At 30.0% G+C, this 238,310-nt stretch overlaps 11 protein-coding genes, 2 long non-coding RNA genes and 1 pseudogene across 17 annotated transcripts in view; 6 read left to right on the top strand and 8 right to left on the bottom strand.

Moving 5' to 3' along the window:
- Positions 1 to 22,820: 22,820 nt before the first annotated feature.
- On the bottom strand, positions 22,821 to 58,576 carry LOC136987765 (putative sodium-dependent multivitamin transporter). Of its 2 annotated transcripts, none has more exons than XM_067285537.1 (13): positions 58,553 to 58,576; positions 33,553 to 33,905; positions 33,408 to 33,473; positions 33,223 to 33,342; positions 32,982 to 33,136; positions 32,758 to 32,898; positions 32,548 to 32,686; positions 32,259 to 32,466; positions 28,109 to 28,263; positions 24,121 to 24,323; positions 23,936 to 24,033; positions 23,774 to 23,856; positions 22,821 to 23,704 (listed from the first exon to the last, which is right to left on the bottom strand). In XM_067285537.1, exons 2-13 carry the CDS (start codon positions 33,895 to 33,897, stop codon positions 23,486 to 23,488), a joined length of 1,932 nt encoding a protein of 643 aa, XP_067141638.1. In that variant the 5' UTR covers positions 33,898 to 33,905; positions 58,553 to 58,576; the 3' UTR covers positions 22,821 to 23,485. The 2 variants fall into 2 exon arrangements, with proteins under 2 accessions (XP_067141638.1, XP_067141633.1); XM_067285532.1 differs by lacking the exon at positions 58,553 to 58,576 and adding an exon at positions 38,418 to 38,618.
- On the top strand, positions 54,105 to 54,830 carry LOC136987653 (nucleosome assembly protein 1-like 1). Its single transcript, XM_067285409.1, has 2 exons — positions 54,105 to 54,451; positions 54,545 to 54,830. Exons 1-2 carry the CDS (start codon positions 54,105 to 54,107, stop codon positions 54,828 to 54,830), a joined length of 633 nt encoding a protein of 210 aa, XP_067141510.1.
- A 16,757-nt stretch (positions 58,577 to 75,333) lies between the features above and the next one.
- Positions 75,334 to 82,896, bottom strand: LOC136987814 (uncharacterized). Of its 2 annotated transcripts, XR_010882679.1 has the most exons (6): positions 82,856 to 82,896; positions 82,547 to 82,611; positions 77,934 to 77,971; positions 77,653 to 77,748; positions 77,333 to 77,463; positions 75,334 to 76,528 (listed from the first exon to the last, which is right to left on the bottom strand). It is a non-coding gene; the product is annotated as an uncharacterized lncRNA (long non-coding RNA). The 2 variants fall into 2 exon arrangements; XR_010882680.1 differs by lacking the exon at positions 82,547 to 82,611 and having other exon boundaries at positions 77,930 to 77,971; positions 82,856 to 82,888.
- Positions 79,317 to 80,759, top strand: LOC136987758 (rab GDP dissociation inhibitor beta pseudogene; annotated as a pseudogene).
- A 1,330-nt stretch (positions 82,897 to 84,226) lies between the features above and the next one.
- LOC136987648 (zinc finger BED domain-containing protein 5-like) lies at positions 84,227 to 88,223 on the top strand. Its single transcript, XM_067285401.1, has 4 exons — positions 84,227 to 84,376; positions 84,425 to 84,517; positions 86,308 to 87,698; positions 87,773 to 88,223. The coding sequence occupies exons 1-4, from the start codon at positions 84,227 to 84,229 to the stop codon at positions 88,221 to 88,223; spliced, it is 2,085 nt and encodes a 694-aa protein (XP_067141502.1).
- Positions 88,224 to 96,067: 7,844 nt separating this feature from the next.
- Positions 96,068 to 97,105, bottom strand: LOC136987799 (protein GVQW3-like). The gene has a single exon (XM_067285563.1). It carries the CDS (start codon positions 97,103 to 97,105, stop codon positions 96,068 to 96,070), a length of 1,038 nt encoding a protein of 345 aa, XP_067141664.1.
- Positions 97,106 to 106,093: 8,988 nt separating this feature from the next.
- LOC136987747 (probable ATP-dependent RNA helicase DDX23) lies at positions 106,094 to 152,278 on the top strand. Its single transcript, XM_067285511.1, has 18 exons — positions 106,094 to 106,191; positions 109,297 to 109,389; positions 117,926 to 117,976; positions 118,981 to 119,112; positions 119,215 to 119,338; positions 122,936 to 123,074; positions 135,597 to 135,727; positions 135,963 to 136,139; positions 138,652 to 138,731; positions 138,975 to 139,200; positions 146,086 to 146,231; positions 146,316 to 146,493; positions 146,573 to 146,662; positions 150,753 to 150,902; positions 150,987 to 151,138; positions 151,227 to 151,335; positions 151,543 to 151,717; positions 151,790 to 152,278. The coding sequence occupies exons 2-18, from the start codon at positions 109,322 to 109,324 to the stop codon at positions 152,011 to 152,013; spliced, it is 2,352 nt and encodes a 783-aa protein (XP_067141612.1). The 5' UTR covers positions 106,094 to 106,191; positions 109,297 to 109,321; the 3' UTR covers positions 152,014 to 152,278.
- Positions 152,279 to 153,830: 1,552 nt separating this feature from the next.
- On the top strand, positions 153,831 to 165,897 carry LOC136987721 (uncharacterized). Of its 3 annotated transcripts, none has more exons than XM_067285493.1 (3): positions 153,831 to 154,288; positions 157,815 to 157,877; positions 163,752 to 165,896. In XM_067285493.1, the coding sequence occupies exons 1-3, from the start codon at positions 154,127 to 154,129 to the stop codon at positions 164,439 to 164,441; spliced, it is 915 nt and encodes a 304-aa protein (XP_067141594.1). In that variant the 5' UTR covers positions 153,831 to 154,126; the 3' UTR covers positions 164,442 to 165,896. The 3 variants fall into 3 exon arrangements, with proteins under 3 accessions (XP_067141594.1, XP_067141604.1, XP_067141599.1); XM_067285498.1 differs by lacking the exon at positions 153,831 to 154,288 and adding an exon at positions 156,871 to 157,055 and having other exon boundaries at positions 163,752 to 165,897; XM_067285503.1 differs by lacking the exon at positions 157,815 to 157,877 and having other exon boundaries at positions 153,832 to 154,288.
- Positions 165,898 to 169,323: 3,426 nt separating this feature from the next.
- Positions 169,324 to 170,703, bottom strand: LOC136987704 (adhesive plaque matrix protein-like). The gene is made up of 3 exons (XM_067285475.1): positions 170,590 to 170,703; positions 170,112 to 170,386; positions 169,324 to 170,041 (listed from the first exon to the last, which is right to left on the bottom strand). Exons 1-3 carry the CDS (start codon positions 170,594 to 170,596, stop codon positions 169,895 to 169,897), a joined length of 429 nt encoding a protein of 142 aa, XP_067141576.1. The 5' UTR covers positions 170,597 to 170,703; the 3' UTR covers positions 169,324 to 169,894.
- A 14-nt stretch (positions 170,704 to 170,717) lies between these two features.
- On the top strand, positions 170,718 to 216,214 carry LOC136987714 (uncharacterized). Its single transcript, XR_010882653.1, has 3 exons — positions 170,718 to 170,815; positions 170,893 to 170,953; positions 216,194 to 216,214. It is a non-coding gene; the product is annotated as an uncharacterized lncRNA (long non-coding RNA).
- Positions 171,404 to 173,881, bottom strand: LOC136987673 (endochitinase-like). Its single transcript, XM_067285427.1, is given in 11 exon segments — positions 171,404 to 171,723; positions 171,725 to 171,978; positions 172,053 to 172,175; positions 172,240 to 172,434; positions 172,507 to 172,630; positions 172,713 to 172,758; positions 172,761 to 172,815; positions 172,885 to 173,147; positions 173,214 to 173,414; positions 173,499 to 173,579; positions 173,827 to 173,881. Coding segments are annotated over 10 exon segments (1,518 nt in total). The 5' UTR covers positions 173,572 to 173,579; positions 173,827 to 173,881; the 3' UTR covers positions 171,404 to 171,539.
- LOC136987683 (carbonyl reductase [NADPH] 1-like) lies at positions 192,722 to 207,077 on the bottom strand. The gene is made up of 8 exons (XM_067285437.1): positions 206,849 to 207,077; positions 206,036 to 206,117; positions 205,767 to 205,945; positions 204,996 to 205,108; positions 199,511 to 199,636; positions 199,178 to 199,319; positions 195,854 to 195,917; positions 192,722 to 193,288 (listed from the first exon to the last, which is right to left on the bottom strand). Exons 1-8 carry the CDS (start codon positions 206,867 to 206,869, stop codon positions 193,173 to 193,175), a joined length of 843 nt encoding a protein of 280 aa, XP_067141538.1. The 5' UTR covers positions 206,870 to 207,077; the 3' UTR covers positions 192,722 to 193,172.
- LOC136987691 (carbonyl reductase [NADPH] 1-like) lies at positions 214,110 to 227,542 on the bottom strand. The gene is made up of 8 exons (XM_067285450.1): positions 227,346 to 227,542; positions 226,121 to 226,202; positions 225,852 to 226,030; positions 220,684 to 220,796; positions 219,538 to 219,663; positions 219,222 to 219,363; positions 215,998 to 216,061; positions 214,110 to 214,301 (listed from the first exon to the last, which is right to left on the bottom strand). The coding sequence occupies exons 1-8, from the start codon at positions 227,364 to 227,366 to the stop codon at positions 214,201 to 214,203; spliced, it is 828 nt and encodes a 275-aa protein (XP_067141551.1). The 5' UTR covers positions 227,367 to 227,542; the 3' UTR covers positions 214,110 to 214,200.
- A 7,326-nt stretch (positions 227,543 to 234,868) lies between these two features.
- LOC136987699 (carbonyl reductase [NADPH] 1-like) overlaps positions 234,869 to 238,310 on the bottom strand; it is a gene marked incomplete at its 5' end in the record, with an annotated part of 9,373 nt that continues 5,931 nt past the window's right edge. The window contains 1 exon segment of the mRNA XM_067285461.1: positions 234,869 to 235,109. Coding sequence (XP_067141562.1) covers positions 235,009 to 235,109 — 101 coding nt within the window.

Below are 238,310 nucleotides of genomic sequence, written 5' to 3'. Positions count from 1 at the left end.
TCAATGGCAACCAAGTTTCTTTAATATTATAGGCTAAAGTACTTTAAATTATGTTTGAGGACAAAAAATCCAGCGAGTTGTGCAACTTTTATGGCTGATAAAAAAATTTTGAGAGTAGAGACGAGTTTTATAGAAAACAATTTGTAAATGCTAAAACGTAGTAAATCTTTAAGTTGGACACCTCAAGATATGACCACCAAATTTTTAATAAATTAAAATAAATATACCATCATGCCATTTACCCATAGCTGGATGCTGGGTATAATATACATCGATATCCTGCAGAAAATTGAGTACATCAGTTAATATTAATAGTAATTGTCATTTTGCCAATTTTTAATTAAAATTTAAATTTTCTACATTTCTTATTTGCATAGTCTTTTAAAATGTTGTTGCCATTATTATTAGTCTCTATAGCATTCAAATTTGAAACAATGGATTTAAAATTTCAGCTTGGTGATTGACCAATTACATTACATTGGTTACAATAAAACAAATATTACTAAAAATTAATATTAATAATAAAAAATAGTTGTTATTATATGATAAGTGCTCATTGTTAATGAAAAAGTATAAAAAATTTCTGATGATAATTCAATTATTGTGGGCCCTTGACACTTGGGATGCTATTAGTCTCTATGTAAATCCACTGCTGTCATCATCACAGCTGAACCACTGAATGGCATCAGTTATTGTTTACAGACGAATTCCTCTTCCGTCGATGGAGGAATGAGGGATGCGGTGGTATCCCGGGAAAAGCTATGTGCAGCCCATTTCGCCTACAGCACTCCGACTCCACTTGGGTTTAATAGTTTAAGGACAACGAATACGATCTGCAGACAGCCCTGGTGCACATTTCCGGTACTCTAAAACAGGACTAGTATGTAGCACAAATTGTGGAGCCTGTAATTCAGCCACTGGTGCAGGAAGCACTGGACACAGTTGTGAGGGCCCAAACGGAAATAGAAATTAAATGTTTTGGATGAAGAATATCCAGCTGGACAGCTAACTTCCCACCTTTCAACATTAATAGAAAACAAAACTGGTTTTGTCTTGTCCATGTTTTGACCCTTCACTGACCTGCCGGACTGCATTAAGGATGCACACATGCAGCGCGGCAAGGAAAAGCGGTGTCGCAAACGCGTCTTCTCCGCGCGGCAGCACAACCACACAAGCGGCAATCCGTTTACATTTCGGCGCATGCGTTCAGTATTCAAGATGGCGAACGGTACCGATACTGCCACTATCCACGTGTTTACAAATTTTGTTTGTACGGCTTGTTTTATTTAGCTAGAAGATTTCATCGAAGATTCGAATGAAGATTTTGGATTAGAGATGATATATTGGCAAGAATCTTGCCGAGATATTTTGTTGGATCGATAAAGAACTGATGTACTGTACTGTACAAAATAGGCTTATTCTTCGATTAAGGTCTCTCGATAAAGAATACTATTTCGAGTAAGATTCGGTTGTTTTGTTCTTTGAATTAAATAATATATGATTACTGTATTTGTGTAGAATTTGTGTTAAATTTATTATTATTTCCTCTTTATTCTGATGTTATCTCGGTTAACCACGTCGAACTTTCCACCATTAAAACACCACATGATTGTATTTTCTCACGTGACTGCCAGACGAATGGTTATTGGCTGATAGAAACGCGTCTTGGCGGCGACCGCCGCGAAAGATAGAATTCAATCAACTTTCGCGGCACGAAATAGACCTCTGCGGCGAGAAAAAGTGACGTCATTCTGCCGCTTTTCCTTGCCGCGCCGCATGTGTGCATCCGGCTTTATAGTGTCCCCCTGCCGGACCGCATTACAGCACTCCGGCACTCCAAATGTTGTCACCGTCGATGTGTTTATATATTTGTCATAATCTGTACCCACCTCTGACCCGCCGGACCGCATCACACTGCAGCCTCAAGTAGCTTCTCCGACATTATTGCAGCATGCCTCATTTTTTTTAACTTTACCTGTGACGACAGCGACAGCAGAACGAAGTTTTTCAAAACTGAAATTAATCAAAACATACTTAAGAAGCAGCATGTCTCAACACGTCTTAGCTCTTTGGCAACTATATCAATTGAAAAAACAACAGCTTGTCAACTTGATTTAGAGAAATTGGTTGACCGATTTGCAAATGAAAAAGCGAGAAAATAATTTTGAAGCTTTTTTATGCACTATTAGCGAGGTTGCGGCCAAAGTTTTCATCTCTAAAACGTGAACAAGATAGAGACGCCCCGACATTCGACGCTCGTCTTGTAAACGGCGCTCGACGTTCACGTTTTAGAGATGAAAACTTCGGCCGCAACCTCGTTATTATGTATTTGTTATTAAATTAAACTAAACTAAACTTGGATACATTTTGTCAATACAGTTTTTTTTAATATGTAGTAATTATTATTAGGTATTACGTACTTAAAGAATTATATTTTGTTTTATTATTATGTTTGCATTTATTAAATTGAATATCTTATTATTGAAATGTCTTGAATCTCAAATAAATTATTATCGAATAAAGTTTTAAATCAAAATAATTAGCTTTATTTTTTAAAATTAAATGTTCAAAACAAGGTTCTCGAGATCTCTTCCGAGAAACTAGGGGGCGCACCGACTCTACTTGCTCCTGGCGCTGAATTTGTAGCTACGCCACTGTCTGTATCATTCAAAAATAATACATAAATTGTAAAATTTTGGTTTTTATTAATAAATTATTATTTTTAATTAAAATTGGATTTATATTATTTTGAATGTGTGAATGAATAACATTACTTTTCAAGCATCATTCTATAATAATAAACATATACTGGGCATATTCTAACTTTTATATACATTTTTTTACTGCATCAATGTATAGAATACATAACAAATTAGAATGAAAATAAAAATGTTTTACCTTTTTGTTGTTTTGCTTGTTAATTTTTTTCAGCACAAGAAGTTTCCAAAATGATTCCATGTCTCTTTGGAAAATGGATTATAACATTTGAGAATGATAATTCTTCCTAGAATAATTTAAGAATTTAATTATTAAAAATAGAAGAAATCAAGATGATTGAGTAACTAATTAATTAATTAAATATTAAAATAATTTTCTAATACAGTTATTGTCTTATTGAAAAGAATATGAGACAATATCCAAGCAAATATTATTTATAATCTGATAAATTAATTTAATTCGATTCTAGATGGAAACAATCTTAAATATTTTTAATGAAAATTTAAATCTAAAAATAGACTTTTACATTTAATGTTCTATCGACAATAATTCAATTTTGATCGCTTATAAATCAAAAAATTTACATTGCCTGTGTTATTCGGGTTTATGTAATTCAAATTTTTCGAAAAATGTCAAAATGGAGAGAAAAATAACTCGCAATTTTCGGAAAATATTCTATTCCAAGATGGCGTCGGCAATACGAAATGGAACGAATTCGAATTAGTCGAACGTTGAGATGTGTCACGCGTTACGTCACAGATGTAATATTTCGCGTATTTTAATTGCATTTTTTAAAGGAAAGTTTCTTTTTAATACATTCTTTTGCCTCGGATTTGGCAAAATGTGTTAAATTTAAAACTTCACTAAAAAGATTTACTCAGATAAACGTAATAACATTATTTAGATGGCACACAATAAAAAGTCATTTCTAATAAAATACGGGTTAGTATTTATTTTCTCGATTCTAATGCGCATCTTTTTTGGACATTTTTGATCTTTAATATTAGGGTGCGCTTTATAAGAGGACAAAGTCAACTTAATTGCTGTCTCCTTGGCTTTGTTTGTTTTTCACTCCCTCGGAAATTCGCGTGTATGACGTCGTTGTTATAAACCTTCCCACTAATTCGGTTTTTGTTTTGAAGTTGTTTGATGGTCCTCTGAATTATAGCAATGCCAGTGAACAATGTCTGGCAGACAGTTCACTCATGAAGCTAAGTTTAAGACTCTAAAAACGAATCTTATTGTAGGATTAAGATTTATTCGTATTAACGTATTAAATAATTTCTATGTAATCTTTTTCAGCAGTACCAGAATTTTTCTTTGCTCTTTGCAAAGTGCAACTACTGTAAGCAATTGTCACTTCTTTTCCTATTATGTCTTGCAATATAACAACTCTTACAGCAACATCATTTGCATCTCAGAGGGAGGCAAACGGGATACTTTTTCCCTCCCTGATATGGAATAAAAATTCCCAGAAATTATGATTGAGATATGTGACCTTACATCTGGACTGTGGGATGCTTTGATGCAATCGATACTATATTCAATAACCCATATGTGAAAAACCCAAACAAATAATTGTCTCCAAACTTTGTCCCCTTGGAAAATTTTTACAGATACCCATGTTTGCATCTGTGTTCAGTTTAACAGCTCTTTGACTGTCAAAGTGATGAAAAAGGAACATGATTAGACACCTTATCTTAAAGTAGAAGATGCTTTTAACACACTTTCAGTGTGATAAAAGCATCTTCTTTATGAGCCGTTTAAATGCTGTATCGATCATAGTTGGGTTATGCGGACAACATGCTGTTTGCAAATTTTAGTAAAAATCGTTGAAAATACAAGACCAGTCTTAGAAATCTGCAAATTACTTTAGAAGTGGTTGGAGTGTGATTAGAAACAATTGCTTCTACCATTTTAAAATTAAGAATTTACAATATATTTCATACAACTGAATTCCATGAAACCGAATTTGCATTTAGTTAGTTTCAGTTTTAATTTACATTATCACAATCTTTTCTTAACCATAAAGGAATGGGTCACTACACTTCCTTTTGATTATGTAGTTTATGAAGTAAATAACAACCCAATTCGTTCGTGTTACCAAACAATTTGCCAGATCTATTGGGCTATGTTAAGTCTAATAACTAATCAGATAACAAATCAGTGGCTAGAGATAGGTGGTTAAGTTGTCCTCCCAATAAATTTAATAATTAGAATTAAATTAATTTTAAATTTAGAATATTCTGAAAGAAAAGAATTGTCCAGAATGGGACTCAAACCCACAACTTCTGATTACCATGCAGATTCATGGAACATTACTGTATCCAGACCTCTGTCTGATTCTGTCTGATTTTTATTTCCAGAAGTGTTAGTTAATTTAGATATAAGCATAGCTGGTCACTTAAAGCTGTGCTGTGTTTTTTTTAAAGAAAAAAAATTGTTTTAAAAAATACATTATTCAAATCTGTATAATTGGAATCTGATGGTCGGATATAATATCCTGGAAATGTTTAATTCATAAATAAAAATGATGTGTTGAACTCCTTGAAAATATGTTTTTTGCACCAGTGCTCTTCTTTGGATATATTATTGTTGATATTATAATATTGGAAAGGTTCGAAATTCCAACTATTCCATCAACCCATTCAATCAAGAACTCCTAAAGTCAGTCCCTTGATTTGACGGGGTCTTTCAGACAGTTCCCTTTGGATGGACATCCTTGACACTTCCCAACTCCTTTCGTTCAATTCTTTCATTCCATCACAGTTTTTCGTTATACCAGGGAATTTCAGCATAGGGTCCAGAAAACTATTTTGGATTAATGAAAGTTTTGTTACTCTGAACTCTCTTATATCATGAATTTTTAAAGCATTAGTCATATGGGCAACCAACTAGGAATTCAAAAGTTTTCACTATATAGTAGAGTGTTGATTATCTGAAAATCTGTTATCCAAAAAATGTATTAACCAAAATCTTCAGAAAATACCAATTCCAGAAATTACAAACATTTTATGTAATAGCAATGTTAAGCAATTGTCTTTAGGTCTGCTAATATATAAATGTTTTGCTGTATATGTAGATATTATTACGATTTTAGTCTCTGTAATCCAAAAATTATTGGTAGACCAATCTCACAGCAATATCATTGGCAAATTGATTTTATCTAGAATTACGTCATATGCATTTCGGGTTGGTCTAATGTATTCCAACCCCTCTTCAGTGCTAAACCAAAAAAGGTTTTTTTAGAACACGACATCAATGTATAACTACTACAAGTTTAAAAAAAGGAAAGAACTTACAATACACGTTGGTGAAAATTACAACAATATTTATATGGGTGGGAGGGAAACCTTCCTCACATTGACTGGTATCCTAAAATTAATTTTTTTGTTGTATACATCTTATTGATATATGGCTAATTTAAATAAAAATTGCAAACAACACTTATACTCTCACAAATTAAAATTGTTTTCACCACAGATGTATAATAAACACTCTAAAAACATTAAATAATTAAATAAGCTGACCAACAAATGTATAGGTGCATTCCCAAAGTATAAATTACTTAACAAATTAAAAACAACAACAAATTTTTTGTATACAACAAAAAAATTTGTAATTTTAGGATACCAGTCAATGTGAGGAAGGTTTGCCCTCCCACCCATATAAATATTGTTTTAATTTTCACCAACGTGTATTGTAAGTTCTTTTCTTTTTTTTAAACTTGTAGTAGTTATACATTGATGTCGTGTTCTAAAAAAATTTTTTTTGGTTTAGCACTGAAGAGGGGTTGGAATACATTAGACCAACCCGAAATGCATATGATGTAATTGTAAATAAAATCAATTTGCCAATGATATTGCTGTGAGATTGGTCTACCAACAATTTTTGGATTACAGAGACTAAAATCGTAATAATATTTAGGTCTGCTATTGAGCTAGCTCATTATTCACACTAATGTTAGGCTTTTATTTATTACAGTACAAAAATAAAAACATGATTCATAAATATTGGGCTTCTAATGAATTAAATTTCTATGCCTTAATAATTTTAAAAGAAAAAAATGATTATTATTTTGCTAGAATTAAAATTTTTTGTTTATTTCAGATACTTATCTTTGTATTCTTTCCCTATTAAGTGTAATTGGCTATCAAAAATTGCCCAGTCTAATTATTTTGATAATTAATGCTGTATGTACTTCACCAGATATTTCATTTATATCAGTATTTGTTATAACAAGGTTAACTAGTACATTTAACAAAATATATTCTAAATTATAAGTAGCAATGCATATACAGATAATGGATTATTTTACAAAAATTTAAACAGCATGAATCTTTCTTTATTTAGAATATAAATTTACAATAATTCATAATTAATAATTTGTTTTTACAATGTTCTGTATTATATTAAATAAGATAAAAAAATTTAAACCTAATTTCATTGTTCTTAATTGACACGAAATTAATTAATTAGCCCAAAATTTTAACACAGAAATTAAACCAACTCCTGGTGCTAATTGGTTTATACAACATTTAAAATTAAGATGGTTCTGAAATACAAAAGTAAAATAGTTCACTGACCATTTATAGAAAAAATAGTGTGCTTTTTGCTGTAGTGAAAATTATACATTAAAGAATTGCAGTAAGAAAGTTCGATGCCACCTTTTTTACAGCAATATCCCCATCATCAGTTACAGATATTGTATTGTACATAGGCTGTTTTTTTCAACCGTCAATGGTCCATAAAACAAAGACAAGTGTAAATAACAAAATGAATTTATTACCAAAAGTTAGCTACAAACATGGTTACTTTTCGACATAATCACTGTAAAGATTGAAGCATTTGTCATATCTGCGGACCACGTTTTCAGTTCAGGAAAGAAGTGGAAGTCTTCACACATTAAAGGTGTTAATACTTCCACCCAGCTTGGAACTTTTTATATACCCAGCGTATAGCCCCAATTTAGCGCCGAGAGACTTCCACCTCTTTCCTAAACTAAAAACGTGGCTAGGAGGGCAGAGGTTTGAGAATAATTACGATCTTCAAAACAACGTTAAGGCCCACCTCAAGTCACTGGCGGCAACATTCTAAGAGGGGATTTCAAAGCTTGTCCACACATAGACAAATGCCTCAATTTTCATTATGATTATGTCAAAAAGTAACCATGTTTGTACCTAACTTTTGGTAATAAATTCATTTTGTTATTTACACTTGTCATTGTTTTATGGACCATCGGAGGTTGAAAAATCTGCTCTCATAGAAATACAAAGAAAATTTTGTATATGGAGTAGATAACCCGAACAATTAAAAGAGAATTATTTAAAATTGATTCTAAAATATGAATAAATATAATAATGCTTTTATATTAACGTAATCACTTCCAGCCACTTACCACTAAGTTGATTATCTATGAACTAATTGTCAAACATAGGTAGATGATTTAAAGCTGCTGTAGTAGAATGACTGAAGCCTAAAGATATTACATAAATGTGAGAAGCCGGGGACACAGGGGCTGTTCCCTAAATGCCCCTTAATCGGCATAGTCTAGCAAAGACTGCCACGTTGTCGTCGGATGGCTTAAAACTATTAGGAGGGCAAGTTATTGAGTGGGGAGTGCGCAAGTTCGTCGGTAGGTGTCCGTTTCCGAACAATACACTGAGTTTAACAGATAATAAAACAAAAATTTATTATATAACTAAACCTAATATACAAAACTATAGGATTACAGAATATATATATCTAATTATAGCGATTAACTGCGCTTACATGCGGATAATATATAGGTTTCTTACAAAAAGAACGGCGACTAGTCTAGTTTCTATGTCGGTCGCGTGCCGAATTGCGTGGCCACTACGAGAGAGAGTTCACAAAATCTATCTATAATACTTCTATGGTCTATTGGCGAGCCCAGGTGACGATCGTTCTCTGCATGGAAGATTTGAAGCCACTAAATGTCATTCAACCGGGTTTTCTCCTGGGGCTGGATCCGCTCGATGGAGGTCCGGAAGACTTGCATGACCACTGTCACAAGTATAACTTCCTATGACGATCGCCCGAAGCTTCCGATGTCTCAATCTTTTATACTAAATACCTGGGAATCCAGTCGCTTGATCGTCGGTTGTTTAGACCTCAAAGGTTATTTCTGCAGGTGTGAGATGACATTAACTTGCATTAACTTCGGAGTCGTTTCGTAAAGAACTGCTATCGTTCCACAACGGCGTGTCAACTTTCCCACTTAGTTGTTGACAGTTGAGTTGTCATTCTATCCTATGATTCTATGCGACGAATTTTTGTTTTAACGATCGCGACGGATGTTTACATAAGAATTTTCGTTAAAATGGGTTAAAATAACCCCAAAACACGTGGTTCTCACATAAATCTTGGCTATAACTGCTCACAGTTAATATAATCAAACCTCACAGTCCATTGAAGCTATTGAACATGTAAAAAATAAAATATCAGGATCATCAATGTATTAAATAGTTATCATAGAAGAGTCGAAAAACAACTATTTTTTACATAAGAATAAGAGAACAGATATTGAAAGTATAGTTAGGGTCCATTTTCATTGATTTTTATATTATCATAAGAATTATACTGTTCAATAAGAGAAATATAAAATTTATTTAAAAGAAATAGTTTATTCCAAAAAACACTATTTCCTAAAATTTAAAATGGTTTTCAGCGTACGTAGAACTTTGTTTTGATAATTCACATAATAGATGTTAATTTAATTAAACTAAGTGTAGTGATGAGATTTGATTTGCCTAAAGTTTTGTATTTGAGTATTTTGTAATGTTAAGTGTACAGTTTTATAATGAGATCAATGTTAAAATGAACAATCATGTCAAACAGACTCAATTGAAATAATCCTTAACAAACAAAAATTATTGCGACATTGTCATAATGTTGGGCTGCAATTTTTAATCATATTTTTAATTTATTTAATTTAAAATATATGCTTTCCTCCTCAAATTTGTAGTGATTTGCCCCTATACATCATACTTTTCCTTTGACAATAGAGTCGTGCCGGTCAACTATCTAACACAGGGGAAAATTTTTGAATCGTAATAATGTGACTTCTGGTTTGCATCGGAAGTTCGTATATAGTTAATTGGGGCCTCCTGTTCCTAATCTTTCCATATCTGGTCTTGAATTTAATTTATCTACCTCAACACCGTTCTCGAGATTAAGATAATACAGATAGATAGATAGACTGACAGAGAGACTGCTAGTAAATATATTTTAAAAATAATCAGTTTTCATTGAAATAAATATATCATGTCTACGGGAGTCAGAGTCGAAGCTCGATTTTTTCGATTGACATTCTAAACGTTTCAATCCAATCCGTTAGTTCGCGTCGACCCGTGACCTCACGGAGCTGCAATTTGAAAATATTGTAGACCTATAAATCTGTCATCCGTCTGTCTGTCTTAATCTCGAGAACGGAGTTAGATGAAATCCGAGACCAGATATGGAAACCTTAGGGACAGGATGCCTCAATTAACTATATATGCGAACCAGTAGTCACGTTTTTTTTCAATTCAACCCCCCCCCCCGAAAGCAGTTAATAGATGACCCCACACGACTCTATTGTTAAAGAAAAAGTATAATGCACAGGGGCAAATCACAACTCATTTGAGGTGGAAAGCATATATTTGAAATTAATTAATAATTGTGGGAAATGAAAGAAAAGTTGCATTTGCACATTAAAAATAGACAAAGAAAACATGCCAGTAAGTGCAAGAGACTGATATGTAGAAACTACACAATTAGGATGTGCACAAATTGTGCATTATATCCATCATTCTAGATAAAAGTATATTAAGACGAACTAACCTTAACCTTTTGTTCGTTATGTTGTAGACAACAACTTTAGACAGTGAAGCGTGAGCCCGAAGACGGATAAATAGATAAATTACCAATCCGAAGTGCATTGTTAAATTATCGAAATAAAGAGAACTGTTTTAATATTGGTCTCTGTTAATTAGGAAATAAATGTAGCATTCCTTTGAAAGCAAAATTGCCGCGTTGTAAGTAATAAAGACATAAAAAAAAATTTTTAGTCGTCAGAAAAGAAAATATTATCGCTTGAGGTACGAGCGAAAGTTTCAAAGTTAGATCAACACTTGCGAACGACGTCGAACGGACGTATCAAATTGATTAACCGATCAAGTTAAGGATTTAGGGGAGAGATCCTTTAAAAAGTCAGAAATTTGAGGAGAAAGAATGGTCGCTTCTCCCTGGCTCAATTTGTTTATCTTCTATGTCGGTTTCCCTCTTGTCTCGGACTTCGTGTTTCTTCCGCCGCATTATAAAGGTTTTTCTGTTTTTTTAATATTAACTTTATGCAGTTTGATGTTGCATTAAGTATACTGTAGAATTAACTTGCGTATTGAACGCTGCAGATTTAAATTATTTTTTAATCTCTTTAAATTAAGTGATAAAAGCTCTGTATAAACTCAAAAGGATAATTTAAATTTATAAAGACAAATTCTCATAAATTTGTCTTTATAAATTTAAATTATCCTTTTAATAAAAAAGTAAAAATTTCATTAGACAAACTATGCTGTTATATGAATAGTGTTGTGAGTATTTAATAAAATTGGTTTGAATTCTCGATATATTTAATTAGGATTGCCATAAGTTCGAAACCAGAAATTGGGATACTGTAAATGAGATAGCATCGTGGTAAACTTTATGGATACGTAGCTTTAAACACGCAGTAGCTATTCTGGAAAATAAGTGAATAATTCTAATTATACTAATTTTATTGAACTATCAATTGTTGAACATTTATTTTTTGTTACTTGTTGAATCAATCCTATTTGTTTGACTTGCATATTTCAAGTAAGTTTTTAGATAGAAAATCCTGCTACTCGCATTGTGGACATCGAACCCGTGATAGACACGAATAAAAATAAAGGTCCTCTTAATCCACAAGACGGAAAGAGTAAAAACAAAAATTTAGACTGTGGTAGGCATAACCATTGACCTCGTCGACGATTGCACGAAAGTAGCGATTCATCGACTATCGATAGTTTTAAAGCAATCTCACAGCATCACACAGGACCAAATACGACGCACGTGTCACAGACCACTAAAGGCATACGCATGTGAGGCCAGTTGTGTATGCATGTATTGCAGGACACCTTCTTCTTCTACTTAGTACGGTTTCATGTGGAGAGAATAGCCTTTGCGGCTCTTTCTCCGAAAAGCGACGACATCTACCGTCTACAAGTCTTAAATAATCCATTGAAGCACAATTTTCATGCATTATCCCACTTATATCAGGTTAACAATTTTAATCAGTATTTAAGTAATTTGCGTAATTATTTGTGTTAAAAATAAAATATAACTTATTTTTAATTCTATAATAAAAAGAGAATTCATATTATTTGATATTTTATCTGATAATATTACTACGAATAAATATAATGAGAATTTAATTATAGAGTATCGAATAAAAATTATTGAATAGATCAAACTGATAATTTTTAAAATTATCTTATTTTTAAAATAATATTTTTAATTTGTAATACAAAAAAACAGATTTAATCAATGAAAATTATAAAAAATTAAATATATATTAATGTAATTCACAATTTAAATTGAGAATGTCGATCTAAAATGACCTATATCTTTCCAATCTTTTGTGTATGAAAAACCATTGAACACTGTAATTGGTTCCACGTCCTTGTCTCACAAACGAGGTGGTCAGGTGAAGTTTTTCGTGTTTTCTTTAAGTACAGTATGCACAGTACTTAAATAGAAGGCTATTTCGCATAAAATGTCCAGGCGGGAGGCATCTCCTCGTAGCAGTTCGCCCAAGTGTTGCATTATCCTATTCCATCAATTCTATCTTTTTACGTGTTTGTTATTAAATTTTTAAGATTAACTACTTAATATTTTTTTCTTGTTTTATTTCGGTATTACAGCAATATAAATATAATTAATTCATACAGATAAATAGAAACGAATAAACTATAAAAATAAATTTATAAATGCTGGAAAATTGATTTTAAAATCCAAAAAAGGAGACAAATCCGAAAAAATCAATGTTGACAAATTGTATTTCACCAATGAACGAATAAATTATATTCACTTGAACGGACAAAGTTCAAGTGAATATAATTTATTCGCTCTCCGTCAGATTTGAGTAAATGATTTTTGCAGAAGGAAAATGAAATATCAATACAGTATTTGATTCCTTCTCATAAAATTAAGATTAATCACATTTATAATAAATTATTCCAAAATTCTTCAATAGTTCAAAGTACTTTTATTTCATAATTATTTAATTTATATATAGATATTTCTCATTGAAAAGAAATAAGTGCAATTCATTATTTATAACTGTAATTAATTTAAAATGTTTATAGATAGCCTAATATATCGTCTCATATAACAAGTTTCCATTTATAAATAGTCTGTTATTTTTAAATGTGATGTAAAATAAATAAACAATAAATTAATAAATTTTTGTCATTAACAGGTTATGAACCTGGAATATTTAATTATGTCGACAAGGAAAAATTTTCCTTATTCTTTGTTATTGTATGCATATTGTATAATACTATATGTTGTCGCTTAAAATAAAAAAATAATAATAAATTATTCGATGTTTTTAACTAAATGTAATCAAAATTTAAACTATTTTTGTTTATTGTGTACAGCATTTTCCAAACATATGTTTAAAATAATAAATTTAATACTTTTCTACATTTACATTTAATTACATTTTCAAAGGTTGTAAATAAAAGAGGAGAGAGACGTTTAATATTATTTAGAAATGAATTACAAAGTAATAAAATTTTATAATAATATATAAGGCAATATAATGAGTTATTATCGATATATGTTCATATTTACGATTAAATTTCTTCAAAGTAGCAGATCTATTACGCAACAGTTTACTGTTGTGTAATAAATTTTACCTTGAATTTTGCAGGAAAACACGTAATCGTGCAATAACATATTTAAAATTTTTTTCCATTCTTCAAGAAAATTGATCTTTCTATTTTATGATATATAAATTTCTGTAAATAGGTTAAAGCTTGAAGAATTTTAGATACGTCTGTATCATAATGATAGAATTTCTTTGTTGTCAACCAGTTGCATAAATTGTGCTATATAATGAACAGGTTTGAAAGGGCGTATATACAGGTCTAAATGTTCAATTTTATTGTCTTTTTTATATTAGTTAATATTAAAAACGGTGATGTATAATACATGATCTACATTTATGTATTATTAAAGCATATTACTGTATTAAATTTGCTAAAATAAAATAATTTTCATACATTTGTATTTTTATTCTACAATATTTATAAAAGAAAGTATCCCTGATTCCAGCATAAAATATAAAATGAGGAAATAGGTTTAAACGTTAAAAGCTTGAATAATTTTTATTTATTTATTAATGTAAACAGTTACTTCATTACAGATAGTAAATTAATATAATTTGATTAAAATTAATAAAAGGTAATTAAGTAGTAATAAGTACTTAACGTATTTTTTAAAAGGCCTCAATTTGGTATATAGGCCTCTATTTACAACTTATAATTGTTATATATAAAACATGTATTTATATGTAGTAATTTTTAGTTACATTTCTTGAAGCATTAATTAATTACTTCGGTAGACCAGTGGGTCAGGCCGGTTTTTGATTATCCGAGAGGCCTTCAGTTGGATATAGGGACTCTGCTGTACTTAAAATTATCTATTAGATATTCATTAATATTATATACGCTGTTTTATTTATTTAAATCAGTTTCAAAATCAAAGATCGAGTCAAATTCACGAAGAAACAAGTTAGCCATCAACCTTGTTTTGATAGCATGGAAAAGTGAATCAGTGTACAATATTAATAAAATATAATATTTAAAGCCTATTTGTTTATTCTGGTTCTTCTATGATTTTCCAAAATATAACTTTTAATGTATAAATACAGTATTTTCATAAAAGGAAAAATATCGTGCTTCTCTTACACGTATTTTTATGGCTTGTCATAAGAATTGTTAAGAAACAAACCATCGTGATATCTTAATATAATCATCTAATTGTGACTAGAAATGACCAAATGTGTTATAAATTGTGAATATTTTAAAAAATTATCAAGGCGTTACAGCAAATTCATCATATTCTCAGATGCCGAAAACATTATTAAAAAAAATTGCTTATTTTCAGATCCTCGTGTCATCCTATTTGTATAACAACAATTTGATGCCGATCACATATAAAGAAATTTAACTTTTGAAGTTGAGCAGGTAATATGATAATAAACAATAAAAATGTTGGAGTTTGTTTCTCAAATATTTCCTGTTAATTGCAGTAGAATAAATTATAATATTGTTTTACAAATCACTGTTTTTAAATTCAAAAAGATTTATGTATGCAAATTTTAATTTTAAAATTTACATATATAAACTTTTTGAAGTTAAGACTAGTTTCTACTTCGTGAGAATAAAAAAGGGGAAAACGTTAAATTGGTTTAGCATGTAACACTGCGCATTACTCATGACGTACTTCCGTTCTATTTTGGTTTTTATTAAAACTAGGAAGCGTCTACTTTTTGCTGCTTCGTATCTCACAATTCTTTGCACTGTCAATAAAATGGACTGATAAAACAAACGTTTGTTGACACTCATACATTATTTGTATACAGGGGGGTGCATAAGTAGGTATACAGTTGTCATTATGGAAAAAAACACGCAGGGAGAAAATAAGAAGAAAAAACATTTATTTTTATGTACAAATTAAAGGAATACGAACTAATAAAAGATAAAAAAAAATAATAATAATGGACACCAAGCATTTGTATTTCTCAGATTCTCAACTGTATTCCTACTTTTGCACCCCTCCTGTATTATGGATAATAAATTACTCGAATATAAAGGTTCTAAGTTTGAATAAATATTAATTTACAACTTGCACAAAATTTAAAATTGTCGAAAATAAACTCCAGAACAAACTTCTTTAATTTTAAAAAATCATTTTAAATATTTTTTTATTCTCTTTCTTCTCAAGTTTAAAAGGAGATTTCACGCTTTTACTAAAGTATTTTACGAATGATAAACGTTTTAAGAAATGGGTTTTTTTCAGAAAAATAATAAAAAAACATTAACAACGTTTTTCACAACTAAGACTTTCTGCGATTTATAAAGTAAATCTCATTAGATAACATATTTCCTTAGACCACTATTGTGATCAAAAAGTATCGGAAATGGTTCACTTAAACTGCACTGGTGCAAGAGGGAGCTGTTTGGTACGACTTTCGTCGGCACCTAACGGCAATCTTATGTCATTGTCTGTTTTCCTTTGAAAATAAGCACTAGTTTTGTGTGTAAAGAGCTTTTTCGCCGGCGATTTTTCAAAATGTCGAGTGTAATTGAGCAAAGAACGTGCATTAAATTTTGTTTTCGCAACGGAATTACCACTACAAAAACGTTGAAAATGTTGCAAAAAGCCTTTGGTGACGATAGTCTATCAAAAACAATAGTTTTCGAGTGGTGCAAGATGTTCGAGAAAGGCAAGAGAACATGTGGAAGACAAACCGCTCTGGTAGACCATCCACTTCCACTGATGAACAACACGTCGCTCGAGTCAGATTAGATCTCAATGATCGTCGATTAACAGTTAAGAACATTATTGAACTTATTCCGGTATCATTTGGATCTTGTCATGCAATTTTAAATGATTATTTGGGCTTGCGGCGCGTCACTTCTCGAGTCTTCCCGAAAACGTTGAATTTTCCGAAAACAACAACGTGTTCGAGTGACCGAGGAAGTGCTTTCTCGAGGTGAATCGTTCTTAAAACTCATCATTACGGGTGATGAAACATAAATGTACTCTTTGACACTGAAACGGCTCAACAATCGAGTGAATGGCGCTCGAAAGATGAAGCGAGATCGAAAAGACTACGTCAAAGTTAGTCAAAAATCAAAGTCGCGTTGACTGTTTTCTTCGATTGTCGTGGTGTTGTGCATCACGAATTCCTTTCGACTGGCCAAACTGTCAACGAAGAATATTAATTGAGCATTTTTCATCGTTTACGTAAAGCAATCCGTAGAAAATATCTAATTTCTGGCGAGAAAACTCATGGATTTTGCACCACGACAATGCATCTGCTCACAATACTTTCATTGTTCGTGAAGTTTTGACCAAAAACTTCACAAATACGGTTCCACAAGCTCCGCATTCACTTGATATGGCATAGTGTGACCTTTTCCTGTTTCTTCGACTAAAATTTTCCCTTCGTGGTCACCGTTTTGAGTCGATTGATGCCATAAAGCAAGATTTGTTACGAGTCCCGAAGGGGTTTCACAAAAACGACTTTAAATCAGGTTTTAGGGATTAAAAAAATCGTTGTCATAAGTACCGGTACATTGCAGTGGGGGAATTACTTTGAAGGGGACGGAATAAATTCAAATCTTGCGCTTTATTTAACCATTGTCGATTCTTTTTGATCACTGGTATATCATTGTATAGCACAAGATCAGGAATATTTAAACACAAATGAGGGATCATTTATGTTTATATCTCAAATATTAATTATGATCTAATAATTTAATTCTTTCCAGTAAGAATTTCTAACGTAAGAAATTTTTAAAATCCAAATTTGTCTAATGTAATTTTGTTTAACGACATCCGTATGGACGACCTGATGGCCGAGCTGTTAACATAGCATACCGCTCTGAGGGACCCGGGATAAAGTCCAAATTGGTCCCAGGAATTTTTCGAAACTGGTCCGTCCAGATTTGTCGGACTCTGGCCCTTATTATCCGGAAGCCCCACTATTGGCCTTGCCTAACCTATAATGGGCTGGCTTGCTAAAACGAGCCTCTTAGTGCTCACGGGGCGGGAAAAGATTTTAAAAAACGACATTTGTGTTAAGTTTTTTTTACTAGAAATTTAGAAATTTATCCGCTAGTATTGAAAATCAAGTTTTCGTAATACAATAATGAGAAAAATAATGTTTTGTTGCAGGGTTCGACAAAAACGAAATTAATAACAACTACCGTACTTGATAGGATATAATACGCACCTTCATTTTAGCACAAAACATTTAAGAAAAAGTATTTAATGTGTTTAAACCATCCCCAATTTTGGCGTTTAGTGCCATTTTTATACCGTAATTTTTTTAAAAGTAAAATTAGAATGAACACTCTTATTTATCATGAAGAAAAAGGAGTTTAAACAATTCATTTACCATTAACATATTCTACATGAATATATGCAAAGACAGCTTAGCCCTAACAAAAACAAATAATAATAATTATAATATGTTTAATTAAACAATAATATCTTTATTAAAAAGTTGAACTTAGGTTTAAGAGGTTATACGTAGCTTACTGAAGGCCGTTTAGAGAATTTATTAGCCTATAGAAAATCGCAATTTCATATAAAGATGGAGGGAGATTTTGTTTTGACAAAAGTCGCGCCTTATATGCCGTAAAATACGGTAATTTACTTAATTAATTATTACTAGAAGGGCAAAGTAATAATGATTTTCGTTAAACAGATTAATCTTAAATAAAAATAAGATGTTAACATAAATTTATCTGTTTATTTAGCATATTGAACATGCCAAGTGTTGTACATATTTTGAATTTAATATTACGATAAATCTAACAATAATAATCGAAAAAGATTTTTTTATTACGTTCATAGTCCATTAAGACAACTGGATGCTTAGGAATTTAACCTGACGGGGCGAAAGCCTATCACTGAAGAAACCGATTAAGACGTGACCACAGCTGTTGCTGAGCATGCAATGGCTCTATTTGTAGCGCCATTTTTCCTGCAGGTTTGTTTTGCAGCGCCAATTATCCTATAGCGAGCAATTTTGAAACTAAAAATTTTTCTTTGTAAAATCCTTATCCGCATCCTTTGAATAGAGTGTACACAAATTTTGGTGTCAATCGGCTTATTGGTTGGAGCTACAGAGTCCTGGAATAGGACGACTTTAATCACGATTGGCTTGATATAAATTATTTATCAACCCCTTCATTGAAAAAAAATTAATAATTGTAAAAAAAATTGTAAATTTACGAGAGAAATTTTATCAGAAAAATTGTAAATATTTTAATGATTGTAAATAATCGAAATAATATCGTTATTGAGCTGCAATAGTGACACAATTAAAAAATAACCATGAATTTTGAGTTAATATCCACTTTACGTAAAACTGCCCTTTCTGACAGCAAAACTGGCATAACTATTGGTTTGGTTTATTTGGTTAGGCTACGCGACACGTAGGCGATCTGCCGTGGGGATGACTCTCAGAGAACTTTTATGGGAAATTGGCTACTATTTAGGTCTTATGAAGAAAACCGGGAAAACTCCACGTGGCAGAGTGATTTTATTCACTTGGCTACTGGTGGGCGACATAACTATTAGTTTAATAATAACTGATCAGAGTTCTTAAGTGTCGTTATTGCTTTTTTACAGTTGATACATATGTAGGCAGCAACACTGACACTGTTTATTTTGAGCTGCGAATACACGTGTTTATCAGCTGTGGCATTTTTTGACTTACCAGTAATTGTATAGCCTTATACCTCAATCTGATTAACCGTCACTCTTACTATTAACATTTCTGTTTGAATTTTTGAGTAGTAAAGCTTTTATTACAGTATTATTTTTCGCTACTTGTTAAAATATAAGTTTTTTCAACAAACCTTACTTTTTGAAACAGTCCCAATTCCTACGATTGTTACAATAAATATAATAAAAAAAGATCCAATAATAGTAGTGCATCTCAAAAGATATGTCAAAACTAACGTAGTTGGGGTGTTTTAACACCCCATTTTAGCACCAACATTTAAGGAAATTTCTCTGTAATTATTTTTAAAATTGCTTTTATGGAAAGCGATAATGGACAGTTGTTCATTTTTAAAATTTTATTGCACTTTATATGCATCTTTACCTTAAAAAGACGTTTAAATTCCTTTTTCTCAATTTGACTTTTTTTTTTTTTTATTTCTGCCAGTGTTGCAACCCATGAGTGATATATAAATTTTGATTTGAATGATTTGCTTTCTTTCGTCTCTATTCCCATTCTTCCAGTTTATTGCATTGTCTGTTTACTACATGAATATTATGCTCAATTACCGAAATATATATTTTATTATTTTTAAAAATATGAGATTATTAAAGAAGTAAGAATATTAAAATTTTTCATCAATTATTCCCCAAGATTATTCCGAATTTCATAAGTTATAAGCTATGTAATTCGTTTTGTCAATAGTATCTAAGAACATGAAGATTGTTTTCGTAAATAAATAGATTTATTTACAGGAAGCGATAATTTTTAAAATAAATGATACAAAATAAAACGTCAATTTGTTTATACAGAAGTTCAAGTTATTATATTTAACCTATTCTTAATTTAATAATGTAAAATGTATCAAAGTCTGGTCCAAAAAATCGCTACTGTCTAAATAATATTGAATAATTTCAGCAATTTGCGGTATAAAATTTTTTCTGGAATAATATTTGCCACTGATTATTTTTAAAACTTATTTCTCCTTTCCTAGTAATCTAAATTTAAAAAAAAAACATAAAATAAAATAAAAAATTAAAACTTTCAGGCAAAAAATAAAACACGACAAATATTGTAACTGTAATTTAGGACAAGTTAAAACGTTAAAAAAATTAACAGTTAATAGTCGATATTCTGTTATGATATGCTATACTAAATGGAGCTGTCTTTTTCTTCTAAAGAATATTAATTAAAATAAAAATAAAGAAATAGATTTGAAATTTTTTATTTCATAAAAAAATTAAATTTAAGAAATAATAAATAATTATCTAAAATACAGAACAAGTAGGCCTATTACGAAAAATTATATTCACCCAAAGACAGAAAACAAAGACCCAATTTCCTATCTGGATTTTCTTTTCTAAATGAACAATTATTTATATACAATGATCTGAATTTTAAATGTTATCGTGTCAATTATAAGATTTAAATGTAATTTTTGGTTGCTAAAATTAAAACAATATTTCAGGACTGATTTTCTGTTCTTCATTATTTTAAAAATAGTAAAAATTGCTATCTATATTTAATAATATGATACTTTTCCTTACATAATAAACAATATATTTTACAACTTTTTACATATATAAATAACATATGTAGATAAAAAATTATATTACTTATTAACAGTTATAGAAAGTAGCTTAAAGGCAAAATAAACACATTTTATTTATTATTAATCTATACGGTATAATTTATAAAAATAAATTAAATGAGTAATACTTGGTTACTTCTCGTTCTCTTTTTTTTCATCAAATTGTTCCTGTTTGATAAGTTCTATATAGCAATTTTGTGCTTCTTTCCCCCAAAATAAATAAATAATAAACTAATTAATTAAATGAGTTTTCTCAAGCAAGAAGTATTTTATCTTTAAAATTTAATTCTGTAACTTATATAAAATATTCAAAACTGTAGGTTATTAAAAACTTATTTTCTCAGTTATACATATCTCTAGCTTCTCATAAAAATAAAAATATGGAGTTCAAGGTTAATATTTTGGATTACACAAATTAGATAAATAAATAGGTCATTCTATTAATCAAATTTCAAACATGTAATTAATAAGTTAAATATATTTTTTGTTGCCAATTCCCTAATTTCTGCTTAATTTATTTTATTTATTTCTCATGTACAAAATTTTATTAACTTTTAATCTAATTGAATAGTTAAAAAAAAAAAACTAAAGTTAATCAGATAAAGTTATGTGTAAATGAGAACTAGTTATATCGCATAATTAGATTTATATTTGGCTTACTCTTATAAACGATTTGTTTTATTTTAAATATTATAATTCGATTTAAAATTAGAATAAACAATTATTAAATATGTCACAATATGAATTTTTTTTATTTTGTTATTAAAAATTGATACTATTTTTCATGCATTCTCATGCATAAAAAGTTCATTTAGATTTGATATTTTTTGGAAAAATTTAGGTTCTTTAATATATATTAACGAATATTAAATATAATATTTCAAAGTTTTGAGATTCCTTCAAATAAAATTAACTATTAGGTTTACAGTATTAAAATAATTATTACTTTCATTGCATTTCATACTTACTGTATCTTATTTTTAATTAAAAAAATAAATAAATTGTTTAATTGCATACAAATTAGAATGAAATTTGTAAGCATAATAAAGTTATGATAATTTTCAAGCAAATTATTACGATAATTTGCTAAAATCCTTGAAAATTATTTAAAAATTACGAAACAGTTCACTATTATTATGTAGAAAAATTTCAAATTACTGTATTATAATAAATTATTTAAATGTTTTTCCATAAATGATATTAAAAATAAATAAGTAATTTATTATATAATTAATATTAAATTGCACCATTTCTATTTTTTTGTAAATTATTTATAATTATTTAAGAAAATTAATTTCCTTTGAAAAAAATTAATAAATTTTAAAATAATTAAATTCAAAAAAAGCTTTGGTTTTAATATTTAATAAAAACTTAAAATATTATGTATAAAGAATTAAAACAATATTAATACAAAAAATGATTATAATAATAATTAGTATTTTATTACAGATTATAACAATTTTAATTGTATTAATGGTTGAAATTTTAAATTTCCAGTTGTATTAAAATTTTATTTATAAAATGAGCATGTATAAAAGTATACTGTATATAATATATAAATATATTAAATTTTTCGTATTCATTTTATAAATAAAATTTGTTAGGACTGATTGTAACCTTTTTGGTTACGTACGCGAACTCTTAAAAATTTAATACTTTTTCTACGGGAAAATCATTTTTCAAAATTTCTCGAAGACGGAACCAAATAGTACCAAATAATTTTTGTGTTAGAATCCAATTTAATTCTTCTATTAACGTAAGGTTCAGAAATTTGAAAATCGAATTCGTTATTTTTCTACAATCTTTTACAAATTTAAAAATTCGATTTTTAAAATTCTGAATCTACGCTTTTGTTTACAATAATTTGTGTCAATTCATGTTTGTATGTTTTAATGAATTAAAATTTCACAACTAAACGACATACTTTCCAGAAAGAATTTAGAGTTCTTAAACAAAATATTAATGGAAAAAAATTTTATTGATATAATTCTAAGAAAAAAGTTTCTCGATTCAAATAAATTATCTCAAAATACCGCCAATTATATGAAAAATATTTAAAATATTATTAATTATCGTACATTTATATGCAAAAATTAGTATCTGTAGATATACAGTACTTGCTACAGTACATTCATTTATGAATACAGAAAACCGGAATACATTCAAATCTCTGAACATCCGAAGGCTACTGGTGGTGAAAATAATAAAAAAATAGCCATTGTTTAAAGATTATTTTGTATTCATTTCAATGTTCCTGAAGAAATGACTCCGCTTAGAGATGGCCATTATCGGGAGATTCATCTGTATTTGATTTAGGTCACTCAGGTAGAACATTTCGAAGTGTAAATTACTTAAATTCGACGTCCGTTGCTTGAATATAACGATACACATCATTATCTTATTAATATGTAATTATTTTAAAATTTATTCTACACGTAACTTAGCACTTGCGAAAGAAAAAATAAATGTTTTTTACATTCATTCGAAACTTTTATTCAGTTCGATTCCAAGTGTAAATTATATTAATTTCAAATCAAACATTGGTGTTTAATTTGAATTTAATTCTAATTTACCTTCGTACTTAAATTGAGTGTATCTTGGAGAAATATCTACTCACAACATCGTTACAGAACAGTTGTGATTGTTTTATCGTCGTACGAAGGATTTGCTATTTCTCCTGCATAATTACTCGAGGAATTGTTTTTATCTTCCGAATAAAGTCCTGCAGTTGACGAACTAATAACATAACAACTTGGTGATTTATCTTCGTTTGCATTTTTCTTTTCTTTCAAAACTTCTCCGTTGCTGTCATAATTTTCGTTAGCTCCTTTAGAAGAAATCTTCTAACGAAAATATTATATTGAATTAAGATATATATTAAATAAATTATTTAAAATCTGTAAAAAACTTACTTTCTTAATATTATTAGATTTGTATCTACTACCCCATATTACAACGGGACTTAATAATTCTGGTTCTATCTCTTTATTCGGACCTAAAGTTGAAAATTTTATATATAAAAATTGAAATTATACATACGTTGTTGGAAAAATACCTATTTAAACATTTTTTACCTGTGAATAAGCTGATTATATATCCTAATAAAATTGTGGACACGCAACCAGTTACTGAATACCACATATATGAAAGTTTGTATAGAGGAAATACGTCACTGACATATGGATTAAAAAATTATATAAGTATATAAGTATTGATTCTTCTACAACATTCTCTTGCTTTAGATAATATTATTAATTACCTGTTATCAACATCATCAATTATAAAAGTTTGATTATTTTTAGAAATAAGTGCGTAATTTGTTCCGTTTCCGAAGACAAATGAAGAATTAGGACATCCAGAAAGAGATAAGGGCAATTTGACACTCTTGTATTTTGAAGCTCTTGTGCCAAAACTAATCCAAAAGCAAAATGCTAAAGATATTAACAGACCTGATATGGCACCCTGGAAAATAGATTTTTAAAAGATTATATTTATTAATTTAATAATTTACTAATTGTTAATAAAGTTTAAGATTTAACTATTGTAATATTACTATAAATAATTTATCTTATTTCTCGATTTACGACCATTCGGACATGACTGTGAAATGACAATGTATATGTTTATCATTATTTTAATTCATGAAAATTGCATACATATATTTATGAAAAAATTAAATTATCTAAATTTTAATGAGCTTTTCTTTATCAGTTTTGTTACGTCCTTGATATTTTCGCAGGAAATCGAACTTAATATCAAAGTGATGAACACTGTGTCGAAAGATAATTGGACTAGACTATTTAATCAGCTAACTTATTTATAGACGGTACGAATGTTTAAAGGAAGTTTAAAAATTCAGCTTTACAATGTATTATAGTTTTTTATGTTTTGGTTTGCAAAAACATGATTCGTACAATTTTACGTCTTCGAATATGAAAAATGATTTAAAATTTATAAACAAAATCGAATATTTATGCAATAAGAAAAATCGAATAATATATGATTTGTAAAATTTCACTTTCATATAACTTTTTTATAATTAAATCCTTTCCGATAACATTTTTGATATAACTAAAGAATTAAATTACAGTTTTTATGCATTCTGAAGTGGAATATTTAATAATAATAATAATAATAATAATGAAATGGAAATTTCCATCACATTTGAAGATAACGAAATTTCTTAATAATTAGTTCAAAATAGAGTTGTACTTGTTAAAAATAAGGACAATTCTATTTTTAATCAACATTTCTTATGATAAAATTTGTTATTATTCTAAAATTTATGCTCATTTATCTTTGTAGATAAGTTAGTTCGTTCGGTTCGTTTTCCCTTATCTCATATAACTTGCATTTATATTAATCATATTTTAATTAATTTTTGGTTTTTGACTGTCATTAAGTTTTTCTCAATTATTTTAATTACTAAGTAAATTTTAATCTAAAACAAACAAAAACATTCAATTTCTGTACAACTACATTTTTTGTTAATATTAAATATGGTTACCTTTAAAACATAAATTATATTTTTATTTAAAAAATCAAGATAGTTTGATATCTATGTAAAAAGAATATGCAAAATTAAATATATTATATACTTAATGACAAAAAAGTTACACGCCAAGGAGGCGTTGGAATCGAATGAAACATTAGTGAGAATGCAAAGACGATAATAATGTGATTACAATTGCATGCTTGGTGTTCGGACTTACAAATAACAAGTACAAACAAGAACTCTAGACACAGTGAACCTTGTAAACATTTTTACAGATTACTGGAGTAGAAATTTTAAGACACAGTGGTAGACTTATCTGGTGTGCACTCGGGTCACAAGTGTAATAATTCTTGCAGACATTGAAGTGTTTGAAGATGTAACCTGGTTTCTGCAGATATTGAAATGGATGTATAATTTAACATCTATCTAATGAAAATAAGCATCTCGTAATATCTAACGGCTTATTAGCACATGCCTTAAAACAAAACAGCTAGAAGTTTCCGCAGTTCTGTATATCGTACACATATACTATATCCTGACATACAGACCCCTGGTTACAATTTTTATTCTTCGTTTTTGTTTTTCTCTGCTCTGTAGACGGTAAGAGAGCTCTTTTTCCATACCTATTGTTGGTTCTCCAGACCATGAGGCACAATGAGGAACAGGCTCGGCATATCCGGAAGTTATTACCCATGAAAAATTCGTGGGTTGTTCGCTTGGATTCGATTCCGAATTTCCCTGAGTTGGTAGACTGAGATGCCAGTCTACCACTCGGCCATCGAAATACAACCATCGCACTTCCGACAGACTATACAGATTGAGACGACAATGCGACTCGCGGGCGATCTGCCGAAGAAGGGTGTCTCGAAGAAGGGCTTTCTATAGGAAAATGGCCCCTATTTAAGTACTATAAACGCGGAAGAAACCCGGAAAACGCCACGTGGCCAGTGCAGTGGAGTTTTCCGGCACTGGCCAGGCCGGGCAATTGCTGGAGATCAACGATAATTTATGCACAGACCAGAAGTTAACACTAATTTTCCCATCACCCGCCAGTTGTGTAGGCACCGCGTTGCCCAGAAACCTATAATGCTGTTAAGACAGCCCTGCTCGGACCCAACCCGTTGGAGAAGAACGAGTCTATGACCAAGTGCTTTTATCCACTCTGCTACTGGAATTTTAGGAAGGACCCATACTTTGAAACTTTTCTTTTTAATGAAAAATATAACTAATTTTAAGTTGTTTCTGAAATTTATTTCATGTATATTTTATACCTATTAAATATTCTTAAATTCAAAATGTAAAATATAGACTATATATATTTGCTATGTTGTTACGTTTACAAAAATAATTATTTAATAAAATTGATATAGACCTATATGCATTAAAGCGTTGATAATGGCTTATAATATAATTAACAAAATTACTTGACTATTTTACTTTTAAGAATTATTTCAAAATCAATTTTTATTCTTCGAATGTAATAACATTTGTTGTATCAGGCACGATAAACTTTATCAACAATCGATTAAATGTTATACTTAAGACAAACAGACACAAGTTTATGTACTTATTAAGCACTAGCAGACATGTTTGAAGTTGTCCGTGCAAAATGTAGTAAGGACAAAAGCATTAAAATTGAAATCATATTAAATATTTGATTTTTTAGTTCGAGTATATCTACTAGCAGTGGTGATATTCGAAATATTTAACAAAGGGTTCGCTAGTAGAAAATTTTTCCCTAACAATCACCGACAAACAAAATGGAAGTTTTGGCTAGAAATAAATACAATACCTTTTCTTGCGATATATCTAATAATCAGTGGCGTATTTGGAATGTAAGGGCCCTGGACGAAGACCAGGTAACAATAGTATATTAATGCTGTCGACCTTTTTTTTTTTTTTTTTTTTTTATTAGGCAGAGAAATTTTTCACCCCGAATGCTGATAATAGACAGATGTCATCATCTCTCGAAATACAATATTCTTTTTATTTCGCTGTCCATAGCCCGACACGTGTTCCACGGCCATCTTGTATTATCTCACGCGCGTGAGATTGTGGGATCTCTCTTATGACTGGAACTAGTTTCAAGAACTCTCTTGAATCGCTCGCGATTATACCTCGTTTTGGTCGAGATTGAAACGGTCGAGAGAGATCGCACCAAGACATAGTCCCCGACCTTGCTCACAATCTAGATTGAAATGCTCGGTGCGAACGAGGTATAAGGCTCTAGTTTAGTAGTATTACAGAGTATAATACGTATATTTTAATATATTAAAAAAAAAAAAAAAAACAAAACCACTGAGAAATGTTCCGTATGTTTAACAAGGTTCGGAAAACTGAAAATTTAAATTGTTAAAATTTTCACCACTGTTCACACACGTTGAATATCACCACTGTCTACTAGCAATGTTTAATTAGCAATATAAAATAATCTTCTAACATCTCTAGGTATGCTTCTTTTACTTGTTCATAGTGTAATGTTCAGTAGTGTTTTAATACTACCAAATAACGGAATTTCGTTGGTCAAATTATTGAGTTTTGACTAGATGTTAATATTTTTAACCTATTTTTAATATTAATACTAAGTTTCTCTTTGAAATTATGAGAATTCGGCTTTACTAAATTTTGAAATTTTATTGCACTCCATTTTAATTTTAATCGCTATTTCTTAGTTATTATTAACGTTTTGTTAAATTTAAATATCAGATAAAAATAATCTGATTGTTTTTCTAGATCAATGAATGTTGAATACCTTTTGATTTGGTCTTTCAAACAGCATCCCTAAGGTAAAAAGCCCAAGCATTGGTCCTCCAAGCACTCCCGATATCGTAATAGTTGCTTCCATAAGACCTCCCAGTTTTTCTACCATATAGCTGAGTAAGATACACAATATTCCAAATGCTAGAGCTGGAATAACGTAATTTTGGAATTAGTAAGTTTAACAAATAATTTACTAAATATATCCTTCGGAATTAGCATAAAGTTGCCGAAGAGAACAATTCACACAGGAACACTTCTTTCTGATGGAAAAAGTAGATTTATTTTTTGTAATTTAGAAAACACATGTATTTCGGGCTTTATTCCTCTCTTCAGTCCTTATTTTATTAAATATATCGGCAAAAACTACGTAAGAAACTACAGAATGTATTAAATTATATTTAACATACGCGTACAATTTTTTTTTTCAGTTGTAATTAGACATTAATGGCCGAAACAGCTCTGAAAATATGCAAATTTGTACTACGCCGCAGCGCAGAAAACGAGGCCGAAACAGCCATTAGACATTAATGAAGAACAAAATATTCCTGTCAGTGTTTTTTAAAAAATTTTTAAATTTCTTAAATTATCTTATCATATATCGCTTATACTCTTATACATTTATTTTATACCAGTTATAAATATTCTGTGTAAAAGTGATTACTCCAGTTATAAAAAATAAGATACATGTTCGTCTAAGTTTAAACCTTGAATGCATAGCAGAACAAAATATGATAATGTTGACTGATGAGGGGCTCTATGCCCTAAACGTGAGAATGGCACGTATCAACTAAATAAAGATGGAAATAAAGCCAAGTGTTTAATTAAAACTCAACTTTGGGTTCATAGTCCAAATATATTTAAATAAAAATAAGTATTCTATTTCAAAGCGTATATTGTTCTGAATATTATTAGCGTATTGAAATATGGTTTGGGATCGGTTAAATTCATGATATAAACAACAAAGCAGTCAGCATAACGATTATAAAAGATTACACCGAGAAGTGTTTTGATAATATCTTCTGCTTTTATCATGCAAAGTTCAGCAAGTTTTGGACAGATGCAAGAGCCCATAAATATGCCTTCTAATTGTTTAAAAAATTACCATTACAAATAAACTATGTAATGTATCTGTTACAGTCAAAACTCGTTTTTAGTTAGAACGCGTTTTAACTAGTTGAAACTAGTTTATACTGGATGTCTTTGTTAAAACCCGTTTTGTCTAGTTAAAACTAGAATTTACTGCTAGTCAAAAATGAATTTGAGTTAAAACTAGTTTTAACTAGACAAAACGGGTTTTAATAAAGACATCCAGTATAAACTAGTTAAAAACGCAACCTAACTAAAAACTGGTTTTGACTGCAACATATAGAGTGATTCGGGGTAAGATGGTAGGCGGGGGAAGATGCCTACTTTTTGATATTTTCAAACGGTGACGTCAGATATTGTCATGTGTTTGTATGATGAATCGTTGGGCCAATATTGAGTGCGGAAAGCTGTAGTTGGCTACCGTTTCCTCATTTTCTACATCTGAGAAGAATAAAAGCAAGATAAGAACGAAGATTTTGTTGTGAAATGTTTCTAGAATAATTTTAAAACTAAAAGTTAAAATAAAATTTATTAAAAATTGCGGAATTAATGTGATGTAGTTAAGGTTCTAAAGTTTCCATTGTCAGATACTGCCGATCTCGATCAGACATGCTAGAACACGTATAACATAGGCATCTTACCCTGACAAATGAAAAAGATGCCACATTTTTCATGGGGTAACATGCCTATTTTTTGTTAATTGAATTCCAATATGCCTATTTTTAATAAATTTTTGTTTTCTCGTTTTATTGCAGGATATGCATAGAAATTATATAAGGACTTCTCAAAAAGGTTTTTCAACTGAAAAAAGCTTTCAGCTAGCTATAGAGCACGTTAGAACGGGCGGAAACTTAACAATATTTATACTGTGCTGTTATACTTAATATGAAGTACTTTGTACTACATATACAATAAATTAAATTTGGTTAAGATATTCGAAAATTAATTTTATGCAATTATATTTGTTATCTTACTCTAATGGCATTTGGCATCTCACCCGGATACTTAGGATGAGATGCCTAAAATGCCAGACAGTAAAAAAGTCGTCATTGCAAACACAATATACAATTATTTTTCATATACTCCAAAGTTTTATTTGAAAAACGTGCTCAAAAATATGATATTTTCGTTAGAGGCCTCCAAAACCCAAATTATCGCTATAATTTCCTTTATAAGCATAATGTTAGGCATCTTCCCCCGAATCACTATACATAACTTTATTTCCCTCAAACATATTTATGTAGCTAAAATTAGTTTTAACTAATGTTAAAAGTTAAAACTAGTTTTATCTAGAATCAAAACATGTAATTTACTACTAAACCTATTTTGTCTAGTTAAAACTAGAATTTACTGCTAGTCAAAATGAATTTGAGTTAAAACTAGTTTTAACTAGACAAAACGGGTTTTAACAAAGATATCCAGTATAAAGTAGTTTCAACTAGCTAAAACGCGTTCTAACTAAAAACGGGTTTTGATTGTAACATATCTATTATAAACTTTTTATGGATAGAAGAGTACATATTTTTTATATCCAGGCTAAACATTCTAATATCTGTAAGTTTTTGGAGGTTTTCAATAAACTGGTCATAACCAGTTATTGAAATAGAAAATGAAACTGGTGACAAGTTAAATTTTATAGATATTATAAAGATATGATAATTTTATAACTTTTAAAAGATACATTAAACCATGTGACGTCGGCAAGTACTGTAATCAATTTCTATTCCAGCACACCTATGTACGTATATTATAAAGAACATATTCAATATGTATATAAACAAAATTAAATTACGTACAAGTGATATAACAGACCAAACCATAGAAATCGAGCACATATACCGCATTTTTCAATTAAATAACTACCCCAACAAAACTATTAACAAATGGATACTTAATCAGACAATTAAACAAAACCGATACCTAAAACACAAATAATTTATAGAAAACTAGCTTATACCTCATAATTTTCGAAAACATTCAAAAAAATATTAACACCATATAATATTATTCTAGCCCCACACTGAATAACAAAATCAAAAATTTCTTAAGAATCAAAGAACAAATTAATACTAAAATGAATGTTTTGTTATATAATAATTTGGTTTACAGCTTGTCAACCAAAATACTATTACTTAGGTGAAACGGGTAGAATATTAAAAATTCGAATAACAGAGTATTTAAAGGCTGTGAGGTATAATTACACCAACTCAGCAGTCGCCACACACTGCAATTATGCCACTCGACAGCGTCAAAATTCTTTTAAAAAATAATAAAATTTTTTGAACACATTGAAATTATTAAAATAAACGAAATTCATTCTGTGAATTTGGCGGTCACCAATGAGATCTGGCAGCCATCACTAACAAAATAAAAGAAATCATTTTAAGATGTCCTCTCCCTCCTTTCCTCATTTCCTCCCCTTCCCAACCCCATTTTAATTCACTGTATCGTACAAAATATCAGACTTTCTGATAAACATGCAATGAATGTTTTTACACCTTATTCTCTTTTAACCAGTTTTAATTGGTTTTAAGGTTTTTATGTTTTACTATCTTTTTTAGTCAATTTTTTTATGCAGTGCATTTTAACGAAAATATATTTATTTTTACAGGTATACCCTCTTATTATTTTTTACAACATTTTATTATATTTATTTATTTACTTATTTTTAAATATATTTCAGTTTTACTTATTTTACCACACGGTTTTAATAATTAGTTATTCCAGCTGTCGCTATAATAATTTTTAGATAATTATAATTTAGAAACAATTGTACGCGTATGTTAAATATACTCTAATACATTCTGTAATTTCTTACGTAGTTTTTTGACAATATATTTAATAAAATAAGGACTGAAGAGGGGCATAAAGCCCGAAATGCATATCGTTTCTCAATTACAAATAATAAACTTACTTTTTCTATCAAAAAGGAGTGTTCCTGTGTGATTTGTTCACAACAGCAACTTTATGCTAATTCCGAAGGACATACAACCAATTGAAAGAACAGTAAGCAATCAATTTACTAAATAATAAAAAAATATCGTCGCGATGCTTACCTAACATCTTTGTAATAAATGCAGCTCTGGATTCTGTCAAGGATTGTAAACAACAATTAGGACGAATGAAGTCTTCGAGTGTTACGGCAGCCAGAGAATTTATTACTGACGACAATGTACTAAGAGAAGCACTAAATAATCCAGCAATACATAATCCGGGTAATCCGGGAAACTTACCCAACGATTTCATAATAAAATATGGTAGCAACTTAAAAATACGATAAAGTTAAATTAACAATATGCTTATGAATTACTTTTTATAACTTATATTGATAATTTTATAAAATACCTGATCGTAAGATGATAGTTTGGTTTCTTTTTTGTTCAAAAGGGGGTCACAAGAACCAAAACTAGAATATAAAATTACTCCACAAAAACAAGTAGATAGAGTATGAATGCACTTTAAAGGAACACTTGCCCATATCGCTCTTAAAAGATTTAAGGATATTAAGTTATACAAAGTATATAGACATTATTTCCTATTAAGTGATCTTCTCACCTTCTTGACTTTTTAATGGAGTCTAAAGTCATCATTCTTTGTACTTGGGTCTGTGTAACGGCATTAGTAGCTAAATGGAAAGAGATTCCTCCAATAAATATAGACCAAAATGTATATCTGACAGTTGGATCTGCCGTGAAACTGTAATATATAAACATTTTATAAATATGTTTATATTCTCGGATTTATTACGTTTTGCTTTGAATGTTAAATACTGATATAACCTGGCCATTTCAGTTCGTCCACCTTCGGTTGCAATCTTCCAAACATTTGTAATTCCACCAACATCAAGAGAACCTTTTACAATAACTGTAATCATAGTTGCATACATGATAAGTCCTTGTATGAGATCAGTCCATAGCACAGCTTTTATGCCTCCCTTCAATTAGCATTCATACGTTATTAATATATAAATATATGAGTTTACAAAAATAAATAATAAAGTGACAGGAAAATAGAACTTACGATAGTGCAATAAAAAGTGCAAACTGTTCCAACGGATAAGATGGATGCCCACATAGATATTCCCGTAACTGCACTCATCGCTAATGCTGGGGCATATAAAACTACAGCCATATAAAATATCTAAAAATATTCAACTTCTTTTTAAATGAATTATTTTAATTACGTATAACAATAATTATACTCACCATTCGAAACATAAAGGCTAATGAACCTATAATTCTTGTTGCTTTGCCAAATCTTCTATCTAAATACTATATAATTGTTATGTAATATCAAAATCAAGGTAGGCTTATATTACTTTATTATGACACGTACTCTTTACATACTTACCTCATAAACAGTAGTAATTTGCATATTATAAAATACCGGATGATAAACATATATAATAATAAAAGTACTTATAAAAGTCACAATAGAAAATAATGCTAAATGAAATCCAAAGAGATAATTTTCTGCAGAGAAGCCTAACATTCCAATAGCCGAAGCGAAACTCGCCATTAAAGAAAAAGCAACAGGCATAACAGACATTTTCTTATCTCCTAAAATAATTTCTTCCGTAGTCCTTTGTTTTCCTCCCGTAAATTGAAAATATACTCCTACAGCAGCCGAAACTATTAACATGGCTGCAAATACTATGTAGTCAACTACTCCAAATGTCGCACTACCTCCTTCCATGTTTGACTCTAAAATAAAAAGAGAATAAAAATCTTTTAATTTATATACACGGTAATTTTTTTCACAGTATCTTGATTGCAAAGCTAATAATAAACAAACTCTTAAGATAAGGGTTTAGAAACATTTACTCTGAAGGGGTAAAGATTGCAGTTAAAATTAATTATGATTGATTAATATTCGTCCCTTCAGACTTCGTATGTTTTGATGTTTCATAATGATAAATGCTAAACCTTGAAGCTTAACCTATATATTAAAAAGAAGAAGAAGAAGAAAAGAAAAACTTCGTTTTTTACAGCCTAAATAAAATTATTTCGAACTATTTTGAAGGCAATTTGTCCAAGATTTTTTAATAAAATATAAAACAGTGTAAATTTATAAATATATCAATAATTATTTAGACTTTTTCTACAATTATCTACAAGAAGATATATATATATATGTGTGTATTGATTTGCATTGACTGTTTTCTAATCAACGATATATTAAATATATTAATTGTCTGCTGTCTAAATGTATGTTTTTATCTTCAATCGTTATTTCTTATATGATAATAATAGTTACAACATAAGATCTTGCCAAATTATAACACATTTAAAAAGTATTTCAATAAATATATGTAATACCAGATTATATTAAACAAAATGTTTTTATTTTAATCTGCATAATTTCCCAACATAATTCATTGGTATTTAATTACGTTATGAAGTATATATTGAAACTATATTGTATTGATAATCATTTTTTTCATTATAAATTTTTCTTGATAATGTTATCAAAAGTTCTAATATCAAAATATAGATTAATTCCAAATCGTGTGTTGGATTGGGATTTCAATATCAATTTTCCTCTGGCATTTTCGTATTTACTTTCTCCGAAAATATTGCAAAACAATTTAATATAAAATAATATTTTAACGTTAAAAATTATAATAATGATAATTTTATTCTCAAGCTAAAAATAATACAAATTATTACTTAACAGTACGTGTGAGAATGTATCGTATTGCATTTCATTCATCTCGTAGTTTTTCATGCAAATTTCTGTAAACAACGAAACTTTCTATTGGAGTATAAAGTTTTGATTTGTATTATTATTTTATAAATTATTTGCCAGCTTGAGACTCTCTCTCACATTTATATCTCAATTATATACTTTTGTATCAGTGTAGAAAATTTTGTTAACTTTGTAAAAGCAATTTTATGTTAGTATATAATTTTTTAAATTATTCATTTTAACATATTGATCGATAACATTTTTTGTAATTTATTCCTTATAATTAATTTAAACCACGGAATTTTATAGTTTGATTTCGTACGTAAGTTTTAAGTTCTTATCACTTAAAAACTTGTTATTGTTTAAAAATTCGATTCCACTGTAATAATTCCGCGAAATGTAACTCGTATACATTTCTCAGTATCGTTTTCTCAAAACAGCTCATTGGTTAAGTAAGTGTTACAGTGTCTGCATCCATGACTGACTGGTTAACTAAGTTAAACACAGAGGACAAGTTATAAATTATTCATACTGTTAAAAAATAAAAATCTAACAATGAGTTGCTTAACTTTCCCAGCAACATTTGGTGGGACCATCTGTTAATATATTTTATTTAAAAACTTTTATATTGTTATCTATTGTAAAATGGCAAAAAGCTTAATTCGAGGGTAGGGAATGAGTTTTATAAAAAATTGTAAATATTAATAACGAGTAAAATCGTCATTAATGCTGACCCTACTGGAGATACATACGACCCTTTTTATCTCCCCACCCCTTCACCTTTACTCACCAACATTTAATAGCATCAATCCCCATAATAAACAAACCTCCCTGCAAAATTTCAGAAATTCTGGACTAAAATCACAGGTAGCTTCAGAGGGTGAACAAAATCGTGCCCCACACACACATACACACACTAACATCCATACATACAGAAATTACCCCCGAATTTTTTTTTTTTTTTTTTTTTTTTTTTTGCATTTCTTGACGTTTCAAGGTCCCCGAGTCCAAAAGTGTAAAAATCTTGAGGGTCAGTTTTTGACCGATCGTCATACGTTCCCTCTGTTATGTAACGTATGTAACAGCTGGGAAAGTAAAAATAGAATCGAAATGACAGTATTTTTCGTTTTGGCAGAAAAATCTTCGTCCTCTTTGATACTGAGTAGCCGAGTGGTTAAAATCACCGAACAGCATGGGTTTGCGCCTCGTCAACGAATTGGCTTTGTAATTTTGTGGTTCTTTACCTGTCTAACATCTAAATAGGAGACAGTTTCCCATAAAAGTGTTTCTGGGTAGATCGCCCTTGTGTTGGGTCGTCTCATATCATCAATACAACCTTTGCTATAGTTCCATGATTGAGAAACTGTAGTACATTATAAAAATATGAACCGTATCTAAAATTACAATGGAAAATAGTAGAAGAAATTTCTTATGGGCATAGAGAATAATCTTCTATCAAATATTATATATAAAAGTATCGAGATGCTGCATTTTATAAGAGATTGGTTAAATATTTTTTCTGGAATATTATTCATGGATATATCTCTGTTTATATCAGATGTATTAGTTTATTTATGACTTATTTAAAAATATTAATTTATTAATATCTATTTAGATTTTTTTCAAATTATTCATATTACGTGATATTATAGATGCGTGTTAAATTAATTATTTATGATATAAATTTAATTCAATTTTACTTTTGAAAAGTTTTCAAATAATTACAGCTTAATACATTTATAAATTTAAGAATTATGTAAATTCTTCCCTTCTATTATCGTATTGATTAAGGGGATATTCTTAAATGTAGTATCATCGTAATTTAGCCCGTATCATGAAATGTTCACGCTCATGTTATTGATTCTGATAAAATCAATAAAAGTTGTCATAAATATTAGCTTAAATAAAAATAAAAATACTTGAATGAAAACAAAAATAGATCTAGAAAATATAATAATTTTTTTTAAAAAAGAGTTTTTTTTAAAGTTTTAAAAATAAAGAATAAATATTATATGGGATATCCTGTTCAAGATACTTAAAATAGCCCAAAAATTCAAAATAAAAATACATTATATAAAAATATTAAAAGAAAATAATAATTATTGACGAGATCCTGCAGTTTTTATATAGGTAAATACGTTCAGAAATATGTAATAGCATAAAAAATAAAAGTTATTTTTGCCTATTACAGCAATATATATAAAATAAGTTGTTTTTCAAAAATATTCACTTTGGTATGCAGCGAAACTATTTTAAATGCGTTATTTACAAAGCTTTTTTAGTATTTTTAAATTTTATGCTATTAAATTAACTGTAATATTATTTATACACGTCATTTAGTTTTATAATTTTTTGTTTTTAACGTATCAAATTAAACTTCAATAATTCTTAAATGTTTAATTAATTATTGGAGTTGAAGTAATTATTTTGTAGTCTATATAAATGTATAATTTTTTAATTTTATATTTTTCTAATTAGAATTTCTATAAGTTCGACCGATTTTTCAACAGATAACGGAAGTTAAAATTTTCTTTTTCTCTTTTCTTATTTGTACAACTGTTTATTCGATCCAATTATACGGCTATTCAAAATAGGACAAACGTGAGTAAAAATTTGTTGCTTTATATTAAAATGAGCTTGATTAAAAATATAAAATTTTATCAAAATTTTGAAGTTTTATTATTAATATAAATGATACTCTGAATTCTTCAATAATCATCATCTATTTATTCAAATGTTAAAAGGCCACGCTTATTAATATAAACTCGTTTTTTAACAAACTCTTATCATCCTTTTCGTCAATGCAGCAAAACTTGTTGACAGCAGAAATATTTCTCACTTATAATAAACATTTTAAAACATACTAAATATGAATGAATATACTATATACAAAATCTCATTTCTATAAGTTTCCAATTACTTATACAACTTATTATCAATTAAGAAAGCAAATTTAATATATTAAATATAATTTTAAAGAACCAATTATGTTTAAATTACGATAAGATAAAGGTAAAATAATTGCTATAAATGATTGTATTTATTGTTTTGAAATTTAAAATTACCTTGTCCGCTTGGAAAACACTATTTTAAAGGGTATATAAATTAAAGAAGACAATAGTCCTTGGCTTTCTTTTTTATTCAATTGTTTCCGCTATGTCCTCAGTCATTGAAGTCAGACAATTTATTATTTTCCACAATAATTTATCTCTAATAATTTTTGTTTGATGTAAAGTTTAAATTATTCTAAGTTTAATAATATAAGACAAAGAATTTTTTATCACAAGAAATATTAAAAAGTATAGGTCACCGAGGCTGCAACACGAATTACTTCTTACAATAATATGTCCCAAATAATATTTTTGACATCCTGCACTTTTTACCCATAGGAATCTCAAAAGTAATATTTATTTTTTAAAAAATAATAAATAATAAACTATTCATTATTTAAAAAGTTTAATTTTTAAATAATTTATTGAATTATGAGATTTTCTTAGAACAAACTGTGGAATATCGAATAAATTTACCTTTGTATGTCTATCGTTCCAGACCTGTTTATCAGGCAATGTCTTCCGTTCTTTTTAAAAGAAAATTTGATATATGATTGGTTAAAGTTCGTATCACATGATGTGCGATTACCAGTTACTTTTTTATATAAATTATCTGACGTACTTTAAAGTTATGTAATTTTAAAAAACAATGAATCTTAAACTTCAACTAATAATTCTAGAATAATAAAAACAATAGATTTAATGATCACATTTAATTTCAATTCCATTAATTTCATTCATAAACAATTCCAATTTATTAATATAAAACTGATAAACCAGATTTTATAAATAGTATTAACTTACTTGATCATCAAACTTTTACTCGCATTATTTGGTTTTTTTTTAAATTTAAATATATTAATTAATTTATAGAAACATTAATATATCTAAAGAATAGGTTTCATGTTTAAAAGGTTTTTCTACGCAATAATTATGTTTTTGCTATTATTTTATGGGAAATTTCTATATATTTATAAAGAGAAAAACTATAAAAATACAATAGAAAAAAATCTGACTGCTTTCCTTATATATTCAATAAAGATAATCATAAAATTTTCTTTCAATATAAAAGTGTTAATTCTTAAAAATCAATTCATAAAATAGACTAATTTAGTGATTATTAAGAATCAAATCTTTATTTTATTACATATTTATTTATAACAAAACTCAGATTTTGATGATTAAAGTAAATTTACAAAGGAAACATGAATTTTCAATGATTAAAATAATTAAGTTTTGTCGAATATTATTAAAATTTATACAATTAAATATTACAAAACATTATCTTGGCACTTTTTGATACTTTTTCTTAACATTCCTTTCTATAAAAAGAGTTGTAATATATTGGGCCATTCCTGTAAAGGTCAATGTAAGAAAGTTATCTTTGTTATTTTATTATGGTGACCTTTATAATTATCTTTTATCCTTAGTTGATCACGCGAATATTAATCTCATGTTTATTAAAATAGAATAATTTCGTTTCACTTTCTCATAATTACTTTTGCTTTCGCATTTATTAATAAAGTGTAAAGAGAACTTTCAAATTTCTTTTTCAAAATAAATATTTATAGTAATATTTTATCTGGAAAAATGACCTCAATTAAAATATAGATTGTTCTATCATTTCAATTGTTTTAAGTCAGTATGATATGATTTATTTGTATATCATAACACAGATAAACTAAATACATCTTTTTTTTATTACAAACGTTTTAAACAGATATTTCAGACGTTTTTTAGATAAAATATTTAAACCGGTTTCCTTAATCGGATCACCTAATAAAAAATTGACTAACTGCTAATAACAATCCGCATGCATAATAACAATTTCGCTAGAGGATGTGTTACAAAGTTTTCCAGTTGAATAACATCAATATCGTGTGAAAGTAATGATAAGTAACGTCAAAAATTTTATATTATTTGTCGTGTTGTTAAATACCGAAACAACATTTAATTCGGTTAAATATAAAAAGATGCGACAATTCAGTTGTATTTTTTAATGACTTTAAAAAACAGAAAAGAAAACTCCTCTCATGAAGATAAGTAATAATAATTGAAATAAGGAAACAAAAAGAAATCTTCTACATTGTCTTTTAAACAATCCAGTTGTGTATTGGAATGTGCAGGTAACACGAGTTTATAATATAGAGTTCCTGTTTATATAAAAACTTTAGAGTACTAGATGTGGCGCCATCTTACTTTTAACCGATTATTTATTTATTCCTTATCATAATTATTGTTTTAAAATAAGGAATAAGCATAAAATATTTTCTCACGGTTGCCTTAATATGTAAAAATTAATTACGATTAACAGCATTGTTCAGCAATGAATAGTTCTTGAAATTCTTTAAAGAAAGTATAGTATTATTATACCCATTGAAGTTTTTTTTTATGTAGTTACTTATTTCAGAGAAAACTACAAATAAAAGAAAATGTAAGAAAAAATTTTGTAAATTAGAAATAACATAAAATTTAAATCAAATTCTCGCGTGCATTAATTAAATGGTATGCAAATAAAGCATTTATTAAATGGATCAGTGTTGGATTCCCATCGAGGATGATTTCTTTCGTTAACGAGTAACTCTGTAGTATCCAAGCACATAGATAATTCATTTAAGGAAAAATCGCAACAATAAAAAATTTTTATTATTTCCGCAAGCATTAAATAAGCATAATTCTATGTTTTCGCACAAGTACGATTTTTCATTCGTCATTCGTTTTTTTTTTAAATCCATTTAGAATCAATGGTTTTTCGATATCATTTCATCAGTTATTTATTATTTTGTCTAATCACAGAGATGCTAATGAAAGACATGACAAAAATATGTTGAAACGATTAAGTGACGATTAATTCAAAAAACTCTGATGATATGGATACATCGAAATATAAATATATATATAAATAACACAGATTAAACTGTATAAACAAACTATACGAATTAAAGGTTGTATGTTGTTTTTGAAAAATTAAAAACTACAGCAAAATCTTGTACAATGCAAAATAATGAATGTATGTAATAATAATTTTTAGTATATTTATACGTAGATCCTATTTTATTAAAGAATAGATTTTGGCATTTGAAAAGCAAGTCTTCATTTAGATGGTATCACTAATAAACAAAATTTAATTGAAAAGATTATTCAACTAAATTATTAATTATCGTGTTTTTTGATTCTTTTGAATGCATTTTTTGAAAAGTTTTCTTGTATATAATGCTTCCGATGTCCCACTTTTGAAATGAATTCATTTATGACTCCATTATTAGGTACAGAAAATCTGCGGACCAATACAAAATCGCAGTCTAAATTACCGTACGATCAACGTTTTAACAGCAAGATTTTACGTCGGTAGGCACAAGCATGAAACTTAATAGATACATATTCAGTGTGATAATCTGTAGGTATATTCTTCAGTATGGTGGATAACTCAATCTACTTTCATATAACTTTATAGGAGATTCGTCTATTGGCATCATTCACTCGGCTTGCTGCAGTTCAAAAGACCACAAAACGTTCTAAAATCAAGGCCAAATTTAAAATCGAATCAGTGAGAAGGAGTGTACCATGTCTATACCGACTCTCTGGAAAATCCAACGCACCGCACCTAAGAAAACGTGGACCAAACAAATTGAAGAAGACCTCAAGAACCACGACTTGATCTGAAGCAGGCGAAAGCGGCAGCCATGGATCGAGGCAATGGAGGAGCATTGTGGAGAAGGCTCGACTTCCTGCGGCACCCACAGCAGCATACTGGTTGCGCAGACACTCCCAACCAAATGCTAGCTTGGAATCAAAGAAGAAGAAGAAAGATGTCTATACGGATGTCGTAACACACGAATTGCTGAGCAAAGTGAAGAACAAACCACGCGAACGAGGTGGCGATTTTGTGCCTAATTCTAATGTGCACCCCAACTTTTGAGACAAGGAAACTCCAAAAAATGTGAGTATTACAATCGAGTAAACACGGTAATATGGTTGGCAATAAATGATGTAACAGCTGAACCTCGGAAGAAATGACATCGATTACATTACATTAGTTACTCTTCCTTACTTTACTTTCCGAGATTCGGCTATTACGGTGGTCTGTTATGTTACGTTCCATTGGTTCTTTAGTTTTTAAATATCACGTAAGATTCTCTTTTTTTTTTTTTTTCTTTGCTGTGTTAAAAATTGCGTTGCACTGCGCACTAACCACGTTAAAAATAGGTTTCATTACGTTATGTTCGGTCAAGTTTTAGCCTATTTAATTACTTAACTTGCGCTAAGTTAAAATTTGTTTCTAATGCTTACATTAGGTTTGATTTGGTTTGGTTACGTAGCGATTATTGCGCTTGATTATCTTAGGATCAATCACTCTAAGTTGGAATACGTTACGTTACGTTATTTATTTTCTGCTCTTTTGTTATTGTTAGCTTGCGTTTCGTACTGAATATTACGCTGTGTAGGTTACGTTGTTTGATTTCGTTTGTGATATGCGCATTTTTATGTTGCGAAACCTCTATTTCATAACGTGCAGAAATCATTAATATGGAAAATCAGGTGACTTCTGTAGTTTTGCCAAAGTTCACAGAAAAATCTCATTCCACATCTGGTAACCTTTTCTACTGTAACACTTCTACCAACACCTGCATCGAGCATGTAACGGAAGAAGATAGGCAATGAGCGGAGAAAAGAGTACTAAACTTTGTTTATACAAATATAAACATTCAAACCCGATAGTTATATATTAAAGCCAAACCATTGCCGAATTATTTCACCAGTCGGCGCCGTAAGTAAACGAGTATGATTAACGGTTCGCTACATTATAGAGCTTCATTTAGAAACGCTTTGCTGTGTTTAAAGAAACAGCATAAAGAAACGTGACCTAAGCGGGAGTTGAGCTTCGAGCCGATTCTTTTATTCTAGAACCTTCTAAATTAATTACAGGTATCCCTTGATTAACGTAGTTAATTAATCCCTCGATGCTATCGCGTATATCAAAATTGCGTTAATCAAATACAGCGGCACCGCGGTACTCGACCGAACAATCACCACCCGCTAGAACAAATTTTTATTTAAATAAACGAAAATAGCAAATTCTTTCACACCTTATTTTCCGGAAAAAAACATATTTATATTAAGTAAAGATGGCTGTTAAAGCTTCGTTAATTAAAACTTTTGCCGTGTATAAAGAGGGATTGCTGCAATTAATTTCGCTCGTTAATCAAATCCCGCGTTAAGCAAGGGATACCTGTATTAAAATATTAATTTAATTATAATTATTAAATTTTGGAAGAGAAGACGCCTAACACAGGCCTCTAGTGCCAAATTACCAGTACTTATCATTTAATTAATAATAATAGTAGCTTAGCAATATAACCCAATATAATTTGGCAATCGTTTGGCTTTAATCTAAACTTTGTTTTTTTATATCTCGTGAGGGAAACATTTTTTTTAGAAAATCTAGCGGTAAGGCTCCTTAAACACAACCTGACTTACGCGCCATTTTAAGGCCAAATCAGTGTACTACAATCTGTTGCCTGTATTTGCTGTAATTTTAGTGTTTAATTTTAAGAAGAAACGGGTGGTTGTTCTGCAGTTAATTGCACAAACCATTCGAAATAGTTATTGGGTTTGTTATTATTTATTATGTATGTGTATTTAATGATTTTACTTTTTAAATATGTTATAGATATGTATTCTTTATTACATTTAAAGGACTATCATAAAATATAAGTCCTTACGTATATTTATTTAACTCTTAATTTAAGTAATTACTATTTTTTATGAAGTAGGTAATAAAATTTAATGAAATGATTTTTTATTATTGTGATCATAACTGAGGTGATTATTTCAATTATATTGCATTTTTATATTTATGTTATCATCTCAACATGTCCTTTACGTTTCACGATTATTTAAATAATCGTGAACTAGGCTACTTATGCTGATATTTATAACAAATAATGTCTTTATAAAACTTGTACTGTTATTCTAATAAACATATCGCTATCTTCGAAAAACTATAACATGCTGAAATTTATTCATAACTTTCATATCATTGATAAATTTTGAAAATAACTTTGATATCGCTATGAAAGTAATAGCTTTGTACTATACATTTTAATTAACAGATATCCATGTTACTTTCAATACTCCATGAGCTGAGTGTTGGCCTAAATCAGCCTAAATTCTGGATGCCTAACTAGAGGGTTTTAACTATGTTGTACTGTACAGTACATTACAATACGTTACAGTATAAATTTCTATCGATTGCAACTGTCGTACACTCTATCTAAAATTGATTAATGCTGCTTAAAAACTAAATAATTAGTTGAGCATATAAGAACGACTTCAGAATAGTATAAATGGAAGAATGGATAGAATATTTTAATTCATTTTTTTTTCAAATCATATAATATAATCGAGATAGGTTGACAATAATGATAATGATGATGATAATAATAATAATAATAATAATAACTCTCCCGTGGTCACCACCTGGTCGTGGTGGGAGAGCCCAGTAATTTTACTGATCCATAGGGCAATGCAGGCTGGAGCACAAGCTCCTGGTAGGGACACCCATGCCAGTAAGGTCTATGGGGAGAAATGAAGCTAAGAGTGACCACACCAACATTCTGTGGAGATATTTATTATGGTGATAACTAGATCAAAGTGTGATACCGGCTCGGACGTCGCCCGGGTTAACAAGGTCCGCGTTCGTGGGTTAGGCAGAGGCTCACGTTCGAAAAATAGGCCACAGTCTCCCCTGGTTACCGGTGGCGAAAGCAGCACCGGCCCAAGCATGGCTACTGCAATACCCTCAACAGATATGAGGAACCAACCCAGCCTTGGTGTTTCTGTGGCAATGCATCCACAGACCACAAAGACTGGAAAACCACGCCAACGGATGAAATGAACAGTAGAAATGAACGAGTTTATCATCCGTACTAATTACACGATCACAAAACTTGAAACAAACATGACAGCGTACAGACAACAACTACACCATAAATTCACACAACAATATCCTCACCTCACTGTCACCGAACAAAGGGTTGTTGATCAATAAAGAACAATTATACACAACAACCTTATTCCACAAACAACACTTGAACTTATCAAACAGCTGATCAAATACATCAACAGACAGAAACATCTAACATTAATGAAGATCATGTAACCTGTCAGGATAATCCAGCAACAAGCATTGATAATAACACACATACAACAATTACCACTAATGATACTACAGACACTTCCTCGTCCATCACTGATAACATAGACATGGATTTAGTTAATACGCTCTCACTTATATTTCAGGAAACACTCACTAAATATACAGGCACAGATCCCACACAACGACCACGAATACCAAAAATAAACACGTCAAAGGAAGTAGGAAAAACACTAAATTATGTAAACACTCACTTAATACCACACTACATTCATTCAATTTCTACACTCGCAGACATTCATACATTAGTTTATGCTGGGGCAGTCACAGTAGTGACACATCATGGACTGAAAGTACAGTCACAGACAAATACACAGAAAACACAATACTATCACAAGCCTGCCTGGCAGAGAAGAATAGAAATACAAATAAATGACAATAGACAGCAATTAGGCAGGCTGACACAATACACTAAAAGCAACATAACACCCAAATTAAGGAAACAGCTCAAAAACATTTTCAAGAAAATAAAAACACACACAAAACACGAACATCACAACACACGCATTACAGAATACATTGATACACTAAAACAAAAACTTGCTGCCAAAGCACGTAGACTCAAACGATACAAAACATGTACACTACGAAAACAACAAAATAAATTATTTACAAACAATGAAAAACTCTTTTACAGACAAATTAATAACAAAGCAAACACTGATACACAGCACAGTGGCACACCAACAGAAGAAGAACTCACAACATATTGGTCTTCTCTTTGGTCCAGTGCTGTCACGCACAATGCTGATGCAGGCTGGATTGAGGAGGAGAACAGAAACTTGCACAACATACCAACTATGCCCTGTGTTGAAATAAACATACATGATTTCCAATACACTGTTAACAGAGCACACAACTGGAAGACACCTGGTGTAGACAACATTCACAATTTCTGGTACAAAAAGTTTACATCACTGCACCAGGAACTAGCTAAACATCTAACACACATCATCATCAATCCACAAGACATGCCAAATTTTCTTACTCAGGGCATCACCTACATGAAACCCAAAAACAACAATACCACAGACCCCACACAATACAGACCAATTACATGTCTTCCAACACTCTACAAATTATTGACATCCTGTATCGCAAACAAAATATACAAACATGTTGAAGAACACGACATTCTAACGGAACAACAAAAAGGTTGCCGTAGAAATCACAGGGGATGCAAAGAACAGTTACTCATAGATTCAGTCATTCTACGGCAAACACACAAACAACACAGAAACATACACATGGCATATATAGACTACAGAAAAGCATTCGACAGTGTTCCACACAGTTGGCTGCTACATATTCTACACATGTACAAAATACATCCATCACTCATTGCATTCTTTCAAAACACTATGCAGCACTGGAGAACAACACTACATCTAAGGGTTAGTAACACTTCCATACAAACAAAGCAAATTTTTATTAGGCGAGGAATTTTTCAAGGAGATTCCTTGAGTCCTCTCTGGTTCTGCCTAGCCCTGAATCCATTATCCAACATGTTAAACAACACGCAATATGGTTACAATATCAGACATGAAAAAACAACACAGTATACACTGTCACATCTCATGTACATGGATGACATAAAACTTTATGCATCCACACAAAAACAACTTCATCAACTCCTACAAATCACACATTCATACACCAAGGACATACAAATGGAATTTGGCCTAGATAAATGCAAAACACTTCACATAGAAAAAGGAATCCTGAAGAAAGAAGATTTTGCACTTGGAAATGGAGACATTATTGAATCCATGGAAGAGGGCGAGTTCTACAAGTATTTAGGATTCCAACAGGCCAAACTAACAGAACATGCACAAATAAAGCAAAGATTGATTAAAGAATACCAAAGTAGGTTAAATGCTATTCTCAGAACACAGTTAAATGCAAAACACACAGTTAAAGCAATAAACACATATGTCATCCCAGTACTCACATATTCTTTTGGAGTTATACATTGGACTCACACAGATCTCGAGCAACTCCAAAGGAAAACAAGAACTACACTTACTAAGCATAAACAACATCATCCTAAATCTGCCAGAGAAAGATTAACCCTTCCACGTAAAGATGGCGGACGTGACCTGATTGACATAGTTAACCTTCACTACAAACAAATACAGTCACTGCGAGAGTTTTTCTACAAAAAACAAGAAACATCACAATTACATAAAGCAGTAACTCTAGCAGACTCGAATAACACACCATTAAACTTACACTCACATCATATGGACACAACACAACATATAAAAAGCATAGACACCATTAAGCAATCGTGGGCTCGAAAGGCACTCCATGGCAGGCATCCTTATGATCTGGCCCAGGATTTTGTTGACAAAACTGCGTCAAACAGCTGGTTAGCACGGGGATGCCTCTTTGGGGAGACAGAAGGATTCATGATCGCCATACAGGATCAGGTCATAAATACTAAAAACTACAGAAAACACATACTCAAGGATACAACACTCATAAATGACACATGCAGAAAATGTCATGTCATGCCAGAAACTATACAACACATCACCTCTGGTTGCAAGCTCTTGGCACAGACAGATTATTTACACAGACATAATCAAGTAGCAAATATAATACACCAAGAGCTTGCAAAGAAACACAAATTAGTAGACATCCACAAACCATACTACAAATACATTCCGCAGACAGTATTGGAAAACAACACGCACAAAATGTACTACGACAGAGCCATAATCACAGATAAAACAATTTATCACAACAGACCAGACATCACACTCATTGACAAACACAATAAAATCACATACATTATAGACATATCCATTCCAAACACTCACAATATACAAAACACATATGCTGAAAAAATTAGCAAGTACACAGAACTCGCCCAGGAAATAAGGCATCTGTGGAGGATGGATAGGGTGCTTATTGTACCTGTTGTTCTCTCCTCTACAGGTGTCATACCACACACACTACACAAAAGCCTGGGCACATTACAATTGAATAGAAACACATACATCACACTACAGAAGGCCACTATATTGAATACATGTCATATTGTGAGAAAATTCCTGAATACAGACACACACACTGATACACTTCTTTAATTTCTGTTTTGGTTACTATGCCTTGACTTTGGTCCGGCATAGTACACAGCCACCGGTGTTAACCGAGTATATCTCACTTAACCCAACATAATAATAATAAGCGCAGAGCTCAAACGGTTAGGAGTTGAAAGTTGAAATTTGGTACACAGTTAGAGTACGTCACGAGAATGTACACTAAAAAGGGATTTTTCGAAATTCTTTCCCCCCCCGCGGGGGAGAGGGAGAGGATTAAGGCTTATCTTAAGAAACAGCTTCTACTGTACTATTTTAGATGCGATTTTTTATTTTTAACTGCTCTTTAGTAGGGTACGACTTAATGTGCATTGTCATAATGCACATTAAGAAGGGATTTTTAGAAATTCGCCTATCCCAGGGAAAAGGAGGAGAGAGTTAGTTTCAGTCAATATAAAGTGTAAATAATAAAGAAGGAAATTAAATAGTGGCACATATAGCATACATTTTGGAAATTAATAAATATTTTTATCATTTCCACTGTTCGGGTAACCCAAAAACAATAAATCCAAACTAAATGAATTTGAACAAATATTTGAATTCGTTTCAAATTCGAAATATAATCTTCTAAACAGGTTTTCTTAGATTTTAGAATTTAAAATTAATCATTTTATTCAAGTAAGGTTATCATAGTTCTTGCACCCGGTGAAAACGGATAATCGGCTATAATCTGATAATCTTAATCTTCGCTACAGTCACTTTCTGCCCAAGCAACGCCGTGCTGATCTGCTAGTTTATAAATAATACTAACATCATGAGAAGTAGAATATTCTCAATCAGTATATTTTAAATATAACCTATATATATATATATATATATATATAATATAGTCTATGAAAATCAAAGTTGATTCTGCATATTACTTATTACTAAAGGTAGGAAAATATAAGGACTAAAAATCATAGTTTTAAAAATCATATAGTTTACAATTTTTATAACATTATAATAATTTTTAGTGCCTAGATGTCCTAGCTATAATTACTAATTAGTATGAGACTATCATATTTTAAAAAATATCAATCTAAATTTAATCACGTCATTGATAAACATCTTAATTTTATATTTGAAATTCTTTTTTATAAATTTTCACATTATCGAAAATAAACCTTAAACTTTTGTTACATTTATCATTAATTATTCTTATTTGAAATGTAAATAATGATGTACTATTATTCAATGGTGTTTTAAAACTTCTAAACATGTTATAATATACAAATAATTATTCAAAAATAATTTAATTATTGGACTACAATTTGAAAAAATGTAAACCTATAAATTCACACTGTCGTCTGTCCGTTTGTCCTTCCTTAATCTCTAGAACGGAGTAAGATAGATGAAAGTCGAGACAAGATATGGAATGATTGGGGACAGGATGCCCCGATTAAAAGTATACACAATCTTCCGTTACAAAACGGAAGTGATGCTATTTCAATTCAAATATCTTTTTCTAAAAGGAGTTAGATATATGACCGGCATGACTCTGTTGTTAACAGGAAAAGTATGATGTACAGACACTAAGTTACAAATTTGAGGTAGAAATCATGTATTTTAAATTGCAGCCCGTCATTGTGACGATGTCGACGACACAATAAACATTTGCTCCTTAAATTTACATTATTTTATCCTATATTTTACTTTAATAAAATGATGAATTCTATACAATTATTAAAACGCCTAATATAGAACTTTTCTAAAGCTTATTTTGAAAAATAATATTTATATAAGATATTGCCGCATTTCATTTTTTTCAACCATCAAGCGCAATGGCCGTCGTCTCCATTTACGAACCAGAGACGCTTTTTATGTTCACTTTCTTAAAGTTTCGAGAATGCTCTCGTATGTTAATTCACTATCACTTGCATATTTCAAGAATGCTCCCTCGCTCTATCAGATTACGAATCAGTTTTTCTAGTACTGCCTGTTGCAGAGTTAGTACGTTCTGTGGATTAATAAACATCCCTTCGTGATTACCAACGACTCGTTATTGTTGTTCACCTCACATCTACGTGACAATATATATAACCCAAATTAAATGTAAGTTATAATAAATATAATATAAATATAAATAAAGATGTATACCTTGACATCTGGCTGTAAACACTTAAAGACAATCATTTCGCATTTTTGTTTATTCATTGTCTTATAATTTTATTTTTAATGAAGTACAGTACCTTGTAATTTAAAATCTTCGGAATGCATTCTAATTATCAAACATAATTATCAAGCTTTTTTATAAAGTAAATATAAATAAATGCATGTATGGCCTATATTCAAAATAAAGAAAACGTATCTGGTATTTTAGAACTGCAGTGTATTTAAATCAAAATAACAACTTATTTAATTACGTTGCTTGTCTACAAAATACTTAGAGACTTTTGATTTATTGTATATCAGAGAAAGTAATCGAAATGAGCGGCGTGCCAAAATGAAAAAAAATATTTTAAAGTTTCATAGCATTTAAGATGAAAATTAAATTATTATCATGAACAATTACCACTCTTTAGTTCTAAGGATCTGTTGTATTTAAGTTTAAGTTCTTGATCTTTTCATCTATTAATACCTTTGACATGATCTCAAATCTATTCTTAAAACAAACTTCGGTAAAAGTCGTTATTCATCCTTTCCATTTGATCTGTATGATTTAACGTTAACCATTATATTGTCTACTTTTAGTTTCCTTTTAATATTCGAATTATTGCTATAATTTAATAATGCCTAGTAGCAGCGCCGGATTTACATAAGGGCATTTGGGGCCTGTGCCCAGGTGCCCCACAAAACTGTTTAAACGTAATTTTTTTTCTATTACCGCGACAGCCTAGTGTGGCTTAGTCACGGGGCCCCTTACCACCTTTGTGTGAGGGTAGTGCCCATCCTACGTTTTAACCTCAAGTTTTTCTTTCTTTATCCTATCCTCTGATATTCTTATCTCATTTCCTACTTTATCCTCACATTAATTCCTCACTTATTTATCCTACTTTAATAATGTCCCACCAACTGTTCCGTATTCATCCAAGGTAAGGAAGGCCTTGTGAGGCAGAGAAAATCAAACCCGAGAAAAACCGATGAAACATCGGAAAATTTCGAAAAAAAAGTTACATAGGTATTTTTCAATTAAATTAAAATAATTAGTTTTACACAATATAATATATGATATATTTTATTGTGTAAAACTAATTTAAATGTATTTTGTTTGATGTATATTGTCTATATTTTATAAAATAAAGCGTTATTTAATTAAATTTTATATGAATTTATAAGAATGTTTTAAGCTTTAACATTTTTGAAAACATATTTTTTTACTACAGTATTTTGAATAAATTTTCTGAATCATCAAATTTGCCTACTTTTAAAGGGCCCCTTATTTGTGCCCATGGGCATCTGATTTTTAAATCCGGCGCAGCCTAGTAGCCTAATAATCCAAAAAATCTCATATTAGCAGCTTCCAAATTATAAAATTTTTAGTTAGAAAATCACTAATTATGAGATATTATTATTTCTTTTCATATTATAAAAAGGCACAAGGCTTATTTTTAGGAGATAGAAGTGAGTTTAAAAAAAACTGTAATGAAAATTTTTTTCTTTAATATCACTTAAGTCTAAGCCCCACTCAAAAAATGACATAACTAAGATTACCATACGTTCCGTATATACGGGACTGTCACCGTATTTCACTACTCATAAGTCAGTCCCGTATTACTATTTGTCCCGTTTTCTCTCTAATCTGGGTGAGGCGGCCGGCACACGGCGGCGCCCCGGATCACTCAGTCAGTCTCAACTATCAGAAATCGGTGAACGCTAATTTGTTTCGAGCGTGTGTAATAAAATAATTAATTGCTTACTCCTGCACATCGAGTCTTTTCTAAATAAAACCATTTTAATACCTGTAATAAAAAATGCCAAAAAGGAAGTGGCATTTTAAAGGTGAATGTACCAAAAAGTGGTCATTTATAAAGAAAGATCGAACTGAATTTGAAGCACTGTGTTCTACTTGTAATTCTCATATTGCCGTTATCCATGGACCATAATTAATGGTATTTTTACAAGTAAGAAACATCGATGTTGGCAACATGAGATTCTATTCAACCAGTTTGTATATCTAAAAGATTATTTAGAGAAAAATAATACCAATCAAAACTGCGAAGCAACTATGAAATAGTATGGAAGAGAAATAGCTGAAGTTTTTTGCTGATACAAAGCATATTGATCAGAAGTCATGTCTAATAAAGCTGCGTGAATACGTATTTGCCATTCCAGCCCACAATGCAAATGTGGTGAGATGTCAATGGTCGGACGAAAGATACAGGTTGTCATTGGAGACAATTGAAGAAATTTTGATTTGTCATTATAATTTTAAAATGACTTGCGTTCAAATTTATAATTATGTGAAAGAAGAAAATGGTATAATTAAGAAAGTAAAATCAACTTTAAAATATGACTGGGATAAAAGGGTTATCCTTGCATCTTTTTTATTATTCTACATGTTCATTTTATTGAATTTCTTAAACTTGATTTTTTATCAGAGTAAAATGATCATTACCTACCCACTTTTTTCATATGACTTAAGTGATATTAACGAATAAAATTTTCATTACAGTTTTTTAATCTCACTTCTATCTCCTAAAAATAAGCCTTTTGCCTTTTTATAATATGAAAAGAAATGTTAATAATATCTCATAATTAGTGTTTTTCTAACTAAAAATTTTATAATTTGGAAGCTGCTAATGAGATTTTTTAGATTATTAGGCTACTAGGCATTATTAAATTACAGGTAACCCTCGTATAACACGGCACTTCTATATCACGGGTTCACTCTAACATGGTTCGGGAATTAGGTAAAACCTTCGTACAACATGAAATGTAATAAAAACTATTACCAGTTGATGATGCTCAAGCTGAGATCATCATATAGGATAAATAATCCTCTGGTAAAATATTTACTTAAATAATAAATAAGTATTTTACCCATGAAAAAAATCTACTATATAAAGCTGAAAAACCGGACTCTATCAAAGTATGCCAAAAATGGCCACTAGGGGCGCTCCTAGCAAGTATTTAAATTAACAATATAAATTATTTTATATTTTTACAGTATAATATTCAGTATATTGTTATTTTTATTCGTAATTTTGTATGCCCCGATGCGTGGCATTGGGCCTTTCGACTTGTGAATAATAAATCCGATTTAAAGAAAAATTTAACAGCATGTGTTTTAATTCTTGGAACCTAACCCCCGTTTTCGCATTAGTTCTTTGTTTCGTATAACACGGATTCGCATAACACGGCAGTTTTTTGGAACGTAACTCCCGTGTTATACGAGGGTTACCTGTATAAAGTAATTCGAATATTAAAAGGAAACTAAATACATTATATATATAGTTTCCTGGCATATATATATATATATATATATATACAGTAATATGTTTTGGCATTCAAATTTGTCCATATATATATATATATATAAGAAAGAAAAAAAAAAGGGAAGGGATCAAAAAGTTGACGGATTACTATAGTATTCCGTACTGTATGTTTTATAACAAAAAAGTAAAAATGAAGGCGTGATCGGGACGCCACTAGTGGAAATAGATCGAGAAACGTTAATATATCGTCATTGGATTTTTATTGATATCAAGTTTATTAAAATACAGGCCTATATATAAATAATATATTTTGTTTCAGAAATATTTATATGCCAAACTTTTAACAATTTATTATCGAACAATTTATTACCGAGGTTAAACGCCGGTTTCGAGATTATTTTCGTTAAGATTCGGTTACGTTTAAATTCAAGCGACAATTCTTTTCGAAGTGGAAAGAAGCTTAGAAGAAATTTACAAGTCAACGATGAGCGAGGAAAATTGTACTCGTGTCCACGATATTTCGACGATTAGCAAGGAAATGGAGCTGGATGCGATTGCTGTACAAGCATTGGATAAGAAGGTAAAGGATAAAAGCATTGGCTGTTATTTGTCCAATGTACTTCGGGATGCAACACCCGACGTGAAGAATAGCATCCTGGAACTAATAAATCTGCAAGTGCGATACTTCAATAGTAAAATGAATTATTATAAGGAACTTCACCAGCTAGAAATGAAGTACGCGGATATTTATAAACCATTATTCGAAATCAGGTTCGAAATTATCAACGGACAACCGTCTTTAGACATCAAAGAAGAAATGGAAGAAGAAAAGTTAAACATGGAATCGAATAAAAATAAAGGAAACGAACGTCAAGAGAACCTGGGAATTCCGGATTTTTGATTGACGGTGTTTCTGAATTCTAGTGTCTTGTCTCCCATGATAGAAAAGCGGGACAAACTCGTTTTGAAACACCTCAAAGACGTAACCGTCAAGTACGTTTCGGATAATCGGTTGGATTTCGTCTTAGAATTCCACTTCGAACCTAAGGAATATTTTAGTATTCCCGTACTGACGAAAGAATATCGCATTAAATGCGAAGTAGATCCGGAAGAACCTTTCCATTTCGTCAGACCCAAAATCGTGGAATACGAAGGATGCGATATCGACTGGAAAGAAGGAAAGAATATCACTCGATCCGCAGTTAAATAGAATAACGAAACCGAAAGAACATCCGAGACCGTTGGTAAATATTTCTTCCTTGGATTTTTCAATTCGTTGAAGCAGGAAAACAATTTGCAGGAGAGAAGAAAATGTTTGAAGATGACTTGGAGATTGGCCAATATATTAGAGAAAATCATTCAACATGCTATACTCTATTACACTAAGGAAATGGAAGAGTCTGTCTATTCAGACCAGGATTTAACATTTTCGGCGGAATCATTTTAATTGTATAAAACGAAAATTGTTTTACATCTTAAAACAAATTAAATGGTTGAATGAAGAACAACAAAACAAAAGAAAAATACTAATGAAATACATCAAATATACTATATACTTTTTTACATTAATTTTAAACATTTTATGTTTAAAACAACGAAACGGAAATTTATATAAGCTTAAATGCAATCAAACTTTTAGTAAAGTTATTACGTCTCTATACAAATAATTTTACAAACGTGTAACTAGTAATGTAGTAAAATGTAAGCAAATGTAATAAAATATTTTAATTATTAAATTTCGTCTTTAGATAATTTTTTAGTCGATTCAAGAAGACGTAGTCTGTTCAAAAAGTAATTTTTGGGTCCACCATTTATTTCTTAACTGTGTTCTAGAACACCCTTTGACGACCGGACCTTTCCTTTGAGGCTGCTAGGCCGCCGGGTTAAAATAGTTCCTTTAAAAACTAAAACAAAATAAAACATCCAAATTAAAACAAAGGTAAAAATTCAGAAATTGGCGGATCTTACAGACATCTTCAATTTTAATCTATCCAGTGGCAGACTTCCAGACTTTTATATCCACTTGAGAAGCGCTGTTTAATGCAGATTTCTGGTGTCCCCCTGGTGACGAATTAACTTTAAAATTTAGATGTAAGATCCGCCTAATTGTGATCCGACTAAAAATGTAAGATCCGCCAATTTCTGAATTTTTACCTTTGTTTTAATTTGGATGTTTTATTGTGTTTTTTTAAAGGAACTATTTTAACCCGGCGGCCTAGCAGCCTCAAAGGAAAGGCCCGGTCGTCAAAGGGTGTTCTAGAACACAGTTAAGAAATAAATGGTGGACCCAAAAATTACTTTTTAAACAGACTACGTCTTCTTGAATCGACTAAAATATTATCTAAAGACGAAATTTATAATAATGATTTTATTAAAGTTACAATTATAATTATTTACACGTTTGTAAAAATTATTTGTATAGAGACGTAATAACTACTAAAAGTTTGAATGCATCAAATATACTATATACTTTTTTACATTAATGTAGTTCGTTGTTTTAAACATTTTAAGAAACGAAATTTGACACGGTACATCGTGAGTAAGGACACTAGTTAAATTTTGATGGTTGAAGATCAAAGAATGAAAAGATACAGGGAGTCGTGTGTTATATTTCGAGTGGGGTTGGACTTAATGAACGTTTTACTTGTTATTAGTATTTACATTTTATTTGTTATATTTTATAAAACTCGTCTCTTCCCTCGAAATAAAACTTTTCTTGCCGTTTTATAATAAATATGAAAAGTTTATGTGAATAAAACTTCATAACATATGGTGCCATATGTTTTATGATTATGGTGTTAACTTTACCTGGAAAGAAACACAACTCGTTGCTGGAGTTTTTGTTTTGTTCTTCTTCATTGACGTAGGTACTGCTTTTTCCTTTTAGAAAGAGTGTACAGACTAACTCTTTATGGAACATTATTTATTTCTGTCAGACAGACCTAGCAGGAACAATATAGCGGACCATGACAAGGTCTATCCATAAACATAAGGTCAGGACACTAATGTTTTCTATTGTCACCCTTTTATGTGCTTGCTTGACTTAATACGCCTATTTAAACGTTCTCTATGATTATATTTAAACCACACTCACTACATTCTATTTTACTTAACGTACAACGAGTTCCTCGATGTTGATAACACGATAAACAATTATAAACGCGCTAGTTTCACTCTTCCGATCGGGTGAAAGCTGACGTTGCGTATGCGCCACAGTGCGAAAGAAATTGGCATTAATGCTCGCCAGGGCCTAGACGTTTGTTAAATATACTAAACTGACAACAAGTTAATAAATTTCTAATTGATATACCTGCGTCGAATTCTTATAAATTACTTCGACATAAAATCCGAAGTTTACATGAAATACAACAATTTTTTTTTTCGATTTTATAAGAATTGAGATTATTTAAAAGTAAAATATATTTACCCCACTCATTGATTAGAGACAAAATTAGTATAGAAACATGTGATTGAACAAATATTTTCAACAGTTTAATTATATTGAAATTATAATCAAAAATTAGAATATATTTTGTAAATTTAGAATTGGAAAGAAAACATAAACAACTCAATGTAAGCAACAAATGCGAAATGACACTATTTACACCGTATAATCAGATATCAAGGTATAAATTTTTACTTACATTTAACCTAAAGTGGATTAATCAAAAAATAATTGCAAGATTTAGTCCTTCATCATAATCTACGTAGGAAGTTAACCTAAGTCTGTATTCGTATAAATGGCTAAATAAATAAATATTTATTTTAAATAAATATTTAAAAAGGGTTATATATCAATCTTAAAGTATCGATGATCGTTTTAGTTCAATATCCTTGTTCATCGAAGAGAAATATTAATTGGTTAGAAGGACCAAGTGATATCCTCTGGTGAATGTCATCTAACAATGTAATTGTTTTAATGGCGTCCGGTCCAATTTTTATATAATAAAAATAAATTATCATGTAAATAAAATTTAATAGTTATTTTTGATTGAAATCAATTTTAAAACTAGTAAATGTATTAAATATTAATAAAAATTTATCCTGTTATTAAAAAGAGGATGTTCAAATTGATTATATTTAAATCTGTAACGATGCATTTGAAACAAATATATTATTTAATATTTCATTTTAAAAATATCCATATTTATTCTATATAAGTCTGCATACATTTAAAATAAAAATGTTTATAATAAAAGTTATGTTTGATATAATTTAAATAAAAATTACACGTGAAAAAAATTCTATAGTTCTGTAATGGTCAATATTTTCGTTTTATACAAAGTGCAATACTTATATTAATAATTATATATACAAATATAACAGTAAAATACTTTAGAATACATTTTTTATAAAATTTACATATACATAATTAATATATATAAATATATTGAAAAAACTAGAATTTATTTATTTATGTTTTAAAAATTTATTTGTAATCAAAAATATATTTCTTATATAATACGCTTATATGACAAACTAAAAGTAATTACAATTTAATGTTTTTCTTATGTTTTTAAATTGTTTGATTATTTTATAGAATGTTTATTTTCTCTAAACAGTTTAATAAAATTTTGCACTAAAAATGTAAGAAAATATTTTAATATATGTATTTTTATTCAATTTTATAAAGTTTTAGAAATTAAATTTAAGTAAATATCAAATATACCTAATATGGTTAAATATTTTAATAAATTTTATGATTTAAACATAATTTTTTTATAACTAAAATCAATTTTTCAACTATTCTTACATTATGTTTAATACAGTGTAATATTTACACAAAATATCTAATATAAATAACTTATTTGTATTTTTAACTTATAAAATATTTGAACTTTAATTGCATATAATTAATATACCAATATAATAGATTATTATGCAATGATTTTTGTTATGTTTAGATTAAATACCTAAGATAAATATAATTACCTTGATGATATCAACTTTTTCAAATGAAAGTGCGAGGTGGTCTTTGCAAAAACTTTCCTCGAGTAACCAATGATAAAAATCATTTCACGTAATAAAAAGAATCCTCAGACTTTGAAAAGAAAATTTGAAGAAATTCATATTTAAAATCATAATCGACAATCCTGCAATATTCAGATAGGCAATTCTTGGGTAATATTAGTATTTCACTTCTGCTTTACAGTAAATAAATTTATCGGTTTACTTTTATGTTAGTTGATTTTGTTGGTGTTTTAATCCACAGGTTTCTGTAAACGTTTTCGTTTATTAATATTAAAATTTTAAAAACTTACTTGAAGAAAAATATGGATCATCGCACTACACAACGCAAACGAGCGACTCTCAAGCGACGTTATACTAACAACCGGATACTCATGTATTATTTTAAATTTTATTTCTGTACTTGGTGGTTATGATTAATATGCGATATTATACACGAAAGGCGATTTTTAATAAGTTTACGATTAATCCGAAATGTGAATCAATAACAACGAAGAATAAGGAGAAGTTTAGCTGATGAAGAAAGGATAATCAGGAGTTTGTCATTGTTTCTAATTTAATTCTTTATTTTTTTAGCTTTCGTTACACGATTTGTTATAATTTAAGTAGATTTTATTTGTAAAATAATTCATATCCTTTTTAAATAGTCCTATATATATTTTTTTTAATTTAAATTTTTGCAATTGCTTTTGTCGTTTTCATATCTTATCTTTCCTGTCATTACTTATAATATTAATTTTCGCTTTAAAATCAGTATGTTTCTTTAATTTTATTTTAATACAATAGTAAAGCAAAAAAGTTTATGTAAACAATGACTTTAAAATATTTCTTTTTACTTTGAATCTATTTTATCTAATGCCGGCTGGATGGTCGAGGCGTTACCTATCGTTCTGAGGGATCTGCGATCGAATCCGGGTGACCAATTTCCCAGGGATTTTTTGTGAATGGCCTGCCCTGATATGTCAGACACCATCCTTTACCACTCGGCCTCTTCCTTATGGGCTTGGCCGTTACCCATGATGAACATGGAAAAAGACCGTTTTAGTGTCCAGAAGGAAGACACAAAAATGAAAACAGAAACCTATTTTATTTTTTTTTTTTTATAAATTTTACATTTACACATTTTTTTAAAATCTATGATTAGACTTTAAAATTTTCAAATTAATTTGGAATGTAAGTTAGGCCTGTAAGTAATCCAAGTTAGTTATAACTGACACGCTTGATTTTGAAGGATCATGCAGCATGATCAATAGTTGAAAATTATCATAAAGTAGTTTTATTCGAATTACCATAAATAATCTGAGAGTCTGGAATTAAATCGATTGTAGATTCTTTAAAATGTCAATTGTATTTCTTATCATTCAGTTAATTCTTCTCTTATTTTAAAAGACGTTTTATACATATTACAGAAATACTCCATTCTCCGAATTTATCAAGTTTATTCCGCAATTTTCTTATTTAGTTTTTCTATATTCATTATAATTTCAAATTTTAAGACGATCACATTATTTAAGATGAATAATACGTACGGTACAATTTGTATATTAACAGCATTATGTAACAGTACAGTATAATGAAATTTTGATTTATCCATTATAAATATGGTGTTCGTAATTAATACCAAGAACAAATCATATTCAGAATTAGTTGTGAGTCATTTTTAATTCCTATAGAAATTATAATTAAAATTTTATAGAATTTGTATAACTATTTATTATTTTGAGTTTTATATTTATAGATACTTGCATTTCTAAATGTTTTTAATTAATTAGAAATAAATATAATACATGAAATAAATCATAAATATATTTTATATTTATTTATGAATTATTAAGTATCATAGAAAATTGAGAAATTTCATTTACAATTTTGTTTTCTTACATTTTTACAAAATTAAACAAACTTCGACTGTTTTCATTTCCGTATATTAGATATCAGAAGCATTTACTCCAATTATTTATTTTAAAAATAATATTTATAACTGCTGAATTTTATGAAAACAAAGTAGTCCTATTTTTAATTTTATAGGACACGTAGTTAAGATATCAACGTTCCACAATCTGTTATAAGAATTTTAAGAATTTGGAAGAAAAAATCAACAGATTTTATAATTTATCCAATTTTTCACCACTTGAGTATCAATCCTCTAATAAACATGTCCTTTAATCTTAAAAATCTCATTGTTTTGTAAACATTGCAGTAAGAAGTTAATTATGTTCATTCCGTTTCGTCAATTGCTAATCTCCGAGATTCATTATTTATAGCTGAATTTATGTCCATTTATTCTAAAAGATTAATAGGCATCATATAGAAGTTTATAAATATTTAAGTTCTTTTTTAATTCATTTATAAACAACTTGGTCTATTTTATAAATGGATATTAGAAAATTTTTTAGCACGAAAGGTATGTATCTATATTATTTTCATTTGGGTCGATGAGTTGCAAAATCAATGTAATTAAGGCAACCGAAAATCCTCAGGAAATGCAAAGACTGCTTTTTTTTTTAGAATAGTGATTTTGATGTCTTTATTATTGAAATTTTAAGAAAGTTTATATAATACTAAATAAGGAAATAATAACAAGTATACCACTTTCCAATAATTTTAAATAACGATTGAAAATTGTAATTAGCTACTTTTGCAGCAGTTTTGCTTAATTAGATGATTTTGAAATGGTTGCTTTTGCAACTAGCTACTTCTGCTAGTTGCAAATAATTAAACAAATTTGTACAAAATATTAAAGGTTTGTTTAAGATTGAAGTTTCTAGTATACCCGGCAGAATTTTCTGCCGGGTCTTTTCAAGTTGGTACACTCAGCCGGCAGAATTTTCTGCCGGGCTGACGACGAAGGCAATAACAACCATTTTTATTTGAACTATGCATCTTAGAAGTATGCAGTTTTCGCGATTATATTCTTCTGATCTTATTTTACATAGTAATATTTTTTTTGGATTTTATTTTTAAATAAATTTGTCATTTTTGATTTTTTAAATAAACTTACCACTTAGTCTATTCAAGGTCATGATAGTACTGAGGTAAATGATCGTTTTTCTCTCTGTTTCTTTAATTTTTTTGCTAGTTTTTGTGATATCACAAATTTATTGAGTTCATTACATATTTCTGTTATAGTTTTCATGATTTCTGATTCAAGTTTTTTTTTTAATCGTATGTATGCGATGTATAGAAGTCACTTTTGTGGTTTTTATAATAATTTTCTTAGTTTTTATACTAATTTATGCTCTTATATATTTGTTATACATCGCTTCTTGTAATTCTATACATTTTTATTCAATTCTGTTAAGTAATTTACAAAATATAATATTGAAAACAAAAACACGTGTTTCTGAAGGCCACGTCACAGGTCACGTGACCGTAGACACACCTGCAACAGATAAGGTGACGCCATTCTATTTCCTGTGACGATCCTATGACGTAGAAGCTAGCTAAGAAATTGAAATAATTTAAATGTTTTCCATTATTTAAAAGCATTATTTCAGTAAATAAATTCATTTCTGATTGTTTAGATATTTACCATTAATTAAATTTAAATATATTAAAATAATGAAATTATATTTACTATTATTATTATTATAAAATTTATCAAAGTTATCGTAATAAAAAATATAGATAATACATTCTAATTATTTTGTGTAATATTTAATAAGTTAAATGTTTTATTTTTGTAATACTGTATATTAAATATAAAATATTACTTTTGTATGTAGATAGTTAGTATTGTGAAATCCAGATGGCGTTAATGTAAGCTTGAAAACTCTCCTAGGCGTATTTTTTACGCCGGGGTTTTTAATTGTTGTAATTTCCAATTTTAATATAAAAATGGTTTTGGTAATAAAATAATTAAGACTTTCAAAAAGTTTATAATTTATAGTGATCATATCTACAATTCAGATTAATTTAAATCTTATATATAAAATTCTCGTGTCACAATGTTAGTTACCTTACTCCTCCGAAACGGCTTTACCGATTTTTACCAAATTTTATATGCATATTCAGTAGGTCTGAGAATCGGCTACTATCTATTTTTCATACCCCTAAGTGATAAGGGTTGTTGACCCTTAACCTTTTTTTTAATTTTTGGACAAAATTTTTTGTTTTTATTTTTCTATAATGTGGCATTAAAAAATACATACAACCCTAAATTTTTACCCTTTTATCACCAACCCCTATTTTTTAATAGCCATTTTAGTAATTTAATCATTTTTCATCCCGCTCGATAACTGATCAATTATCATCTTTTTTGTATTCAGTTTCCGATTAGATTGGCATTTGCAATGACTATCAACAAATCCCAAGGCCAAACGATGTCTATTTGTGGCTTAGATTTGAGCACGCCATGTTTTTCACACGGACAATTATACGTGGCATGCTCTCGAGTGGGTAAACCATCCAGTTTGTTTGTGTTAGCTAAAGATGGGCTAACAAAAAATATTGTTCACGCTATAGCATTAAGAAATTGATATTGTTTGTTAGTGTTGCTGTCGTAATTAATTAATGATATATAATTTTAAGGAATAAATTATAATAACTTAAAAATAATAATGTTTGGCATTTGTTATTTTTATATTCCCTCATCGTTCACAGCGCTCCATGCCTATTTCACGCATATACCACATCCTTACACACTTACAATAAGTTAGTTATTTTTTGTCTACACTAGAAATTACCTAGAAATAATTTATATGGCAAAACAACGTTTGCCGGGTCAGCTAGTATTTTATTTATGAAAATAAGCAATATACACACACATATATATATATCTATATTTTAATGGGTATTTGGAAGACACTTTGTTACACAGTAACAACTTCAGCTTTTTTTTTCTCAATTTCATGTCTTTTTTTACAAAAAGAAGGTCCCAAGACAAGAGGTTATTTTCCCTCTTCAATTTGATGCTCTCATCAATATGTAGATTTAAAACATCAATTAAACTAATAATTAAATTTCTATAATAAAATTAAATTAAATAAATAAAAAATTTAATAAAATTCTTTAATAAAATTAAAAAAAAATGAAATCAATATGACAAATTTCTATGAGTAAAAAGTTGGTCACACTTCTTTGGTTTCCTCTAATCAGTAAAAAAGGTGGCATATCTCTGGTTAACATTTCTAACCATGCCATATACAAAGGTGCTGAACAGGTACTCTTACGAGGCATTGGAAGCGTCATCACAATGAGAGATGCTTCATTTGAATGCTGCAGAAGTAATTCTCTTAATCGCTTATCTCTTAATCTCTTAATAGTTTATAATTACTTCCTGACTCAACGAGGGAGTGGTGGGGTTTGATAACTAGGTCATGTTAAGTCCATTAACGAGTTTTAAACGTATTTTTGCTTCGAGAAGTAAATGTTAAACACTATAAATATTTTTAAAACGAATATTACAATATTCAAATATAATTAGCGATGAATTAATTTTTTCCAGAGAATAGGCAACATCCGGAAGTAATGAGTAAATTTTTCGACTGGAAGCTTCTGATATGTAATCTTCTGGTCTAAATAAAGTCAAATAACATGAAAACTAGTAAAATTACAACAATAATATGAAAAAATAGCTATTTCTCAACGTTTGTTTAGGTCTGACTCCGATCACGTGACTACGGAAGACATTGGTTCTTCGAGGGAAAATCCTGAATAGACGGTTCTGAGAGAACGCTCATTTGTTAATATAGATTCAATCATGATAGAAATGACTAATTAGAGAGTAAAAGGCGCATAAACAAGAAATTTAAAGCCAATTAACGGCAAGAAAGTCTCCCATAGACTTAATATAGGAAGGTGGTTTCCCGGGAATATTTGACTAGAGATGAACTGATTTGTTGGTGTACAGTCAGACAACCTGAACAAAAGCCAATCCAAGTAATTCTATTGCGAACATTTATTAAATCTTACATATTTGGAAATAATAAAAAATAAGTATCGCTTGTCACAGCGGGGGGCCGCCGCCATGACAGCGTGTGTAACTCCCCTGTCATAGATCACAACTTTGAACGTAAACATCTGGCCTTCTACTGCAGCTAGAATGACGTGGTTTGTTTTGATAGACGTAAAAACACTTCAAGTTTGTAATCAGTATGTTAAACAATACAATTTTTTAAATTAATTTTTTTAAATGAAAATACGTCGAACTTTTGACTTTTTAAAAAACTTTTTCTTGTCAATTATGTAAAAAGATACGATAATCGGAGAGACTGAAGTGTTTGTAGACAAAATAAAAAGAGAGCGCGTGTCTAGCGCAAAAATTACGAAAAATATGGCAATTTTAAATTATTTTACAAAAAATCCAAGCCTCAAGGCATGTTAATTAAAAATAAATTCTGTCGTCATCGGGTTAAACGATTATGCTTACAACCCCGTCTTAATAAATATTTCTTACTGGTTAATAATACATATATAAACTTTTCCAATCAAAACTGCTATTGGTGCAAATCAAACAACTTTTCTATACTTCATCTGCTGAAAGACTGTACAGTTATTAAAAAATATCGTCAAAAATACCAAATAATAGAAATACTTGGCATCAACCAAAACTTAAATTATAAATCAAGAATTGGAGACTTATCAAAGAATAAAATATATAAACTAAATAATTTTTTTACCCAAATTACTGATATATTTAACAACGATGTTAGTAATCATGACTCAGAGAATGATAGTCAACAATAACTTATTATATGTATAAATAAACTTATCTTTTTTTATTCGATTTATGTGTAATAACTGAACTAACATATGATGTACAATAACTTATTATGAGTCTATTTCACGTTTAAATAACCCCCCTTAACAAGGATTTTTTCCTTAGTACAATAAAGAATTGATTGATTGATATTTGCTACAATTTCTTTAAAAAAATGGTTAAACCGAATTGAATTTTTTGTTTTAATCCTATCAAAAAAATACGAAATTTCAATAAAATAAACGAATGAACGAAATGTGTTACTACATATTTGTTCGATTATAGAACGATTGCAAACGTTCTAGAAAATTGATCAAATTGAAAACGTTCGATTGCATTAGAAGATTCTCAATAATAAGGGGTATGTGTAACGTGTGTATGTGTGTTTCTGAGTATTGCCTTTATGTATGCCGATATTTAGGTGAAGCAGTACAGTAGGGCTCCCGTGAGGCTTGTGACTTCATTAACGCTTGACATTTTAAAAGTTGCTATGAACCTACTATCTCTTTTAGTGTTCTTAGCTGTAGGCATATTCTATATATTTAGGGGTCGGTGATAATGGTGTTTATGTGAATACCTCTTTTGTTCGAATTACTAGTGTATCACTTGCTGTCATTATTTTTCTAAGGAATTCTTTTTAGGACAAGAAATTTTAGCTGTCCACAGGAATTTCCAAGATATACAATTTTTTAAATTAATTTTTTTAAATGAAAATACGTCAAACTTTTGTATTTTAAAAAATTTGTTCTCATCAATTATAAAAACAATTACGATGGAAAGCACAATTTTTCCCTCTCTAGGCAGGAAGATCTCTCCCGCATTCTGAAGTCTATAGTTACACAACACACCTGACATGTGTGACATAGCTGTGGACTGTACATCAACACTACGTAACATAAACACACGTGTTACAATTTTGTTAAATTGAATATCGAATTTAACACACATCTTCAATATTTCAAAACTGAATTTAGTTTTCATCCAGAAGATAAACTACACAAAAAAAAATTTAAAAAACTGAAATATATTAATATGAGTGAAGTCATCAATTAGAAAATTTCTATGTGGCATTTCTAACAATTTAGTTAACGAGAACAAGAGAGATAAAGTTTAAAGAAAGTGCACCTTTTGCCACCTTTTTCTGATTGCTTCGTGTTCGTAAATGATCGTATTATATACAAATCAATGAAATGCTGCGATAATTTAAATCAGCGTAAATTCTGAGCTTTTTTTAGGTTTTAGCAGACCACGTTATATCGAATCAGTGTTAAGCGAGGCAGTGTTAAGCAGTAATAAATTATCATCTCTAAATGATGAGTACATTATAATATCTTAAACGAGGAAATTATAAAAACTAAGTTGATATTATCATAACCCAGGACGAAAAATGAATGAAAGGTGAATTTCGGAAAGAATAATAATTAAATAGATTAAAAAGATGTCAGCGTTTAAAGCGCTTATTAAAAGGGCGTACGTATATTGCACCGACATACGAGATCAAATTAAGGAGATTAACAGAATTAAAAAGGTGGCAAAGCAGTTAGGTTATAAAGCGAACGTAATGGAAGGATTGCTTAAGAGTTACAAACAGCATAGACACAGAGGATTTCATAGAGGGGATCGGATCAGCAAGTTCACGTACGACAGAAAAATGGAAGGGGTGATAGAAGAGTTATGTAGATATAAAGACACAAACATGATTTATAAAAGAGCACCAAGCATATACAGATTACTTAGAAATGATAAGGACGCAATGAGAATGCAGGATAAGGCGGGAGTGTATAAGATTCCCTTTGAGAATGAGCAATTAGAGATAACAAAAGATTATATTGGGGTAACTAGACGTAATTTGGCAACACGTATAAAAGAACACAAATATGATGTAAAAAAAGAGCACAATAACACCATTTTGGCGATCATGGGTCAAGAGGAAGGAGCGAACGTAAAATGGGATGAAGCGAGAATAGTAAAAGCAGTCCATTCCCCGACGATTGCGTTAGAGATGGAAAAAGTAGAAATATATAGGAGTAAGGTGGAAGACAAATGTTTAAATGCAAAAGACGCAAATAATCTTCCAACGGCATGGAAGTACGTAATAGAAAAAGAAATGGGATTAAAAAAACCCGTAGAAAGGACATGGCAGCTGTAACTAGTTTAATCTACTTTTGATACAATATTTATTTATTTATTTATTTTATGTTTGTTAATTAGTAATTGTAGTTGGTTTAATCTGTTATTATTTAAAACGTTAAAAAATTTTTAAAGATTCGAAAAGTTTTGAATGTCGCGAGCATTCGAAAGCTTTATATTCGAATGTGAAAATGTAATAAAAAATTTTTCCTGAGGATGACCTATAAAGATTAGGTTGAAAACGTTTGAAATTAAAAATAGCAGTAAGCGTGTTTTGGTGTTTGAGTATTATTGTATTGTTATTGTAATAATTAAATAGCTCTCTCGATACTTGAAAGATTTACTATTGCAGAGGAATGTTGAGAATTACATCCTGTTACTGTTTAGGAAAGATGACACCGATTTATTGGACTATTGACGAAAAACCCTTTTCACAGAGATAACACATGACGAAAGGGATTAACGTTTTCAATGCTTCTGGGACTAAATTTTTTATACTGTCGGTATTTTCTCAATGTATAAAATTAGTGCAATGTGATTATGTACTAAACTAGCTGACCCGGCCACGCGTTGTTGTGGCTCAAAATGTATCTATTATAAATGTATAACACTTCCCCCGTGGGAAGAATTTTAAAAAATCCCTTCTTAGTGTACATTCTGTTGACGTACCCTATTAAAACGCAATCAAAAACGCATCTAAAATAGTATAATAAAAGCCGAGTTCTTCACAGTAAGCCTTAATCCTGTCCCTCTCCCCCGCGGGGAATATCGAAAAATCCCTTTTTAGTGTATATTCTGTTGACGTAACCTATTACAAACCATATCAAAAGACCGATTAATGCTTTTATGGTCTGGAGTAAGATCCATCGAAGAAATTTCTGCAAGCAACGGCCAGACATGCACAATTAGGAGATCAGTAAATGGTTGGGTTGCAGGTGGAAGCTTCTATCCGAAGACGAGCGTCAACCTTTCATAGAGGAGGATTACTTGATTATTTTTTATGGGATATTATTATCAAATTAATTTAATTAACAGATTTTATTACATATACGTTTAATAAAATATAAGGGACAGAAATAGCAATAAAAATTGGAAATTTTGTAAAACATTTAGAAATATACTGTTAGCTAGTCACACCCTGCATTCATTGTCTTATTTTGAATGTTTTTCAATTATAAATTTACAAGAATTAAATTTGTTTTACAGTTTTAGAAAAGCTTTTTTTAAAAGCAATATTTAAATATTTCATTTTCAAGAAAAAGCGTTATAAAAAGAATTAAAATGATCGTGAATATTTCCTGACTTTAAAACAGAGTAATGTTTTCTTTCTTTTCTTACAAAGTTCACCTCTGCGGGGCCTCAGGGCGTAAAGTTACTGCCTTGTTTACGATTTACTCTTTGTCCCTTCCTGAGTAAGTGCGGGGGGGGGGTTCGTATGTGTATGATGATACACATACGAAAAAATTCACGTGTATACGTTACTTTTCGTTTTTTACAGTAGTCAAGTTTCGCTAGCATAAAAAATTTCTCCCAAAAAATATGTTATGTGATAGGCTTCTTGTCTAGTCTTGTGTTCAATTATACAATTATAAAGCCAGCTTAGTGCTGGTATAATTGAAAAATATGTTAAAAATGACAGTTCGAATTGTGTAAATTATAAATAATAATCAATCATAGATATAATTTTTCGATTATATAGTTCATTTCCGATTTGGGAAAACGAAATTTAATTTACCGTAGATCTACAGTATTTTCCTTAGGGGTATAAAATAATGTACACCATACAATTAATCGGCCGATCTCATCGTTTGATAAAATTTATTTTAGTTTTTTGAAGTTTATATACAGTACACGTGCAATAAATAGCTTCTGTATCAACCTACCTTATTTCTGTTATATTTTTAGAAAAGCAATATTCAAGTAATTTTATCACGTAAACTAAAAACGCATTAACCACAAAATCAGTTTTACAGGCACCCTTGCTTTTTCGATTTCGCAATTGTCGTTGATGTAATGAAATTATATTATGAGAAGAAAAAATAAAATCGTTTTATTAATAATTAATAATTTTTTATTGTGCTTAAGACAATATGAAATATTTAAAAATACATTTAAAAAGATTTTTCCATTCCTTCTTGTTTTATTGATTGGTCAAGAAGCTATAATTCATTAATGTTGACAATTTTTAAAACACTTTATATTTAATGACAAATTTTACATTATCACAACACAGTGTTAAACTTTTAGAATTACTATAATTATTTACAAATTTGATTTAATGCAGTGTAAAAGCATTAAATAATTTTACAATTACTATATAACATTTAAAGACAAACTTTTAGTTTAAATGTTTAACTTTACAGACCATACAATTATATAATACTAGTTATTTTTGAAAAATAGATAAAGCATATTTTGTATTATGGTTATCTTCTAAACATATATATATTTTTAAAATCAAATTTAATACAATAAATCTTATAAAGTGTAATTAACTCACATTTTATCTAGACATTGCTATAGATTAAATACAAATTAAAATGTAAAGTACCATAACAGGAATAACAGGAAAAACCTTGCACCCGAAATACATAGTAAAATAAACAACAACAAAGATTACAACCAGTAGTAATTTTTTGTCTCTGATGAAATGCGGTCCAGATAACATAACAACGGTTGAACTTATTCGTTCTTAACTGTGAAGGTTTTATCAATTATTTTTTAAAGAAAGAAAGTTCTTCTTTTAAAGAAATTGATTTTTAAACATTATAAAGAAGCCACGCCATTGATATATTACATATATATGTGTTACTTATAGAAGTAGGTTTCTAAATTAACTTTGTAACATTACTTCATACATAAATATCATTTATTTAAAGTATAAAGTCTTTTGAATTTAACAATTATTTTAACATTTTTTAAAATTATTATTTGGATTTAATAAACTTTGACAATCACTATGTTCTCTGTTACATAATTCCAATTTATTTCCTCACTTTGCAGATTGTAATGAAAATAACATTAATAGTAAAAATTACATCTTAATTGTATGTAGAATTATTATGTGATTAATTGTATATAGAATTATCTCTCGTTAAATACATTTCATACCATCTTTTATATGCTAATTTAACATAACTTTTATCATCTAATTTCAAAAGTCTTATCCAAAATCCAAAACCAAATCTTATCCACAAATGTAGCTTCATCAATGCTTGTCATTTTAAAAGCTACTAAAAAATGAAAATTATGCATATTGCAGTGGCAAGTAGCTAAAGAATTAAATCATTACAATGATTTAATTCTTTAGCTCTTAACTGCTTCTCAGGCTCGATTATGTATCTGTTTTCTTCCTATAAACTTTATATCGTAAATGACAACTTAAATAATCCAGAAATAATTACAAATCGTGGACGGCTTCAAGGTGAACCTCTATCTCCGTATCTCTTCAATTTTTACATAAATGACATAAATAATTTATTTGATAAAGACAATGAAGGAATACATATCAACGGCCGTATCTTCCACCATATCATGTATACAGATGATCTGGTATTATTAGCACCTACTCGCATAACACTACAACATAAAATCGATAAAGTAAATAAATACTTATTATCGTTATATTTATCGATTAATGCTTCCAAAACAAAAATAATTATATTCAGAAAAAATCCTAAATTAGCTAATCAAGAAACAGGTTTCTTTCTACTTAGACCGCAGACCTCTCGAAATTGTCAGCAGTATAAAATACTTGGGAATAACTTTTAACTGGAATGGTTTATACCAACAGCATTTGAAAGTACATACTGCAAAAATTAATACACTCATTGATAATACTATATATTTATGCTCAACGTTAAAAATTTCTGATTTAAAACTTCAAATTAAAATTTTCAACGCTATTATTCTTCCTTCGCTTTTTTACGCCAGCCTGGTGTGGGCTCTTGATCTTTTTTATAAGTTTGAAAAGTTTCACATTAATTATTTGCGTAAAATATTCAAGCTCGAGAGAACGGTGCCGGGTCTGCTCTGATAGAGTAATGGGGTTACTCTATCAGAGCTGAAACAAATAGAATTCAAATATTTCCTTGGTTTTTAAAGAGATTAATAAGATGTTACTAACGACTTATAAATACAGATGATGAAAATATAAAATTTTTACACCAAAATATGTATCAAAGAAATGTCCTAAACCCCATCAAAGATACTTGGCAATATAAATTTAACAACACACGTCAATCGTATGGAATTTCAAGTGCCTTACTAGATGAATCTGGCATAAATTGGAAAAACGGTTACACACTACTGATGGATTCGGAAAAAAAAAGGTTATGCTGTATAAAACATACTGGGGTCTGAAGACCACGTGTTCTGTTGCCTAACCGGTTCGTAACCAACCCCTTGGGTGGTTCACGGTGTAAAGGAGGGACAGGCCCTCATAGCATAAAAGCTTCCTGTTGTAAAAGTTAATGGGAGAAGGGGAGATATGTGGTCCAAAGATCACGTGTTCTATTGCGTGATCCTTGGGTGGGCCGCAGGGTAAAGAAAGGATGGGCCGCGTTTTTCGGAAAAAAAAGGAGAGAGAGAGGAGATCGCGCATGCTCAACGGAAGAGGAGGACTTTTTTAGGGAAGAAAGAATGGAGAGAGGACGTGTAGACGATAGAGTCACGAGATTGTTCTTTTTGTGTGTGTTGTTTCTATGTGTTGTTTCTATTGTTCTAATTTTTATGGATACAGTATTTATTATTTCGGATCTCTTCTTGTGCATTAATTTTTAAAGATATTAAATACATAGACTAATTGTTCTCGTCTGTTGCTAATCGACAAACTTTAGCTACTTCTAAATCAATTAAACGAAGATAATGGAAAAACCAACTGCTTTTTAAAAGTTTGGAAAATGTCGTTTTATAACTGCAAATTATCAATTCAATAATAAGTGAACCGTAATTTAAAACCCGAATATAATCATTAGTTTAACCAGAATTCTGTTCGTTAGTAGTTACCAGAATTCTGTTCGTATTTAAATATTAATACGCAATAAACAACAACATTCATTTTATAATATAGCAAAAAACATTTAATAATATACAGAAACTTTATACAATTGTCACATTTTTTTTTTTTTAACTTTGGACGTATTTATATCAACTCCAATAGTTGATTAGTGACGTGAATGTCTTTTCATTATATGAATTACATAAAACATGAGTTACATAAAGTAATAACATAATAATATATGAGTTACATAAAAAATGCCAAAATTTATAAAATTATATAATTTTGGCATTTGTAAACAGAGTGCCTTAATGATATACATTATCAGTTTTGCAATCTTGATATATTTACGTTTAAATGGTTGATTATATAATTTATTATAAAGTAAGGAAAAAACGTTTTATTAAAAATTATTAAAGTTAGCATTTTAAAACTGTTACTAACTTCCTCCTTCACAGATGTCACATTAAATGATCTTCCTTTTTCTGGAATATTTTTTAAATAAATCTTTTTATAAATTAATAGAATTGTATACATACATTCATATATATGCATAACTGCAAAATAATTATTTATAATTTTATATATATGATGAAGACAATAATAAATAATTCTACATATTATATGAAAGAAATTTTATTCATTTAATAATTTTAAAAAATACATATTTAAAAATAAACTTTTTCTTTTAAACTAGAAAATAAACAAGAAGAAAAATTAAAAATACAGTTATATTTTAAACATCTTTTGATAAAATATTAAATTTAATTCTAGCCAATTATAAAATATTATTTATTTATTTATTTTGTTATTTATTGTTAAGATTGGATTATTAAATACAATATTTTGCGTCAGGAGCAAGCAGGTTTTTGACCTGGCCAATCGTGTCGGGATAAAATATTTATACTAAATGCATTGGTACAATTAAAATTGCAGAAAAAGAGAAGGAAACTTTATGCTGTTTTTGTAGACTTTCAATACCATGAATCATAAAGTTCTATGGTTTCTATTAGAAAGAATGGGATGAATTAATTCTGCTTATATCTATGTAAAGTTATTTTGTTTGATGATTTCTTCTGTATTACTTTATGCTGCTCCTGTATGGGCAATTACTTATTATGATAAACTGGAAATTGTTCTTGTTTTATATCTTTGAAGAATTTTTATGTTAACATATAAAAGCTGGAATTTTATGGCATATGTCTGGAATTTGGTGTTTCTAGAATATCAGTAATAATAATAAAATTAATAGTTTCATTTTGGATAAGACTTTTGGAATTAGATAAAAGTTATGCTAAATTATCATATAATAAACTGTATAAGATGTATTTAACGATGAATAATTCTACATACAATTACTGATTGGCATTAAGAAATTGCTATGTTGAGACTGTTTTTCTTTCCTGGTTGTCTCAAGATCCTCATTTTTAATCAAAAGTTATCAAAGGTTGTGAACAAACCACACAAGAAGATTGTTTTTTTTCCCCCAGCAAAGACCAAACATTTTTAATTATATTAAAACAATTTTTATGTGTGAGGATTATTTGCTGGGTGGATGACTACTATTATATGTTAAAATTATATTTTGACAAAAAATAGTAGTTTAATAATAAATCTTGGGAAATTTGTGTGAAACTTGGGAACATATATTCTTTCATTGTATAAAATTTCAAGCAAGTAGGAAAAAGCATTTGATAAGATTTAAATCCTGGAAACATAATCAATGTGTCCTGTTTTTCTGAAAACAATTATTATTGTATATTTTATTTTATATTATCTTGTACTAGGGCTATTACATTAATTTGTTAAACTGTACTAACTTCAGTTTCGTGTATATCACTTTGTGTTTCATTTTGTAATATCTTGTATTAATTTATTATATTAACTTATTTTGTTGCACTAACCTCACTCTATGTAACCCCCTTGTAAAGAACTAAAGTACAAACAATTAAGAATTATTACATATATATATTGTTAATAAAATAAATTTTTTTCATATATATTTTGTGTTTTTTTTGTACAAATTAAAGTTATAGATACTATTCATCACTGTAATTTTCTGAATTGTTATTCAATTTTGTTGATTTATCTACAAAGTATGAAAGAAAATATAATTTAGAAACGATAAACATAAATGTAATTATGTTATTCAAATTTACTTTATTTAAAATGTAGATTGATATTGAAAATAATAATGATTATACAAAAAGTTGTAATTATATTATATATTACACATATTATCTAAGTTTACAAAATTTAAAAAGCAGAATAAGGAAAATACTGATTATGATTATGTTTAGTGATTATGTTTTAGATGAATATGTTTACTCCTAATTTAAAGTTTCATAAAACTTAAAATTAAGAGTAAACATATTAACACACACACTTTTGACAAAGATCATCATCAAATGTAAAAGAATTTGAAGCTATTTTGCAATAATTTTTGAGATTTCCATCATCATAACCAAATCACCAAAAATTAAATTTTAAACAATTGTATGACAAAAAACATGAAAAAATACAAATTGTTACTTTCATTTTTTTAAATCAGTTGCATTCTAAAACTTAGAACAGTAATTAGTAATTGTGTATTTTGTAAATATACAATTTTCAAGGTAAATCACATTATGATGCTTTATCACTTTTCCTTCTTTGCACTTCCATCTACCTAAATATAAATCATAAAAAAACTTTATAACCTCTTCAGTTTCACTACCAGAAAAAAGTTTTATTGTTCAAAATTCTTTTTATAGTATAACTTATTGATATGTTCTGCTGTATAAAAATCAACTGTTTGAGAAAGTATTGCAGTTAGTTTTTTCAAAATTGGATGTGTCATATACGACACATTGGATCTCTGGGTACGCATTGAAATATTTTTAAATGCTCTTAATACAATACAATAATATAAAACTATTTTACATTAAAAAAACTTTTTTAATGTTCTAATATTTTAAAATTACAAAATTACAATTATTAGAAAGATTTTAAACACCAGTTACTCCAAACCATTAAAAAAGATATCAAGAAATTACATTGCATGATATGCTTTGAAGCAATTTCTTCTTGTGACTAAACACAAATACACTTTAGTACCTGCTGACCAGTACATTTCTATTCTTGGATTGCTCAAGTATGACATTGCCAGAGATGCTCCAAAAAATTTTTGTATTTAATGGGGGGTCATATTGAGAGACTTCCCCATTCGTGTAAGTGATGACCGATTTGTGGCTGTCGAAATGGTATCAAATATACTGATTGGAATGTATTTTATAAAATATTCCTGTGGATCTGCCACAAGAAGACTCATTTCTTTGTTACCCAGTGTAACATTTGTAGATTCTGAAGTGTTAGCATTAAACTATAAAATAAAAATATTTAACTAATTTTGATTAATTTTGAATTTAGACTATTTACAAAAATATAAAATTTTCGAGTCTTTCTACTTCCTGTTTCACTCCACCACAGAAGTAACAGCGTATTGGCTTGAATAAACTTCAGTAGAACACATGGTAAGTTATAAAAAATTTCACAAAGTTAAAATTGATCGAAACGCCGACCTTTTATTTGAGGATTCGGCGTCCTTGGAACTGAAGTTTATTCAAGCCAATATGCTGTTACTTCTGTGGTGGAGTGAAACAGGAAGTAGAAAGACTCGAAAATTTTATATTTTTGTAAATAGTCTAAATTCATAATTAATTGAAGATATCCTGGGGTGTTCATGTTATCATGTATGCTTGTATGCAAATATTTAACTGTTTAAAACTTTGCTAAATGTTTTTATTAAACATAAATTTTAATCATAATATGTGATTTATGTACATTTATACATAATATTTATTAACAGAAACAATTTAAGGAACTAATTTTTAAAATAAAGTTTATAATTTACCAAGATCTGTGTTTGGACCCTTTAAAAGAGTAGAAAACGTTTCTAATCTTACAATTTCTCTTTCTGTTACACCAAGTGAATTATGAAATTGAAGTGGTTCTCTAGTAGATAGCCTCTGTGGATAGGAATGTGGCATTTGTCTAATTCCTAGTCCTGGACCTTGAGGGCGCTTATATGAAATGACTGGAAGGGAAAGATGACGAGAAGGTGATGACGCATCTAAATATATATTCAAATATAAGAAAAAAATTTTTGGACCTACATAAATTATTAATTTAGTATAAAATTCACAGGCAATTTATATAAAATATTTTAGAGAAAATTAGTTTAATTTTTGCATTTAATTGTATTATTTGTTGATTAATTTATAAACTGATTGAATAAAAGATTTAAAATGAAATAAAAGTTTGAAAATGGTTTAATAAAGAAGTATTCTTGGAAACTGCAAAATTTAATTTCATGTTTTTAACAACGTTAAAAATTAATAACAACTATTTATATTACATTATAAATATTTTTATTTTTATTAAAAAATTAGACATGCTGTAAGAAAGTAATGTTTTTAGATTTTTTAAAAAATGTAAAAATGCCAGACAATTTTTTAAAATTGATAGGTTCCAGTCTCTATTTTCTTTGTTTTATTGACACCATGTATTTGTTTGTTGGTATGTCAATATGATCGCTACATTGGAAGCCTCTCTAACAATGACTACAATTTTATTTCACTCTACTTTCTATTTGCTTATCATTTGAACTAACTAAAATATGCTCTTTAACAATGCTGAACATAGAATAAACCAAACTGTATTTCAATGTTGAAGTTGTTTACTTGCAAAGATTTTTAAATTACAATTTGATATTTCAAAATGTCTTCAGGTTGAGCATATACCATTCAATTTACAATTTTTGATAAAAGTATATTAACAGGTTCCAAATGTGCCATTTGGTTTATTTTTAATCTAAGTTTGGTGTTGTTAAAAAGCATATTTTTATTTACTACAAAAACTGCAAAATGGTTCTCACTTTTAAAGATGAAGTGACTCATCAAGCATACCCAGCTGCAATATCTATTAAGTTCCCATCAGCACAATTTAATTCCTAAATGGATCTTCATTAAATACATCTCCATTCCACAATGTATCAGGCTGACTGTTCTGAAGGTAGAATGAAAATTATTGGCTAAGCTCATCACTGAAAAAATGGGGAAGAGGGAATGGGAAATATAAGAAATTTACATCAACTTTACAAAATTGATGTAAATTTGCTAATTCTGTGATGCATTTGTGTGTAATTCATGGATATTCATCAATGTCAAAAGAACTGTTTTTTTTTAAAAAGTTTACCTGAATTTAAAGGTTTCAATAGTCTATGAATCTCCTCTTCCAACGGTTCATATGTATATAAAGGAAACTTGATCCCCTGCTCTTTGTTCATTGTGCCTAACAAGTAAAGTGTTAAAAATGTTAAAATGTTACACTTTTAAAATAAATTATGGCTCTATATACAAAACTTTTCTGATAATAATATATATAAATATTAATCACGTATCTCAAGTGTAATATTTAATAAAATACTGTATGCAATTAAATCAAAATTAATGAAAAATTTATTGCATAGTACTTACATATTTAAATGTGATTTTTGGTTTGATGAGTTTGATACCTGAAAATATATAGAAATAATGGGATGTAATTGTCCTAATAATAAAATTATTTAAACCTTTTTTTCCATAAGATCATTCAAAAAATAGTGAAAGTATAACTGCAACTAAAACTGTAACCAATTCTGTTCTTATTATTAATTTTTATACTTTCTGTTTTAATATTATTTAAAAATTATCAATCAATCAAACTTTATTTGTAATAAGGAGAACCTTGTTACAGGGGGATAGTATTATAATTGTCTTTAAGTTTACAAATAGAATATAGTAAGTAAGTAATGTGTATTGTAATAGGATTAAACCTGTTACATGGGGTGTTTCAATTATTAGCCAATCACAATCATACAACAACATATTAGTTCCGTATAATACATCTTAACTATTTAGTTTAACATTGACACATATATACATTAATAAAAGCTGAATCTTTTAAATAACATCTTATATAACTTAATTACAAAAATTTTAACAAATTGATTAGATTATAGTTACAATTCTGCTGTATGAGAAGAAATTTGTACTTGATATTTACATTGGTAATCATGTGCAACACACGGAAGTATTATCCATTTCGGGACCCTAATACTTTTTTGCGAGAACAAAACTTATATATTGGTAAAGATCCCTAAATCCATGACAATATCATATCAACTTTGTTTAAATTTAACTGTCATATTCTTTTTACACTTTTTAAAATGATATGATTCTAGTACCGCCTTTAAGATATCCTAGTTCCTATAAGATTTTTAATCTCCTCATGTGATAATATGCCATTAATATTGTTCCGAACTCTGGATGGAATGTTATAATGCTGTAGATTTTACTAATCACTTAATGGAAATTTCATTCTATGTTCTAATTAGTACTTTGTTATAAAAAAACAAAAAGTTAAATTTTTTAAAAAATTAAAAAAATACTATTTAGAAATAATTATTACAGAAAAATAATTCATTTAAATTTTATTACTTTATATAAAAAGACAATCAAAATATATAATGAATTTTTAAGTATTCTTACCTATATTATCATGGGACAAATAAGCATTCTATAATCTAATAATTACAACACTCTGCTGAAAATAATTTATTTCCCTTAGTATTCCTGCATAATGCATTGATGTTTCCATTATGACCTTCTAATTCCATATGAAGTTTTGATTCACCATTTGATTCTATAGTCCAAACTCTAATAATTTTTGGATATATACGATTAAAGATTAGAAATAAATTTGGCACTTGAGGTAAGTGTTAGGCACCATCTCTTATTAAAATTAATAATTATAATAATTTAAATAATTTTAGATTAAGGTCGCATTTTGTACTGGCTTGAACAGCCATTCGAGCTGGCAGTGTGGCTGGTTCACTGATAAAAGTCTGAAAAAAATTAGTTGTATTTCGGATCCAAGCTTTAAAATCTTTTCGTTAATAAAATCATGGATGAAGAATACGACGCTATTGTTTTAGGTACTGGTCTTAAGGAATGCATCCTTAGTGGACTACTATCAGTAAGTGGAGAAAAAAGTTTTACACATTGATAGAAACAAGTATTATAGAGGTGAAAGTGCTTCTATTACTCCACTTGAAGATTTATTTGCAAAATTCAATTTGCCATCAGCGCAGTTGAATGAATATGGACGCTCAAGAGATTGGAATATTGACCTTATTCCATAGTTTCTCATGGCTAATGGTCGGTTAGTTAAATTGCTCATTCACACTGGTGTAACACGTTACCTGGAATTTAAATCTGTTGAAGGAAGTTATGTTTATAAAGGTGGAAAAATTTTTAAAGTTCCTGCAGATGAAAAAGAAGCTTTAGTATCAAATCTCATGGGTATGTTTAAAAAAAGACATTTCAGGAACTTCTTGATTTTTATACAAGAATTTAGCATGGAAGATCCAAAAACATGGAAAGATATTGACCCCAATAAAACTAATACTGCTCAAATGTATGAGAAGTTTGGATTGGATAAGGATACAGCTGACTTTACTGCTCATGCCTTAGCTTTGTATCGAGATGATGAGTATTTAAATAGACCTTGTGTTGAGACAATTTTAAAAATTAAGCTGTACAGTGACTCTCTGGCACGATATGGAAAAAGCCCATATTTGTATCCACTTTATGGTTTGGGAAAACTGCCACAAGGATTTGCACAATTGAGTGCTATTTATGGTGGTATGTACATGTTGGATGAACCTATTGATGAAATTGTCCTGGAGGATGGTAAAGTAGTTGGTGTATGTTCTGGAAAAAAGATTGCAAAATGCAAACAAGTATATTGTAACCCATCCTATGTTCCTGATCATTCAGAAAAAGTAGGACAAGTTTTGTTGTATTTGTTTGATGAACCATCCTATTCCAAATACTAAGGATGCATTATCTTGTCAAATCATCATTCCACAGAAACAAGCAGGCCAAAAATCAGATATCTATGTTTCATTAGTATCTTACACTCATCAAGTTGCAGCTAAAGGTTGGTTTGTAGCTATGGTTAGTACTACAGTGGAAACCAATAATCCAGAGAATGAGATTAAGCGTGGACTTGATGTATTGGGACCAATCAGACAAAAATTTATATGGGTGAGTGATGTTTATAGACCAAAAGATGATGGCAGAGAAAGTCAGATATTTATCTCTGAATCTTACGATGCCACTACTCATTTTGAGACTACCTGTCTTGATGTATTGGATATCTTCCATAGAGGTACTGGAGAAGATTTTAATTTCTCTAAAGTCAAGCATAACTTAAGAGACGAACAAGATTAGAAATTTCAAATAGCTCTTTCACGACCCATTTTGTCATTAGAAATATCCTTTCTATACAGTTCTCTTTAAACTGCTGTGATGATGAAGTTTCAGGAGAGTTTCCAGAAATCAGCTTTATATGTTTTATTTTTTATTTTTAATTGTCTTTTGAAAAATTGGTGTATGTATACATAACTCAAATAAGAAGGGAGCAAAGTGTCCAATAGGGAATATTGTCCTAGGCTGTAAAATCTTGTCTTTTCACACTGCATTTGTTTCAACAGTTAAATTGTAAAAATAGTAATGTGACACTATAAATGTTACAATAACCCATCTGATTTTTGCAATGGTTAATGTAATCTTAAAAGGTCGACATACGCTACATCATATTCAGCCTGTGTAAAACAGTTAAATGTAGTGATATAAAGCTCCGCACTGCATCACAGCAACTAGCAACCATTTAGATGCCGTGAAAACATGGGAAATGTATTGTATTGATTTTCAAAGTCTGTTGGCTGAAATTAACATTCCTAACAGAATGTGTATCTAGTAAGAATGCTTATTATTTTATTGCAACTTTGAGAAATGGACATTTGAATGTGGCTTTTACCTTAAAATTGCCACAATGGAACAACATAATTTTAGATTAAACTGGAAGAAAAGGCTAACGCTTACCTCAGTGCCAAATTTATTTTTAATCTTTAATCGTATATATCCAAAAGTTAGCCCGATAGGAATATTTTAAATAATTTGAATAAAAAAGATCTCTACAATTTATATAACTATTTTATCAAAGCGACAGAAATGTTAGAAAGTTAACTCAGCAGAGTCAACTTATGATAATACTGTTAAGTTGTTTGGATATAATGTGATAATTATCAATTATTGTTAATAATTATTAATTATGTTAATAATAAACTAATTTGAAATCTATTGTATAAAAATTCTTGACAGTTACATTATTGAATGTTCTATTATCAAAGAATTTGAATAAAATAAAATTATACAACCCCTGTAACAGAGATAATCCTTTTTTGTTAATAAAGATTGATTAATTTTTATTTTATAAAATAAAGATAAATTTTTTAAAAAGAGATCCAATTTTACTTAAGAACTAATTCAGGAGCTTGGTTTCCTTCATACTGAGGACAATATTTAAGATGAAAACAAGATACTTCTTTATGATTAGTTTTACATTTACTCTGAATAGAATTTATTAAAATATTTTGGATGCATAATTCCATTCTTGCATACACAGATATAACTGGATAAAATCTATATAGATAAAAATTAAAGTATCTAAGTGTACAATCTGTGTTTAACATTACATTAATCAAATAAATTTTACTTTTTTTATTAAGCTACTAAAGTATTTTAATGATTAAAATATCTATATGTTCCACAAAAATAATATTTTGAGTTCAACTTTCTTCATAAAAAATTTACAGCGCCATCTTTCGTTTAAAATAAATAATCTTATAAAATAGAAACGACTAGAGATATTTATAATGTGCCGCCATCTATCGCAAATATTTTGAATTATTTTAACGTATTTTTCGAAAAATCGTAAATAAAATACATTTTTATTAAGAAATTTGCTAACATTCTTACAAAATAACAATAAGTCATAGTCATAATTATAGAGCCAATTCCATGTTTAAATAATCAAAGTTTCTATATTAAAAACAACATTTGGATCGAAAATAATTTAAATAAAAATGTTTTTGATATACTTTAATACAAACATATCATAACTTATTCGCTTGTTAAAAAATAAATCATATGAAACATTTATAAAAGAATATAAAAGCTTTATAAACGAAATAAGACAGTACCCCAGTCACGTGACACCACACTTCCGCTACGTCACCCTAGTCTGACGTCACCGTTTAAATATCCGCTTTAAAAGGACAAAGAAAAATTCAAACAAAGAAATATAACTATAAAACTAATACTCTAAAATGAATTAATAATACTCTAAAATGAAAATATATTAATTAAAATATACAAATTAATTTAATATAAGCAAAACTTTTTAAAAAAGTTGTAATATTGCTAGAATTTATATATAATTAATATCTACCAATTAATTAAATACACAAATTATATATTATAACAAACTAAATACATATGAAAGAACATACCATGTAGAATCTTCTACAAGTAAAAACGTGCTTATAATGGCAGCACTGTCGATTCGATAGTTGGATAAATAAAACCGTTGAAAAAATTTACTAAAATTAAAATTAACATAATTTACGATAAATGTAATAAACTAATACTTTAATATAACATAAAATTAATAGTATACTATCAAATAGTACATTAACCAATCTTAAAATTTAATTAGATTAGATAAAATTGCAATTAATTTACAGATCATTAACGTAAACAAGAATATACGAATTTTTTATAAAAATAATACAAAATATTAGCAAATAAATAATACACCAAATAAAAGTACACATACTTCCATATTAGAATTATCTGTTTTCATATTTTTAATACAAACGGTTGATTTTATACGAATTTTTTAAATAATATATGTGAATTGAACCCCATGACCTTGGAATTGGCCTGAGGGTACCAACTCCTGAATGGTTCGGCATTCCGTGAGGGTAAACGGGTTAATAACATAATTTGTATCAATATTAAAGGTTTGTTTAAGATTGAAGTTTCTAGTATAGAGACCGTTCGATAGCTTAAATTCTTATTTCTTTTAATTTTTTGGAAGTGTAGTAGTAGTTATTTATTTTCTTTTAAGGAGACAGAAGAAGAAGCAACCAGTTAAAAGTAGTAGCAAAAGTGATAGCGGCGGAGAAGAGAAATCGAAGCAGAATGTTGGCGCTTGCACAACTGAACCTACACCTGCACCTATTGCTGTTTTAAGTGCATCAAGTTGATCTTCGCTACCATCTGGTTCTGGTGCACAGAATCAAACGTATTTTGATAATGATGTGGGTCACTGGCTTGGATAGTATGACCTCATCTCAAAAAATGGAAGTTTTAAAAAACTGTTGGTCACCAACAAGTTATGACTTTGCTAAGGATGATGTGCAATTAAAAATAAACTTCAAATACAGCTGGTTGGCGAATTAGGCTCCTTAGCTGGCGTATTCCAAGAAATTAAAGGACGCGTTATGCATTTAGTGTTTGTTGTTTCCACCAATTAATGTGCGTGGTGTTTTGGGTTCTTTCATAATGAGGCCCTTGACTCGCTATAAAGACGTACGAATTCGCGAAATCTCATATGTCATCTCAGTGGCACAAATCGACGGCCACAGCAGCAAAATGTTGAAAATATACCCGTTGAAGTACAGTTGATTTCTGTCCACCAACAAGAAAATTGTTGCATTAATAATTTCGACTGTGATGTTTTGTGGTACACAAGACCTATCTTTGAGGGACAAAGGACAACATAAAGGTTTTTTGAAGACTTGATCAAACTCAAAATTGACGCTCGTGACCATATTTTAAAAGAACACATAGAAAAAGGCGCAAAAAACGGCACTTACATGTCACTACAGTTTCAAAATGAAATAATCGGCCTATGTGGGAACGTCATTACAGACGACATCACTATTGACGTAAAGAAAGCATGTGCTTATAGTATCCTGGCAGACGAGAGCAGTGACATATCAAGAAAAGAACAACTTTCTATTAGGGTTAGTTTTTTTAATGAAAATTTGATTTTTTTTTTTTTTAAAGAAAAGATTTTGGTTTGTGAGGAATTTCTAGGTTTTGTAGAGTTGACTGACATGGATGCAAAATCTGTAGCATCTGCAATTAATAGCTTTGTAGAAAAGGTAGGCCTTGATTCGAAAAGTGCGCCTGATGGGTGTTCTAATATGGCAGGAAATGGTGGTGGTGTCCAGAAAATTCTTCGAGAAAAGTATGTAGTATAGTAACTGTAAACAATGGCGTATTTTATAACTTTAATCTATGATATCTTTAATGTGTAAAACTTTTTGGCGCATGGTTCACATAAACCATAAATTATATAACTTAATAGATTCTATTGAATCTATTAATAGTTTAACGTCTAGTACATTTTTCCGATCTTTTTCTAATAGTAGCATCTTCTAACTTTGTGAATTTTTTCTTGTGGCATCATACAATCAGAACCTTAGCAATGTTTTTGGTACCTTTGGCAAATATCTAAACTGGTGCTCTTTTTTAACTTATTTTATTTTAAGTAGCAAAATGATAAAGACTTGTATTGTAACATAATTTTATTATAAATAAGAATTTATTATAGAAAAACAAAATATAAATTCAAAATAAAATATATCAATATGTACAAGGCGAGCCTTTATTATGTACAGGTACAGTACATACAACATCGAAGTTAAGATATTGATGGAGCCACAACTTTTTAATTATTCCTAAGAATATTAAACATTGTATACATAACTTATATAACCTACATGTAACATACGCAACTGATTGATACATAAATGCTCTGCTCATTTGCAGCCAAATTTCCTAAGATTATTAAATTTAAATATTGTGGCTCTATCTAAATCTGAAAATCGGAAATGTAGATAAATTATTTAGGTCCTCTCTGTATTGTTCTATTCACAAATTCAAGGCATTGTCTATGTCGATGTTTTTAGTGGTATTAGTGGCATACAAATTTGTTATTATAAGTTTATTTACTAGTCATTTGAATAAGCCATCAGTTAGAAAATATTTGCAGAGCTTTTTAGAGCCCGCGCCAATTACAGGCTTTGATCAGCCGATAGTTTGATTGGTCTTTAAATTACATGAAGATGTATGCAAATGCGCACACTCAAACAAATTCATATCGGCCGATAATAAAGTTTAATGGGCAGCACGATTCCCTTCAAACTCAATAGTTTGCTATTAATAGTAAACAGTGTGACGGTTGTGGCAGTGTCGGGGATGCACTCCAATTCGACTAGACCAGTGATTCCCAACCGGTGGTTCGCGAACCCCTGGGGGTTCGCAGTGTTTGCAGAGGGGGTTCGCGAAAATAATATTGTAATGGCGGATTTTTTAAAACGCCATTAAAATCAAAAGCAAAAACAAAACAAAACAAAAACACAAAAATTAAAGAACACACCCACTGTAAAACAGATTGTTCGCTGCCTGTTTGTTAAGAAATCTATAATAAATTTCAATATTTTCATTTCTTTTTTCCTTATTTGTTTTTCAAAATTACTTCATCAATATCAAATTATATCAACAATTTTATACATTATAATTTATTCCTCTTATTCAAGTAATCAAATACTATTCTCTTTTTATTACAAACATTTATTTATATTTAAAACATTTTATCAATGTGATTAGTATCATGTTCTGCTTTATATTTAAAATCATTGCAGCAGTTTTCCCTTCTATGTAATATTTTTTTTACAATACAATTGGAAATAAATATCAAATTAAGGCAGTTTACTACAGATTTTAGAATTAAATACTTGTTCACAACCGGAAACTGGGAGAGTAGTGTTGTATTAACCGACGTTCATACATAGGCTTAGCACTTGTAAAGCTTGAGTGATAGTGATACTGTGACTGTCAAGTTCTCGTGTAAATGATTTAATAATTATTAATTTAATTATTATTATAGCTTATTTTTATTATGGATCGATGGTTAAAAACGGGTCGTTTAGAAACGAGACATGATAATCGAGATGATAGTACTGAAAGCTGTAGTGAGGTACCGTTTCACCAGACGAAAAACAAAGGAAATGATGATAGAAAAGGGAAAAAGCGAAAATATGACAGCGACTATCTACAATTGGGTTTTCATTTTACTGGGGATGAGTCAGAACCTAAACCGCTTTGTGTTATATGTAACGAAGTTCTTGCCAACAGCAGTTTAAAACCATCACTTCTTCGTAGACATATTGAAACAAAACATCCGACACACAAAGATAAACCTCTTGAATATTTCAAAAGAAAATTAGCAGATATCAAAAAGTGTAGCCTTTCTTCTTTCTTGACTTCAAACGAAGATAGTAAAATGGCCCTTGAAGCATCATTTCGAGTAAGTTATAGAATTGCAAGATCTGGACAAGCGCATACAATAGCAGAAAATTTAATTGGACCATGTGCGAAAGATATCGCCAAATGTATGCTTGGGGAAAAGGCAGCAAAGAAAATTGAGCTAGTTCCCTTATCAAACAACACGGTGTCGCGTAGAATTAATGACTTGGCTAATTATGTGGAGAACGAACTTCTAAAAAGAATAAAATTGAATTATTTTGCAATTCAACTTGACAAATCGACGGATGTAACAAATGCCGCAGTCTTGCTTGTCTACGTTAGATATCTTTTTACGAATATTGTTCAAGAAGATGTACTATTTGCAAAACCTTTGAAAACCTACACAACTGGAGAAGCGATTTTCGATATGATCAATGGGTATTTTGAAAAGAATGGAATAAGCTGGTCTTATTGTGTGGGTGTGTGTACAGATGGTGCAAAATCAATGACAGGAAAATTTTCTGGTTTTGTGGCACGGGTGAAGAAGATCAACGAGAAAATTCAATGGACTCATTGTTGTATTCATAGACAAGCTTTAGTATGTAAGCGTATTCCTGCAGAGTTATCTACTACTTTAAGTGATGCTGTGAAAATTGTGAACTTTATAAAATCGCGTGCTACAAATTGCCGTCTATTCCGTACGCTTTGTGAGGATTTTGGAAGTTTCCACGTTTCTTTACTACTTCACACAGAAGTTAGATGGCTTTCCCGTGGTAAAGTTTTGACGCGTTTGTTTGAATTGAAGTCTGAAGTTCAAGCATTTTTTATTGATCATCCGTTTCATTTGTCTTCTTGTATATCCGATGTTCTTTGGCTGCAAAAGCTTGCGTATTTAGCTGACATTTTTTGTAAACTGAATGAATTAAATATGTCTTTACAAGGCGAGGGTGTCACCATTTTCAGTGTACATGATAGAATTGAGGCTATGTTGAAAAAGATCAATTTTTGGATTCAATGCCTGCAGATGAATGAGTATGGATGTTTCGATTCTGTCAGCACTTTTTTTTATCAGAAAATTCAATTAAACTTGACGAAAACATTAAAAGGAGTATATGTGAACATCTGAACTATCTTCGATTAACTTTCGATGACTATTTTCCCAACAGATGCAATATATCCATCTCAAACAACTGGATACGTAATCCATTTCAAGGAAATGTAAGTTCAGAAACCTCTCTAAATATACTGGAAAAAGAAAAACTCATAGAGTTATCTTGTGACAGTTCTCTAGAAGCAATTTTTAAAGATCAATCTTTAATTGACTTCTGGCTCAGTATACAAAATGAATATCCTGTTCTGTCAAAAAAAGCCATTGAAGTTCTATTACCATTTTGCACAACATATCTATGCGAGAAAGGATTTTCAACATATACTTATCTGAAAGATAAATACAGAAACAGGTTAAATGCAGAACCTGATCTAAGACTGAAATTGTCAGATATTGAGCCTAACTTTGAATTGCTTTGTTCTATCAAACAGCCACAAATATCCCATTAAGAGTTTTTCCAAATGTAAAACATAAGAACCAGTTTGTTAAATTTATCTTGTTTTCAACTTTTATAGCCATCATTTTAGTCTTATTAATGTTTTATTTAAATGTTTCACGATTAATATAATCAATTATTCTTCAATATGTAAAATATATATTCTATCAAATTTTACTGCTTTTTTTTACCTGTCATTAACGACTACATAGGGGGTTCGTCAAATTTTTTCGGACCTTTCTTTTGGTTCGCGAGGAAAAAAAGGTTGGGAAACACTGGACTAGACCAACGGTCGGAAACCGGTGGTCCGTGGAGAAATTTTGACATTGATCGACTGAAGGTTACGCGAAGGATTACGAAAGAAATGCAAAATGCTTAGTTGCTTTCTTTCACTCATTGGGGGTTTTTATTTGAATCTAAAAACAAATACGAAGTGGATGTTATCAATAAATAATGAACAATAAACAATATTGTGAATGCAATTGTCGTCCTTCGTGGAAAAGCGCTAAGAATCCATTTCAAACAAGCAGCAATGAACTTTAGACTTGCATTAATTTGTTATAATTAAACATGCGAGTTTCACATTAATATAGTAAAATTGAACTTTTATGATCATTGTTCTACAGATTTTGTATCGTTTAAAAAAATTCATGATAGTGGTCCGCGGAACTCAAAATTGTGAGTTTAGTGGTCCGTGAGGTGAGAAAGGTTGCCGACCCCTGGACTAGACTATCGTACGATAGTTTAGTCTGTAATGTGCGCGCGGACTCTAAAGGAGGTTATTGTACACAACAGGGAAATTGAAAATGGCGCAGAAACTGTACATGTAATTAATAGACTGCCGTATTGAAAAGTTTCGGTAATCTTAAAATTTCGTATAAATGAACAAATTATGCACTTTTTTATGTATCGATTTCTTTTAAAGAGACTTTCATAGGCTGTCTAATATATATATAATGTATTTTTTGATATTTTATTAATTCTATGTAAAATTTTCGACAATTTATGATAAACGTTTTTTTAATTGTAATTTGTAAAATAATAAAAATAAATAAATCGTTCATTATAACTTTAAGGTTAAATAAATGAATCTTTTACTGATCGTATCATTTTCTTTCTCATTTTATATAAACATACTTAGAAAAAAACATCGTTTTCTTAATTTTTCTTAACACTGTAATATTTTTCTCCTATTTTATTTCTAATTATTAATATTAAAACAAACAATATAATTTATATTTTATTAAATATAAAAAATAATTTAATAATAAAAATAACCTATATTAATTTTAAAATACGCCGTAAATGAACAAATGATTTGCTAAATGAAGCTGGACTCACCTATTCCATTCATATACGCGTATGTAACCGTATATTCTGCTGATATGCTGTGTAAAGAAGTGCACTCTGAGCAGAGGATTACGTTTATATAGATAAATCTAATCTGATTCAACGTAATTTCTAATGACAGCATGAAATAACAGAGTAGGAGAATATTTCATCAAAGAAAATAAACTTTTGTGACAGTTTCTGAATAGACTTATAACAATAGAATTTGATTAGTAGTAAATAAACAGTAAACTTGTGGGAGTGTAAAATGTTTAAAACATTAATTTGTTCTTATGGGCCTATTCTTTAGTTCATTACAAGCCTATTAAAACACACACTAGATTTGCAGAGCACAACCTTTGGTTTATTTATTAAAAAAAACATATATATTGGAATATTAACAATAATATTAATTAGTCAGAAAGTATAATATTATATAACTGAATTTTATAATAAACACTGAATACTGAATACCAAAATCTTGCTAATTATCATCAAAAATTAAATATTATATTTTTGTTATGTTCTTTTTCCTTAAAAGTTTTTGTGTTTAAGACAAGTTATTATTATTTTTTAAAAATCTATATACATAATTTCTAGAAGAATTTTAAAAATATTTAAGAGTATGAAGATTCTTAAATTTGGATAAATTAATGGAATTAAGCAATTTCAATTAACTTATCACTAATTTTATCTATTAAAAATAATAACTACCGGTAAATGATTTTTTTTTCTTTTTTGTGGCTGAAGTTCATCGAACTTTGAGTTACGTATCTGAAGTTTATATTAGAGAAATATATTTATGTTAAATTTAATTTAGATAACTCTTTTTACTTAATTTAGATAAATTCTTAATTATAAATCAAATGTACCAGCAACTATAAAATTTAATATTTTTAAAATGTATATTGATGAAATTAAAAACAGGACAAGTAAATTACAAAATCAACAAATTGAAATAGAACAAGTTATAAAGATGTTTTTATTTAACAGATATTCGAAAAAAATTACTTGGAAAATGGTCATATTGGATAACTAGTAATGTAAATAGAAATAAAACATTTGATAAAGATAAAAAATGTATAAATTTAGTCTATATACCTAAACGTTTTGAAAGAGTAAAAACAGTTTTAAGTGGAAAAGTAGACCTAAATTTAATGCCAGAAAAGAATTATTTATTTAAGAGATGTTTATATCATAGGCCAGACAAAAAAACTGATATAATCGAAGAAAAAGAGTTGGTTTATTCCTTTGATTGTAACTGTATTCCAGTAAAAACATACATAGGTGAAACTAAAAGGAAATTAAGAATAAGAATAAAAGAAGAAATACGGGCAATAAAGGGAAATTATGCAAATTTTGCAGTGGTCGAACATTGCAATAATAACGGATGTGAAATAAATTTAAACACAATCAAAATAAAGAAATAAGAAACCAATAATTTTAAACGTCAATTATTTGAACATCTAGGCCTATATAAATAAAAAATAAAAATGTAATGTTCGTTTGTTCCTAATAGCTAATCTCCGAAAGTTCTTCACCGATTCCTTTGAAATTTTCACACAACGTTGCATTCGAATACGGCCGTGTTTTTATATAATACAGTGGTGCCTCATATAACGTACTTAATCCGTTCCAGATGGACGTCCGTTAAGTGAAACGCCGTTATACGAAACGCATTTTCCCATAGAAATACATGTTAAAACATCTAATTCGTTCCGCAGCATAAAATAACCGTACTGTATCATTAAAACAATGAAAATGGGGTGCGTTCTTGCATTCCTCCGCGTAACTCCGTGCGAGCGACATCCGTTAAAAAATTCCTGCGGAACGCGTTCCTAAATTCCGGTGGGAGTGCGCGTCGTCGAACGGCAAAAACGGCCGCTTGTAGCAGTAGTTTACGGTGGAAAGCAACATGGCGTCCTCCATGGCTCAGATAGTTTTGTTTCCGGGTCCATTATGTGGTTTTATGAATGAAAATTTAGAAATTGTGAAAGCGCGAGTTAGTGCACGCGGTGATGCACGTAAGTGTCTTTACGAATTTTTTTCGAATGGTAGCCGGCATTCTAATTTTTTCGTGGCTATTTTAATGCTCTTTCAATAAATAATCCATTTTGTGGTTAAATTTTACAATCGGGACCCTTCTTTTGCCCCTTTAGAATATATAATTCTAAAATATGAGCTTTTAAGCTCATATTTTAGAATTATAGATTCCTCCATCACGATACTATTGATAGTGCGGGCGCTGCCATCTTTCTTTCTTTCACCGTCGTTCCTAAATGCCTACAAACAGCAGCGCACTCCCGTAGTAGCGGAGACGCAGAGCGACCGCTATTAAAGAACGCACCCGTGGAGCAGTCACCAATTATGCCGGAAAGTCCGTTGTTCGCAGCCAGTCCGTTGCTCGAGTCACGTAACGTCCAAACAGAAAGTCCGTTGTTCGCAGCGTCCGTTATTCGAGGCGTATGTTATACGAGGCCACTGTACATGACCACGAGTACCACTGTATACATGTCGAAATTCCCCCCGAGGGAAGAGGGACAGGATTAAGACTTTTATGTCCAACAGATGGCGCTAACGCCGCGAGTACGACGACCTAAGTTTGCTTTTCTGTGAGGCATTATTTGGATAAACTAAAGCAATCATCTATCTATCTATATAAATAAAAATGTAATGTTCATTTGTTCCTACCGATTCCTTTGAAATTTTGATACAAAGTTGCATTCGAATACGCACGTGTTTTTATATAATATACATGTCGAAATTCCCTCCACCGGGGGGAGCGAAACAGGATTAAGGCTTACCGTGAAGAACTCGGCTTCTATTATACTATTTTACATGCGATTTTTTTGCGTTTTTAATTGCGTTTTAATAGGGTACGTCAAGAGAATGTTCACTAAGAAGGGATTTTTCGAAATCCCCGCGGGGAAAGTGTTATACATTTATAATAGCCATTTTGAGTCACAGCAACGCGTGGCTGGGTCCGCTAGTATCTATATAAGAAGACAAAGCAATAAAATTAACAATAACTTAGGACGTGAAATCCACCAATCATGGCAGAGCATAATCAATGACGTAAACCAAAAGCAAAAGGGTATAAATAGATTGAAGAATTAAGTGACAGTTAATTTATTAGGTTCATGAGAACAACGTTTAAGTAAGCTTGTTAAATTTGTGATATTTTTTTAGAAATATAATTTTAAATTTCCCTTTGTTTTTAATACAGCAACATGTATTTGTGCAAAATTAAAATAATACTTTTATGTATGATTTATGCACATTTTGAAGTAATTGGATACAAAAATTCTTTAAGTTTTTTTAATGTTTTATTGTCGGGATTTTATTGTAATATACATTTTTAGAACATTGTGGTAGTAACACTGCTGGGGCCAATTAGTCCGAAACGTGTTATGTGTACAGGAAAAACTACTATAAGTAATTTTAAAATAATGATTTTTTTGATTTTTTTGATTATGAATTCCTCCTTGTGTTGATAACCAATACACCGGTTAATAGTCCTATTAATCCGATAAGTCCACGTAGACAATTTTTTTTAAAAATAAAGTTACATTATTTGTTAAATCTATCTAAATTATTTCAAATGTTAACAAAAAAAGTCCCCATTCGATCCTCCATACGTGACTTCCTAAGATATTAATTTTGTTAATGTAATTAATCTTCGGTAGTTTTATAATGAAAAGACGGGAAAGGACAAAGTAAATATACACATTATATATTTACTTTTCTCACACCTTACATAGTGTATATGTTGCAACGTTTATGTAAACAAAAAGAATCGTATTTTGAAATTTTTATTCACAAATGTCTGAAATACAGCACATTGTAAAATGATGATATAAAAAAGACATTTACAATATCATTTAATTACGGACAGTCAATGCGATATAAATTTAAAATATTTTCATATTCTTGCTGTTTGAACAGGAATGTACACACATTTTTATATTTCTCTCCGATATTCTTTTTTCCTTGTGTATTTAAATTCATAAAAAATTTTACATGCAAAATACGTAACATATAAAACATAGGTACAATGTTAAGTCTGTATTAAATGTACAGTACAGTACAAGAAATTATGAAATACAATATATTATTGCATTTCATAATTTTAGGGAATAAGTAATGAAATAAAGGTAACAGTAATTTCTAGATATGACCAATATAACTTTCTAGCGCATAGTACCATTTGTGTACTACTTATGTCATATTACACAATAAAATTATTTTCTAATTAGTGTATAGCAATTACAATGAACTAAATTGCGTTACGTTGTTATTGTACAGTACACTAAATACTTCCATATAAATTTGTTTTTAGTTGGTCTGGAATGTACTGTATCGCTCACATAATATATTAGTTCAATAAGAAGTTGATATTCGATATACCGTATTTTACGAACTATAAGACGCTACGGACTATAAGACGCACTTTAATTTTTAAGCAATTTTTAAAAAAAAAATACCTATAAGATGCTACGGACTATAAGATGCACCTGAATTTTGGAGGCAATTTTTCGAAGAAAAAAGTGTGTCTTATAGTCCGTAAAATACGGTACACCATTTTGTTATACACGACGCTTTTTAGGAATTTAACTATAACATATATTGAGGACGTTTTGTATTTAACAATAACATATGCAGTTTTATCTAATAATCGAGTGTCTTATATTCACATATTTCATTTGTAAACATGTACTAGATGAAATAAAATGGTGGAATATCATAGACTTCATTTGGACTGGACTGGAAGACTTCATTTATATCATTTAAAGAAATGAACATCTTAAAAAGATCAATTTTACTTTCAAATTAAACTTGTAAAAAGTTTCATACGCGCATTTCTATGGAAATGTGAAATCATCAATTTCCAGTATCTGAAATTAAAATCTACAGTGTATATATCTATAGTGATATGTCTATATATCACTAATATATATATACATATTATTTATAAAAAAATAAAACTTTTATATTATTAACTTATGAGATTATTTTCAGTTTTTAATTATCAAATTATAAGTACCTACAATATTCTATACAGGAAGCCCTCTATAACTCCAAAGTGAGAAATATTCGAATCAGAGATTACAGTTGTCTTAAACAATTTTGTTATTCATTTAACGAGAATAAATCAATTTTTAATTTAATTTCTCTTTGACTCGCATATTTTATTATCTAAGGAAAATTACTAGATGTTTCCTCAGTTACCATTATCTTAACCGAAATTTTAAATACAGGTACTCCTCACTTTACGACCTATCTGCTTAACGACCATTCGCACTTACGACCAATTGAGTTTCGACCTGCAATTCGGGGAATCCCCTTTCTCAGCTTGAGTGTCGGTCAGTGGCGGTGGTGAAATGCTCACTAAGCGTACTATAATAGTCTTTTTATGAATAAATTTGAAGTTTGTTGCATAATTTGTATAATTTTACAACGATCCTATATTCCCGGTGCAAGTTCCTCGATTATCGACCAATTCGCTTAACGACGTAGTCGTCAGAACGGAACTCCGTCGTAAAGTGAGGAGGACCTGTATTGGGTATAGTTAGACATATGATAAATACTATTAATATATATACCCGAGGTATAAAAATGTAAGTAAAATATTTATATACAGGTAACCCCGTATAACACAGCACTTCTATAGCACGGATTCACTCTAACACGGTTCGAGAATTGGGACCATCCCCGTATAACACGGTACTTTTATAGCACGGATTCACTCTGACACGGTTCGAGAATTGGGTAAAACCCTCGTACAACATGAAATGTAATAAATTTTTACATATTTAAATACTAAGGCTGCGAATATGCAGACGCGAGCGAGCGAATTTTCCGAGCGAGCGAGAATATGTGGCGAGAAGAGGCGAGACGCGATAAATATCAAAACCTGTCAGATATGTGCGAGAACCAGAAATTCGCTCTTGCCAGCGACATTTCTCGCTTCTCGCTTGTGCATGGTTTTCCTTTGCGAAAACTAAATTTCTCGCAACCTCTCGCTAGCTCTAAATTCGCGTCTGCATAGTCGCAGCCTAATAGTTCACGAAAATTATTATTTTCGTAAACTATTAGTACTTAAGTATGTAAATTTTCTTTTCCCGCCTTCTGTCGATACACATGGTCCTTCTCGAAACGTGTTTCAATGTTGCCAGATCTCGACGCTTCTGCTTTGAGTTGCCAGATGTTTTTTCCTTATTCCATACTTGCTTTATTCTTCCTAAGTGCTTAGCACCATATAAAAAAATTTATAAAGATCTTTTAACTAAAAGCAAGCAATCTAAAATTACATACTTTTTGCAAAAGGTAAAGCATGGATCTGAAGATAATGCAGAAAAATATTCAGAGAATAAGGATAACTTGCCAAAAAGAAAACCCCCTCGATTAATAGTGCTTAGTGATGACGAAGAAGACGTTGTTTAATTTATACACAGTGCGGCAATTATATTCCGGGACTGGATCTATAAAAATGAAACAAAACAATTTTATTCAAATCCTTTTATTAAATTATTCAAAATACTCTCCTCCTGCTTCAATACACTTTTTACAGCGATTCAATAGTGATTCAAATGCCTGCTCAAGCTCAATTTTCGGTATTGCCTCTAATATGTGCATAGACTCTCTTTGGATGGTTTCAATATCATTAAAAATGCGTCCTTTCAACTTCATTTTCATTTTTGAAAATAAAGAGAAGTCACATGGTACTAAATCGGGGGAATACGGCGAATGATTTAACACACAGACTTGATTTCGTGCCAAAAATTGATGAACAATCAATGATGTGTGACTCGGTGCATTATCGTGTAACAAACACCAGTCATCAGAATTGCGATATTCTGGTCGAATTCGACGAATTCTTCCCATTAATCGTTGTAAAACTCCCAAGTAGAAAGCAACAGTAACTGTTTGACCCTGTGGGACGAACTCACGGTGGATGATGCCTTTGCTACCGAAGAAAACAATGAACATCGTCTTGATTTTTGATGGAACTTTTCGTGTTTTCTTGGCTTGAGGTGATGATTTTGACTTCCATTCGGCACTTTGACGTTTTGTTTGTGGGTCATATTGAAAATACCAGGTCTCGTCACCAGTAACAATTGATTTGAGGAAGGTTGGGCTGTTATTTGCTGCTCGTACAATCTCTCTGGAATGTTCCAGTCTCATCAATTTTTGCTCTTGGGTTAGTGTGTGCGGAACAAATTTAGCACAGACCTTTGTTTTGCCCAAATCTTCTTTAAGAATTTGTCGTATTGTCTCTTTGTTAATGTTTAATGCCTGTTCCATCATTCTCAGTGTCGCATTGCGATCGTTGGATACAAATTCTTGCACTTTTTGAATCGAATCTGCTGTTCGAATTGTTATTGGCCTTCCCACACGTTTGTCGTCCTCCAGTGATTGTCTGCCTTCCAAAAATCGCTTGTGCCACTCAAAAGTCTTTGACCGTGATAAACACTCACTTCCATACACTTTTTGCATCATTTTGAACGTTTCTGTGACACTTGTGCCAAGTTTAGCGTGAAATTTAATAACAGCACGTTCTTCCATTATTGTTTTCCGACATGTAACAAAATAAACTGATAAACAAAATATCAAAAACAATGATAAATATCAACCGATTTAAATAAAAGTTTTAGGTTATGTTCATATATGTCCAAACTTCATATGACATAAAATTTAAACAGATGTCGCTACTGGTTGCTGAGATATAGCTTCAGTCCCGGAATTTAATTGCCGCACTGTGTATTCATATGTATCACTTAAGAAAATTTTAATAAAAATATTTATCTTAATTATGAAAATATAATAGCATGTTTTTTAATTTTTGGAACCTAACCCTTTTTTTCGTACTAGTTCTTTGTTTCGTATAACACGGATTCGCATAACACGACAATTTTTTGGAACGTAACTCCCGTGTTATACGGGGGTTACCTGTAATTAAAAAAGAAGTATGTTATAAAAGTTTCTGTTGGACTATATCTGAAGTACGGTCTTTTTTCAATTTTCCAAATTAAACATTTCTATCAGTCTAAAAAATATTTACTTTACACTAATGTTTACACATCTGCTAAAACTTTGAGATTCGTTTTGAACTCTGTGCACATGGAAATCTTCTAAGGGTAAAGATATATACTATTTTATTTAAACATGAATAAGAATAAACGAACGTATTTTTTTAACATTAACATTGTAATAAATGAGGCATCCAGTTGTAAATAATGGCGACATTTTCAGTGAAATTAAAAATAACAGCTCCTAAATCTCGTTCAATTGAGAAAATAATTTTCTGTTGAAATAGTTTCTTAGATAAGTCAACAGGTGGCAGTGTTAGGCTATATCGACTCATAAAAGTGATACCGTATGTGCAAACATCTTCACGTATATAATGTTATCTACGAGAAAATGGCGCCAAGAAGAAAGTATTGTGTGATGCTGCAGCAGCAAAAAGATATAAAATTCATCAACTGTTTTTGAAAACAGCGAAACAGATTTTGATGCTTCAGATAAAAATCCCGACTGTACAGAATCAGTAAATTACAGTGGTTCAAAAAACTTAGATATTATCAAGTAAGTAAACTCCATAAGCTAAAATGCAACTTGTGCATGTAGTACTAACTGCTGTAGATGATATTGTTTACATTCTTACCTTACGTAATGTATCATCATTGTTTAATATTACGGTTATTACATTTGGCTTACTTTAATTATTTTGTGTAATGCTTCATAGTTTGGTAAGTTTTCTCTATTAGAAAAATTTGGCTGCAATAATACTAATGTTTAAAAAGAAGCTTTTTCAGTTATCATTGTTTACATGAAATACTTGAATTTTTTCTTATTTTTGAAGGATTCAATAACTACCGTTACTAACGTATTAGCTGGGTCTGCTTCTTTTAACAGTCAAATAATAAGTCATGCTTTGGACGCAAAGGATATTTTATGATCATGCTTTGTACGCAGAATCATTCATGAAAACTATAACTTTGAAATATGATGGTGCTCGTCTACTTGATACGAAGTAAGTCAAAGTTGACAGACGTTATGCCTTGCATGCAATGGATACTTGAAGTACAAATGGTAAATTTGTACTTCAAATCGTTGTATAGTCATGATGAGTAAGATAGCATTCCAACCGTTTACCTGTGAAAATGGTGTAAACAATGATATCTGAAGACAAAATACTGCACTTATTCGTTCAAACATGTTTTGATTCATGAATAAAAATATGTATATTTCACATAGTTCGGTTGCATTATTTTTCTAAATATTCAGCATGTGCTCCTGTAAAATTTAGAAAATGTCACTTACCATTATTTACACCCGGACGCCACAAATATAGAAATGTCAAAAATACATAACAAAAATATGTTCGTGTTTTATTGTTTTTGTTACAAAAATTTCATGATATGAATGTCATTGTTTATGCTGAAAAATCAGTTTTGTAAAATTGATTTCAATGTTTGTTAATTTTAGTCAAAGGTAAACATCAAATAGCTAGGTTACTGTTAAGAATGGGCGATATTCGTAATGTAATCAGAGTAATTCGAATAATTAGAGATTATACATTTCTGTTTTTAGTCATTTATTCATTTATTTATTATTATTATACAATAAAAATTTACTACGAAAGCACCATTAAGAGTTTTCTTGCTTTCCAACTCAAGCAATTAATTTTTTTGTTCGCATATTTGTCTCAATTGAACGTAATAATGAATTATGTAAGCCAGTATCTATTTTGTATGTTCTTTACATGAAAATTGCAATGCTTTATAAAATTACATTTATAAAATATTTTCTAAGCAGTCTTCAAAGTATAAAATAGTCTTCATAATTTTATATTAGCAGTCAAATCCATAGTTTTGGATGAATAATTATTAATTAAACAGTAATCACCTTGAGATTGATGAGAAACATTAATTTAAAGTTGCACAAACGTTTGCATCTTTTATTTTAAAATGCACTTGAAGATGGCCTTTAAATTACGCTAAAAACGTTTGTGCATCTTTAAACTAAAAAAAATCGTCATTTCTTAATGTAAACCACGTGATGACAGAACATGGCGACGATGACTAGTATGTCGCTACTCTGATATCTAGGTACTCTAGTTTGGATGATCTTGAATTTTCAAAAAATCCTTAGCATTATCTGACAAAATGTGTTTGTCACATTCAGGCGGATTTTGGATTGTTAGCCGCCGGCGTGCCAGAGATATTTGGCCGCCCCTGTCAATGATCATGGCCAGTAAATTCAAAATCTAAGCCAACGAATGAGAGCGTACTAATATGTTGAGAAACGTCAAAAAATCCATACAAATATTTGATTTATATTTATTTTAATTTTATTCAAATCACGCGGATAATACGAGACTTTGTTTAAAGTTATATTTAATGCGCAGCCATGAAATACAAGTTACAAATTAAAATGAAATTTGTCTTATTTAATATACAAATATAATACATACGTATGTGTATATAATAATTTATTTAAATATGAATAGTTAAATTAACAACGTTAGTGCTCATCTCTTTGTTTATTTAGATTAAGCTGCAATTTAAAAAATTGTAAACCTAAAATTTCGCACTGTCGTCCGTCCGTTAGTCTGTCCTTCTATAAAACGATTATTCATGCTAATGTGTGAAATTCTGTTTAATCCATGCAAGATGTGTAATTACCAGAGTCCCTTCGGCCGCCAATTTAAAGTCTTTTAATCTTTAAAATTGGCGTTTCCACTTTCCGGGACGAGGACCCAAAGGTTGGATTAGCGGGAAGCGAGTGTTCGGGTTGTTTCATTGTGTAGAATTACACAGAACGAGGCGCTTGGCGTATAAGTGCGTGAGTGCGAGAATTCGAGTAAAGGTTAAACGGTGTATATCTTCGTGTACAGTGATGTTATGTCCGTGCGCGTGTGTGTGTGTAATCGAAGAACATCTTCGGCATGTCTATAAACAGAAAAACAGTAAATTACAATACGAGAATAAGATGTGTTAAAAAATTAAACGAAAGAGTTCTTACCATCGGAGATTTCGGAAAATATGCACTTGTCCACTTGGTCCTCTTGGTGGTAAAGTTGGGGAGGAAGAAGAATCTCCCTCCCAAATGTTCCTAGAAAACACAAAGGTAGTGAGAAAACGAGAAGTTCATTCATTTATTACCTAAGGTTAATATTATTACCTTTATCAGACAGTCTTTCTTCTCGAACAGTGTTATGAGAAGAGCGAAAAACCTGACCTGGCCTGGCCTAGCCTAATCTAACCTACCCTAACCGGAAGCTCAATTTTCATAACAGCTGTTTGGGAAGAAAGGTCGGCCGAATGTCGCATCCGGTGAGTAGAAGTGTCAGGTCCGGGTGGTCACAATCGGGAGTCAAATCCGTTGTTGTCGGACTTGTCTCCCGAGTGTCACGTTCGGGAGACAAGTCCGTGGGTCACGACCGAGTAAAAGAAGTCACGTCCGAGAAAAGGTGTCGAGTCCGGGTGAAAAGTATCGAATCCGGTAATAAAGTCGCATCCGGGTGAAGAAGAGGAAATCGAAGAGGATCACCGCCTAGGCCAAGGGAACCGCAGCCGTCCGCAGCAACGAAACCACGGACAGCACGGTCCCTCAACTTCGGCGGCTCTCTCCTCCGATTCCTCCTCGTTCTGACTTCGGCAAGGCAGTGGCGTCCGCCGTCGCGGACGAACGAGGCAGAACGCGACCAACCAGAAAATGTCAACTCGGACGAGCTGTCATTTTCTACATCCGCCACAGCAAGGTCTGTGGCCGGATGACCCCCGAAGACCTTGGCTAAGTGCACTGGACCCAGGGTGTAGCGTCGCATGATCTCGACTCCGGGACCATGCCACGCCACGCGCACTTGGGGAAGGTCTTCTTCACCCGCTGCCTCTCGCTCGTCGAGCCCCCGCTCCTCCAACGGCACGGAACGACAGACTCGTTCCGCGTCGTCCGAGGAACCCCCTCCCTCTGGCGCCACCGTCTGCCTCCGCCGGAACCTCCTCCAAAGCCGCACCAACGTTGTCATCCTGTAAAAAAAGAACATTTGCAATTAGTCCGGTGAAAACAAAAGCTTAAATTAATGCTTAAATTCTTCCGAGAAGAGCAAAATGCTGACCGCAGCTGCCTTTTTAAATCTAAAAGATTCGAATCCGAAGCGCAAACGACCGACCATCGAACGATGTGCCGAGATGTCTTCTGGGACCGATCCTTCAAGTAATATTAAATAAATTCTTACGTCTAAAGTCAATATGGACTAAGACTTACCTGAAAAATCTTTAATCTTCTCTGCAAAAGTTCTCAAACCGCAAAAAACAGCACGCAATCGAAGAGCACAACAGAAGCACGTCCGACCACAACAAGAAACACAATCGAACTGCAAATCGTCATGCGTGACGAATTTCGAACAAACGTTAAAAGACGCGTCAACAATGTTCGAATTACGTAAAAATTCGAATTAAAAAAAATCAATTTTATTTTTTTTAAATTAATTTATAATTTTTTTTTTAAATTTTGCTTCAACCATTTTCTTGTGTTTGGAATTTGATAAATAAATTATCTTCTGCATTTACATGGTGCAGAATGGCCACCGTGGAGAGGTGAAAGACGATCTTTTGAAATTTTACGTCTCGAGGCTTGACCATCTCCGAAAATTGCCCGAAATTCGTTTCAATACGTTGATAAATATCTTTTTCGGCCGAAAAAGATATTAATCGGATGAAACCAATCAAATTCTTAGGATTTCGATTTATTTCGCCCAATATTATTTCGCTTTACGGAAAGATTCATCGGTCGCCGTCGGGGTTGCGGGTTTCGCGTATTAATGCAATGTCAAACTGGATAAAGTTAATATTAAAAATACCGAAAAACCTTTATAATGAACGAAATGAACGAAAATAAAGTCCTAGACAACGGTTAAACCATTTTGACGAATAAAATGCTTTATTAAGTAAATTTTTCTCATAAGTGATTAGTGATTAATTAATAATTATTTCTTTCTGGTATCATTTATTACTTATTTCTAGGTATGATTTAGATGTTTTTACAAATTAATCCACCTCTATTCTTCTCAGTTCAGCTTCTTTTAAATTATAAAAAGTACACCATGTAGAAAATGCCTCAATGCAACTCAACATAGAGTTTACTTCAGATGTTCACAGAAAATATCACAGACAATAAATAATGCATTCTCGAATCTGATTGTTGTAATCGTGTTCAAAAATAGCATCATACTCTGGGAATGTTTGAATTAAAAGTGTCCAGCTTTTTCTTAATGTAATTAATGCGAATGGCTTTCATTGAGCCAAAGGTTTCTGTTGTCAAACGTTGGAAATCTATCAAAGTCGAAACTGGTTTTTTTTTTCATTCATTTTGCAATTTCCATATACAGATGGTTTTATCAAAGAGTAAATCATCAGCAATTGATACACGTTGATTGGTAAATGTTGGTACTGCTGGATGATAATTACCCCTACCAGCTTGACGAATTGTAGCAAAGAATCGCTGAAATTAAAAAAACGAGATAAAGGAAATCTGCATCAATTGGTTTAAAGAAGTAAAATCAAAATAAGAGATAAGAGAATCGATTATAAACTTAAAATATTTTAATATTATCACAGTAAATGGTACCTTTTGATATGTATTATACAGTACTTTGCAACTTCGATACATTTTGTATATTTTTACTTGTGGTGTGTCACGGAATTCTGGGAAGTCTTTAAGTGTGCCCTGCGTGAGAAAAGGTTGTTGAGTACTAATCTGAATGATGCACGGAATAGTTTAGTATCGTCTGAAACAAAGCATCACGAAACCATGTAAAACAACATCAATAAACAAATTACTATCAAAGTTTTAAGTTTACATAAGCTTCCATTTACTCTCATGAATTTCCACATACCTCTGTTAACATCATTCCAGTCTTTAATAATAAAGTGGGGTGCAAAATATATTTCGCAAACGAAATCTGTTGATTTTTAAAGTTTGTCTTCTCTGCCGCCACTTCAGTAATAATTACAATCTTTAGGTCCTTTAAATAAATTTACTTTCTTTGAACATGTGGCGTATCCAGCATTGCTTCCACTCACAAAACGTGCTTTGCCATCGTTAAATAGACTTTCGAACTAATTCACGAGAAAAACATTTTACTACTAACAGACGAAACAACTACAGGCAGTCCTCTACTTACGAACATTCGACTTACGAACTTTCGAAGTTACGAACAAAGCCGACAGATGGCGGGTTAAAGTGCAGTTGGTTATTTTTTATGTATAGTCAAGTTTATTTTTGAAGTTTACGTTAAAACATTTACAGTGCATACATATGTACATTTGTAGTTGTTTTAAATGAGTAATTTTAATAAATAATGTACTGTACATGTGATTGATTTGAATTTATACTTTCCTTTAACAATCTTAATTCAACATTATTCAAGTAGCCTAAACATTACATAATTGTAAAAACAACGTTGTATTTGAGTTTTTGCGCCAAACATCGTCTTTTCGAGTTGCGAACGACCGCTACGAACGGATTAAGTTCTTAAGTAGAGGATTTGTCGAATGCATAGGAATCAAATAAAGCACACGGTTACACGCGAAAATAGCCAACTACGATTATTGCACCCTCTGGCAGGTAATATGTGAAAAAATAAGTAACCTCGGACGGTTTTCAAAATGTTCTCTTACCTTTCCTTCCTTGCTGCTTCTACTTTGTGTTATATCCAGTAGCTTTAGTGCCGGTGCGATGTTTTGACGCTAGGATGCGGCATCAATGTGATGTGGCGTTCATAAGTACGGGATATGGAAGCAAATGAAGCTATGCAGACATGACGAGTTGCCTCAGTAGTGACGTTGCATCCAACCTTCGTTGAAACGACCACTGGCGGGTCACCGCATCCGCGTAGAGCCTGTACTCACCAACTAATTGAAACATGCACACGAGCGTTCGCGCAGTGCTGGTTGTATTTTTGGCCAATGAATTGATATCGAACTTTTCATTGGTGAAATGAAAAACATCCTGAAATATGGAATCTATCAACAGAAGAGTACCGAGACAAAAACAAAAAGCAATTTGCGTGGCAGTGGTAGATCCGAACTACTCAAATGATGGGCTAACTCAAAAATATTTAAATGCGTAATAATTATCTTTTACTAACTTGTGCATGGCAAAATATTTAATTTGCGATGCCGTAGTAAATGTTTTGTTTTTTAAAACATTTACTATAGCATCGCGATAGTTTTTTAACGTTTTGAAGCCTGAACAAAATAAATCGTTCGGGCTTCAAAATGTCAATGTTCTTGTATACTAAAAAACTATGAGAAAATCGCTTGTTTTTACCATTTGTCATTCACCTTGTACCATAAGCAAGGCGCGACTGAAGTTGCCGCTTGTGTGTATCGGTTAGGCTCAAAGGACGCAGCATTCTACATCATATTGACGCCACATCCTCGCGTCTTAATATCGCTCATGTGCACCGGTATTTAACTGGTATAATGATGTTAAAACTTCCGCCTATCTCATTTATATACCCTTGGGTCGTATGTTTTACACGCTCCCTACTGCCAGCAACTCTGTTTCTACTAATTCTGTAGCGTTTATTTTGTGGGTTAATAAAATACACTCAAACCTGTTTTTGTGCGGTCTATTTTTGAGCGATTTGTTTTGTGTGATTTTTTGTGTGCGGTATATGAATTTCAATCAAATTGGTATACTGCACAAAAATAATTGCACAAAACACATTGCACGTATAAAAAATCGCACAAAAAAAGACCGCATAAAAACAGGTTTGAGTGTAGCTTTCTGATACCTTTTCTTTCGACAGAGGCGTGTATGGCAACTAGGCCTTGTACGCCGGAAGAAACAGAATAGGAAGAGTCGGCTTTATAGAAGACAGCCAATCCGAGAAGACAGATGAGAGGTCACGGACGCGACCAAAGTCAGCCTTATAGGAGACGGCCCCCGCGAGAAAGGGAGATAGGAATGTCTTCCGGAAGGACTTGGGGGGAAGCTGGCCCCTATTCAGGCGTCATGTGCAAGGAGGAAAACCCGGAAAAACTCCCGCTGCCAGCTCGTCCGAGTGAGGCGCGAACCCCCCGATCGAACTCCGGTGTTTAGGATCTGGTCTCCGCCAGTATGAGCGGAGACGGAGTCCACTCGCCCACCGGCGGGGCCTTTCTGATACCTTTTAGCGTCTTAAATTTATGATTATTATTCTTGGTTGGAATCTTCCGCAAAAAGAATAAGTTCTCAAGAAAAAAGTCAGTAATGTTGCGTGACTGCATGGCGTTGCGATATAGTCACATGCGTCCGCCGAATAACGTGCTATTGCGCGACGTAAGCAAGGTTAATTAACAGCTGAATGGCCGCCTACTAAGATGACGTCACGAGGTAATGAGGCTAGATTGTGCCGCCGTCTGGAGCTCTGCATGCTTACACCGTACTAATGTGTACTAATACCTTCGAAAATTATAACTATAAATTTTATCTGACAATTTAATTTAAAAGTTATTATTTTTTAATTGTATTAATAAAAACAAATTTAGTTTAATTTTTTCCGTGTTAAATATGATAAAATATCATTGATAACATTATTGCTCACTAGGAGGCACTTCAATAGTTAATCGTCTGTGTTTCGATATTTTATGGTAAACGTAAGTTATTTGAAATTATTACATTTAATAATTATAATTTATTAATCTTTAACATCTTTTTGTATAATCAGTGAATAATGATCTTTAGCAGGATCTTAAGATTCAAAAAACCTTAATGTTACATCAATGTTTTTTCTTACATGCGTTTATTTACATATTTGAAAATGTAATATACAATAACACACAATGCCCGCTCTTCTGTCTGCACCTCACTTGCACCCAACACCATTTTATAATTTACTTGTGTCTGTGTATATTTTCTGTACAAATAAAACAAGATGATGATGTCAAACAAAAAATAAAATAAAACATTCATAGAAGTTTAATTTATTTTATAATTTTAAATGTTCAAATTCTATTTGCTTTATTAAAAAAATTCAGTAAAATGTTTTAAAGTGAAATTAGATTATATCCATTTGTTACAGTCACCCATTGCTTGGCTTTGGGAATACAATAGGGAATGATATCCCGAACTGTACTACTCGTGATAATTTGAGGATGTGGATCAGATTTGAATCGCCATGGTTGTGGTCTGATACTTTTATCATGTGATTGTCTGATAAATATTAATTCTAAAATATGTTTATTTGTTTTTACTTAATTTTTACTTGTTTGATATAGAGATGCATCTTACATTTACAGTTAAAAACATCATTGTTCATTGTGAATAGAACTATGTACAAGTAATAATAGACATTTTTGGCTTTACTGTTCAACAGTCACATCACATTTACTGGTAAAACTAGGAGTTTGCCAAAATTATAAACATCTGCAGGCTTGTAATTTGAGATCTTTCAAATAACTATTGTAGAATATTTCCTCATGGTTCTCAAAATATTATCTTTTGAACATTAAAACTTTTGGTAAGTTATTTTTCTTCTTGATCATTAAACCGCTAATTGTTAAATGTACATGTTTCTGAAACCATTTAAGCAACTAATTGCTTAGTTCATTGGTTACACAAGCTCCAAGTTATTTGTGTGACTGAGAAATATGCTTCTCGTATTTCTTTCTCTTATCTAATATATTGTTGCTTACAAAAATATTAATTATAAACACTGTTTAATAATTAAAAAGGCAAAATGTATTTATAGTTGCATTAAAACAACACTCGTGGTCTTAAAAATAAAACCAAACTAGTATGTATGTTGTTGACTGGTCATGAACAATCTGTTGCCACATTGCCTGTGGCCTGCAAGACCCTAATATGCAGCTCCCAGGGCTTTGGAGCATAATTTTACTTTCTTATTTTCTGATTTGTGCTGTTATGTAACCCTGATTAAGATGATATTTGTGACAGAGGACATTCAAACTAAATTGTCCAGTGAAAAGGTGACAGTAAAGTATATATTACTAGTTTGCATGTCATTTAGTTTATGTTATTTTTGTACCTAGTATACATGGTTAGGCAGTTAGCACCGTATACTAGGTACAGAAATAAAGTTGCAACTCCATAAGAAAAAAATGTATACAGTCCACCAGAAACCTACACATCCAATTGCAAAGACAGAGTTTACATTAAACGATGTTTAATAACAGAACAGCCTATAGACGTTGGCTGGCTGAACCGCAGTTTAAAATGTGTTGCAAAGACGACAAGCATCTATTTCTAAACACCCTCTAAACGAACTTAGGCAAAATATTGGCTGTTACTTTCTTTGCCATTACTCTCCTGTTTTAGGAGTCGTTCGGCCAATCGGGTTATTTGTTTGTGACGTCGCCAGCTATATTCCGTAAGCTTCCGGAAATAAAATCTTAAGGCCGTGAACAACCATTGCTCAGCAATTAATGACAATCTTTATCCATTTCAATATTTAATTTCATAGTCAATGTGGTTTAAAATACGAACAAATCCATATTTAGAAAATTTATACCGAATTTGAAATTTGTCTTTGGAATAGATTTTTAAGGAATTATTTTCGACACTGCCTCCCTTTGTAACTGTCAAAATGAATAATTTTAAATATTTTATTATTACTATTACATTTTTTTTATTTCTATAAAGAGATTTCGTTAATTATTAAAATTGTCTCATTTGTTTAACAGAACGTTCTGACTAGGTGATTAACTACAATGACCTCGAAATGCATTAACGTTTTATAACCGACACGATACTTGAATTGTAAATAAATGCATCTGATTTAAATTAATTCTAATTTTAAGTCTTCACCCTTTTGAATATTGAAATTGGAACATTTAAAATAAATTTAAAGTATTTAACTTTGTTATTTTTGCTCCATGCATTTAATTAATGAATAATTTTGTCGATTCGTACCATTTACAACATTTATCAAAGGAACGATATCCATTTTTATCTAAACTTTTCCACCAACAAAACTACAAAAGCCCTCTAAACCTGCTGTCGAGTGAGTCTAGAAAGTAAGTCAAATAACTTGTTTCTAATTGCTGTCTACATCGTGGCAAGCAAGAAATGCTGTGTCTGCAATGAAATTTTTCTGAACCGCAGTCTACCTGATCTGTAAACTGCTGTCGGCCTCTAAACGTTGTCTCTGCAATCGGCTGACAAAGTTTCCTTGTGGTCTGCATCCAGAAAAGATTCCCTATCACTGTTGTTAATTTTGTATCGTGAACTTTGACTATATATTATATATTGTAGACAAAACTAACAAATGAAGATGACTTTACACATTACAGTTATGTGAGTTTAGCATTATTAATTTGTATAGAGTTCAAATTAGGATTGGCCATTTTGAATGACTTTAGAGAGATGTGACTTTAGATAGGTCTGATTGTTGTTCTAAATCCTGAAGTAAGATGGAAGAAGTGTACATGTGTATTAGGGGCTGTCCATAAATTACATAAGGGTGATTTTGGCCATTCTAGACCCCCACCCACCCCTGTGTAAGAAACCATAATATTTTTTTTGATCCCCCGCCCCTTCCCTATCTTATGTAATATTTAGGCATAATTTTATAGAAAGATTTTAACGAAAATAAATTTTTTTAATGAAACCCTAAAAACTTTAAGTCCAAAATATATTATTATTATTAATAAAAGTTTTTATAAAGACCACAAATTTTGGTATCTACTTAAAGATTATATTTTTCTATTTAAATTATTAATAGATTTTTATTTAATTTTCAGACTATAATATATTTTTTGAAAAATCATGTGGCCTATAGAAGAATCATCAAATGATAGTCGAAGAGTGGAAAGAGAAAGAGATCGCCGTCATAGGTAATTTAAGTAATATAGAAAATGTTTATTATTTTGTCATATTTTCGAATGAATATATCATTGTCACAAAATAAAATTATCATACAAATATTTTTTCATAATGTTTTGGAGGATTTTGATGTTTTGTATATAAGTTAAAATCATAAACTAAGATAAGTCAGTTTTTGATATTAAGATTCTATAAAAAATTTTATAGACTAAACATTACTTGTAGTATTAAGAAAATGTAATATTTAAATTAAAATTTTAAAAACATAGTAAAAAAATCACATAAAACAATTTGCTTTAAAAAATTTAACAGTATAATACAGTATATAAATAAGAGTATAATAAATATTATTTACCCTTGATTATAAAAACTGTAAAAGAATTGCATGAATAAAAGTAACATTGCTTTGTAAAAAGCTGGAAGTAGTTTGTGTTTTACTGAAATTTAAAAAAAAGGTAATAATGAAAATAGAAATAAACCTAAAGCACTATAATATTTTTTCAAAGTGCTTTTTTTATATATAATAGGACAAATAACAGTCACAGCTTAAACTGAGTAACTTTTCATTCAACTGCTGAGCAGACAATCATAGACTTCCTTATACCTTCTTTCCAATCTTTAACTTCAAAACTCATACTTTTCTTAATTTTATTTCTACCAGAAACTTGTGAATTTTCTGTTCGTTATACTAATCTCCTGTCTATAAAATCGTACTGCCTTTCGATGTTACCAGCTTAGAGGTATGAAGGAGTACATGTCAAGAGTTGATATTTGGCACAGAGTATTAGGTGCCCAAATGATTTGCTAATAAATAAAATCCAGACTTGTAGGTAGTCAGGGGACCAAGAACCAAGTCAAAATAAAATACAAAATGGCGACTCTCTTCTACAAACATGCAAAATAGGCACCTCCACCCCACTGAAGTCAGGTGGGGAGAGTACCACCCGCAGTCATTCTAGGAAGTGAACTATGATCTTAGTACTGAACATGTAGTATTTACTTTGTTAAATAAAATTTGTAATCTAATTTTGTAAATTTGGAAGTGCTTCAAATATGACGTTAAAACAGGGTTATATGTCGTTACAAGTGGGTTTTTTTAACATTATCTAGTATAGTAAAATTGTGGGACAGATAAAAATTTGACATGTGGGGCAGAAGGCGCAATCGCGTGACTTTTGTTCTCTGACCTCACTTTGCTCCCGAATTCTGAGGAGAGACATCTTTTTACTTCATTTAGTTAACCTTTCGATTCGACAGCCGTGCCGATCTTAGATTTATATTATATCTTGACACTATTGTAAATATCGCGTAGTCGATACAAATTAAGTAAATTACCAGTTTCTCAGTTAATTTTTACTGGCAGAACAAAAGACGCAGAACACGTGGTTGAGGTTAACAGACAAGGTAGGATGCAACCCAGTATTGTTTGTGCAAAATAAAAAAAATAACTTCAGACGATACAATAGCCACAATTTTTTTTTTTCAAAAAACAGGAAATTTTCGTTAGGCATCGACAAAAATTCAATCCGGGTCGACACGCAACAGAAAGAAATTTTTACATTATACATTATACATTATAGGTTAATTTTGCCAAAAATGCATCGTGGATGACCTCATGGTCGTGGTCAGCGAAATTTGAATGATCGCGCTCAAAACCAGCGATACCAAAGATTGGAGAATGAGAACAAGATCCGCCTTGAGTGTCAAAGTGATTGCGCTTAGTAGTGAGTCTCTGAGACATAGTCTTGTCCCAAATACGGTTTTGCCGTTTTACTTGTTCGTATTTAAACTGAGGTAAAGAGCAATATTGCACCATTGTTTTAATAGAAAGTTAAAAGACATCTACATATTATCGTTGATTTTAGCCATGTTGTTTACATTTCATTAGCACCACCACCAAATGTGGTGGCAGCCATGGGCAAGAGTAGACCTTCAGTTGTACTCAGAAATTTTAGAGTAGCTGCTAGAAGTGTCTGCCTTCCAACTGAAGACAGAGATCTACTTGACAACACACATTGCAATCTTTAACATCTTACTCATGCATTATTTGCTAAAATGTTGCATTTCAGGTCATCCACATTGCAGAGATTATTTACACAAGCTCTATCCTTTAGATACACCTGTAAAAAGAAATCTGGGATTCAGATGGCCACAAGTCCTTAGAAATGATGTCGTGATCAAAAAGATTCAAACTTATTCAAAGATTTCATGAAACCTTTGAATAAGTTTGTACAAACTAGGCTTACTTGGTAGTATGTCATTGAAAATTTTTTTTTACAAATTTCCACATATACTTTCTAAAATTTGTATCAAAATAAGCCTCCAAAGGTGTAATTCTTTGTTTTGGATTAAGTATCATATTTGACATGGCCACATTTCTTGCTTTCCAGTTGATGATACATGGTTACTCCACCTGTATGGGTTAGTTCAAAACACTTTCAAGATGGCCACAAATCCAAATCAGTAATGCTCTCTTTTGTCAGTTTTTCAACTTGCCGGGAAATAATTTTCAAAACTTGAGTAAGGGAATTTTTGGTACATGTAGTAGGAAAACAGTTGATGAAATTATTTATTAATTTGTCAAATTCCTTGACATAGTTCCTTTTTAATTATTTTTCTGGCTGTGCAAAACTATTTGTATACACATATTGCAAAACATATCAATAAAATTAAATAATATACCTACACACAAAATGTACACATTTTAAGTTTAATAAGTTTAAATTTATATAAATTTATGTCTTTTTAAATACAACTATATGATTTAATAAATTTTCCTGTAAAAAATGATACAATCACTTAAGAAATTGATTTACTTTATAAAAATATTTTAAATATATAAAAATTACTCAAATTATTGTGGTTAATGCATTCCAGAAAATTATTGTATTAATTGGATCCAAATAATTAAGGAATATATTTAATAGATAGAATGGTTTATTTGAAAAGAATTTTTTTTTCCAGTTCAAAAGGTGATTAGAACTCTCTTAATAATAGGTCATAGTCTATAAAAAAAAAACTACAAGAGGATGAAATAAAAAGATTCTATTAAATCTTAATTATTATTACTTTGCTACTAAATTTCAAAATATTTTTATTAAAAGAGATCAAATTATGTTTTCTAATGCTCTTTTGTGTAAACGCTGCATTATTCATCTGAATAATTACTCAAAATTAAGCTAGAAATGGACCTTTTAAAAATATGCATAAACATTATGCAACATTAAAGATGAGGTAGTGAAAAGTGAGTGGCTGGACTAAGTGCAACTAACCATTTTGCCATTCCCTAATTTCAAAATTTGAATTTGACGTATGCTTAAAATTGGCATAAAATATTGTATTTTAATTGAGAAACTATTATATAAGAATAATGGTATTGGATTTGCTGGTTGAAGTGATAAAATTATTCAATACTATAATATATGCTGAGTAGCCAAATTATTAGAGATACTCCTCACTCTAACTTGGAGTAGTGGGTCCATTAGCGACACATGGTGATGTAATAGCAACGAGTAGTATATAAAAGACATGCTCAGTATCAAGAGAACTGTTTATCAGTACAGTTAGCCTGAACATGGGTAAGACAAAAGATATAAATTTCAATCTAGGCATGTTAATGAGAGCAAGAAGACCCTGTTCCAGTATTTCAAAAATCATTAACATCCTCAGCTTTTCTCATACAACAGTATCTTGGATGTTCAGGAAATGGCAGTTGGGCCAAAAAATAAGCAATAAATGCAACTGTGGATGAAAAAGGCTTGTGGATCAGAAGTAACAAGCTGCTAACACAAATCATTCACAGCAACAGAAGGGCAACAATATGACAGATTGCAGCTCAGTACAATGCATATGCAGGTAGCAAAGAGCATATCTGAATTTACAGCAACCAGACCTTATCTTGGATTAGTTTTAACAGCAGGAAACCGTCAAGGGTGCCTTTGCTATCAAAGAAAAACAGAAAAGTACTCCTGCGGTGGGCCCAGAAGCATCACAATTGGACACTTGATGAATGGTAACAGGTCACTTGGTCTGACAAGTCTTAGTTTCTTCTCTTCTATGCTGATGGCAAGATCAGAATATGCCAATAGCATAAATCTGTGGACCCATCTTGCCAAGTGATAATCCTAAAAGCTGGTGGGTGGAATAATGGTCTGGGGAATGTTCTCCTGGGACACACTTGGTTCCCTAATAACCTGGAAACATCTCTTAATGCCTGAGATGCTGCCAGAATTGATGCAACTGATGGCATTTTGATTGAACACGAACACTGATTGCCAGAGATATCGGGAAAGAAAAATGGTAAATGATGTGGCCTTCCACATTACATTAAATTTATTTTTGAATTTATTTAATGAGAACAGCTTAATGAAAAATGAATATTTTGAAAAGAAAAAGAGAGATGAAGATTTTTTAATTTCCATAGAAGTTGTAAATAATCAGGCTATATTTTGGAAAAATTAATTATGAATTACAAATAAATTTGGCACTAGAGGGAGGCATTAGGTGCCATCTCGTATTAAATTTAATAATTATAATATTTAATTAATTTGGAATAAACTGGAAGAAAAGAATCAGCCCGAAGCAGGACTTGAAACCGCAACTCCCGCTTACCATGTGGATGTGTTGCCAGTTATGCTACTGGACCTTCGGTTCAATCTCCTCTTTCAGTATATATAAGCCTAATGTATAACCATTTACAGTTAATACAGTGCCAGCAATTGTGGGTGTCTATTTGGTTTCAGTAGATGTTTATATTTGCAAGATTTCACTTTAACAACTAAAATTATATGAAATCTTATGTAAATGTACTAGTATATTAAAATATTCTATTAATGTACTAACTTAATCTTAATTTATTCAGGGGTACATTCATCAACAAATAAATTAAGTTTAAAATTGTCAATGCAAAATAGAGCTCTTATGAGTCCCACAATGGTTGCCATCTTATTTGTTGGAGTATTGAGCACTGAAAGAGATGCTTGCAGCAACTGGAATTTGTCAAAGATTTGTGAACAGAGGTACAGTACTGAGAGGTGCTAGCAGAGTGCTGAGATTTTGAATATGGCCATTGTTACTGACCAGGTTCATTCACTATTGTCTACAGCAGCGGTTATCAACCTGTGGGTCCCAACTCCTTTGGGGGTTGAACGACCTTTTCACGGGTTACCTAAGACCATCACAAAACAGACATTTCCGATGATCTTAGGAACCAAGATACCGCTTCTCTATCCATTTCCAGGTGAGTCTGCCCACATGCAGATATACTCCCACATATGAGTACCCGGAATGATGACATCATTGCACCAACTCCATCACATACACCCCATATAAATACAGGTGTATGTGACAGGGTTGGTTCCATAATGTACTTATGCGGACTAGTTACACGTGTACTAGTTACAGCAGCTACTGTGTTGAAAACAGCAGTATTGAAGATAAAACGACACTTCATGAATTATAATTACTTGGTAAATGTAAAATCATGTACTGTAAAACCATCAACTACTGCAAAAAAAAAAAAAAGAAAGAAAGAAAAATATCTGTACCACAGGAACTTAATCTGGATGCTGATTGGTATGTAAAAACAATAACCTCACACAAAAAAAAAAAAACCAAGAACGGTGCGTTATCACATATAATTACGATTTTCACAAACGTTTTTGAACATAAAAGTTCTTCATCAGGTGAAAAAAACGTTCGATGGAACAGAAAATCTGTTCCATCGAACGTTTTTTATAGGTTGTTTGTTTTTTCACCTGATGAAGAACTTTTATGTTCGAAAACGTTTGTGAAAATCGTAATTATATGTGATAACGCACCGTTCTTGGTTTTTTTTTTTTTTTGTGAGGTTATTGTTTATTCAGCGCAGTGTGCGATTGATGGGTATGTAAAAAAAGTAACACAGAGAATGGTAAATCATAGGAAACTTTAATAAACTGTATTGACTGAATTATGCCTTGTATCATCTTTTGTATTATTAAAGCTGTTGTTATATATTATTTTCATTAGCAAACCGTCCCATGACAATGGATCGTGTAGAGAAGAACGTTAAGAAAAGAAAGTATAGTGAGGATTTTTACAGTATTGTTTTACCTCAATAATTACAGCAGGAATTGAGAAACTGCAATGTGTTATTTGTTGTGAGCTTCATGATGAACTCAAAACGTTTTTTAATCAGAAAGCAAGACCGTAATTCGAAGCACTTTTCAGTGATAAAAGTGAACTGCAGAAAATAGCTTAGTTGGTTGACATCTTTGACATCTTGTGATGTTGTTGCCAAATGCAACAGGTCTCGATTTGTCTGAAAAGATCCGATCATTCCAAATGAAACTTCAGCTTTGGCAAAAAGATTGGATGAAAATAAAATTTACATGTTGCCTACCTTATCTTCTTTCTTTGAGGAATGACATTGAACCAGATAAAAGGATTACGATAATAATTTCTGTGAAAGAACACTTGCACATTTGCAGATGAAATTTTATTGTACTTTCCAAGTCTTCCTGACACCCCATTTGCACTTGCCAAAAGCCCATTCACAGTCAAAGTTGAAGATGTTCCTGAGACAGCACAAGAGGAGTTCATTGAACTTATTAACAGTGATGCAGTGAGAACTGATTTCTCTACAATGCCAGTTATGAAATTCTGGATCAAGTGTTTGCAGTCATATCTTGTTCTGTCTGAGACTATGTTGTGCCTTCCTCCATTTCCAACAACATATCTTTGTGATACAGGGTTTTCCAGCTTGCTGGTTATCAAGTCTAAATACAGAAGTAGACTTATTGAGGAAGATGATCTTTGTTGTGCTCTTGCAAAGATTACCCCGAGAATTTCTGATCTGATGAGAAAGAAGCAATCTCAACCATCACACTGACGTTGGCTTTTACACATACTGTCACAAAATATAGCAATGTAGTTTATTGTTGTTATATTAAGACTAACCCATTGCACTGCTATAAAACAATTTACATCCATCTCCAAGTTCCTTCGCCTTGTCTCCCCTCCACCTCGTTTCCTACACGCACAGGACATCAATCCTCCTTCTCTGCATCATATCCACCACCTCCATTCCTCTTCCCGTCATACTTCCCACATTCAATGTTCCCACTCTCAACACCTTTTCCTCAAGTAGGGCTTGCTTCCTTAACCTCATCTGCCCCTGGTGAGGTAGCCCTTGCCCACTTTTCGCAGCTTTAGGGCGATCTAGCTGCGCGTCGCCTACAGGGTACGCCCTAGCTCTCTTTCTATCACAGCTTCTGAGACTCATCATGTAGTTTTGGCAAGATATTTTACAGCCGGATGCCCTTCCTGACACCAACCCTCCTCCTTTACCCGGGCTTGGGACCGGCAACAGCCATTTTCAGGGCTACAGGCGGAGTTTGGAGGACTGAGTCTTGTGGCGGAGGACTTGAGAGAAAGGCATCTGAATGTGGAGGCAGCCCAAGACAGGGAGCAGTGGAGACGACTCATCAGAAACAGCAACCCTACATAGAGTGGGAAAAGCTGAGGAAGAAGAAGATTAAGACTAACCCATGCTACACTATGCTTCAAGACAAAATTTCATTTATTTGTTATTAGAAATAAATATTTCACAATATATAATTACATATTGTTTTTGTGATTGATCACTACGCTTTAAGTTCAATTTGTAACAATGAAAATACATCCTTCATATCAGATATTTACATTACGATTCATAACAGTAGCAAAATTACAGTTATGAAGTAGCAACGAAAATCATGTTATGGTTCGGGGTCACTACAACATGAGGAACTGTATTAAAGGGTCACGGCATTAGGAAGGTTGAGAACCACTGGTCTACAGTATTCCCTGACACAGTTGGGCACTTTCAATAGGACAATACTTCCCTGTCACTGTGCTTGATTGGTCTCAGATTAGTTCAATGAATGTTACTCTGAGTTCTGTTTACTTCATTGGCTGGCTCTGTCACCTGATAGAGCATTTGTGGGATGAGGTGGAAAAATCCATTTGAAGTCTAGAAATGGCACTATCCAATTTGAACAGAGAGCTACTATTATGTTAGCATGGGCCAATGTTTCTGTGCAACAGTTCCAAAACCTTGTAAAATCAATACCTAGAAGAATTACAGCTGTGATCAAAGCTAGAGAAGGACCAATGCATTATTAGTATGATATCTAATAGTTTGGCCACTCAGTATACAGTCTATATTATACTCTACATTGAGGTTATATATTCAAAATAATTTGTGATAACACAAATCAAAAAACTTCCATACTTTACATGACATTATCTTTTATATATAATGATAAAGGTAGTAAATGTTAAAACACCTTTTTTAAGCATAAAAATTAACAGACATTTATTTATGATGAAATTTATTTTCTCTAAATATAAATGTTAACAAAAATAACAAATGGAAAGCTTATTTTATTGTTATACAAAAATTTAAAATTTTTCTCTCTATTTTAAATATATTTATCTTCTAGAGTTAAAATTTATATTATTGGATTAATTATAGCAAGCAAATGTTTTTTGTTTTTAATATTTTGTTTTGTTTAATTTCTTTAGATCACGTTCTCGTAGTAGAGAAAGAAGACGATCTCGTAGTAAAGAAAGAAGGTATAGCTTAGATATGGGTCTTTTAAAATTTAAGTAAATTGCATTAAATTTTTTACATTTCAGAATCAGAGCTAAAAATTTTATAAACTTTACAGCTTCATAAAAATAAGAATTACAATGAAAATTAATCACATTGATGTTTATAAACTTAAAACACTAATTTTTAACTTGTGAAATTTTCAAAGATAGATGTTTTTCTGTCTTTCAGCTTATATTAATTCAAAATATCTTCTGCTATTTACAGATTTATTATTTCACTTTACATAAGTTACTGTAATCAAAAATCTGTAATATTTTTGATTTTTTTCTAACAAATTTTTAAATAAAGGAAATTAATAATAGTAAAAATAATTTATATATGCTATACAGATAGTAGAATTTAAATGAATAATTTAACAATACAAACTAAATAATTTATTATTCAACTATAATTTTTCAGAAATGAGAAATAAATATTATTTTTTCATTATATTTAAAATTGTGATATAAAAATTACAGCATAAAACTTTATTGAAGACTATCTATTGAAAATTAAAATTCAAAACATTATTTACAATTGCACATGTGTTTTTATGATAGACAAGAAATATTTCAAGAACACTTATTGTAAATTTTTCATTTTATTAATACCATGTTTCTTAGAATGTGAGACTCATATTTTTATTTGTTTCTACTTATCTAAATTAGAGATGCTCCTTACAATTGATGGCATTTTTGTTCACAGTCCAAAACAACAATTAATACAGTCATTGTTAATAGACCATGTTGTATGTTATACATCAGAAATAAACATTTTTAGTTATGCTGCTTAACATTTACAAAGTAAAGTCGATGTAAACAATGTGTACACATGTACAGTACAAACATGTATAAAACAAGACAAAAGTTTTAGAAACTTTAGCAGAAGCTATATGATTATTTCTAAATTATTAATAATATAAAGATACTTGTATATATTGTAATTAAAATTCTTATACTATTTATATTTTTATCTGTTTGAGTAGATCTCGGTCACGAAGCAGGGAACGTCGAAGAAGTCGTGATAGAAACAAAAAAGAAAAGGATAGAAGCAAAGATAAGGGAAGAAAGAAAACAAGTAAAGATAAATATCGAGATAAAGACAAAACAAAATCAAGGTATATTTTAAACTTAAGTTTTTAATATCACTATATTTAATTTCTTTAAATTTTTGTAAAAACTCAAGAATATTTCTAAATATCATAGTTTATTTTTAAAAGTAATTCATTGAAACCAGAAGATGATAATGAAGAAAAAGAAAAAAAATCAGAAGTTAAAAAGGAACCTTTGTCATTAGAAGAATTAATGGCTAAGAAAAAAGCAGAAGAAGAAGCAAGAAGTAAGGTAATATATACTAACTAGCAGGTTGCTTGAGCAATGCCCGGGCCGGATAGCGAAGATTAAGATTATTACATTATAGTCAACCTTACCTGTTTTCACAGAATGCAAGAATTCGGTCCCCCTGTTTCCAGACTAATTAGAGAATTTTTAGATGGGTCTAAAAATATGTTTGATTTCCTGCAAAAACTGAAAAAACTGCATCTGCGTCTTGCACGTCGCTTTCTCTTAACACTTCCATTGTTGATATTTCCATTGTTGACACTTCCATTGTTGATGAAAGTGTTAAGCCTTAATCCTGTCCTCTCACCTAAGAAGGGATTAATCCCTTCTTAGTGTGCGTTCTCGTGACGTACCCTAACTGTGTACCAAATTTCAACTTTCAACTCCTAACCGTTTGGGCTCTGCGCTGATTTTTATTATTATCAGCTGGTCTCCGTAATGTATTTAGAAGCCTTAATCTTGTCTCTCTCCCCCGTGGGGAGGAATTTCAAAAAATCCCTTAGTGTGCATTCTCTTGACATACCCTTACTGTGTACCAAATTTCAACTTTCAACTCCTAACTGTTTGGGCTCTGTGCTGATTATTATTATCAACTCATCTCTATTATATATATAGATGAAACAAATTCAGTTTTAACAAAGATGTATCAAATTTAATAAAGATTAAATTTTTGTAGCTAAATCTTAAATTAAGTTGATTGTAACATTTCTTTAAGAGAGATAAATAGATATGTCAAGAAATAAATAAATACAGTGGTACTTCATACAGTACTTCAAATGTTTTAGAGCAGGGTTGTCCAATCTTTTTTCCTAATGAGTCAAATTAGGAATTTATGTATATTCAGCTGGCCACAAAGGTACTGTATTATTGACAGTAAAAAAAGAAATTATACTCACACAAAATGCAAATAAATTCAATGTGATTTTTGACATTGCCTTCCATTTATAATATTGTCAATATCTGCTTTTATGGTACTAGTCTCTAATTCTAAGAATGTTAGCTAAATGGGAGTCACTTAACCTATTTCAGCAGTTTTGATGTTTTTTATGCACAAAAAGAATTGTTCACAACAGTATATACTATCCCACATGCATAACAGTTTTCTAGCAGCAATTATGTCATTACTACAAAGTGTATCCACTGAAATGAGAATAATTTTTATGACATACTTTTGTGAAGTTACTGATTCATGGTAAAATGTCAGAATGATGGAGTAGTTCTGTTTCATAAGTGGGTGTGATTGGTACAAAGACAAATTCTACAGTTACACAACAATTGTCTTGATTTATTGCAACTTGAAAATAAGTTTACAGGTTACAATAGTCTTAATCTGCAGGCAGAATCAAGTCGTCCAGTTCCTTTCTTTTACACAAAGGGTGAGTGACCTACGAGAAAGATTCTTTCAAGTTCCTTTTGGAAGTCAACTGCTCTGGGCATTGTTGGGAGGAAGTTTGTAGAGATGATGATGATTAATCTGGTTTGGTGTTGGGATGCAAAGGAGATTTTAACCAAGGATGGTGCTGCACAACAGGAAGTTGGGGGAGAAGCTCTGTTTGTCCTTGAAACACACAGAGCTTATAGCAGACAGCACAGATTTTTATAGGTTTTTCAGGTCCTAGATCAACCAATTCAATTGGTTTTTTTTTCCTCATCTCCACTCTCTAAGTGGTTGTCCCTCGTTACTAAGTGTAACAAGATCAGAACTCAGATTGTGGGAGGCGTCAATATCAACTGTCAGTTTGATCCTAGTTGGAGATAGTTGATCTTAGGATTTACATTGTCTATTCTTCTATTGCTTAAATATGAGAATTACATTTTTTTTTCTTTTTCTTTTCTCATCAAATTGAATATGTCTCTTTTTGGTCATAAAATTTCTACATTTTAATATTAACATTCTTATATAATTATTTTATGAATTTCTTTTACATTCTTGGTGTGGTCTGGGACATTTCCAGAACCTCACACTTTACCAAAATAAATGAAAATATACCTAAAAAGTTTAGGGTGCAGTGAACCACATAAAAATATTAAGTGGGTTGCAGTGTGGCCTGTGGGTTGAACATCCCTGCTTTAGAGTTCAAATGTTAAATTTGACAAAAATTTGCTTTGAAGTTTGAATTACACATGCAGTGAAAAATGCACTCAAAGCATAAATTTAATCTGTTGTGCCAAAGATGTCTCACTCACATTATATTTTCATTGCTTTTTTTCACTTTATTTTCACTATGTTTAGTTATATATACTGTATTTTTGCAAAATGATCAGCATGCCAGTCTATCTGGGGAGACCATAAATTTAGTTATTTCCATATGGTAAAAACTGGCATGCTGGTTTATCTCGGGGCATGCCTGTTTAAGTGAGGTCTTCACTTAAACAGTGCCCTCTAAAGAGGGATGAGGTCCCTCTTTAGAGCAGTGATTCTCAACCTTTTTTTCATCACAGTACACTTTTAATAATTTAAAAATTTGGCGGCACACGCGCTTACTTCGGTAAGTACTGCAGGACAACCGGTGACATCATAATAGTGATTTTTTAAACTCGGTTATTTAGGCACATTTTCTAAACGCCTTGGTAACTACCGGCAGTTACCGATAACACTGGTTACAAGGTAGAACCGAATAAACTACTTGTCTGACGTTGCTTATGTATGGGTATTCACAGTGGCGGCACACTTCAAAAATCTTGCGGCACACTAAAGTGCTGTGTCACAGTGGTTGAGAATCACTGCTTTAGAGGACACATTAAAAAAACGAATAAGTTAAGTCATGTAGAAATGAACAAACTTTTATTCTAAAACTGTGACACTGTCAGCATTACATCAAAAACTATGATTATATGTTTAATTTCTTCATTTTGTCCTCTTTCTAATGATATAAAATACTCATGGAATTTCAAAACTTTTTTTACATGTGTATTTTATTGTTATTTAAACCAAAAACATAAAAATAAATGAAATTACTGAAACTACAGATTTCGTTTGATGACAAGTTTCTTGAGCACATGAAGAAATAGCCAGATGGTCAAGAACTTAAGGTGTCAATGTACTGTTCCAAGGACTGGGGTTTGATTCAGGATGGGTTGAAAAACCCTAGGAATTTTTCAGAGAGTAGCCTGCCCAAGAAATGTTGATCCCTGTACCCTACCACCCAGTTGTCCCATTGTGGGCCTAGTGAACCCACAGTGAACTTGATAAAAAGGACCACTTTGTGTCCACAGGGCAGAAAGAGTCAAAGAATAAAAAAAATATAAAAACATATGTGGGTGACAAAATCCATTAGTTGCTATGAATTAAATTTAAAAACTGAAAAATTCAGAATTTACTGTATTGAAAACATTAATCTGCTATTGAAAATGTTAGATTAATTCTTTAATTTTAATAAATTAAATAATTTTAGATAATAGTAACTTTTTATTTAAAAATGAAAAATATTTAATATTTAAATTTTTTAAGTTAAATCTTTTTCTTTGAAATATTATGTAACTAACAAATAAATAAATTGAATGAAATCTAAAAACAGTAGGTTTTTTCTTTTATAATTTTGACTAGAAAATTAATTCATTGTTTTCTTATATATAATTGAAACACTTATTTATTTTTAGCCCGTCTTTCTTACTAAAGAGCAAAGAATTGCAGAAGCATTGCAAAGACGACAGCAAGAGGTTGATGAACAAAAAAAACGAACAGAAGAAGAACGAAAAATGCGCATGATGTTTTTTGATGAAGCCAAGAAAACAGTAGGTATGTAAATAAAATAACTACACTATTAATTATTTATTTCATTAATAATAAATATTTATAATTAAGATCAAATAGCTCCTAGTCAATAATAGTTTTTAAAAACAAGAAATATTTTAATTTTCTTAAAAATATTATCAAAGAACAATAAAATGTTCACATTCTGATGAAAAGTTCCACGTTTGATAAAGTACACATCTCTCAACAGACCTTTCATTGCAAGCTACTGCTGGAATCAGAGTTTTATCCTCTGTGTAGTCAACTTCTATCAGAACTCTGGCTTCAATAGTAGAAACATGATGCAAAAATTTTCAACTGTAGATGAGCTATACGATAAAATATATTTTATTTATTACTAGCTGAGTTATCTAGCTTTGCTTGGGAAAATAATATACACATTAAGTAAAGTTAGTGTATGCCTGAAAGTGCAGTGTGCTCATATTTGGTTAGTTTGAACAAATTTTCAACATATCAGTGATTGTTGACACAACACAAATTGTGCAACAGAGAAATGAGAGAATTCAATCTGTCTGATTTTTGCTCAAAGTTGCATTGAAAAACCAATTAGTGATAAAATTGAATCCATGAAGCCATGTTTGAAAAATAATAATGGCAGATAAACATTAGAATTGAAGTGACAGCTAATAGTCTTTATTTGCAGTGAAAATTTCAAAATTATTGTACTTTTATAACTTTGCAAAAAGTTTTTAATGAAATTTTACAGTAAATGCATTAATTTATTATTCTTCTCTAGAAATATATTGTGTAATGCCATTGATTCATTTTGAGACAAAATGTGATTATTTTAAACTTTTCATTCCATTTATTCCAAACTTTGTGTATGATATAGAGATCACATTTTTGTAAAATTAATTCAAAATTAGATACATAAAGTAAATGTAGTAGATCCAGAGGTTTTGTGGAAAACTGAAAACTAAATCTTCAAAATTCAATTCAGAAAACATTAATCAACTAAAAATCCAATAGAGTGTAATCAAACAAAAAACAATTTTATATTGAAGGAAATTCTAGGGACAGTTGGACAAAGATAAAAATGTCAATGGTCATGCATTCAATACTGCATACATTTTGCTCAACTAACAGATCAATCAATCAAATTTCATTTAATCTGCTCATGTTGTAAAAGTGAAAGATTAATGATCACAACATTAATCTATCCTGTGATCGAAAAGTATCAAGAATGGTTTAACAAAACACAAGATTTGAATGTATTCATCAAAATTTATTTATTTTTCCTTCAAAGTAATCCCCTCCCACTGCAATGCACCTATGCCAGCATTTTTTCCAATCCTTAAAGCATGCTTTAAAGTCATTTTTTATGAAACCCTTCAGGATTTGCAGCAAATTTTGTTTTATGGTCATCTATTGACTCAAAACTGTAGCAATGAAGTGGAAGTTTTAGTCAAGGAATGGGAATAGTTTGCACAGTACTATATGAGGTGAATACAGAGCCTGCAGAACCATAATTGTTGGATTTTTGGCAAAAACTTCATAAACAACAAGAATATTGTGAGCAGGTGCATTATCATGGTGCAAAATTCACAAGTTTTCTTGCCACAAACAGGTCATTTTCTATGAATTGCTTCACACGATGCAAAATGCTAAAATAATATTCTTTATTGGCAGTTTGGCTAGTTGGAAGGAATTTGTGATCCACAACACCCAAAGAAAACAGTTAACATGACCTTGATTTTTGACTGACTTTGACGTGGACTTTTCAGTCTAGTTTTATTTTTCAAGCACTATTCACCCGATTGTGAGCTGTTTTGGTGTCAAAATTGTAGTTTCTTGTTTCACCACCTGTAATGAGTTTTAAGAATAATTTGCCTTGAGAAAGCATTTCTTCAGCCACTTGAACAGGTTGTTGTTTTTGGAAAAAATTCATTGATTTTGGGGCAAGAAGCATTATGCTACAAGTTCTAATGATCTTTTAAAATTGCTTGACAAGATCTAAATGATACTGGAATATGTTCAGTAATGTCCCTAATTGTTAAATGATGATTATTGGGCACCACATCTCTGACTTCAGTGACATGTTGTTCATCAGTTGAAGTGGATAGTCACCAGAGCATGGTTCATCTTTGACACATTGTCTGTTTTCCTTGAACATTTTGTACCACTCAAAAACTCTTGTTTTGATAGACTAGCATTAGTAAAGACTTTTTGAAATATTTTCAACATTTTTATAGTAGTAATTCTGTTGTAAAAACAAAATTTAATGCATGCTTAATTACACTGTGCATTTTGAAAAATTGCCAGGACAAAAATTCTGTGAGATCCCAGGCTACAGATTTTTTAAAAGATTAATATTTTTAATAATTATAAATTTGTTAAAAAGTAAGATTTCACTGAAGATAATACTTCCCCTCCACTGACTTCTCTTCAGGGAAAAATGACTCACCCAAGGAAGAGAGAGAGGAAAAAAATTGGATTGGACAATGACGATGTTTTCATTCAGTATTGCCTTATTTAGAGAGAACTTGGAAATGGTTGAAAAGGTATAAAGGGACCAAGAAAAGGTCAAGAAGATTGTCCAGTTTAGTGGTCATCTCTCTGTCTTGCCCCATCAGCCACTCAGTTCTAACCAAGCCAGCAACTGCCTAGATTAAAGAATAGTGGACTTCAATCAATTGTGATCATTAATATTATGGATTATTACCAAGACTCATCAGTAGAAGTAAGAGACTTTCCTCCCCCTTTCTAGGATGTCAAAGTCAGCCAGAAATCATCAAACCTTAAGAATCCTATTATATAGCTCAACCTGTGAAATTTATGTTAGAACTCTCTCTCTCCTGCGAATGCTAGGCACGGATAGATTACAGACTAGTCTGCTAGAATATACAGGGTGTTTGAAAAGTCACCATGCACTTTTCTAATCATATTTTCTCATTATTTCAAAAGATGTGTGGCCCCCATGCTCACCAGATCTAAATCCATCAGACTTTTATCTTTGGGGAGCAGCAAAATCTGCAATGTATTGAGATTATCCACACATGCTGGATGACTTGAAAGCAGCAATGAGGTTTTGTACAGATCTTAGGAAGATCTAAAACTAAAAAGTTAACATTAACTTATCAGATGGTCAAAGTTTTCTCTGTTATGTGTGACACTGTGTTGAATTTTTGTCAATATTAAGCCTAACGAAAATTACATGTTTTTGAAAAGAATAATTGTGGCTATTGTATCATCTGAAGTTATTTTTATTATTTTGTACAAACAAAATAGATATATATAATGTAGGACTTTCTTTTCGTCTTGTCTCCTACTTTTGTAACTTCGCTTGTGTTTAGTCCAGTAAAGACACTTAATTGCTTACTAAACTAACATTTAATTGTGACACTAGACATTACAATTAACGACATAAACATTGAACATTAAATTTGAATCGTCTCGTCTTAGTGGAAAAGAAAAATGAAGTCCCGTCTGGACTCGTCTTCCGTCTTCTTCCCGCCTTTCCTCTCAAACGTCGTCTGGCTACACCCAAGTCTCGCCCCGTCCCGCTCTCGCCTTCGTCCCTCGCCGTCCGATGGCGCCCCGCCTCCCACAACTCGGCCATCCTGCAATTTTCTCCGTCCTCGGAGAGACGACTGGAAAATTAAGAAAAAGAAAAAAACAACACACACACACACACACACAAAAACATAAGAAAAAGTTCTTGATGTCAGTCAAGGTCAATGGGCCATGGCTTCATGTGGTCAGCTGCAGTAACAGTCGCATTAGGCCCCTCATGATGACCAATTTTCTCAACCGCATATCTATCCCTAGGCATCGTCGAGGTAACCTTGTAAGGCCCAAAAAACTTAGGCCTTAGTTTGAGTCCTGTCCCATACTGAGTTCTTTGAATGGCAACAAGGTCGTTAACCTGATATTTGGGAGCTGGTTTTCTCTTCTTATTGTAAGATTTACGATTTTCCTCCTGTAGTTTCAGGATGTTTTGTTTGGCATCTTCTCGGATCTTGTCTCTATCTTGCATCGTAAAATTTAAAAATTCTTCCTCCAAGATCTCTTTTATTCTTAGGTCTTCTTTATTTTTCATTTTGGTACCGATCAAAATTTCGAAAGGTGTATATCTGGTACTACGCGTTGGTGTACTATTGATGATTCTTTGGACGTCTGAAACATATTTGTACCACTTTGTAGCGTCTTCTTGCGCGAGTTTCGCCAAAACGGGGATCAAGATGCTATGCATACGCTCTATCTGTCCATTTCCTCTAGGGATACCTGTGGCGATCGTAATGTGCTCAATCATCTCGTTGGTGCAATAATCGCTAAATTCTTTGGAGGTAAAAGCAGTTCCACGATCCGTGACAATACGAGACGGGTTTCCAAATACCGCTTGTTGGATCCTCAACTTATCCAAAGCATCTCGTGTAGTTGTTGACTTAACGGGGTAAAACCACACAAACTTAGTAAAACTATCTACTACCGTGAATATGTGCTGGTAGTTTTTGTTCGTTGAGGGTAGTGGTCCGAGAAAATCTACATGGTATGTGCTCAAAGGACTGTCTCCCTTTGGTATAGGATTTAATAAGCCTTCACCTTTCCCCCTTTTCCTATTATATAGTATGCAGTCAACGCAGTTCAGTATGACGTTTTCTATGTGTTTTCTAGCGTTTGGGATATAAAAATTGCATTTTAGAAGATCCTCCGTTTTCGCCGCTGCGAAATGACCTTTCCGATGTACGTGTTTGATTAAGTCAGTTTGCATCGACTTGGGTACAACGTACAGTTCTAGTCCGTTTTCGTATTTGTATAGAACGTTATTTTTCAGCACGTAGTCATTTGTCTCTCCTTTTCCCACTGAATCTTTAAGAGCTTTTATATCCTCGTCAGTATCCTGCGCAGACACAATCCTTGTCGTTATTTCGTCGGAAGAGCGCGTAACTAGTAAAACTGTATTGCGGCTTAGTGCATCTACATGTTTCATCTGACTGCCTTTCCTATGGACAACTTCATAGTCAAATTCGTCAAGTAATAAAGACCATCTTGCTAATTTTGGGGTAAGCTCCTTCTTTCCGAGTGTTCGTTGGAACGCAGCACAGTCCGTAATTATTTTAAATTTGGAACCCAACAAATAGTTTCGAAATTTTTTCAAGCCCTCGATTATCGCGAGTACTTCTAACTCGTAACTGTTATATTTTTCTTGCTGAGGTGATGTTTTCCTACTCATATAATTAATCGGGTAATACTTTCCGTTGTCAGCTTGCTGTAGCAAAACTGCTCCGAACCCGAGGCAACTTGCATCTGTATGCAATTCTAATGGAGCACCACGCTTGAAAATATGGAGAACTGGACTTTGTGATAGCATGTCCTTTAATTTTTGGAACGCTTCTAGTTGCTCTGAACCAAATCTGAATTTTACTCCATCCCTAAGTAAATCACTTAAGGGTTTTGCTATCTTCGAATAGTGGGGAATGAATTTCCTAAAATAACCCGTGAGTCCTAGAAAGCTTTGAACATGTTTTACGGTTTTGGGTTGTGGAAACTTTTGAACGGCTGCTGTTTTAGTCGGAGAAGGTCTAATTGTTCCGTCTTTGATGACATAACCGAGAAATTCTACTTCGTTCTTTAAGAATTGACATTTCTCGAAATTAAGTTCCAACCCATATTCTGAAGCTACTTCCAGTACACGCTTCAACTTTTCTAAACCTTCCTGTGCGTTTGATGACGGTATTAGGATATCATCCATATAAATTACTACAGTTCTATCTTGTAACAACGGTCTAAACACATGGTAAATATAACGTTGAAATACGCTTGGGCTATTACACAAGCCAAAAGGAACCTTTAAAAATTCGTACTGGCCCTCGTGTGTAACGAAAGAGGTATACTTTCTACATTTCTCATCAATGTCAACATGGAAAAATCCATTTTTTAAATCGAGCGACGTGAACACTTTTGATTGTTCCAAACGATCTATCACATCCTCAATCAAAGGCAAGGGGAAGTGATCTCTGACCGTTTTCCGATTCAACTTTCTAAAGTCGACGCACAATCTAATTTTTCCGTTTTTCTTCTTGCATAAAACTACTGGCGCAGCGTAATCCGAACAACTAGGTTTGATTATGCCACCGTCTAGCCATTCTTGGATTTGGTCTTCTACTATTTTTTGTTCTTCGAATGACATTCTACGTGGGCGATGACTAATGGGGATTTCGTCAGTTAAAATAATTTGCATCTTCAACCCGGTATCCTTAACCTTATTTGGCTCATAGGTTGTAATTAGTTTCATCAAATCCTGTCGTTGTTCTGTGTCCAGAATGTGACTTAAGTCTATCTGACAATCGGTCGCATCTGCCAATTGACTCAAAAAGCATGTTTTTTCGCTCTCAGCTTCTGAGGGATCAGTTAAATCATGCTCCCTGTCGTCGGTGAACGAAACATGGTTAAAACGGTTCAATCTGCCCATATCTGCACTTGATTGTATTTTTTTGCTTCTATCGTAAGGCATCGAAAATGTATCAGATTTGGAAGTCAACTTTTCTTGTTTATTTGCGCCGAAGTCGTTTGTGTCACTGACCACAAGGGGTGGTCGCTCGCCAAGTGATTTAATGTTTTGAAAACCGTTTCCCTCTCCCTTCTCAGAGGAATGCGAAAGGGACATCTGCTCCTTTCTAGGGGCGTCATCTGATCTAACGAGTGTTGATTCAGCTGCAGACTTTCCATCGGGAACAAAAATTCGAGTATAGTTAACACGAATAGTATTTTGACTTCGCTTTCCCATGACTTTGAATCCGTAGTTTGTTATAGAGAAGTTCAGTTTATTCAGAATATCTGTTCCTATTATCATAGAATTACATAGATCACCTTCTACCACGTAAATATTTGCAGGAAGAGAGTATTCGTCGATCTTTATTTCGCTTTCGAAGAAACCTAACGGAGAAACACTATTCCCATCTAATCCAATTAAAGATGCATTATCTGAGTTTAATTTCGGAGTTCCTACTTTTTCATAAAAATGCCTCGATATCATCGTTACTTCCGACCCGGTGTCGACGAGTCCTTTTGTTCTTGCACCTAGGATTTCAGCATCCGTTTCAATCTTGTTGTTACATCCAGAGAAATGGCTTAGTCCCATTTTGTTTACTTCTTTTTGAGGACAAGCGTTAGCTTTATGGCCGAATCTTTGGCACTTAAAACATCTAGTACCTTCAGATTTATACGAGCAATTACTCGAAATGTGACCAATTTCGTTACAATTAAAACATTTGACAGTTTTACCGTCATGCTTACTCCGATAAGGCTGGGGTTTTCGATGCTCTGTAGGTAGATTCGGTTTAGACTGAACCGAACGAGAATACGCAGACCGGATCTTCTCATACACTCTCAACTTTTCACGAAATTCTGTTAAATTATCTGTTCCGTATAACATCGCTTTGTTGCTGGGTATGTCACGTATACCAGAAATAACATATTCGATCAACCCGTCAGGTTCAATTTTTCCATGACTAGCGAGTTCTTGCATTTTAAAGAAATATTCTTGCACAGATTCATTGGAGAGCATTTGGCGTTTAGCCAACATACCGTGCAATCGCGCTGAGTTATATTTACTACCAAATTCCGCTTTTAATTCCGATTTCAATTTATCCCAGGAATTAATACCGCTTTGACTTTCGACAAATAATTTCGCTAACCCTGTTAAGGATTGTTTTGCAAATATAAATTTATGTAAATCGGACCAAGTCATCATTTTAGCAAAGTCTTCGAATGCAACCAGCCATTTATCGATAGAACAATACTCACTACCATCGAAAGGTTTGATTACGTTTTTCACGTCATGAAAGTTAATGGAAAGTTTGCTCATATCCGAAACGCGCGGACAATTATTGCCAGGTGAATCATCGACAGACTGAACTTCTAATACATCTTCGTCTTCGGTATCAACGTCTGCCAAGATCCGATTTGATTGCAATGATCTTAAGTCAGAAAGAGAAAGAACAAGCCTTTCGACGATTTCGTCTTTAGTACCGTCATATTTAACATTTAACAAGTTGCACAAAACAACCAGATCGTTTAATCGAAAGTTCTCATTAATATATTGCACTTTCTTTTTTAGGTTTTCGTCCTCTTTGGATGGAAAATTGAATCCACCAAAGGTTCTCAATCTTTTTCTGTTATTTCTATCTCCAATCTCTTCGAATACAAGTTGATGCAACAATTTTATCGAATTTGTCGAGGCCGACTTTAGCGTTTCGCCGATAATTTCTACGAGCGTCGCCATCTTAAAATAGAATTTTAGAATTACTCACGGTTTGCCGAAATGTAAGTCGAAGTTCTTCCGGAGGTCTGTCGGACTGTCCACCGTCGAAATTTTCACAAAACAGAAATGTCCGTAAATGTCCAGTGTACCTACAAAACCAAAGCACAGTTCGTCGAATCTTCTCGAGTTGAGCCTAATCCACATCCAAGCCTATTCCTATCCCGGACGAGCCCCCACTTTTGTAGGACTTTCTTTTCGTCTTGTCTCCTACTTTTGTAACTTCGCTTGTGTTTAGTCCAGTAAAGACACTTAATTGCTTACTAAACTAACATTTAATTGTGACACTAGACATTACAATTAACGACATAAACATTGAACATTAAATTTGAATCGTCTCGTCTTAGTGGAAAAGAAAAATGAAGTCCCGTCTGGACTCGTCTTCCGTCTTCTTCCCGCCTTTCCTCTCAAACGTCGTCTGGCTACACCCAAGTCTCGCCCCGTCCCGCTCTCGCCTTCGTCCCTCGCCGTCCGATGGCGCCCCGCCTCCCACATTAATAAATGTAATAACAAAAAAAATTATATTTCGAAAGTTAGTTTTAATATAAAAATTATAATGACTAGCGACATCTAGTTTCAAAAAACGTTCCAATGCTGAAACAGATATCTTGGGTCAACTGGTTTAGGTCAGAGGTCATGACCTCAAGATGCCTCGGGAATAACACAGATCAGGTTAATCATTAATTTGCTTAAGTGATGAAGCTTAACTGCATTTTTAAATTTTTCTGATCATTAACCTGGTTTCAGCTCTAAGTTTCAGTTTGGTAGTACACAAAGCTTTATTAGTGCAATCGATTACATATTTCAAAAGACACAAAGTAAACTTATATTTCAAGATCAGTTTGATAACCTTTTTTATATTGAAAATGTTTTTCTTGCACTAACATGAAGATCGTCTCAACACAAAAAATGTTCTCATCAACTTTTTTATTTTCACTATCAAAACAACCATGTTTTCAAGGTTATGAAAAAAAGTAAAAAAACAAATATTTTTTTGAATAGATTTAGTTTTTGAGAAGGAGTATTTTACTCCTTCATTCAAGAAACAAAAAAAAAAAAAATTATCAAAATTGGTTGACTATAACCAGAGATACTCAAAAAATATTTTACAAAATTCACAATTTTTGTACATAACTCAAAACCAAGGCCAAATCGAAAGAAGTGTATGGATGAAAACTTTTCATATTCAACATTTTCTATCAGCTGGAAAAATATTACTCAAAAGATTGGAGATATCCTACAGTCCGTAAAGAAATTATAAACTCAAGTGAAAATTTTCTGTGTTTTAATTTCTTTTCATCTACAGTCAATTGTTACTATATGAGATGATTTTAATTAGTCTTAAGAATATATAATGAAATAAACAAGTCTTTGTATTGTATCATTTTAATAAACAATCAAAAATTTGAATTGTTATAATTTTTGTTGTAAACAATTTATAAACTCAAGGGTGAAAACTGATTATTACCGTTGAATGGAACAATCCACTATGCATGTATTTATGTAAATTAGTATGTGTAACATTTTGGGTGAGTCTAAGAATTCAAACTAAGAAAGTGACAAAAATGCCAAGAGGAGTAACCTTAACTGAAAGTGAAATACAAAAAATCTATTTCTTTAAGGGAAAAGGGTACCCAACTCGTAAAATTGCTTCAAAACTTGGAAGATCTCAAACTGCAGTACAAAATGTACTAAAAAAGGGTGATAATTATAGCAAAATTAAACGTACAGGATGAAAACCAAGTCTGCAGCCTTCTGATCATCGCTGCATTGCTAGTCTTGCAACAAATGAATCATTGTCTACCTGTGAGATAGGTGCAGTTTTACCAACTCCAGTGTCCCACCAAACTGTGTGGAAAAGCTTGAGAAAGAATAAAACAATAAACTTTATGAAAGTGAAGTCTAAACCAAAGCTAACAGAGTTACATCGGTCAACAAGGCTGCAATGGGCAAAAGATCATGTTACCTGGACAACTGAATGGAGAAAAATAGTTTTCTCAGATGAGAAAAAGTTTAACCTGGATGGCCCGGATGGCCAAGCATATTATTGACATGATACAAGAAAGAATCCCAGGGTCAAATCCAGTAGACAACAAGGTGGAGATTCAGTAATGATCTGGGCAGCAATCGGATATGAAGGAAAAACAGATTTGGCATTTATTAATGGGTGAATGAATTCTGAGACCAAGCTATGTTATATGAACATCTAATCCCATTTGGTCCTCTCATTCGTGGTCAAGACTGGATCTATCAACAGGACAATGCATCTGTTCACAAGTCAGCTAGTACTACAAAGTGGTTTTCACATGAAAAAATTGAAGTGATGGTTTGGCCAGCACATAGTCCAGACCTTAATCCCATTGAAAACCTTTGGAGTCAACTTGTGGCATTAGTTTATCGCCATGGAAAACAATACAACATAATCCGATGAGCTTACAGTTGCATTGTATAATGCCTGGGACAAAATTAAACTAAGTGACATTCAAAACCTGCTTGATTCAATGCCTAAACGAGCTCTGGAGGTAATTGAAAACAAGGGAGGGTCCACAAAGTATTAAAAACTTACTAAATCACCCTTGAGTTTATAAATTGTTTACAACAAAAAATTATAACAATTCAAATTTTTGATTGTTTATTAAAATGATACAATACAAAGACTTGTTTATTTCATTATATATTCTTAAGACTAATTAAAATCATCTCATATAGCAACAATTGACTGTGGATGAAAAGAAATTAAAACACAGAAAATTTTCACTTGAGTTTATAATTTCTTTACGGACTGTATATAACCAAACACATGAAAAATATAGTGAAAAGCCACTGAAAACATACAAGTATGATGTTAGAGATGCTTTCACAGCAGGAATGTGAGACAACTTGGGTGGTTTTTATACGTTATTTCACTGCATGCACAATTCGAACTTAGAAGCATCATTCAAACTCCAGGTTGAATTCCTGTTGAATGTAATAGCTGAACCCTAGAATGAAGTTAGTTATTCAAAGTATGAGGTATCACTGTATAAATTTCAGTGGAGTAAATGTGTATAATTTTTAATAGATGATTTAGTTGTGCTTGTATGGATTGTGTAGAGATTTAAGTTATCTATGTAAGAGATGAGATTATAATTATTACATGAAATATAATGATATAGTGTTAAATACAGACTCGCAACTACCTATAAATGACCTGCAACAAAAACCTTCCTCATGTATTTATGCTGCTTATGGATAAAGATGTAAAGGGTTTTTTGAATAAAAAAGCTGTAATCATGTGTCTATTCTGTAACTTTGAATAAAATTTATTTTTTAATATTTAGGATTTACATAGATTATTTAAATGCTGAAAATATCTGAAATATTTTAAACTGCTTTAAAATTGTTTTATATTTTATATTTTTAATTAAATTGTAACTACATATTGAAATTTATGATAATTTTTTGAAATGCTGTATTTGTTTAATTAATAGCACACTCCAAAATTGAAGTACACCTAATTAAGATGTACACTAAAATAGATAGCTGATAAAACAAAAGCACATGCATGACTGACTGAAATTATTGGTAGTATGCAAAAGGAAGCAAACTTAAACTTACGCCTTTAAAATTAATTTGTCAATGAATATAATGCTTGGCATTTGTTACTAACAGAACTTATTACAAACTTTAAAGGACTGTTGAATAAGTATTGTAGATGGTTGCAAAGATAAAGAAATTTCAGCTTTTAATCCTTGGTAAGACTTTGATAGACAACTGAAATTATTATAAGAGAATACATTGATAGAAGAGATAATTATAAATAATGTACAAGAAACAGAAAACTCCAAAAAAAATGTTAAATTTTATAACTAAAATTATACATGATTTTAAAAAATAATTTTTAAAAGTTTATTGCAAGTGTTAATTCAAGTAGATAAAAATGCTTCTAAAATAATAGTTCCTTTTTCTCATATCTTAAAAAAAAATTGATATTATGGATGTATTGAACTATTGCAAGAAAAACTGTATGTTACCAGAGATGGTTTAAGTATTTATAAATGCCAAAAATATGTTTTGAAAATTATTTATTTCAGCCATGATAGCAATAATAAAATTTGAGAGCTATTTGATTTAATTTACTAAGCTGAAACATTGAATTTGTTAAATAATGAATTCAGTATTTTAGGCTTTGCAAAGTATTAATTTATTATTTCATTATGATAATACTGTGTAATAATTATTATGTAATTTTTAAATTATCAATTTAGAAGACAGAGATAGAAGAGATAGACCACCACCAAGAGATACAGTTGCATTAATTAGCATTAATGAAGATGACGATGGTAGAGAAAAAATCAGAGAAAATAAAGACAAAGAGAAAGAATTAGAAGCAATTAAGGTTTGTCTATTACATTGCTTAATTGTAAATTTCTATATTTTATTATTGCATAAAGTTAATTAAATTAAATCATCAGAAAATTCTATTTATAAAATTATTCTAGTTCTTGACTTTTATAAACAATATGAAATGAAAAGTAAATTGCATTTTAATTTTGATAAATTTAACTAAACATATTGAATAGAAAGAACATGTAAATATAATCCTAATTTTTTTTTTTAATTTTAAATTTTAGGAACGATATTTAGGCTTAATTAAAAAGAAAAGAAGAGTAAGACGTTTGAATGATAGAAAATTTGTATTTGATTGGGATGCATCAGAAGATACTTCAGTTGATTATAATCCAATTTATAAAGAGAGACACACTGTTCAATTTTTTGGAAGAGGTCATGTTGCTGGAATAGATTTAAAAGTAAATTAGTTTTAATATTTTTATTTATTTTATTTTTACTATATAATTACATACATGATTATTCATATAGAATGAAATCCATATTAGAAATTAGGAGTTGATAGATCAAAAATAAAAATATTGAATTGACTACTTATTACCTTGTTTCATTTTGAACAAAGAGATCTCACATTAGATAATAGAAATGCCCTCCATAATTGTTTGATTTCTTTTTCTGGCAATTTATTACAGATTGAGTATACCTTAACACTAATGCACTAAGAAAAACAGAATGAAATCAGTAAAACTGACAATGAGATTCTACATTGAACTTCTGAAAACATGCAGTACTAAAGCCATTCTTCTCCAGACAAACCTGTCTGGAGAAGAATGGTTTTAGTATTGGAGATTTGTAATTTAATGGATGATAAATAAAAAGAAACTAAACAAAATTGAAAGTCATAGTATTATTTTAACACCATTGATACAAACTCCAAGTTGAATTTATCTGTTGAACTCTAGAATGTTTGAAGTTTGATTCTTTATATTGTGTACAGTAGAGGAATAAACAATTTTTAAAAATGTGTTAAATTGGTCACTTGGTGTGATAAATCTTTACATAGGATAATCTTTGTAGTTATATAAATCAAATACTATATTATTATCTTTAATACTAAATATTAAAATGAAAACCATATAAAGAGTTTGGTTATTTTAGCCTACCATTGTCATGTTTATCACAATATGTATTTTGGATGGTACGAAATGGCACAATTTCATTGGTCAAGTAGACAGCAATTGAAAATATGATATCTTAAATTATTTAAAATATCATATTTTTTCTAATGTTAGCTCTAAGAAAGTGTTTCAATCACAGCCGAATATCAAATGGCAATCTGCCAATGAATCAAATTTCAGGAAAAATGGGCCAAATATTTAAACACGGTACCCTTGAAAACCACTTAAAACACAGCCAATAAGAATGTAATTGCTTGCCAATAAGCTTGTATTATGTAATTTTCCTATTTTAATGCCACCAGACCACTGTCCAATAGGAAGAAGGGTCTGTTGTATAAGGAAGTTGAAGTTAATTTGACCAAAAGTAGTTGTTGACTTCCTCCCAGAAGAAAGGATGGTCAATAACTAATTAATACGGGTCTATATTAAAATTTGAAAAGTGATCTGTGTTAGATAGCTTGTGATGGCCCTGCATATGATTGAAGTTGCTATTTTTGGGCTGCAATTTGTAAAAATTCTAGACCTATAAATTCCCACTGTCGTCTGTCTGTTTGTCTTTTCTTAATCTCGAGAACAGAGTTAGATAGATAAAAGTCAAGATCAGATATAGAAAGCTTCGAAGCAGGAGATCCTGATTAACTATATATGAACTTCCAATGAAAACTGGAAGTTATGTTGTTTCAATTCAAAATTCTCTTCTGAAAGGTGTTAGATAGATGACTGGCATGACTCTATTGTTAAAGGAAAAGTGTGATGTACAGGGGCAAGCCAATACAGTACTAATTTGAGATGGAGAAACATATATTTAAATTAAATAAATTAAAAATTGCAGCCCAGTATTGTGACAATGTCACAATAAATAATTGCTCATTTAAAATAAAATGTAACAGATGGCATCACCAAAATTTTAAATGTTGTCAAAAAACTTAAGTAACTCATTGCTGAATTTTTAATTTGCTTCATGTAATTATTGATGGCCAACTTACATATAATCAAATCAGTAAAAGTTGAAGTTTGATTGTACTTGCTTTTTAATATAATTAATTTAACAATTCAGTTCATTTCATTAATTATTTTCGTCTTCCAAGAAATATAATTTATTTTAAAAATAAATAAACTTTAATAAAATGAATAAACAATAATTTAAAAACTTTTTCATTAAAAATTAAGTTTATTTATTAATTTCCCAGCTATTATAACAGAAGGAAAGTATGACAATTTGGCAAAAAATAACTCCTTAGGTTTTTACATTTTTGGGCTTAGAACACTTTGAAATACAAAAATATTTGGGTGCAATTTCTATATATATGGATGTCTGTGTGTGGGGGGAAGGCAGAATTTTGTTCACCCTGTTTGAAGCTTAATAACTCCTATGCTTTTTATTGAAAATTTCTGAAATTTTGCAGGGAGGTTTGTTAATTAGGGGAATTGATGCTATTAAATTTTGGTGGTTAAAGGTTGAGGTGGTGGGGAGATAATGAGGGTCATGTGTATCTCCAGTAAGGTCAGACTTAGTGACAAATTTACTCATTATTTACTACATCATTATTTACAATTTTTTCTAAAACACATCCCTAACCTCTAAATTAAGCTTTTTGCCATTTTATAATAGTTAAAAATATGAAAAGTTTTTTAATAAAATATGAACAAAGATGGTGCCACCAAAATATTAAATGTTACCGGGAAAATTGAGCAATTGGTTGTTGGTTTATTTTTAAAATAAACTTAATTCTTTTTAAATCAATTCTAATGGTTACTTTAAATTATATCTAGAATTATCAACTTTTTCTTTCAGTCACAAAAAAAAGAGCAATCAAAATTTTATGGAGAACTTTTGGAGAAAAGAAGAACTTTAGCTGAAAAAGAACAAGAAATGTAATTATTTCAATTTATATTATCAATTAATGAAATAATGAATATAAATTTATAAGAATATTTTTTTTTCATTAATATTTTAAAATTTTATGTAAGTTTATCAGCAAAATAATCAGAAAATGGTAGGATAAAGTATTTAAGCATAAGTTTTTCAAAAACTAATTTATAGCACATTTTTTTAATTTTTCTATGAGTGAAATGCAGTATTTTTGAAATTTATTATTTTAATCTGCAAAATTACAGATTACGTTTAAAAAAATTAAAGAAAAAAGAAGATAAACAAAAATGGGATGATAGACATTGGACTCAGAAAACATTGGAAGAAATGACAGAAAGAGATTGGCGTATTTTTCGAGAAGATTTTAATATTGCTATTAAAGGAGGACGTATTCCTAATCCCATTAGGCATTGGAAAGAGTGTTTTCTACCGAAAGTAATACTTGATATTATTGAGCAACTAGGTTATAAGGTAAATATGACATTTTTGTAGATTTATTTTCAATATGAATCATAGTGCATATTATTTATATGGAAAAAATATAGATATTGGGTTGAGGTTGTATAGTGATTGATTGATATTGAAAATTATTAATAAAAATGATTACAAATGATCAAAATTTTACAAACTCATTCTTTCATATAAAGAAATAAAATGAAATGAAAGGCTTACTTTTTCATGCAAGGTTATGATATAATAATAATAATTTATTGCTACACACTATATTATTGCATTTATTATTCAGATTCTGAACTTATACAAATTTTTTCAATTTAAATTTGTTTTCATACAATTTGCTGTTTTTCTTGGAGAGTAAAATATATAGTTTTCTATTTACCAAGTGCTTTCATACAGTTAATTAAATAATAATACCTTGAATATGAAGCACAGCCCTGAAAGTGCTTGGTATATAAAAAAATGATATATAGTAGAACTCTGTTAAGAAGTCCTCACATTAGAAGTTTTTTTATGTAAGAAGTTTAATTACAAAAGTCCTGATAGGAGGAAAAATGAACAATTCTAAATGTTTCTGCATGGTATTTTAGATATGCTTTACTTTCCCGAGTGTCTTCTATTCTACTATTGCTGTTTTGCCACATTTAGAATGTGTGATTTCTAAACAAGTACCAACAGCACATTGAAAGTTATTATAGTCTAATTTGTAAGTAATTTCAATCTACTCTATAGAGTTCTATGTACTGTTAAAGAACTTATAGTCTTCTACAGGTTTTTTAACTGGCCACCCACTGATAAACTTTACCCACTTTTTTGTTTAATTTGACCCCAATTTTTAACATATGTTTACTGGAATGCATGCACTCTCCTACTCACAAACAGGTTAGATTTCCAAGGTTATGTTGTAAATCAAAAACTAATTTAGAAAGTACATTTGTACACAGAGTAATTGTTAGTGTTTGATCCTTCAATATATTTAATAGAATACATTATGTTTGTGTACCCACTTGCTACTGCTTAGTAACAGGTGTTTCAAACATAGATTTTTTTTTCACTTAACACACTTAGTTTTATAATGTCAAGTTTAGTTTCAATGGTAATAGTCTTGCTTTTATCTCCACCACTAGATTTACTATTTCATTTTGGATACATTTTTGAAGTACTAGTCATAAAGAAAAAGTTATAAAAATTGCAAATAGTAGTGAAAAATGCCATTACCCTGACAATTACCAATTTTAACATCACATCACAATTGGCAATGGAACCTCAGAATTCATGTGAAAATGAAAACTGATGATATTCGATAGAAATAACTCCACAATAATTATTTATTAAAAATTTATTATTTATTACTGGCCAAAGACTGACTTCAATGCCACCCCATGAACAGCAACAGAACTTCAGAATTCACACAAAATTTTAATTTTAGGCATACAGTCAAATTGTTTATAAGTAAGGGAGCTCCTGTACATTCAAAATTTAAATAAATATGCATTCTTTTTAACAAATCAATTAACACATCAATGTGAATATTTTTAAAAAATATTTTTACTTATCTAAGATAGGTACATTTAAAAAATTGTATTTACATAGACATATGAAAATTTTTGTTTTATTCAAAATTTAAAATTTGAAAGTATTAGTCTGATTTGATCTGTATTAGTCAAATCAGGTGCAGATATACAAAATATTCCAAGCATTTCTAGTCTCAAGCTCAAACTGTTCTTACAAATGTATGCTGTGCTACTGAATTGAATTTATTGCTTATACAGTTGAACCTGTCGACCTCAAATCTCACAGAAACAAGAAAAAAATTTGAGATAGACTGGTTTTCAGATACAGAGTAAACACTAATAGGTTTGATTTGAGGTGCAGTGCAGTATAGCATGTATAGTACATACCTGTATTAGGTAAAAATAGAACATTTTTGACATCATTAGCAGAAATAGTTGTCAATAATGTCTGATGCCTTTTTTTGACTGGACACGTTTTTGAAGGTAAGCAATAATCATGAATGCATCCTGACTAATATATTTTTGACATTCAAGGAAAGTTTTCATTATTTCAATGACCTTTTCCACTTCTCTTGAGGTAATAACTTTAGGTGAATCTATCTAATCCCCTAGTTTGTCATTGTCAGAAATGTCTCTCACATTTTCCATGATATCTGTATCTGTCAACATTCCACACTGTTAACCAGGAAATCATCCATGTCCAAAAATTCTTCAAATGAAATGTCTACATTAAGTCTATACTTAACGATTATCCACACTTTCAAAGGTACTTCATTGGTTTGTATGTCTTTCATTGTATCAGTGGTGTTTTATTGTTGTTCCTCTTCCTCATTGTTTCTTTGCTTAAACCCTGCTTTTAGAAAACTGTTCTTGATTGTTGTTTGTGTAACATTCCTCCAAGCATAGTCTATCATCCTCATAGCATCTAAAACATTGATAGTGGAAAGGATATTGTTATTGTGAGAATGTGAGAATGGAGAGCCATTTATTCGAAAATTTATTCATTGTATTTATCCCATTCATAGTTTTTCCCACTTGATTAATAATTTCAATGTAATATTTTAGCAATAAAATGGACAAAACTCATAAGTTGTTGTAGGAAAAGGAAATAGAACTTCCCTCAGAAAGTCGTTATCATTCATATCTGATGCACATCTGCTCCTTATGTCAGATGTATGTCCTGTCAGATGATCGAAATACTAAAATTGGATTGATGGAAACTTAGAATAAAAAGGGGGAAAAGTTTGGGATAGTCCACGAAAATTAGACACTGCCATACAGGGGCAGTTAACATCAACAAGGATTACCATAATAGAGACAAGCAGTTCAAGGGAAGAAGGAACATGCCATAAACAACAGGCAGTCAACCTATTTGAACTTGCCATACAAATAGAAGAAGATAGTCCCACTCTGACTCTTTAGCATTCCTCTCACATTCACCAAGTCATACTCCCAGATAATAAGAGAAGCTCTACACATCGACTGAAGTATTATTGTTTTAATTGATTGTAAACTCTCTCTCTCGCTTAGGTGTGTTCTACGTAGATTTGATTTACAATAGGTTATATTCTAGAGGTGTATTCTATGTAGATTTGATTTACAATAGGTTATATTATGGATCTCGATTTAAGTATCTTCTTGTTTTATTTTATTCATCAAATCCTTTTGTTGTTTGTTACAGCTAGAAGTGGTATTTGGAGGCAAAAATCTTATAGCAATGTTTTTTAAAGTAGGGAGTAAGAAGAATTTTTCTTTCTTTTTAAACTCATAGATTTGTCAATTCTTTTTAACTAGTCACTGAAGATTTTACTTGTCATTCAAGCTTTCTGGTTTGTTTTGTATGTTACAGGAAGCAGTTTTACTTTTGAGAAACATTTGGGCTTGCAGAATGACTACTCATCAGTGATGGAAGTTTTTCACTTCCAGTTTGATTAACTGCTAAGAGTACAGATACATGTACTGTACTTTACTCTGTTTCCCACATCATCACTTTCATTTCTTGAGTATAGCTGTTCTGTTGGGAAAAAAGGTCTGTTTTATCTGTGTTAAAGACATCTGTTTGCTTTTAGCCTTAAACAAGAGAAAGCCTTGATTCATTCTTCACAAACACTTTGAGGCACAGACACACTTTTGCCACAAAGTTTCCTGAAGACAATGTTCTGTCTACTTTTAAAGTTTTCGAGCCACCTGTTGCTGGCTTTAAATTTGCTATGGCCAAGTTTTGGCAAAATCCACAGCTTTCCTTTGTAAAATTATTCCACTAAGACGGACTCCTTGGTCGCAGTATTGCATAAACCATTATCTTACACATTCATCTATTTCTGGAAAAGAATATTTGATTTTTTTCACTTTTTTGTTGTTTTTGAAGTTTCTCTTTACTGATTCTGTTCTTTATTATCGTTGAAAGAGTACTTGATAGAATACTGAATTTGATCACAACTTCATTCTTTCTCATCTGAGGATTTCCATTCAAAAATTTTAAGACTCATTTTTTCTTCAATTGAAAGGACATTCAACTTTCTTCTCACACCAGCCATTTGCTTTTCTTAATTAATGTCACAATCACAAACTTAAATGATGTCAAAAAAAACCATTGGTCAAGGAAAATCCATTAAAATCTGTTCTAACATGTCACCGTGATAATAACTAATAAGGCACAAGTCAAACTTATATGACCAATCAGAGAAAAGCAGCTTTAATTGCAATTATGTACTGTATTGGGAGAGATGTTTCTCGACTAGAATTTTTGCTATCAAAATGTAGTTGCTAAGCTTTGAATTTGTCATTAACAATTCAGTCCATAATTCAAGATATAGAGGTTTTGGGAGAAATTTATTTTGAGATAAACATGGAAAATATAATGAATATAGGCTGCAAATGCAGAGGAAAAAATAAATTTTGACATAAAGAGGTTTTCAAAATGGACAGGTTTGACTCACAATTTCCCTTTTTTTCTTTTTCTCATAGAAATGCTGATGCAATTAGCTTTTTCATGTTCAATGATAAAGAAATACAATATTTACAGAATATGGAAGTAAACACACAAAATCTTTCACTTGAGTGTAATTTCAGGGAGCTCCTGGCTTCAATGAAATGTCAATCTCTTCCACTTGCTTTTAATTCATTTTATACTCACTTTTGGGGTAGTTTCATGTTGCTTGTTTGTTTTTGAATACCATTTTTGATGAGGAGAGTTGAATGAATGTTTTTTGAGTGATATTTCTGAATTCTAACCTAAATAAGAAAATTAATTACTTTTATTTAGTGATCAGATTTTAGTGAGTTTTTAACTTTGCATAAATCATTATATTTAGTACAGTGGGTGATCGGTTAATGAACATAATCCATTTCAACACTGTTTGCTACCCAGTTTCAGATTCTATCATGAGATTCTATCTTCTACCCACTCTCTATCTTGGCTATTATCTCTTGCTTAGTTTCTATGGTGAGCACAATTCTTAAAATTCCATTCTTTTTAGGCTCCATAATATCAGTTTCTTTTTTAACTTTATACACAATTGTTTGTTAATAGATTATCAATTTGGAATTGTTTGTTAATAGATTATCAATTTACCATAGGTTTTTATGGGAATTTGATTAATTCATTCTGGAGACTCCAAAAGAAAAAAATGTATATATTTTCTTACTATGTTTATTTATATGTAGTAATAAAAATACATATATAGACAGTCTTGCATTTTTATTAGTCGTGTTTTTTCTGTTTGTGGTGGTTAAAGAATTTATCCAATGGCAATTACTTTTCTCTCTTCTTCAGGATTTTTTGGAAGTAATCAATAGCATTGTCATTGTAGAGATCCCTGAGCCTATTAACCCATTCTGATTTGGATGACCGTTGTTCTAACATCCTCCCACTTCTTCAAAAGATCTTTAATAGCAGATGTCAGCATTGGTCCTCTCTTGTCTTTCTCTTTTTCAGAGTAAAACACATCTCACTGAGTTTCTTGGTGTTCTTCATTTAAGGGTTCTTGGAGTAGTGTTGTCACATCAGTTTCAGATTCTATCATGAGCACTTCAATGCTCTTTATTTCTCAGATGTGATTTTCATTATTTCTTTAACTGCTTGAGTCTTCTTGATATATCTTTCTTAGCTAAGATTGTGCCTATTCTACAGTAGGCACATCTTAGCTAGACCTGTTCAAGCCATACTGCCTAGCAACATCAGACTATCTTCTACCCACTCTCTATCTTGGCTATTATCTCTTGCTTAGTTTCTATGGTGAGCACAATTCTTAAAATTCCATTCTTTTTAGGCTCCATAATATCAGTTTCTTTTTTAAATAAAAAGTCCAGAAAAGCACTTACGAAAATCCAGAGAACAGAAATCAACTAGTGCACAAAAAAATTATGTAAATGCAAAGCCCAGATGAAATTCAAAATTTGGTATTAAAACGTTAATGAATATCCAATAGGACAGTTAAACTCTTGCCTTTTGTAAATAAAAACCAACACATAATTTAACAAGTACCCATCCGACAGTCTCACAAAGACTATAAAAAAATGATTTGTCAGAAAAGTAAACAGAAGGCTGAAATTACAAGAGAGAGTTTCAAAATTCGGAGGAATACTATTTGATTGGTGTTGGGTTTAGCATCAATGTCAAGCTCGGAAAGATTATGAATCCCTATGGTCTTCCCTTGTCACCTAGAGACAAGGGAAGACCAATCGGTATTCACTATTTTATGTTGCTTCTTTTTGTGTTTGTTCTGTGAAGTGTTCGTTGTCCAAATATAAAAATCTTCCAAAAAGTATTTTTTATCCAATTTGTTTGCAGTCCAAACTGTTTATTAACTGATCACCCACTGTATTAGTACTCTCTTTGTGTTATTTAACACATAAGGCCAGCACAAAATTCTTTTATCCTTCTTATATTAAGTATTGAAATTAATTAGTGTTGAAAATGGTACTTGCATTTCCTCTGGCAAAAATATTTTATAAATTAATGCCATCATATTATATATATGTAATCTTTTAAATAATTTTTCATATTTTCAGACTCACAAAAGTTCTAGAAGTCTAAAAAGTTTTCCTAATTTATTTATTATTCCTCTGAATGAGATTGTATTTTAATAATTTTGCCATTAAAGTGTAAATAAATTAGATAAAGAAATGGTTTCTGATATATAAATTCTATTAAGAAATAGTTTTTATAATGTGTTAATTATATAATTTTCTACAATTTTAAGTATTGTATTTATATTTAAAGTCTCATAATGTAAATTAGAATATGATTTCTACATAATAAAAGTATATACAATTTTATATTTATATTATATAGATATTTTCATATATATATAATATATATATATATATATATAAAAGTCTTTATAATGTTTTAAAATATTTTTAATTTATTTATGAACTTTAGGACCCTACTCCTATTCAAAGACAAGCCATTCCCATTGGTCTACAGAATCGAGATATAATTGGTGTTGCAGAGACAGGCAGTGGTAAAACTCTAGCTTTTCTTATTCCTTTATTGGTATGGATTACTTCTTTACCAAAAATTGAAAGGTGTCGTACCATTTTATTTTAATTGCTGAATTGAAATGCATTTTCAGCATAAATTTATCTGAATATATTTCTACCTGTTATTAGAGTTGAAGATGTGGATCAAGGACCATATTCTATAATATTAGCACCTACACGTGAATTGGCTCAACAGATAGAAGAAGAAACAATTAAATTTGCTAAAATGTTAGAAATTCGTACAGTGGCTGTTATTGGAGGTTTATCAAGAGAAGAACAAGGCTTTAGATTACGTCTTGGATGTGAAGTATGTAAATAAGTACAAGTATATGTATTTGTGTTGTTGAGTAGGATTTTTCATAATTGATATTTGTTCTTGATTTCAGATTGTAATAGCTACTCCAGGTCGTTTGATTGATGTGCTAGAAAATCGTTACTTAGTATTAAGTCGCTGCACTTATATTGTTTTGGATGAAGTAAGTTTATTCTTTACTATTGATATGCCACTTTTTAAAGTAGAATTTCCAAATTTTGAGTTGAATTACAGTTAGATGAAATTAATTTGAATTATTGTATAATTAGAACCTTTCTGAAATCCATGTTTTAAATTAGTGTTAAAAATATACAGTTAACTCAAACTTTTTAGTATAAATTTAGATAATCTGAAGTTGCTATATATTTCAAAAATAATAGTCAAAAAGAGATAGTAACATGTCATCAACTGATTTATACTGAATTATCAAACAAAGTAAAATTCCTAGGAAGTTTGGTAATGCCACAGCATTACCAAACTTCTTGAGTAAGATTTCGTGAATCTGTGAATCAAGCTTGGTGTTGTACTGTACCAAGTTTGATTCACAGCATCACTAAACTCTTCAAATTACAACATATAAGTTCTTCTTTTATTTAACTCTTTAAACACAAAATTGGCCTTATCTGTTAGAAATGAAATCAGCCCATTGAAAAGATGTTAGACTTGTTTTGCTATACAAGTTCCCCATCTAGCCTGAGGGGTAAAAAAATTCAGTCATTAGCAACAGAGAGGAAGTGAGTTAACAGAACATGAGCTTCTAAAATGCTCATATTCTGTTAACTCTTCAGGACCTGAGTGAAATTGTCACATTTTACAGTTTTAATAACATTTGCATCTTGATAGAAATGTTTAAATATGGAATATACATAAGTTTAGCTTAAAAAGTTGGGGTGAAAATGAATAGAAAATGTTATATCACCCAAGAAATAGAAACTTGCATAAAATGGAATAAAGTGTTGTCAACAAATAATTTCTTTAAAGGAAAATTTTATTATTTGAATTAAAGCAGTGGTTACCAAATTATTGTATTATTTACACATTTTGTAATCTTTGTATTTATTATTGGTATTATATATTTTTTAAACAAATACATTCATTAAGGATACTAAATTCCTAGAGATGTATGCAGTATATAAACAAAATAATTCCAAGAAAAATTCAATGATTAATTCAAAAATGTATAAAATCTACAACATTGATAAATCAGCATTAATGAATATCAGTTAATTGTGAATTTAATTAATTAGTGTGTTTCTTAAATACAAATTAAAGAATTATATATTACACTTGAAATCAAATCATTAATTTTATTTATACGTTTACAATCTTAATATCTATTGAGATTAAAATAATTTGTTTATAAAAATAGGGATGTTGGCTATATTTATCAATATTGATTATAGACATATCCATTTGTTAATTCAAATATGAACTAAATAGCTAAAATCTAAATATAAAACAATATATTTTTATAATTTTTATTTGGACATCTTTAATTTTACTTAAATAAGAAAGGATATAGTAAATATAATTAATACAGTTTATTTTATTTTATTTTTCATTTGACCTCTATCTTCAGTATAATTTTTATGGAAAAATTCCAACTTTTAAAAAAGTTTTGGATGACAGTCAACAACGATTTTAAGATTTGGCTAATTAAAATTTGAAGAAAAAATGTGTTTTTTTGATTTTGTTTAGAAATATATTGTTATATTTTATCTTTCGAAAAACTATTTCTACAATGAAAAAATATCAGAAGTTTATATTATGTATGGCTTTAACTAAAATTTTTAATAATTCATACAAAATTATAAAATATGTTGAAAATCAAAAAATATTTAATGTGTAAAGAATTAAATTTTTATGTTTTTAATAATTTAAATCCTACAAATGCTAATAATAATATGTAAATTTATACAAGTATAAATCATTAATTTTATAATTACTGGTTTATATATAGAAAACATGCAACATTTGAGATTTATAGACTGAAATAATGTAAAAATTTTTAACACATATAATCCAAATATATATATTGATTTTATTACTTTTTCTTAATATGTTATATTATTAAATTTCTAAAGATGATATTTTCTTAATAAATGTGCCACTCCACACTGGGATATATAATAACAGTTAATTTTTAAGAAAATAAACATAAGAAAAAAACAAAAATATTGATATAGTGGAACAAGTTACTTCACTTATTTCATGTTGATCTTGCATTTTAGGCTATTCAGCTATTCTAAAGTATGAAATAGTGTCCTATTTAATGTTTCAATGCTGTTTTAGTGTGGAAAGCAAAAAAAGAAAATCATTTTTGTTGTAAACAGAACATTTTTAAACACTGTTTCGTGTAATAAATGTTTAATTAATATCTGAAATGAAAGAGTTATGCTGTTTCTATATATCACTATTTTGGGAGTTGTTTAATATTATTTTCAAAACAATTATTTATAAAAATTTCCTAATGTCTGAATAAGAAATTACTATAGAAAATAATAATTATGCTTTGTTTGGAAGTTGCCAGATATGCTTTAAAAATTTGAGTAAAATATCATAATTTTGATACAGCGATTACAGAATAGCTTTTAATATTTATTTTCTTATGAAAAGTTATATATTGTGGAAAAATTATGTTTTTGTAAATTTTTACAAAAACTATTTAAGAAAATTGCATCATTGTTTAAACTAACATTTCCCAACCAGAATACACATACCTCTGGAGATACATGAAAAATAGCTAGGCTGAAAAAACTTATAATGGCTGTCAAATGTGATTTTAAATTGACAAATTTGTCAATTTAAAAGGCAGAAAACTTTGAATCACCTACATTTATACATAGACTATAGAAGCTTTCATCTATAAAATTTTTAATAAAGCAGTAAAGCTGCTTAATTTTTTATGGTATTTGATATATTATACATTTTGAATATTTGAGTTCAGTTGTATTAATCTAATCTTTTTTCTGTCAACTAATTTTGTATTTCCTTTACTAAAATAAGTGTCATAGTACTTTAAATTTTAAATTAATAATTAAAAATTAGTGATTGTGAAGCAACCATTGAAAACCATTTGACAAAATTATTTTGTTAAAAATTTATGGGCATTTAAAGGGTAATTTATATGAACATTTTCACAAAAAGGTATATAGATTGGAACAGGTTGAAAACTGCTAGTTTAAAGTAATGCTCTAGTGTAATTTTAAATTAGATAACTTACTTTTTATGTAAATATTATTGTACATTTTAATAATCAGAACTTTTTTAAATAGAAAATTAAAGTTGAAGAATAATCAAATGTAAATAAGCAAAAATTTTCACAGATCTTTATATCATTAATGATAGTTAAATTTTGTGTCATTTGTCATATTATTGAACAACAACAAATTCAAGTAACTTTAATACAAAAAACAATAGAGAATTATATTTTATTAATATTTATTATTATCTGTACACTCTTATATTGCTTTTTTTATTTATTGTTTTTTTTTAAACATTCACTACAAAATATAACAAAATTTGAACATAAATAATTGATTTGGGCTATCGTGTTTTAAACTATGTATTCTTCATTAAATATTATAATAATTAAAATTTAATTAAACGAAAGTAAATAATTTAATTTAAAATGTTTCTTAGGAATATATTAAATTTATATATAGCATTTTGTATAATTTAACTATATTTCAAAAATTGGCTAAATTTAGTTAAAAAATAAATTATAAACTGACAAAATTATTGGTTCTGAAAAGTGACCTTTTGCATAATTTAACAAAAGCAGGAAAAAATTATAAATGTTTTATTTTAACAATTTGAAATACATATTGTAGAAAGACTGACTCACTGCATTACCTAATTATAATTTTATGACTAATTTTCCTTTATTATGTTTTTTTTAACTGAAAATTTTATTTGATATGATTTCATTTTAATTCAATATTTCCCAAAATGTAGTATGCAACCTTGTCAGTGATAAAAAAAATTTTGGTGTGTGTCTGAAAAATTTAAAAAGTTAAAATGTAAAATATTAACAAATTAATTTTATATAATTTTAATTTGAGGTAACTTTACAGTGTACCTCAAATATATAAATACATTTGAGTACAATATATCTCAAGAAAAATCATGAAAAAGGTACTGATTGATCCCTAGTCAGAAATGTTTTGAAAAGACTGTTTTAATTGAAATTTGATTATATTCAACTAATTAAATATTTTCATTTAAATAATTGTTAGTGCATTTATATTTAGGCAGATAGAATGATTGACATGGGTTTTGAGCCTGATGTCCAGAAAATTTTAGATTACATGCCAGTTACTAATCAGAAACCAGATAACGAAGATGCTGAAGATGAAGAAAAAATGTTAGCTAATTTTATGACCAAACACAAATATCGACAAGTAAGAACTTTTCTATTTAATGTGATTAGAATAGGTATAGATGTAATTTAAACACAAATTTTTAATAAATTATTTTTTTTATAGACTGTTATGTTTACAGCTACTATGCCTCCAGCTGTCGAAAGATTGGCCAGGTCATATCTGCGACGTCCAGCTGTGGTATATATTGGATCAGCAGGTAAACCTACTGAGAGAGTGGAACAAATAGTATACTTAGTTGCAGAAAGCGAGAAGAGGTAAGTGTAGTCCTTAAAATATTTTACATTAATAAGTTTTGAATATTATTTTATTTATCTTTTATTAAAATGAATTAATTTTTTCTAGACGTAAATTATTAGAAATATTAGAACAAGGTGTTGAACCTCCCGTTATCATTTTCGTTAATCAGAAAAAAGGAGCTGATGTTCTTGCTAGAGGATTAGAAAAAATGGGAGTAAGAAAATTTATTAATTACAGCTGTTAAAATTATATTAAATTTTAATTATATTTACTATTAATATAATTTTTAATTTAAATTATTATCCTCATTATTATTAGTAGTAGTAGGAGTATAAAACTAATAAAATATTAATAATTAAAATAGAAGTAAAATTTTTAATTTTACAGCACTTTTATTTTAAATGTCGTTTATTTTTTTTAGTATAATGCTTGTACTCTTCATGGTGGTAAAGGACAAGAGCAAAGAGAATATGCTTTAGCAAGTCTGAAGAGTGGTTCAAAAGATATTTTAGTGGCAACAGACGTTGCTGGACGTGGTATCGATATTCGAAATGTGTCACTAGTAATTAATTACGACATGGCAAAGTCAATTGAAGGTATACATATCTATCGGCTTTAGTTTCTAATAATAGACATTAATAAATATTAAAATCCGTATTATTTTTCAGATTATACACATCGTATCGGAAGAACCGGACGAGCAGGTAAACACGGCGTGGCAGTGACATTTTTGACCAAAGAGGATTCGCATTTATTTTATGATATGAAACAATGCATCTTGAGTAGTCCCGTATCAACTTGCCCACCCGAATTAGCTAATCATCCGGATGCTCAGCATAAACCGGGTACCGTAGTCACAAAAAAGAGAAGAGAAGAGAAAATTTTTGCATAGTCGGAGACCACTTTTTTGATTTACTTTGTAACATCCAGAATGAATAATATCAAAATGGTCTTTGAAGGACAGTAGATAAAAATGCTGTTTGAATAATGAAAATCTTAAAATATTAATCAGTTTGAAAGATATCAAAGTACCGAATGAAAACAATTTCTATTAACTATTATCATTGTATTATAATGTACATCAAGATAATGTGAATCATGTTTTCATGTGCTAGGATATTGATATATCATCAATAAATTTTTATTGTTCAATTTTTTATGAATTTGTCTGAATTTTTAAATATTTATAGTATTCATATATGTTTTTTTTTTATTAAGGAAATTTTTAAAAGAAATATTTTATTATAGATATAACTTTATAATGTATATTAGATACTAATAACAATTATATAATTGTTAGTTTGCACAATTTTATTTTTATAACTTTGTTTGATCAACAAATAATTAATTTATAATGAAACCAAGCATTAGTAGTAATTAAAATATACTTATAAAATTAAAATTTAGTCATTAATTAAAAATTTATGAATTATAAATAATTAGAAATTTATTTAATTAGATCATTGGATAGAAATTTATAGAGAAAGTAATAGTTTTTCTGATATAAGATTAATTTTTAAACATATTTACAAAATTTATTAAAATAAAGTCTATCCATTGAGAAAAACCTTGGACAACAAGTCTATTTATAGAGAATAAATAATTTTTTTACTGTAAAATCTATTTTTATATTTAATTCATCAATTTTAAAAATTTACATTTCACTAACAATTTTCTTTTTCTTTTTTTGTATTCATGTTTTCAGTTTGTTTATCTTTCTACCATTTAAAAACTAATGTAAATACAAAAATCTTTTTAAATAATTTCTAAAAGTAACACATTAACAATTAAATAAAATATATTTTGACGTCACCTGCGATGAGAATAGAAACTTTTGATGTGCCAAAACAGCACTTTAGGCCAATTTTTACTTCAGCCGACACAAACCATTAAATTAATGATTATGGAAGTGCCTTACGTCAAAAATAAAGATATTCCTACTCATTAAAAATGTCGCTTCGTTTCATTAATCTAATTCACGGTCGAGCAAACACAGACGTTTAAAAAAAAATTATCAAATATTGGATAATTTATTAACTTCTTGACTATATTTGAAATTTACTTCAGGATACTCGAAAAGTCTATAAAATAATCAAAATTTTCTTTACTTTTAAACTTAATATATTTTTAGAATTTTTAATATTTAAACATTTCCTAAAGGTCATAGATTTTTTTCTGTTTCTCCACTTTTTTTTAAATTACTTTTTTATATTCTTGTGATGCGTTTAGATTTTTTCTTGTTATTGTTATTTCTTAAATATATTTTACTGAATGGGTCGAAATTTTTACAGGACGTGCTCTAAACTATTTTTCTAGAAAATTATATAAAAAGCTTTATCCTGAGATGAAATCGTAGGAGTTTCGTAACGGGAACTGAAAAATATATAATGTCTTGTATCAAGTAGATCATCTCCTACGCTCAAAATGTAATTTTCCTTGATAATTGAATATTCTATTAAAATTTATTATTGCTTCAGATGTAAATTTGCCTAAATGAAATACTTATAAATCGGACGTCGAATAATTTCCGTTAAAAAGAAGTTTCATCTGTTTCGGCTTTCCCGCATGACTCAGTTGTAGAACGGGAAAGACCGATTTACGTAAGCAAATGAATATTTCAAATGAAGTTTTTTTTCTATATATATAAAAGATTAATGCGATTTGTATCTTATGAATAAATCTGCAGTACTTACAACCGGTTGTTTTGCCTATTGCATTAGGTTACGTTCCATAAAACGAAGCGGAAGTGCGTATTATATGGGGTTAGTCGTCCACTTCCGATTATTTCCAGCCAAACAGAAGGGCAGTGATTAAGCTGTGAAAAATGCTTCTTTGGCGGCGGTGGACTGCTTCTCCTTTTGTCTCATCGATCCGTGACGTGACTACACGTCACTACTTAACCATCCAACAAGCATCCGTGAAAGTAATGTAGCCGCATTCTGCACAGCATCGATTCCAGTAGAGAAGTGTCGCTGGTGCGACCGGCATTTGCCGCGTCATTCGCGATGCCGAGAAGCTTGAATTCGTCTCTAATGAAGCCATTTGTGGTCCTAGCCTTGCCAGGAATGTACCTGGCCTATAAAATCAACGAATATAAACGTCAAAAGCAAGAACAAAACAAGAGAAAGTTAGCGGAGAGAGAATTGGCTCACCTCAACCACAAAATCGTAAGTAGGATATTGTTTATTTTTTTGTGCGTGTCTCTATGTCATGGCTACCGAAATTATTTCAGCTGCCTGTCAAAACTATAAATCGCATCTTTCTAAACACGTGATGATCATTGTGTTGCAAATTATTTCACACTGCACTTAATCGACTTTTTATTGTTTAAATGACAAAATTTGTATCAAAAATGAAAATATCGCGTGTTATAATCGCAATAATTCCCTATCCAAATATGTTTTTACTATAAATCTTATACTTTTATTTTTCTAAATCAAAACTTTAACTTCCGGTATTTATGTTTCGATTGCATGCAATTCCTGGTAAATACGTCCGATATTCTCGTATAATTTAACTCTCTGAAAACCTCAGTTAAAACTTCTTTAATATCAATTTATACCTAATTAGACTTACTTTTTAAAACGAATTTAATCGTTATATTTAGGATTTAAATAATAGCGTTTTTTTCTCCCTGTCTAAAACCAAAAGAAACCGAATCATCTATCTGCATTTAGATACAGGTCGTTTGTTTGAGAGACCATTAAGCATTATAAATTGCTTGTCGTCGGTTTTTATAGCTGCTTTTTTAAACTTCTTAACATGTTCTTTATCTAAACATCAGTTTTTTTTATGCATTAAAGTAATTATTTAGATTGTTCGGTCGATTTAAATGCTGAACCCGTTCATAAACACTATAAATCTCTTCGTATTTTAAAGGATAAAAAATATTGAAATTCATCCAGATTAATCTGAGTTGAACACAAAAAAAACTTTAAAATTCAGGAAATAAGTCTCAAAACTGGATAAAAGTATGTTTGTTAAAAAATCGATTTATCTATTTGACCACGTAACCAGACAAGAATTCTATTTTCAACGTTTGACTACAAATTTAAAAAGATATCCTTTTTATAGTAATTATTTTATATTTTTTTACCTTTCTCGGGACAAACAATCGAATCCAGTTCAATATTTTTGTCCTTATTTGATCAGACAAACATAATTTCGGATTATTCTCTTCGTAAGACGGTTTCTATGACGACGATCTTTGAGATAAAGATGAATGCCGTTACCATAGTAACGTCGGTTGATGAGGAGGAAAAGAGTTTCATCTTTTTGATACTGTGAATGAGAATCGTCATCATTTGTATGATGTCTTGAATGAAATATCTCTTCTTTTTTATTTCTGGATAATAATAATAACAATAAATCATAGATTTAAAGTTAGATTTAAGATTTTAAAATAGTGAATTTTTCGCTTTAAATTCGTATGATTTTTCTATAAACGTTGTAAATTAAGAATAATAAACATATGGAAGTTTATTTATATCAAGTTAAGAAAAAATTTATGTAATATATTTTAAGCCACTGAAGAGGAGTGAGAAAATTTTATGGCTGCTAAGATCTATTTTTAAGTTTACAGGGTGAAATTATCAGAAAAGATCAGAATTCCATTAGTAAAATCGATCTTTTGATATAAATTTAAAAACACACGATTTAATTTGGGGTTCTGATAGATAAATATTTGTTGAATATATTTTTTTAATATTACACGAAGAAGGAACCAATCTAAAAAGTTCACTCAATAAAAATCAGTAGAACGATCGATTTTCTTTTTTTAAGACATTTTTTATATGTGTTATTTTCTCTTAACAAAGCCTCTCTATGATAATTTATTACGTTAGAAGCCTATCCTTCCTTTCTCTAAAATTTCCTGCTGGTGACTCATCAATCACGCGATTATCTTGATTCATTAACGTGTCAATAATTTTCTATCTACGAATGATAAAATTCAAGTTTATAGCCTCTAAAATTAGTTTTAATTTTCGAAAATTAAAGATGAAAAAGAGCAAAAAGAACGTAGTGTACTTCAACACGATTTTCTATTAACTAAACTAGAATTTTTTTTTTTTTTTTTGCTTGAATTTTATGTAAAGAATGAGGAGAAAGAATTTACTTTTATAAAAGTTATGTAACTGAAGCAAAAAAGATTGAAAGTTAGGATAAGAAAAAGACGATTTATTAATTCTGTGAGGTATTAGAAAGAACATTCTTTATTTTTACAGCAAGTTGACGTTGTATATATTGAATAGAATAGTCGATAATTTTCCATATTTAGTTCTTTGTAGACAGTCGATGGAACCTTATGTGATTTCCCAGCTCATCCGTGCGTAATCGAGACCAACATATTCAAATTTCATAAATTATTTACCGCCAATCAATATAATTAATACAATCTAATAATAAGTTCTCCGCAAGCATCAATTTTTTAAAGGAATATTAACTTACTGACACAACATCAACGTCGGAATGTTCGTCTCTTATACGTTTTATTTTAACTTGTTACATATTAATTACGATAATTTAATATTTAATCTATTAAATAAAGTTTTATCTACTATTTTCATCCATTATAACGATATGCAATGAAGTTTAATTTCATTTTTTAGTGAAATTTATTACATGCTGTACAATTGAATAAACTCCCATTTAGTTCTAATTTAAAAGATATTTTTTTTTTAATTTTAGAGTCTAGACTTAATGTATAATATGTTTAACTCATTTAAATGAAATTTAATCTTTACCGAGACAAAAATTTGTTAATTTAATTTAATATAAGTGGGTTTGGAACAGATGTTTGGCGAATTTGAAGGAAAATATTCTATATGTTGTTTATTATTCTTTGGAATTCATCCAAAAGTACTAAAATCTGTGCATCTTATAACAGCTTCAAATAAGTATTACTTCTTTAATTATTTATTAAACAAGCTTGATGTATAACAAGTAAATAATAATATTTAACAGATCGTTAATGTAAATTATGCAAATTTAATGTAATTAATGTATTAGATGTATATTAAGAATAACGAAAATATTAATTATTTAATAACGTTTATAATTAATTTTATTTAAAAGTCTTTACAATATTAAAATATAATTAATTATCCGTATTATTATAATAAAAAATTTGTAAACCAATAAAAAAAACTTTTTAATTATTATTTTAAATATTATAACCAATCACCGTTCGAGTTCACTCCCATCCAAATCTAATCCGCCGATTAACCAATAAACATTAGCGAATTAATAATAATCGATTCCGTTAACCAATCAACTATTAAGAAGTAACATTGTTTTTATAATTCAAACCGATTTGTCAATTTTTAACCAATCTTCGTTGAGGATTTCTTAAAACTTATAAAATCGAAGATAATTTGTTAATTATCATCATCTGTAGACTTTTATTTTCATCCATCATCCGACTTTTCTTGTGTGGCAAAAAAAGAATGTTATTTGATGAAACATTTGAACAAAACTAATCTACAAAAAGTCAAAGGTCAATTCGATCCGTTCCAGTTTCCAAAACAAGCGAATACAATACATACGCTGCAGATTTTTGCTGTTTTAATTCAATACTTAAATTTATAAAATTAATTTTTCAATTATTTAATTTAAATAATCTATCATCGACGTTTCGTGTTTTATAACTTTCATTTTTTTATGTTAATTTAACAGAGCTTTTTTTTTTCTTAGGATAAGTTATTGGTGAAACTAGAAGAACACGAACCAGAAATGGCAACCTCGCGAGACGATGAGGTGATTATTTTTCTTATATTAAAAATTATTATAACTGAAATTAAAGTTGGCAATAAAATTTGCACTTTAAATGCTTTATTAAAGGATAGAATTCCCAAATTGACTACGTAACTGTTGCTAAAGGGCGGTGATGTTGAGAGAAAGTCTTTTATTACATGTTAAAACTGAGATTAAAGATCGATTCGAATAAGTTGATTGCATTCATACGAAAGAAACGTGAATTTAAAAAAGGAGTTCATCGATTAATGGGTAATTGATACGTAACAATGTCATGTTCATTCAGGGTCATGGAAGATGAGCATTGTTGACGATAGTAATGTAGAAAATTTACGTTTTTATTTCAGATCTTTTACTGTGTTCCTTAAGAGTTGAATAATGCAAACCGACATCGGGAAAGATTATTCGGATTTTCAAATGCTAAATTTCTTAGTTTGGTACACATTTAAATTCAATTGTATGGGTTTTTCTGATGCTGAATAATTCAAAAAAGAGCGAGAGATTTACGGGATAAATAATAACAGAACAGATTTAAACAGAATAATATCAAACGTAAAATATCCTAACGACATTTGATTGAAGAAATATATGCAAAATATAGGCCACTATCTTTACTTTTGAATATTTCTACCCTCTTAACTAAGATATAAAAATAATGAAATATTTCCACTTTTGATGTTATATATAGCTTAGAATGTTGTCTAAATAGAACATTACTTATGTTTATTAACTTTTCCTACTAAATTATGTTCTACTTCCACAATTTACTAAGATTATTACAACTTTAAAATTAATTCCTGTAGAATACTTATTGAATTTATGTTGAGATTAATTTTCATTTTTAACTGAATCAGTAAAAAAATTTTAAGCACTTTTAAGATTAAAAAAAAAAATTTCCTTTTAATTCATTCTTATCGTTCGCTTGAGGTTTTTAAATAATTATATAATAATTTAAAAACTCGTATAAAAATCTAAATATATTAAAATAATCAGGCTATTTATTTATTTATTTTATATCCAGTTATTTTTGATAAGTTTTTAAACATACAAATTAAGTAATTAAATTATTTACGTATAAAATATTTTATAAATGTCCAATGTTTATAAAATCTACGTTACAATTAAGGTCTTTGAGAGAAAATTTGTAGTAATTTAGCTGGATACACAATTAGGCTATGGGCTGCTCAAAATATTATAAAATTTCCAGTTGCTGGACAACGTATTCAGCAGCTGAAAATTCGCATAATATCGAAATTGGATACGATCCAAAGTGGGAGATGTTTAAGAATGAAAAAAAAAAAAATAGTAATAATAAGTCGAAAACTCTTAACCTGACACTATTGCGATCTGAAAAAATACTTAACTCAAGAATTAAAAAATTTATTCGTGCTTTTAAAGTGGAAATGAAATGCGTTTATTTATAAAATAAATTTGTACTTTCATTTAAGGTGAATTATCGATTATCACTATTTCTGAATGAAGTAATATTTTTAAAAATACGATAAATCTCTTACAAGAAGAGGAAGTATTATGATAAATTTCTCTTTCCGTACATCGATCATTTACGATATCGTATAAGTTGATGCGAATTTACATTATCGGGGTTATGCGATAGAAAAAATAATAATTAACAAGTCATAAATTATGTGAAACAGGATGTGATGACTCGTCTAACTTTATTTTAAATGATGTCAGGAATTATATAATTAATAAGAAAATTATTATTAATTAAACAAAATATAATTTTTATTCGTTACTGTCATATATTATACTATTTTTTTCAGTATAATAATCACAATTTGAGGAATTATACACGTGTATATTAAGTCTGTATATGTTTGTTTATGCTTTAAAAGAAAAATGATTATTTCATCGTGCTGCCGTTAATTTTATTTAAATTTTTAACCGATGTAAATCAAGTTTCTATAACACTTTTTACATATTAATTGAAAAATATTTATATAGATGGTGTAACAGGAGAAAAGGTGAATACAGGGATATCCCATGTAAAACCAGATCTATTCATTGGACCTCCTTAACGACGAAACACTGGTTATGCAGGTTTCCATAATGTTTTATTAAGAAAACTATTTATTATTATTTTTTTTAAAGTTTAGTTTGTCTCATTTTTCCCATATTTACGATATGAACATTATAATAATGTATCAATCGATGAATGATTCCAGTTTTACATGGGACACTCTGTACTTCCAGAGGTGATTGTATTGGCTCGGTGCTTACAAAAAATCTATGTGAACATATTTTTTATAGTGATTTACTAATATTAACAAAGATAACTTACAGCGGTATGAATGCTTCACAATTTTGTATGCCAAAGTGTTAAATGTAACAATTCGTTGCACCTGATGATGATCCATGACAGAATGGAGTGAAGTGCCTTCCTGCCTTCTTTCATAATTGTGGCAGCAATAAGTGATCACGGGATTCTACGTTCTCTGGGTATGCCTCATCCTTCATTCGGTCTCGTGCACAGCTCGATGTGTTCTGCAGAGCAGGTTCTGTGAAAAGGATCGTGCTATGTCTACTGACGTTTGTGCATTTTTATCAGATCTATTTATTTCCGGATACTCCGGATTCCTCATAGACTTTGTTACTCCTCTTATGAGAAATCATTTTTCAAAATATTCCTTTCCTCCTGATACATCCTGAATGCTAAATTAAAAAATTACGACTTCGATTTAAAAAATTGTTTGATACAATTTTAGAAATCCGAAGCATATAAATATTATAGAGTAAAACTTAGATTTTTATCCTGAAAATCGGTGATTTTATTCTAATGTATCAAACCACGAAGAAAAATGGTTAATGAAATGACAATATTTATCTTATCGGGATAAATCGAGAAATACTGTATTTAAAATAAAGAGCACTTTTTACCAATTTTTCGGCACTTTAAAAATACCACGAGCCTTACATTCGAGTAATGCTTTCCACAATTTTTTTAAAGATGCGGCGCCATTCATAGGTACTCTACGTCTGTCTCTGTCAGTTCGAATATCCTGTCTCAAGGAAATAATTTTCAAACCATTTCTACTTAATTGCCAAAGTTTAACAGAATATGCCGTCAAGTAATTTTTGATCGATACTGTGAAATGCGCCGAGAGCCATAAATTACCAATTAAGATTAATTTTCTAACAAGTCGAATATTTCAGCCATATCTGCACAAAGAAACACTAGGCGCAACCTCGAGTCACTTGCCCTGCATCAAACATTTCATTAATTTTAGCTTAGATTAGCATTGGCAATACAATATGGAGTCTCGGAAGATATCTGAAGTTCGTGCTACACGAGCAAATCAGATTTCGTCCGGTGTTCTGAAGTGTAATGAGGCAAAATTTAAACTTTTCGTCATAAAATATGCCGTTTTAAAATTTTTTGCTCTGAAGACTGGCTAAAAAAGATGTGCGCCTTATATTCGAGTTAGCATTTATTCCTGAAAATGGCTTCCAAAAACAAGGATGCAACTCATATTTAGATAAATACTGTATGTTTTTTAAATAATTTACTGTCGACAAAAATCATACGTAAATTCATAAGCTATTACTGTCGTAATCGAATTGTTCTCATTTCATTATTCTATTAAATGATTATCCTATGTAATAATTATATATTAGACTAATGGTATAATAAATTATAATTCTTTTCTTCAGAAGTAAAGGAAGAAATTATTTGCTACTTATAGAAAAATCATCCGAAAAGTTGCTTTTGCATATTTATCCGAAAAATAAAAATATATTACAATAACATTTAAAGCATTGTCTCGTGTAATTATACGTATTCGTCATCTCATTTCGTGTGGGTCTATCGATGATTTCCTAAAATTATCGTAAAATACTTCACTCCGTGATATGTTGTTATAGAATAAAATTATGTCCTTTCTTAGAAGAAACCGAATTATTATTTTATAATGTTTTATGAATTTAAAGGATTACGCTAAATTCTTTAAATTAAAAAAAAAAATGTTTTGTAAACTTTGATCCATAGTAATAAATCCATAAAAATAGTTCATAGACGTAAATTTAGACATTATTAAATCATCTATTTTATTATTTCTGTTTCAACAGCGCGCAATTTCTTCCATATTTTGTAATACTTTTATTTAAGGTATTGTCTTATACTGTATAATAAATTCAGCAATCATTGATTCAAACTGCATTTAAATCACAATTATAATAGGCTTTTATACATTTATAAAAATAATACTATCGTCGCCTTGTCCACAGTCCGTAAAAACTTTTTATTGATAATTGAATTAATATTTAATAAATTTATATGAAAATCGAGCTGTAGAGAAAATTAAAAGGCCGTCTTTGTTAAATGACTTCATATTGAGAGAAATCACTGAGCATGAAGTTCATATTATTACTTTTAAATTTGAAAAATTTACATGAGTTTTTAAAGTTTAATTTAATTTTTTTTAATTATTATTTTAATTAGAGTTAAATTAGCATTAAAAATTCTGATGAGCATAAACAATACTCTTCAATTAAGAGATATAAAAATTAAAATATATTCTATATTTGCATTAGTCAAGGATATGAAAGTCTTCTTTTTCAATTAAATTTCAGAATTAAAATTTGAAATTTTGCATGCAAAAGATTTTAAGTGTAGTTGTGTGGAACATTATTGCTTAAATTGATTTATATATGTATATATATATATTTTAAAAGTTAACAAAGATATTCTATTAATTGTAATTAATAAAAATATATTAATAGATTCTAAAAGAACGTTAATGTTTACATCCGTGTAATTATTTATTAGGATATAATATATTAATGATCTGGATAGATCTAATTGTAATGAAATCAATAGCTCCAGATGCATTATAAACAAACCCTATACGTTTAACTGTAAGAAAACAAGATCGTTGTCTGTAACATATGTTACTAGTTATTACATTCTAGAAATGCGCATCAACGTATGAAAATTTATTTTAGATATTATATAAAATTATTCATTGTTTATATTATATAAATTCTTGAATACCATCTAATCGAATTTTTCTTTCTTGTTGTTATAACAACATATTAAATAACAGAATCACAAATCTTGAAACTTAATAGAGATAAAACATGAATAAATATACTATAAATTGACTTTTAAAAATTCATTCTGTTATAGAATCTATCAAAAAATTAAGAAAATGTGGAGATAAGTCACTTATAAAATTTTATATGCATATAAAAAACCAGAAGAAAAGTGCATTTTTCATTTATTGAGCGTTTTTTTTACGCTCTTATTTACATCGGTTCATGTTGAAATTTGTATTATTGTTGGACTATTTATGCTTCAAAATTATATAATGATCCTCGTTAGGTATTAGTTAAAATTCTTGATGATAAAAATTAATATTAAATAATTATATTATCGTATTGTTGCTAATATGTTGAAAGTGCTTTTTCGATAGAGATTTTAACATTGCTTGCTAATCCTTTTCCTATCTGGAATTTACTACGATATCTCGAAGGGTATGAACTCTGTTTCTTTTAATGGATGCGTAACACGCTTCCTCCTCTGCCATTAGAATAGTTTGATAATTCGATTAAAAGAAACTTCTTAGAATTTGAATTATATAATTATTCTCATAAATATTAATTAAAATGTATATCGAAGCACATTTGATAATTATTTTTATGTTAAAAAATTTTATATTAATTAATATTAGATAATTACCAAACTATTTTAACTATAGATAAACTTTTATTAATGGTAATTTAATACAGGAATGAATAAAAATGACAGAAAAAACAGATGTAATAATTTAATTTTTAGCAAAATTTCTTACGTTACAGTCAGATTTCAGCTTCTTTTAAAGTATAATTTTTATTAAATGAATGAATGTCTTTTTCTAGTGCGTCATCTGTATCAGCGCCAAAGCAACAATGCAGACATTTCCATGCGGTCATAAAGTAGTCTGTCGTAAGTGTTTCGTCCGAACTATCCAAATGGCAGTTTCGCAGAGAGTTCTGCCTCTCAGGTGTGTTATATGCAGAGCAAAAATACTTCGACTCAAACAGTCCGCTCCAGGTAAAGTCCATCATCTTCCGTCCTCCGCTATCTACAAGAATGCGCGCCCTATAGCATCGGTACTTCAAGAGACGAAAGATTTGCCGGAGGCCATGTTGGATATTGCTAACAGTCCTATATTGCCACCTACTAAGTTCTGTCGTCAGAAACTTTGGAATAATAAAGTAGCAGACATGCCTCAACCCATATCTCCGGCTGCTCCTACAGTCGAACGCCAAGTATACAGTAGATCAAATAGATACAGTCAAGCTGCTCCTGCTTACGTTCACCAGAAACGACATCACCACAACAGGCAACCCATCAGGAAACCATCTGCGCTTCTTCCTATACCAGAATTGGAAGAATTCGACCTGTTAGAAAGCAAAGTCACAAATCGCATCACTCCATCTGCTCAAAATAAATGCCCAACGATAGAAGAGAAACCTCGAAGTCGAAGTCACAAAGGAGCATTTTCTTACTTTCAACAGATACGTGCATCTTCGCCCCTCAAAGCATTTCGTGCTAAATGTAAATAGCAAAATTAACCTTTACCCGCTTGATTTAGTTTCTATTATTTTTTTTATTTCATTTTTTTCTTTTATAATTTTCCAAATCAGAAATCGTCCACAATGACAATTTTTAATAAGAATGTAATTTATTTTTGTTATCGGTGCCTTAAATTATTCGATATTCATCAACCGACCGGTGTTACGTCATTGGTCTGTTTCAAAATATTGTATTTTTTAATTCTTCTTCTTAATTTATTAATATTGTTAACTTTAATACAAACACGGAATAAATTATAAAATACTTAGATTTAATCTGAAATGTTTGCGGAGAAGACAAAATAATAATTTTTTCGAACATAAACCTCTACGATATATATAACATGTCAAACGTAAAAGATTTCGGCCACCGTTTAAATTTATAAAAGTACACTCACATGACTTAAAATCTTCGGTTTAAACTCGTTAGGACAGCTGATTTCAGCTGACAGCTCATCTGATTTCAAGAAAATCTTTTACTCTTTGCTATGTTATGTATAAGGCAAAGGACCTCCTGTTCTTAAATATTTCGTTTTGTTTTCTCTACTATCCTAAAATTATTGTATTTAATCTTTATTCTCTAGAATTCTTACAGAAAATAATTGTATTTTAAGTTAAAACATCTATCCGATACAATTAGGTTGATCGTATTCATAAATTCAGCCATCAACTAAGAATATTTTACGACCGAAACGCTCCTTCTTCATAAATTAATAAATAAATAAATATATATATTATATATATATATACCTTACCAATTCAACGATTTTCTATTCTTCCTTCCTACATCCACTTTATTTCCTGCTTTAAATTGTATTTGTCGTAAAAATCATTCGTTTGTATCAAACTACTTGTGCCAAACTATATATAAATATATATATATATGAAAAAGAAGAAACATAGAGGAAAACAATACATATAAGTATATAGTTATCTTTGTCTTCCGATGTTGTGGAGGGAAATAATTTCAGGAAAATCTATTAGTATCATTTTTTGCCCATTGGATTGGTATTATCATCTGAAGTAGCAATACCGAAAGCAGGTTAAACAAAACTGCTCAGATATTAAATTATTGCTTGAATTGATTACTGTATAGGAGTGCCTTAGTTACGTGGAATTCGAAGATGCTCCGGAAGTTTTCCAGCTTTATTATTATTATTATTTTTTTTTCTCTTCCCGTGTTCAATCGCGCAATTATTTGTAGAAAATGTTAAATTGCAGTTTCGTGTCTTCGGTAATCTAAAGATAGGTATGGTTTATACTAAGCTGAATAGCTTTTTCTGTACTTTAATATATAAACATATACCTTACCTCACTAAATCACTTCATTCTTTAATAGTCTAGTCCTATCGTTAGCTATTTTCAGTATGTCAATATTTTCTGTTTACCGTTTTTGTATTAATTCAAACTTATTTTTTTATCCACTTTCCCAGCACTTACTTAACTAAATATATAAATATTTATTCATTTCTCAAATAAGATAGTTATAGTACTTTATTAAGATCTGTTTTGCCATTAATTAATAAAATAGATTAATCATTTAATTGATTATAAGCGAATAAATTAATTTTCTTCTGATATTTGATTAAGTTCGTTCCTCTGATCCTACATTTGTTTTTCCTTCAGTTAATTATTTTCTATACCCATTCGAGTATCGTTTCAATTGAAAATTGATCGAAATGATTTATATAATTACCGTGAAAGGTCATCTTCCTTTTGATTTATTCGATTAAAATGCAATTAAATAACTTTTATCTCGATCATTTGATTAATTTCGTGGTATGTGTCATCTTCCATATAAATGATTATACTGTATTGGATTCGTTTTACCCCTTTCGTTTGACCAGGGAAAAAACAGGAAATATATGTATGATGACAATAATTTTTCCTGATTTTTACCTAAAATAATGAACATAATTCTATCGCATTTATATTTTCCCATCTATTTTATTCATATTCTACTAATATACGTCAGACTCATTCCCTATCTTAGATTTTTTTCTAAACTCAAAGTTTAATTTTTCACTATCAGCAGGCTCGTGTTTACGTGCTTTATTCTAGTTACGTGACAGTCATACGATTCTATTTTTGACTTTTATTAATTTTTTATATCGTTGAAAATTTTTAAATCTTTCACTCCGTATGCGAATATTGTTTACATTCTTCGTCCTTGTCCTTATTATAATTTATCTCCGGATATACTGTACTAGATGAAAGTTAGGACAAAAAAACATAAATAATAATAATAATACCGGGGAAATTCATAATTCTAGATTAAAAACTAGTTCATAATTCATTTACACGACTCAAAAACATGATCAAACATCGAAAAAAATTACAATTGTTTTTTTATATATCGAGATTCTAGCTATGAAAATTGGTAAATGTGTAGGTGGAGATTGTTTAAAAACATTCATATTCAAAATATTCATATAATAATAATAATAATAATAGATTATTATTCAACACTAGTATCAATTTAAATTACAAAATTCTTCACGGATATTGAAAATAATTATAACAACAACAATACAAAACATAAGAAGCTCAACATAAATTTGGACTTCCTAGTTTAAAAAAAAAAAAAAAAATGCCATTTTTAAATTTGAATATAAAGAAAAACATTTTTATTTAAATATATATATTATATATTATGATTTGTTTATGATTTACTGTGTAACCGGTGCTAAAATGAATATGTTTCTTAAATGTATACGCTAAAATAGTTATGTACGTGTAAATTATATTGTGTGAAATAAATCTGAGCTTTGTTGGCTGATAATTGTACATATTTTGTTTGATTTTATAGTTATAAATACATGTTTTCAACTCATAAAATATTGAATTTAGTTTACTTAATATTGTACACGTATTTTATTACAGATTACATATCTTCCAAGCAGCGATATCAGTCTGCGAAGTTAGGATTACTCTACATTTCTAGCATGAATAGTATATTAAATCGAGGTAGAAGTGAATTATCAGTGGTTAATATAGGTCACCTGTACGAATAGATAAACAATTTTTCTATATTTTTAATTCTATTAAATTTATAATCATAAAAAATACATATATAATAATAACTTAATACATTAAAACTGTAGCTCTTATCTTTCGCTACGTGCAATATGTTTCTTTATATCACGAAACAAAGATAAAGAATATATATTATTTGTAGATAAGATAAATTTATTATGTTTTTATATTATTAATTTGTTAAACAATAAAAAATTATAAAGCTACTGTAACCAGTTCATACACATGTCATATAGTTTATTACAAAGTAGTTGTATACGGAGCTGTAATTATTAAAATATCAAACTTAATGGGCCATTTAAAATATATATATATATAACTTCATAACGTTTGTTATAACAATTTGCGTGGCGTAATTATAAAATTGCTATAGAAAATTTGTCATAAAAACTTTTTGTAAGCGTTTTCGATGACTTTTACGTGACTGTTACTAATATAAAAACGTTTATTAATATTATAAATTTCATTTTAAAAAGTATATTGGCCTATTTATGTTACCATGTTTTCGTTTGACGTCTTAATAGATTAAAAAATTAAATAAAATTAATTTATAAAGTAGTTTAATATCCGAAACGATTGAATCATATGAATTTTCAGTACAGTGGTCCTGATACGAATAAATTTAAGAATGTGACTATTATTCTTACATTACATAAAGTTAAATTAACTGAAATAAAAGTTTAAAATTATTAATTGAAGGAAGATAAACTTAGATTTTGATAGGAACCATAACAATTATCTGGCATTTTATGTGGAATGCAGTTATAAAAGTGAAATGTTATTAATATTTTATAAAGTTATACCGCTTATAAATTATATATTTATTGTATTGACAATGTTTAGCTGTAACTTTTGTAAGAAGAGATTTGGAGCCAAACTTCTACAACTTTAACAAAAAAAAAAAAATTCTATTATTTCTTCCAAATGGCCTCTTACAGTATTCTTTGGTAATAAAGAAGTTACTAATAAAAAGGAAATAGTTGATAATAAAGATATAAAAACATTTTATATAAAATTTCAGTCTAGTTATTGCCAGAGGGTCAGGAATGAACAGTTGTCTGCGACCACGTTACTTAGTTTAAATGTTAGTAAAGGAAGTCGATCGATTTTGATTAGATTGAAATTACACATTCCCTAAAAATTTTAATTACAATACTTGTAAATGAAAATTACTGATTAAGTGTAGGCCTATTCATTAATTTACTACTGTGTACATGCCATTGTAGCTACATTATATTAATAACTTATGTAGCAAATAAAAATGTATTTAATTGTTAAATAAATAATTTGATTATATAAATTGTATAACTGAATATAAAAACCCCATTATTAATTAATTGTGATACAATTTTCACATGAAAAATATTGATTAATTATAAAGGAAACTGTTATAAAAGTATACAAGGTAATAGCTTTAACAATTTTATATCCTTTTAAAAAAGTGTTTGTAACAAGAAAAACTATTGATTAACTATAGATATATTATTAAATGAATAAAATAGTCGATTAATTTGTACTTTACTGGATAATAATATTAATTATTCAACAAGTTTCTCGTGTAATAAAATAAATACATACTATGAATAAAAGTGGAAGTTTTGACCATAGAAATTTTATTCAAAACTTAGTAAATAACACGAATTAAGATAGTGAAAAACTCGTATTTTATAACAATAAAGCTTTTGTTACTTAGCTTAACAATAGTTATAAATAAATAATCTATTCGTTAGTATCGATCAACAGTTTAAAGAAAAAAAAAATACTTTTTGCGTTACGTGCTTACATTACGAATATTTCTATTAATGTTTTTATACTCAAAATATATTTTTTTAAACTGCCGAAATAAAATTCTTTCATTTATTACATAAAATAGATAATAATTCATTAAAATTTGAAACAAATAATAGTAGATTTTGACAAAATATTCAGTTCTCGTGATTAATATAAAATGGATAACTAAGTTCTTATACATGATTATTATTTATATATAAGGCACGAACTAAATTCCCTATGAAAATAAGGAATACAAATTTTTTAACCTTTTACTAGTATAAATTGAGACTTTTAATGTTTAATACAAAGCAAACATTAGAAAAATAATTTTATAATTAAAAAACAGAAGACAGAACTCAAAATTAGTCATATTTTGTTAACTTAATAGTTCGTGTGATTAAGATATGTTTACAAAACTATTAAGTTTAAGCAAATAATATTATTATATATCAATAATTATATACAAATAGTTGAGTAATAGAATTAAAATATTTATCACTTATTCCCAATAAATGTTATAATATTCTAGTTTAGTGTTAATATTAAATCCGCATTCCTTACATCACCGATTGTTCATCAATAACATTATACAACTTGGCAATTTCTTTGTAACTGTCAACCTATTCCTCGTCATTTTACCAGTGATGACCATGATGATGACGATGATGACCGTGGTGATGGTGGTGATGACGATTTTCGTGCGTCAAAGAATCTATCACCGCTTCTGTTGCCATACCCAATGCAACACCCGCTGCAAATCCTGCTCCTCCTCCTCTATGAGTCTAAAGAACAAAATTTAATTAATAAATTGAAAGTTGAACACAAATATGATTTAATATTTACTTATATTACCTCTCTTTCTTCTACAATTACAGTTGTTGTAGGAGCCGAAGGAGGCACATAAACAGGTGGGGGTGGAGGTTGGACAACTCTTTCTGTTACCGTAATGGTCTCTCCACAGCGATTCTCTTGTATAACCACATCAGTCCTAGTTACTGGAGGATACGCTGGATAACCAACAGGGGGATTTGTGTAGGCCGGTTGAGCAGGGTAAGTTGTAGGATAAGAAGGTTGGCCATAAGCAGGTGGATAATTATTGGCAGGATAGCCTCCCGGATAATTAGGATCTAAATGAAACAATTTTTCGGATCAATACTACGAAAACGCTAGAACACAGCACTCTTACGAAAGCGCTGTTTTAGTTAAATAATATTAAATACAGGCAAATTAAACTAAATTTACAAACATTATTAATTATATGAAGAATTACGAGTAATTAATTAAATTAAATTAAATTACGACTATAAACGAAACAGTTAAAATCACTCACAACTCATGTCGAGATCGTCGTTAAACTAATACTTATTGTTGCGTTATTCTTTTGAAATTTATACTGGCGAGTTTCACAATAATTTGTTAATATTCTCATATCATGCTTACGATACATATATTTTGATACGTAGATGACTCACCAATCGCTGAATAATATATAAAACACAACACACATAATCATGTGACAAATATTATCGAAATTTATCGCAAGTATTAAGATAAAAGTAAGATTTGATTCAATTAATGGAGTATTTTTAGTCAATTTTTAATGAATATGCCTTCCATTTTATTATTTCCGAAGTTATGAAACAGTTTATATTGTGTTTACACTGAACTTCAAGATTTTGCAGAATATCTTACAAGTATGTTCTCGTATCTTATTACTAAACCCAAAATATTACCGATAAAATTTTTATCATCGTTTATATCTTTATTATCTATACGTAAAAATAAACTGATTTATGTACTTCTTTACGTTAATTTAGTATTTTGTTCTTAATTTTATGACGTTTTACTTACGGGCCTATGTCCTATTTTTCCGTTTTTACATTCGTTATTATTGTTTCTTAATATAATGATTGTTGAAAATAAAGTTACATTAAGACATTTATTTCTAATAATTATATTAAAAGTAAGGATAGCAATATGAAAAATAGTCATAAAAACTAAAAATCTCGAGTTTTATATTCAATTTTGAATATCATTGTTCTGGGTTTCGTGTTTTATAACTAAAAAAAATTTGAAAAGTAATATTATTTTATACAATATCTTAAGATGTAAGTAATAATTCTAGAAATATTTTAAAAAATAAATCAGTTGTTGTCATGAAACTTTATTTAAAAGCATTTTTATGAATTGGGTCAGTTCAACAAGATTACTAATTTATTTACATTCTTTCTTTTAATTTAAAAAATAATCTTATTGTCGATTTATTTTTAAATTTTTCGTCTAATTGCATTCAGGACGATTTACATTTTCCTTCCAATTACAGATATTGGCTGAAGTATCCCAAATCGTGCCCGATTTACATTCTTGCAACATAGGTTCTCCTCGTACGCACCAGTAATATTTGCTGCAATCACTTTCGTGGGGAAAATATTGCCATTGTGGATTGCTGCAGTCAACTACACCAGGTGGGTGGTGTTGGTCTGGGTGTCGGAGGTGGTGCAGAAGGGTCAACGGTGGTAGTCTGTGGTCGCCACCACGTAGGTTTGGGAGGTTCTGTTATCACTTCGTTAGGATCGGGTGTAGGCACCACGTAACCGTTCAATTTCTCATTCATGACCTTTAATAATGCGTGTTTCTCTCCACAAACACCTCGGAAATCGTCCATATCAATGGCCCAAACCATTCCTCCTCCGTATCCTTTTTCTCTAATGAAATCCATCTACAAAATTTATATTTGTCATTCAAAGTGCTTAAACTTTATAACTAAATATTATTTTACAAGATAAGACATACCTTGATGGCAATACTTCTTTCATCTTCATAACCAACCCATTGATCGTCGTGATAAGCGTATGGACATTTACCAATGTCGTCATATTTTTCGGTCCACTTTTTACTTTGAGTCAGGGGACAAATCTACATAATAGCATTTTATTTAATTTCAAATTTTATAATTTAATTGAGTACAATTGATACTAACCTCATAATATGCTAAAAATCCTTTAGCATTGGTGTAAGGTCCCGCTTTTCCACCTTCTTCCCATTTCTTGATTCCGGCTCGTAAATCCGTGTTATCTTTACTGCCCAAAGTGTACGTTCTTCCGTAGAAAGGTACGCCGACGATTAATTTATGTTTAGGAGCTCCCATATCAACCCATAATTGAAGGCCATCATTCTAAGAAAATAACATCATTTTAATAAATTTATCCTCGGTTATATGTTTTAATGCATTTATAATAACACGTACCACATTCAATTTTTCATAAGCCCATTCATCAAAAGGTCTTTTGTATAGAGGACTGTGTACATCGGCGAAACCAGCCCAGTTTCCTCGTAAATCGTATGACATTATGTGAATCTGATCAAGAAGCCTTTAAGAAAAAGCAATCTGTTTGGCATCATTACATAAATTACTTTAGTAAATATGATTATAATTACAATTTCAGCACTTACTGCCCAAGTTCTCGCACGTGATATCCTTCTTGCAGCCTAAACTTTGAATGGGAACTGCTGCCGAGAGTAACAAATTATGTGGATCAAAAGCTGCTCTGAGTTCCTAAATATTAAAATATTTTATGAATATTTCACAATAATAAATGTTAACACTATTGAATAGTTTAATCACCTGAACAAGTTTTAAGAAGTTATCTTTATCAGCAAATTTTCCCTGTCTATCAGCAGCGCCTGGATATTCCCAATCCAAATCGAAACCATCAAATCCATACTGCTGCATTATTTCGACTACGCTGTTGATAAATATATCTCTTCTGCTCTTCTCGCTCACCATATCAGAATACTTTTGTCCACCTTCGTCCCATCCTCCAACAGCCAACATCAATTTCACATCGGGCCATTTCTTCTTTATGTCCATGAATCTTTTATATCCCTCTGTTATAAATATTTCCTTAATATCTTGTAGAAATGTATACATAATGAGATATTAAACAAACTTACGCTTTTCGATATCATATTCAGGATCAATGTATTTCAGTTTCCATGTTTTGTCGTCAAGACCAATAAAGGAATAAATGATATGCGTGCACATATTTCCAGGAATGTCCTCAATATCGTAGTTCATGGGTTCGGGTCTATATTGTGCCCAAGCACTGTGGTAACATACGATTTTTGGTTTTTCTGGATCCGTGTTTCCTCCAGCTGAAAAACAAAAGAAAAATTAAATAATGTTTTATCATTTATCAACATATAGCTCAATTCCTTAAAGTTATTGAAAAGTCTTACCTTTGAAATTGATTTTGGCAGCTTGGTGAGCTGCAAAAATGGTCACGAATAGAAGAAGCAAGAAGATTTTCATTTTAGGGCCTAGAAAACGATTGAATTATACAACTTTTAATTAAAATTTCATTTATAAACTTATCATAAACTTTGTTAAGAGAAAACAAATCTTAACAATTTCCGTTCTTAAAAGGCATTTATACAAAATTGAAACTTCCGCTGATAAATCTATTAAATTTTATGCTTGTTAAACTACACTATAAGAACGAATATTCCGCACGAAATAACTTCATATTGTCCATTAAGAAATTATTTTTTTCATGTTAAAACTTACCTTTATGAGCGTCAAATGGGCCGCTGAATAATTATTCAACGCATTGTCTTTATATAGTTTTTTTATATCTGAAGTTTTTTATTTTATTTTCTAATTATCTCATTTTGTTATCTACAATTGAACATCAGAAGAATGATTTCCCACGTGTAAAAATTAGTTTTTTAGGCTTCTGAATGCAGAACAAACCTCAAAAATTTTCTATAAGTTATTTATTATCGTGTATATATTTCCATTACCCTTAACAGTTAAAAATATAATTAATTTATGCATATAACAACTATATGTTTAAATATTTTTAAAGTATTTTATTCAATAATATTGCGTGAATATAGCAAGTATGTTTTTTTAATAAAAATAAATAAAATCTATCTTAAAAATGTGCAAATATTTTAAGAAATATATGCTCTTTCAATATAAAAACGTACGAAAAATAAATTAATATTTTATATTAAAAATGCTAAATGTTTGCTTGAATTATTTTTAAAACAATATTTTTGTTATTTTCTTAAAAATATTATCTTTTAATGAAATATCCAACATCTGTTTTATGATAATTTTTCGACATAATCTCAAGTAATTATATTATCAAACTTGTTAACAATTCAAGGTTTTGTCCCTAAGGTAAATTCGAACCAACATCTTACCTTTGAATGAACATTCATTCGTTTCTTAAATAGTCGAATATTTAACCGAGAATTACTTTTATAATTATTTATCTATTTTTTATAATCATTTTTTTTAAACTACGAAACGTGAAACGTAAAAAATTCGAGAAAGGACATCGTCCTTTTACTTCTGAAGTTAAATCCTATCGGTTCTTTATGCTCTAATTACTGACTACATAAGGTCACAGTTCGCTCATCCTTGTACTTTTGTTAGAAAATTACAAAATTATAACAATTTTTTTGTCATTTACAACACTTTCTTCGAGATATTAATCTTGTTCTTGTTGTTTGGTACATGTGGAAGTTGATGAAAAACAAGGAATAAGAAATATTGTTCAGATGTCTTGATTTTTTTAAATCGCTAAATGTTAAAAATCAATAGCGTGTAAATAATTAAGCGGTATTTAAAAATTCTTTAGTATATTACTTGTTTTAAAATTATAAATTGTATATTAAAAACTTTTTGATGAAAACAGTTTTAGTTTTTCTTGAAATCAATGTTTAAATTTTTCTTGTTGGCCATCAAATGTATCATAAAGAATGAAGAATAAATCGTATAAATTAAATACGTAGCGTTTCAAAAGAAATTAAAATCATCCAAAGGGATATTGAGTATTTGTCAAACATTTACTTACAAGAAGAGTTATGAGTGTTTTGAAGCCATGAAAGTATATATTAGTCGACTACAGTCATTACTTCTCTAGAAAAATTTTAAAATTTTTATGTAATTTAATAAGATTTTTAATTCTTCAAAAAGTTAAACAATATCTATTGTTTAACATTAAATAGTACATAAAAAACAAACTTAATATTTTAAAAAGTTATCAAAACTTTTAAATTTTCAATTTTGTGCAATCTTATAAAAATTGCAACGACTTTTTTCCTGTCTATTTTTGGCTCTTTTCGCCCCGGGGTCTTTTTTTCAGACCCATCGTGCAGCCAGGCACACAATAGGGGCGACCGAGTGTGGGGAATGGGATCGGACATATCCAGGACAGATCTTCCATGAAAAATTACTGGTCACGCTCTCCAGGATTCGATTCCGAATCCCCCGGAGAGGTAGGCTGAAGGCTGACAGACCCCTCGAATGATTTACGACGGTAAGATTACTTTAATTAAAAAAATTATATATTAAACGTCCGTAGTTATAATTAAACAGAACATTTATAACATTTATAATATAATACATAAATATATTATAAAAAAATATTCTTGCGTAGAATCCAAATTGCACATTGATAAGAAATCGATAAACTTGTAAGATCCGTCAGATCATTGCAATTATTTCAACAATCTTTTAGATAAAACTGATGTTATATAGGTTTGTATATTCTACAGAATAATTATTAATGATAGGAATGTTATTTTTAATAATTTGAATTCAAAAGAGACAATAATTTCATCTTTGGAAGTAACATACTGCTGATATCTGCATGGCCAAATTTCGTTATGTTTACAATACAACAAGTAAATTTACAAATGCGCTATCTTCTCGTAGCAGTTTTATAATTTATATAATCTAATCTGTAGATTTAGTATATAATAACGTTATGGAAATCGGCCTGTAAGCAACATTCATATTATTGAATCGTTAATTTGGAATATTGTAATTAATCAGCTATTCAGTAATTGCGATAATTGCTCAACAAGTGATGCAGACTGCAAACGTTTCATTTACAAAATACTTAATTTTTGTAATTAATATATACCTTCAAACTTTTAAATAATGCTGTAAAAATTGCATTATTCGCTGTAATATTGGCATTTTAAAATCTTTGGTAATTAATTACTCGTTTGCCAATTTTAAATTCATATTCTGCAGTTTAAAAATTGAATTATTTTAATTTTTTTACGGATTTTCATTATTTCTCTTTTAATTTTATAATTCAGAAAATTAGAAACTTCCAATTCTGATTCTGAAACTATCAATTTGATTCAAGATAAATCCGTAGATCAGTAAGAACAGTTAAAATTTTAAAAAGTAAAATTATTTTCTTTTTCTCTTTGCCCTATAGGTCCTGAGAGGATCTTTTTAATTACATATATTGTAGGTTTGACTGGTGTTGATGGAAGAGGCCCGAAGTATCTGGAACAGAACGTCCATAAAAAATTCCTTGAGAGTTGCTTGCCAGCATTTGATTCCAAATTCCCCAAGTAATAGGCTAGCATCTTAAGTCTTGGCCACCCAGCCGTTAAGTCGCAGAATTTGATTGATTAATTCGAAATTTTCGTAATATACGTAAATAAATATGTTTTTATAATCAGTTTCTATTTATGTTAACTTCATCGTAGAATTTCCGAATTGGATAAAATTACGATTACTAATAGTGATGCTCTTTTTGATATTGGATATTGCTACTCGTATATTGTTGTTATTATTATTATTATTATTATTATTATTATTATTATGAAAAAAATAACTTAAATTTTTAGCGAATAAAAATTTTTTCAGATGTTATTTTTAAAATGTAATTAGATAAAATATTTATATAAAATAAATGACGATACTATTAATATTTAAGGAATCCACGAAAAAAGTTAACAATCGAACATTATAACGAAAAAATATATAAAAAATATATAATAAAATGCATTTAATATCCGACGACTCTGATAACTTTTATGATACAGCCTGAATCAAACGGTTACGGATTCGATTCCTAGAAATTTATTTTTCACATTTTTATAAGTTTTCTCGTGAGTTTATATTTAGTTTACAATAATTTTTGTATAACTAATTACAGAAATCTTAAATTGTGATTCAATCTAATTTTAAAAAATAGTTTCGTATTAAATATACTATATATTTTATACCACGTATAGAATATGATATTTTAAAATTATTTACAAAAATTTCAAAAAATAATATGTAATTTCAATATGTAACGGAGTTTGAACTGGTTACATATTGAAATTAAAAAAAAAAAAAAAAAAAAAAACAGAATACAAGCAGAAGAATAAATAATAATATATAATATAGATCTTATTGAAAAAATAGGAATAATTACAAATGTAGAATTATATTTTGTAAGCCATATTAATTTGACGGCAGGATGGTCGAGCGGTTGTCTATTGTCTTTTTAATATAAAAAACACTTTTACATGAAGGACCTTATAACAAAATATTGATAGAATTTTTCACAGTGGATTGTCGTGCGAAAATATCTCATTCATTATAATTTAATGTTGTCTTTTTTTAAAACCAAAAAACTATTATTTTGTCAATTTATTTCAAACTTCTTCATTATATATATATTAATATAACTACCATTATCAATTTTAAGAAGTTTTTGTTCCACGCCTAGATCGGTTAGTTATATTTTATGGAGATGAAAGATAATAGAACGTATATGTCATCTACGAAGCATTTTAATTGTAACGAAATAAAATTTAGTTAGCTTTCCTGGGACATTGAAAACACGCGAGAAGCGAGATAATTCTGAAAAAAGTCACTAAAAAGCGCGTTTCGATTGGCTCTATTAAAATGGACACAGTTACTAGTAAAGTCGTAAGACACACTTTCGTTACCGATCTCTTTTGTTTTGTCGTAAGTGCTACAATGTAAATTTACAAATTTTTTACATTATATTATAAAATATCATTAGTTTCTGGTAACTTCACGACATTGGAGAGTATCATCTTGTGACCTTTGTGAATCTAGTCGCATATTTCCAAAGAACAGTATTATTTCTTATTTTTAATCTGTTAGTTTGGATAAACAACTTTTGTCGTTTTTGTAATATTTACCCAATCCTCATTTCATATAATATCAAACTACCATTGTGACTCAGCACATACTCAATCGATGGCATTATTAATGATATCATGTTTAAAGTCGTAGGCCTATTTATAGTGTCGTTTCAAAAGTCATTATCATATATAATAATGATGCTATCATTCATTTACAGTGAATAAAAAATATTTCAGACGAAGTTCTGAGATTTGTCTTCTAAAGATATCGAAATTATATGTATTAATATAATGTAAAATAGTTTTATACGAAAAACGATCTATTTAAACATCATATCATTTGAATAACAATATAAGTTATATGATAATTAAAATTGATTATAATGTATTTTTTACTTTTAAAAATTTTAAATAATATACAATATTTTAATATAGTGAAATAAAAAATAATAAAATAAGTTATATTGGCAGAAATGCTAAAAAAAAAGGTAGCTAATTTTTTCTATTTTTAACTTTCTTCTCTCTGTAAACACTAAGAAGGTTTTTTTGTCATATCCGTCATGGGTTCGGCTAGGCCCATAATAGAAATAGAGTGGTGAGAGAAAGATGGGCTCAACATATCCGGAACTATTCGTTACCGCCCAAGATAAATTCCTGGGAGGTGAGATTCCGAATTCCAAGAGGGGCCGATGCCTTGACTGCCTTGATCATCCGAACGTCGATTATATTTACAGTTATGATTAATTTAAACAAACAAATAAATATTGTTAGAATGTTTAAAATTATAAATTTTTATATTATAATAGTACAAACTACGAGAGTCATCCAGAAAATAATGCCCGTTTGCCCATAATCACAAAACAAATCTACTTATTCGAATTTTTTACTTTCCATAATATTACACACCAGTTTAGTCATATTTCGACATAATCATCGCCATTGTTTAAGCACTTGTCATATCTTGTAGCCAGTTTTGAATGCCGTAATCGGAGACCTCTGCCGCCACTTGCGTGACTTCGTTTTTCAACTCATCGGTACTGGCGAAGCATTTACTTCTCGGAAATTCCTTCAATTTCCCAAACAAGTGAAAGTCACTGGGAACCAAGTCCGGACTGTAGACAGGATGATGCAGAAAATCGCATTTAAAGCATTGAAGCAGATATATGGTCTGCTAAGCCGTGCATCACCACACCATGCCACGCCACTTTTTTTAAATGGCCTTATGTAGCCCATCACAGTCATCATACATTACCGTAATGCGACGATGAAAAATGCTGTTTTCTGTATTCAAAAACCGTGTAACAGCAGCACTTTGCATGCCGCGGAATTGTCCATTTTAGCTACTATTTTAACGATGCACAACAACTGTACAATACAACGCATAAGTGTGACTGAAGATACCTTGCCTGTTTGGCATCTGTCGTTGTCAACGTCATCTATGAGCAAACGGATATTACTTTCTGGACGATCCTCGTAGATCAGATTGACGTAAAGCATGGATTAAACATCAGTCTCAATTACACCCATTGCAAACAAATTCATTTACAATAATGGACAGCCGATAGATGAAACTGTAAAGGCATCAATGTACTACTACTTTGGACGATCCGGATTATAGTCCTAATCGATCCATAAATTTTCGTGGATAGGTTAATCCAAAAATATCAGGCCCTGCACTTTACCATTCGTTATATGCCTGATCGAACCTGTGATGAATATAATTTATGTCTGCAGAGCGTAAAGAGTTTTAAAAATCGGCAATGATGTCAGTCATCACAGATAAGAAATTAGAAAAGATATGCCAACCTGTAACTATTCTTAAAAAATCATGAGAATCTAAATCAGATAGAATCAGGATTATCTAAATAATTTTAATTTAGCTTTAGTACAATATTTTAAATATATTCATTTCTGGTCATATTTAATTTGCTCTAATTTTTATGGTCTTGTGCTTTTACTTATCTTCAGCTTATAACCGAAGACAGTACAAACTGATGAACTTTGTTTCATTTATAGAACATAATTTTTTAAAGTTTTCTTTTCTCGTCTTGTGAGAACATTAATTAAGAAATATCGACATTTCCAATTTTTACTAAATGTCTGTTATCGCATTAAAGCCATGCAGCGCAAGGGTTGAGGCCTAAAGTTCATGCACGAGAAATAAAATATCTGAGATCCGAAACGAGAATTTGAGAATCCGAATTCCCCTACAGAACTTGTTCGTGCTATCAGATCGATAATATTATAGTTCAATAATATATCCTTTATATAGTTTATCAATTTCTTGATACAATAATATTAACTAAAAAACCGTACCTTCAATCTCTTCTTTCGAACTAATTCTTTATGCATAGAAAAATGAATATTTCTGTACACATAAAGTATATAAATTGATAACAACTATAATTGCACACTAATTTAATAAATAAAAAAAACATTTGATTTTATATAGACTATTTTTTTCCATTAATACGTTTTACCTTTATCACGCTTCTATTGGATAATACCGTAAATTTGTTCGGGTTTAACGCTAGATTAGTTAAATAAACGAGATTCATAAAGAATAAAAATCTATTTTGTCGTTATAAATTGTTCAGGAAAATCCTGTTTTTTATTAAAAGTCATTTATTTAAATGTATTTATATATGGATAATTGATTTTAACGAAACGACTTTGCTGCTTTAATAATGTTTTTAATTTTAAAAATTTTGATGGTGACATTTAATATTCCGAGTTTTAATAATAAAATCAATATATTGTTTGTTTTATTACTAAATGCTGTTAACTCAAATAAAATTGTTATTATCATTGTAATACTGTAATTTAAATATGGTTTGAAGTTTATTTTTTAAACAGGGATTAATTTATTATAATGTATACATCAAAAAATTTTAACAAATATAAAATAAATTTTGAATTTGTATTATTGCCTATTGTTTTTGAAATATTAATTATTGAATGACGTTCATCGCTCTGGGAATCAAATCTGGCAGTCGAAAAACTCCAGACATTTTTCCGGTGTGGTATTGCCCGGATAGTAGTATGTCCGATATATACCCGTTTTCACCACCCGGCCCACCCTATTATGGATCTGTCCGAACTTATGACAGGCATGATTAAAAATAATAATTTGCATTTGTATTCTTATCGTTATAATAATGATATATTAATATGAACATAAAAAAACTATAAAATTACCTTTAATGTTGGCACAGTAGCACAGTTTATATGGATCCACTCAATAATATCGGTTTACAGGATAATTTATTTCTTTGTAATTTACAATCATTTGTGAATTAGCATACTTCAACAACGTTTCTTTTATTGAAATTGGAGTATAAATAGTCTCAGAAAACTGGATACCTATTATTTACTGTATAGGCCTAAAATCATTGTATATTTTTTTCTGTTGCGGGTTATATACCATACTGCAATGTTGAGTTGTAAATACACATCTGCGGTAGCAATCCTGTGCAATTTACGTGTGTTATATCGCTTGAAATTGAGATATCTCATATGCAAATTGCGATAGAATCGATCTGCCTTTGATTTTATACCATACCATTTAATTCTTCACGATTTTTGTCTTGTTAGACAATATGGTATTTAAATTTTTTTTTTAAATTAAGAAATTCGACTAATTTTTGTTTTGTAAAAAGTATTTTTTTTTTTAATTTAACAAAAAAATAATTTTAATTTTGATAGGGGTAAATGTGCGGCAGCTTATTTTTATATTAGATAATTATATTTCATAACTTAATCTAAGTGTTTTTATAAGTGAACGTAGCACTGGTCTTGACAGTAATTTATATTTACTTTTATTTCAAACTCGTACAGCCAGTTTATTTCCACTCTAAGCCCGCATATAAATTTAAAAAGTTGGCGCTAAAGTTGGTTGGTCATATTTTGCTTAATTTTTTTATATTTGTTCAAGTATCTTTTCCAGTCTTTAAAAAATGTCTGTATAAATTAGCAGCCATAAAATTTCTATAACATTTCGTATTATAATATAAAAGAATGGTAAATTATTCACATTACATTATTGTTTAAAATTTATCACTAAAAAAGTTATTTATAAATATTCAAATTTATGTTAATTATAACAAATATAAAATAACATTCGGAAAAATATTTGACTATAACTCTTGTTTCGTGACTAAACATCGATTTACTTTTGTGGATTACAATTGCATCTAAGAATGTTTATTCCTGTAAAATGAAATTATTTTTGATTGTTTATAAAATGTGGAGACATAACTTATATATTTATAAATATTATATTATTATTTTCAATATCATAATGAAAAAATGAAATTGTTTATTTTATTAGAAACATTATTACTTGTTAAGATACAGTATTAGTATTAAAACATGAAATGAAACGGTTAAAAATCGAATGATTCAAAGTTCTAAATTAATTTTTCAGTTATATCAATTCTGATAATTATTTTATACTAACATTTTTTTTTAAAACTCTTTCAAGAGGGAGGACTTTTTAGCAAGCCCATTACGGGTTCGACCAAGCCCATAATGGGGCGGGGGTTGGGGCCGTAATATCTGGACTGACCACCGCCGAAAATTCCTTGGGGTTTTTCGATCCAGTTCCCTCACAACAGTAGGCTTACCTTTACCATTCGGCCATCTAACCAACTATTTAATTGTATTCGCAAGATTTAATCTTCTTGTAAATATAATTAACTTCATTAACTTTTTAATTATTCATTAACTTACACGTCTTTCTGAGAAGAATGACACACAACATATGCAGTACAGATACTCTCAATTTTACACATTTCGGATGAGTTGATCCATAAAATTAGTTAACACGGAGAGGTGAGAAATAAGGACAGGATCCACAAATAACACGTGATTCAGGACAGGATAACTCTTTGTCGTGCAGTCCTCCAGTAGGGGAGACTGGTCCACAGTGAGATAAAAGAAAGAAATGCTTCATGACAAGAAAATAATATTAATTTTTGTAATGTTTGTTATATAAACAGAACTGAGTAATAACTAAAATCATTTTTATTGTAGAATAAAAAGAATAAAAGTTGGTAACCTGTCTCACTGTGTACCAACCAGTTATACAGTGAGACAGAACATGGTCCACACTGAGATATTCAGGGCCGGATTTACATAAGGGCATTTGGGGCCTGTGCCCAGGGCCCCCACAAAATAGGGGCCCCCACAAAACTAAAAAAAAAATTATGTTTAAACATAATTTTTTTCTATTATCGCGACAGCCTAGTGTGGCCTAATCATGAGGGCAACAGGCAGAGAAACCGAACCCGGGAAAAAGTCTATAAAACATCAGAAAATTTCGGGAAAAAATTTCACATAGGTATTTTTCAGTTAAATTAAAATAATTAGTTTTACACAATAAAATATATGTATGTTTACAATAACCTTATTTTAAAATGAAATTTACAACTTCCTAGTTCAAATCTAATTGAAAGTACAGTATTTTGTGTAAATTTTCTAAATCATCAAATTTGCCTACTCTTAAAGGGGGGACCCCCACCGAATTTGTGCCCAGGGCCCCTGGATTGGTAAATTTGGCCCTGGAGATATAGGCCTACAAGCTTACTTAAGGATAAGCGTATCTAACGAATGTTTATTCCTGTGAAATAGTGTGAAAACTTTATATCCTGCTTACCTCTTGTTGTTAATGATTTGGAGGAGTAGCAACATTTTTATGTCGGATATGTTTATACTTGCAAGGATTACAACTCTAGGGTATAGAAAACTTCTTGCAACTTTTCAGATCTTCTTAGGAAAGAAACTTCTTAGGAAAGGTCCTCTTTGTCATCCTTTTTTTTTAGTTATTTGTCCAATATAATATATCTTGTCAGGAAACTCTACTAGAACATAGTCTTCTTCCTTAGGATCTCCATCTAGTTCCCCAAAGAAATCTGATTGCGGTGAAATAGGAACTTCTGAAACAGAATCACTGTTTGATTTCTGTGTAAGCTCATTAGTGTCACTGCTATCAGGATTAGGTCTATTAATTAAAATTCTGTTGTAAGCACTTTTTCTTTTTTGATTATTATGTTGTTGCTTTTGCTCCATAACCCTGCAGATTTCTTGTTTTTCTGGAGTGTCAGTCAGGATCATACTTTTGTCCTTTTATCCTTCTGGTAATCCTGTTTGATTTCCTCGCTGCAGTTTTAAAGAAACCTCTGAAATGCTTCGATAAAATAAAGCTTTCTGTAGAAGACAGTACACACTAAGACGTCTCACTGTGTACAGTTCAACGTGTTTCACTGTGTACCGCAGGCACACATCCATAAAAAAGTGACCTATGTCTAATCCCGTAACACTTGAGAAAGCATTTTCATGAGCGAAAAGACAGTTTAATAATCATGCTTTTACTGATATATCACATGAAACTGAAGTTATAGTCATTAGTATATTTTATAGCACTCATAGTTGCAGTCCAAGCATTTACTTTGAAGATTTATAAACAAAAAAAATCTTACTGTGTAAGTTTCTATTTCCCACAAAAATGACTTTAACTGTGTATGCATGCAATTATGACAGTTATCTTGATAGTAAAATGGTGCCACAAAATTGCATAAATTTAAAGTAAACCGCATTGTCTCACTGTCGACCAATCTCGCTTAAGTTTTATACAAGACTTAACAATCGTTTCCATATTTTAAATAAGTTTTGAACTTTCCAAATAACCGTATTTTCACAAACACAATAATATTGATTTTGTGCGATTTTTAGGAAGTTTCAAAATTTTAAAAAATGTAATCCAACATACAGTACATTACAAGAGTTTACATTGCAAATATCATATTTTAATACTGAATTATTATATAATTATCACGTGATTATGTTTAATTTTTACGTAATATGTGGAGGGGACAATTTAATAGTAGGATTCATTATTTTAGACAGAATGAGAGAGAACGAGAATTTAAATGTTATATTTTTTCATTTAGATATTTTTTCACAGAATTTATAATATAACATGTAGCCTATGAGATACAGATATTTTTATTACACTTTTTAGATATTTTGTTTCAATTAGAGTTGGCAACATTAGAACTTACACCGGCACGTCACTATTGCGCACTTCCTATATTAGTCGAGTTCAAATTGCTAGTCGGCATTTGCGATTATTTTGTACTGTACATTAAATTACTTTAATCTCCAAAATGCCAAAAAGAAACCGTGTGTTTACTGATGAATTAAAAAAGGATTTTCCGTTTTTGAAAAAGTTTTTGTTTGTATTGACAAAGTGAAATATGAACTGTGCTTTACAGAATTTTCAGTAACTTGCGGTGGGCGTTCGTACATTAAAATCACTTGAAATGTGCGAAACATAATAGCAGCGGAAGGAACTTCCTCAAATATATTATCATATTTTAAAGGTACCGGTTTAAATTGCATTAAATTTCGATGCCAATAAAAATAACATAGAATTTTTAAATAAATATTAATAAATTCTTAATAATAAGAATAATGTACGTTCAGTTGAGTTATTAAAAATTGCTTTTAACTCGTTGTTTTTTGTTAACTTCTTTATGTAGCCTTTTCAATCATAGGTACTTATCCTAATAGGTTTTACTTTTGTTGTGAATATTTTCTCAAAATTGTCCAATTTGAGAAAAAATATATATATATATATATATATTACGGTAAGCCTAGTTATTGTTATTTTAAAATAATTGTTTAAAAAACACGCGAAGTAATAGTTGTTACAGTACTCGGAGATGGCTGCAAAGTAGTGTTGGGTAAAGTAACAATAACAAATAACTAGAAAAAATAACAATTGTTACTAGTCCTGGGCAATCACTTGAAAATCATCGATGGTCATAGAGAGGCTTCCATAAATTGCTTAATGCTAAGGGGAGTATCTATACGAGTTATGATAGGTGGAGTGTTCTTTGTACAGCTTTACGTAACTCTAAGTAATATTTGAGATTTCAGATTTTTTCTAGTTTGTTTAGAAAATTCAAGCTAATTATCTTGTCTATTCATAAGCAATGGCAAGAAGATTTGAATTTTCTTTCTATCTGCATAGTATCAATTACCTACCCAGCTAAAACTGGTGACCCACATGTGCATGTTTGAAAGTTAAACGAAATTTTTTCCAGCTTTTTTTCTAGGACGTTTTTCTCCAACAGATGAATGTTACTAATCGATTTTCAGTGCTGAATAAACCCATGTTTGTATGACTCATTTTTTTAAAAATTTGAGTCGTGTGCAGAAAAAATCGGAATTCTTGTTTTTATGATATTATGTAGAAAATATGTAAAGTGTAGTACTAAGGAACTGTCTATGATCAAATCTTCATATTGGAAACTAGCGCGAGGGAGTTCTTATACGTTACGTAATTTTATATGGGAATAGTGAGTTGCATATAATGCATTACAATGAGATGGAAGGACAGTAAAAATAGTAAAAAATATCGCTACGTAATTTATGGAAGTTCCCTAGTATACTTTTTTACACTTTCTCTCTATTGGCACAAAGAAGACTTTTTTAATCATGATCAGCGTTGGTTCGATCAGGCCTACAATAGAGATGGGTGGAACTCGATATATTCAAGTCAGACCGACTGGAAAGGAACCCGTGTTTTTTAAGCTGTCAGAATAGAAGTCTAATCTGTTATCAAGTCTTTTCTGAGATTCGCCATTCTGACTGTTCTCCCGCTATTATTTATACAGCTGGAAAACAGTCAGAATATTATAATATACGACATACTTTGTACCAGCTGATATTTTTATTCTAAATAACAATCTGTTATTGTTTTTTCGATAGAAGTTAAATACTAACAGGTTGTTAAATAACAACCTATTACTAATCCAAAATCCTTTGATAAAAAAACCGAAAATTTAAAATTAAGCAAATTTTTGTAATATCTGGATTTAAACGTATGATATAGGAAGATAATGTTTAAACGTATGATATAGGAAGATAATGTTAAAATGCACATCTTACTGTAAGGTACATATTTTTTTATTGTAATGATTACGGTTTACATAATGTTTATTAAATTTGTAAGTAATAAACTATTACAATATCTATCAAAGATCGTTTCTTTATTGGAAAAAAATTAATAGAATATTTTGTTCAAAAAAACAGAATTATGTAAGTGAACGCCAATACTGTTAAAAAATTAACAATAATCACAAACACTCTTTTCTGAATATTTTATGTGTTTGGTTAGTTGAAGTCATGTCCTTGATGATAAACCTTTATCGTCGTTTCTGCTGTCCAATATGTCTACCTTGGTAGAGAACTAAAGCCAGTCACCAGTCGTGGTCGAACGCGGCTGGCTCCAAAATAACTTGCTAGTTTTCAGGGTTTCCAGAATGTTCTTCATTATGATGATCTGGGAACAACTCTACTGACACTCTCTCATCAAATTTTCCTTGTTTCATTCCGTTCACATTAATCTGTCTGTATTTAATAATTGGGTGTTGCTGAAGTTCTAAATCACCATCATCTTGGTAGGTCGGTCAGTAACCTCAGGGAGAAAAAATCTTTGTCAGTGAATAGAGTACGTACTGTACAGTACATGAGAATCTAGTACGCGTTGCGCACGTTTTTCCCTATGAGCGTTCGCAGTTTTGCCCTAAAACGTGGCTCAAGTATGAGTTGCGTTTTAGGGGAAAACTGCGATAAAGATGGCCAGAGTCATCTTTATCGCACATGGCTACTTGACTCTGACCATCTTTATCCAGGCCGATAGCCAGAATTTTATTTCTAGGGTTTATTCCTTAAATTTTTTCTGGTGGTGGTCATGGCTGACATTTTAACCATATTGGCTATCCATAGGCTACTACCAAAATTCTGAGGGCGCTTCAGCTCCGTGATCTTTCGTTGTCTACGTGTTTTTCTTTATCGAAAGGACCGGTGTTTAAGAATTTGAAATTTGTAGATTAAATAAACATTTAATACCGCAAAGATAGTAAGGTTTCTAAAAACTAATTGGAGACAAAGTAATAACCCTTCGACTTGTAATAAAATAACAATTAGAATATAATATAACACTAATAACAATTTTTGAACGGTTTTACTAAGAACGTCCATGCGTTAGATAACCACCATTTTACTTAACCACTAAAGAAACCGTGTTACCAAAATGCTCATTAATTATCGGAAAAAACCCTCTGCTTTTGCACTTTTACTGCAGGTTATTCAAATTACTAACGTATAATGGATCTTTTAGGTCTATTTTAAGCAGAAATCTGCAAAACTGATTGCTAAAAGTCATACGGAAATGATTTTTATATTTTAAATTCTTGGTCAATCATTATCAAACTTTTTCACGTTAAAAATATTTTACTATATAATAAAATAGTTTCATTTTTAATCTAAACCTTTCTTAATCAATTTTTAACGACGGCCGGATGGCCGAACGTCAAGGTGGCAGCCTACTACTCCCTGCCGCTCTGGGGGACTTGGGTTCGAATCCGGACTCTGAGTCATTAAGCCCCTGAGAATTTTTTGGGGGATGGACCTTCCGGATATATCGGTCTCTTACCACACGGCTGCCCCATTGTGGGCCTTTCCGAACCCATAATGGGCTTGCAAAAAAAGAGGTTTTCTTAGTGCCTCAGGGTGGAGAGAGTTTAAAAAAATCAATATTTAATGTAATTTTCCTACTTGTTTTGATTTTTGTGTGCAGCTATATTGTACTTTGTCTAAAATCTGTAGTTAATTTGATAAGTCTTCAATAAACTTTTTTTAAAATTTTCTTTCTTCAGTTTCAGTGTTTTTACTCCGCCCAAGCGAATAAAAATTTAAAAAGTTATGATTTTACACGATTTCTTAATAACTTAATTCGCGAATTCATTTACTTCTCGTTAATTAATTACGATATGTGCGTTATACTTGCTGAACCAAGTAACTGAATATAGGAAGAGTTACCAGTAAGGGAAGGTGGTGCAAGATAGGGCTATGGGGTAAGACGGGGACGTCTGTTTATTCGTGGTTAACGCGCTTTCATCTAGCTGTTATTTTGGGAACTAAATGTCAACCTCAAAAGAATCACGGAACGAGAGAACGTCCGAATCGCTCTCTTTGTTTGGAAGTAAGACAGTTTTCCATGTTTCAGCAATAGTTCATCTAATTTTACGCCCGCCTCAAAGTTTTTACAAAATAAGTATTATTGTGAACTTTTAAATTACCTTTTAGATGAAGATATTATGGTATTCGAAGTAACCTTTAAGAGAGAAATTGTTTAGTTTTAAAATAAAGTTGACCTGTGTTTGCAGTCAGTATGAAAAGTGCACGTTGGGGCACCCCATCTTGCCCAACGTTGGCCATGAATTCTGCTGCTGGCTAGAGGCACTGCAATATAGTGCAGTGAACTAGTTTTAAATTCGTTGTCATTGGTAATTCTATATTACCTTTTCGAATATATAAAATAATAATTTCAAAAATGATAATTTTATAGAAAGTGAAATATTCCACTTTTAAATCATATCTAACTGTACTAAATTTATACAGTATATACTGTATTACTTTATTATTTATGTTTTTACGTTTTTTTTTCTGAAAACATGTTTTTAATTTAAATACTATCTTAACAAGAAATAAAATGTAAGATAACAATCGAAATAAAAATTTTTCCACGAAAAAATATCGTCTGCTTACAAAATAGCGAAACTGAGCATGCGCGAAGCGACAGTATCGTCTGTTAAGTAAATACGAGTAAGTTCAAACTTTTATATTTATTTATTCGGAAAATAATAATAAACGTAGCCGTTGTGATAAATGGGCACACTGTTCTTGTGCCAACATTGAAGAAAAGGACAGTTTAACCATTTTAATTTGCCCTTGTATATAAAAATAATATTCCCATCTTACCCCATGGGTGCGGCAAGATGGTGCATTTACATATAATTTTAAAATATTAAATTTTCTTGCTTTTAAAAATGTTTTTCAAAAATTAAATTTTGTATTATATATTACCAAATGTAATTGCTGAGATTAAAAAAAATTATTGTTCTCATTAAAGTGATTGCCATCTTATGACTTTTCAAACCTTAAAGTCCTCATCCTGCCCCATCTTCCCGTATATACTTTTTTGCTATTGTTATTTTAGAATTTGGCATTTGATTATGCCATATTGCTCCAGCAGCTGTTTGCCAAGCCTCAATATCTTCGATAAATCCAAACAGGTTCTAATTCGGTCTCACAAAGCAAAGAAATTCTTACTCGTATTAATTTTTTTTGACAATTTTAAAATTTATATTTATAGAACTTCAACATTTTTTTAAATTTGGGACATTTTCCTGAGATGTAATATTAATTTTGTTGCTTATTCGCATGATATATACATCAGTTATACACTATTTGAATTATTTTTTAAATAAAATACACATAAGTGTTATTTTGTTGAAGAGTAGCATAGCAATTTCCACTTTTATATTATAGATATAAACTTTTAAATGCATTTTATAAATTATAAGTGTATATCCTGTGATGACTTTTAACGTAAATATCATTTTATATGAAAATTATGAGAACACTTACAAATAGAACATTAATTTCATATAAATTCACATTTTGATGAATATTTTTGTAGTGGTGTAACAAGTGTATGACCAATACGGTCTTGGACATAGGCGCCAATTTATCGAATATACCAATTTACTAATATATAGGCAATATACATATACGGAGAAACGTCGATAATCTGGACGTCAAAAGTCCGGATTCGGCCATGAAAAAATGGATATTAACTACTGTATTTCAATGGTAATTTTATTGTTGTTCCTTCAGTCTTGAGTTGTTGATATTCTAACATTCATTAAGAATTCGTAAATTTTTTATTTTGAAATTATGATCAGTATATTTTTTGTTTAAATGTAGCGATTCTGTAAATTATATTTCAAATATACGTATTTCTGCATTTCTTGTGAAGTAGTAGCTTGAACTTAGAGCATCTAAACTTGAATAAATTACAGTGTATTTGGATTTTACAGCAATTAAAATGTTAACTTACATATTTGAAAATCCGGATGGGTTCCGGCTCAAATTAGTCCGGATTTTCGACGCTTTACTATATTTTTTATCTTATGAAATCGACGACAATTATTTATGTACTTTTGGAAACATATTTTTATTTTTGTCGCGTACGAAGCATTTTTACTTATTTTTTCTGTAGGTGCCAAATTTTGTCTCTATGTCGCTGTTTTTATGCAATACTAAAACTGAAATAATGACTAGTCTATGTAGGTTCAACAAAGTTATTTTTACTATAATTATAATTCATTTATTTCATATTTACACAGTTCTGGTTAATTAAGTAAGAATTCGTTTCATCATCGATTCTGTTTATACAGGTGCTTAAAAATTCAGACTAGAAAATCTTGAAATGTTTTAAAATGAAGTATGAAAAACACGAAATATTTACGGAAAAACTAAATAAAATAAAACATTATTATAAAGCTTGTTATAAAATTCTGGATTGTTCAAAATTTTAGACTTTTTGTTAGTATTTTGTTAGCAATTCCGTTTTACCACGTATTTCCCAATGATCATTTTGAAATAAAAACGGAAAATATGGAAAATTTCACTTTTTATTTAATATACAGTATATTGTTATTTAGTTTAAATTTCATGTTTTACGAATTATTGAAATGACCTAAATGATTTTCTCTTTTAAGAGAATGGAAATTGGAAATTGAAACAGGAAATTGTCATCATAGAACGATGAAGACAAATTCAACATAAGGGAAAATGGGACAAGAGCGCACGTGCGATAAAAATGCGCAGTTTATTTATTTAGAAATTAAATTTTTGATCACGGTATCAGTAGTTGTCACCAATGTAGTCAGCGATTTCAACTTTGGCAACACTCGAATTTGAAAGAAGACAAATTAATATTTTTTGTACGATTCGGTATTATTTTTCAACGAATGTGTTTCCATTTATTGAGAGCAATATTGAAATGGAAAATAAGCTAGGAAGTGGATTGAAAATATTGTGAGCATAGTTATGGCATGTAAACCATATGTATGTGTTTATGTGTTCGATCGTCAGGCTTAAACTAATTAACAAGGTTATAAAGTATTGTTGTGAGGGTAAAAGCGCGGTGGGGCAAGATTGCACACATACTCTCTTGCCCTGCGATAGCTCTCCATCACCATTGGTTCATAAAAACATCCCATTGTTTATTCATAAATATGCAACTTATGCTATAGAAAAAACTGCAAAAGTGAGTTACGAGGTAAAACTACTCTTATCAAACTATCCGCCTTCAATCAAATCCTTTTCTGCCCTACGTGTAATAAACGTTACGTGGAACCATCCATTGAAGACTAAATTTACTGTTCAAATTGTTTTTCATGGTGGCATGAACAATGCACCTCTTTTTCAGTGTGTAGGGACAGGGTAGTTTCACTGTGATTTTTGTGGACTGCGCACTCTTATTTTACTCTATGCGCAATCTTGCCCCATAGGTTGGACAAGATTGAGCACGTTCGTTGCTTTCAAAAAACTGTTTTTATATTATTGTCAAAACAGACTCTTTAATAATTCTAAATTGAAAAGAAACCATTGAAACAAAATTGTATGGAACGAAATTAATATATTTAAATAGAATTATTGTTTTTGTTTATACAAAATATAGCAAAAAAAGCGAGCTTCTGTCCACTTTCTGATACGTCAATGGTACAATTCGTAAAAAAAAAAAAAATACTGCGTTGAAGCCAATAATTCTTAAGAGTTTCATTTTTTACAATATTAAGCGTCTCCCTGGTTTACATTTTTTTACATAACATCTCGTATAATAAGACTAATAAAGTATTTATAGTTTATTCTGCTTGAATTTATGCCTTTTCTACTAGTTCAAGTAGAAGTAATTTTATCCTTATGTAGCTTACATTTGTATTAATAATATTCAGTTAATGATAATATGTATACTACGTACAATTTTTGTAATTTTTAAAACAAAATGAAATTTTCAGCATTAAATGTTATCTTGATCGAGATTATATAATATTTATGATATTACCGTGCTTATAAAGGTGCAAGTTGTTTCCAATCGACAATCGTTTTGTCATTCCAAACAAATTGTCCTCTTGGTTTCTCTACGTTTGGTGGAAGTAAGGCAAGATATACTGGAGCTTCTGCGCCTAAATTTATGAAAACAGTAATTTGTAATATAATAAACAATATAAAACCTCAAAATTCGGAATTAATTCTTAAATATTTGATTATCTTGCTAACTCTGTTGATTAAAGTGATATCGTTTCGATAATTTATAATTAATCTTATTTTATATCTTATCAAAATTTATAATGAAATTATATAACAGGTTCACACTATCTGGAGGCAGGAGCTGGGAAATGTTTCCAAGGCCCAGAAAAATTTCGAGGCTCATAGTGTTTCCTACTTCATAAATTAAAGCTATTTTTACTAAAAAAAATAATCATTATCATTCTATGTATTTTTAATTGTTCAAAATAGATAGCAAAAGGATCAGATGCAAAAAGAAAACATTCAATACTGTATATTACTTTAATGGCTATTATATTAATATATAACAGAGGAAAATTATGACGATCAGCCAAAAAATAATCCCCAAGGTTTTAACATTTTGAGACTCGGGATGTTGAAACGTCGAGAAATACAAAAAAAAATTCGGGGTTTTTCTGTATGTATGGATGTTAATATGCATATAGGGCGCCTACTTTTAAACTTAATAATTCCTGTGCAAAACGCACACGGATTGATCTCACTTTTTAGCTTAATTCCTGTGCGTTTTGCACAGGAATTAAGCTAAAAAGTGAGATCAATCCGCCTAATGCACAAACCTCTGCAAAATTTCTTAAATTTTATGCATTAGGCGAATTGAGGCTATCATTTTGGCGGTGGTCAAGAGGGTGGGGAGATAGGGGTCATGTGTTATATCTCAAGTGAGATCGAGATGAAGCTTTTACTCGTTATTACCATTTATAATTTTTTTATAAAACTCATCTCTACTCTCAAAATTAAGTTTCTTGCCATTTTATAATAATAATTAATAATTTATAAAGTTTTTTTTAAAATAAAATCTCATAATAGGCGGTGCCACGCACAATTTTAACTTTATTGCCGGAAAAGTTATGCAACTCGTTGCTAGACTTTTTTTAAATCGTAAGTACATCTTATACTTATCTCAAAAAATGCTTTATATTAATTGAAACTGCAAATGAAAATATATTATTAAAAAGTATATAATAATACTATTTAATTGAAAGTAACTAAATTTTTGTTCTATTTTTCGATATTATTCTCATTATATTCTATATTTTTTTTTAAAAAATTGAAAGTAATTTTAGTATAAATACACATAAAATCCAGCTGAAAATATTTTATGATAAATTCACAAATATATTTATATAAGAAATAAGAAACACAATTATATTTCTGTTACTACTGTTTTATAAACTAACAACATACACCACAATTAAAACTCATTATTTTCAAATGCTAACTTTATTCATTTATCTGCTTTATATAAGTATGAAATGCAACAAGAATCCATTAGGAATAAACAAGATTTTATTTCTGGTTAATATAAAAATTTAGATAATTAACAAACCATCAAATTATATATATTTAAAGCCATAATTACTCGAACTTCCTCTGTGTAAACATATCTTACTGATTAATGTGTAATCCATTGGTTGTCATTTAATTTATTGATTTTAGAAAATTAAATTAAGACACTAAGTTTCTAAAAATGAAAGTCAACTTATTCAAATTCTTTGATTCTTTTCTGAACCATTAAATTAAACTGAAATTGAATAAAATTGTATTCAATTAATTGTAATAGTAGTTGATTATTGTCGATAAAGATATATTACCTATCACTGATTATCTTTTATATTCGAAGAAAATTGCATATTAGACAGAAAAGTTCTTGCCCTTTTCTTATTAGCCAGATAATTAGTGTTTGGACTCTTTTCTGCCCAGACTAAGAGCTTTTTATGTTGTTTGTAACGAAAATTTTTACTTATCCCACTTATTGAGTTCTTGTCATTAATATTTATTATTTTAGATAGTTTAAAATGATTATTTTTATGCCGTTTTATTTTAATTTTTAAAAATTTTTATTAAAATAAAGCTAAAATAAATTCAGTTCGATCCATTGCGAATTTATTACAGAATAATTTGATATTTTATACAATTATCGGTCTTACAAAATGAACATTTACTAGATGGAAGTTGAATTTAATACATAGAATTATAGTTATTATTTATTACTTGAATTTTAATAAATGGAATATATACCGAGTAGATATTTGCTTTTATTGTTTGATATGTAAATCTCCATATTCAAATATTAATTAAACTAATATACTGCAATGAAAATAACGAAGAAGAATAAAGAAATATTACAGATTGTCGAGATTTTAGTATTATTAAATATCGATTCTCAGATAATCAGTTTAAATTTACGAGGTATTAAAATAAATGCTAGTGTTTAGTTTAAAGAAAGAAAAGAAGAAAAAAACATAAATTTGTTTATTTCTGATGCATATAAGATTTATCACTAAATAATTGCTGAAAAAGCGTTACGCATATATATTACAGAATTAAAAATATTATTTTGCAATATAAATATTGAGTAAATTATTAAAAATTTTAATTTTATTCGACTTTGTTACATTAAACAAAGAAATGTTAAAAATCAAAATATATAATAAACTTACCTTGTTCTGGAGTAAGTTCACCTTTGTGACTTGTCATATCTGTATCAACAATTCCCGGATGAACCTAGAATTATAAGATATTATAAATATTAAGAATAAAAACGAAAATCATATTTATCGATATTAGTTTTATACTGTACTTAATTTTTCACAATATTTAAATTATAATAGCATTCTAATAAATTCGCATAGAAGTCTTTCTAAATGAATTGTTAAATTGTTAATATACGTACTTATTCATATATACTATATACATACATACAGTACGTACTGTATATATAATTTTAAATTATTTATAATTATATTCTTAACAAAAATAAATTGGAAAAATGTGTCCACTTCAACTAAGGAAAATATACTGGCTTTGTGATATTAAGACCGAAACATTATTAAGTACGCTTTCTATTGTTTTAAGAGTAAAATACAGTAAGACCCCGTTTAACGCTCCTAGACGACAAAGCGCCAAACCGGGTCATTTTAATATAGAGTAAATAGGGAAAGATGAGCACGCGATCAAAAATAAACAAATTTTACGTTAATTTTAAGTTATTTTTATGTTAATTTACACAGTAATATATGTTAAATAACACGAACATACGCACACAGAAATATAAAGTTCATTTTTGTGACGAAGGTCTTGGCTTTTTTGAAATTCTTGTTTTCTTACAATAAAGTCGTGAAGTTTCATTTGTCGCTTTTTTTTTTTTTTTTTTTTTTTTTATTTCCTTAAGCAAATGACGGTAGCCGGAGACCGCATCCAAAACGCGTCGTTTTGCTTTTTCACGCTTTTCAAAATCTGGACCATTCGTTACAATTTGATCAACGATTTCGGTTCCTGTTACTAAACTTTTACTAAGGAAATATGTAGAGAAATCCTTTGGATTCTTCATTTTCAGAATCTCTATTTTCCAGTTCCACACGAATTCCTTGTTCTGTCAGTTCTTGAAGGTCGTCGTCGGTAAGACTCTCACCAGAAACCTGCATTACCTCCTCAATATCCTGCTCGTCTACATCTCCTAGTCCTGCTGTATCGATTAGGTTGACCTAATTTGGTTAACCTAACGATACAGCGATAGGCTCTTCTCGTTGAGAATTTTTGGATACCTTCAACCATAACTTCTTCCATACTTCGTTCATTCATTTATCAGTTAATTCTTGCCAAGCGAAATCGATATTGCCTATGGTATCCATGCAAAATTGCACCAAACAAACATTAAGTTAGTTTTAAAGAAAGTACAGCGCTACGACGAATTTTGCCGATTGGTTCGTGTTTGGGAATAATCGTATTATATACAAATCAATAAAATTCCGCGATAATTTGAATCAGCGTAAATTTTGAGCTTTTTTAAGGCTTTGAGCAGATCGCGTTATATCGAATTAGCATTAATCGAGGCAGTGTTAAGCAGAGTCTTACTGTAAATGATTTTGCATACACAAAACAAAAATTTTACAAATGACCATGCGTGAATGCATATTCAAGTATGTTCATATGTATGCATGAATGCATATGTATTCCTGAGAACTCTCACGTAACATACTTAAGACTTTTATTTTCGACGTTTTAAGTAATGTTCGACAGCCGCGTCGTGCAAGCTTCAACTAATAAACTGGATGTTTGCAAAAGGCATTGCAAAAATAAAACTGTGGGTTGTATGATGCAAATTACGTAAAAAATTATTCTGTGATTACCAAAAGCATCGTTGTGGACATATTGGGAATTGAAACGACAGTGTGTTTCTGCCCCACAGTATGAGGCCGGATGGCCGAGCGGTCAAGGTGGTAGCCTACCGCTCTGGGGGACCCGGGATCGAATCCGAACGGGTCGAAAAATCCCCAGGAATTTTTCGGGGGGTGGTCCGTTCGGATATGTCGGGCCCCGTCCCTCACCACCCGGTCGCCCCATTGTGGGCCTGGCCGAACCCATAATGGGCCTACTAAAAGAGGCCCTCTTAGTGCCCACAGGGCGGAAAGAGTTAAAAAAAAAAAGAAAAACCCACAGTATGAAAAATACAAAAAAAAGAAAAAAAATTGAAAGCTTTTTGTTTATTTTTTTACACAAAGTAAACTGATAGAATGGTTTGTTTTGAATACACAGTCATCACTATTTTTTAAAAACTATAAGAAGTGCTGAAAATTCCTCCATCCTTCTGCAATGCATGCGTGCATCCAACAATTGACTGACGGACTCATAAAAGTACTTCAGCATTTTGGCACAACTTTTGTGTTTTGTGGCAATTAACTCATGGCTTGGCTTGTATTGGAATAATTAACTTGGATAGCTATCTCTGTGGCTTAGGCTATCTCCTTTTCTTCAAGTAATCCCAGAGAAAGAATCCTCAATATAACTGTAATGGTGCGAAACTGAGTGAATCGTCGAACCCAGTTTCATTTTTGCAATGCTCTTTCCAAACATTCTATGTTTTTTCTTTTAAAATAATATGATAAATTGCGAAAGAGCATAAATAATACACAGATTCAATAAGAAATTCTCAACGGGCAATAAGGAAAACAATATTTGAAAACTTCCGAAAATTTATACATTTTACAAATATTTTTAGAATTTTACGAATACATTAAAAATATTATAAAGAAAATAAATCTTAAATAATGCTTTTTGCCGCTAAAAAAATTAATTAGGAATTGTTAATATTTATAATTATTAATTTTAAATTTGTATGCACTTTAAATATTTATAATTTATGAATTTAAAAATTATTTTCTTTTAATACAACAGTAAATTTGTTTGTGATTTCTTGAAATGTGAGTAAGCCTTTATGTAAAATGAAAATAAACTACCGTATAAAGATTATATATTTAGATGCCTTTTTGCATTGGAAAAATAACTTTAAAAAATTATATTCTTATGTAATCTTTAAGGCTTTGCCCTTAGGAAGCTGTTTCATCCATAATTCTATTGCTGGAGTATTCGTAAAAAATAATTTATCATTATTTATTCTTAGAAATCAAAATGATTATGCACAATACGGAGAGTTCAATGTATTATGCACTCAATAAGTAATTTTGAAATTTGCTTATTCCTTCTTTTTACGTCCATGTAGAAACTTTCTAATATAGAAAGTTTCTAAGATTTTGTCAAAATAAAATAAAATCTAATAAAATTACTAAAATATTTTTAAAAAATAAAATAGTCCTAGAATATTCAAAATAAATTATATATTTTAAAAAATTTTATTTTAAAAATTCGAATACATTTTTAGTTGTATATTATCAGATTTGCGATATTTAATAATGACATTTCAAAAATAAATATGAAACATGATAAAATAAATAATTCAACGAAAATATTTTTTAAAAAGTACTTACGGCATTTACAACCAAATCGGGACGAGAATCTTCATTAAATTCTCTTTGTTGAATAAAAGTAAGTGTCGAAACACCTACTTTAGAAACCCAATACGCTGAATTAGACCAGCCATTCTTTTCGTGTACGCCATCTTTTACATCTCTATATAATAATTTACATTGAAATAAAAAAGTTTGAATAAATATATTCATATTGAAATTTTATAATACTTAAATGACTATACAATAAATACATAAATGACCAATACAATAGTTTTAAAACAGAAATCTAACAACTTGAAAATTTTCAAATTATGAAAATTAAATATAAGCTTTTAAATCTAAAGATCTTACTGAACAAACTTTCTCATTAATACGCATAACTCTTCTTTGGTTAAAGATGGAGAAGAAAATTTCTTCTGCATATCTTCGTTGCCAACTTTTGATAACATTCCATAGACACTGGATATGTTTACAACTCTAAATAAAAAAAAAAAAACAAATTTGTTAAATGGTATATCTACTTTTAACAATTATTTGTTTTTAACTGTAAATATTTTATTTTATTTCATTTTTAAATTAAAAATTAATTTTCGTTACTTTATTTATATAATATATATTCCAACCTGTCAAAATACACAAAAAATTATAAATAAATAATTTTAGTAACTTCTTCATATAGTAAACATATGTAGTAAACATTTAGAAATAAAATCGCATAAATTTATGGAAATTGTGGTAATGACAAAAATGTTAATAAATAAGCGCTAAATACATCCATTATCATAATTCTTTATCATTAGGATTCACTTTATGGTTGTTATAACTAAAATTGATATATTTACTACACTATACAATAAAATAATTAAAACTAAAAAAATGTATATATATAGGCCTATATATTGTAGTAAATTCGGTTTTATTTATAGATAATTTCATGAGATAAAAGAAAATATATGTTTGATATGAGAGTAAAAAATGTTTTTTTTTTTTTTAATTCAGTTAGTAAATTTAATAGTAAATAATAATACTTAATTCTTAACGAATTACTCTAAAAATAATATGAAAATTGCACCAGTGATGGCGTCATAGCCGATGATATTCGAGTAAGATTGATGAAATGAGTAATAATGTCCTCACTGATGCAATTTCAACATCATTATTAATGACATCATGACGACAATATAAGTGATTACACTATCGATTTATTGTTTGTATGAACTTTATCACGACTGCATCTATTTCATACGTGTAAACTATCGAAACAACAGTTTAACTACCATTTTTGAATAAAATAATGCTTATTTATTGAAATTATTAGTGTATAAAAGAATTTTCTTCTACGGTTAAAACTGAAGACATCAAAGAATCGTACGACGAAGTGATGATGTTCTTTGTGCCTTTATTTTTTAAAAACAAATTTCAATTTATATCGCATTTAATAATTTTAATGTTCTTTGAATATTATCTTCTGTTTTAAATTGCTTTATATAATTAAAATTTAATTATGTAAATCAAATAGTAATTGTATAATTAATACGATTGGTTAACTGTAATACAGGGTGTATTGAAAGTCATTACAATATTTATTTTGAAAAATAATTCAAATTACGAAAAACTAGCTTAAACGCGAAAAATGTATTTATTTTAGTTTATGCCACAAAATATTAGTAGCCTTTCACTCCTCGAGCACCAGACCAAAAGGTGCTCGAAGTGTCTTTCGCCTTGTATGCTCTCGGATAACCTCGTACTCATTGTACTGGGGGTTTCAGGAAAAAACCAAGAAAGAAGAATTAAGAAGATTAGAAAGTTCTAGAAGTTACAAAGAACAAAAAAAAAAAACAACTGTCAGGAGGACAAAAGCATACAATATGGCTTACAGCCACAGATACACATCTTTATGACATCACAGCATTTTTTTAAAAATCTATTGTCACCGAAATAGATAGTGACTTTTGAAACACCCTGTATATTATTTAATAACAATTTGTTAAATATTTTTAAAACAATTTTCTTAAGAAATGTGTGTTTGTTGTTTGGAATTTTGTCTATAACTTCAATTGTTTTTGTATATAAAAATACCGAAAAAATACAAAAAATTTTCATTTCAAATAACTAAAACATAGAACTATGCGAGGGATAAGAAATTTAAAACTATCTTCATATACGAAGTATCTATTGATATTATTTTTCAAAGCTACGTAAACCTAGTATTATTTTAATGTGTTTTTAATATACCATTTAAATTTATTTTTATTATTTGCCAATGAAATATGATGATTATGAATATAGAAAAATATTTTTAAAATAATTTCTTGAATTTACTTACTTATTTGAAATATTTTTTGATCGCGTAATAAAAACTTTTAAATTCAGAAATTATTCGAATCTACAGTTTCAGATATTGAAGAGATCGACGAGGAAACAAGATCGATACATGAAAAAGGTTGGGAACCCATGATCTAAACTAACTACATCAATATTAAAACGTAATTACATGAGATTAATGATTTTGATATTGGTTTACTATCTATTTTCTAGAATATTATGTCAATAATATTCTAATATTGATTACAAATTCTGTTGAGTTTATTTTGTGCTATTCGGAAAGAGAACTTGTTATATTAATATTTTATTATTTTCACATAATTGTAAATTTTCGTGTATGTGATACTTTAATTTATTCGCTTCTCCACATTAGGAAATGATATCGGAAAGGCATAGTTATATATTTGAAAGTTATTGTCTTAACTCCTTCGAATCTAGGCATTGATGAATGGAGAAAATTCGGATAATCTTAGAATCGATTTCTTTTCATTTAATAAATGAACAATTTTAGAAGTTCTTATTGAAAATAACGAAGATAAAGTTATCATCATCGTCAATAACGTCTTGGAAAACATCCATCATCTCTCGAAGTATAAAATATTTATTTCTAAATCTTCCCCAATCAAAAACATAATGATAATTTTCATACATTAATTGAAAAATGTGAATTTTCTCTTCTTCTCTTCGTAATATAATAATCACGTTGTCAAATATAAAAGTATAAATTATGCTTTGTAAAAAAAAATATTTATATAAACAAATTCCCGCTGCTAATTTTGTGATGGCAAATTATTTATGTTTATGACAAAATGCAATATATCTATATATCCAGGATGCTTTAATAATTTTCTTAAAATATAAATACAAAAAAATTAAAATATTACATAGTAAATTTTATAATTACAATATAAATTATATGACATTGACGTACTGTTAAAAAAGGAAAATACTTTATTTTTATTAATTTATTAAAAGAAATTGTAAAGTTTACAATTACTGTAATTTAATCAATGTGTTAAACTCTGCAGTTCTAAAATGTACTTTAAAAGAAAAAATTTTTGAAAACAGTGAAAGTTTGAAATTGATATTGTTACGTTCTAAATTGTGTAAACGCCAATACATATCTTAGTTTTTTTTTTATTAAAAAAAATAATGCCGAAATGCAAGAGATGAGTGCCCCTATATACCAAAATACTCCGATAAAATCATAACTATATAAACGTAACAAAAATAAATGTTTAATAATTTATTTACAGATAGAATTATATTAAATAAAATTGTAATAAATATTTTTAAGCTGTATTTTCGTTTAGATATCAACGAACATAAAATTTGCTAAAAAGTTCTTTTTCGTCTAAAATAAATTAAAACTTTAAAAAACAATTTATTTAAATAGGGTATTTTGTAATTTTATGATAGAAAATCTAGCACAAAGCCTACGTTTATAATACATTTAAGCATATAAAGTTCAAATTATTCTAAAAAATTTCAATTGCAGATGATACTAATGAAAGCGGAAAAGAAGAAATAATTAATCTAAAACTACTTCAACATCTCCGCTGCTATGTTTTGTCTTTTATAGAACAGCATAACGCAAAATACATAACATTCCTATTATAACTACTGTTTTCGTGTGATACACAAACATGTCAAAGATAATATCGGATGAGTTTGTCTGCACTATTGGGAATGACTTTCATTGTTAAGTAACATACAACTTTTATCATGTCAGAATTAATTTATGTGAACCTTTCTTTCCCAAGTTCAATAAATTTGCATTGCTTTGATTAAAACAATATTGCATATTACGAAATAAATATCTACATATTAATTTAATAAGCCTCAAATACTGTCCAGCTTCGTTTGAGAGAATGGCTGAAAGTACGAACATGGTTCAAGTATCGAATTAATTAAAGCTCTTACCCTGTAGATGATGCCACTGGCGAGATTTGAGAAAGGCATAGTGGTTCAGACCTGGCAGAATGGCAAACAAATAATGTTCAAGTTTATGAAGCGCGTTATGGTGACAAACGTCGCTTCATCTAACAATTAATTTTTTTAACCGTTAGAACAACCCTTGGCCCAATCCCCTAACCTGAATTCCTTCTTTTTTAATAATTACGCGTTAATTAAATTATTTTTTGCATTAATTTTTAACATTAATAAATTTGAACACTTACGATATTTAATTAATAAAATAAAATTAAGAATCATTTTATTTTTGGACTAAATTACTCTAATTTTTTTTTAAATCTGTAATAAAAGGAATGTTTTAGAAAAATAAACGCATGAGCTGATTGATTTTATTTTAATTAAATAAAACAGTCCTTTTGACGGATTCCTGCTACGGATATCCTTAAAGAAGAATAAGTTCTTATAAACTTATTCTACTACTTTTAAGGGGTGTTTCATAATGTAGTAAACAAGTTTGGCACCATTGTGATTACACCATTGTAGATAGATTTGAAATTTGTTGTGAAATATGAGAAATTTATCAAGTTTTGTCAGTATCTACAAGTTTTCAATGTGGCCTCCACCAATGATTTGACACACATCTGAAGAAAATGTGTCTTCTTGCCATATCTTTCTCCAGAACTCCTCATCAACTAATTTCCAACGATCTTCCCTCCAATTGTTAACTAACTCTTTATTCTCCAGTTTGGATAATAATGTATGGTAAAATATGAGCTACTGATACTGCTGAAAAGAAACTTGGAGTATAAAAGGATATTTTACGATAAACATTATTACTATCCTGTCGCTATTTTCATCACAGTAATTTTCCGAATTTGATTCTTACATTATTTACCCTATATTATTTCTTACATTGTGAAATTACCCTGTATTCTGATACAGGGTATTTCATAATGTAAGAACCGTAAAATAACGCTTGAAACGGCATTTTTATCACTAATAGCAAACATAATGACGTAAACACTGATCCAAAATAGGCTATGTATATTTTTATTGTTTATTTATACATTCAGACTGGAACCACATGAGCAGTACCACACCCCTTTACCTTTAAGGTCTCTGTATAATATGAGTGTCTTACGAGTGTAAATAAAATATTTATTGCTTGCAGCGCCAAAAGTGCCATAGTGGCGAGTTATAGTACTAATTTTTTGTTTTTACGGAAATGTCTTCCGCATGTTCTGAAATGTCACCATACCAAATTTAGTTGCATTTAGACTACTAAATATCGTTTTAGACAACGTTGAATAGGGGTACTTTTATTATGATCACTTGTTAAATCTACTTGCTTGATTGGATTTTTATACTATCTCCATAACGCCACATTTTCTGTACGGATGATTTCCGTAATTAATTTTTTTATGGTGAAGTGAACTTTCACCCCTGCTTTTTATATTTTTACTTGAAAGATATTTTTCACTGATCATAAGCTGCAGTTTAATACATTATTATATGAGATCTATATTTTTATATTAATGTAATATATGATATTAATATTATATTAATAAAAATTTATAATACAAAATATCATACTAACCTAGAATGTGGTCTTAGAATCGGAAATAATTCGTTGCAAACGTTCAAAGTATCAAAAAAGTTAACAGCGATGGTATTTTCTGCCTGTTCATGGAAAGGAACTGTAGAAGCAATCTGAAAAGAAAAAATCAATTTACATTATATACAACAATTAATAGCTATACATTGTAAATTTCAATTAATTAATTCCGTTATAATCTATTTTAATATTTCTGCATTCAAGTTATCAAAAAATATCGAAGAATTTACTTTAACAAGACTTACAAACAATAAAATAATTATAAATATAAAGATTATAAATTATAAATACATTTAATTGCCACTAAATAATTAGTTATATATTTATTGTATAACGTAATAGTCAAACATTAACACTCCAAATATATTTTATAGCGATAACATAACTTTATTTTTAAATTATCTTAGTCTTGTTTATTTATTTATGAACTTTATTACTTATTATTATAAACTAATTTATTTTTATATAAATTACCCATTAATTAATTTCATTAAGCATTAGTTGGATTCTACAAAGGTAAATCAAAATGTAATTATTTATTTATGTCCAAAAACATTTCAAAATAAATTAATATATTAAGTATTGTGTAACAAATATATATATATATATATATATATATATTATATATTAATATTATATATATATATATATATATATATATATATATTAATTGTAATAATTTTAGTTAAGTTCATACAATCAGGTCAATGTTATAATCGCAGAATATTTGTATATTTATAATTAAATGGATACCTTATAAGCAATTCCAGCATTGTTTACCAAAACGTCTAAACCGTCGTAGGTTTCTTTCAAATAATCGCGTAATTGGCGAATACTTTCCAAATTACTAATATTCAATAAATGAAATTTCGGTTTTAGACCCAATTTTTCAAGTTTATTCACAGCATCCTTTCCTCTCTGTTCATCTCTTGCTGGAGTAAAAAATTAATAAAGTTATAGATAGCATTTTTACAAATATTTGTATAAAGATAGAATGAAATTTATCAAATTTTAATATTTACCTGTCAGATAAACGTGTCCATCAAATTTCTGACAAAGTGCCTTAACGATTGCAAAACCAATTCCTTTGTTTCCACCTGTTACCTAAGATACATACAGGATAAGTGTTTTTAATAAATATTCACTTGAACGTTAGACATTACTACAGTATATATAATTCATTTAAACTTAGGTATTGATCATAACACTTAAGTGATAATGCAATTAAGTTTATTAATAAACTACGTCTGAAAAATTATTCTTTCAACTTTTTAATTTTAATAATTGAACGCCAAGTCTCATAACAACACATTTTGCTGGTAATATAATATTAATGCTAACAAGATTTCATTATTTACGTCGTTAACACAACTGCTCGCTATTTCTTGTTAACTTACGGCATATATTTTGTATGTCAAACGATTTTCTCTTTAAAGTGTATTTAAAAACAAGTTTTATTATGCGATTATTATTATTTATCTAGCATTACGGAGAGAATTCTATCGCGTAACAAACTTGCGACAAAACAACCTCATATCGTTGATTAACGAACTTAATAAGGTCATTAACTGTCTCCTACTAAAAATGTAAGTGCTTTTAATTATTTATATGTTCTAAATATGAATAAAACACACGCTACTAATTGCGAATCATGTAATTTTTGCGCGATGCAAAGGGACGCGACTATCCAAGCGTGCCGCACATGAGATAATATTTAAAACTCGGTTTACGATTTAATAACGTTCTCGCATTAAAAGTATTTGTGCTTAATTGAAAAGCGATACGCTTATTTTTCACATGAAACAGAAATATATCGTTGGATTAGAAAAACTTACCACGGCAACTTTGGTTGACATTTGAATCGAAATTCTTAATAAATCGCTAGAGAAATATAACTTTCAATAACGATACTTAAATCGCTACTTTAAATTTTACTCAAATTCAATAAAAATGGATAATAAATCAAAATTAAACGAAAACTACGACGTTCGATAACTGAAGTGTTTAAGCTTTTTAACAGTGACGAATGGCGCCAATATCATTATTTTGTTATGGCAACAGGTAAGACCTTTACATTGAAAGAGGAAATGAGGCCAAGGTTATCGTAGACACACGCAAAGCTTTTTTCTTAATAAAGCACTCTATAGCATTTGAAATTTTATTATACTTTGCAGAATTGTATTATTTTATGAAATATTAACCAGAAAATATTAATTTAATAAAAAACAACTCATTAATAATTGCCGCTTTAAGACAAGGTGGCGAACTTGTCACGCATAGAAATTTATTGGCTACTTAACACTGAGACGACCGCTTGGATCATTTTAACCCTCGTATGAGATAGGTTAGGTAACATACCGTATTTACTCGCATATAAGACGAGGTTTTTATTCATTTATCACAGCTTCAAAATCCTAGGTCGTCTTATACGCGCGATCGAAAGATTCTTTGCGTTTTTGCAAATAATTTTTGTGAACCGTGTATTCGAAATTTTTACTAGATGCTTACCCTCTTGTATTTAAAAACAAGTATTTTATCTTGGTCGTTTGAATCGTTCTTGTATATTGTCAGGAATAAAGATAAATAGCAATAGGAAAAGCAAAGCTTTTGAATTGAATTACAGATTGAAATTCCAAAATCACACAGGAGCCCAATATAAGTTTTAATCTATTCCCACAGATGATTATTCAGAAATTAGAATTCGGAGAAACTCATAACTGTAATCGACGGAGAGTGGATTCGACTGTTAAGAATTGGCTAAAAAAGGTTCCCGATTGTCCAGCTTTACACGAACAAATTATGTTGTCGATTTTTACAAGATTTTTCTATAAAGTTTAAAATGCCAGTAATTTTTGCGGGAAAATGTGTGCATTTACGTTCATTTGATGTTTTACTTGTGATTAAACGAAATAAAATTAGAATTGTATTAATAAAACTAATTTTCATTATTTTGATCTTTAAAGTCACACTTCGTCCTATATACGAGGTCGTCTTATATTCGAGTAAATACGGTAATTTTTATTTTGAGTTTTTTTCATTTATCGTGTATAAACTCTGGTGAGTTAAAACAGGTAAGCCTGCTTAAAACGACCGAAGGGGTCAAAATGACTCCTCATTATGTTTGCAAGAACTGTATTTAGTTCATGAGCTGTATACGTTTTTTCGTTAATGCTTTACATTTCAAGTGAGTAATTATCTTCATGTGACATAGACCGACGTCTTCCTCATTACGTTAAATAAACAGAAACACTTTTGTTTAGACTTATATCCGGTCTTGATCATACAAGTTCTGTTTCTTTGAGAAATTTGTGCAGTAAAAATATCTTTGCGTCGCGGTTAGCAATTCTTCAAACTCTTCAAGATATATTAGAAGTTGATTTGGATAAGGTGGAATTGAACCAGCTTTACTCCGAAAAAGTAGTGTTCAATACCATTGAATCTTAAAACTATAAATCTAGTAAGTCAGATGACTCCATCCATTCCACCGAATCTGAAACAGATGAGAATGAAAGTGAGTAAAATTCCTCTGAACAGGCAATATTCAAAGAAGACAAAGTTGAGATGAAGTTCAATGTAGAATTTGCTGTTGAAGTCAATGGAAATACTTAGCACGTAAATCCTGCCCCAAGTAATTGGTAAACAATAATACATCAACGTCATCTTCCCATTTATATCACGGTTGGAGTCGAGGAAGGAGAAACACTTATATGCAAATAATACCTGAAGTTGAAGAAAAATATACTCTACCTGGCTTGACTGTTCATGAGATAATGGAAATGGGTGTACTCCTAGAAGACTGGCACAACAAAATATATTGCGAGAATCCTCTAGTTTAGATATGCTTAATCAGATGACAAGAAAGTAGTGTGAAAACAGTCGTCGTGGCTTATGCAGTTATTACATAAAATCTTTGATCTCGCATTCGTAAACTCCAGGGTGCTCTACCAAATGGTAACTGGTAAAAATTGTTCTTCGCCTGACTTTTATCTTGCAAGTTGTTAGAAGATCTTAGGCAAGACTACGTTGAGAAAAGGAAAGAAACTGATAAAACATTGGTGGATGAAAGCGAGAAGGCTCATCAGTTGCAAGCGGTACAAGTACCAACTGTGTTTTTCAAGATAATAAAACTACACACTCATACTCACAGTGCAAAAAGCTTGTTGTGGGAAGTATACTAGAAATGTCAAATAAAGTAAGATTTGCAAGAATTGGATTCGATTGATGAGAGAAGGCAACGCAATACTTGGGCGATCTGTCAAGGAGGAGTGCCTCCCGGGAGAATTTTCTATAGGAAAATTGGCAGGTTTAGACAAGTAAAGAAAATAGAAAACCCAAAAATTCCACATGGCGTACAGGCCGTAGAATGAGGCACAAACCCGCGACCAACTACTAGCGTTTAGTGGTTTTATCTACTCGGGCTCTAGTAAGCCCGATCTATTCAATACAAGGATTGTGTGCATAAATAATCCTCAAAAAACTTATTTCTCTCTTATGTTTACTTATTGTTAGTTACCGATAGCTTGAGTTTCAGAAGTCATATGGCAACAGCTATTTTATTCACAATCCCTAATGTTTAAATAAAATTTAAATTCTTGTTAAAGTAAAATGAAAATAAAACAACGTACTTCGATCAGATTGGAGTTCCCTGTCAAAACGAAATCTGGAAATACCTTTACGGTTGAATTTCAATACATTTGATATTGCCAATATGATGAATCAAGGAATATCCTATGACTAAGAAAAGTGATCGGGACGGATAATTCGGATTTGATCCCGGTTCCCCAGAGCGCTTGGTTATTTGGCCGTCTGATTTGGTTGGTTAGTTGACCTAAAATTTTCCAGATTGTATATTTTGTAAATACATGTCCATGAAATTAGCCTCTGCATTTTTGTACTGGTAAAAAACTTGTACCATACAATCTTACTCGTTATTCTGGGATTGTTATCTAATATTACATTTTTGTAGGCATACCAAATATCTTACAAAATATAGTAAATTTAAAATGCGGGAGTCTACTTCACGCATACGCAGTACATTACAGTACTTCTATGCTACTAATATACATTGCTTGTACTAGTAGCATTGAAAAGAGCTCAAGTTAAATACAATAATTATCGGAATTAATATGAACCGATGGTACCTCAAATAAACGAAAACTCGAATAATACAGACCGCCGCTGCAATTTTGTATTAAAAATTACGAATATAAAAGATTTATATGGTAGCACATTTAAGTCTCTTTTTAGAACTTGGTGAATTTAATAATGTATAGGGACAACTTTTACATCATTTATTATACAGCTGATTCAGTACATACAATGGTTTTAAGAATAAAAATGTGTATTATTGTAGTCACGTTTTTAATATAAGTGATTTATTCATTGAAGTTAAATGATAAAACGTAAAGGTTACAGTCGAGCCCCATTTATTTCTCAATTATACTGTACATTTTTCACAATTATACGTTAAATATTTTCTAAAATATGTTAAATAATTTCTCCATTACAAAAATACTTTGATTATACGTTTTTAATCTAAACTATTTTGTACTTATATGTCATATTTTTCGGTAACCTACAGCACTTTTTCTCATTTATGTGCTATTCACTTTGAAATGAAAAAATTAAGCGATTATTTAAAAAAAAAGAAAAAAAAGAAAGAAAAGGCGTATCTCTTCAGATTAGTCCACAATGACAGCGAATCGCCAACAAATCAAAAAGTAAAGCTAGTAAGTAATACGTAATGTGATGTCGTTTCCGACAAATTTTCCCGTTTAGCAAATCGTTCCTGGTGCCTCCTTCCAAGTGTGCGGATCTTGGGACTTTGGTCCAAATTGCGATTTTTGTTGTAGAACTAAATAAAATAGTTTGAACTAAAATGGATAGTTACTATAGTCCGCGTAGCGAAAGAGTAGACCTGTCAGCCTGAGCTGAAAAGATGTCAGATGAAAGGGATGGAAGGAGATTGTTGAAGTTCACGCACGGATCACAGTAAAAAACTTTGTAAAAAAAAGTAAAACAATAAAATTATTTATGACAAAAAATAATATAAAAACGTTTTTAAAATGTAAAAAGAAAACAGCTAAAATAGATACGATTCATGTATCAACTCCCACGTCTCCTTCCATCCCTTTCATCTAATATAGACCCAACTTCAGCTAAACTGTCTACTCTTTCGTTGCGCGGACTATAATACATGGGCCAATTCTTTTTATCAAATACTATACATTAAAGTTCAAAATTACTACAGATTCACATTTTAGAATATTTCACAATTAAAATTATCTTAAAAAAATTTAAAATATTAGACAAAATGTATATTATTAATTTATGTATATATATAGCGCTTGTCTCTCTTAATCCGTAAGTTCTACCGACAGATACCCAATCTGTGACCCAGTGCTATTTATGATTCATGATACCAAAAGTAATGTAGTAGTAGGGGAGCTATACTCTTTGATAAGCTCTATATTTTTTCGTATATAGAGTATTTAGAGTATTCGTATATAGAGTATTCGTATATAGAGTATTCGTATATAGAGTATTCGTATATAGTATATTTCGTATATTTCGTTCAATATATTTTTATATTAGTATTTTTAATAATGCGTCAGTCACTTTTTGGGACATGTAGCAAGCGGTTACCTTGTTGTTACTAATATAGAGATAATTACATATAAGGGTCAGCGTGACCCATCTGTAGCAGTTACGTAAGTAAAATAATTTTTCAAAAATCATGTGTTTAAATATATATGACTACTATATTTATATATATTGCGTTATTCGTCCGTGTTGCAATAACGCAATTGTTACAAAATTCGTATGACATAATATTTTGAAAAGTTTTAGGTAAAATAGCTTCTTCAAGCAAACAAGCGATTATTTATTGTAAATGTCAAGCTGCAAATTTTCGTCACAATGTTCTTAATTTTTGTGGTGTTTTGCCCCTGTACATCATATTTTTCCTGTTAGCAACAGAGTTGTGTCGGTCATCTAACTCGATTCAGGGGAAAATTTTTGAATTGAAATAACATGACTTCAGGTGCAATAGGAAGAAGTTCGTGTATAGTTAATCTGGGCCTCCTGCCCCTAAGCTTTCCATATCTGGTCTTAATTTTTATCTAACTCCGTTCTCGAGATTAAGGAAGGACAGACGTCAGTGGAATTTATAGGTCTACAACTTTTTTCAAATTGCAACCCAATTATCGATGCAGAACTTCAATTTTGGAAAGAAATCTGGAGTAAACAATCACATTAAGTACCAGATCTTTAAGTAAAAATAATTAATTCTGATTTTTTTAAAGAATTGGATATGGCGCTGTACAACACTATATGAAGAGAATAATAAAAAGTAAAAGGTGCCTCGGAAACTACTTACTCTGGCAGCAGATATTCTTGGAATTCCTATTGAAGACACGTCTAAACCAATGCAACTTCAAGACGTGAAAAAAGGGGATTTGCATGTTGTCCCTCAAAAAAAACCACAAAACAAATGCGTCTGGTTCAGTATGCAATTTGCCTAATTGTGTGCAATGTGCCATAAAAGTATGCTTTAATTAATTATAATAGTCTCTTTTATTATGATAATTAGTATTACTACATGATAATAAAAACTGTTGTTAATTTTTAAAAAATCATAAATATTTCTTCGTTTATATCAACATTTTAAATATGGTCACAGTGACCCATCGGTAGGAGATACGCGAAAATTATTTGCTGGTAACAGTTACGCGCAAGATCTATTATAAAAATGAAAAATCTCTAATTTTCTATCATACATTCACTTTCAAAACGTAAGTTAATTTGGTAACCTTTCTTTTCAAATTGTTTCTATAATAATTAATCAGTCCATATCAATGCTTTTCTTGTCAGACATTTTTATTTCATAAATTTTCATAGCTCTATTGATTAATTAAGTTATATAAAAACTGTTTTTAAAAAGTTTTAATTGTGATTTGTAGACGAGAGAAAATTTAAAATTTGTAAAAGCTAAGCATTTGAGAAAATAAATTAAAACACAATTTGTTAATGCAAAATTAATAATGTATGAATAGTGTTCAATATATTTTTATATTAGTTTATTTAACTAATTATTTCCTAAAAGTGAATTCAAAATTTTGAAAATCAAAACTTCATGTTTGTAACAGCTATGAAAATAAGAAATCTAGCAACGAGTTGCTTATCTTCCCCAGCAACACTAAAAACTGCGTGTATGTCGCCATATGTTATATTTTTTTAAAATTTTAAATTTTTAACTATTATAAAATGTCAAAAGCTTAATTTTGAGAGTATAGATGGGTTTTTTAAAAAAGAAAAAGTAAATGCTAATAACGAGTAAAATCGTCATTAAGTCCGGCCTTACTCAAGATATGACACGATTACCCCCTTTATCTCCCACCCCCTCGACCTTTAATCACCAAAATTTAATAGCATCAATTCCCCTAATAAACAAACTCCCTGCAAAATTTCAGAAATTTCGACAAAAAGCAGAGGAGTTATTAAAGAAGGTAAACAAAATCGTGCCCCCCACACACACATCCATACATGAAGGAAAAACCCCCGAATGTTTTTGAATTTCTCGACGTTAGAAGGTCTCGAGTCCAAAGATGTCAAAATTTTGAGGGGGTCATTTTTTGACCGATTACCATACTTTTCCTGTTATATATAACAGCCGGAATAGTAGTAGTAATAAATATCAAATTTATACATATTAAAATTTTTTTCACTGACAAATAATAAAAAAGAAAAATATAAAATCAGATTTATAATCCAAATCTTAATTTCTTAATATCATGCAATCTTTTCACTTTCCAGCACAAATGATTAGACAAACGTTTTTGAGCTGCTTTATAGATCAACTTCAGGTCTATCCATAAATTATTTTTTGTTCTATTTCTGGAACATTAATAATTAAAAATAATTTTCAATATTCTAATTTTATAAAAAAAATTTAAAAATAATTTAAATTAAATTTTAAACGTTTGTATTAATAAAGATAAAACATTTCATTGCAAATGTCTCAAGATCTCAGACAGGCAGAAACATGTACTGACAAAAATCCTAAGGATACAAAAAAAAAATATGCACTAATACATGTTTTAATGTAAATTATTAATTTTAATTTATATTTATTAACAATATATTAAAAAAATTACATATGAAAACTTCCTAGTTTTAGAACTACAAGTTATTTCCATTCAACAATAGTTTTATCATTCCAAATAAACTGTCCTCTTGGTTTCTCCACATTTTTTGGAAGTAATGCTGCATATACTGGAGCTTCAGCACCTAAATTTATAATAAACTTATGTTAGTTTCAAATAATAATTCATTTATATAATGAGAAAAAATTATTGTGACATCTTCACAATTCCAGGCCGCAATTTTTAATCATATTTTTAACTTATTTCATTTAAAATATATCCTCTCAATCTCAAATTAGTAGTGTCTTGCTCCTGTACATCATACTTTTCTTCTTTATATATTAATTTGTTAAATCATATATACTTAGCTTTTATTAATAATAATAATTCATAAATTATGCTAAATATATACTATATGTACTATGTTTATTTTATATAATTATAAAAATTTATCACTTTTTTAATAAAAATGCATTTGAATAATTCCTTATTGTAAAATTCCAGAAAAAAGATCTATATACAATAGATAAGCTATAGTTTTAAAATGAAACGGTCTTTAAAATAAAATCATATGCAAATAACTCAAAATTCACACCTTTAGGTCAATTTTAAAATATTAAAAAATTTGTCAAAGTAAAAACTAAAATAATGTGATCATTGTCAATCTTGTTTGAAAGAGAACAAAAACCACACATTTAAATATTTTAATAATTCAAAAATATTTTATCATTGTCAAATGCATGTAGGCCCATTATCTATTTTTAGTTTAGAATTAATGGTTATACCTAGCGTCTTATCATTTTTGATAATTCCTAGATATAATCATTACTTCATAATTTTCATTGATAAAAATTTAGGAATTTAAATGTACTATATTAATTATGTAATTAAGAACTGTAAGTCAATCTTAAAATCAATTAACACAAAAGATTCATTACGTATTTTTCAATAATTCAAAAAAATTTTAGTACACATTTTGATATTTAACTCTTAAAATTCAACATAACATAACTTTATATTATAAGTCATTAATTTCTTTTCTTTCTTTCTGTTTTTAATGATAATAGTTGACAGGTAATTGGGATTAATGATACATTAAAGTATTTAACTTGTTTTAAGCTCAAATCCATCTTTTGTAATCTTTGTAAGGTTTTATATATAATTTCATGGATTTAAAATTCATGAAGATAAATTACTACTAATAAATTTTATTATTGATTCTATAAATATAATAAATCTGAATGAATTATTTTAAATTAATGAAAATGGAACTCTGTTTTACTAAATCTATATTCAAAAGATTAAGGGTTGAAATTTTAAGAAGTTTCCCGTAGTTCTCAAAAACATCAATATACAGTATTTAATTTTTAATTTAAAAATATATATATATATATATATATATATATATTTTAAATTAAAAATTATATATATATATATATATATATATATATATATACAAGAAATATTATTTTAACAGATTAGTTAAAAATTTAATTTAAAAATATTTTATCATGTTTATAACCAATAGTAAAAATTATGATTTTACTAAGATATAAAAATGTTTTATAAGATGATTTCTTTATCTCTTAATAAACATGGACATATCAATTTCCTGTCCAATAGAAATAAAGAAATAATAATAATGTTGCATGACAGAGCCAAGCAGGACAAAACATCCAAGAAAAATTAATATCTAAAGAAACATGGGTGTGACTCATATTTTATATAACAGGACAAAAAAAATTCCCTTCTTGAAAGAAATTTAACTAATAGAAAATATTTAAAAAATTTATCATTTAATAGTACAAAAGTAAAGATAAAATTTTAAAAATATTTTATACCTTGATCAGGAGTTAATGGACCTTTATGGCTTGACATATCTGTATCAACATATCCTGGATGAACCTGCAATACAAAGAATTAAATTTTAGTTCTTTAAAACCAATATTAATCAATTGATAAGAAAAATATATAAAGTTAATTTATTTTAATTATATACATATATAAGTTAATTTATTTCATATTTACTTTATACAGGTATACCTTGCCTTACGTTGGTAATTGGTTCCAGGAGAGGCAACGTAAGACAAAAAACAACGTAAGTCAAATTTACTTGTCACTAGGCTAAACCAGAAATTACCATTCCATTTCTGTATTTTATTTATAAATGCATTTTAATAATATATGGTTAATAAGAATCTATTTTAAGCTTACAAACAAATAAATTTTAGTTTTTAATATAAGTACAGAAAAAAGTAATCTAAATTTACGAATACATGTACTGTACATACAGTACATATTTGTATATGTACATGTTTACAATTTGGTGATGTTTACAGTACATCGCAGACTCTTTATTTGTGAATGTGGTTTCTCTAAGACATTATGAAATATGACTTTTTAAGGTTAAATAACAAATATAGTTATTAAAATTATTTTGTGATAGTAGAAAATAAACTAATTTATGTTAAATTTACCAATATTGAGTGGCGCTGACAATGATGCCAAATGGTAGACATTGGAACTACCATGGAAACCGCCAATAATCAGCACTTAAAGACCGCTAAATAAGACAACAACACAGATGTTTTCATGTTTTGTTCTCTAGGATTTGTGATGATTATATTAACATTTACTGTAAATGTACATATTTTAATATGATTTTATGTGCTTTTAACGCTTTTATAGTGATATTACTTCAATATTTGTGGCAGACAGATATAAAGTCAAATAAAATTACTTTAACTTAATTTTTATTTTTCCATATACTTTTTTGTCAAACGACATATAATCAAGAATAATGTAACTCAAGGTATACCTGTAGTCTTATTATAATATAATAAAACTTTCATAAAAAAACTATTTTATAATTTCTTCCTTATTGTCATCAAATCATACATCTAAATTTATACATTTACATTACTGATTTAAAAAAAATTTGAAAATCTTTAATTATATATTCTATATATTAGTTAGTAATTTATATATAATAAGATTTTTAAAGTTTAATATTAAATACATGAAAATAAAAATAAGTTGGCTGAATGAGAAACACCAAAAGAGTCATCCTGCCATTCTGGGAAATCTGAAATCAAATACAAGTGGAAAACCTCAGGAATAAGTTGGGCCCTATCCATTAACTGTCCCATTATGGAGCTGGAAAAATGCATAATGAGACTTTGGCTCTTTGTGTGACCACAGAACAAAAAAATTAATATAAATAATTATTGCTCAAGATCTCGATATGATCAAACTAGGAATATACAGTAATAAATTATAAATTTTAAATATTTAATACCTTTCCATCATAGATAAATTTTTAAAAATTATAAAGGCAAGTACATGTATATTAGTTTTTAATCTTTCTACATTGAAATTCTTTAAAGTTTTTCTGATGTCTAACAGAACAAATACTTTTTTGTATCATTTCAAAGATATAGTCGCATTAAATTAAATGTAACTAACTTATAATCAAACTTTAAACATTACTCCTAATATCTATTTGCATAAAAAAAGATTATATTATTGTTTTTCATGCAAAATTTTTGTGCATTGAATTTATTCTTGAAGTTAAAATATTCACATACTAATTTAAATATAACATTAAAATATAATTTTATTTTAAAAATATATTAAAAAGATCATTAAGTATTTTTATTATTATTTTTTAATTGTTATTTTCTTAAAATTTTTTTATCTATTAAAAGCCTTAGAGGGATAATTATATTTTAATGTACAAAGTCTGCCCTTTATAAAGAAATTTGAAGAGGACTATGTAAACATGGGACCCACATTTACATAGTTCTATGCAAGCTTCCTTGAAACAATAAGAGGGCTACTTTCAGGGTCAGATTGGCTATCTGACAATTATGGCATATGATAGAGAGGTTGGTGCCTTCTAGGGTCAGTTAACATGGATTTGGAGTTATACAAGGAATACATATTTTAGAAACCCATCATGCATGGCTTAATGGCCAAATCGTTAATGTCAATCTACTGCTCTAGGTGACAGGTGATGTAGGATTATGTCTTCATGAATAAAAAAAAAATTCTAGGAATTTCTTAGGGTGGTCTATTCCAGATATGTCAGGTGCTGTCCTCACCACCCAGCTGTCCATTGTGGGCCTGGCCATATCCACAATGGACCTGATAAAAAGGCCTTAGTGCTCACAAGGCAGAACCAGTCAAAAAAACCTGTTGTAATTATTTATATATTGTATTTGATTATATTATATTCAAATTAACCTAATTACATGTTTTCCCATCACACAGTATTACCTTTTCTTTCAATTGAATAAAGATTTTTTTTATTTTACGAAGTCAGTTTTTAATACAATGCCATGGTCAAATTTTATTTCTAGTCCACCCCTGCCCTGGTTTGTTAAGTATAACTCAAATTTTTTAAACTTTCAGGATTAAAATTTTTAAAATTATGACATTTATTGACATGCTTAATCCTAAGTGCTACATATTTATATTATTTAATAATCATCTAAAGTAAAATTTTTTATAGAGTAAAAGAGCAATTTTTACAATTGAGCAATTTTTTTTAATTGCAAAATAAAGAGAATAGCAAAAGAGAATAATTGCAAAATATTTTAAACAAACGTGTCACTGGGAGCTTAGTTTTATTAATACATCCATTATATAATACAACTAAATGAATTTAAATTATTTCCAAACTAAATTAATCATATAACAAAATGTATTAGTATATTCAAAATTGGAATATATTTGCGATTGCAAATCTACATTAAAACAAAGTAATTAAAGGGGTAAGGAGTATTCATATCAATAATAAAACTTGTCTTATAATTTGTTAGTACAATACAGAATTAAAACAAAATATTAAGGAACAGTAATAGAAAAAAATATCATTGTTTATTAGAAAAATATCATTGTTTATCAATCATTGTTTATTAGAAAAACATTTTACATAACCATACAAGATGTTTTTATAATTTTATAATCAAAAGTATTTTTACTCTGTCAAGCTTGTTCACTGTAAAATATGCTATATCATCTTTCAAACTTTTAAGAAAATATGTATTTAAAATTTACTTACGGGATTAATTACTAGATCAGGACGAGCATCTTTGTCAAATTGTCTTTGATATATGAACGATAAAGCAGATAATCCAACTTTAGACACACTATATGCAGAATTTCCCCAACCATTTTCTTGATGAACACCATTCTTTGCATCCCTAAATAAATGATATTGATTCTTACAATTAACATTAAAACATAACATAGTTCTACATTGTATATTAAAGCATAACTCTTATATAGTGATGTGTTTAGAACAATATATTATATATTAAATGCAATTATTCTAAATGCTATAATTACAATGAAACTAAATTTATTAAATAACATACTCAACAAATTTTTTCATTAACGAGCATAGTTCTTCTATCGTTAAATTTGGATTAGAGAATTTCTTCTGAAGTTCTTCACTACCAACTCTAGATAACATTCCAGCTGAACTGGATACATTCACAACCCTAAAAATTAAATCTCTATTAGAATATTTTCAAATCTTTTTCTACTAAAATTTTAAAAAGAAATGATAACAGAATATATCAGATCAGTCTAAGTTTGTGCACACCTTTGTATTACCAATATTGGAAGCAGAATTTTGATTAGTTTCACAAAGTTCAATCAAGTTCTATATGTAGTGTAGTGTCTTTAACTAGTGATTGTTGAATTGTTTTCCAATTTCTTTTTAACACCTCTAATAAAACATTATAATATTCACAACAAATACAAAAGATGTGCACATTATTTTTGGTTTTTTAAGTATAAAAAAGTGCCAGAAGTACAAACAAAAAAATTACTGTAACAAAAGTTAATTAAAACTAATAAAAATATAAAACTTATATACTGAAAAATTTGTTTATAAAAATATTTAGGATTTGTTATTGATACTGACAATTACTAAACATTTAGTATAGCCATTTTTTTAGTGTTTTGTAATTTTTTGTTCACATTACATCAAATACAGCTTATAAGTATAAATCTCCCTTATAAGTTTTCAATAATAATAGATGAAAAATTAGTGAAAAATGTTTATCATTATGAAAAATAAATTTAAATATGTTTCAAATTTTCAACAGAGCTTTAAAATAATTCTATAAACAATAGAAAGTTGACAGGACAAATTTTAACCTTTAATATTAATTTTTACTTTTTCCATATCTATCATAATTTTGATATAATCCAACTACATTTTTTATATTAATAAATCATTTAAACTAAGAACATTTTTACAAGTATTCAAAAACAAATGTTTTCAGAATTATTAAATTATAATCATAAACAGAAGAACTAAAATTCTGTTAAATGTTAATTTACTGAAGCAACTCTTAAAATATCATTTCTCATATCATTATCAGATTGGCATCAATTATCACCTTTATTAAGAATTGCTAAAGCATGGCTGTAACCAATTAACCAACCAATGCTAAAATCTTTCTGCAAGTCTTATTTAAAACTATCTTACTTTAAATAAATAAAATACAAACCTGGCATGTGGTCTCAAAAGTGGAAACAATTCTTTACATACATTTAAAGTATCAAAAAAATTTACTCCCACTGTATTCTCTGCTTGTTCAGCAAAAGGAGCTGTAGATGCTACCTAAATAAATAAAAAACTTTATTACATATATAATTATAATTTTGAATTTATTATTACAATGTTAATTCATGTAAAATATATAATAATACAGTAAGACCCTGCTTAATGCAGGGATGTGTTCCTAGGTGACAAAGCACTAAACGAGGTCATTTTAACAGAGTAAATAGGGAAAGGGAAATAAGTGACCAAAAATAAACAAATTTTATTTTAATTTTAAGTTATTTTTATGTTAATTTGCATAATAATATATGTTAAATAACACACAAACATATGCACACAGAAGTGTAAAGTTCGTTATTTGTAATGAAGATTTGACTCTTCTGAAATTCTTGTTTTTTGCGATAAAGTTGTGTAGTTTCATTTATCGCTTTCTTTTTCTTTCTTTAAGTAAATGTCAGTAGCAAGAGATTGCATCCAAAATGCCTTGTTTTGCTTTTGTGCACCTTTCAAAATCTGGATCATTTGCTACAATTTGATTGACAATTTCGGTTATCATTACCAAACTTTTACTAAGGAAATCTGTAGAGAAATTCTTTGGGTTCTTCATTTTAAAGATTCTCTATTTTCCAGTTCTATATGAATTCCTTGTTCTGCAAGTTCTTGAAGGTCGTTGTTGTCGTTGGTAAGGCTCTCACAAGACACCTGCTTACTGCAGGTGTTTTGTGACAGCCTTACCAACATATCCTGTTCATCTACACTGCTATATCGAATATGTTAACAATTTGATCAACCTAACGATACAGCAATAGGTTCTTCTCTTTGAGTATTCTTGGACACCTCTAGCCATAACTTCTTCCACACTCCCTCCATTCATGCATTTATCAGTTAATTTTTGCCAAGTGAAGTCAATATTGCCTATGGCATCCATGATGTTATATTTTTTCCAAAATTGCACCAAACAGATTTAAGGGAAGTACAGCACTACAACAAATTGCCACCTTTTTCTGATTGGTTCATGTTCGTAAATAATCGTATTATATACGAATCAATGAAATGCCGCAATAATTTGAATCAGTGTAAATTTTGAGCAATTCTTTTATGCTTTGAGAAGACCGTGTTATATCGAATCAGCATTAAGCAGGGTCTTACTGTATTTGTAATACAAAAACAGTTTTTTGATTGTGTTAGATATCTACTCTAACAGCTGTAAATGATATTTTGTTTTAAATGCTTTAAAGAAAATCCAGTAACAAGTTGCTCAACTTTCCCAGCAACATTTGGTAATGATTCTGTTATATTTTATTAGAAACCATTTTATATTTTTAACTATTATAATTAATAATGGCTAAAAGCTTAATTTTGAAAGTAGGGATGGGTTCTAAAAATTTTAAATGACAACAACAAGTAAAATCATCATAAAGTCTGATCCTACTGGAGATACAAATGACCTCCTTTATCTCCCCATCCTCTCAACCTTTAATCATCAAAATTTAATAGCATCAATCCCCCTAACAAACATTTAGGAGTAAATGGATCAACTATTTGGGAAAACATTTATCAGTAGTTTATTTACCATTCAGTTAAATGTTTGAGACAACACACAAGTTTATATTGATGAAACATTTCTTTGTAATAAGACCCATAAAAATTGTGTGTGGATAGTTTATTCTGGGTCACTGTTAATGTTATGCCATGCTTCACACAAGCAAAGACACTTTCAGTTTTAATCTAACAATGTTTACTGTAAATTATTGGAAAAAAAAAATACAAGGAGACTTAGCTCTGCTTAACATACACCTCTTGTCTTTTTAACTTTGGCATCAATTGATGACAGCACCCCCTCGAGTTCTCTCTGGGTTTTGCTTACTAATACTTTAAATACTCCCAACACTGCCTTAAGCCAAAAATCAGAGAGAATGCAACAATCCTTTCTAAAACCACTCCCAACCTGCTCTTGATCCACTCAAAGCTTTGTCTAGGCAGAGCTTTGGTTAGGATGTCTGTCAACCGAACATTGCTTTGACAATATCTGATCTCAAATTCTCCTTCATGGAATTTTTCCCGAACAAAGAAGTATCTAGTGTTCAGATGCTTTGTCCTCCTTGAGAATTCTGGATTTTTAGCTAGGTATATGATGCTTTGGTTATCCATATGTAATATAGGTTTTATTGCACTCAAGTCTCAGCTTGACAATTAGGCACTTGAACCAGAGTTCTTTTGTTGATTCACTTGCAGCTATCAGTTCTGCTTCGGTTGAGGACAGTGAAAGGGTAGCTTGCTTTTGACTGCCCCAACCCACTGTTTCCCAATACTTTTAACTACATATCCAGTAGTGGATTTTCAGTCATCTAGATCTCCCGCATAATCAGAATCACTAAATACTTCAAGAAATTCACTTCTGTCACCCATCAACGCTAATCCATAGTTGTCAGTTCTCTTTACATGGCAAAAAACACGTTTAACAGCAGTTCAATGTACTAGATGGGGATGCTCACAAAACTGACTTAATTTATTCACTGAGAAGAATAGATCATGCCTGGTTTGTGTTGCAAGATAAAGTAGTGCACCAATTGCTTCTCTGTAATACCCTGTTTGCACCGAGCATTTCAATCTAGATTGTGACCAAGGTCGGCGACTATGCCTTGGTGTGACCTCCCTCAACCGTTTCAATCTCAACTGAAACGAGGTTCAATTGCAATTGACTCAAGAGAGTTCTTGAAACTAGATCCAGTCATAAGAGAGATCCCACAATCCCACGTGCGCAAGAAAATACAAGATGGTGGTGGAACATGTGTCAGGCTATCGACAGAGAAATAAAAAAGATACTGTATTTGGAGAGATGATGACATCTGTCTATTATTAGATAAATGGCAAGAAAAAGTACTGTATTTATTTCTAACCAAAACTTCCAATTTGTTTGTCGGTGTTCGTGACTTACCGCATAGTTATGTCAGTTTTATCATCGCGTGTAATAGCCGGTTTGTTCTCAAGCAGACTGTCTGTGCAAACAGCACGACGTTCGACTAGCAACAGTCACAATCCAGATTGTAGGTAAATCGAGATCGTGGATTGTGTGCAAACATAGTATAAGGGTACATGCACTTGTTCTCCTTCCTTTTTGTATATTTATTTCCCTTCCATGGGTGTATTTATTGACTTCCAGTGACCCATACTGAATTTGTGTAGGATCCTTTTAATATAGTTAGTTTGTTTAAATATAATTTTGTCAGTTTTGATGTGTATTTCAATTCCTAGAAAATGCTTGAGTGTTCCTTCTATTATTTCAAATTCTGACTTCAATTCCTCTAGAAGATTCTGTACTTCCTCTGCATCTTTACCTGCAATTAATCCATCATCCACATACAGTACTAATGCAGTCAGACCTTTTTCTGGTCTTTTGACATACAAAGAAGAGTCTGTCTTAACCTATATACTTTTTTAATTAGAAAGGTCTGTATTCATTCATTCCAACATTGAAGTGCTTGTTTTAGATCATATAAACTCTTGTTTAGTTTGCAAACTCTCCCAGTTCCATCATCAAAGTCTTCTGGTTGACTCATAAATCTCTTTCTTCAGATCTCCATGCAAGAAGGCTGTTTTCACATCAAACTGCTTTAACAAGAGGCCCTGATTTATTGCGATTGACAGTACAGTTCTAATTGTCTCAAATCTTGCCACTGACGAGAAGGTTTCTTTATAGTCTACCCCGTGATTCTGTGTATATTCCTTGGCCACTAGTCAAGCTTTATATCTCTCAGTTGAACCATCTGATTTTCTTTTAACTTTAAAAATCCATTTACTATCAATAGTTTTCCTGTCTTTTGGTAAAGTCACTAATTCCCTTTATTCTTTATTAGAACACAGAATTCTTCTTTCATTGCTGCTAACCAATATTTTCATTTAATTGTACTGCTTCAAACACAGTGAGTGGTTCTGAAATCTCAGCTATGTTTGCACTTGGCAGCTCATGAAATTGAAATGGTTTTTCACTCTAAAGTTTCTGTATTTAGCTTTGTAGTTTTCCTTGTCATTTGTTGCATTTTCTTTTTCTGGTTGCATTTGCACTTCAGTTTCTTCACTAGTATAACAAGGGTGATTATTTCATTTTTATCCACATCTATTTTCAGTTGTTGCTGTTAGTTCCTTATCAAAGACAACATCTCTGAAGATTCCAACCTTTCCTCCAACCAAAACTCTATCCTTTTATACCCTACAAAGATTCCTTCCTTGCTCTTTGGGTCTAATTTTTGTCTTTTAGCTTCAGGAACATATATGAAACTTCTGAAGCCAAATACATGCAAATGATCAATGCAGATTCTCTTTGCTGTTAATACTTCAGTTGGAGTTCTGTCTGTGACATTGCTTTTTCCTGTCAAATTGATGACATGAACTGCTGTATGTATTGCTTCAGCCCACAAATTTTTGTCAAGTCCACTTGCATACAGCATGGATCCTGCTAGTTCTATTATCTCTTTCTATTTTTCCAATTTGTTCAGGAGAATACCCTACTGTTGTCTGATGGCAGATGCCCTTACACTCTAAGTAATTGGACAATTTTTGATTCGCAAACTCATGTCCTCTATCAGTAAAAATAGCTTTCACTGTTTTTCCTGTTTGATTCCCTATATATGCTATAAAGTTCTTTACTTGGTCAGGTACTTCTTTTGCCTATAGTGTTTTTACAGCTTGAAAATTTGAGAAATCATCTCTGAACAGAATGTAGTATTTGGAGCTACCTATAGAACTAATTTCTATTGATCCTCCAATATCCACATGAATTAATTGTCCTATTTCTTGAGTGATAGCTTCACTTTTACTAAAAGGCAACCTATGAGCTTTTCCTACAGTCTTTAACTTTTAAACCTTTAGTCACAATTTGTCTGTTTCTTTTTAGAAGACATTTTTCATTATCAGACTCATAAGTGAGACCTTTCTCAACTAATGTTGTGATAAAGTAAATTTCTTCCATATTTGGGTACATGAACTCTTTCTCATATTTTTCTTTCTCTGTTGTACTAACATTTTAGTACATCAATTACATAAAAACTATAAAATCTAGCAATGTTTATATATTTGATTTATTAAGGTATTAGTTACATCTACTGTAATACTTACTTTATATGCAATAGCAGCATTATTTACAAGAACATCCAAACCATCATATTTCTGTTTTAAGAAGTCACGAAATTGACAAATACTCTCTAAGCTGCTAATATTTAGTAGATGAAATTTTGGTTGTAATCCCAATTTTTCAAGTTCAGCTATAGCATTTTTTCCTCTCTGATCATCACGAGCTTTAAAAAAAAATCGAAAAAATATGAAAATAAAATTCAAATTATTATTATTATTGGTTATCTTAAAAATATCATATATATATATATCACCTGTTAAATAGACATGTCCATCATATTTTTGACAGAGTGCTTTAACAATAGCAAAACCAATACCTTTGTTTCCCCCAGTTACCTGAAATTATTAAGCAGATTAACACTTCTTAAATTAATATAGATATAGTAGATTAATATTATATTTTTATGGTTAAATTATTATTATGATTAATATTTAAAATAAACTTAAAAAATTTAAAAAGCATAAAAATTTTTACTTAATTTCTAGATTAATAGATTTATAGAATTATTTATGTAAATACATAAAATTTATCTGTTTTCTTTTGACAATTCACTTTATTCAAATAATAATATTGTATTCAAATACTTAAAATTATTTAATATACAAAATTTATACATCATCATTCTCAACACAAAGTCAAAGTGAAATGAGCAATTATTTATTGTGACATCATCACAATGTCAGGCTGCAATTTCTAATTATACTTTTAATTTATTTAAAATATATTCTCTCCACTTCAAATTAGTTGTGGCTTACCCCTGTACATCATACTTTTCCATTAACAAGAGTTGTGCTGGTCATCTATCTAACACCTTTAGGGGAAAATTTTTGAATTGAAATAACATGACTTCTGGTGTTAAACTGAATGTTCATATATAGTTAATCAGGACCTCCTGCCCTAAGGTTTCCATATCTGGCCTCATCTTTCATCTATTTTAGTGTTCTATTTTATGTTAACTGAAGATGATCGTTAAAAAACAGTTGAAAACGTTTTTATGTTGCTAAAATAATTTATTTGCTGGATTGTTAAATTGTGTTTTATTCATCTTTCATCTATCTAACTCCATTCTTGAGATAAGAAAAGAAAGGCAAATGGGCAGATGACAGTGAAAATTCATGTCTATAATTTTTCAAATTGCAGTCCAACAATGTTTTTCATTAATAGATAATGCTGAAATATATTGCATCTTTACAATTTCACATTTCACCATCATCATCTTTTCAATGAGCTTCAGGATGAGCTTCAGCAACTACTTAAAAGTGTTCATAAAGCAAACATGTACCATAGCTAACTTTTTAATGTGTTTAATAACTTGACAAATTGTTAAAATTATAACATAAAATTAGAGGATAGAAAACACTAATAAAAATTGTTTTAAACAAAAACTGGGTGGCAAAGCTAAACAACTCTTAAATTTAACCCCATACGTTGGACAGCTGAATGGATAAGTGGTTAATATATAGACTCGGAAAACTTACTACAGCTACTTTAGTTGCCATTTTAATGTTATTCAATTCAGAATACGATTCTTTTAAGTATGTGACAAATGTGGTTCTTCCGTTCGAGTCAATTAACAATCCACTCAGTTGTGATATCGACACCGAACAGCTGCACAGTACACTTCCAACAGCACTCTAACCTCGTAACCAACAGTTACACATGTTTCCGAACCAACTCCATAGTTGCCAGATTTGGAGATTAAAAAGTAGCGGGATTGGGCTCCAAAAGTAGCGGATTTGAACTATTTATAGCCCAAACATAAAAATGAATTATTTTGTAACTATGCACTTTTATCTAACCCATTAATAATTTTATATATCGTAAAATGAATTAAAATTATACAGTAAGTGCAAAATTATTTATTACTCACCTTCTATGGGTCCTGAGTTATGTCGTCTTTATGCAAATAATGCACAATTTTGAGCATTTTCGCTGATGGTTTGAAGTTATAACAGTATATATTTCTGTCTTCAAACATTGAGACAATTCTTCCAAAACAAAACCACCACCCGAATTTTTAATGGTTATTGCTTTGCACCAGAAATCTGCTCCATCAGTCGGTGTGCCATCAGAAAAAACCATTTTTCGATTCCATTGCAGCAGAGAACGCCACTGATTTTTTATCTCACCAATCTGAGATGTTTTATATAATTCTAATGGTAGAGCGGAAAATGGTGGACGTATGTGAGACAATCAGATCTTAAGGGACAAGTTATGAGTCTTTAGAAGATTAGAAGAATCTCCATATTCCTGGGAATACGATTTAATCAGTGGCGTGCCGTCATTGGAAGCGGTGGAAACGCCGCTTCCACCTTCCAATGACCTTCCCTTGTATTTTCTAAAATATAAATTTTCACGTACTTTGAATAAATTAAAATTAATATTTTATTATAACCGCATTACGTATCTTATTACAAATTTCTATACTACATGTGAAAAAAACGATAAGATTGCTATTGTATATTTGAATAATCAGTGGCGGAATGGAAGCGCTTCCGAGACAGCTTTCACGGCGAGAATAACTGAATGGTGTAAAGCAGCCAGAGGGCATTGGCGCATGCGCTTTACAGAGCACCAACCTCAGCCGGTTTAGCCGGTGGATGCTACACACCATAACGCTTTCAACGATTCTATCCCTTTGCCACTGGTAGGGAGCTGTCTGATTACGTGAATTGTTTAAGATTTAAAAAGTAAAGAGTATTCAATGTTATTTTTATGTACGTTTCTTCGCAAAGTTATACTTAATTATAATTTTCTTTTAATTATACTGTAATTATATTGTCAGAAAATCTTTAGAATTTTTATCACTTTTAAATGTTAATAATTTTAATATTATGAAAAACAATTTTTTCAAGCGTGTTTTAATTCTTTGAATTAAGTATATTATATGGGAAATTTTTTGATTTATCTAAATTACGTAGTGAATCGCAATATTTATATTCGCGTCCGGACTATATTGACAAGTAACTCTTAGACATAAAAAGTATTATAATTAATGTCAATCCGAACAAAGACGTACTAAAAGAATTATACGATTTAATATCCTTAATTTTTACGAGACCATCTACCGGTGTGTCTGTTCAGCGCAGTTTTTCGACCACGAAGCGAATTCGTACATTGGCCACGAACACTCGGTCGGAGAAAAATCGTGGTCGCTAGCGTCGCTTTCGATAGAAAAAGTGCTTTTAAATACGTTGATGGAGTCGACGACCGGCGACTTTTACGATAAAGTAATTAACGACTTTGCCGAAAAAAATCGCCGAATAGAGTTAGTTTATAAAAAATTAAAAAACAAGTTTTTCTATTATTGTTTGTATCATGTCAATTTGTATTATGTATGTATTATTTGTATTTTAGAACTAAAATACGTAAATTGTTTATTTTTGTCATTTCCAGTATTTGTTTAAAACTTTTATGGAAATGTCATGTACCGGACAGGTCTGACCCGTCACAAAAGACGCGAAAAAACGGTTAATTTAGAGAAAAATTGATTAGTTTAAAAAAAACAGGTAAACGTCATTTGTAGTCGGACACTCATTGTTTATACCAAACTGCCAGGCAGAAACCATAAATGGCGGAAGGAAGTCGTCCTGTCATCGGTGGAAGATCGAATTCGTCTTCGATTTTGACTTTTCTTGCGCTCCAGGTAAGAGTCTCGTTACGTTTAGTAACCAGGGACCGACCACTCGGGAAGCGTGATTGAGGGGGAACGACTAATCAAATGGACGAAAGAAAGAACGGAGATTGATATAATCCCCAACAATCGAGGACACCTTGCACTCGGTTAACGTTCCGAATAACCAAAACGCCGTATGTCAACGCGCGCGCAAAAAAAAAAAAAAAAAAAAAACAATTTCTCGTCTATTATGCCAACCCGTAACCCGTGCCACTTCGGACTTAGACCGTGTCCCCGACGCCAACAGAGGAAGTCTCTCCGTGCCCTAAAGACTTGTCAACGCCACTGTCCCGGGGCCACCTTCGATCGACCATTGAAATAATAAAGTTATGATTTACATTTATTATATAAAAAAATAAAGAAATAATTAAAAAATCAATTTATTTAGAGCTTTAGTCAATTTTTCTATTGTAAATACAGATTTTAATCAAATACAACTGTTGTGTTTGAATTACTATAAATCCAATTAATTTTATCAAACTTATTTGAAAAACTGTAAAACAAATCAAGTTTTTTTCGTAATTTATCAGTGGTGTGCCGTGACATTTGATGATAGAGAAGCTGTGTTTCTGTAAGAAGCCGACTTCCAGGGGCAATCAGTTAATTGCGCGTCAGTGATGGCCTAGAGTCCATTCGTACGTGCGTGGTGGCGGAAGAGACGTACTGCTATGTATTGTAGCGCCATCTCTGGCAATTCTTATATGTTATGTTGTAGCGCGCCTGCGCAACACAAGTCAGTTCTGTACTGCTTCTTGTTCAATAAAGACGTGCTTGTTACTTGTTCATAAGAATCCGTCTCCATCCTTCTTAATCTAATTCCGACGACCATATATACCACGTACCTGACAAAAACCGACAAAAAAGAAACATAAAATAAACATATACTATGTACAAAATAGTTTGCTTTAGGACAATGAGCCGTTTGGACATCCTGGGTGTCGATGTGGTCCTTTGATGGTCGATCGAAGGTGGCCCCGGGACAGTGGCGTTGACAAGTCTTTAGGGCACGGAGAGACTTCCTCTGTTGGCGTCGGGACACGGTCTAAGTCCGAAGTGGCACGGGTTACGGGTTGGCATAATAGACGAGAAATTGTTTTTTTTTTTTTTTTTTGCGCGCGTTGACATGCGGCGTTTTGGTTATTCGGAACGTTAACCGAGTGCAAGGTGTCCTCGATTGTCGGGGATTATATCAATCTCCGTTCTTTCTTTCGTCCATTTGATTAGTCATTCTACCTCAATCACGCTTCTCGAGTGGTTGGCCCCTGGTTACTAAACGTAATGACTCTTACCTGGAGCGGGAGAAAAGTCAAAATCGAAGATGAATTCGATTTTCCACCGATCATAGGACGACTTCCTTCCGCGATTTATGGTTTCTGCCTCGCAGTTTGATATAAACAATGGGTGTCCGACTACAAATGATTTTTACCTATGTTTTTTTAAAATAATCAATCTTTCTCTAAATTAACCGTTTTTTCGCGTCTTTCGTGACGGGTCAGAGCTGTCCGGAACCTCACATTTCCATAAAAGTTTTAAACAAATACTGGAAATGAGAAAAATAAACAATTTATGTATTTTAGTTCTAAAATACAAATAATACGTACATAATACAAATTGATATGATACAAACAATGATAGAAAAACGTGTTGTTTTTAATTTTTTATAAACTAACTCTATTCGGCGATTTTTTCCACAAAGTCGTTAAGTAAAATTTCGGCTCTTTCGTCAGGGTTTTATTTATGTTTCTAATTCCTTAATCGCTTAATTATTTAACTACTTCTTAAGTACAAATAAGTTGAAACCGGTTACTTTGTACTCGAATATCTGTAGTCTTGGGAAAGAAGTGGAAAGGAATTTTTACGACAACGGATACATAAATCGTAAATTTAAGGAAAATAAATTCTAGAGCTTTTTCTGTACCATTGTACGTCTCATTCATTAAATTTGGTTGTAAACGATGCTGCCAAAGTAACAGTTAACTTTTTAACACTGTACAAGATTTGCACACGTTTTTTCTGCATCCCCTTACAGATGGGACATAATAAATCGTAATATCACCGGTTTAACATTGAAATCCGTAAGTAATATAAGATGGGAGAGCAGAATAAACGCGGAATAAATATATCAAATATTTTAATGGATTTTTTTAAAACTCCCGTCAAGTATACACAACTATCATAAAAACATGCCAGTAAACTCCTATCGGTTTGGTTAAGTTATAAATCTAGTCTAGGGTGGGCAACCTTTTTTATAACATGGGCCAAAATAAATTTTACGCTTTTTCCGCGGGCCGTAGTAGTTAATTGACGCCTTCTTGTGACTCGTAATTTTTTTAGTCTGCAAATATGAAATAAATAAATAAAAAGTTAATTACTACATTTATTTCACTTATCGTTTTTTCGAAAATTACAAAGAATTTTAATTAGTTATTTTTCCAATTTAATAATCTATTAAAGATCTCGCGGGCCGGATAGAAACTTCTTCGCGAGCCGTAGCTGGCCCGCGGGCCGGGGTTTGCCCGCCGTTGATCTAGTCTACTCGTGATTCACATAATCGAGCGAGGGAGGCCGAATATCTAGCAGGCAGGCGGCTAACAGCCCAGAACCGGTCCGGGATATAAAATTAGATGCTTTACTCGTGTGTCGCTTCTACCACTAAACCGGGTGAGGTTGGTGCTCCGTAAACCGCGTGTGCCAATGCCTATATAATCTTGCTGATTGGAAACTGACCCGGTTTCGACATTCCTTCCGCCACTGAATTATTCGAATATACAATAGCAATCTTATCGTTTTTTTCACATGTAGTACAGAAATTTGTAAAAGATACATAATGCGGTTATAATAAAATATTACTTTTAATTAATGCAAAGTACGTTAAAATATGAAAATTTATATTTTATAAAATACAAGGAAAGGTCATTGGAAGGTGGAATCGGCGCTTCCATCGCTTCCAATGACGGCACGCCACTGCTGTACAGTACAATGACAGTTATTTAAATTATGGTTTCACCTCATTGGATGGAAAGCCACAGTACGTTGTTTGCTTCAAGTTCTCTGCGATGAAAGCATGAATCCATCAGAATTAGTTCAATACTTGAAAACTAAACATCCGGCTCATAAAAGCAAACCCTTGGAATTTTTCAAAAGAAAATTACATACCTTGAGAAATAAACAAACTTCTATTTGTAAGTTAAGCCATACTGATAAGTGTACTTGAAGCATCTTACCTCGTAGCATTAAGAGATGTCCAAACATCATATTGCCTGCTACAATTGATATGATCAGTGTTTTATTAGGTGTGGAAGAAGCAAAAACATTGAAAAACATTGGGCTTTCTAACGACACAATATCAAGGCAAATCGATGACATGGCTGCCGATGTTTGCGATCAAATAATTCAGCAAGTGAGTTCAAGTGAATTTTTTAGTATTCAATTTGATGAATCAACAGATGCAGCAAACATGTCTCAGTTCTTATGTTTTGTGAGGTATGAATGCAATAGGGATACATCAATCAAAGTAAATATGTTGTTTTGCAAAACAGTACTGGGTCATGCAACGGAACAATGTCTTTTTGATGTTTTTTTTATGAAGCTACGAGAAACTATACTAACATAGATTGGACAAAATGTATTGCAGTATGTAGTGATGGTGCAAAGGCGATAACCGGAAAGAAACAGTGGATTAATGAAAATATTAAGAGATCGTCTTAAACCAAGGGCGGAATGGACACACTGCTTCCTTCGCAGACACGCTCGTCATAAAAAATATGCCGGAAAATCTCAATCAAATTTTGTGAAGCTGTAAAGTTGGTTAATTTTATTAAAAGTCGACTGTTACAGAACAGGCTGTTTGCTAAACTAATGGGCAAAAGTAAAAAATCTCTTCTTTTCCGTACATAAGTTAGATGGTTATTTCGAGGGAAAGTGTTAACCTGGGTATTGGAATTGCGAGATGAATTAATACTATTTTTCCAGGATAAACAAATGCCATTTTCATTGTTTTTACAGAATAATGAGTATGTTGTTTTTGGCTTACTTAGCTGGTGTATTTTCGCATTTAAACGACTTGAATGTGAATTTACAAGGACATGATAAAAACATTTTATTAGTGACAAAGTTCGTGCATTCATTAAGAAACTTGATATCTGGATTATTCGCCTTCAAAGCAAAAATCTGGATATGTTCCCACTCACTTCAGATTATATTGAGAAAAATTTGAATGAACAAGACACTATTATTCACCACAGTTTGGATTGCATAAAGATGCATTTGCGTGAGCTAAAAACTCAGTTGACGGAGTATTTCCCGGAAGATAAAAATGATTTCTCGAAGAGATGGGTACTAAATCAGTTTAATGAAAATATTGTTGCCGCTGCTAAGATACTGGTTGAGATTCACGACCAGCTCATCGAAATGTCTGCCGACAAAACGCTACAACTGTAATTTACATCTGAAGATTTAAATATGTTTTGGCTCGCTCATTGACACAAATATGGAAATTTAGTCTCAGAAGCATTGAAAATATTAATCCCTTTTGCCACGTCTTATCTCTACGAAAAGGGATTTTTGTCTATGGTTGCACTAAAAACTAAATACAGGAATCGTCTTTTATCACTTGAAAACAATTTGCTTTTGTGTGTTCCTAACGTAGATCCACATATGGAGAAAATTTTAAATGAAAAACAAATGCAATCATCACATTAATTTCTTTTCTTTACATGTGTACTTATTGTAAGTAAAATGTTTATAAGTTTATAATAAATGATTTTTTCTTATAAATGATTTCATTATTGTTTTTCGATCCCCCTTTACTTTCTTTCTTTGAAAACATTTGGCATCTCTGTTCACATGGTGCAGAATGTCCAGTGGAGAGGTAAAAGACGATCATCTTAAATTCTACATCTTGAGGCTGGACCATCTCCGAAAATCGGACGAAATTTGTTTGAATAAATATCTTTTTTGTTCATTTTCGGCTATTGCATGAAATAAATCAAATACTTAATAATTGTGGGAAATGGAAGCAGCGTTGCATATGCCCATCAAATATAGACAAAGAAAATATGCCAGTAAGTGCAAGAGACTGATATGTAGAAACTGTATCATTAGGATATGTACAAATTGTGCATCATATACATCATTCTGGATAACAAAAGTATATTAAGACAAACTAACCTTTTGTTCATTATGTTGTAGACAGCAGCTTTAGACACCAAAGCAGTAAGCCTAAAGATAGATTGGAAAATTACCAATCTGAAATGCATTGTTAAATAGGCAAAATAAGGGATACTGTTTTAATCTCAGCCTCTATAAAATCAAATTCTTCAAATATATTGTATTAAATTTTATTTTTAATATTAGTTTCTATCAACAAATATAAATTTTCAACAAAAATATGTATTATTTATGTATGTGTTATTGGAATTTCTTAACAGAATACTTTTAAAAATTTTGTCAAAACAATATTCAAGTTATTTCCATTCAACAATAGTTTTGTCATCCCAAATGAACTGTCCTCTGGGTTTATCCACATTCTTTGGAAGTAAAGCTGCATATACTGGAGCTTCAGCACCTGAATATATGAAAAATAATAAATTAATTTATATGAAATTTCAGAATGAATAAATTCATAATTAATTACATAAATTATAAACTGAATAAGTTTTAAAATATAAGTATATATTGAATGAAAGATACAAAATAATAATATAAAGTTTGTTCAATCTATTTTTTATCAAGTAAAGAATATATTATCCTTAATTTAAATTGCTTGATTTCTCCATTAATCAAGAAAATTTAATTTATAAAACAGAAATCTAAATATGCACTTTTATTTTATTTTTTGTTATTATTAAGATTAAATTTTCATATATAATAATAAAGAATAAAATTAGAACCGTAAGCTTTTTTTAATAATTTCTCTTGCAACTGAAATCATTATCCAAAATTTTTTTATATCACATATTCTGAAAACTTTTCAGATAGAAATGAATATTCAACAGCAGAAATAAAATACAGTCAAACTTCGGATTTCAAACTCTGCTTTTTGAACAATTCAGTTTATGAACAAAATTTTGAATTCCATATTTGCTCCAGTTGCCATAAGATAACTCGGTTGCTAAACAAGCTACTTGGCAAGAGTTGGCTACAGATTAGAGAGAAACAGACAATCAACTCCATATATTTCATGTGTTAAAGAAAGTTGACAATCCGATCAATCAATGACGGGACTACTGATTCAGAAGTTAGTGAGGCCTAGATCACCACATCATTAGATGTCACAACACAAACCATCAATTCAAATTAGATTTCAATGTGCATGTGGGTAAAATACTACTTCCGTTTTTGGTACATGTCAAAACTGAATTTAAATCAAATTAATTAATAAAAATTGCATTAATTGATATTCACATAATATATATGACATCCATGAAACTGTATTTAAAGGTGCTTAACTCAAACTAAATAATATAAATTTATTAATATAATATTATATATTTTAATATTAATACTTAATTTAATATTAGGTAACCAGTTAATTAAAACTAAAAATAATTAAACTCTCATTTTTACACTGAAACTGAAACTAAAATTAAAAATGAAATCAAATTTAATTAATTTAAATTTTACTTTAAATCAAAGCAATTGAAACATAATATTTTGGAAAATGTGAATAAATTGATAAATTCTGATAAATTGTCTTCTTGATTGATTTGATTATATTTCATCCAGGCAGAGTTGAGTCTCTACTTATAGCACTTTTTGTGAAGTGATAGTTTCAGTTTTGGTTGGAGGTAACAGAATGTTTTGCTTTTAATGTATATGTATAATAGATATAGATAATATTATATTGCATTTGTAGGCCTTTTTATGCATGAAATACAGCTAAAAAACAATAAAAAAAAAGGCTTTATTTTGAGGGTCGGAAACAGAATTATCCTTTTATATTATTTCTTTTGGGAAAATCTGTTTTGGTTTCAGAGCAAGTTGGTTTTCGATCAACTTTTAGGAATGAATTAATCTCAGGTTAATTCATTCCTTAAAGTCCACTGAACCTTAACCTGTATTGTGCACTAAACAATATTTTATTGTGTATTACAGTATTAAATGCTTTACATTATATTAATTAATTTTCGATATATGCATTACATAAAATTTTATCACACAGTATAATCTATTGGATCATTTCATTTTCATTAAAATCAAATTTTAACATTATTCTTTTCTTAGTGTTGAATAACATACAGACAGTTTCCATCTTTCATACAATGGATTCCTAAAAATGTATACAAAAGTCAAATTTCTGAAAGTCAAGCAATAGAGTTTGTGATGTAAAGGGTTCCTAGAGAGCTAAAAAATCTAAAATCTCCTAAAGTAGAAAAGCTTTAGTTTCTACAGTAAATATATAACAAAGTATAAAACATTAATTTATGATTTTAATGTTTTAAACAGAATTCAGACAATAAAAATTTTCCTAAATGATTTTGATGTTAACAAAACCAAAACTGGCAGAAAGTGCCATCATGTACCTTGAAACTTTTGTTTGTTGGCTGAAAAATGGACAGAAATTTGAATTTGGTGTTCAGAAAAATGCATTGTCTGAAAGTGAAAGACTATCCATATTTAAATTTAATGAGAACACAGGATTACGTTATATCAAAGATGTTTTACCTAAAAATTGTGTGATTCACACTTTCCTCGATAAAACAAGTCCTAGTTTATAAGAATGTCCGAAGTGGACAAAGACATAATCTATATGTTACCGGCAAAACCCAATTTTACGCCAAACTAGTTTGGCCTAGGCAAAACTAGTTTGGAGTAAGAGTGTCAGGCCAAACTAGTTTAGAATTATTATTCAAGTATATTAATGGTTAAATATATTAATGATTAAAATAAAATTAAAAGGCAATCAATTAGATGAACAATATTTATTCAAACATAGTCTACTTAATTATAAAAAACGGGGTTAATGTAACCCTAGGTATCGAAAGTGGCGGCTCGTCTTGGAGTCCAGCAATCAGAAGACAGAGAACAGTGGGGACGTGCATTCTAACCTAACCTAACCTAACCTATTCTTCTCAATGTCAGATGTGGTAGCTGTATATACGTAATGTGAATGTATGTCTCTTTAATCCGAATAAATAAATCCAGTAGACTTCCTCACGGCAATAGCTGTGAGGAAATCTACCGGATTTATTTATTTGAATTAAAGAGATACATTCACACTAACCTATTCTAATAAATTACCATAATTAGTAAGTAGACTATGAATAAATATTGTTTATCTAATTGATTGCCTTTTAATTTTATTTTAACCATTAATATACTTGAATAATAATTTTAAACTAGTTTGGCCTTACATGCTTACGCCAAACTAGTTTGGCGTAAAATTGGGTTTTGCCAGTAACATATATATATATATATATCTTTCTGACACTCTTCACATCTCTCACTTTTTGCTAGCACCCACTGACACCTCACATAGTTTAAAAGTAATCAGTGAAAAAAAACACAAGCAGTTGACCACAAGATGAAACAGAAAACAAAGCATATCAGACACAAATACTAGGCCACATGAATAGCCACAGGAGTAAAGATGAATAAATTTAATACCTGTTCTTGTTCAGCCTTTAATTTTTTTTTTATTAAGCATTGTCATGTGTATCACTAGTTTACATATACAAAAAGCTGATATGGCAGCCATTTTTACAATAACGTGTTGCTAGTTATCTTGGGACGGTATGTTTTATAGTGGCCTATCTACCTATGTTAA

Source organism: Centruroides vittatus, unplaced genomic scaffold, assembly GCF_030686945.1.
Source record: "Centruroides vittatus isolate TY-2023 unplaced genomic scaffold, ASM3068694v2 contig_1229, whole genome shotgun sequence".
In the NCBI taxonomy this organism is placed as follows: Eukaryota; Metazoa; Arthropoda; class Arachnida; order Scorpiones; family Buthidae; genus Centruroides; species Centruroides vittatus.
The sequence above is the reverse complement of the archived record's forward strand: the minus strand, read 5'-3'. Positions and strand labels throughout refer to the sequence as shown.

Bases quoted from the DNA above. Each gene is read 5' to 3' on its own strand.
- LOC136987765 (XM_067285537.1), bottom strand. From the start codon at position 33,897: ATGGAAGGAGGTAGTGCGACATTTGGAGTAGTTGACTACATAGTATTT. The intron at 32,899-32,981 runs GTTATATCAGTA...TATATATTACAG, and splicing joins GGACGAACTGAAATGGCCAG to TTTCACGGCAGATCCAACTG. The intron at 32,687-32,757 runs GTGAGAAGATCA...AAATCTTTTAAG, and splicing joins TCCATTAAAAAGTCAAGAAG to AGCGATATGGGCAAGTGTTC.
- LOC136987653 (XM_067285409.1), top strand. From the start codon at position 54,105: ATGAGCGAGGAAAATTGTACTCGTGTCCACGATATTTCGACGATTAGC. The intron at 54,452-54,544 runs GTTAAACATGGA...TCTGAATTCTAG, and splicing joins GAAGAAATGGAAGAAGAAAA to TGTCTTGTCTCCCATGATAG.
- LOC136987648 (XM_067285401.1), top strand. From the start codon at position 84,227: ATGTCACTACAGTTTCAAAATGAAATAATCGGCCTATGTGGGAACGTC. The intron at 84,377-84,424 runs GTTAGTTTTTTT...TTTAAAGAAAAG, and splicing joins AAGAACAACTTTCTATTAGG to ATTTTGGTTTGTGAGGAATT. The intron at 87,699-87,772 runs GTATGGATGTTT...AAACATTAAAAG, and splicing joins CAATGCCTGCAGATGAATGA to GAGTATATGTGAACATCTGA.
- LOC136987799 (XM_067285563.1), bottom strand. From the start codon at position 97,105: ATGGAAGAACGTGCTGTTATTAAATTTCACGCTAAACTTGGCACAAGT.
- LOC136987747 (XM_067285511.1), top strand. From the start codon at position 109,322: ATGTGGCCTATAGAAGAATCATCAAATGATAGTCGAAGAGTGGAAAGA. The intron at 119,339-122,935 runs GTAATATATACT...ATTTATTTTTAG, and splicing joins AAGAAGAAGCAAGAAGTAAG to CCCGTCTTTCTTACTAAAGA. The intron at 146,494-146,572 runs GTATGTAAATAA...TCTTGATTTCAG, and splicing joins GATTACGTCTTGGATGTGAA to ATTGTAATAGCTACTCCAGG.
- LOC136987721 (XM_067285493.1), top strand. From the start codon at position 154,127: ATGCCGAGAAGCTTGAATTCGTCTCTAATGAAGCCATTTGTGGTCCTA. The intron at 154,289-157,814 runs GTAAGTAGGATA...TTTTTTTCTTAG, and splicing joins CTCACCTCAACCACAAAATC to GATAAGTTATTGGTGAAACT. The intron at 157,878-163,751 runs GTGATTATTTTT...GTCTTTTTCTAG, and splicing joins CAACCTCGCGAGACGATGAG to TGCGTCATCTGTATCAGCGC.
- LOC136987704 (XM_067285475.1), bottom strand. The intron at 170,042-170,111 runs GTAATATAAGTA...TTTGTTCTTTAG, and splicing joins TAATTGTAGAAGAAAGAGAG to ACTCATAGAGGAGGAGGAGC.
- LOC136987683 (XM_067285437.1), bottom strand. From the start codon at position 206,869: ATGTCAACCAAAGTTGCCGTG. The intron at 205,946-206,035 runs GTAAATATTAAA...TTTTTACTCCAG, and splicing joins TGGACACGTTTATCTGACAG to CAAGAGATGAACAGAGAGGA. The intron at 193,289-195,853 runs GTAAGTTTATTA...TCATAAATTTAG, and splicing joins TGAACTTACTCCAGAACAAG to GCGCAGAAGCTCCAGTATAT.
- LOC136987691 (XM_067285450.1), bottom strand. From the start codon at position 227,366: ATGGCAACTAAAGTAGCTGTA. The intron at 219,364-219,537 runs GTATGTTATTTA...TCATTTATTTAG, and splicing joins TTAATGAAAAAATTTGTTGA to GGATGCAAAGAATGGTGTTC. The intron at 214,302-215,997 runs GTATAAAATATT...TTATAAATTTAG, and splicing joins TCCATTAACTCCTGATCAAG to GTGCTGAAGCTCCAGTATAT.